We start from the raw sequence: 288358 nt of genomic DNA on the forward strand, positions 1-288358 counted from the left end.
TCTCCTTCCGTGGCCTCCAACTGCTCTTAAATACAAGTAAAACTAAATGCATGCTCTTCAACCGATCGCTGCCCACACCTGCCCGCCCGTCCAGTTCTTACTTAGAATATGTGGACAACTACAAATACCTAGGTGTCTGGTTAGACTGTAAGCTCTCCTTCCAGACTCACATCAAACATCTCCAATCCAAAGTTAAATCTAGAATTGGCTTCCTATTTCGCAACAAAGCATCCTTCACTCATGCTGCCAAACATACCCTCGTAAAACTGACCATCCTACTGATCCTTGACTTCGGCGATGTCATTTACAAAATAGCCTCCAATACCCTACTCAATAAACTGGATGCAGTCTATCACAGTGCCATCCGTTTTGTCACCAAAGCCCCATATACTACCCACCACTGCGACCTGTACGCTCTTGTTGGCTGGCCCTCGCTTCATACTCGTCGCCAAACCCACTGGCTCCACGTCATCTACAAGACCCTGCTAGGTAAAGTCCCCCCTTATCTCAGCTCACTGGTCACCATAGCAGCACCCACCAGTAGCACGCGCTTCAGCAGGTATATCTCTCTGGTCACCCCCAAAGCCAATTCCTCTTTGGCCGTCTCTCCTTCCAGTTCTCTGCTGCCAATGACTGGAACGAACTACAAAAATCTCTGAAACTGGAAACACTTATCTCCCTCACTAGCTTTAAGCACCAGCTGTCAGAACAGCTCACAGATCACTGCACCTGAACATAGCCCATCTATAATTTAGCCCAAACAACTACCACTTCCCCTACTGCATTTATTTATTTATTTATTTTGCTCCTTTGCACCCCATTATTTATATTTCTACTTTGCACTTTCTTCCACTACAAATCTACCATTCCAGTGTTTTACTTGCTTTATTGTATTTACTTTGCCACCATGGTTTTTTTTGCCTTTACCTCCCTTATCTCACCTAATTTGCTCACATTGTATATGGACTTATTTTTCTACTGTATTATTGACTATGTTTGTTTTACTCCATGTGTAACTCTGTTGTTGTATGTGTCGAACTGCTTTGCTTTATCTTGGCCAGGTCGCAATTGTAAATGAGAACTTGTTCTCAACTTGCCTACCTGGTTAAATAAAGGTGAAAAAAATTAAATAAAAAACCCAGACAACGCTGGGCCAATTGTGCACCGACTCACGGGTCTCCCGGTCGCGGATGGCTACGACAGTCTGGGATCGAACCCAGGTCTGTAGTGACGCCTCTAGCACTGTCATCAAAAGAGACAGCTGTGCCACTCGGGAGGCCCCTTTGATAAGTCAATTCTATGAGACATTTTGTTTCTCATTTTGTCTGCAAATGTCACATTTGTGACGACCCTCCTACCTGGGCCCGGGTGTGTCCCGGGAGAAAATACACCTTTTCCCCATTCATTGAGGAGACTCTCTCCATGCAGACACGCTGTTGGATTTTGGTTGTGGCATTTTTGTGGCTTTGGCACCCTTCAACACCCCTCATTATCACATATTTGCACACAACCACTCACTTACACTACTAACACCATTGTTTATTGTATATAGGTTACTTCAGTTACTAAATATATATTTATTATTCCTTATCTCCACGTTGTCTCCCATTTTTTTGTTAAGAGCTTCGAGCCGGTTCATGACATATCCATACCATTGGAATTGCCCACTACTGCCATATTTGCCAAATGTGGAAACTTGCTGGGTAGGCAAGGAATGGACAATGAAAGCTCCATCAGTGGTTTTGGCATCAAAAGAAGAGGGCACAGGTGGGTAGGAATCTACAGCGATCAAACCTAGCAGATCAAATTTTTGGGTTGGCAGGTTAAGCATTCTGTTATTTGAAAGGGCTGGAGGACATTGGTGTATTCTAATGAGAGACAAACTTGTCCAGGTTTCCATCTCGGAAGTTGCTCGCAGTGAAATATAGGCTGACAAGTCTACAATCACTTTTTAATGCTGATAGTTGCTTTATCTCTTTTGTGACTGGCTTTGCTTTAGCATTTTTAAGCAGTGGTAAATTAATGCTATGATGGATGGAAGTGTTCCTATCCACAACAACTTCCTTGGGCTATTTTTTTATATTGAGAAGTGCCTAGTTAATCAATGGTGCGGTCAGTGGTAATGACATCTTTGTTTGCACAATTGCATGTATCCAAAACCAGAAGCTCTGGACATTTATCTACAGTAGGAATGGGCTCCCCATGCTTGAGATTGTGTTGCACAAGCTGGCCACTTAATTTTTGAATGCTTGCTGGTGTGATGGACTCTACATTCAAAAGCTGGGATTCAAAATCAACCAGTAGTTTGGCCAGCTCAGGTCCCGCTACCATCCATCTCTGGAAGGCAGTGGGGTTCTCTGTTAAAAAAACTTTTTTTAATGGAAAAATACTTAGTGTTAACTTAAACGACTAAACCCTGATATAAAGTATGTCGAAAAGATAGGTACACTATCATTTTTTTCAAATAATCTTAGAGAACTAACAATCCCCAAAATAACACCTACACAGCAGGGATATTAAATTCTCAAAACAATGAATTTAACAGTAATGATTTTGTTATCAAGTTTGACCAAAAGAACAGCCTTAGCCATGGCAAAATGCATAGAATTGCAGGAATTTCTTTAAAACGGCAACATTTTCTCTCAGCTCCAAGGCAAAATGTGTAGACTTGCAGGAAATTAACTTTAAAACTGCAAAAGTGTATCTTGGCTCCATGGAGAATTGCATAAAAATTGGCTTAAAAATGATAAAATTGCTAGGCCTTTAAAATGTTCTAACATTATGCTGTGCTGACAGCGCCCATTGCAGCACCCTGTCACACCCACCACTTAAGCCCCTTTTTGATCCAGAAAAAAACATGAATTTTCAATTGAGACTTCACTAAGGTTATTGTTGTAACCTCGGACAATGTTTTGCTGGGAAGCCCAATTCCCCATTTAACCACTGGTGAAATCCCCTCGCAGTGATCTCAACCTGTTTCTAATACACAATGAAATGAATTAAACACAGACTACCCCTTGCTAATCAGGATTCTTTTGGGTAGGTTGTGGAGGACTGTAGGGTAGGGCGGTATCCAGATTTTCATATCGTCATACCGTCCTTCTCTCATCCCGGAATATACGGTATTATCGGCTAAGTACACAAAGGTGCACCAAAAACGCAATTCTAATCAAATCAAATTTTATTGGTCACATACACATGGTTAGTAGTTGTTAATGCGAGTGTAGCGAAATGCTTGTGCTTCTAGTTCCGACCATGCAGTAATATCTTACAAGTAATCTAACAATTTCACAACAACTACCTTATACACAAGTGTAAAGGAATGATTAAGAATATGTACATATAAATATATGGATGAGCGATGGCCGAACGGCATGGGCAAGATGCAGCAGATGGTAAAGAGTAGAGGTCGACCGAGTAATCGGAATGGCCGATTAATTAGGGCCGATTTCAAGTTTCCATAATCGGACATTTGTATTTTTGGACGCTGATTCGGCCATTTTTTTTTATTTAAAAAAAATATATATATATATTTTTTTTTACATTTTTTTTTTTTAGACCTTTATTTAACTAGGCAAGTCAGTTAATTAAGAACACATACTTATTTTCAATGACGGCCTAGGAACGGTGGGTTAACTGCCTTGTTCAGGGGCAGAACGACAGATTTTTACCTTGTCAGCTCGGGGATTCAATCTTGCAACCTTACGGTTAACTAGTCCAACGCTCTAACCACCTGCTTTACATTGCACTCCATGAGGAGCCTGCCTGTTAAGCGAATGCAGTAAGAAGCCAAGGTAAGTTGCTAGCTAGCATTAAACTTATCTTCTAAAAATCAATCATAATCACTAGTTAACTACACATGGTTGATGATATTACTAGTTTATCTAGCCTGTCCTGCGTTGCATTTAATCGCTTAGGTACACGTTGCTCCAACCATAAACATCAATGCCTTTCTTAAAATCAATACACAAGTATATATTTTTAAACCTGCATATTTAGTTAATATTGCCTGCTAACATGAATTTCTTTTAACTAGGGAAAATGTGTCACTTCTCTTGCAAACAGAGTCAGGGTATATGCAGCAGTTTGGGCCGCCTGACTCGTTGCGAACTGTGAAGACTATTTCTTTCTAACAAAGACAGCCGACTTCGCCAAACGGGGGTTGATTTAACAAAAGCGCATTTGCGAAAAAAGCACAATCGTTGCACGACTGTACCTAACCATAAACATCAATGCCTTTCTTAAAATCAATACACAGAAGTATATATTTTTAAACCTGCATATTTAGCTAAAAGAAATCCAGGTTAGCAGGCAATATTAACCAGGTGAAATTGTGTCAGTTCTCTTGCGTTCATTGCACGCAGAGTCAGGGTATATGCAACAGTTTGGGCCGCCTGGCTCGTTGCGAAGTAATTTGCCAGAATTTTAAGTAATTATGACATAACATTGAAGGCTGTGCAATGTAACAGGAATATTTAGACTTATGGATGCCACCCGTTAGATAAAATACGGAACGGTTCCGTATTTCACTGAAAGAATAAACATGATAGTTTCCGGATTCGACCATATTAATGACCTAAGTCTCGTATTTGTGTGTGTTATTATGTTATAATTAAGTCTATGATTTGATAGAGCAGTCTGACTGAGCGGTGGTAGGCAGCAGCAGGCTCGTAAGCGTTCATTCAAACAGCACTTTCGTGCGTTTGCCAGCAGCCCTTTGCAATGCATTGCGCTGTTTATGACTTCAAGCCTGTCAACTCCCAAGATTAGGCTGGTGTAACCGATGTGAAATGGCTAGCTAGTTAGTCGGGTGCACGCTAATAGCGTTTCAAACGTCACTCGCTCTGAGACTTGGAGAAGTTTTTCCCTTTGTTCTACATGGGTAACGCTGCTTCGAGGGTGGCTGTTGTCGATGTGTTCCTGGTTCCAGCCCAGGTAAGAGCGAGGAGAGGGACGGAAGCTATACTGTTACACTGGCAATACTAAAGTGCCTATAAGTACATCCAATAGTCAAAGGTATATGAAAAACAAATCGTATAGAGAGAAATAGTCCTATAATAACCAGCTTTCATATGTTCTGAGCAAGGAACTTAAACGTTAGCTTTTTTACATGGCACATATTGCACTTTTACTTCTCCAACACTTTGTTTTTGCATTATATAAACCAAATTGAACATGTTTCATTATTGATGTATTATATTAAAATAAGTTTTCATTCAGTATTGTTGTAATTGTCATTATTACAAATAAAGAAAGAAAAAAGAAGGGGAAAAAGACAAAAATAAGAAAAGGAGAAAAAAATTGAAATCGGCCGATTATTCGGCAGCGGCTTTTTTTGGTCCTCCAATAATCGGTATCGGTGTTAAAAAATCATAATCGGTCGACCTCTAGTACAGTATATACATATGAGATGAGTAATGTAGGGTATGTAAACATTATATGAAGTGGCATTGTTTAAGTGACTAGTGATACATTTATTATATCTAATTATTAAAGTGGCTAGAGATTGAGTCTGTATGTTGGCATAAGCCACTCAATGTTAGTGATGGCTGTTTAACAGTCTGATGGCCTTGAGATAGAAGCTGTTTTTCAGTCTCTCGGTCCCAGCTTTGATGCACCTGTACTGACCTCGCCTTATGGATGATAGCGGGGTGAACAGGCAGTGGCTCGGGTGGTTTTTGTCCTTGATCTTTTTGGCCTTCCTGTGACATTGGGTGGTGTAGGTGTCCTGGAGGACAGGTAGTTTGCCCCCGGTGATGCGTTGTGCAGACCTCACTACCCTCTGGAGAGCCTTACGGTTGTGGGTGGAGCAGGTGCCGTACCAGGCGGTTTTACAGCCCGACAGGATGCTCTTGATTGTGCATCTGTAAAAGTTTGTGTGTTTTGGTGACAAGCCAAATTCTTCAGCCTCCTGAGGTTGAAGAGGTGCTGTTGCGCTTTATTCACCACGCTGTCTGTGTGGGTGGATCAATTCAGTTTGTCCGCGATGTGTACGCTGAGGAACTTTCCACCTTCTCCAGTACTGTCCCGTCGATGTGGATGGGGGGTGCTCCCTCTGCTGTTTCCTGAATGTAAAGTCCACGATCATCTCCTTTGTTTTGCTGACGTTGAGTGTGAGGTTATTTTCCTGACACCACACTGAGGGCCCTCACCTCCTCCCTGTAGGCCGTCTCGTAGTTGTTGGTAATCAAGCCTACCACTGTTGTGTCGTCTGCAAACTTGATGATTGAGTTGGAGGCGTGCATGGCCACACAGTCATGGGTGAACAGGGAGCACAGGAGAGGGCTGAGAACACACCCTTGTAGGGCCCCAGTGTTGAGGATCAGCGGGGTGGAGATGTTATTTCCTATCCTCACCACCTGGGGGCGGCCCGTCAGAAAGTCCAGGACCCAGTTGCACAGGGCGGGGTCGAGACCCAGGGTCTCGAGCTTAATGACGAGTTTGGAGGGTACTGTGTGTTAAATGCTGAGCTGTAATCGATGAACAGCATTCTTACATAGGTATTCCTCTTGTCCAGATGGGTTAGGGCAGTGTGCAGTGTGGTTGTGGTTGCGTCGTCTGTGGACCTATTGGGGCGGTAAGCAAATTGGAGTGGGTCTAGTGTCAGGTAGGGTGGAGGTGATATGATCCTTGACTAGTCTCTCAAAGCACTTCATGATGACGGAAGTGAGTGCTACGGGGCGATAGTCATTTACATTTACATTTAAGTCATTTAGCAGACGCTCTTATCCAGAGCGACTTACAAATTGGTGCATTCACCTTATGATATCCAGTGGAACAACCACTTTACTTATTTAGCTCCGTTACCTTCGCTTTCTTAGGAACAGGCACAATGGTGGCCCTCTTGAAGCATGTGGGAACAGCAGACTGGGATAGGGATTGATTGAATATGTCCGTAAACACACCAGCCAGCTGGTCTGTGCATGCTCTGATGACGCGGCTAGGGATGCCACCTGGGCCGGCAGTCTTGCGAGGATTAACACGTTTAAATGTTTTACTCACATTGGCTGGGATGAAGGAGAGCCCACAGGTTTTGGTAGCGGGCCGTGTCAGTGGCACTGTATTGTCCTCAAAGTGAGCAAAGAAGTTGTTTAGTTTGTCTGGGAGCAAGACATCTGTGTAACATGACTGGTTTTCTTTTTGTAGTCCGTGATTAACTGTAGACCCTGCCACATACGTCTCGTGTCTGAGCCGTTGAGTTGCGACTCTTTGTCTCTATACTGACGCTTAGCTTGTTTGATTGCCTTGCGGAGGGAATAGCTACACTGTTGGTATCCGGTCATGTTTCCGGTCGCCTTGCCATGATTAAAAGCAGTGGTTCGCACTTTCAGTTTTGCCCGAATACTGCCATCAATCCACGGTTTCTGGTTGGGGGAGGATTTAATGGTCACCGTGGGTACCACATCACCGATGCACTTGCTAATAAACTCGCTCACCGAATCAGCGTATACATCAATGTTATTGTCCGATGCTATCCGGAACATATACCAGTCCACGTGATCGAAGCAATCTTGAAGCGTGGAATCAGATTGGTCAGACCAGCGTTGAACAGACCTGAGCACGGGCGTTTCCTGTTTTAGTTTCTGTCTATAGGGTGGGAGCAACAAAATGGAGTCATGGTCAGATTTGCCGAAAGGAGGGCTTTGTATGCGCCACGGAAATTGAAGTAGCAATGATCCAGGGTGTTGCCAGCCCGGGTCACGCATTCAATATGCTGACAAAATTTAGGGAGCCTTGTTTTCAGATTAGCCTTGTTAAAATCCCCAGCTACAATAAATTCAGCCTCAGGAAATGTGGTTTCCAGTTTACATAGAGTCCAATGAAGTTCTTTCAAGGCCGTCGAGGTGTCTGCTTGGGGGGGATATACACGACTGTGATTATAATCGAAGAGAATTCTCTTGGTAGATAATGCGGTTGGCATTTGATCGTAAGGAATTCTAGGTCAGGTGAACAAAAGGACTTGAGTTCCTGTATGTTGTTATGATCACACCACGACTCGTTAATCATAAGGCATACACCCCCGCCATTCTTCTTACCAGAGAGAAGTTTGTTTCTGTCGTCGCGATGCATGAAGAAACCGGGAGGCTGTACCGACTCTGATAACGTATACAGAGTGAGCCATGTTTCCGTGAAACCAAGAATGTTACCATCTCTGATGTCTCTATGGAAGGCAACCCTTTCTCGAATTTCGTCTACCTTGTTGTCAAGAGACTGGACATTGGCGAGTAGTATACTCGGGAGCGGTGTGCCAGTCTACGGAGCCTGACCAGAAGACCGCTCCGTCTGCCCCTTCTGCGGCGCCGTTGTTTTGGGTCGCCTACTGGGATCCGATCCATTGTCCTGGGTGGTGGTCCAAATAGAGGATCCGCTTCGGGAAAGTCGTATTCCTGGTCGTAATGTTGGTGAGTTGACGTTGCTCTTATATCCAATAGTTCCTCCCGGCTGTATGTAATAAGACTTAAGATTTCCTGGGGTAACAGTGTAAGAAATAATCCGTAAAAAAACTAAATACTGCATAGTGTCTTAAGAACGTGAAGCGAGGCGTCCATCTCTGTCAGCACCAAACACCTTCACCAGAATGCTAACAAAATTAGCTCAATTAATAGCAAATTTCCATTAAATCAGCAAGCTAAATATTTTAACAAGGGCAAACGAAAAAAATTACTAATTGCAAAGACAGGCAATCCAGCTCAAAGTTATTGGTAGGAGCTACCAAATGTCATTTTTGGTGAGTTTGGACATTTTACAAAATTAATGTGAATGAGACACATTATGTAAATGAGCCAAGTTTGGACGCATGCTTGTCTGAAATAAGAACAGTACTGGCTCTGGTGCAGCATGTGTAGGCCTACATGCTGTGTCTGTGTGGAGTCTGGAGTCGCTAGGGCAACGGGCCTGCCTGCTATGTTCAGGGAAGATGGGGGAGGAGCTGATGGGTCAAAAACGGAGAGGAGAAAAAAAACGTAAGAAAATCAAGATAGTGGCAGCTGTACAAATAACTCACCCAAAAGAGCTATGACTTCTCAAACACGGCTCAGACACAATATGATAACACAATATGATGCCCAGTCACCAGTCACCTTACTAATTAAGCCACTTACATAGATAACTAGCAAGTTAAACTTAGGGGTAACGTTAACATTTCTGCATTTTTCATGCAGGAAAATAGATAACTTAAAAATATCTTGATGCGTTTTGTAAATGTAGATCTAAAATGCTTCTTATTGTAATTTTTGCTCAGCATCAGACAGACAAATTCTGTGCTTCAATTGCACTTCTCCACTCGGATGAGAATTCACAAAAGGGCATTCTTTCAGCAGACAGTGCTCTGACTGATGTGTAGCTACTTTTCTCGGTGTAGCCAGCCTACTGTTCTCCTGTAAAATGTAAGATTAACTTTAAGCAAATCATTAGGAAATGTAGCTGGCATTCTTTCTATGATAAAGATTAGAAATATGATGGCCATGCATTTTTGCAAAAAATACCATGGTTTTTCATTGTAAGCTAATTTAATTGTGTGGCTGCCAACCAAATAGCGTTGCACTTCTGCTGTCATCTGATGAAAATGAAGCTATTTTCTGCTGAATTTCTTGCACTAATGTATTTTCTGTGAAGGAAAACTATAGTTGCACATCCCTGATCACTCTATTGAAGAAAAAAAAAACACGACTTTCAATATAAAACACAACCCCTGTTAATACACAGTTAGACTCACCTGCTACCGCTTTCTCCTGTTGTGCTATTTACAAACAAACACATGACTGGCTCAGTAACGTTCATAATGTAAAATAATGTGACAGTTGAAATGAAGAACGCATTCTGCATTATCTCCTAACGTATTGCACAGGTTGACTGCAGGTATTTACTTAAAGTATATACAAATATAAAAATGCATTGAAAAACTTAAAATAAATAGTTAACGGTATTGAAAAACCATCCCGTGGCTATTTCCAAATACCCAGTACACGGTATATATGGTATACCGCCCAAGCCTAGTGGACTGTCATTACAATTGCTTCACCGGAACCTGGTAAAATTGTTTGTAGTGTAGCTAGCCAATGAATGCTGCAGAATTCACTATCAACGTGCTGTCAAAGCTATAACCAACCACTTTTGGAGCTAACTGTCACGGAGGCTCTCCGCACTGCTAAAGCTAACTCTCTCTCCTCTGCTCTCATCCTTCTAGACCCATCTGCTGCCTTTGATACTGTGAACCATCTGATCCTCCTCTCCACCCTCTCTGTGTTGGGCATCTCCGGCGCGGCTCACTCTTGGATTGCGTCCTACCTGACAGGTCGCTCCTACCAGGTGGCATGGCGAGAATCCGTCTCCGCACCACGTGCTCTCACCACTGGTGTCCCCCAGGGCTCAGTTCTAGGCCCTCTCCTATTCTCGCTATACACCAAGTCACTTGGCTCTGTCATATCCTCACATGGTCTCTCCTATCATTGCTACGCAGACGACACACAATTAATCTTCTTCTTTCCCCCTTCTGATAACCAGGTGGCGAATCGCATGTCTGCATGTCTGGCAGACATATCAGTGTGGATGACGGATCACCACCTCAAGCTGAACCTCGGCAAGACGGAGGTGCTCTTCCTCCCGGGGAAGGACTGCCCGTTCCATGATCTCGCCATCACGGTTGACAACTCCATTGTGTCCTCCTCCGAGTGCTAAGAGCCTTGGCGTGACCCTGGACAACACCCTGTCGTTCTCCGCTAACATCAAGGCGGTGACCCAATCCTGTAGGTTCATGCTCTACAACATTCGCAGAGTACGACCCTGCCTCACACAGGAAGCGGCGCAGGTCCTAATCCAGGCACTTGTCATCTCCCGTCTGGATTACTGCAACTCGCTGTTGGCTGGGCTCCCTGCCTGTGCCATCAAACCCCTACAACTCATCCAGAACGCCGCAGCCCGTCTGGTGTTCAACCTTCCCAAGTTCTCTCACGTCACCCCGCTCCTCCGCACACTCCACTGGCTTCCAGTTGAAGCTCGCATCTGCTACAAGACCATGGTGCTTGCCTACGGATCTGTGAGGGGAACGGCACCTCCGTACCTTCAGGCTCTGATCAGTCCCTACACCCAAAGAAGGGCACTGCGTTCATCCACCTCTGGCCTGCTCGCCTCCCTACCTCTGCGGAAGCACAGTTCCCGCTCAGCCCAGTCAAAACTGTTCGCTGCTCTGGCACCCCAATGGTGGAACAAGCTCCCTCACGACGCCAGGACAGCGGAGTCAATCACCACCTTCCGGAGACACCTGAAACCCCACCTCTTTAAGGAATACCTGGGATAGGATTAAGTAATCCTTCTAACCCCCCCCCCCACAAATATATAGATGTACTATTGTAAAGTGGTTGTTCCACTGGATATCATAAGGTGAATGCACCAATTTGTAAGTCGCTCTGGATAAGAGCGTCTGTTAAATGACGTAAATGTAAAGTAAATGTAACTAGTGCTCTCAAATGATATACTGATGTCAACAGCAGATGGGAGTTATATTAGCTTTAGGAACGTTTGGTGGTCAATGATACAGAGCTAGCTAACCAGCTGAACTAGCAAACAATATAACAAAAATATAATTTCACATTTAAAAAAATACTCCAATAGGCTCTGCATTTCAAGAATCACAGTTGCAAGTATCCCTGGTGCACTTTAAAATGCCTTCTTGTATTTCAAACGTGTCTGAGGTAAATTCTCCCTGACTGTCTACCTTTTATTTTGGTGATTGTTAGTTCTCAAAGATTATATTACTTACAAATACATAGCTCTATCTTTCCTACATACATTATACTTGGTTTTAGTTTAAGTTTACACTGAAAGTGTTTTCCATCCTGATTTTTGTATTTATTTTTAACACTGTTTGAACTTCAATGGCAGAAAAACCCCGCAAACTTAATAAAGTGGTGTTTTTAACCTTTTAAAGACATTTGTTGAGGTGTTTCATGTAATAGTTCAACAAAATTCCAGTGGCATACAGGTTGATTTCTGATGTTTCCATGCCATTTCTGCCACTTTAGGCTAGTTGCTTATGAAATATAATGCCTGGCTGGCATATTGTTGAAGACTGGTCCACTACTCAAATAGAATTTTTATCATATATGGCAACAATAATTCAATATCACCTTGCCAAAATCCGTATTGGCAGCCAAATTGGATTATGTAAATACATACTAGGGGTGCCATGCCCCAATTTTTGGGCACCCCTTCTAATATCAATTAATACATTGCAAAGAGCATCTGTACTTCACTTTTTGAGCTGCCCCGGACTATCAGACCTGTTTAGTTATATGACAAAACATACAAATCAAAGGTCTCATGATTCAGTAGCTCTCTACATCTTGAGGGAATGATTCAGGTGGAGCAGTAAGAAAAGCAGTATCAGGCAGACAAGTATTTCATCCTGTACTAGATATAAGACAAATGGGGGGGGGGGGGAGGCTAATAAAATAGCATTTTTTAAATTAATTTCCAAGATAGTAGTTAGCTAAATAATGCCGGTCCTATTTTACACACTACAGGGCAGCAGCACTGGCATGCTTCTTCATCAAGCCTATGGATGCTTGCTTTCTCTAACCGTCCACGCTAACCACGACCTGGAGCCCCCCGGTTTGGCAGCAATACAAGCTGAGAAATGTCCAAGCTAAAACCATTTGAAAATTACTTATTTCCCCCCTGTATGTAGTTAAATGAACGTGCTATTTAGTGGGTTAGTTTGCTGCTAACTGTAATCTTAATGACAGCCGGCCTAATCTGATAGCTAGCTGAGTCAGTGTGGCTAACAGTTAGCTTCCGTTCCATGCATGGTTTATTGGCTAGCCATGTTACCTGGCTAAAAGTAGATGAACCACCGCCACGGCTGTAGCTGCATCAATATAGCTAATACAATGCCGGTTATAGATATAATCAATACAAATAAATAGTTACCCATGTCACTGTCCCTTCCGTAGCTAATTCCAATGACAGTGTCCGCATCCTCTGATGCTGTAGCCCCGGATAACGGTCTCGCTTCCCTGGCCTCTGACAGCCCAACTGCTCCCTCGGCTGCTGCTTCCATTCAGACTCCCGGAGAAAGGGCGAGCCCTCCAAATGAAAGACCAACAGCGATGGCGCAATTCGGAGAAACCAAACGGTTGATATTCGACGTCCTACAGCTAAACCATACGATGATATGAAAAAAGAAATGTCGGGTGATATCCGTTATGGCCCAGGGCCAGGCATCTGTGCGGTGGTTATCAGCGCGTTGGCGGCACAAATCCTCTCAGTTCGACTGCACTTGCTGCTGTAGACGCTGGCTTACCCTTTTCCGTCTGCCTCAGACTGATTTTTGAGGAACAACTGCTTTCCATTGGCTTGGGGTGTCACTAGTTACCACAGCCGCAAAGTCAAAATTAGCTATATAAAAACTGATGAAAACAAACATGGGTTTTTTGGTCTTAATTTAAGGTTACGGTTATAGACATAAGGTTAACAAGTGTGGTTAGGATTAAAGTCGGAAGTTTGCATGCACCTTAGCCAAATACATTTAAACTCAGTTTTTCACAATTTCTTACACTTAATCCTAGTAAAAATTACCTGTTTATTTTAAGAATGTGAAATGTCATAATAACAGTAGAGAGAATGATTTATTTCAGCTTTTATTTATTTCATCACATTCCCAGTGGGTCAGAAGTTTACATACACTCAATTAGTATTTGGTACCATTGCCTTTAAATTGTTTAACTTGGGTCAAACGGTTTGGATAGCTTTCCACAAGCTTCCCACAATAAATTGGGTGAATTTTGGCCCATTCCTCCTGACAGAGCTGGTGTAACTGAGTCAGGTTTGTAGACCTCCTTGCAGTTGTAGACCTCCTTCAGTTCTGCCCACACATTTTCTATAGGATTGAGGTGAGGGCTTTGTGATAGCCACTCCAATACCTTGACTTTGCCATTTAAGCCATTTTGCCACAACTTTGGAAGTATGCTTGGGGTCATTGTCCATTTGGAAGACCCATTTGCTACCAAGCTTTAACTTCCTGACTGATGTCTTGAGATGTTGCTTCAATATATCCACATAATTTTCCTTCCTCATAATGCCATGTATTTTGTGAAGTGCACCAGTCCCTCCTGCAGCAAAGCAACCCCACAACATGATGCTTCCACCCCCGTGCTTCACGGTTGGGATGGTGTTCTTCTGCTTGCAAGCTTCCCCCTTTTTCCTCCAAACATAACAATGGTCATTATGGCCAAACAGTTCTATTTTTGTTTCATCAGACCAGAGGACATTTCTCCAAAAAGTATGATCTTTGTCCCCATGTGCAGTTGCAAACCGTAGTCTGGCTTTTTTATGGCGGTTTTGGAGCAGTGGCTTCTTCCTTGCTAAGCGACCTTTCAGGTTATGCCGATATAGGACTCGTTTTACTGTGGATAAAGATACTTTTGGCCCTGTTTCCTCCAGCATCTTCACAAGGTCCTTTGCTGTTGTTCTGGGATTGATTTGCACTTTTCGCACCAAAGTACGTTCATCTCTAGGAGACACAACGTGTCTCCTTCCTGAGCGGTATGACGGCTGCATGGTCCCATGGTGTTTATACTTGCGTACTATTGTTTGTACAGATGAACATGGTACCTCAGGTGTTTGGAAATCGCTCCCAAGGATGAACCAGACTTGTGGAGGTCTACAATTGCTTTTCTGAGGTCTTGGCTGATTCCTTTTGATTTTCCCATGATGTCAAGCAAAGAGGCACTGAATTTGAAGGTAGGCCTTGAAATACATCCACAGGTACACCTCCAATTGGCTCAAATTATGTCAATTAGCCTATCAGAAGCTTATAAAGCCATGACATCATTTTCTGGAATTTTCAAAGCTGTTTAAAGGCACAGTCAACTTGGTGAATGTAAACTTCTGACCCGCTGGAATTGTGATACAGTGAATTATAAGTGAAATAATCTGTCTATAAACAATTGTTGGAAAAAGTACTTGTGTCATGCACAAAGTAGATGTCCTAACCGACTTGCCAAAACTATAGTTTGTTAACAAGAAATTTGTGGAGTGGTTGAAAAACGAATTTTAATGACTCCAACCTAAGTGTAAGTAAACTTCCGATTTCAACTGTAGGTTTAAAATGGCTTAGCTGTACACTAAATGAAAATGGCTACCAAACAAACTAATTTGATTGATTGATTCTTTTAAATGAAGAAAAAAAGGTCAACAAGTTTTATCCACAAAAAAGGTGGGTGCATTGAGGGTAGCTGACCCCTGTCCATGACCTTTCAAAATGAAGGATGACCGAACGTACATCTATCCTACACAAATATGGAATACTCTCAGACTAACATATTGATTTAACCCCATAAACAAAAGCCAGGGATTGCCTTGGATAGGTCAGATATCCTTGGCATTGTGACAAGGTGCTGCTCCTCTTTCATCATTGAACAAGTTCAGGTTGCAGACTGACTGACAAACACCTGCAGGTAAGACAGTAAAAAGGAAAATAGTATTTGGAATTTTGTAGACTGGCTGGGCATTAAAGGGATGAAGGGACCCTGACCTTTGTTATTTTGTCGTCTATCAGGTTGACCCTAGTACAACATTGACCCCTAGTGGTCTCAGTATTCACTTTGCTCTCAGGCCCTTCTTATGACCAATTATATTTTCTGTGAACAGGTCTTGTAAATTAATGTATTCTTTTTACAGGTTATCAGCGTACACCCAGTATTGTTCCCCCTGTTGATTATGCTTATTATGCATTATGGTTGAACCAAAGATTACATGTAACAAAAACATTTAATGAAAATGGAAATATCTAAATATGTAGGTGAAATTAAATGAAACAATGTATGTTGATGCTAATGCTAACAATGTCATAATATATTCAACTTGCTGTGGGCCAGTGGTTCCCAAACTATTTATAGTCCCGTACCCCTTCAAACATTCAACCTCCCGCTGTGTACCCTCTCTAGCACCAGGGTCAGTGCCCTCTCAAATATTGTTTTTTGCCATCATTGTAAGCCTGCCACACACACACACACTATATGATACATTTATTAAACATAAGAATGTGTGAGTTTTTGTCACAACCTGGCTTGTTGGAAGTGACAAAGAGCTCCTATAGGACCAGGGCACAAATATAATAATAATAATAATAATCAATAATTTTGCTCTTTAATTAGCCATCTTACATATTAAACGTTATTTGTTCATCGAAAATTGAGAATAACTCACCACAGGTTAATGAGAAGGGTGTGCTTGAAAGGATGCACATAACTCTGCAATGTTAGATTGTATTGGAGAGAGTTTCAGTCTTAAATCATTTTCCACACACAGTCTATGCCTATATTTAGTTTTAATGCTAGTGAGGGCCGAGAATCCACTCTCACATAGGTACAAGGTTGCAAAGGGCATCAGTGTCGTAACAGCGTGATTTGCCAAGGCAGGATACTCTCAGCGCAGCCCAATCCAGAAATCTGGCAGAGGCTTCTGATTAAATAAAATTTTCACAGAACCACTTGTTGCAATTTTGATGAGGCTCTCTTGTTTAGTTATCGGTAAGTGGACTGGAGGCAGGGCATGAAAGGGATAACTAATCCAGTTGTTTGTGTCATCCGTTTCTGGAAAGTACCTGCGTAATTGCACACCCAACTCACTCAGGTGCTTTGCTATATCACATTTGACATTGTCCATAAGCTTGAGTTCATTTGCACACACAAAATCATACAATGATGGAAAGACCTGTGTGTTGTCCTTGTTAATGCAGATAGAGAAGAGCTCCAACTTCTTAATCATAGACTCAATTTTGTCCTGAACAGTGAATATAGTTGTGGAGAGTACCTGTAATCCTAGATTCAGATCATTCAGGTGAGAAAAAACATCACCCAGATAGGCCAGTCATGTGAGAAACTCATCATAATGCAAGCGGTCAGACAAGTGAAAATTATGGTCAGTAAAGAAAACTTTAAGCTCGTCTCTCAATTACAAAAAAGTGTCAATACTTTGCCCCTTTATAACCAGCACACTTCTGTATGTTGTAAAAGCGTTACATGGTCGCTGCCCATATCATCGCATAATGCAGAAAATACACGAGAGTTCAGGGGCCTTGCTTTAACAAAGTTAACCATTTTCACTGTAGTGTCCAAAACGTCTTTCAAGCTGCCAGGCATTCCCTTGGCAGGAAGAGCCTCTCTGTGGATGTTGCAGTGTACCCAAATGGCCTCGAGAGAAACTGCTTGCACGTGTGTTACCACTCCACTATGTCTCCCTGTCATGGCTTTTGTGCCATCAGTACAGATACCAACCCATCTTGACCACCAAAGTCCATTTGATGTCACAAAGCTGTCCAGTACTTAAAAAATATCCTCTCCTGTTGTCCTGGTTTCCAGTGGTTTGCAGAAGAGGATGTCTTCCTTAATTGAACACCGGAAAAATGTAACGGACATATACCAGGAGCTGTGCCAGGCCCGCCACGTCTGTTGACTCATCCAGCTGTAACGCATATAATTCACTGGCTTGTACGGAAGCAGTAATTGTTTCAAAATATCTCCTGCCATGTCACTGATGCATCGTGAAACGGTGTTTGAATAAGTCATTATCTGTATAGTTTTTTTGGCCTTTCCCCCAGCATTGTCACAGCCATATCCGTGGCAGCAGGAAGAATTAAGTCCTCCACAATAGTATGGGGCTTGCCTATCCTAGCCACTCGGTAGCTCACCATATAAGACACTTCTAGACCAATCTTTTTAATGGTATCTGTTGCTTTTATACATGTCTTACTACTCGAAAGTCGTCTTAATTCTCGCTCAAAAAACTGGCTTATTTTTCGAATTGGCATGTTTTGTTTCTAAATGTCTGCGCAAAAGTGAAGGTTTCATCGAGTTGTGAAATAGTACTTTTGCACATATAACACAGGAGGAAAGGCACTACTCCCAACATAAGTGAATACCAAATCAATGTAGTTCTCATCATATTTGTGCCTCTTCGATGGTCCAACGTCCCTGTCTGTTGTTCGGTGCTTTGCAGGGTTAGGGGGCAGTAGCTCTTCGGCTGCATCAGATTCACAACTGTCAGTGTCCATGCTAGCTGGTCTAACAACAAATGTAGAATTACTGATGCTAGTATTGGATGTGCTCGTGGAAGCAGAACAACTTGTGTCGTCGACAGGTGCAAGTGTAGTACTGCTGGTATTAGCAGTACTACCAGTAGAGCTGGTATGTGTCTCTGTGTGCCTTACTTTTTTTAACCATTAATCAATTTTCGAGCAAACGGAATGAGCAGCAGCTAAGTTTGGCTACATACGGACCGTTTGTGGTATTCCCGCGAGAGAGTAACGGTTAATGTGATTGGATGTTAATTATTTAACTAGACTACCTGTATCTGACATTGTGTTGTTATTTTGCTGAACATTATTTTACTTTTGGTAGTGAAACGAGGCTACTCTTGCGACAGAAAAACCTCACCCAAATGTATCGCCCCGTTGGATAATCTAAATGGACTGTTTGAAAATGTGAATTACATTTTTATTTGGTGTACCCCCGATGGCATTGCGCGTACCCCAGTTTGGGTAAATCCTGCTGTGGGCTATTGTCTTTTAACAGTTTCGCTCAATTCATTCTGATCAAACTAGCAATTACGACACACCCCTAAGTATTGTCATTGGTTGCACTGTTTGTCTACTACATAACCTGGTTCAATCATTCATGACATTACCCTGAAGACGGCACAGTGATGCCGAAACGTTGGTGTTTTTTTACCCAATAAATGACTGAGGTTACACATACGGAGTGTGCGACTCTTTGTTTTTATAGTTTATCAAGTCTTCAAGTTTATTTTGATCCACAAAGGGCTCTTCTTAACATATTCCATTTTTTTTATTAACCTTTATTTAACTAAGCAAGTCAGTTAAGAATAAATTCTTATTTACAATGACGGCCTATCCCGGCCAAACCCTAAGAACACTGGGGCAATTGTGCACCGCCCTAATACAGCCTGGAATTGAACCAGGGTTTCTAGCACTGAGATGCAGTGCCTTAGACCGCTGCGCCACTTGGGAGCCCTACTGAAAGACTAGCTGTTGTGAATGACAATGTGAACTGCATTTCTAACAACTAACCTGACCCATCCATAGTCCATCTAATTTGTTTCAATCTGATTAGGGTTAGATGATGTATCAAATGCAGATTCGTCATGTGTGTTCATTTGAAAATATAAACTCCGTGGCCAACAGTCTCTCTCAACAGAGCAAAGGGACAACAGGCAAGTGACTATGGTTGTAACATAAAACATTTTGCTCTCAAATCCAGTAGAGGGCAGTGTAACATGTATTTCAGAAGAATATATTCACAAATTAAATTTCAGACACTACGATCAGATCCACTATCATATGAAGGAATGCTCTCAGGTGATGAATCAAAATACATGTATTGCTTTTTAGGTAATTAGTAACTTGAATTAGTTCTTGTTGCATCACATGGAACAACCTTGTCCACATCAACTCATGGCAAAACATCAGCATAGCAAAACACGTTACTAACAGTGACCATGGTTTTAGTACCGTTCTACTTGTGTAGTGGGAATTCAACACAAAAAAAAAAGACATTGAAATTCCTTACCCCAAGACACTTCAACTGATGACTACTCCGGAAAATAAATTAGCACTCTTATGCATAAATCTGAATGATTTATAGACGGGACATACAAACAGGCTTAGGTTTCGGCATTAACACCTTCATCAGAGCCTTGTGTAGGGAAAGGTAAGAGGCACCATAGCCTCTCAAGGGAGTGCCCCACGCACCATGTCAATCAATCATGTCAAAATGATAGCAACTAGACATGGGCTATTAAAAACAAGTGTATGAGTAAATTGAGTATAATGTTTTGGGGAATTTAAGTGCCTCAGTCAGTCAAGGACCTGATTCCTTTTTTGTTATAGCTGGGCTGAAGCACGTTTACACTTGTTTGTTACGTTGAAAGATAGTATTCCCCATAAACACACTGGACAACAGAATTAGCACAAAAGCGTTACGTTTATTATGGAATATGACACTAAGATCATATTTTCAGGGGGTCAGGATTCTTCTCCGGTGCTGGCTGGCTATGCCTAAAGCGGGTCCTCCCAGGGGATTGGTTGCACGCCATTTTCATCAGGTCTGTCCTACCAGTCAGGCTGGTTTGCGGACAGACTGTCACTGGTCTGGGGAATGGACCCACTTCCAGGCATTGGCTCACCGGAGAGGGAGGGATAGATGCAGTATCAGTGCATTAGACAGTCAGTGATGGAAGAATTACAGGTACGTGGGAAGATCCTTCTCCACCGCCTGAAATGGAGAATAAATAGTTGTGATGAATTGCATCCATGCCTTTTAGTTTCTCTCCTTATATGAATTTAATATAATTGCATTTCATTTGTTAGGTAAGAGCTGAACCAGTAGGCCTATCTGTGCATTAGACATCTCTAACACAAAAAAAGCTCAGATTCAAACTCCCATTCAAATCAAATTGTATTTGTCACATGTTCCGAATACAACAGTTGTAGTAGACCTTACCATGAAAAGCTTACTTACAAGCCCTTAACCAACAATACAGTTAAGAAAATAGAGTTAAGAAAATATTTACTAAATAAACAATGAAAAAAATTAAATAGTAAAAAAAAGAAACAAAATAAAATAACAATAATGAGGCTATATTCAAGTTGTACCGGTACCAAGTCAATGTGTGTAAGTACAGGTTAGTCGAGGTAATTTGTACATGTAGGTTGGCGTAAAGTGACTATGCATAGATAATAAACAACGAGTAGCAGCAGTGTAAAAACAAAGGGGTGTCAATGCAAATAGTCCAGGTGGCCATTTGATTAATTGTTCAGCAGTCTTATGTCTTGGGGATAGAAGCTGTTAAGGAGCCTTTTGGACCTAGACTTGGCGCTCCATTGCCGTGCGGTAGCAGAGAGAACAGTTTATGACTTGGGTGACTGGAGTCTGACAATTTTTTGGGCCTTCCTCTGACACCGCCTAGTATATAGGTCCTGGATGGCAAGAAGCTTGGCTCCAGTGATGTACTGGGCTGTACACACTACCCTCTGTAGCGCCTTACGGTCAGATGCCGAGCAGTTGCCATACCAGGTGGTGATGCAACCGGTCAGGATCCTCTCAATGGTGCAGCTGTAGACATTTTTGAGGATCTGGGGACCCATGCTGAGGGGGAAAAAGCGTTGTTGTGCCCTCTTCACGACTTTCTTGGTGTGTTTGGACCATGATAGTTTGTTGGTGATGTGGACACCAAGGACACCGCTCCACTACAGCCCTGTTGATGTGAATGGGGGCGTGTTCGGCCCTCCTTTTCCTGTAGTCCACGATCATCTACAGTGAGGGAAAAAAGTATTTGATCCCCTGCTGATTTTATACGTTTGCCCACTGACAAAGAAATTATCAGTCTATAATTTTAATGGTAGGTTTATTTGAACAGTGAGAGACAGAATAACAACAAAAAAATCCAGAAAAACGCATGTCAAAAATGTTATCAAATAATTTGCATTTTAATGAGGGAAATAAGTATTTGACCCCTCTGCAAAACATGACTTAGTACTTCACAGAGGTCAGACATTTCTTGTAGTTGGCCACCAGGTTTGCACACATCTCAGGAGGGATTTTGTCCCACTCCTCTTTGCAGATCTTCTCCAAGTCATTAAGGTTTCGAGGCTGACGTTTGGCAACTTGAACCTTCAGCTCCCTCCACATATTTTCTATGGGATTAAGGTCTGGAGACTGGCTAGGCCACTCCAGGACCTAATGTGCTTCTTCTTGAGCCACTCCTTTGTTGCCTTGGCCGTGTGTTTTGGGTCATTGTCATGCTGGCATACCCATCCACGACCCGTTTTCAATGCCCTGGCTGAGGGAAGGAGGTTCTCACCCAAGATTTGACGGTACATGGCCCCGTCCATTGTCCCTTTGATGCGGTGAAGTTGTCCTGTCCCCTTAGCAGAAAAACACCCCCAAAGCATAATGTTTCCACCTCCATGTTTGATGGTGGGGATGGTGTTCTTGGGGTCATAGGCAGCATTCCTCCTCCTCCAAACACGGCGAGTTGAGTTGATGCCAAAGAGCTCCATTTTGGTCTCATCTGACCATAACACTTTCACCCAGTTGTCCTCTGAATCATTCAGATGTTCATTGGCAAACTTCAGACGGGCATGTATATGTGCTTTCTTGAGCAGGGGGACCTTGCGGGCGCTGCAGGATTTCAGTCCTTCACGGCGTAGTGTGTTACCAATTGTTTTCTTGGTGACTATGGTCCCAGCTGCCTTGAGATCATTGACAAGATCCTCCCGTGTAGTTCTGGGCTGATTCCTCACCATTCTCCATGATCATTGCAACTCCACGAGGTGAGATCTTGCATGGAGCCCCAGGCCGAGGGAGATTGACAGTTCTTTTGTGTTTCTTCCATTTGCGAATAATCGCACCAACTGTTGTCACCTTCTCACCAAGCTGCTTGGCGATGGTCTTGTAGCCCATTCCAGCCTTTTGTAGGTCTACAATCTTGTCCCTGCCATCCTTGGAAAGCTCTTTGGTCTTGGCCATGGTGGAGAGTTTGGAATCTGATTGATTGATTGCTTCTGTGGACAGGTGTCTTTTATACAGGTAACGAACTGAGATTAGGAGGCACTCCCTTTAAGAGTGTGCTCCTAATCTCAGCTCGTTACCTGTATAAAAGACACCTGGGAGCCAGAAATCTTTCTGATTGAGAGGGGGTCAAATACTTATTTCCCTCATTAAAATGCAAATCAATGTATAACATTTTTGACATGCGTTTTTCTGGATTTTTTTGTTGTTATTCTGTCTCACTGTTCAGATAAACCTACCATTAAAATTATAGACTGATCATTTCTTTGTCAGTGGGCAAACGTACAAAATCAGCAGGGGATCAAATACTTTTTTCCCTCACTTTACTTTGTCTTTCTTACGTTTAGGGAGAGGTTGTTGTCCTGGCACCACACTGCCAGGTTTCTAACGACCTCCCTATCGGCTGTCTCGTTGTTGGTGATCAGACCTACCACCGTTGTGTTGTCAGCAAACTTATTGATGCTGTTGGAGTCGTGCTTGGCCATGCAGTTGTGTGTGATCAGGGAGTACAGTAGGGGACTAAGCACGCACCCCTGAGGGGCCCCCGTGTTGAGGATCAGCATGGCAGATGTGTTGTTGCCTACCCTTACCACCTGGGGATGGCCCGTCAGGAAGTCCAGGATCCAGTTGCAGAGGGAGGTGTTTAGTCCCAGGATCCTTAGCTTAGTGATGAGCTTTGAGGGTACAATGGTGTTGAACGCTGAGCTGTAGTCAATGAACAGTATTCTCACATAGGTGTTCCTTTTGTCCAGGTGGAAAAGGGCAGTGGGGAGTGCGATTGAGATTGCTTCATCTGTGGATCTGTTGAGATGGTATGTGATTTGGAGTAGGTCTAGGGTTTCAGGGATGATGGTGTTGATGTGAGCCATGACCAGCCTTTCAAAGCACGTCATGGCTACCGACGTGATTGCTACGGGGTGGTAGTCATTTAGGCAGGTTACCTTAGTGTTTTTGGGCACAGGGACTATGGTGGTCTGCTTTAAACATGTAGGTATTACAGACTCGGTCAGGGGGAGGTTGAAAATGTCAGTGAAGACACTTGCCAGTTGGTGCGCGCATGCTCTGAGTACATGTCCTGGTTATCCGTCTGGCCCCACGGCCTTGTGAATGTTAACTTGTTTTGAGGTCATACAGAGAGTGTGATCACAGTCGTCCGTAACAGCTGGTGCTCTCATGCATGCTTCAGTGTTGCTTGCCTCGAAGCGAGCATAAAAGGCATTTAGCCCATCTGGAAGGCTCGCCTCACTGGGCAGCTCGCGGCTGGGTTTAGCTTTGTAGCCCGTAATAGTTTTCGGTGTCTGCAAGTGTCATGTCAAAATAGTTTAGTTGATCACCAAATATGGCGTTTCGCTGAACAACGATTTTCGTTTACTCCCGTAACTGCTGGTATTTACTTCCAAAAAAGTTCTAAAATAGTTTTTACAAGCAACTTAAAAAATGCCCCTTCGACACCTCCAATGTATCGAGCTGTTGCAGGCTAGACTTCTGACCAGTGCGTGGAAGTAATGAGAGATTGGAGGTGCCGAATAGGCACTTTTTCAGTTGCTTGTACATTTTTATTTAGACCTTTTTTGGAAGTACATACTGGCTGTAACAGGGGGTAGATCAAGATTGTTGCTCAGCGAAACTCCATATTTGGTGATCAACAAACGTATTTTCACATTATAACTTGCTGACCACACCTCCTGCGTTGAAAAATACTTTTACACATACATCATTTAATAATTTCACTCAAACTGCTCGCGAGCTTCCGCGTAGCCCAGCGTTAAAATAGAACTTAGTTCTATTTTTGATGTGTGATGTGTTGCAAGTCCCGCCTCTCCCATCTCCTCATTGGTTTTTAGGAGCATATACCCACGTGGGTGATTGAATGCTCAACTGAGGTCCACACTCCAGTCCAGTTGTTGGTGGTAATGCACCTTAAAGTTGGTTGCCAACCGCCATATAAAGTCCACAGAAGAAGACTGAAGGAGGAGAGATTACAAGAAACTAACTAGGTTTCCCCTTTTATCTTTGGATGAATTGTCGTAGTAGAGAACACATGATTTTGTGTGACTCAAAATGGGTCAAAATTCTACAAAGATCCAGGAAAATAAGACCTTTCCTGTAAAATAACAACACAATGTTAATATCCCAGGACAAATTAGCTAGCAACAGCAAGCTAGCGAGCTAAATGTCCATGAATGTTTCTTGTGTTTCAACATGTCCCACAAATCAATATAGTTCAGAGTTCGTTTTGATATTTTAACATGCGTGTCCTGATCCCGTCTGATGTGGATGGACAAAATCAACATGCGGATGCACGTGCGTGCCCGGTGTAATCAGCATGTACTGTAACGCTTTCAGAGCTGGTGAATGGGAGTTTTAATCGCAGCTTCCTATGTGTTAGAGAGGTCCCTAACGCACATATACTGGTTCAGGTAAGAGCCATGACAGTAGCAGCTTGCTGTAGGGACATTATGAGATACGATGTCTGCCCTATATTCACATTGTCTGCGTGCTTGATAGAGGATCGCTGCCTGATCCCGATGCCAACACCCCGCTCATCATCACCCTCACATGACCTTAACCTCCGCCTCTTGTGTGTCCCTTCCAACCCCCCGCTACAGCAACACCCCACTCTGTTCAACTGAGCAATTTCATTACTACCAACAATTTTATGGTGTTGTGAGCACATGAAATGGTCAATAATGCATACTTTTCAGAGGCAAAGTAACAAGGTATAATGTTAGGGAGGGTGATTCCAGGCCGGGCCTGAGGTTATGGCTGAGTACTGCTGTCTCACATGGATGTGTCAGTTAGTCCATCATAGACCTGTGCTGTAATTAGAGTCAATGTGTGAGAGTAAAAGTCATTGACTTACGCTGGGATCACCCATCGGTCCATATCTCTTCATAACCTGGCCCTCTCTGTTGATAAGGAACTATAAAGCCAGAGAAAAGGAACTGAGGGATGGACATTTAAACTAATTATGCACTTAACATCCCATTTCTAGCTGCAAAATCTGGTAATAATCAAAAGGTCTTGTTTTCAATTTGTTAACCCAACAATTCATGAATCCTAAAATAGACATATAATTAAAGCTAGAATCCTTAATTTAAACAATGACAAAGTGGGCACCCTGCCACTGTTTTGGTTTAAAAGTAAGGGGATGGGCCTGGAAAAATGTAACCACTCAAATTCATAGACAGTGCTATGGATGCAACGATGGACCATCCATGATATCAACATGTATAGTTTTAATCATGTTTTGAGGCTATACAGTGTTTGTTTACATTTACATTGTTTACAAACAAAGGCGTACACAAGCTTCTATTTTGGGGTTTGAAAGTTGAACTATGCTAATGAGGCATTTATAAGTTATATTTTTCAAGAATCAATGGGTATATACAGTACCAGTCAAAAGTCTGGACTCACCTACTCATTCAAGGGTTTTTCGTTATTTTTACTATTTTCTACATTGTAGAATAGTAGTGAATACATCAAAACTATGAAATAACACACATGGAATCATGTAGTAACCAAGTGTTAAACAAATCAAAATATATTTTATATTTGAGATTCTTCAAAGTAGCCACGCTTTGCTTTGATGACAGCTTTGCACACTCTTGGCATTCTCTCAACCAGCTTCACCTGGAATGCTTTTCTAACAGTCATGAAGGAGTTCCCACATATGCTGAGCCCTTGTTGGCTGCTTTTCCGTCACTCTGCGGTCCAACTCATCCCACACCATCTCAATTGGGTTGAGGTCGGGTGATTGTAGTGGCCAGGTTATCTGATACAGTACCATCACCCTCCTTCTTGGTCAAATAGCCCTTACACAGCCTGGAGGTGTGTTTTGGGTCATTGTCCTGTTGAAAAACAAATGATAGTCCTACTAAGTGCAAACCAGATGGGATGGCGTATCGCTGCAGAATGCTGTGGTCGCCATGCTGGTTAAGTGTGCCTTGAATTCTAAATAAATCACTGACAGTGTCACCAGCAAAGCACCATCACACCTCCTCCATGTTTCATGGTGGGAACCACACATGCAGAGATCATCTGTTCACCTACTCTGTGTCTCACAGAGATACGGCGGTTAGAACCAAAAATCTCAAATTTGGACTCATCAGACCAATGGACAGATTTCCACCGGTCTAATGTTCATTGCTCGTGTTTCTTGACCCAAGCAAGTCTCTTCTTATTGGTGTCATTTAGTAGTGGTTTCTTTGCAGCAATTCAACCATGATGGCCTGATTCACACAGTCTCCTCTGAACAGCTGATGTTGAGATGTGTCTGTTACTTGAACTCTGTGAAGAATTTATTTGGGCTGTAATCTGAGGTGCAGTTAACTCTAATGAAGTTGTCCTCTGCAGCAGAGGTAACTCTGGGTCTTCCTTTCCTGTGACGGTCCTCATGAGAGCCAGTTTCATCATAGCGCTTGATGGTTTTTGCGACTGCACTTGAAGAAACTTGAAAAGTTCTTGACATTTTCCGGATTGACTGACCTTCAAATCTTAAAGTAATGATAGACTGTCGTTTCTCTTTGCTTATTTGAGCTGTTCTTGCCATAATATGGATTTGGTCTTTTACCAAATAGGGCTATCTTCTGTATACCACCCCTACAGTACCTTGTCACAACACAATGCGTTTGAGCCAATCAGTTAAGAACGAAATAAATTCCACAAATTAACTTTTAACAAGGCACACCTGTTAATTGAAATGCATTCCAGGTGACTACTTCATGAAGCTGGTTGAGAGAATTTGTATTTTTATGTATCCTTTATTTAACTAGGTAAGTAAGTTAAGAACATTCTTATTTGCAATGACGGCTTACCATAAGGCAAAAGGCCTCCTGGGGCTGGGATTAAAAATTCCAAAAGGGGCTGGGATTAAAAATCATTTAAAAAATATATAAATATATGACAAAACACGACGAGAGACAACACTACATAACATAGCAAGGCAGCAACACGTGACAACAAGGTGTGGTAGCAAAACAACATAACAACAACATGGTAGCAACACAACATAGTAGAAGCACAAAACATGGTACAAACATTATTGGACACAGACAACAGCACAAAGGGAAAGAAGGTAGAGACAACAATACATCACGCAAAGCAGCCACAACTGTCAGTAAGTGTCCATGACTGAGTCTTTGAATGAAGAGATTGAGATAAAACTGTCCAGTTTGAGTGTTTGTTGCAGCTCGTTCCAGTCCCTAGATGCAGCGAACTGAAAAGAGGAGCGACCCAGGGATGTGTGTGCTTTGGGGACCTTTAACATAATGTGACTGGCAGAACGGGTGCAGTATATGGAGAATGAGGGCTGCAGTAGATATCTCAGATGGGGGGAGTGAGGCCTAAGAGGGTTTTAAAAATAAGCATCAACCAGTGGGTATTGCGATGGGTATACAGAGATGACCAGTTTACAGAGGAGTATAGAGTGCAGTGATGTGTCCTATAAGGAGCATTGGTGGCAAATCTGATGGCCGAATGGTAAAGAACATCTAGCCGTTCGAGTGCACCCTTACCCACGATCTATAAATTACGTCTCCGTAATCTAGCATGGTTAGGATGGTCATCTGAATCAGGGTTAGTTTGGCAGCTGGGGTGAAATAGAAGCGATTACAATAGAGGAAACCAAGTCTAGATTTAACTTTAGCCTGCAGATTTGATATGTGCTGAGATGTGCTGACAGTGTACCGTCTAGCCATACTCTCAAGCACTTGTGCGAGGTGACTACCTCAAGCTCTAAACCCTCAGAGGTAGTAATCACACCTGTGGGGAGAGGGGCATTCTTCTTGCCAAACCACATGACCTTTGTTTTGGAGGTGTTTAGAACAAGGTTAAGGGCAGAGAAAGCTTGTTGGACACTAAACGTTTTTTTGTAGAGCATTTAACACAAAATCCGGGGAGGGGCCAGCTGAGTATAAGACTGTATCATCTGCATATAAATGGATGAGAGAGCTTCCTACTGCCTGAGCTATGTTGTTGATGTAAATAGAGAAGTGCTTGGGGCCTAGGATTGAGCCTTGGGGTACTCCCTTGGTGACAGGCAGTGGCTGAGACAGCAGATTTTCTGACTTTATACACTGCACTCTTTGAGAGAGGTAGTTAGCAAACCAGGCCAAAGACCTCTCAGAGACACCAATTCTCCTTAGCCGGCCCACAAGAATGGAATGGTCTACCGTATCAAAAGTTTTTTTTTTTTTAACTGTGCCTTCTTCAGGTGATGCCGAAACGTTGGTGATTTAACCAATAAATTACTGTGAGTTTATATATGGAGTGTGTGTGACGCTCTTTATTTTTATGGTACTGTACATATAGCGTTCATTTAAAGTAAAAAATTGATGTAGCAATTAAGGATTCTAGCTTTAAGTTTGTATTTGTATTACTCTAGGCCCAGAAAGACCACGATAATACGACTACCTAATTAATGTTTTTTTAAACAAAAATGGACATAGGCCAGGGGTATTCAAGCAGGGATCCGAGGAGGTACAGTAGGGGGTCCGAGAAATTTTCTTTTTTTAAATGTATTTTTTATGAATATCGCTATCAACAGAATAAACACATTTTTAATTACATACCTACAGTAGAGAATATTTTAATTTCTTTCTAATGATGTCAACTTTATTTCTTTACTCATAATATTGAGCAAATTACACTCATTGGAGCCGATTACTCTCACTGGAGTGAGTACCTGACATAGGCTTTGAAAAAGCCCCCGTGAATAGGCTACCAGTGTGGCAAGTGCTGCTGGTAAGCATTCTTGACTTGGACATTCATTTTTGCCAACACATGGCTAACCTTTTTTTCAACCAGTTAAACAGCTGCTCTTAGTGAAAATACAGCGCATTCAGAAAGTATTCAGAACCCTTCACTTTTTCCACATTTTGTTACATTACAGCCTTATTCTAAAATTGATTAAATTAATTTTTCCCCCTCAATCTACACATAATACCCCATAATGACAAAGCTAAAACTGGTTTTCTGAAATTTTTGCAATAAGGCTGTAAAGTACCAAAATGTGGAAAAAGTGAAGGGGTCTGAATATTTTCCGAATGCACTGTTTGTTTGGAGTTAGCCTATTAGCTAGAAAGGTATGTTAGAGTTTACACTTCCTCTTCCAATTATAATGTGGGGAGGTCAAAATAATGAAAAACTATCCATCAAATCTATTCATTTTAAAATATTGATTACTTTTCCTTGCCATTATCATTCACTTGATGATAAGACATGCGAAAAATAAATGTTTTGTCAACGTATGATTGGGGTCCCTGGGTTTTCCTGGGAGGGGGTCCCTGGGTTTTCCTGGGAGGGGGTCCCTGGGTTTTCCTGGGAGGGGGTCCCTGGGTTTTTCTGGGAGGGGGTCCCTGGGTTTTCCTGGGAGGGGGTCCCTGGGTTTTCCTGGGAGGGGGTCCCTGGGTTTTCCTTGGAGGGGGTCCCTGGGTTTTTCTGGGAGGGGGTCCCTGGGTTTTCCTGGGAGGGGGTCCCTGGGTTTTCCTGGGAGGGGGTCCCTGGGCAAGAAAAGGTTGAAGAACCCTGACATAGGCTATAACGTTGAACTCGATGGGCATGGCACTGATCAACCTTTTCTTTCACCAGGTATATATTCTTGGCACAAAACTCTGGGTTACTCCAACTCAGCTGTGTCAACTTGTTCTGATGGGAATATCCAATGACTAATAAGAAATAAATATATACCTTAGTGAAATTCCACTTGATGTCACTGATGAGAAAAAAAAACAAGATCATTAGATGAAGCAATCATTAACACAGTGACAATAACCAAACTCATACACGTTACATTTAGAACATCTACTTATATACTGCATATAAGCCATTATGCTTATCTGAGCATTAGTAAGCAGTTGTAAATAATTAGATATCATGTGTTTTAAGTCTTAACATATTTATATGTATGGTCAAAAAATAATCATATGTGATGAGTCTAACCACTCCATTAGTAACACGCCTCTCCAGAACGTCTCCACTTACTTTCCCAGGAAGCTTCTCCCCTTGGGCTGCTCCTTCAGCCACTTCCACATGGGGTGGGCGTTGGGCCCGTTCACATTGATCTTACTGAACATTGGGAAATCAGCATTGTAGGACTTGGCAAAATTCTTGATCTGAGATTCAGTGCCAGGTTCCTACAATTAACACAAAATATACCATTGTAATAACATAATAATAATAATGTTGTAAAAATGCATAAGGTGGAGACTTGAGACTTTAAATAAATAAAAATGAGATGTAGCTACCTGTCTCCCGAACTGGTTGGAGGGGAAGGCCAGGATGCGTAAACCTTTCTCAGCATACTTCGCGTGCATCTTCGCAAACTGAGAATAGTTTACTGGGGTTTTACCTCATTTAGAGGCAACGTTGACGATGATAACAACGTCGCCCCTACACACACACACATTAAAACACAGGAGATAACAGGTTGAAGACTTTTGGAAGGGGTATGGTGAATGATATATAACATGATTGTGGTTATTTAGTAGGGCCGGGAATTAACCAGTATCGCGATACTCGTTAGTATAGTGGCAAGGAAACACTTCTTTAGGAAAACAGTCCTAATGTTGGAAACAAACATCATTATGTTGTCATCCTGACTCACATTTATTTTCAAAGCTATAGCACACAATATTTAACATACATCAGGTTTTTAAAGGACCAAATAGTTGTTTTCATTTTTGCCATGAAAAATAATATCGCAATACTGGTACCGTCACAGCCCTATTATATAGTATTTGGGAATCCTGAGTAACTTCTTCCACCCTCTTACCTGTATTTCTCGAGGGATACCTCGTTGCCATCAATATCATTTGCAGAGAAGTCATAAATAGACGAGGCCGTCTGCCAGTCCTCTGTCGGAGCAGCCTGGGATGGAAGAGAATAAAAGAAGAGAGTGAGTCAATATGAATGTGTGTCCTGTTTGGTGCTAGCTCATGAATACCTGTCTGATGTGCGTGCAGGCACATACGTGCGCTCTCTCACGCTCACTGTAAAGAAAAACTAAGCCTGAGCCAGAATGTCAGCGAACCTCACTATCTCTCTCAAAGTGATAGTCAAAATTCAAATAAAATGCCTTTGCGCTGATCCATTCTACACCAAAATCTGTCACACCCTGATCTGTTTCACCTGTCCTTATTTTCCCCGGTGTATATATCCGTGTTTCATGTCTCTGTGCCAGTTCGTCTTGTTTGCCAAGTCAACCAGCGTTTTTCCTCGCTCCTATTTTTTCCCATTCTCTTTTGGTTCTAGTCCTCCTGGTTTCGACCCTTGCCGAACTCACCTGCCTGACCACTCTGCCTGTTCTGTCTTCAAGCCTGCCTATCCCCTTGTACTGTTTGGACTCGTATCTGGTTACTGAACCCCTGTCTGGCCTGACCTCGAGACTGCCCTTCGTCTGGTACTGTTTTGGACTCTGACCCGGTTTATGAACTCTCACCTGTCCCCGACCTACCTTTTGCCTACCCCTTGGATGAATAAATATCGGAGCTCAACTATCTGCTTCCTGTGTCTGCATTTGGGTCTCGCCTTGTGTCCTTATAGAAATCCATGTAATAACATATTTGGAAAAGGTGTTTGAATGACAGAAAAGCAGCAATTCATATGTGTCAACGTTACTGATTACAAGGGTGTATTTTCCCCTCCAGCAATAAACACTATGCACTTGGCATACGTCCAGAGACAGACAGATTCGACAGCAGAAAACCTTCCATAGTCAATATCGACAAAACATTTTAATCGAAGTGCTGTTTTGATCCACCATTCCTCAGTAATCTTACCAATGTCGAGAGCATGACAGAGAAAAGTACAGCGTACCCTAGTAGATGCATGACTGCCTTTCAGTAAGGTCCTCTGAAAAGGCAGAAAGCTTATGTCTCACACACCGTTGACAGTGAGCCTTTCGGTGCAGCATCCACTTTAATCCTCCAAGTTATGAAACACTGTAAATAATTAACTTGGAATATACAACATTCTTCTCTGATAGGATGCTTTTATGCTGACCACTGACAGGCAAAGGATGAGAACACCTACAGTCAGTGGTGCTCATTAAAAAAGTGTTCTCTTCCTAGAAGTGAGATATTAAAGCGTAACTTGCACAGAACAAAGGTAAACACATCTTACTCAATCTTTGGGAACTGACCTTGCTTAACACAGTAGTGCTCCTACTCCTCTCTGACTCAATGATCAGTAAGATTTCACATCAACATTAACATAAAAAAATGGATGGAGCAAAAGTCTAATGCTGAGTATTGTCACACCCTGATCTGTTTCACCTGTCTTGTGCTGGTCTCCACCACCCACCAGGTGTCTCCCATTTTCCCCATCATCCCCTGTGTATTTATACCTGCGTTTTCTGTTTGTCTGTTGCCAATTCGTCTTGTCCCGTCAAGTCTTGCCAGCGTTTTTCTCTGTGTTTTTTCCTCTGTCTGGTTTTTGTTCTCGTCTCCCCGGTTACAACCTTTTGCCTGTCCTGACCCTGCCCGCCGTCTACGTCTGCCAACTATTTACCAGGATTACGAACCCATCTCTGTCATCGACCTGCCTTTTGCCAGCCCCTGTGCACTCAATAAATCTCTGAGACTTGAACCACTTGTCTGCATCACCCTGAGTCATGATAAGTATAGTATTCCTATGCTACAAAACCCCACTATTTCACCAAACTACACTGAACAAAAATAAACGCAACATGTAAAGTGTTGGTTCCATGTTTCATGAGCTGAAATAAAAGATCCTCAATTTTCCATCTGCACAAAAATATTATTTCTCTCAGAATGTGCACAAATTTGTTTACTTCCATGTTAGTGAGCATTTCTCCTTTGCCAAGATAATCCATTCACCTGATAGGTGCAGCATAGCAAGAAACTGATTAAACAGCATGATCATTAAACAGGTGCACCTTGTGCTGGGGACAATAAAAGGCCACTAAAATGTACAATTGTCACACAACACAATGCCACAGTTAAGGGAGCGTGCAATTGGCATGCTGACTGCAGAAATGTCCACCAGAGCTGTTGACAGATAATTGAACGTTAATTTCTCTACTATAAGCTGCCTCCAACATCGTTTTAGAGAAATTGGCAGTACGTCCATCCGGCCTCACAACTGCAGACCACGTGTAACCACGTCAGCTCAGGACCTTCACATTCATCTTCTTCACCTGTGGAATTGTCTGGGGGGGTGGACTCATTCTGATTGGCTGGGCCTGGCTCACCAGTGGGTGGGCTGGCTGCTAAGTGGGTGGGCCAGTCATTGTCACGGCTGTCTGAAGAATGGGACCAAAGCGCAGCGTGTGTATCGTTCCACATTTTATTATAACTGTGAAACTATGCAAGACATACAAATAAACTAATGAACAAAACAACAAACCATGACGACGAGGTGCAACGAACACTTACTCAAAATAATCTCCCACAAAACCTAGTGGGAAAACCAACAACTTAAATATGATCCCCAATTAGAGACAACGATGACCAGCTGTCTCTAATTGGAGATCACCCCCCCCTCAAAAAACATAGAAATACAGAAACTAGAACCCCACATAGAAATACAGAAGCTAGACAAAAAAACAACATAGAAAAAAGAAACTAGAACCAACAAAGAAATAAATAAACTAGACAAAACCCCCTGCCACGCCCTGATCTACTCTACCATAGAAAATAAAAGCTTTCTATGGTCAGAACGTGACAGTCATGTGAAATCCATAGATTAGGACCTAATGAATTTATTTCAATTAACTGATTTCCTTATATTAATTGGAACTCAGTAAAATCTTTGAAATTGTTGCAATTATATTTTTGTTCAATATCATTTCATAACATCTTTAGAACAATATGGTATATGTCACGTCCTGACCAGTAATAGGGGTTATTTGTTATTGTAGTTTGGTCAGGACGTGGCAGAGGGTATTTGTTTTATGTGGTTCGGGGTGGTTGTGTGTTTAGTGGGGTGTTTGATTTATTATTCCGGGTTTTGGGCAATGTTCTATGTTTATGTATTTCTATGTTTAGTCTAGTCATTTGTATTTCTATGTTTAGGTAATTGGGGGTTGGACTCTCAATTGGAGGCAGGTGTTTTCTTGTTGCCTCTGATTGAGGGTCCTATAAATAGGTATGTCTTTTGGTGATGTTCACCATAAAATAAGCTTATATGCTGATGATGTCCTGATATTTATTTCTAATCCCGAGACTTCAATCACATCTCTGATTAACACTATTGAGTTATTCAGCGAATTCTCAGGCTACAAGATTAACCTAACTAAATCAGAGGCTATGCCACTTGGTAACCTTCACTCTGTACCTAACACTTCTCCCCCCTTCCCTTTTAAATGGTCTCCCTCAGGTTTTACGTATCTGGGTATATTTGTAACTCCTAAATTCCAACAAATGTACAAAGCCAATTTTGTTCCCTTGTTTGACACAATAAGACAGGATCTGGAGCGCTGGAACTCGCTTCCGATTTCATGGTTGGGTAGAATATCCCTCTTGAAAATGAACATTTTACCTAGGCTACTTTACCCAATCCAAATGATCCCAGTATTACTCTCCAATAAGGTAATAAAGGATGTAAATGGATGGCTAAGTTCCTTTATATGGAGTAAACGCAAGCCAAGACTTAAGATGGCAATATTACAGCTGCCAAATTCTATGGGTGTCTTGGATCTACCCAATATCAGGCTCTATCAGTGGTGTGCCCACCTATGTTATATCTCAGACTGGATCACAAACGATGACTCCTCTATTTGGTTAGACATTGAGACTTCTCTTTCAAAATACCCTTTACAGGACCTTTTGTTTTTCACAAGTTTCAAGTCGGTAAAAGATCGCTGTAACAACCCCATTACTCTTAACACACTCAAAGTATGGAGGTCAGTTCAACGTTTCCTGGGAAGGTCCAAACTAACCTCTGCTCTTACCCCAATTCTTAACAACCCAGATTTTGTCCCAGGATTGCTGGATGCTGGCTTTAACGTTTGGCTTAATAAGGGCATACGCAGACTAAATGACTTATTTGCGGATAAGATGTTATTGTCATTTGAGCAGATGGTCGAGAAATATCAACTCCCAAAGCAGGACTTTTTCCGTTTCCTACAAGTAAGACACTATATTCTGAAGAGCACCACCTTAATTGGTAACCCTGATATGTCCGTCATTGAAAGAATGCTTTTTTCCCCACAAAGGAAAATGTCTGTAAGTCTGTTTTATGATGCTTTTAAGGTCCTTTTCCACTGTCGACACACAGAGGGTGAAACAAGTGTGGGAGAAAGAACTGTCTGTTACCATTGACGAAGAGATGTGGGAGGACATTTGGAAATATGCAAAAACAATATCTATATGTAATCGTACTAGAGCAATTCAATTAAGAATAATACACAGATTGCATATATCCCCAAATCGCAGACATGCATTTAGCCCCGCTTCCTCCTCTCCTCAGTGTCTCAAATGTAAAACTGATACAGGCACCCTAACACATTGTTTATGGTCATGTCCCAAAATACAAAGATATTGGTCTGGTGTTCTGCAAGAGATTGAAAAGATCCTAGGGGTCGATCTAGAATTGGACCCAGTTTCTCTACTGTTAGGTCTCCCTAGTAGGCATGTAACTTCTGTGGTTAAGAGGAGGCTTTACAACATCCTCACCTTCGCAGCGAGGAAAAACATACTTTTACAGTGGATTAGTGATAAGGTTCCCTCTATTAAAGATTGGCATAAGATACTATTTGAATGGGTGCCGCTGGAATATCTGACATGTACATTGCACTCTAAGACAGATCGGTTCTACAAAGTATGGGAACCTTACCTAAATTACCTAGAACCTGAAGTATCAGCTATTATGCTGCAAGGATTCTCTTAGAATGGTGATCTATGTATTCCAGAATTACACTGTACGGTCCGTGTGAGGAACTCAACTTCTTGGTTTAAACTGAGCATTTTATTTATTTATTATGTCTTTATTGTTATTTTTTTTCTGTTTATGTTTGTTTAAAATGTATGTATTGAGGGATGCAATGAGGGGGATGGGGTGAGAGAAGCGGGGAGAGGGAAACGGTGGGTGTGTGTGTACGTGCGTGCATACATACGGATATGTGTAAGCGAGTGCTGTTTTTTTTTTGCCTTGTCTTTGTTGTTGTATCTCTTAATATGGGTGAAAATTGTGAAACTCCAATAAAAAATACTGTTACAAAAAAAAAAATAGGTATGTGTTTGTTTTGGTATTTTGTGGGAGATTATGTGCTTGGTATAGCTTTGTTGCCTTACCGGCCTGTTATCAGTCGTTGTGTTTTTTTTGTTGTGTTTGTTTTGGTTCACCTTCTTGTCCATTAAATAAAAAGAAGATGAGTGCACATTTCCCCGCTGCGTATTGGTCCGACAATGATTTCTCGTTATCAGACGAAGAAGAATGTGACAGTATAGAATAGAAACAACAGATGTGCTTATGTTTGCATTTTCTAAGCAAGAGAGGATCTGAGAATCAGTCTTTTCATATGAGGGTGGTGGTGCCAGGCAATGCCTTATATAACATGCCTGACAGTGGTAGGCAACAGAATTGATTCAGTAGAGGTAATTTCACCATTCTGATAAGGTGAAGCCAGAGGAAAATATGAACCTTTCACAATGTTTCAACTTTACCACTCATTGATGTCATCTAACAAACAAGGTAAATCATATAGCCTACTCACTGATAAGATGAATATAAAGGAAGGTCCTGACACCATTAAGCAGGGATTGTCAATTAGATTCGGCTGGAACATAACTACAAATAATTTGTAGACCGCAAATTGACAGCAAGAAGCCCAAACAGATACAATATTTGACTAAAACAATCATTTCAAAACTTGCTTACATTTGTATACGGTCATATACACTGACTGTACAAAACATTAGGAATGCATTTTTACATGACATAGACTGCAGGTCAAAGCTATGATCCCTTATTGATTTCACCTGTTAAATCCACTTCAAATCAGTGTAGATGAAGGGAAGGAGACAGGTTAAAGAAGGATTTTTAAGCCTTGAGACATGGATTGTGTATGTGCGCCATTCAGAGGGTGAATGGGCAAGACAAAATATTTAAGTGACATTGAACAGGGTATGGTAATAGGTGCCAGGCGCACCGGTTTGAGTGTGTCAAGAACTGCAACGCTGCTGGGTTTTTCCACACTCAACAGTTTCCCGTGTGCATCAAGAATGGTCCACCATCCAAAGGACATCCAGTCAACTTGACACAACTATGGGAAGCATTGGAGTCAATATGGGCCAGCATCCCTGTGGAACGCTTTCGACACCTTGTAGAGTCCATGCTCCGACGAATTGAGGCTGTTCTGAGGGCAAAAGGGGGTGCATTTCAATATTAGGAAAGTGTTACTAATGTTTTGTACACTCAGTGTATATATATATTTATATTTATATTATGCGTGGGAATACTTTGGAACACATTTCTAGAAAACTCGGGGGGCCAAATAAAAATCACCAACGGGCCGCCAGTTGGGGAACCCTGCCATATAGCCTACCCTGTGTATACCCCGATACCAAATAAACATCTAAACTGAAAACCAGCCAGATGATACTTGTCCATATTTTTTCCAATTTACAGACACAATATCCTTCGATACTGTCACGTCCTGACCAGTAGAGGGGGTAGTGGGGTCAGGACGTGACAGTTTTTGTGTATGTGAATGTTTGATTGTTGATTTGGGACTTCCAATTGAAGGCAGGTGTGTTGAGTTGCCTTTGATTGGAAGTCCTATATAGGTGTGTGTGTTTTTCTTTGGGGTTTTTGGGTGGTTGTTTTTTGCACTGCTTTTATAGCCTGCAGAACTGTCACTGGTGTCACCCTTTTGTGTTGTTCCTGTGGATGCTCTACTCCTTTTGTTTTGGTAATAAAAAATGAGTATTCACATACCTGCTGCACCTTGGTTCATTTCAGAAGACAGCCGTTACAGATACCCTATATTTCCATAGCTTTTTCACAGACATCAAAGTATGAGTGCATCATCCAGAGTATAATGACATACTAAAACACAAAGTGCTAAATTGTGCTAATATGCACTGTAGGTTAGGCCGCTTTGCTGATAGCAGGTTATCAGTACAAACCAGAAAGGCGGTGGAAGTAATGGTTTCATGACACATCCGGTGTCCCCAGTTAATCTAATGTAGCATGGCTGAAATAAAGTCCCCTGTAAACAAGAAAAGGCAACAACAATACAATAGCTACAATCAACAAAGTTAGACACACTTGGAATTCAGTAAACTAATAATCTACATGTGTTTTTTATTAGATAGCTAACGGTAAATGTTATAATATCAAATTCATTTTGAATATGACTAATTAGTCCTTTATACATCATTAATAAATACAATACCATCACAAGAAGGACTCCACAGCTTCCAATGTCCCAAATATCAAGGCACGATTAATTTGACACATTTTGTAACAACTAGATTGATGTAGCAATACATGGCTACATAAATAAGGGTTTGTTGGTTGTGAACATAGAGAATGATAGAGGCCTGTAGTGGGTATTACCATTGGCTGTGTCATTGAGGGCATCCACCATTTTTTATGTAGTCTAGGGATTCATATCACAGATAGTCATAAAAATCTTTGCTAATATTTTCCAGATAATCTACCAAGTTTCAATACCGGGAATAAATCATATTTATCCTGAGAAATAACTTAAAAATCGCACCCAGGGTTATTCCAAAAGAAAAACAAACATTCTCTGCACCACTATGTAAAGGTTTCACAGCAAGTGAAACTGATATTTAGTAATGATAGAGTAACTTTGATCACCAATGACATTGTGATTTGCGAAACAGGCCGTTCATAAATTCAGAGCGTTATCATGTTCCTCAATTGATTCAGCACATTTCAGCAGTAGACCTAGGCAATCTCGACACAGAGCGCACCCCGAGTAGGCTATAGCGTTGTCGAATCATACAAAACGTGTAACTGCAGTCAAATTACCAAAGTTGCTGAGGTTGCTAGTAGTGATGTTGCGTTTGATACCGGAGCGCTGAGGCATGCGTTGAAATCGCTAAGGAGCCAACCTCGAAGCAGTGTGCCGAAAATGGCGCCGACAGACAGGGCTGCCGTGCTTCTTGCTCTTAGGAAACTTTGCAGTATTCTGTTTTTTTATGTTATTTCTTACATTATTAGCCCATAATTTATTGGGTGTTATATCATACAGCCGGAAGAACTTTTGGATATCAGAGCAGCGGTAACTCACCAGCATTACAACCAGGAATACGACTTTCCCAAATCGGATCATTTGTTCGTACCCCCCAGGGCAATTGAACTGATTCCAGAGGCTGACCCAAAACGCCGCCGGCGGAGGAGAGGTACTCGGAGTGGTCTTCTAGTCTGACTCAGGAGGCGCGCACACCACCCACAGCAAAGGTAAGCAAAGGTAACTGAACTAAATGACTATCTCCCCGTAGCACTAGTCAAAGATCATATCCCCTCTACCTTACCTGTTACCCTAGACCCACTGAAATGTTCTTACCGCCCAAGTAGATCCACAGACGATGCAATCGCCATCGGACTGCACACTGCCCTATCCCATCAGGACAAGAGGAATACCAATGTAAGAATGCTGTTCATTGACTATAGCTCAGCATTCAACACCATAGTACCCTCCAAGCTCATCATTAAGCTCGAGGCCCTGGGTCTGAACCCTGCCTTGTGTAACTGGGTCCTGGACTTCCTGATGGGCCGCCCCCAGGTGGTGAAGGTAGGAAACAACACCTCCACTACGCTGATGCTCAATACTGGGGCCCCACAAGGATGCGTGCTCAGCCTCCTCCTGTACTCCCTGTTCACCTATGACTGCGTGGCCACACACGCCTCCAACTCAATCATCAATTTTGCAGACGACACAACAGTACAGTCGTGGTCAAAAGTTTTGGGAATGACACAAATATTAATTTCCACAAAGTTTGCTGCTTCAGTGTCTTCAGATATTTTTGTCAGATGTTACTATGGAATACTGAAGTATAGTTACAAGCATTTCATAAGTGTCAAAAGATTTTATTGACAATTACATGAAGTTGATGCAAAGAGTCAATATTTGCAGTGTTGACCCTTCTTTTTCAAGACCTCTGCAATCCGCCCTGGCATGCTGTCAATTAACTTCTGGGCCACATCCTGACTGATGGCAGCCCATTCTTACATAATCAATGCTTGGAGTTCATCAGAATTTGTGGGTTTTTGTTTTCCCACCTGCCTCTTGAGGATTGACCACAAGTTCTCAATGGGATAAAGGTCTGGGGAGTTTCCTGGCCATGGACCCAAAATATCAATGTTTTGTTCCCCGAGCCACTTAGTTATCACTTTTGCCTTATGGCAAGGTGCTCCATCATGCTGGAAAAGGCATTGTTTGTCACCAAACTGTTCGTGGATGGTTGGGAGAAGTTGCTCTCGGAGGATGTGTTGGTACCATTCTTTATTCATGGCTGTGTTCTTAGGCAAAATTGTGAGTGAGCCCACTCCCTTGGCTGAGAAGCAACCCCACACATGAATGGTCTCAGGATGCTTTACTGTTGGCATGACACAGGGCTGATGGTAGCGCTCACCTTGTCTTCTCTGGACAAGCTTTTTTACGGATGCCCCAAACAATCAGAAAGGGGATTCATCAGAGAAAATGACTTTACCCCAGTCCTCAGCAATCCATTCCCCGTACCCTTTGCAGAATATCAGTCTGTCCCTGATGTTTTTCCTGGAGAGAAGTGGCTTTTTTGCTGCCCTTCTTGACACCAGGCCATCCTCCAAAAGTCTTCACCTCACTGTGCGTGCAGATGCACTCACACCTGCCTGCTGCCATTCCTGAGCAAGCTCTGTACTGGTGGTTCCCCAATCCCGCAGCTGAATCAACTTTAGGAGACGGTCCTGGCGCTTGCTGGACTTTCTTGGGCATCCTGAAGACTTCTTCACAACAATTGAACCGCTTTCCTTGAAGTTCTTGATGATCCGATAAATGGTTGATTTAGATGCAATCTTACTGGCAGCAATATCCTTTCCTGTGAAGCCCTTTTTGTGCAAAGCAATGATGACGGCACATGCTTCCTTGCAAGTAACCATGATTGATAGAGGAAGAACAATGATCCCAAGCACCACCCTCCTTTTGAAGCTTCTAGTCTGTTATTCAAACTCAATCAGCATGACAGAGTGATCTCCAGCCTTGTCCTCATCAACACTCACACCTGTGTTAATGAGAGAATCACTGACATGATGTCAGCTGGTCCTTTTGTGGCAGGGCTGAAATGCAGTGGAAATGTTTTTTGGGGATTCAGTTCATTTGCATGGCAAAGAGGGACTTTTCAATTAATTGCAATTCATCTGATCACTCTTCATAACATTCTGGACTATATGCAAATTGCCATCATACAAACTGAGGCAGCAGACTTTGTGAAAATGTATATTTGTGTCATTCTCAAAACCTTTGGCCACGACTGTAGTAGGCCTGATTACCAATGACGAGACAGCCTACAGGGAGGAGGTGAGGCCCCTGGGAGTGTGGTATCAAGAAAATAACCTCTCACCCAACGTCAACAAAACAAAGGAGCTGATCGTGGACTTCAGGAAACAGCAGAGGGAGCACCCCCCTATCCACATCGACAGGACCACAGTGAAGAAGGTGGAAAGTTTCAAGTTCCTCGGCGTACACATCACTGACAAACTGAAATGGTCCACCCACACAGACAGTGTGGTGAATAAAGCGCAACAGCGCCTCTTCAACCTCAGGAGGCTGAAGAATTTTGGCTTGGCACCTAAAACCCTCACAAACCTTTACAGATGCACAATTGAGAACATCCTGTCGGGCTGTATCACCGCCTGGTACGGCAACTTCACCGCCCTCAACCGCAGGGCTCTCCAGAGGGTGGTGCGGTCTACCCAACGCATCACCGGGGGCAAACTACATGCCATCCAGGACACCTACAGCACCCGATGTCACAGGAAGGCCAAAAAGACCATCAAGGACAACAGCCACCCGAACCACTGCCTGTTCACCCTGCAATCATTTAGAAGACGAGGTCAGTACAGGTGCATCAAAGCTGGGACCGAGAGACTGAAAAACAGCTTCTATCTCAAGGCCATCAGACTGTTAAATAGCCATCACTAGCACATAGAGGCTGCTGCCCAATATACATAGACTTGAAATCATCACTGGCCACTAATAATGTTTACATATTTTGCATTACTCATCTCATATGTATACACTGTATTCTATTCTATTCTACCGTACCTTAGTCTATGCCGCTCTGACATCGCTCACCCAAATATTTATATAATCTTAATTCCATTCCTTTACTTTAGATTTGTGTGTATTGTGTGTATTGTTGTGAAATTGTTAGATATTACTAGCAAGAAACACAAATATTTCACAATAACATCTGCTAAACGTGTATGTGACAAAAAAAATATTTGATTTGATGCATGTATATTTCTTCTTCTTCCAAAAAGGTGTATTGCTGTTTTGCTGTGTATTGTTGTCACCTACTGGGTGGGGTAAAAACAGATACTGTACCAAGCTTCGTTTGAGTACATGCTTTTTCAAACTGGTGCTTTCTCCAATTACAGCTGCTTTCCAATATTTCAGTTGATTATAACTAAGGTGAGTTTCCCTCTCTAAGCTTTTTTCTAGGCCCAACGGCTGTTTCTTCGTCTACTCACTCCGTTGCTGCCTCCGCAGCTTTGTTCTCAATACCAGTTTAAATCAATATAGCCTACTGTTTCTCATTTCATTTCTGTGATGACCAGGCCTGGCCTCGGGCTTCAGCTCAACAGTTTTGGGTCGGACCGGGATCTACTTTTTCTCCCCCAATTTCGTGATATCCAATTGCAGTCAAATGACAATCTTGTCTCATCGCTGTAACTCCCCAAAGGGCTCGGGAGAGGCGAAGGTCGAGTCATGCGTCCTTCAAAACATCACCCACCAAACCGCTCTTCTTAACCCCTGGCCACTTAACCCGGAAGCCAGCCGCACCAATGTGTCGGAGGAAACACCATTAAACTGACGACCAGAGTCAGCCTGCAGGCGCCTGGCCCGCTACAAGGAGCCGCTAGAGCGCCAAGTAATGCCCCCTCCTCCAAACCCTCCCCTAACCCGGAGGATGCTGAGCCAATTGTGCGCTGCCCTACGGGACTCCCGGTTATGGTCGGGACTTCAGCCAACAAAGTCATCCGGCAAACGATACCAGAGCATCCATTGGCTGTCGGACCAACCATCTCTGAGACAGCTTTTACCTGCTAAATAGCCATAAGACTGCTAAATAGTTTGTCCGGGTAACCATTTAATTATCTGCTTTGACCCCATCTTGTACAGACTCTATGCACACTCACAAGACTATGCACTAAGTGTACAAAACATTAGGAACACTATACTAATATTGAGTTACACCCCCTTTTAAACTCAGAACTGCCTCAATTCTGGGCATGGACTCTACAAGGAGTCGAAATTGTTTCACATGGATGCTGGCCCATGTTGACACAAAGGTATATTTTCTGGGTGATTTCAATATTGACTGGCTTTCATCAAGCTGCCCACAGAAAAAGCTTTAAACTGTAACCAGTCAACCTACCAGGGTAGTTACAAACATCACAGGAATTATATAATCAACATGTATTGATCACATCTTTACATATGCTGCAGAAGTGTGCTTTAAAACAATATCCAAATCCATCAGATGTAGTGATCACAATATAGTAGCAATACTGTATCTAGGAAAACCAAAGTTCCAAAGGTTGGGCCTAATATAGTGTATAAGAGGTCATACAATACGTTTAGTAGTGATTCCTATGTTGATGATGTAAAGAATATTTGCTGGGCTATGGTGTGTAATGAGGAGCAACCAGACACTGCACTTGACACATTTATGAAATTGTTTATTACAGTTACTAATAAGCATGCACCCATTAAGAAAATTACTGCAAAAACTTAAATTCCCTTGGATTGATGAGCAATTGAAAAATTGTATGGTTGAGAGGGATGAGGCAAAACAAATGGCAAATAAGTTTGGCTGCACAACCAAAATAAGAATCTGTACTATGAAACAAAGATAAATGATATAAAGAATGATAGTAAAAAGCTTCAAAGCACCTTAAATGACATTTTGGGCAACAAACGCAAACTCAGCACCATCATTCGTTGAATCAGATTGCTCATTCATACCAAAACCCACTGATATTGCCAACTACTTTAAACAAAGGAGGTCGGTGGCACCTTAATTGGAGAGAACAGGCTCGTGGTAATGGCTTGAGCAGAATGAGTGGAATGGTATCAAATACATGAAACATATGGTTTTCATGTGTTTGATGCCATTCCATTGGCTATGTTCCACCCAATATTATGACTCGTCCTCCCCTCAGCGGCTTCCACGGACTTTAATATTTTTTTCATTGGCAAGATTAGCAAACTTAGGCATGACATGCTAGCAACAAACACAGACACTACACATCCAAGTATAACTGACCAAATTATGAAAGACAAGCATTGTCATTTTGAATTCCGTAAAGTGAGTGTCAAAGAGAAGAAAATTATTGCTGTCTTATCAACAATGACAAACCACCGGGGTGTGACAACTTGGATGGAAAATTACTAAGGATAATAGATGACGATATTGCCACTCCTATCAATCTCAAATCAAATTTTATTTGTCACATGCACCGAGTACAACAAGTGTAGACCTTAACGTGAAATGCTTACTTACAAGCCCTTAACCAACAGTGCAGTTCAAGAAGAGTTAAGAAAATATTTACCAAATAAACTAAAGTAAAAAATATTAAAAAGTAACACAATAAAATAACAATAACAAGGCTATATACAAAGGGTACCGGTACCGAGTCAGTGTGCGGCAGGGGTACAGGTTAGAGGTAATTTGTACATGTAGGTAGGGGAGAAGGGACTATGCATAGATAATAAACAGCGAATAGCAGCAGTGTACAAAACAAATGGGGGGGAAAGGGGGGTCAATGGAAATAGTCCGGTGGCCATTTGATTAATTGTTCAGCAGTCTTATGGCTTGGGGGTAGAAGCTGTTAAGGAGCCTTTTGGTCCTAGACTTGGCGCTCCGGTACCGCTTGTCGTGCGGTAGCAGAGAAAACAGTTTATAACTTGGGTGACTGGAGTCTTTGACAATTTTATGGGCTTTCCTCTGACACTGCCTATTATATAGGTCCTGGATGGCAGGAAGCTTGGCCCCAGTGATGTACTGGGCCATATGCACTACCCTCTGTAGCGCCTTACGGTCAGATGCCAAGCAGTTGCCATACCTGGTGGTGATGCAACCGGTCAGGATGCTCTAGATGGTGCAGCTGTAGAACTTTTTGAGGATCTGGGGACCCATGCCAAATCTTTTTAGTCTCCAGAGGGGGAATAGGTATTGTCGTGCCCTCTTCATGATTGTCTTGGTGTGTTTGAACCAAGGAACTTGAAACTCTCGACACGCTCCACTACAGCCCCGTCGATTTTAATGGGGGCCTGTTCGGCCCGCCTTTTGCTGTAGCCCACGATCAGCTCCTTTGTCTTGCTCATGTAGAGGGAGAGGTTGTTGTCCTGGCACCACACTGCCAGTTCTCTGACCTCCTCCCTATAGGCTGTCTCATTGTTGTCGGTGATCAGGCTTACCACAGTTGTGTCGTCAGCAAACTTAATGAGGGTGTTGGAGTCGTGTTTGGCCACGCAGTCATCGTGAACAGGGAGTACAGGAGGGGACCATGTACACACCCCTGAAGGGACCCAGTGTTGAGGATCAGCGGGCAGACGTGTTGTTGCCTACCCTTACCACCTGGGGGTGGCCCGTCAGGAAGTCCAGGATCCAATTGCAGAGGGAGGTGTTTAGTCCCAGGGTCCTTAGCTTAGTGATGAGCTCGTGGGCACAATGGTGTTGAACGCTGCACTGTAGTCAATGAACAGCATTCTCACATAGGTGTTCCTTTTGTCCAGGTGGAAAAGGGCAGTGTGGAGTGCGATTGAGATTGCGTCATCTGTGGATTTGTTAGGGCGGGATGCGAATTGGAGTGGGTCTAGGGTGTCCGGAAGGATGCTGTTGATGTGAGCCATGACCAGCCTTTCAAAGAACTTTATGGCTACCAACGTGAGTTCTACGGGCCGGTAATCATTTAGGCAGATTACCTTCGCTTCCTTGGGAACAGGGACTATGGTGGACTGTTTGAAACATGTAGGTATTACAGACTCGGTCAGGGAGAGGTTGAAAATGTCAGTGAAGACACTTGCCTGTTGGTCCACGCATGCTTTGAGTACACGTCCTGGTAATCCATCTGGCCCCACGGATTTGTGAATGTTGACCTGTTTAAAGGTCTCGCTCACATCGGCTACCGAGAGTGTTATCACACAGTCATCCAGAACAGCTGGTGCTCTCGTGCTGTAGCATCCGTAGCATCCTCGTCGTCTGACCACTTCCGTATTGAGTGAGTCACTGGCACTTCCTGCTTTAGTTTTTGCTTGTAAGCAGGAATCAGGAGGATAGAATTATGGTCAGATTTGCCAAATGGAAGGCGAGGGAGAGCTTTGTATGCATCTCTGTGTGTGAAGTAAAGGTGGTCTAGAATTTTTTTGGTCCTCTGGTTGCACATGTGACATGCTGGTAAAAATTTTGTAAAACTGATTTAAGTTTGCCTGCATTTAAGACCCCGGCCGCTAGAAGCGCCGCTTCTGGATGAGCATTTTCTTGTTTGCTTATGGCCTTAAAGAGTTGGTTGAGTGTGGTGTTAGTGCCCGCATCGGTCTGTAGTGGCAAATAGACGGCTACGAATAATATAGATGAGAACAATCTTGGTAGATAGTGTGGTCTACAGCTTATCATAAGGCACTCTACCTCAGGCCAGCAATACCTCAAGACTTCTTTAATTTTAGACATCGCTCACCAACTGTTATTGACAAATAGACGCACACCCCCAACCTTTGTCTTACCAGACATAGCTTCTCTGTTCTGCCGGTGCATGAAAAATCCCACCAGCTCTATATTATCTGTGTCGTCGTTCTGCCACGACTCGGTGAAAGATAAGATATTACAGTTTTTAATGTCCCGTTGGTCGGATAATCTTAATAGTAGGTCATCAATTTTATTTTCCAATGATTGCACGTTAGACAGTAGGACGGATGGCAGTGGGAGTTTACTCGCTCGCCTACGGATTCTCAGAAGGCAGCCCGATCTGCTCCCCCTTTTCCTCCGCCTTTTCTTCACGCAAATGACAGGGATTTGGGCCTGTTCCCGGGAAAGCAGTTTATCCTTCTCGTCGGACTCGTTAAAGGAAAAATCTTCTTCCAGTTCACAGTGAGTAGTCGCTGTTCTGATGTCTAGAAGTTATTTCGGTCATAAGAGATGGTAGCAGCAACATTATATACAAAATAAGTAAACAAATAAGTTACAAACAATGCAAAAAAACAAACAAAATAGCACAGTTGGTTAGGAGCAGGTAAAACGTCAGCCATCCTCTTCGGCGCAATCTTTATCAAGCCTACTAGAAAGTGCGTGCCCTCAGGCCTGGAGAGAAGCAAAAGTAATTCCGCTACCCAAGAATAGTAAAGCCCCCTTTACTGGCTCAAATAGCAGAACAATCAGCCTGTTACCAACCCTTACTAAAGTTTGGTGTTTGACCAGATAGAATGCTATTTTAGAGTAAAAAAATTAAAAGACTTACAGCAGCTACACAAATGACTAATGATTGGCTGAGAGCAATTGATGTTAAAAAGATAGTGGGAGCTGTCTTCAGTGCAGCTTTTGACATTATCGATCATAGTCTGCTGCTGGAAAAACTAGTGTGTGATGGCTTTACACCCCCTGCTATATTGTGGAAAAGGAGTTACCGGTCGAACAGAACAGAGGGTGTTCTTTATTTTAATTTGTTTATTTAACTAGGCAAGTCAGTTAAGAACAAATTCTTATTTACAATGATGGCCTACCCCAGCCAAACCCTCCCCTAACCTGAACGACGCTGTGTGCCGCCCTATGGGACTCCCGTTCACGGCCGGTTGTGATACAGCCCAGGATCGAACCCGGGTCAAATCATTCACTAAACCCTAAATCTTGTAATGAATAATGTGTCTGTCAGTCCGGAGCTCACTGGCAGGGGAAACTCTGAGGGCCCAGAATATTTCATACTATGTTGCAAGGTTTGCAAGCACGATTGGGCTGGACCACGTTAATAGTTGATACAATGTGACAGGCCATGTGTAGCCAATGTGATTAATAGGATATTTATTTTCATCAAGATATTTTCTACCTGCAGCCTGCAATGTTTTTATTTGTTGGCTTTATGTAGGCTATTCAGTATGCAGGTCATGGTTGAACTTGGACATTTTCAGCTTCCAGGAATTGTGTACAGTTCCTTGCGAAATGGGGCTGTGCATTATCATGCTGAAACATGAGGTGATGGCGGGTGGATGAATGACACAACAATGGGCCTCAGGATCTCGTCCCAGTATCTCTGTGCATTCAAATTGCCATCGATAAAATGCAATTGTGTTCGTTGTCCGTAGCATATGCTTGCCCATACCATTACCCCATTGCTGCCAATGGCCACTCTGTTCACAACGTTGACATCAGCAAACTGCTTGCCCACACATCGCCACACACGTGGTCTGTGGTGGTGAGGCTGGTTGGATGTACTGCCAAATTCTCAAAAATCTGGCAGTACGGTAGAGAAATGAACATGAAAATGTGGCTTATGGTAGAGAAATTAACATGAAATTCTCTGGCAACAGCTCTGGTGGACATTTCTGCAGTCAGCATGCCAATTGAACACTTGAGACATCTGTGGCATTGTGTTGTGTGACAAAACTGCACATTTTAGAGTTGCCTTTGCCCGTACTTTGGATTGAAAAGAGGCCAGGTACAAATCAATCTCATTGACCTATTGCCTAAAATGCGGTTAAAGAGATTCTCTGTTAGTTTTGTATACTTTTTAGCCAGTAGTTCTGAAAGTAACACTCACCAACCAAAAGTAGTCCCTGAAAATTGTATACTATGTCACGTACAGTACCTTCAGAAAGTATTTATATATTTATATGCCTTGACTTACTCCACATTTTGTTGTTACAGCATGAATTAAAAATGGATTAAATATATTTTTTTCTGAAAACGTGTTTTTAGAACTATCTCATATTCATGATGTCTTTGTGAGATGCAGAGTAGGTGAATGGATGATCTCCACATGTGTGGTTCCCACCATGAAGCATGGAGGAGGTGTGATGATACTTTGCTGGTGACACTGTCTGTGATTTATTTAGAATTCAAGGCACACTTAACCAGCATGATTACCACAGCATTCTGCAGCGATACGCCATCCCATCTGGTTTGCGCTTAGTGGGACTATCATTTGTTAATCAACAGGACAGTGACCCAAAGCACACCTCCAGGCTGTGTAAGGGCTATTTGGCCAAGAAGGAGAGCGATGAAGTGCTGCATCAGATGACCTGGCCTCCACAATCACCCGACCTCAACCCAACTGAGATGGTTTGGGATGAGTTAGACCGCAGAGTGAAGGAAAAGTAGCCAACAAGTGCTCAGCATATGTGGGAACTCTTTCACGACTGTTGGAAAAGCATTCCAAGTGAAGCTGGTTGAGAGGATGCCAAGAGTGTACAAAGCTGTCATCAAGGCAAAGGGTGGCTACTTTGAAGAATCTCAAATCTAAAATATATTTTGATTTGTTTAACACTTTTTTGGTTACTACATGATTCCATAAGTGTTATTTCATAGTGTTGATGTCTTCCCTATTATTCAACAATGTAGAAAATAGTAAAAAATAAAGTAAAACCCTTGAATAAATAGATGTGTCCAAACTTTTGCCTGGTACTGTAGGTATTCACACCTCGAGTCAATACATTGTAGAAGCATCTTTGGCCGCGATTACTGCTGTGAGTCTTCCTGGGTAAGTTTCTAAGAGCTTTCCACACCTGGATTGTGCAACATTTGTCCATTATTTTCAAAATTCTTCAAGCTCCGTCAAATTGGTTGTTGATCATTGCTACAACCGTTTTCAGGTTTTGCCAAGTAGATTTAACTCAAAAATGTAACTCGGCCACTCAGGAACATTCACTGTTTTCTTGGTGAGCAACTCCAGTGTAGATTTGTCCTTGTGTTTTAAGCTATTGTCCTGCTGGAAGGTGAATCTGTCTCCCAGTGTCTGGGGGAAAGCAGATTGAACCAGGTTTTCCTCTAGGATTTTGCCTGTACTTAGCTCCATTCCGTTTCTTTTTTATCCTGAAAACATCTCCAGTCCTTAACGATTACAAGCATACCCATCACATGATGCAGGCACCACTATGTTTGAATGGAGAGTGGTACTTAGTAATGTTTTGTATTTGCCCCAAACATAACACCTTGTATTCAGGACAAAAGGTTTATACCTTTGCCACCTTTTTTGCAGTATTACTTTAGTACCTTGTTGCAAACAGGATGCATGTTTTTGAATATTTTTATTTTGTGCAGGCTTCCTTTTCACTCTGTCAATTAGGTTAGTATTGTGGAGTATCTACAATGTTGTTTATCCATCCTCAGTATTCTCCTATCACAGCCATTAAACTCTGTAACTGTTTCAAAGTCACCATTGTGAAATCCCTGAGCGGTTTCCTTCCTCTCCAGCAACTGAGTTAGGCAGGATGCCTGAATCTTTGTAGTGACGACGAATTGATACACCATCCAAAGTTTAATTAATATCTTCACATGCTCAAAGGGATATTCAATGTCTTCTTTTTACATTTTTACCCATCTACCAATAGGTGCCCTTCTTTGCGAGGCAATGGATAACCTCCCTGGTCTTTGTGGTTGAATCTGTGTTTGAAATTCACTGGTCAACTGAGGGACCTTACAGATAATTGTATGTGTGGGGTTTGAATACTTAGAGTCAAAATTGGCCCAGCACAGCTTCCAGAAAGATGCTTTCAAACTAGGGATTTCGTGGCTAATTGGGGTTAGACAGTAATTCTGCTAATAGATTATGCATGTCTATAAACTACACATTGGTACATCCAGCCAAAAGCGGGAGGTTAAAAAAAGCCTTAGTCGTCGCCGGAGCATGTCTTTCCGGAGCATGTCTTTAACATTTTTACGGAATTACTCAACATCGGTGATGACGTTAAGTGTTTTAACTGGGCTCTTAACTCTTTGCTGTGACAGGTAGTAAAGATCATCAGACCCAGTGAGACTGCTGGGTGATATATCACCAACAGGTCCAGTGAGGATTTCAATGTGAGTGTGAATATCTTGATTGCACTGTTAGGGCTGTTTCCTAACCGGTTTCTCTGTATTGTTAATCATTTCTTATGACTACGATACATTGTTAATTCAGATGTATGGGGATTTTAGTACATTTGAGAAAGTTCCTTCTGATACTACTCTTGCTCCTTTAGCTACACTGCACTGTTTGTAAAGAGCAGTGGGTCAGCCACCACTGAGCCAATACGGCTGCTTACTCATGGATTATTCTACAGCTGGCCTCACATTTCTTTGGATGAAGCGAGGGCTTTTTTTGTTAGTACAGGTTTGTAATTTGTACAATTTATCTTTAAACAGACATCGTTGGAACAATACACAAATGGACGTTGTTCACATTGATTGTGTCAAATTTCACATCACAATTGTTGTTAGGCTAATATACAGGGGAACACAGTTAATAGATAACCTCTACTGGTGGAGTGCATAGCACGTTTTAAAACTAGCAAGTAGAAATATAAGCCATGGGTGCCATTAGGCTGAAGGTGTTCATCTAATGACCTTAGCAAAACTGCAATATACTGAATCATGATAGATTAACTGTAAAAAAATAAATGTCCACATACCTTTTTCCTGAAGTGAGCCATCTACTGTAGTGTGTACTGTAGTGTGTACTGTAGTGTGTATTTTAGTGTGTATTGTAGTGTGGGCAGCTCAGACTGAGATAGGCAAAGGGCTTGGACAAAATTCAAATGTTGTGGATAATGTTTACGTCAATGGCCTTACTATTATTAAAACATTTGCCTAACCAGTGACTGTTTCCTGATTACTAAACAAGCCTTCATTCTTTGTTTAGTGGGGGGAGGGAGGTCGGTATGAGATGGACAGTAGACAACTGGCTTGTTAAACTTTCTGGTTCCTTCTTCCCTTTTTAATGCCATTCTCTCATTGAACAGTGATACCGCAATCACACTTAATACTGTAGTTGGTTAGTGCCCATAAGCCTCATTTACACCTTATGCTAACATGTGAGTTTCATGATCTGAGCATTATGATCCAATAACTATCTGATCAAGGTTTGTCACATCTACACATTGTATTAGAATGTCTCTTATCTGTCCACTGTGTCTGCATTGTGATCAGATTAGCTTGTGCCTCGCTGTATACAAATTATTTGACAGATATTATTTAAAAATAATATGAATTTATTTTATGACAATTACTGCTTTAAGTTAATGCTGCTACCACTCAGTGGAGTTGAGGCCGGTATAATGATTTAAATAGTTTGACCATTCAGATCTGTTTACACTTGATTGATATCCAGACCAGTGGAGGCTGGTGGTAGGAATCAATGGAACGGTATCAAACGTATGGAAACGACATGTTTGACCTGGTTCCATTCATTTCAGTCCAGTCATTACAATGAGCCCGTCCTATAGCCCCTACCACCAGCCTTGACTGATCCAGACACAATACATGCCTGACTACCTCAGGTGGTGGTCAGGAAGATCTGATCACATTGTCTTAATCATCTACACCTGTCCTTAAAATGTGCCCAATCAGAATGTGGATAAGATCAGGACAAAGGGTTAGCGCCAGGTATTAACGGGGCTATAGTTTCAAGGAAAGAGATACAAGAACAAGGCATAACATTTATAATAGCATACTCTTTATTACAAAACATTGACCAATAATGACAAATCCATCCAACATAAGGCAAAATGATACAATTTATAAAAAAACACAAAATGTAAAAATGCATTTTTTTTTTCAATTTTAGTGCTGAAATAAAACCAGCAGCACTTTAAATACCTGGAATAATTATCTTAGAAATGCATCGCACACACAAATCACACATACAAGACAAAGATCCCTCACTACTGGGCATTATTCAAGCTTTAAAGAGCAACGTCCCTAAAGACATATTTGAAATACAAACTGGCACAGCAATAATCTAGAAGGTACTTACTTTCCAAATTATTAAGTCACAGCTGGTTATAACTAGAATGAATGATAGCAGAAAACAGCTATAACTAAGTGTCTATGAGGGATGTGTCATGTAGTATATTCAATGCTGACATTCTAATACCAAAGCTAAAACCAGGATCCATCCTCTTGAAGTACATATAAAACTTTAACTTCATACATCATGCAATTCCAGTAAAGACTTTCAGTGAGGTTGACACATTGCACAGGTGGTGTTTACACAAACTCTGGCTCCCTGTCCCTCAGCACCAAACTGAGATTCGCTCCACACATGGCCCAGAACATAATTGTTGGACTGATTCATGTTGAGTTCAGCCAGGGAGATGCTCAGCTCTTGCTCAGACACCTCCAGGTCCGGGGGCTCGCTGTCTGGGGGCTCAGGGGGGTCGTGGTCCGAGGCATCGGGACCAGGACTCTCCTGGTCTTGGTCTGGATCCGGGTCGGTCTGGGGTACAGACTGGCTGGAGAGTTCCAGACTATCCCGGCAGTTCAGTTGGTCATCCTCTGTGCTGACCTCGCTCTCCTGTTTGACCAGGCAGTGTGGGCGGTGTGTGGACCCCCTCCCAGTCTCATCCAGCTCTGAGTCAGAGTCCACAATCTGCTCACTGGAGCTCAGGGAACCTGGAAAACTGCCTGCATGGAGAAAAAGTGAAGGGCTGTAATGAAGTGGCACTGGTCACCTGGATAAATACAAGTTATAAAGACATAACTCAAATCAAAGGCAAAAGTGTAGTAATTCTTCTTCAAATCCATCTAAACACCTCTTACCACAGCCCTCCTCCATCTTGTCAGAGTCTGTTCTGCTCTGTTCCTCTTTGGCTTCCTGTTCCTCTCCTTCAGCTACCACGGCACTGCTGCCCTCATCAACATCCACACTGACACTCTGCACCAGCAGTGGGAGACAAACATCAGTTAAAACAGGGAACTTGAGTTCAAACCTTCCAACTCTGGCATTGGTTGAGCTATTGGGTGTGGTTGAAATGAAAGCATTCACATTCTTCCTGTATGTTCCAAATATTATTAACGTCACGCAGACACACAAAAACACACCTGTTGGATGGAGATGGAGGATGGGCGACTGCTGGTGCTGGAGGATTTGGACTGGAAGATGGCTGTGTAGAAGACGATGAGAGTCTCTATGATGCGGGCCTGGTGGGGGTAGTCCACTAGAGAGGACAGGGACACTGTGGCCCCTGTGGGCCGGGGCCTTATCAGAGAGGGGCCAAACACGATGCCCAGGTTACTGGGACTCATCTTATTGTCCTGCTCCAACTCCGCAATCCTGACGACAGAGATGGGGAAGAACGATGATATGACGGAGATTAAAACAAGTAATACATGATCACAGTTGTGAATCCTCGTTTGTAATGATCTGTGTCAGGAAAAAAAAAAAAGAACTGAGTAAGCAATGTAGTATGCTCTTCTGAGCTGCTCACCTGCGCAGGTGGCGTACGATGTAGCGCAGCGTGGCTACGTTAGCCTTGGGCAGCTCTTTCACCAGCTCCCTAAGTCTATCCACCACGGCCAGGACCGCTGGGTCCGTATCTGGTCCTAGGTCCACCAGCTCTGGCCCCTTCCCCGTCCCGGCCTCCCCTCCCTCAGTTTGCAGGCTCTCCTTGGCTAACCCCATGAGGCTGTTGTACAGGCGGAACGGCATGATGGGCTCTGGAAGCTGTAGAGGACAGAGCGGGAGATTTTTTTATCTTCGTTTGTAGCCATCTTATCCAAAGACAACCCATGATAAGCGCAATCAGATATGGAGGCTGAAACAGCTACAAGGTACCTGTCGGAGGTAGAGCTTGAGGACGTTGCTGATGTCGTGGGGGGAACACTGCGAGAGCTCCACTAGTTCCTTGCCGTTCTCAAAGGCCTGACACAGCTTCTCTACACGAGTCTTCACCCCATTTACTCTGTAGATACCCTGCAGAGAGAGATGGAGACCAATGGGGAAGAGAAGGAAAATGTTTTGAGAGAAGGATAGAGAAGGAGAAAGAAAATAATGCATTCATACAGCCAACCATTACACTCCTTTCAAGAAACAGACCCTTCATCCCCCGTTCCCTCACCTTCGTCTTCAGGGCTCGTCTCTCGATCTCGGAAATGCACTTAGTGATGATGAAGGGGATGCTGTCAGAGCTGCCGCTGGACACCTGGGAGAAGTCTCGGCCGAACAGCTGGAGTCTACCCTGCAACTTCTTATGGCCACACTGGATGGCTAACGTCTCCAGACACCGCTTATGACATGCCAGGAAACACTGGTATAGAGGACAGGGGGCATACAGTAGGTCAAGGGGTTAGAGGTCGGTATGATAACCAATGAAAGTCAGATGTCACTCACACAGCAAAACAGACGTAATCAGCTAATCGAGCAGCCAAAGACTATTGCTTTCAAAGGTGCTGAAGGAGATGGTTTTATCTCTCACCTCCTCACACTCTGCTCCCTGGAAGTACACGTAGCTGTCGCACTCCCGACACTTGGACGGGGTGCGGAGTTTACGCAGCCGGTGAGTCTGGGCGGCTTTGGAGAGCCCAATGTTCCGGAAAGGTCCGGTTGGAACCGCAATCTCAGGCTCCATGCCATTTATGTCTGCGGATGAAGATTGATTGATAAATTGATAACTGCATGAATTATGTAATAATTGGCAAACAGAGAGGAGGTAGACCTCAGGTCTTACTTGGTGCTTCGAAGGAGGCCACGTTCCCGTCCTTCTCATCTGGATCCTCGTTGGACGACATGGTCCCGGTGGAGGAGGTGCGTGCCATTTTACTGATGTCACCTAAAAACGTACAAAACAATAACACACACACACACAGCTACAGTACTGCAGGAGATGGAGGGAGACAGAGAGAGACAGAGACAGAGAATGCCTTACCTGAACTGGTGGTAGGAGATTCCAGGGCACCTTCCCCTTCTACACTGTCTGCATCACTCACTGTAGAACCCCACGATTTGTGGCCTTGTCCTGGGAAGGGGACACAAGATTATCATGGACAGCACAAATATCTCATGTAGGTCTACATTGTTTTGTCTTGACTTAACGTCTTGCATGGTGAGACGGCACAAGACAGTAAGAACCGCATCAATATCATACAAAATGACATACTCTTTCTGGCGTTTTCAGCGCTGAGGTCCTCCCCTGTCGTGGTCTCACCGGTGCTGGGTTGACCCTCAGAGCTGCTCTGCTGGTCTGTGTTGAAGCTGTCATTAAGGGGTCGAGCTGGATGTCTGAATTAACAGATATAAAACCAGTCAAAAAACATTATACTCATGTAAATCTATTACCTCTTATTTATTACTTGGTGTAAAGTGACCGAGTGCCCATAGACACCTAACAAACCAAAAGCTTTTAATTATGCTTTGAGGCTAGGAGTGACTCACTGTGTGGAGGCTGCAGTGGCAGTGTAGGGCTCAAATTGGTAGGTGACCTCAGGCTCCTCAGTGAGCTGCAGGTCTCTGACGTGGGCAGCGTACTGCTGTCCCGGGTCATACAGCTTACTGCTCTCACACAGAGTCTGGTAGTGTACCGGCAACACCACCGTCTGCATGTGCATTATCTGGTAGTACGAGATGGTGGCCTGGAGGGAAGGAGAGGAATGGTGGAGGAGAAGGTTTAGCTTACATTCCATCACAGGGAGTGCAAGGAGTGGAATGTAAGCTAACAGAGTAGCCACAAGGCGAAGGCGCGCTGAACAAATTGTCCGCGTGTCTGTGTGTGTGCGTACTGACCGAGCGCAGTGTCTGGTCACTCTGTTTGATGACCTCCTGCAGCAGTCGGAGCACATTGACCTTGACGTGTTCCAGCTCCTGCTGCTGGGTGGTGGCGTCTGCTATACATGTCCTGTAGGTGGCCTCTGCCTCTTCAGCCTGAACACACACGGCGGTCAATTCTCAGCTAGGCTAATGGCATACACACTCAATGAAATATGGCCATAGGCTTTGACAACGACTTGCAGTCATTCTGCTTTTTAGCAGATTTCCCTGGAGAGGCGAGGGAGAGAAGAGACTAGGCGAGACATGGAGAGGAGAGATGGGGGGAGGTGAGATGAGTAGAAGAGTGGAGAGGAGAGAGAATGGAGGAAAAAGAACATGTGATGGGGACCTTGTTGCGAGCGTCTTCCTCCACTCGTAACTTTTTGCCCAGAGACTTGGTGGTAGAGCCTCCTCCATCCTCCTCTGCTGCTCTGCTAGCAGCTGCTTTGGCCTTGTCGTGCTCCTCACAGCGAGCCATGTAGGCATGCTTGGCCTTTCGCAGGTTAGACTCACATTCCATCTGGATCCCAAACACATAGGTACACAGAATCAGTCTTTGGGCACAAATTGGGCAACATCTTGAGAGAGAAAACAAAGTTTTCTTTTTAAAGATACTTTTTGTTGATTTATGTTCAAATCATTCTCAAAACGGTAAAACATGTATACCTGTAAACATCATGGCAACGTGAGAGAGATAATATAAATAGAGAGATAACATACTGCATAAATAGCACTAGCAAGGAACTGACCAGTTTCCTCTTGGCGCGGTACCACTGTTCCTTGACCTCCTTGCGTTTCTTCTCATGCTCGTGTTTACGCTGCATCAGAGGCTGTAGGAAGGTCTGGTTGTGCAGTGTGGAGGTGGCCTGCTGCATCCCACTGCTCTGCTCCAAGTCCTGCTCCAGAGCCAGAGAGTAGATGGAGTAGAAGGGCATGTGGGGCTGAGAGATAGGGGGTGGTGAGAGGGGAAATAGCATTGTCATCACAGGAGCCTCTTGAATTGGATGTAATCACTTTGACGAGAGTGAATTTGGTATTCTTTTCCTTAATTCCTTCTACTATAGAATACAATATCACTAGGGCTTACATGTGTGATGCTGTGCTTGCTGGACTGGTACAGTCTTTGTAATCCCTTGGCAAACTCCACCTCTGGGTGGGGAAAGATACATGGGTGAATCAACAAATCAATAATACGTTACATTCAGGTTCGAAGAATCAACCTAAAATCTCCAGTATTATGTGTAGGGAACTGTCTGCGGTGTCTGTCTACCCACCCAGTGAGGTCCTCTTCTCCACGTAGCTCATCAGGTCCTTCATGTATTTAGAGATGGTCTTGGCGTAGGCCAGAGCAGAGTCCACTCCCCCTTCACTATGCTGCAACATGATGTCTACCTCTTCGGCCCGGCCAAAGTCCTGCAGGTCACCCCTCATCTGAGCGCCCTCTAGCCCCTGACCCGACACCCCGTACAGGTTCTCCATAGACTGGACACACAGAGAGAAAGAGTTTCAGACCACTCAAGAATACTGAGAACAGTACCTTATTCTGTACTATATAGCAGAAATTCCAATTCAATTATTGAATTCAATCATGAAGTGAAGAACTGACGTTGAATTCTAATTTCAACAATCTTCAAGTTATGAAATGGGAATAGAATTGGAATGAGACTGTTTATATTTTAATTGAAATTGTTAAAACATTTGATCTTTGGAATTGAATTTCAATATTTTTACATTTCCCAGTTATTGGAATGAATGCACTTAGTATAAAAACAATTAACGGCAGGATTTGTTTTAAATCATTTCAACATGTATTTCTAGATTTCCAATACAGCTAGGATGTCTGAACAGTTCCATGATCAGCCTGAAAGCCTTAATAAGGAATTGGAAATTGAATTTTTGGAAATGACCTAACATTGGAGTTGAGAGGAATTTCATTCTCTGAATTGAAAGACTGACCTTGAATTTTAATTAAATGGAATTTACAGGGAGAATTTGTGGAATTAACCCCAAACTTGCTATATTGTATATTATAAACTGGGTGCTTCGTGTCTTGAATGCTGATTGGCTGACAGCCGTGGTATATCAGACCGTATACCACGGGTATGACAAAACATGCATTTTTACTGCTCTAATTACGTTAGTAACCAGTTTATAATAGCAATAAGGCATGTCGGGGTTTGGGGTATATGGCCAATATACCACGGCTAAGGACTGTGTCCAGCCACTCCGCATTGCACATAAGAGCAGCCCTTAGCTGTGGTATATTGACCAAATACCACACCTCTTTGGACCTTATTGCTTAATTATTCGGTACACCATGTTTACCAGAGCCAATACAAATAATGACGGAACACAGCAATGCCAAGTGGCATCTCAGGGATGGACATGTACAATTGAATGATGGATATTAAATACTGCACAATTTTAAACACTTGCTGCCTAATCCCCCCCCTTCCCCAAAACACGTGTAAATATTGGACTATAAATCTTGCCTTCCTGTTTTATACTTCTGCTAAAATATTTATTCTATTGAGCCATTTACTTTATGTTCATATTCTTATCTTTCATTATTTGTTGTTGCATTGTCGAGAAGGAACCTGCAAGTAAGTATCCTGTACATATGACTAATACAAACTTGAAACTTCCAATGAAAATAGGATTTGGCACATAGACTGTGGGCAATAATAACCCCAGTGTGTGTGGACAGGCCTGTTGAATTCAGTGTGTCAGTATTGGAGCTGCATTGATGAATGAGATAGAAGGAACTGTGTTATGTGGAGTCTCAGAGGCGGCCTGTGTGTGTTGTTATAACAGGAGAGCGAGTGAGAGGAACAGGCAGAGATAAAGACACACTGTGTCACTGCCAGGAAGCTGGCCTTGCTGCCCACAAACATCCGCTCTGAGAGCCGACACCTCCTGCCACATGCACACCAAGAAAGCCAAATGAACCCCCACTCACTCTGCTCTTCTCCGTTGGCAGCAGGGACAGTAGGGTACTGCTGTCCACCTCCCCCATCAGCAGCTCTGACACACTGAGGAGGACAGAGACAGAGGCCATTACACAGACAGTACTTCCATCAGAGATGGAGAGAGAGGAAGGACTAAAATAAAAAGGGAAAATTTGTAGATCAAATAGGATTTGATAGGATTTGATAGGTTAAAGCAATGTGAAGGGTACATTTCGGGTTCGTTCCCCTACCGGTGGTCATGGAGAGAAAAGGAAACAAGGAACAGAGACAAGGAGAGAAAAAAAACATCAGGAAGTGGTTGATGCCAGGCTCTGTGCAATCGCACCGGCCATATAACTTCCTGTCTTCTTTGCCCTGTTGCGGTTGTATGTACTGCGCAGGGCCAGGAAGTGAACAAGCGTTCTTTTGAATTATGTATGCATATTCCTATTTAAAATTTTAAATAGACCTATGTACAATATATAGTGTACACATATCAGAGCATATGTTTTAGCTTGGCAATATGTGGCTGGGGTTTATAACATTTCTTTCACATGACCCATTAATTTTGACAAGTGTGTCTGGGTAAGCGTCATCTAATATTTACAAAATATTTTATCTGGACACTTCCTGTTTAACTGGAATTTTTCCTTCTTGTAGGCTACTACTTTTACCACTTCTAGTCTTAATCTTTACTTCACTACTCACTGTTTAGCACATGACCTCACATGTGAATCCTTAAAAGAGATAGATGGGGATGGCTTAAGAGGGTGTGAACAATGCTGAATGGTTGTAGACAGATGAGAGCTCTCCAGTAGGTACCAAAACATTCAAAGGCCATTTCCTCAAAAAGTGAGTTTACAAGTTCATCAACTTTCAAAGCAGAATTACTTTCCCATTGTTCCTCAAATGCAGTGTATGATATACCATTTTGTAGCACCGAGTCTCTGCTTTTATCCAATGTAAAAAAAAAAAAAAACACAATTTCAAATGTTGCAACATAAACCTATTTGAGCCAGTTGGTCGCAAATGTATTTTTATTTTTTTGAGAGTGATATGTTTGTATCTAAACGACCATTATCACACATACACATTGTATCCGAGGATAAAAGCACCTATTGTCTGTCTGTAATCTGTTGAGACAACAGACGCCAAATGGCTGCGTTTTGGTTTTGTGTCCTAGGTTACGGAAGAGAAGAAAACCACCACTACACTTCCTGTTTTCTACTGAGCCACATGCAAATGTCTCACTGTGTTTCGCTCTACACTCCACTTCTCTATCGCACATGTGCACACACACGTACATTGTACTTCTACAGTTGTACTGTCGTCATACACCACCACCCCGACCTGACCACTGAGGACACATGGTCATGTCCCATTACTCTGTACCAGAGAAGTGTACTTGCATCGCAAGAAAAAAAAAGTTAAAAGAAAAAGCATTGTGAGGTACAGTGTCACCTTTGGTTTATTTCAGGATCCATAAAATACTGTTACTAGCTCATGACAATACATACTGAGAAACGGATGTAACAAATACTTACCTGCTACTAAAAGCAACAGCAATGGTTTCAATGGCCTTCTCAAAGTCCTTCTTTTCTGCGTCATTACACGTCTCATAGTGAAATCCTGCAATCAAAATAATGAATGTGTTCATTCTAGGCCATCTCGGCCATTTTAACTCATTCACTGTGCTAAAAACATGGACTTTTTGACCCTAGGTAGTAGACCACTGATTGGTCCAGCCAGTAGTCTTACCTTTAACCTTAGATATGAGTTTGCCTGCAGCAGTAAGGGTCTCCACAGTGTTGAGGAGAGGGTAGGTGCTGATGACCTGTCGTAGGACCCTCAGGACCTCCCCCAGGCACTCATGGGCCAGAGGGCGACGGTTCTCCTGCTTGTCTACAGACAGAGAGAGCGAAAGAGACAGGGGACAGTCAGAGACACAGACAGGAGAGACATGGATCCTGTGCCATTCATAATACACAGCACTCCACTTGTCTACAGCCACACACAAAGAGGACTGAGCCTAACCTACCATTTTGTACATCTATCGAGTACTAGTTACAACCGGAAGTGATAGGGTTGGTGTTGGGGAGATAGAAGGCTGTGTTTGCGGTCTGACGGGGCTCACCATCACAACACGGAATCCATATAACATGGAGATCATCTTTATAGACAGACAATTAGGGTTGGTCACAGGATTAGAGGTCATTACAGGTTATTAGAGGTTGAGAGGGAGTGATTCATGACCAATGTCTGGACATCATGAATAGTAACACGGACGGCAGACAGACGGGTTGTAGGGACAGCTTTTATGTCAGCAGTGACGTCTGCAGGCCACTTCCTCTTGTCTCGCTCTCTCACAGAGAGAGCCATCCTTCCTCCTCTTTTCCCCTGTGGCCCTCCATCCCTCTGTCTCAATGTCCATGTCTGTCAAAGTGGCTGGCCCATGGAATGGGACCAGGAGGCCATAGCGGGTGGACTAGTTAGAGGGCGTGTCAGAAGGAGGATGGTAAAGGCTCCAAGACACTTACTATAGAAACTGAAACTAGCTAAATGAACATGTTGTGGCATTATGTGACTCTGTGCATAGACTTGTATGTCGATTTAGTTCCTGGATAATCTTGTATCAAATATATTTCAGTATTAGATGTTTGTGGTTTGTCAGAATTTAACTCAGAGTTAGGTTCATAACTTAAGGGAGCACATCCTTTCAGATATTGACCATGTGATAGGTTCAAACGGGGAGATGTTAATCTCAGACCATCACAAGGATGGACTGGAAGCAGTCTTGTGGTATTGACGGTGTCACAGGTCAGACTAACGCAGTGGACCATGTGAGGAGGAAGTCTGAACGAGGTCGCTCTGCCATGCATCATAGCTTCCTGTTTAGATTAATCTGACAGTCACAGGGTGGGGGGGGGGGGGGTTACAATAAGTTAAGGTATAGACACCCTAACCATTCCATCGCTTTTAGAGAAACAACCCATGTTCCAAAGTGAGACCATTTTTGTTGGCCTAACTCTCTCAAGTTGAAAATTGTTACATCACTTGTTACCACATCTTGTATTATATTGCATCAATACAGTAAATGACATTACCAGCCTGCCTCATGAAAATGGAAAAATCCTTTATCTGAGGTAACTATGACTGTTTTTGGGCCTAATTCCCTGAAGTCATATTTGCAGAAAAACCGTTGGACCGGCCATTTTGCTTGAGAAATTGCAGTAAACAGGAGACTGGTTTCCTGCTGGAGTGTGGTCGCTGTTACATCTCGAGCAAGAGAACTGGGTCGCTTGTGCAAAGCCAGCCAGCCCGCCCTTCCCCTCCCACACGCAACACGTGGTGTACAGGAGGGGAACCAAAACAGCATTGTTCTGCGCGCATGCTAACATGTGGCGCATCAGGTAGGAGTAGTGGAGAATTTAGACATCCACACAGAGAACAATAAGACTGGGAAACAATAGCAGATGGTCACGATGCAGCCAAAAGCACTCCCAATAACAAAGGCATATCAAAATAGTAATACATCTAGCATACTCTTTTATCCAAAGCGACTTACAGTCATGCATGCATACATACATTTTATATACGGTGGTCCCGGAAATCAAACCCACTATCCTGGCACTGCAAGCTCCACATTCTACCAATGGACCTTCAGAGGACCACTCAATCATGTGCACAATGAAATATCTGACTCCAGTTCTGAAGATAAGTTGTCCCATCGATAAGCTCTTATGCCTCTCTAACAGTCTTAGAGGAGCCAAATGAATACCAAGACTCCAGAGACTGAGCATAGTTGGTTAACTGTATTTTGAAAAGGCACCCCCCCTGTCCCCTTTTACAATCTAAAGTGCTCTGAGCATTGGAGAAGCACCATGTTCAAACATGGCCTTTGTGTCCTCTACCTCTCTGAGAGCTAAACCTTAACCAGACAAAGGAGAAGTGCACAAACCTATGTGAACCTATATCCACTCACCTTCCCCCAATACAACGTCCTTCAACTTCTCTACAGCCTCAGCAAAGCGGGCCACATTACTTAACAGAGAGGGGATGTCCTCCACCTCGATGGCCATGCTCTCTGAGCTGTCTTGGGGGGTGTTGGGGGTGATAGCCCCCTTCCCCTGGCCCTTGGTGAACACCCATGAGTGGATAGGGAACCCCGCGGCACTGGCATGACGGCTGAGGCCGGTGGGCCTCTTCATGGTGGCCCCTGGGGACGGGCAACCCACCCCCAGCTTGCTGTGCTGGGCACTTGGGGTGCCAGGGCAGGAAACGGAGGAGTCCGATGGGGCACCGGGAATGGGGAAGAGGGTGGAGGAGGATGAGGTTGAGGAAGGGGTGGTGTCGATAGCATCACGACGAGGCTGCTCCTGGAGAATAGACAGCTGGGTAAGAGAGAGGAGGGGGGGGGGGGGAGAGGGAGAAGGACTTGTGACATCTGTGGGAACGCAAAAACATCAGGACAATAATGTGATTGATATTTTTGGCCAGTGGTTGGCAGGCTGTTGTTGGTAAACAGGCGAACAGAGACTTCAACAAGAGCCTGTGTTGTGTAACACTTCCTGACTCCGCTACTTGCCACACCCTGAAACAGCTCTCCGAAAACAGAAACTAGGGCCACTTTAAGCAACATCAATTTGTACGGTTTGATGACACATGACGGAAAAGTTATGAAATCAACCCGTCAAGTGTCCCAACTTGTCCATGGACTACAACACACCTAACATAAATGCCAGAGTTGATTAAATAATAGCTAAATCAGAGTCTAGCTGTTACAAGTCGTGGACGCGGTGATGTAGTGTAGAGGCCTGAAACGTACACATCTTAAAGTCTAAACAGTATCAACGGCAGGTGCATGGTGTGGTTATGAAACAGAACATGGCAGCAGCTTCACACCCTGCCAGTAGGAGGCGCAACTAAGACAACTAGAGCAGACCTTGCATCATGTTATTCCAGGAACACATTTTATGGTACTGCATTTTAAACTTGAAAGTGTAGCATACTCTATGAAGCAGATACATGTTTTATAAACGGTAAATAAGTATTTGAAGGACAGATGGTCTCAAAGCAATGAGAATAATAACTCATTCCTTCTCATGAGGAACATGTATAAAAGCTAGGTGGCTACCTGATTCGGTTGGTAGTGTTTGACATACCTGTTTGAGCCAGACGGTGGGTCTATTGGGATGTTTGTCCAACTTGTTCTTGGCTTTAGCCTCCTCTCTCTTAACTCTCTGGCCCGTAGAGTATGGGTTGTAACTATTCTTGCTACCACGTTTCAGCATGGTCTCTGTCCCTATTGTTTTAACATCACCTTTAGCAGAAGTCACTTTTTAAAAAACTTGACTCATCTTGCAAGTGGCGAACCAATACTGGCTTACTAACCCACAAAAACATTTTCCAATGAATAAGAAAAAAAAAATGAGTCATTCTTCAGACAACGTTTATCAGTGACTAACAGGTTTATTTTGAATTGACTAATCCAATTGTAAGTATTCATCAACAATGTCCTCAAATATTCAACCAAATATCCCAATAGTATAACGTCTCTCTCCCACTAGCCTACTTTAAATAAATTAAATGATAGGCTACTGCCCATATAAACCACCTAAAATGCTCACCTTTAGCCTTCAAAACACCCCACTAAACATGTCATTGCTGGTCCATAACCTATGATAAGTGAAGTCCATTTAATTTAGGTCAGGTCTAAACAATCTACTGAGGTTTGACATCTGTCATGCTGTCCCCCCACTCCCCAAGCCTCTCAGCAGCAGACAGACAGGATAGGAAATCTGTCTTGAGTGACAGGAGGAAATCAGAGATGATGTGCTACTTACTGATGATGAGCTCTGTGGCCCGGGGCTTCCTGCTCGAGTCTTCTTCGAGATGGAAGGGGTTTTTATCAATTCCCTTTTCTTTCGGGAGAACATCTTCAATGTACCCTTGCCGTCCATCCCGACTTCTTTGAAATTCACATACAACCCCCCCACCCACCCCCCGATTCTCCACTTCTTTGGTGCTCTGCCAGTTTACTGGCGCTGCTGTTCCATCGGTCCCAAGCTCCAGCCAAGCTTTCTGCTGCCTCGCTACCACACATTGAGCGTTCGAGCTCACTGACAGCTCACCACAAACAGTCAGTGCGCCGCGACATCCGCTCCAGTGTTTTTTTTTTCTCAAGGGAAGAAAAGCGCATGTGATGTAACGCTCTCCATTTGATTGGGGCGCTAGAGGTTTGTAATACAATGTCTATAAAACATTTTTACAGGACATTTCTATAGTAAACCAGTAGAGTGCAACGTATTCGATGCCTCCAAGAAGAGTTAAATAGCTCTAACACCGATTGAGAATGCCTCACTATCCCCTACTGTCAGAAGGGTCTTGCAGCAGTCCTGGGCTGCGTACAGTACGAGTTATGTTCTGTACGTTCAATTGAACGGAAAGGGTACTGTACTGAACGACCAATGGAAAATCGGGGAGGTTGTGGGTTGGAAAAACGCTGTCAGCATGGCCACTGCCCTTTAAATACGCCACTCATTGCTTCAAGCCACACCTTGCAGCACCCATCAAACGGGAGCAAACGTACCTCAAAGTCCGTTCAAGAAGGTTGGGTGGAAACGTGTCATTCAGTACAAATCAAGCGAACTGAATTGACCTCTAGTCGGTCTGGAACTCACTCTATATCGCCGTGTTCCAGAGAATCAAAACCGTAATGTATCATAAGTAAATTGTGACTGGCTGAATGATTTACAAATAACAATGAATAGTTATTTATGACGCAAGGTTATTTGTTGATCAGTCATTCGGCAGTCGCCTTCAATGTTCAACAAGCCCAATGTAGTCATAAAAAACGGAAATGAGTTGGCATTTTCTACTCTGGTCATAGCCGCGGGAAGTAGGGGTGCTGATGGGGCTGCAGCACCCCTTGAAAAATCGGAATAAAATAAAACATATATACTGAACAAAAATATAAATGCAACATATAAAGTGTTTATTGAGCTGAAATAAAATATCCCAGAAATGTTCCATAAGCACAAAAAGCGTATTTCTCTCAAATGTTGTGCACAAATTTGTTTATGTTCCTGTTAGTGAGCATTTCTCCTTGCCAAAATAATCCATCCACCTGACAGGTGTGGCATATCAAGAAGCTGAAAAAACAGCATGATCATTACACAGGTGCACCTTGTGCTGGGAACAATAAAAGCCACTCTAAAATGTGCAGCTTTGTCACACAACACAATGCCACAGATGTCTCAAGTTTTGAGAGTGTGCAATTGGCATGGTGACTGCAGGAATGTCCACCAGAGCTGTTGCCAGAGAATTAAATGTTCATTTCTCTACCATAAACCGCCTCCACTGTTGTTTTAGAGTCCAACCGGCCTCAAAACCTCAGACCACGTGTAACCACGCCAGCCCAGGACATCCACATCTGGCTTCTTCACCTGTGGGATCGTCTGAGACCAGCCACCCAGACAGCTGATGAATCTGTGGTTTGTACAACCCAAGAATTTCTACACAAACTGTCAGAAACCATCTCAGGAAAGCTCATATGTGTTCTCGTCATCCTCACAAGGGTCTTGACCTGACAACAGTTCGACTTCAGTGGGCAAATGCTCACCTTCGGTGGCCACTGTCATGCTGTAGAAGTGTGCTCTTCATGGATGAATCCCAGTTTCAACTGTACTGGGCAGATGGTATGACGTCGTGTGGGCGAGCGGTTTGCTGATGTCAACGTTGTGAACAGAGTGTCCCATGGTGTAGGTGGGGTTATGGTATGGGCAGGCATAAACTAAGGACAATGAACACAATCGCATATTATCGCTGGCAATTTGAATGCACAGAGATATCGTGAGGAGATCCTGAGGCCCATTGTTGTGCCATTCATCCACCGCCATCACCTCATGTTTCAGCATGATACTGCACAGTCCCATGTTGCAGGATCTGTATACAATTCCTGGAAGTTGAAAATGTCCCAGCTATTACATGGTCTGCATACCCACCAGACATATCAACCATTGAGGATGTGTGAGATGCTCTGATCGACATGTATGACAGCATGTTCCAGTTTCCACCAATATCCAGCAACATCGCACAGCCATTGAAGAGGAGTGGGACAACATTCCACAGGTCACAATCAAGAGCCTGGTCAACTGTATGCGAAGGAGACGTGTCGCAGCATGAGGCAAATGGTGGTCACACCAGATACGGACTGGTTTTCTGATCTACGCCTCTACCTTTTTTTTAAGGTATCTGTGACCAACAGATGCATATCTGTATTCCCAGTCAGAGGGAAGTCCATATATTAGCGCCTAATGCATTTATTTCAATTGATTGATTTCCTTATGAACTGTAACTCAGTAAAATCTTTGAAATTGTTGCATTTATATTTTTGTTTAGTGTATATATTTTTTAATTCTCACAAAAGCAGTGCACTGGGCCTTAACTACTACTGTATTAGTGGATCTATGTGTGCAGTGCAGGAAACATTTATCTTTCTCACAAAAGTAGTGCACTGGGCCTTTACTTTGCCTGTATTCAGGGCTGGTCCTGGCCATTCAGGGCTGGTCCACCACAAGGAGTTGCTAGAGCACAATGAGCCAAGGAAATCACCCCCGGCCAAACCCTCCCCTAATGCGGATGATGCTGGGCGAATTGTATGCCACGCCATGGAGCTCCTGGTCACTGTCGGCTGGGACACAGCCTGGGATCGAACCCAAGGCTGAAGCGGCGCCTCAGCACTGCGATGTAGTGCCTTAGACCGCTGCACCCCTCAGGAAATGTTGCCCTCTTTAATCTGCCGCCATAGACCGCAGCCTTTAATCCTGCCTAATAAGTGAGCCGGCCTTGCCTGTATTAGCGGACCAATATAGCCCTCTGCAGCACTGGAAAAAATGTTTCTCTCACAAAAGTAGTGCACCGTCTGCAACGAGGGGGACCTCGGACTTTCTCATCCAATAGGTTTTGGGAAGGAGGCAAGGACAGAAAGAAGGCCGTGAGGAGTATACATTTGAGATTCTTCCTTTGTCGCAAAGGCGGAAAGGCAGGCGGGAGGAGGCGAGATCAGGTGGGAACATTCTAGCAAATGACATGTCACGTGCGTCCACTTACACTACATGACCAAAAGTATGTGGACATCTGCTTGTCATCTCATTCCAAAATCATGGGCATTAATATGGAGTTGGTCCACCCTTTGCTGCTATAACAGCATCCACTCTTCTAGGAGGCTTTCCACTAGTTGTTGGAACATTGCTGCGGGAACTGGCTTCCATTCAGCCACAAGAGCATTAGTGAGGTCGGGCACTGATGTTGGGCGATTAGGCCTGGCTCGCAGTCGGTGTTCCAATTCATCCCAAAAGTGTTCGATGGGGTTGAGGTCAGGGCTCTGTGTAGGCCAGTCAAGTTCTTCCACACAGATCTCAAACTATTTCTGTATGATCCTCACTTTGTGCACGGGGCATTGTCATTCTGAAATAGGAAAGGGCCTTCCCCAAACTGTTGCAACAAAGTTGGAAGCATAGAATTGTCTGTTGTAGTGTTAAGATTTCCCTTCACTGGAACTAAGGGGGCTAGTCTGAACCATGAAAAACAGCCCCAGACCATTATTCGTCCTCCACCAAACTTTACAGTTGGCACGATGGAGTTGGGCAGGTTGCGTTCTCCTGGTATCCACCAAACCCAGATTCCTCCTGGCAGATGGTGAAGCATGCTTTACACCACTCCAGCGGATTCTTGGTGATTTCATGGCGATTTTAGGCTTGTGAGCAGCTGCTCAGCCATGGAAACCCATTTCATGAAACTCTCGACAAATAGTTATTGTGCTGATGTTGCTTCCAGAGGCAGTTTGGAACTTGGTGTTGAATGTTGCAACCGAGGGTAGACAATTTTTTACGCCTTACACAGCCCTGTTCTGTTTTTTTATTTATTTAACTAGGCAAGTCAGTTAAGAACAAATTCTTATTTACAATGACGGCATACCGGGGAACAGTGGGTTAACTGCCTTGTTCAGGGGCAGAACGACAGATTTTTACCTCGTCAGCTCGGGGATTCGATCTAGCAGCCTTTCGGTTACTGGCCCAATGCTCTAACCACTACCTGCCGCCCCTCTGTGAGCTTGTGGACTACCACTTCGCGGCTGAGCCGTTGTGTGTCCTAGACATTTCCACTTTACAATAACAGTACTTACAGATGCCCGTGGCAGCTCTGGCAGGGCAGAAATTTGACAAACTGACTTGTTGGAAAGGTGGCATCCGATGACCGTGCCACGTTAAAAGTCACTGAGCTCTTCAGTAAAGCCATTCTAATGCCAACGTTTGTCTATGGAGATTGCGTGACTGTGTGCTCGATTTAATACCCGTTAGCAACGGGTGTGGCTGAAATAGCCAAATCAATTCATTTGAAGGGGTGTCGACATACTTTTGTATATGCTGTGTATATCAAATCAAACTTTATTTGTCACATGTGCCGAATACAACAAGTGTAGACCTTACCGTGAAATGCTTACTTACAAGCCCTTAACAGTGCAGTTCAAGAAGAGTTAAGAAAATATTTACCAAATAAACTAAAGTAAAAAATAATAAATAGTAACACAATAACGAGGCTATATACAGGGGGTACCGGTACTGAGTCAGTGTGCGGTGGTACAGGTTAGAGGTAATTGGTACATATCACTAAATTCATAACAACCTAAACATTAAACATATATTTGATAAAAAAAATAAATGTAATTCAATGTCTCCCAGTTTATCGTCGCAATCCATGCGGCGCATCACAACTAAAATGATCACAATACACATTAGCACTTTGAGTGGTTTATCTACTTCCGTTTCTGATACCACACAGCATAGCAACCCACAAGTTGGAAAAATCCAACGAATGTGACACACTGCATGCACCGCAACCTAGTCCGGCAGATGAGTTGCGGCGGCGTACATTGCCTCCCATTGAAATGAATGGACTTCTGCCGTAACGCATATGGTTTACCGCAGTTGGTGTGCATGAGGCTTTAAGGCAACTTGGTTGCGTTCGCCTGCTTAGACGTTGCATTCATCAGCCAATGGTTGCGTGCCACGTCATCGACTGTGCCGTTGCGTACCAGATTGCTATAACATGATGTGGTAAGCAGATAAATAAAATACCTATCCAGGCACTGTAAGATCTGGTAGGCATCAGTAAAGTCTGAGGAGAGGGACGCACCCAAGGACCCTCAGTGCCTCGTACTTAAAATTATAGATGGTTCCCCCTCGTTATAATTGGTTTGCGTTAATAAAAAATTAAACAAGAGGACTTCATTTTTTAGGGTTTAAGAATTTAATGAGCTCGGACTGCCATTATATAATCGCAGCTAAGCTGCGTTTCATTATTCCACTATCCAGAAACATGTTGGATCATTCAACCAAGATGTTTGGTAACACAGGGGTGTTAAAATTACAAAAGAGTGATGGGTGGTGGACGAGGTGAGGATTTTCTACTATGTTCTAGACATGATGAAAAACAATGACAAGAGCAGATATTTTTTCGCCAGATCTGTAACATTTAATGAACAAAATGTGTCATCTTTACAAATGAATCATAATTTAGAAAATGGAGCTTTGATATAGTGTTCTGTGAATGTCCATAATTGTTTTTGAAGCAGTTCTCATGAAAGCTAGAATCCTTAGTTGCTACATAAATGGACTTATAAATGAATGATATAACTATATGCATTGATTCTTGAAGAATAACTTATAAATGCCTAATGAGCTTTAGTTGAACTGTCGTACCCCATCAGAACCCAAAATATAAGCTTGTAATAATCACATTTTTGTAAACAAACACTGTGTAGCCTCAAAACAGGGTTAAAACTATAATTCTGATATCATGGAGGGTCAGTCCAATGCGCTCGCTTTGAATTTGAGAGTGGTTACATTTCTCCATGCCCATCCCTCAGCTTTTTACCAAAACATAGGCGGTGTGACTGCTTTGTTTTTGTTTCAATTAAGGATTCCAGCTTTTAGTTCAATTGACATCAAAGTTGCCAGTGTTGGTAAAATCTCCATAGTTTTGATCAAAAATAGCATTCATTAAAAAGGTACATGCAATACAAATAAAATGTTTGCTTTACTGCAAGTACCAAACCATGATGTTTTTATTAGAATTTCCAGCAAAATGAACTTCCTCTCTTGGAATTAGGCATTTAGAAAGGTGTGAGCCCTGGTTTGCAGAAGCCATTGCCTGAATTTCCATGTCTGAAGGCAGGTCTGACAGTGGCCCTTCAACCTACCTCTCCAAAGAAAATGTTATTCCAACAGAAAAAAAAGTTATCCTCGAAGGCTAAAGTTAATAGCATTTCACATCTCCCATTTAAGAGGCAAAGTCTGTGCTCTGGAACTGTATTGTAGTTCTGTAGAACTGTAATTGTAGTTCTGCAGTTCTGGAACTTTGGGCCTTAGAGTTGTAGTTCTGGAATGGTGTGCTCCAGCATTCTGGTTTTGTAGTCCTGAAACTGTGTTTTCTAATCTAAAGTTCTGTAGCTGGACCCCACTCGAAGTCCTCAGTCTCGTTATTGTCATCGGAGCTGTCACTGCCTCGGATCTGAGTGCGTCTCGTCTGGACAGCCTGGTGGTGAGCCAACCTATGAGGAGATAGAAGTGAAAAACATAATTTACTCTCACTTCAGTCTTACTCAACTTGGATCGAACAATTTGGACTAGAAGTAGTTTTTCACTTTCCAGTTGCTAAGGTTGGTTTATAGACATGGATTTTGATGATTATCCAATTCAACAAATAGCGTCACACATATTAATATTATCAGATATAGGCCTACTTCACTTACACGATGAATGATGGGGAAGCTTTCCTCTCCTGAGGTTCTGCCATATGGGCCTGAAAGAGGGAACGTAGTCATGGGTCAAAATCACTGGAGACATAAGTTAACAGAGTATTTGAGCCTTTGGAAGTAAACTAAGAGCTTATGGAAGATCTGTAAGAGTTTAGTGATATGATGGACTGAGACAGTCCCATCAATACCTGTTGGAGTTTCTTCTCTATGACTGACATTGTGATGGATGGGGGGCTCTCTGGCAGCAGCTCGGCTGACGGGGGCTCAGGGACAAAGATTCTGGGGTCAGGGGCTATGAAGTCAGGGTGTTCGTCCGACTGGGTGGTGGGAACAGCCGGGTCAATGGCGCTGAAGTCCGAATCTGAAAAGCTATGATAGGACGGGGTGTCATCAGTGACGACATCGTGAGGAGAGCTGTCAGATGGACGACGGGTTGACCTGGGCTCAGGCACATGCATCAGGGGTGGGACCTCTCCCAGAGGCTCGGGGGATGGGTCGGGGCTGTGGTACTCGGCGGCAGGCTCTGAGGAGCGGGCCAGAGCGGTGGGCCTGGACATCCGGGGCTGGTTGCTGGAGTCAAATGGTTCCTCCAGGTCCTCATTGTCAGTGTAGACCTCTCCGTCTGTAAACGCCTCTCCATCCGTGTCCTCTAGGTCGCTGGCAGCACTCAGGTAGTCAGAGTGAGTCCGGTCCAACGCATCCAGCTCCTCCTCGCCGCCTCCCTCCAACTAAACACACAGACATGCATTTACTTTAGTCTTTATTCTGCCAGGTAATTCATTGAGAGCAAATTCCCAGTTTGACTGTGAGCTGGGTTCTGTCTGTCTTACCGTGACTTCTGAGACCCAGACAGGTTTGGCCTGCTGGTGTCTGATCTTGTCTTTCAGAGTCTCATACCACACATTAGAGCTGGGCTGGAGGGCAATACGAGCTGGGAAGTATGGGAACGATGGGACATAGTTATGAATAAAACTATAAAACCACTTGACCTTTTTTAACAGATAAACTACTTAAGAGCAAAAACAACACATACAGTTGAAGTCAGAAGTTCACATAAACAAGTTTTAATGACGCCAACCTAAGTGTTTCAACCACTCCACAAATGTATTGTTAACAAACTAAAGTTTTGGCAAGTCGGTTAGGACATCTACTTTGTGCACGACAAGTAATGCAACAATTGTTTACAGACAGATTATTTCACTGTATCACAATTCCAGTGGGTCAGAAGTTTACATACACTAAGTTGACTGTGCCTTTAAACAGCTTGGAAAATTACAGAAAATTATGTCATGGCTTTAGAAGCTTCTGATTGGCTAATTGACATAATTTGAGTCAATTGGAGGTGTACCTGTGGATGTATTTCAAGGTCTACCTTCAAACTCAGTGCCTCTTTGCTTGACATCATGGGAAAAATCAAAATAAATCAGCCAAGACCTCAGAACAAAATTGTAGACCTCCACAAGTCTGGTTCATCCTTGGGAGAAATGTCCAAATGCCTAAACTACCACGTTCATCTCTACAAACAATAGTACACAAGTATAAACACCATGGGACCACGCAGCCGTCATACCGCTCAGGAAGGAGACGCGTTCTGTTTCCTAGAGATGAACGTACTTTGGTGCGGAAAGTGCAAATCAATCCCAGAACAACAGCAAAGGACCTTGTGAAGATGCTGGAGGAAACAGGTACAAAATTATCTATATCCACAGTAAAACGAGTCCTATATCGACATAACCTGAAAGGCCGCTCAGCAAGGAAGAAGCCACTGCTCCGTCATAAAAAAGCCAGACTACGGTTTGCAACTGCACATGGAGAAATGTCCTCTGGTCTGATGAAACAAAAATAGAACTGTTTGGCCATAATGACCATCGTTATGTTTGGAGGATAAAGGGGGAGGCTTGCAAGCCAAAGAACACCATCTCAAAATTCACCCAACTTATTGTGGGAAGCTTGTGGAAGGCTACCTGAAACGTTTGACCCAAGTTAAACAATTTAAAGGCAATGCTACCAAATACTAATTGAGTGTATGTAAACTTCTGACCCACTGGGAATGTGATGAAATAAATAAAAGCTGAAATAAATAATTCTCTCTACTATTATACTGACATTTCACATTCTTAAAATAAAGTGGTGATCCTAACTGACCTAAGACAGGAATTGTGAAAAACTGAGTTTAAATGTATTTGGCTAAGGTGTATGTAAACTTTCGACTTAAACTGTATGTGATTTGATAACAGAGGTGTGTGTGTGTTTACCTGCGAACAGATGGCCGCAGTGCTTCCTCATCTTGAGGGCCTGTGCGTAGAGGCGTCTGGAGCTCTTGTTGGAGTTGGGGCACATCCTCTGCCTCATGGCCTTGACGTCCTTCCTGCTTTGTGGGTCCAGGAACAGCACCATGGGGTGGTACTGGATGTAGTTCAGACGCTCCACTGCAGTAGGAGTAATGTCCAGCAGAGGGTGCTTGTTCTGGACACAGAGGCGTGACGAAACATACAATCAGGCATTGTTCTTTAATTGCGAGGTGCATAAATGGAGGAATTCAGATTTTACGTTATTGTTTTAGCAATACCCACAGAGTTTTTAATCTACGGTGTGCGACATGGTTCAATGTGCCAATAAACCAGCACAATCTACTTGTTTTTTTTCTCTCGATTTGTCGCCGTCTTGGAGCTAGAGTTAACTTCTAACGCGGATACAAAAAAAGAGTACCGGTAATGGAGAGCACAGTATAATACGGTGAACTTAGAAAATGAAGCATTTGTGGTAAGTACATGGGAGCTGTCATCTTTATGCATGTCCGCCATTCTGGTCCTGGATTCAAACAAGCACATGTCTATGTATGTCTATGTCTCACACCACAAAAGGTCACATCATCCCAGTTTGTTTCATCACCTTCTCTGCAATCCTTCGGACTGTGTCCAGCTTGATGACCGTGGAAGCGGTGTCTGCTCCGCTACTACGAGGAACCATCTCTGCCACCTCATATTCATCAGGCATCTCTCTGGCCAGCTTCTCCATGGCCACATCATTCAGAGGACCCAAGATGACGATTGGCCGTTTGAAATTAGCTGGAGATAAACATGGGTCCACGTACATGCGTTGATTCACAATACAAAATGTTTAGTACACAAACTTGTTTAAAAGTGTTTTACTATTATGTGAACTATTATGTAATATAACCTTCTCTGAGCAGAACTCTCTCGTACGCTGGGAATTTGCCCTGGATAGTGAGTTGGAGCAGGTCGTCACGGGTCCGGCGTACGTTCTTCTTGGCCCCTCTGAGCCCCCGTAGTTTCCAGAACTCTGCCCTGGGCCCTGAGACCTGGCGATCCCCTCCTCCTCCACTGGCCCTCTGAGCCTGCTCTATACTGGCCAGTGTCTCAGCCCTGGGTGAGAGAGAACAATTGTAGAATTACTGCTACACTAATGACAGTATGAGGCTGCGTTTACATAGGCAGCTCAATTCTGATCTTTTTTCCTTTGACCAATCAGATCAGCCGTTTACCAATAATTGGGTAAAATATCAGAATTGGGCTGACTGTGTAAATGCAGCATAAGTATACAAATTGGAAATATGTTGCCATCAGATGTCATCCTTTTTAACCTAATGTATCTTTTTACGTTTGTCCTTTTACATCCAAATTCAAGCAATCATATAATCAATAACTCACTCATTCTAGTCTCAACTCACCCGGCCTGGTTGGGGATGGTGCCCTTGTCCAGCTCGTGCAGGTCGTTGCCCATGCGTATAGCCAGCCACTTCCCCAGCTTGCCCCTGTGCATGGTGTCCACCACCCTGAACACCTCTCCCCTGGTGAAGGCTAGGCTGTTGTGGCCCTCTGCCTCGTTGTCAAAGTGGGTCCGGATGTAGAACGAGTCCCCCAAGTTGGACTTCAGTATCTTCTTGTATACTGACAAGAGAGGAAGAATAATTTAGGAATAATTTTATCATTTGTATGTACCTTATTTGTTACTGGGTAGAGTTATTACAGAGTAATTGTCATACGGGCAAGTCCTCTGAAATCAACCACAATTCTTCCCCCCTGCACCTGCTTCAGCCTCTAAGGACGTTATACTCACTGTCCATCTTGTTCTGAGTACGGATGTCCACCGGCTCCCCTCTCTTTATGTTGATCAGGAACATAGCAGCTTCCTCACGGTTGAAATGACCAAAGTCCACCCCATTTACCTACAACAAGACCATAGCCCATAAGTGGGTGGGAGATGTGTTGCATATACTTGTACTGTAGATAGTGACCACTAAAGTGCTGATTTACACTAACACTTGTCCCAGAGAGCTAGTGCACAGGCTTTTGCTTCAGCACGGCATAGAAAAAAACTGAATTAACTAATAAAGATCTTAATTGAATCAGATGTGTTAGTGCTGGGCAGGAACAAAAGCCTGCACACCATGTACCGCTGGTGATCGCTACAGTGAGTCTCACCTGCATGATCTGGTCCCCCTCCTTCATGCCTTGCTCATGGGCAGGACTGTTGGGCTGAACCCCCCCAATGAAGATGCCCACGTCATTACCCCCCACCAGCCTCAGGCCTACGCTGCCCTCCTTCACAAACGACACTGTGTTCAGATCGGAGCTGTATCTGAGAGAAGGTAGTACAGATCAAAAGGAGTATTTATGAAAAGGAGCATTGTCCAGTCATATTCAATAGACTATAGGATACCGAACAAATAAATCACTTATGGTGGTCTGCATTGCGAATGGGTTGTACATTTTTTATAAGGCTATACTGTATGGGTATAAATAAATTAACTTACCCAAAGTTAGGTGTGGGGATAGAGTCTGGGGGTAAGGAGTAGATGGGTTCCTCTGTCTTGGCTGAAATGGAAATAACAATTTAGACATTCCTTCCATCCACAGAGTTACTAATACGTTATAAAGAGAACATTGGAGAGCTGATACAAGAGAGTTGGTACTTACAGTAGGCTGGAGGGTTGCTCTTCACTGATATCCTATTGCGGACAGTTCCATTGGCTTTGCGTGGAATACTACAAGAGAAGAGATACCCTTCACTAACATATCCACAATAAGTGAGTTAGAGGTCAGAGAAGGTGGAAGTGTACACACACACTTGTGATCAGATTGACTTGAATAGTGACATGACTTGTCACAGAGGACGTGTCTTGGAGGTGTGCATTCCTTTTGTTTATGGTGGTTTATTAAACTGTCCGTTCTTTACCTGCTTGTCTATAGTGGTTTCTAGAAGATACTGTAAACTGGTGTTTTACCTGTGGTTGCTCTCCACATCAGTACTCCCAGACCTCCGAGGGGGTGAAGGTGCACGGTCTGACTCAGAGGAATCTGAAGAGAGCAAAAACAGAGGATGAGGATACAGACTTCCAACCCCAAGTTCCATCTTACTAGACAGTGCCCATCTTTCATAGGAGGGACACTGACCTGAGACTGGTCTGGAGGGGGTCATGCCTCGTTGAGGGGGGTCCTGTCTCACTACTGGAGCTGGAGAAGACTGTATCTCAGGCAGAGCTCTGGGAGAGAGAGGAGAGCGAGAGAGAGCAATCATACTCAATACAATGCCCTTATCGTGTCAACTACCATAGAAATCCTATAGTTAAATACTAGCTAATTGGACTGAAAGGGGTTATCAAGAGTGTGACGTTGACCAACTTCAAACAGTGTGTGATCTTAGCATGCAGAACTATGTATGTTAAATGTGTCAATGTTGATTCAGTTCCTTGTCCAAATAGACCAACCAGTCTAGCATCCTGGATTTATCCTCCGAACATATTATGTTCTGAAGCACTCAGCTATTGAAACAGTTTTTAAATCAACATGTATGTGTACCAACGTCTTTAACTTGCCATTTTGCACTCAACTAGGTTTACGAATCGCAGAATTATCTTGGCCAGTTTCATCTCCTGTTAACGGGGTGGTGTGTTCGTCTGTCAGCATTACCTGTAACTGTTCTTGGATCCCCGGGAACTGGAGCCTCCACTGTCTGCAAATTCTCGTCGCGGTACGGATGCATAACTTGCCTCCGACTCTGATCCTGAACGCTCTGGGGACATGGCCAGACACACATACAGTACCAGTCAAAGGTTTGGACACACCTACTCATTCAAGGGTTTTTCTTTATTTTTACTACATTGTAGAATAATAGTGAAGACATCAAAACTATGAAATAACACATATAGAACCATTCAAAGTAGCCACCCTTTGCCTTGATGACAGCTTTGCACACTCTTGGCATTCTCTCAACCAGCTTCATGAGGTAGTCACCTGGAATGCATTTCAATTAAGAGGTGTGCCATGTTAAAAGTTAATTTGTGGAATTTCTTTCATTCTTAATGCGTTTGAGCCAATCAGTTGTGTTGTGACAAGACAGTGGTGGTATACAGAAGATAGCCCTATATGGTAAAATATCAAGTCCATATTATGACAAGAACAGCTCAAATAAGCAAAGAGAAACAGTCCATCATTACTTTAAGACATGAAGGTCAGTCAATACGGAAAATTGAGAACTTTTCAAGTTTCTTCAAGTGCAGTCGCAAAAACCATCAAGCGCTATGAGGACCACCACAGGAAAGGAAGACCTAGAGTTACCTCTGCTGCAGAGGATAAGTTCATTAGAGTCAACTGCACCTCAGATTGCAGCCCAAATAAATGCTTCACAGAGTTTAAGTAACAAACATCTCAACATCAACTGTTCAGAGAACACTGCATGAAATCAGGCCTTTGTGGTCGAATTGCTGCAGAGAAACCACTATTAAAAGGACACCAATAATAAGAAGAGACTTGCTTGGACCAAGAAACACAAGACATGGACATCAGACCGGTGGTAATCTGTCCTTTGGTCTGATGAGTCCAAATTTGAGATTTATGGTTGCAACCGCCGTCTTTGTGAGACGCAGAGTAGGTGAACGGATGATCTCTGCATGTATGGTTCCCACCGTGAAGCATGGAGGAGGAGGTGTGATGGTGTGGGGGCACTTTGCTGGTGACACTGTGTGATTTATTTAGAATTCAAGGCACACTTAACCAGCATGGTTACCACAGCATTCTGCAGCGATATGCCATCCCATCTGGTTTGCGCTTAGTGGAACTATCATTTGTTTTTCAACAAGACAATGACCCAAAACACACCTCCAGGCTGTGTAAGGACTATTTGACTAAGGAGGAGAGTGATGGAGTGCTGCATCAGATGACCTGGCCTCTACAATCACCCAACCTTTTATTTAACTAGGCAAGTCAGTTAAGAACAAATTCTTATTTACAACGACGGCCTACCCCGGCTAAACCCTAACCCGACGCTGGGCCAATTGTGCGCCACCCTATGGGACTCCCAATCATGGCCGGTTGTGATAAAGCCTGGAATCGAACCAGGGTCTGTAGTGACACCTCTAGCACTAAAATGCAGTGCCATAGACTGCTGCGCCACTTGAGATGGTTTGGGATGAGTTGGACTGCAGAGTGAAGGAAAAGCAGCCAACAAGGGCTCAGCATATGTGGGAACTCCTTCAAGACTGTTGGAAAAGCATTCCTCATGAAGCTGGTTGCGAGTATGCCAAGAGTGGGCAAAGCTGTCATCAAGGCAAAGGGTGGCTACTTTGAAGAACCTTAAATATAAAATATATTTAGATCTGTTTAACACTTTTTTGGTTACTACATGATTCCATATGCGTTATTTCATAGTTTTGATGTCTTCACTATTATTCTACAATGTAGAAAATAGTACAAATAAAGTAAAACCCTTGAACAAATAGATGTCCAAACTTTTGACTTGTACTGTAGGTAAACAAAAACAAATCATAAACATACCAAATATGAGCAATAATATATGCATAAGTTACACGTAAGTAATTGTCAATATGCACACAGCGCACCTTTAGCATGGTTGCTCATTGTGACACTGGGGGCCTTCCACTTGGGGGGCTCCACTTGGGGCTCCACAGCTACTAAAGGAGTGGCTCTGGAATAGAAGAGGGAGTTGGGAGTGAGGGAGGAGGAAGACAATATATTCACCTCAGGACATCTGGGGGAGCTGTCTCACATAGCAAGACCCTACTGGCTGATCACAGTTGGTAATTAAGAATTACAAGGATCATTGTTGCTTTAAATTGGACAATTGCATTTTACTTGTTATCCATGCCGTGGATGCTAACCCTAACTCATCCATGTATAGTTCCAAATGCATTTGAGATCCTTTTCGAATTAGACCAATATAATGCTCATTCATTATCAGGCATTCTATGTTTTCTTTATCATGCTGCTGATTACTTTGTAAGGGCCAGATTCAGCCACATATACAGTAGAGGGATGTGCTTAGTGAAAGACGCTTTTATTTTATTGGCAAACAAAACCTCACAGTCTTGAAAGTTCTGATTAAAAACAGACAACCTCTCTTTCAAAACTCTGTTTGGTAAAAGACCAAGTCCCTATTATGGCAAGAACAGCTCAAATAAGCAAAGAGAAATGACAGTCGACAATGAATAATGAATGAGTAGTTGTGTCCAAACTTTTGACTGGTACTTTACGTTCTACGTGAAGGCCTGGTATGGCAACTGCTCGGCCTCCGACCGCAAGGCACTACAGAGGGTAGTGCGTACGGCCCAGTACATCAGTGAGGCCAAGCTTCCTGCCATCAATGACCTCTATACCAGGCGGTGTCAGAGGAAGGCCCTAAAAATTGTCAGACTCCTGCCACCCTAGTCATATACTGTTTTCTCTGCTACCGCACGGCAAGCGGTACCGGACCACTAAGTCTAGGTCATAAAGGCTTCTAAACAGCTTCTACCCCCAAACCATAAGACTCCTTCATGAAATAGTACCTGTAAAACACCAGTCTCAACATCAACAGTGAAGAGGCGACTCCGGGATGCTGGCCTTCTAGGCAGAGTTGCAAAGAAAAAGCCATATCTCAGACTGGCCAATAAAAATAAAAGATTAAGATGGGCAAAAGAACAGACACTGGACAGAGGAACTCTGCCTAGAAGGCCAGCATCCCGGAGTCACCTCTTCACTGTTGACGTTGAGACTGGTGTTTTGAAGGTATATTTAATGAAGCTGCCAGTTGAGGACTTGTGAGGCGTCTGTTTCTCAAACTTGACACTAATGTACTTGTCCTCTTGCTCAGTTGCACACCGGGGCCTCCCACTCCTCTTTCTATTCTGGTTAGAGCCAGTTTGCGCTGTTCTGTCAAGGGAGTAGTACACAGCGTTGTACGAGATCTTCAGTTTCTTTGCAATTTATCGCATGGAATAGCCTTCATTTCTCAGAACAAGAACAGACTGACGAGTTCCAGAAGAAAGTTATTTGTTTCTGGCCATTTTGAGCCTGTAATCGAACCCACAAATGCTGACGCTCCAGATACTAAACTAGTCTAAAGAAGGCCAGTTTTATTGCTTCTTTAAATCAGCACAACAGTTTTCAGCTGTGCTAACATAATTGCAAAAGGGTTTCCTAATGATCAATTAGCCTTAAATTGGATTACACAAGCTAACAACACAACGTGCCAATGGAACACAGGAGTGATAGTTGCTGATAATGGGCCTCTGTACGCCTATGTAGATATTCCATTTAAACAAATTATCTGCCGTTTCCAGCTACAATAGTCATTTACAAGATTAACAATGTCTACACTGTTTTTCTGATCAATTTGATGTTATTTTAATGGACCAAAAATGAGCTTTTCTTTCAAAAACAAGGACATTTCTAAGTGACCCCAAATTTTTTTACGGTAGTGTACACATTACCTCGACTAACCGGTGCCCCCGCACATTGACTCTGTACCGGTACCCCCTGTATATAGCCTCGCTACTGTTATTTTACTGCTGCTCTTTAACTATGTTATTTTTATATTTTTTACTTAACAGTTATTTTTCTTAAAACTGCATTGTTGGTTAAGGGCTTGTAAGTCAGCATTTCACGGTATTGTATTCAGTGCATTACAAATACAATTTGATTTGAGTTAGCACAAGTTCGGGGTTAGGCCTCATCTGTACCTGTATCTGCTCCGGGAGTCCTGCCTGTGGGTGGTGCCCTGTCTCTGGGGGGGCCCGGAGCTGCTGTCCGACTCAGTCTCAGAGTCTGGGGAGAGAGCAGGGGTAATGCTCCAATTATGTGGCCCTTTCTACCTCCTTTGAATGTACTTATAATGTTATGTCAAGGTGTTCCTGTTGTGGAAGTTGAGGCAAGGGGTGTAGCGTTACTGACCTGGAGGTGGGGCTTTGACAGGAGAGGAGACACGTCGGGGGGGATCCTGACGAATGGAGATGGGGGAGGCGCTCAGTGTTCCAGGGTGGGACAGGTCCGGGAGCACTCTGTATCTGGAGTGGTCCTCTGTGACTCGGGAACTCTCTCCTCTTCTGGGGGGTGGCGAGGCACTGCGGTCCGAGTCCGACTCTGACACCACTGCACAGAGAGAGAAACAGGGAAGGAGAGAGAGAGAACATGTTATTATCATCATTATCAACTCATCGAGAATGTGTCATTTGATAAGATTTCCCTATAGTCTGTTGTGCGTTTACCTTTACGAGTTCGCAAGGCGGAGGAGGGACGGGAAGGTCGTGGGGCGGCCCAGTCGAGGACGGCAGGTGAGGCTTTGGGGTTGGGGAGCATGGACAGCCCTGAAAGAGTTCTACAGCAAGAAAGAAACACACCTCAATGAAACACACAAACACAGATCTCAAAATATCGAAACAACAGTGTCTGGTTTGAGGTTGAACCCACCTGTATTTGTCAGCTATGTCTGGGCTTTCCTTCCTGACAAGAGGGGGTGAGGCACTGCGGTCAGACTCGGACTCTGAGGGGGCTGGAGAAAAACAACACACAGTTCAGGTCAAGCGCGACAGGGTACAGATTACACACGAGTGGGATGGGCCAATGTTCATGAAGGAGTTGAGACCCTCGTCTCTGGACTGACCTCGGCGAGAGGGATAGGCTTTAGCAGCAGGCCGGGACAGTGTTGAATGCACTGGGGACTGGTCACGAGACTTAGCTACTAGAGGTTGCTCAGCTCTTCTGCAACAGATCAGAGAGAAAGCCTCATCATACACACAGTTGAAGTCAGAAGTCTAGGACAAAAAGGCTTCTCAACAGTTTTTACCCCCAAGCCATAAGACTCCTGAACAGGTAATCAAATGGTTACCCGGACTATTTGCATTTTGTCCCACACACCACCCGCCAACCCTTCTTTTATGCTACTGCTACTCTGTTCATCATATATGCATAGTCACTTTAACCATATCTACATGTACATACTACCTCAATCAGCCCGACTAACCGGTGTCTGTATGTAGCGTCGCTACTATATATAGCCTGTCTTTTTACTGTTGTGTTATTTATTTACCTACCCATTGTTCACCTAATACCTTTTTTTTGCACTATTGGTTAGATCCTGTAAGTAAGCATTTCACTGTAAGGTCTACACCTGTTGTATTCAGCGCACGTGACAAATAAACTTTGATTTGAGAAGTTTACATACACCTTAGCCAAATACATTTAAAAACTCAGTTTTTCACAATTCCTGACATTTAATCCTAGTAAAAATTCCCTGTACTAGGTCAGTTAGGATCACCACTTTATTTTAAGAATGTGAAATGTCAGAATAATAGTAGAGAGAATGATTTATTTCAGCTTTTATTTCTTTCATCACATTCCCAGTGTGTCAGAAGTTTACATACACTCAATTAGTATTTGGTAGCATTGCCTTTAAATTGTTTAACTTGGGTCAAACGTTTCAGGTAGCCTTCCACAAGCTTCCCACAATAAGTTGGGTGAATTTTGGCCCATTACTCCTGACAGAGCTGGTCTAACTAAGTCAGGTTTGTAGGCCTCCTTGCTCGCACACACTTTTTCAGTTCTGCCCACAGATGTTATAGGATTGAGGTCAGGGCATTGGGATGGCCACTCCAATACCTTGACTTTGTTGTCCTTAAGCCATTTTGCCACATCTTTGGAAGTATGCTTGGGGTCATTGTCCATTTGGAAGACCCATTTGCGACCAAGCTTTAACTTCCTGACTGATGACTTGATGTTGCTTCAATATATCCACATAGTTTTCCTTCCTCATGATGCCATCTATTTTGTGAAGTGCACCAGTCCCTCCTGCAGCAAAGCACCCCCACAACATGATGCTGCCACCCCCATGCTTCACGGTTGGTATGGTGTTCTTCGGCTTGCAAGCATTGCCCTTTTTCCTCCAAACATAACAATGGTCATTATGGCCAAACAAGTTCTATTTTTGTTTCATCAGACTAGAGAACATTTCTCCAAAAAGTACAATCTTTGTCCACATAACATTGGCCCATCCCACTCGTGTGTAATCTGTACCCTGCAGTTGTAAACCGTAGTCTGGCTTTATGGCGGTTTTGGAGCAATGGCTTCTTCCTTGCTGAGCGACCTTTCAGGTTATGTCGATATAGGACTCATTTTACTGTGGATATAGATACTTTTGTACCCGTTTCCTCCTGCATCTTCACAAGGTCCTTTGTTGTTGTTCTGGGATTGATTTGCACTTTTCGCACTAAAGTACGTTAATCTCTAGGAGACAGAACACGTCTCCTTCCTGAGCGGTATGACGGCTGCATGGTCCCATGGTGTTTATACTTGCGTACTATTGTTTGTACAGATGAACGTGGTACCTCCAGGCGTTTGGAAATTGCTCCCAAGGATGAACCAGACTTGGAGGTCTTCAATTTTTTTTCTGAGGTCTAGGCTGATTTATTTTGATTTTCCCATGATGTCAAGCAAAGAGGCACTGAGTTTGAAGGTAGGCCTTGAAATACATCCACAGATACACCTCCAATTGACTCAAATGATGTCAATTAGCCTATCAGAAGCTTCTAAAGCCATGACATCATTTTATGGAATTTTCCAAGCTGTTTAAAAGCACAGTCAACTTAGTGTATGTAAACTTCTGACCCACCGGAATTGTGATACAGTGAATTCTAAGTGAAATAATCTGTCTGTAAACAATTGTTGGAAAAAGAACTTGTGTCATGCACAAAGTAGATGTCCTAACCGACTTGCCAAAACTATAGTTTGTTAACAAGAAATTTGTGGAGTGGTTAAAAAACTAGTTTTAATGACTCCAACTTCAGTGTATGTAAACTTCCGACTTCAACTGTAGGTAAAAAGGAGACTTGTCACTTAAGGAAATGTTGGATCAAGTGCTGCAAACATCTCAATAAGATGACACTAGAAGTAGATCAGAATAGGTGAAATAAACATGTTTCAGGTGAGGTTACCTGCGTGTGCGTCGTTCTCTAGTGGCGGTGCGTGACACTCTGTTTCTAGGAGTGGGGATGTCTGTATCCAGGTCTGAAATGTCTGAGGAGAGCAGAGGAAAGCCATTAAAACACTGAGGAATCACATACTGGAGCAGCTGAAACAACTTTTACTTTGCTTTTCTGGAGCTGCTTCTGACACTACATTCATATCTCTCATCTACTAATTACCTCCTTTTCGCCTTCCCCCTCTTGCCTTCCCTTCTTTGCACCCTCCTCCTTCCAATCCTGAGGTGCTGATGCTACATTCTCTCACTCATACACTACTGTCACTATTGTCTTTCCCCTTGCTCCCTCACCCTCCAGTTCAGAGCTGCTGTTGCCACGGCGGTCCTCCTCGCTGTTGGGGTCGCTGTCATCCACCTCGGGGATGCTGACCAGGAACTTGCGGTCGTCTCTCAGGACCATCATGGTCAGCTTCCCCCGGGACTTCTCCACCAGGTGCTTGGTCTCAAGCAGGGAGAGGTTCTCTGTTGTCATCCCATTGATCTGGACAGGAAGTAGAAAAACTTCAAAGTTCACAGAATGCGGAAATCGTCCTTTGGCTTCATACAATGACATTGACGAAAACAGACATAATTAAAACACCAGGAACATCTGTCATCAAAAGCATTCTGGTTTATGGTCCCAGTATAGAATCATATCTATGTACAAAGCAAAGATGGAATGTTTTGTGATGAAATATCATATAGACCTTGAGAATGAGGTCTCCCTCCTGCAGAGTGCCCTCCTTGGCAGCCAGACCCGTCTCAGTCATGTGTTTGATGAAGATTTGGCTTCCCAACTTCAGTCCATACTCTGGAACAGGAAGAGAAAGGCAACATGAAATCGTTGTACCGGAGGCCTTGAATTCACTTGTCTATACAAGCACGTCCGATCTGTGATTACGATTTGAAACCTTTTGCTACGGCGTGGCCTAATGAACACAACCCAGATGTTATTCATCTTTACCATCTGTGAGTTTCTTCTTCAGCAGGGTGGTTTTGATTGGCTTGTCTAGGAAGTCCTGGTGTGGCAGCCGTTTGTACCCTGACATAAGTGGCAGGGCGTGAGCGGTCCCGTTGCGATCGGAGGTAGTGCTACGGGCGCTGTAGTGGTCAGGGTTGCGGGCCTGGTCGGAGCCATCAGAGTAGCGTCGGATCCTCTGTGGGGGGTCCTGATCCAGCAGGTTGGAGTGGGAGGCGGCACGCGATGGTCTGGTGCTGGCTGGGAGCTGGACCTTACGAGGACGCTTCACTGTCTGAGAGAGAGACCTGTATTACCTTTATTTTGTCTGGTAAGTGTACTGAAATGATGTTCTCACAGCAATAAGCTGGGGTTGGAGTTGCTCACAAATCACACGAAGATGGAAGAACCAACCATGTACAGTACATAAGGCTACTCACTATGTTGGCTGTTTTGCCACATGACTTAAGGTTATGGATGGTGAAGGTAGAGTAGACATTCTCCATGGACACGCCATTGACCATGACGATCTGATCTCTGACGCTGTTGGAGAGGAACGAGAGGTAAAACAAGGTAATCGAGCCCTCCTATGGATCAAAGACATGCAATTTTAAGTTTGGTTGCGTGTGGGAGTTTTCTGTATATACCCTGAAATAAAACCCTTAGAGGCATGTGCCTGTATGCCTGAAGGGTATAGCTGTAGGGTGTTGGCGACTTACAACAGCCGTCCCATAGCGGGTCCATTCCGCACCACATCTGAAACCATCACAGCTGTGCCCCCCGAGTCTGGGTTCGGCTTGTCTCTGCCCCCTGATATCGCAAAGCCAAACCCCATCTTGGAATCCTGCCATAGCAAGAGGAGGAGGGTGATAAGTGAGAAAGAGGGAGAGAGAGAAAAAAATGAAAGAGAAAGAGCAGGTGAGAGAGAGAGATGGAGAAAGCAGGGAGAGCGAGTGATGGAAAAAGCAAGAGAAAAAAGAGAGGGTGATAAAGAACAAGGGACGTAGGAAAGAGGTAGAGAGAGAGCACATTCCATCAGCACTGAAGTGTGTCACCTGACCTGCACCAAGAGTTACAGGGAGCAGTAGGGCGTGCCTTTGTTACTCAAACTTTCTGCAGTTAGCCACTGAAATTGATAGTTTTGAAGTCCATTCCAATTAAAGTGGTTAAGTATTTCTATCAGTACACCTTGAGTATGTCAAAGTACTGTCTGTAACTACATGCTGTTGCATTTTAGGTTCACATCAAAGTATATCATCAAATGCGGACTGACAAAAGAACAAAAGAGACACTTACTTTGCTTAGTGTTATAGTATGCTGCTCCCATATCATTAATTCTTCCATCTCTGGTTTCTGAAAAACAACATCCAACCTATTACAACATGTAAAACCAATCGCAAAGCACAGACATTCTTCATTTACCATCAACAAACCATAACATGAATAAACCCCAGCAACTTAATCACAACAGAAGCAGCAGTTGTTTCATGTCCTTACATTGACAGTTACCAAGCCACATTGTGTTGTTTGTGAGACTGAGGAGAGGAGTCAAAATGAGCCAACTGCAGCGTGCTCTCACCTGTCTCATTCCATTCCTCTGACAGGTATGGGGGAGGGGCCACAAAAGGAGAGACCCAGCTGCCCGCCCTTGCTGTGACAAACGACACCAGGGCATTGTTCAATGGGGTGCAACGTTATAGAACACTGCAGGTAGAAACTCAATGTATAGAGCTGACTAGACTTGTTCTCCATGGCTCTCTAGTTATATGGAATAGAGAATTATGTCTGTGCTACACAATGAATTTCTATCTGCAATGTTTTTCGTGCCTCATCCAATTGAACACGCCGCCGGATACAAACAGAGGACATTCACGAACCGACGACAGTGCCACACTAACATACTGAACACATTCCACATCTAATTTCAAAACTAAACAACATTGCAGGTCTTATCTCCGATATTATAAACTGGGTGGTTCGAGCCCTGAATGCTGATTGGCTGACAGCCGTGGTATATCAGACCGTATACCATGGGTATGACAAAACATGTATTTTTACTGCTCTAATTATGTTGGTAACCAGTTTATAATAGCAATAAGACACATCGGGGGGGTTTGTGGTATTTGGCCAATATACCACAGCTGAGGGCTGTATCCAGGCACTCTGCGTTGTGCATAAGAACAACACTTAGCCGTGGTATGTTGGGCATATGCCACAACCCCTCGGGCCTTATTGCTTAAGTATCCTACTCCTACTACAGTACTAATTGCCTAAACTGGTCCAGCAAGACGGACTACCCTGAAGGACAAGAGAAGTATTGCGGAGATGTGTGAAACCTTGCCCCCCACACACACACCACACACACTTCAAATGAACGTATTGGGACAAAGAAAGTTGTAATGTACACTACAGCAGAATACACATTTACAGCATCGTAAATTACATGTAACCAGAAGACGACTTTTACAATCACAAATTCTGTGTATGCTTGACCATCTGTCTGACTCAATAATATACATGCTAGAAATATATTGTGCATGTTCCTACTACTCAACATAGGTTTAATTACACGAACAGGCATTGTTGCATTGAGATGAGTGTTAGTTGTCTGTGGGCAATTCCACGGTAACGGAATTATGCTGAGACTTATTTTTCACTTTAAAATGTATGCCAAACAAAAATCCTTGATTTCAAAAGTCTAACAAACCATACAATTCTATGCACAATGATTACTTTATAACAATCTACACAGTAAATTCATTACAAAAACATTTACTGGAAATATTGTGCAGATGCAAAGTCTGGTAAAATAACTATGTTAAAATCTCGCTCAGTTTTATTCTGTTACCAAACTTTGTATCTGCATAGTTCTATTTGTAAATGGGCTTTTGTAAAATTGTCTGTGGAAATTGTTAAAAGTACTCCTTGTGCATAGAGTTGTACAGTGCATAGAGTTTTACAGTTCGTTAAACTTTTAAAATCAATAGTTTTTGTTAGGTATACATTTGAAAATGAAAGATCTGAGTCTCAGCATAATTCTGTTACCATGGAATTGCCCTTTTGTTAACTGTCCTACAGGGTCAGGACAAACATACAGGTCAGAGAGGGGTCAACAAGGTGAGACAGACATGGTCAGGTAGCCACTGAGGAGGACAAGCATCCTCAATAAATCACTAGTATTTTACCAATGGTGGAGTAGCAGGTGGAATACCTGCTATAGATGGAATGTTTATGATCAAAAAGACTTGGGCTAAGGGTTAACCTTTAACCTAGTATCATTTCTTACAACAGTCTAATTAACGTTAGACAGAAGGACTAGATGTCAGCAGTCTCACAGCTCTTCAGCTGTTTGATCATCCCATGATAAGCAAGGACTCCATCTTAGAAGCTCCTGGTCAAGAGACAACGTCAATGAAATTACGGTGGTTTCTCTCTAAAAATGACACTAGAGCAACATAGATTTAATCATGGGTCAAGTCTATTATTGTAATAGAATTAAATGAATAAAGAGGATATAGTTGACATGCATCCTCCGGTGGACACCCTTCATCTGCTTTGAGAGGTCGAGGGGCCGACTACAAGTATGCAAATATCCTTGACGCTATCATTCTACAGTCTAATCAGGATGACTATTCCTGAAAACATGTCTGTCTCCGTGACTACAACATTAACAAAGAAGGGTAGTGAACAAGCATTCATGAGTGTATTTTGCTTGGGATTCTGACAAATCGACAATCTTGGCTTTGGTTGCTGAAACTCACTTCGTGCCCAAAATAATACAACTAGGTTACATGACGCAGCCATTATCAAGAAATCTACACAGAATTGCCCAACATTCTGCATCATCCCACTTGACAATTACTACAGTATATGTATACTTTAACAGCCATAAAGGTCACCAGCACAGGAAAACACTAACAGAATTGGCATGGGCAGGCCCAGTTAATGCCACCCTATAGCCAGTGTGCTGGCCTTGGCCCCAACATGAGGAATAAACCAAGCCTTTCCCTGACCACCAAGTATATTCATCCCTCACCTGGCTATTCCAGGGGAGATGCTCTATGTTACAAATAACCTTTACCTACTGACCCTCAGAGGGGCCGCTAAGAACCGGATGCCTCCGGTTCTCAGGGGAAAAGGAAAGAGAGCCTGTGATGTCACTTCTGCTTTTGGATGTCACAAGGCGACACTCCATCTGAACTCCTCCTTCACATTTACTTAAATCGGTTGAGCAGTGCAGAAGAGAACCCCCCCAACTGTTTTTTTTCTCGTCAGGACAGGAAGAGGCGTTTAATTTACACCTGCTGCGTTAGGTTCTTACCTACTAGGCTGCATGATATTAAGGGAGGCTAGCCAGCCATAACAAGGCTAACTCTTTCAGACATAGGAAGTAGATAAGCTTGTAGAGTGAAAGTAAAAAGATAACACAGTAAAGCCTACATGACAAGATCAAAGAGGCCACTCTTTCTTAAAAAGGAAGCAACAAAATCCTCGGGTACTTTCCTGCCTTTCATAAAAGACCATAAAAGCTGTTTGTCCTTTTAACTCACCACTTCTTCTCTGAACCTCACTTCCATTCCCCACTGGGAGTTGAGCCTAGCAACACACACCTGTGGCTTCCTCACATTACCTCTACTCAAAAACACCCTGCTTTTTATTCCATGTCATAATCCATGTTGGGGGCCAAGAAATAAAAGACCCTGTGCTTCAAATCAAATAAATGTGGATTAGCAATAGCTAAGGGTCCTGAGCACTATAGCTTTGTGGGTAAAAAAACACCTAGCAGAAACAAATGCCACCTGGATCAATGAGAGGCTCCTCCCCTTCCAGCACTTTCTATTGCCCCTTTGTTGCCAGGGATTTAAGGCGGAACCAATTTTGCCAGTGTGATAACCTATATAGTGCCACGTGGAAAAGATGAAACACCTTAATTAAAAAGTTTTAGATGGAAAATATTACAGTATGTGAGTCACTGTAGTCCAGTCAACAGATAAACAGTTGTATGTGAAACTTAAACAAGACTAGAGAAATAACATACTCATTTAGACACATTATCATATTACTAAGGGGGCGTTACAGCCAGGAAACTCACATTGTTTGATCATAACAGTACATAAGCCTTTAAGCACTTCCCTAACCTAATGGTTAGCTTAAATGGTGGTGACACGGATAGTAGACAAGACTGGTAAAACCAACTCAAAATGGAAAAAACTGATTACATTTTTACACCACACTATAAAATTAGATTTAGCAATTTCACAGAGGACTTGATTTTCCAGATACACGATAACCCCCGGCGAGAGAGAGACAACTTACCGGCGTTGTCACTGAATAACTGACCCGTTTCAGCGCCTGTTTCAGATTCATGACAAATCAGTAACGTCCTGTTTGGTTTCAACAACAACCGGCTGACAGAATATGACCGAATCACCTCTGCTCCGTCCAGCTGACACACTGAAGCTGTACTAAGCACATGGTCGTCTGTCCCTGTGAGCTTTACACCTTATCTAAGCAAGCCACCGTCGCTGATACCCCCCCAGTCCCCATACTGTTCAGGTGACACAGAAGAGACAGGTACTCTCCAAATGACACCTAGCCTCCACAGTTTGCAAAAGCTATTTCATAATCATATAGCCGTTGGTGCTGGTATAGGCCTATGCACTGAGAGGAAGGATATTCCCATTCTGGCGTGAGCTCAGTCAGGTACTACTTTCCCATGGAAGCCCAGGTTATGGGACTGGATTAGCCATGCCTGGCACTATGGTTACCAGAGGGTATGAGTACACATCGCTGTTAATAATTGAAAGAGTATTTACTTCACCAAAGTCCCAAGCAAAGGTCTCTTTATGTAGACCACTGTCACTGTGCTTTGTGATGGGGAAGTACAAGAGTTTAGGTTGTATCTCTACATAATACATATTTATGCATGTTATTTATTTCTACCCATCTGCCCTATTTGGTTGGGGAGGAGGAGGGAGGGGTTAAATAGAGATTTGTAATTTGAAGGCCTTCAGAGGTAAATTGCAGGACCAAGGGGGCATTCTCTATTGTAAGACTTTGGTAGTAATAAGGAAGTAGGATCAGAACAGCTGCATAGCCTCACTGTTTTTACTCTGCTTACTTTAACTACTGGCCTTTGGACAGTCACAACACAGACCCTTACTGAATCATGAATTATTAATAGACCTGAGGAAAATAGAGGTAGAGTTTAAAAAAACACGAGTAGTATTCCTAGAAGCCTGCAAAAAAAGCAAACACCTCTTAAGAATAGGCGCTCCTACAGCAGGTAAACAATCACTCATACTTCAGTCAGTAGGCCCCAGCTGCACTAGGTTAGCACGCAGGGGCAAATACGTGTCATGTTCCTAGCAGAGCAAATATTGCACTGCTCAAGTTTATATCAACCTAGCAAACTACTGTTGCTCTACTACTGGGAAGCTTGCTTTCAGTGCAAGTGAGGGTTGCTGAGCTATGGCTAATGTTTTACTAGATTAGGCCTAGTTCTACCACAATGTATAGTTGGAAATCTTCACACTGCCCAAGCATGCCAAGAATCTTCAGATATTTTGGAATGTAAAAGAAAACACTGATTGAGACCCATTTATGAAGACTCATTGTCATTTCTGTTTACATTGCTCCTAAAACCACCTCGGATGAGTCAAGAGTTCAACACAACAGAAAGTTAGCATAAGTGAAAAACAGAAGTAAAAAGAGGATGCTATGTAGTCAGTGGCGATTTTAGCATGTAAATCTTGGTGGGGAAAACAAAAAAATGTGGGATGCATGCCAGCAAAGCCCCTACACAACACTAAACAATACATGAATTGCACTATAACGGTGACAAACGGTGCCCACAAACTGTTAGGGCCTACATAAAGCTAACCCAACATCTTACCACTGCTACACCTGGCTATCAGCAGAGCTTTGTCTGGCAGCAAAACAGCTCATTCCGCCTTATTTACTGCCTTTAAAAAAAACATAGCTGATATGGCTGACTTGCTTAAACAAATGTGGTTTCTAATGACAACTGAGATGTACGAAATATGGCATAAGTTGAAGACAAGCGGATAAGAGGCAATCCGTAATTTCGATAATGAGCGAGCTAGGACAGACGTAGTCAATATAACTATTTGTTTAGCACTTTTGAAATGTACAGTGACAAAATTCAAAACATGGGCCGTTCTTACAGCATTGTCCCTGTACACCAAGTCAGAACCGTAGGATAAATAAAGGGGGCATATAAGCAGACAATGACAGCTCTTACAAAATTCAATTATTACGTTTCTCTAAAACAGGTTATAGGCTACATGTGCACCACCAAGTCAGAACAGTCAGAGGGGTGAATAGACCAAATTATTAGGGTGAGGCACATGGGCTACTAACAGCTTATCACACAATATACACTTAGTATTACTTTCTTAGCTACAGTATACATATCTCCCTGGCATATTATATTATTTATACATTTGTGGACTCACTTTGTTGTGCTGTGCTCACTTGAACAGGAAGGTGGCACGGCGGTCCTTTGTGGGCAAATTTTGTCATCAAAGACTGGCATTCTCTGGATTTATGGTGCTTTCAAGACAACTGGGAACTCTGAATATTTATTTATTTTTTAATCAAGATGACGTCATTGATCTTCAGGTCGTAGCTCTAGAAAGAGGCCGGATTTACAATTCTGAATTGGCTGACCATTCAAAATGTATTTCCCAGTCGCGGCTTGTTTTTACCGGAATCCCCACTTGTCTTGAACTCACTGAAATCAAGTTTTCGCAGTTCCGAATGAAGTTATTTTGAACACGGCACAAATCATGCTTCATAAACTTGGAAAATAGTTCCTTAATCCTAGATTTGGGACCACACAGCCACTGTCACTGATTCATTGTTGAATTTGCGATTTCCAACTTGTGGTGTAATGTTTATGTCCAATGAGCACCGATGTTATCTATAATTTCTCTTCAATATTTATATTCATATGACAAGGATTAAAAAGTATTTACCAGTAGATTGTCGACTTGATTCACAACGATGACTGCTAGCGAAGATTTTGAAAGTATGATGTTGACATGATCAGTCCAATAAAAAAAGTTACTGTATGTGATTTATTGTCATTTTATTTGTGGCCAATGACAATGAGCCTTCTTGGATGGGCACTGCTAATGTAACTCTATGGCAGCACCCAAGGGGCTAGAATTTATGTATTATCTGCTGGCTTGCCCCATCACCACAGAAAGCACTGAGCTAGGCTAAAACACCTGCATTTTGGAGCTGCCTTACTCAAGAAAACAAAAAAAAGAGACCATGTTTGTATGTGGCTTTATTAACTTACACACACACACACACACACACACACACACACACACACACACACACACACACACAAACACAGTTGAAGTCAGAAGTTTACCTTAGCCAAATACATTAAAATTCAGTTTTCACAATTCCTGACATTTAATCCTAGTAAAAATGCCCTGTCTTAGGTCAGTTAGGATCACCACTTTATTTTAAGAATATGAAATGTCAGAATAATAGTAGAGAGAATGATATTTCAGATTTATTTATTTCATCACATTCCCAGTGGGTCAGAAGTTTACATACACTCAATTAGTATTTGGTAGCATTGCCTTTAAATTATTTAACTCAGGTCAAATGTTTTGGGTAGCCTTCCACAAGCTTCCCACAATAAGTTGGGTGAATTTTGGCCCATTCCTCCTGACAGAGCTGGTGTAACTGAGTCAGGTTTGTAGCCCTCCTTGCTCACACGCCTTTTCAGTTCTACCCACACATTTTCTATACGATTGAGGTCAGGGCTTTGTGATGGCTACTCCAACACCTTGACTTTGTTGTCCTTAAGCCATTTTGACACAACTTTGGAAGTATGCTTGGGGTCATTATCCATTTGGAAGACCCATTTGCAACCAAGCTTTAACTTCCTGACTGATGTCTTGGGATGTTGCTTCAATATATCCACATAATTTTCCGTCCTTATGATGCCATCTATTTTGTGAAGTGCACCAGTCCCTTCTGCAGCAAAGCACCCCCACAACATGATGCTGCCACCCTGTGCCTCACCGTTGGGATGGTGTTCTTCGGCTTGCAATCTTCCCCCTTTTTCCTCCAAACATAACGATGGTCATTATGGCCAAACAGTTCTATTTTTGTTTCATCAGCCTAGAGGACATTTCTACAAAAAGTGCGATCTTTGTCCCCATATGCAGTTGCAAACCGTAGTCTGGCTTTTTTATGGCGGTTTTGGAGCAGTGGCTTCTTCCTTGCTGAGCGGCCTTTCAGGTTATGTCGATATCGGACTCATTTTACTATGGATATAGATACTTTTGTACCGGTTTCCACCAGCATCTTCACAAGGTCCTTTGTTGTTGTTCTGGGATTGATTTGCACTTTTCGCACCGAAGTACATCCACAGATACACCTCCAATTGACTCAAATGATGTCAATTAGCCTATCAGACGCTTCTAAAGCCATGACATCAGTGTATGTAAACTTCTGACCCACTGGAATTGTGATACAGTGAATTATAAGTGACATAATCTGTCTGTAAACAATTGTTGGAAAAATGACTTGTGTCATGCACAAAGTAGATGTCTTAACCGACTTGCCAAAACTATAGTTTGTCAACAAGACATTTTGAGTGGTTGAAAAACAAGTTGTAATGACTCTAATCTAAGTGCATGTAAACTTCCAACTTCAACTGTATGTATGTATGTATGTATGTATGTATGTATGTATGTATGTATGTATGTATGTATGTATATATATATATAACATTGTTTGCAAACTGATATTAATGCCAAAATAACATGCAAAACAGACAAGCCCAAAAATGTAAAAAGGTGGTTTGCAGAGCCAGAAGCCACATTGTGATTACAGAGGGCCGACAGTCTCAGTTGAACTACTCAGAACAGCGATTACGTAGGCTACCACTGACAATTACATTGTTTGCAGAATATATACACTACATAACCAAAAGTATGTTGACACCTGCTCGTCAAACATCTCATTCCAAAATCATGGGCATTAATATGGAGTTGGTCCCCTCATTGCTGCTATAACAGCCTCCACACTTCTGGGAATGCTTTCCACTAGATGTTTGAACATTGCTGCGGGAACTTGCTTCCATTCAGCCCCAAGAGCATTAGTGAGGTTGGGCACGGGTGTTGGGCGATTAAGCCTGGCTCGCAGTCGGCGTTCCAATTCATCCCAAAGGTGTTCGATGGGGTTGAGGTCAGGGCTCTGCGCAGACCAGTCAAGTTCTTCCACACAGAGCTCGACAAACCATTTCTGTATGGACCTTGCTCCGTGCACAGGTACATTGTTATGCTGAAATAGGAAAGGGCCTTCCCCAAACTGCTGCCCCAAAGTTGGAAGCACCCGTGCATTGTCAATAATGTCATTGTATGCTGTAGCCTTAAGATTTCCCTTCACTGGAACTAAGTGGCCTGTGTGAGGCTGCTCGGCCCTGGAAACCCATTTCATAAAACTCCCGACGAACAGTTAATGTGCCGACATTGCTTCCAGAGGCAGTTTGGAACTTGGTAGTGAGTGTTGCAACCGAGGACAGACGATTTTTTACACGCTACACGTTTCAGCGGTCCCGTTCTGTGAGTTTGTGTGGCCTACCACTTCGCGGCTAAGCCGTTGTTTACACTAGACGTTTCCACTTCACAATAACAACACTTACAGCTGACCGGGGCAGCTCCAGCATGGTAGAAATTTGACGAACTGACTTGTTGGAAAGGTGGCATCCTATGATGGTACTATGTTGAAAGTCACAGAGCTCTTTCTATAAGGCTATTCTATTGCCAATGTTTCTCTATGGAGATTGCATGGCTTTGTGCTCAATTTTATACACCGGTCAGCCACAGGTGTGGCTGAAATAGCCGAATCCACTAATTCAAAGGGGTGTCCACATACGTTTGGATATATAGTGTACATTGTACAACCATTCACAACAAGCTTTACAACTACAATAGGCCTATAATCTTAGGGAATGTGATTAATTACCATGGGCTTTCAATCTTAGATGAACTGCTTTAAAGAGCTGAGGATTACTGACCACTTACATAGATTAAATTACCAGCGTATGTAAACAAACATTTATTGTTAACTCAATAATATGCTCATTGCTGTTAATGTGTGTGCATCCTGTGACATTAGCTTCAGTTACACCATGACTGGATAGTTTGAATGAGACAATTCCCGAGAAAGTCAATTGGCCAAAAAGCAACCTTGGATTTAGGTGAAACTAGAAGATTAGAGAATAGATTTATGAAGCCAGCTCTGAACGAATCAACAGATAAGAGAAGACACAGCCATTTGGGAATGCAGTGTCGAAACTGTTGTGAAAGTCCTCGGCAGGCAGAAACCTGCATGTGTGGCAGAACCAGTAGGGTAGGGTGAGGAGGCGGGCGAGGGGAGTGGGACATTCAGCTGACAGCCTGGCCTCCCTCTCTCAAACACACACCAGCTACCTCTCAACCCGGTCACCCCAAAGTAAAGACAGGACCCCCTATACCGTTATCATTAGAGAGGCTGACTCACTAGAGTTATCAACTGAACAGATTTACACCCCTTTAGACTGTACAGCAGTGTACACAATTCACTAGTGGAATGAGGCCTTCTAGCAAGCTATTTTCTTAAACAAGCGTTATGAGAGTTATTGTATTGATTACTTTGACAGCCAGAGTCAGCAAATAATCAATGAATTGTAGAGCAGTTAGATACAATGTCATTGTCATCTCTAATTGCCCTACATCTGTTTATACAACTTACTCAGTGGGACCTTCTAATAATCGCTTAACGAAACATAGAATACTATTGTCCTGACATTTCCCTAGCAAAAACTCCCAACAGTACAATGTTCAGGATACAGTTCAGTAATGGTTTGTGGACTAAAATGTTATCATGCTGCTATGAGTGTCATATGTAGAGGTGGAAAAAGTATCCAATTGTCATATTTGAGTAAAAGTAAAGATACTTTAAAATGACTCAAAATATACTTAAGAATAAAAAGCAAAAGTATAAATCATTTCACATTCCAAACGCACAATTTTCTTATTTTAATTTATGGATAGCCAGGGGCATACTCCAAGACTCAGACATAATTTACTAAGTATTTGTGTTTAGTGAGTCCGTCAGATCAGAGGCTTTAGGCATGACCAGGGATATTCTCTTGATAAGTGCGTGAATTTGACTATGTTCCTGTCCTGCAAAGCATTCGAAATGTAACGAGTACTTTTGGGTGTCAGGGGAAATTAACATTGTTTTCTTTAGGAATGTAGCGGAGTAAAAGTTGTAAAAAATATAAATAGTAAAGTACAGATACCACAAAAAACGAATTAAGTATGTAGTACTTTAAGTATTTTTACACCACTGGTCATATGACATGTTGACAGAACTCAAACGAAAATGTTAATGGCTGTTGAGATAGAAAGAGTGTTCGAAATGTGTTTTCGTTGTCTACCTGTAAAACGTCACAGCAACTCCAGTAAAGTCGTCCAACTCAAAATAATAGTTCGTGGTTTATACACTTGCCGCTGTCAACAGATTTAGCATAAAATAAATGAAATCGTTGAAAAAGCTACCTGAAGAGCATAAAGGGGTTTATCCATTTGGCGGTACAGCGTGCAGGTGAGTTTCTAGACGTCATCACACACGTTGTGTGACTTTCAGGAAGTAGGGCACTGCCCGTGTTTTTCTTCGGTAAACACTTTTCACGAAAAATCAAGTTTTGAATGTTGTATGTACAACAGTACAGTGAAATGCCTATCTTGCAAGCTCTAACCTCAACAATGCAGTGATTAACAACAATGTAATACTAAAAATAACAAGGTAGAACAAAAACACACGAGATATAAAAATAAGAACAACATGATAAAGTAAGTATAGTAAGCATACTAAATACAGGGTCAGTTCCAGAACTGTATTTACAATGGGCAGGGATACTGGATCGAGGGGTAGATATTTATAGGGTAAGGTGACTAGGCATCAGGATATATGGTAAACAGAGTAGCAGCAGTTTATATGATGATTGTATGTGAGTGGGTTTGAGTGGAGTCAGTATACATGTAAGTGTGTATTATGTGTGTGTGAGCAAATTATGGATTAGTGTTTATATGTATGTTGGAGTATCAGTGTGAGTACTTTGTAGGTCCCTGTGAGTGTTCATAGAGAGTGCAAAAAGAATAATAAAATATAAAGGTCAATTCAGTCAGTGTAACCATTTTGTTAGCTATTTAGCAGTCTTCTGGTATGGGATAGAAGCTGTTCATGATCCTGCTGGTGTCAGACTTGATGCACCGGTACCGCTTGCTGTGCGGAAGCAGTGCAAACAGTCTATGGCTTGGGTGGTTGGAGTCTTTAACGATTTTCCAGGCCTTGCTTTCACACAGCCTGATATAGAGGTCCTGGATGGCAGGGAGCACGGGCCCAGTGGTGTACTGGGCTGTCCAGACAACCCTCTGTAGCGCCATGCGATCGAGGGCGGTGCTATTGTCATAAGCAGTGATACAGCCAGTCAATATGCTCTCAATGGTACAGCTGTAGAACTTGTTGAGGATTTGAGGGCCCAGGCCAAACCTTTTCAACCTCCTGAGGGGGAAGAGGCGCTGTCGTGACTTCTTCACGACTGTGTGAGTGGGTGTGGACCATTTTAAATCCTTAGTAATTCGGACACCATTTTAAGTCCTTAGGGATTCGGACACAACTTGAAGCACTCGACCCGTTCCACTGCAGCCCTGTCGATGTGAATGGGGGCGTGCTTTCAGCATAACTACCATTTTTTGCCTTCTCAAATGTCAACCAAAACTTAACATACTTTGTCTATTGGGCTTCACCAAAGTGTAAGGCGTCAGTGCTTGACCGTCCAACTGCTCCAACTAGAGAAGATTGTTGGCTTCCACCGAGGTAACCCTAGGAAGACAAAGAGACAAATATCAGTGTTAGGGAAACTAAAACTAGCTTCAAGTTATTTTGTGTGCAAATGCATATAGTTATTATCTGAGATTTATTTATATTCATTTTAACAGATGGTGACCCCAGCTAGGAGCGAAAGAGCAGCGAGGTTTTCCAGGTCTCATCTTCCTTTCGCACTTCTTCTAAACCAAGTCATTTCCCCGGATGTTGTAGCACTTGGTCCCCTTCTTTATTCTGCTCTGGTAGTTCTCCTTCTGTTTCTCCTGCGCCTTGTCCATGTTCAGTCTCACCTTGATTGATAACAGGAATAAATGCAATTATATTTCATATTACAAATACATTTCTTACATATGCCTTGGAGGGCCAGAAAATAAAATAACAGCGGACAATAATATTTACAAGGTCAAAAACCTCCACATCCTTCTCAGCCCGTGCATGAAGGTGGTCCTCGAAGGCGTTCTGATCTGGTTCGACAACTTCCACCACATCAGGTGGAGTTTCAGTGATCTGAAAGCACATTATACAAAAATAGCAATAGACAAACAACAACACTAAGTCAATCACATTTGAAAGACTACAGTATATGCAATAATTGTATATATAATTGCACTGTTTACCTCAGTCAACAGCTGCAGCCCCCAGTCCGTAGTCAGTGGAGGCCTGGATGCTGCTGTTGTGTGCAAAGATAATTACCTTCAGGTTGTTCTCCCACCATTCCTGGTTACCATCAAGGGACTTGCCCATAGCAGTCTTGAGGGTCTGGTTGGTCCATTCACCAAACCTGGAGGGGGTAGGAAAGCGATATCTATTGACAATGTAAGATAGTGAAATATGCCTGATTATGTACCATAGAAAAACAAAAACAAATTGTAAAAAATAAATAAAACAAACCATTGGTGACAGAATATAACCTACTGTATAACATCTGTACCTTGTTCCAGCGTTCCTAACCTTGGTCACTCAAGATGACCTCAGAAGAACCGTGGGTGTTGAAGATGTCCATCATTGCCTTGGAAGGGGCCTTGCCAGTCTCGTCCTTGATGGGTATCATACAAAACAAAAATCAATTTTTGGTTCCATGCACCCTTTTTAATGGGTTACAGAAGGGAATTTAGATTTAAGCACGTACTCTTCCTTTACTGACCTTAATGGATATTGCCTCCAACCACTTGGTAAAGTGATCGGTCGCCGTCAGACACTAGCTGTTGCCATTCCTGGATTCAGTGAAGGGTCCTATAAGGTCCACCCCTAACATTTAAAGTGTTAGAGAGAAGATTACGTTATTCTTACCCATATCTGTGTCATACAGTATGCAGATTTTCATATTTGTAAGCATGCTGACATACATATACATTCTATAATATTTAACTCTGCTGTGGTCAAATAAAGCAACCATTAAAAAACAACTTATCAGGGCAAAATTTGAATTGGGACACTTACCGACCATGTGCCATGGTGAAACAACTTTGATGGGCTTCAACTCCGGCGCGACAGTCTTAGCCCTCTCAAACTTCTGGCAAGTAGACAGGGTACTGACCTTTAAGCAAAAAGTCACAAATTGAAACATTATGTGCTCTCTGAAATGACATTCATTGAAATCATAATAATTTCAGATATAATAGAATGTGATTGATAAACAAAAGGTTATTTCCCTTGCCCAGCTGTCCACCTCCTTGACAATTCCACATCAGAAAAGCGTAGGTTGATTTTGGCAATCATGCGCTTCACTCTGAAATTGCCAGCATGCATCGGTCAGCACTGCCTCCTTCTCCTTAGTAAAAATCACCCTCCTTCCTTTGTAGGTACAAAGTTGGAAGAGAAGAGTTGTTGAAATACTCAAATCAAAGTACATTTGCACTGATGTCTTTCTCTGTTTCTCTGTCTGTCTTCCACTCTCTTCCCCCATCCGTTCTTTCTCACTTTCTTCCTCCCCCTCTCTCTCTGTGTCGGTCTAGCGAAGACACCTAGTTAAGTGCATTTGGAATTACCATATTTGCTTACACCTATCCATTTGATTGATCAGGTTTAACTTATAGATAGATACCTCAATATGACAGACTTCTAACTATATCAGTGGAGGCTGCTGAGGGGAGGACAGCTCATAAAATCTGGAATGGAGTCAATGGACCACATGTGTTTGATACCTTTCCATTTACTCCATTCCAGACATTATTATGAGCCATCCTCCCCTCAGCAGCCTCCACTGAACTATATGTATAACTAGCAACATGTAGATGACCAACTAGCTAGATGGAAAATGGTTGTTGAAAAATGGTTGTACAAAGCTAAATCTGTCCAGGTAGGTAATAGAAGTTAACTGCTTAACACATTTCTCTGACTGTTGCGTCTCTTGAAGTGGTGCCTTCATAGTACTTCGCCTAGTTGGAAAGATAAAATAAAATCTCCTCAAGGAATGCCATTGAAGTGCAATCTACATACAGTTACAGTACCTAGCTAGCTAACATTAGTTTTATTTAGCTGTCTGGCTAGCTAGCTGGTGAGGTAAATAAGTACAGTAGCTAGCAATGTCAATCTAAAAACAGCTTAAATTGTTTTTGGCATGGGGACATGATTTGGCCTTTTCAACCTCCTGAGGGGGAAGAGGCGCTGTTGCGACTTCTTTACGACTGTGCGTGTGTGTGTGGACCATTTTAAATTCTTAGTGGACATGGAGGAACTTGAAGCTCTTAACCCACTCCACTGCAGCCCGTCCATGGGACGTGCTCGCCCCCCGTTTCCTAATGTTGAGTGAGAGATTGTGGTTCCGGTCTCATCGTCGCCAGTGATCAGGCCTACCACCATTGTGTTGTCAGCAAATTTGATGTTGCAGTCGTGGGTGAACAGGGAGTACAGAAGGGGACTAAGCACACACCCCTGTGGTGCCCCCGTGTTGAGGGTTAGCAGGGCGCAGGTGATGTTTATACCGAAGTTACTTTTTCGTAGCAGGTTAGGATAATTAACATAGCAGATTAGGAGACTGAGGTTAAGGTTAGGGAAAATACATTTGTATCGAAGTGCTGTGAAAAGAGTGTGTCCCCCTTTTTTCATCCTGTCCTGCCCTTTCATCCTGTCCTGCCTACTATCTACCAACCAAAAAGTCATAATCCTGCCGTTTTCTACAATTTATCTTCTTAAAATCTGATTTTAAACCTATCCCTAACCACACTGCTGACCTTATGCCTAACCCTAACCTTAAATTAAGACCTAAAAGCATTATTTTTTACAAAAAGACAATTTTTACTTTGTGGCTGTTCTATCTAGTTGAAACCCTGCCCTGTACCTACATATTTGGAAACCCTTTAGCCTGGTTCACATTGGCAATTTGAAGTGACTCAATCCAATTTTTTATATACAGTTGATGTCAGAAGTTTACATACACTTAGGTTGGAGTCATTAAAACTAGTTTTACAACCACTCCACAAATTTCTTGTTAACAAACTATAGTTTTGGCAAGTCGGTTAGGACATCTACTTTGTGCATGGCACAAGTCATTTTTCCAACAATTGTTTACAGACAGATTATTTCACTTATAATTCACTGTATCACAATTCCAGTGGGTCAGAAGTTTTCATACACTATGTTGGTTGTGCATTTAAATAGCTTGGAAAATACCCCAAAATTATGTCATGGCTTTAGATGTTTCTGATAGGCTAATTGACATAATTTGAGTCAATTGGAGGTGTACCTGTGGATGTATTTCAAGGCCTACCTTCAAACTTAGTGCCTCTTTGCTTGACATCATGGAAAAATCAAACTAAATCAGCCAAGACCTCAGAAAAAAAATTGTAGACCTCCACAAGTCTGGTTCATCCTCGGTAGCAATTTCCAAACACCTGAAGGTACCACGTTAATCTGTACAAACAATAGTACGCAAGTATAAACACCATGGGACCACGCAGCCGTCATACCGCTCAGGAAGGAGACGCGTTCTGTCTCCTAGAGATGAACGTACTTTGGTGCGAAAAGTGAAAATCAATCCCAGAAAACAGCAGCAAAGAACCTTGTGAAGATGCTGGAGAAAACAGGTACAAAAGTATCTATATCCACAGTAAAACGAGTCCTATATCCACATAACCTGAAAGGCCGCTCAGCAAGGAGGAAGCCACTGCTCCAAAACCGCCATAAAAAAAACAGACTACGGTTTGCAACTGCATATGGGGACAAAGATCATACTATTTTGTAGAAATGTCCTCTGGTCTGATGAAACAAAAATAGAACTGTTTGGCCATAATGACCATCGTTATGTTTGGAGGAAAAAGGGGGAAGCTTGCAAGCCGAAGAACACCATCCCAACCGTGAAGCACGGGGGTGGCAGAATCATGTTGGGGGAGTGCTTTGCTGCAGAAGGGTCTGGTGCACTTCACAAAATAGATGGCATCACGAGGAAGGAAAATTATGTGGATATATTGAAGCAACATCTCAAGACATCAGTCAGGAAGTTAAAGCTTGGTCGCAAATGGGTCTTCTAAATGGACAATGAGCCCAAGCATACTTCCAAAGTTGTGGTGGCAAAATGGCTTAAGGACAACAAAGTCAAGGTATTGGAGTGGCCATCACAAAGCCCTGACCTCAATCCTATAGAAAATGTGTGGGCATAACTGAAAAAGCGTGTGCGAGCAAGGAGGCCTACAAACCTGACTCAGTTACACCAACTCTGTCAGGAGGAATGGGCCAAAATTCACCCAAGTTATTGTGGGAAGCTTGTGGAAGGCTACCTGAAACGTTTGACCCAAGTTAAACATTTTAAAGGCAATTCTACCAAATACTAATTGAGTGTATGTAAACTTCTGACCCACTGGGAATGTGATGAAAGAAATAAAGCTGAAATAAATAATTCTCTCTACTATTATTCGGAAATTTCACATTCTTAAAATAAAGTGGTGATCCTAACTAACCTAACACAAGGAATTTTTACTAGGATTAAATGTCAGAAATTGTGAAAAACTGAGTTTAAATGTATTTGGCTAAGGTGTATGCAAACTTCCGACTTCAACTGTATATCCGTTTATTATCTGTTCTTTTTCCTGCAGTTTGAACAGCCAAAAAGCACATGGAATCTTTCAAGATATTTCAAGCAACATTTCAAACTACCTGTGTAGGAGGTTTGAAGTTAGATACAAATCTGATTTATTTGCCCTCAAGTAGTTATTAGACTGTTATATGGCATATCTTGTTGCTTGCTAGCTACTCTGTTGACAGTTTGACAAGAACATGGGGTAGCTAACTAGCTAGCTTTTTAATTGTTAATATATTGAATGTGCTAGAAAGCTAAATAGCAAAGTTACCAACAGTAGCTATTTGACTGCTGTGGCTAGTCAAAAATGAATAGTTTTGAAGGTTGGATTATGATCTTATCGTTTGAGGCTTCTAAAGTGTTCGTACACTATGATTTTGAACATTCAAAGCAATTGGGAAACGCCCATGGCATGCATTGTTGTCACCTTTGATTGCTACATAACTTTGAAACACGAGCACCACCACCAGGGTAGACCTTGAAACTAGCCCAAACATTTTTTTTTTCGCAGCAAGAGAGGAGTTGCCACATCTAGCCTATAAACCCTTTCCCCATAACGTTATCGAGTGGATTAAGAAGAAATCTCGATTTAACTCCTAATGACCTAAGAAGCGAAATTGGGGTTTCAATCAAAATAATAATTATTGTGAGCTAATGTGACTAATAAAGGAATTTGGATATGTCGCAAGACAAAATATAATTCGCCCTTATTAAACGGAAACAAATCGAATGTTAGGCTATTTTCTGTCAATTGTGTCGTTATTACACAAACCGTTATAAATGGCCTATTTACGAGATTGACTTCTCATTTCAATAGACAGTGTCTAGGTCTACTGACTAAAATACAGGTAACATATAGCACTTGATAGGCCTACATCTAATTTCAGATAACCTACAGTAGCCTGGGCAAAATGAACGATTTAGCGGCTTGCTTCGTTCAAAATGATAGACTAGTTTGTTTAACATGAAGTGAGGCAATTTCTAGGTATAGGCTACTGAGGATGTGGTCGTAATTTAAGTAACAGAATGAAATATTAAAATATGGATATGAACTGAATAGGCCTATGCTTGTCAACAACAGTGTTTTTAAAAAAAACCTGTAGCCAAATCTAACTGTTATATTCAATCTAATGCATTCTAACAGCTGATCGGGAATTGCGATAGAATTGTGACCATGATCATAAATGACTTCCAATTTCATTAACTAAACATGGCCATTAATAATTGCATATTAGCACAAGGCTACAACAACAATAAACTGAAGTTATAGGCTATTACATCCATTTGCCAGCTCCAGGTAGGCTACACAAGTGCCACAAATTGATTTGGAATGACTCCATTGATATAGTCATTCAACATATGTATTGAATACAATGGTAGGCTACAGTAGCCTACATAAGCATAGTAATGAATAGGCTAATTGATGGACAACATATGCAAATGTATCATTCTCTACATTTAATGTCAGCTTCATTGTGGACTTTTAACCATAACAGAAGCACGCAAGACAGTTCCATAACTTCCAATTCGCTCAGTGCTCGATACCAAAGAACTGAGCATGCGTAAAAACCTTCGCTTGGTATGGTTTCCCATAAGAAAAGTCGACATTATAATTCAGTTTAAAGCACCTCAGAGCGAATGTATATAATCCTCTAAGGTCGTTTTCTGTGCTTTGTCACCGTTATTTATTGATGCGCATCAGTTCTAGAGCGTCAATCTGTTTTATAGAAAAAGGGTTGGAAATAGGTGTCTCCATAATGACAATGTAAATAGACTACCTAAAACTGGTAACAAGTTTTCACGAGTTGGGCGTGCTGCTCTGTCTCCCCTCACTCACGAGACACATGCCAGCTGCAGCGCTCAGTCTCAACACACACACCCCTCCCCACCGGTTAATTCAGTTCAATTCAAAGGGCTTTATTGGCATGGGAAATATATGTTCACATTTCCAAAGCAAGTGAACTACATAAACAAAAGTGAAATAAGCAATACAAAATGTACAGTAAACATTACACTCACAAGTTCCAAAGGAATAGAGACATTTCAAATGTTATATTATGGCTATATACAGTGTTGTAACGATGTGCAAAAAAGTTAGAAAAAAAGTACAAAAGGGAAAATAAATGAACAAATATGGGTTGTATTTCTCACTGAGTCTGAACATGGTCAAAGCTTTCCTTCATTTTGGGTCAGTCCCAGTGGTCAGGTATTCTACCATTATGTACTCTCTGTTTAGGGCCAAATAGCATTGTAGTTTGCACTGTTTTTTGTTGTTAATTCTTTCCAATGTGTCAAGTAATTATATTTTGGTTTTCTCATGATTTGGTTGGGTCTAATTGTGTTATTTAATTTTTTTTTATTTCACCTGTATTTAACCAGGTAGGCCAGTTGAGAACAAGTTCTCAATTACAACTGCGACCTAGCCAAGATAAAGCAAAGCAGTGCGACAAAAACAAGAGTTACACATGGGATAAACAAACGTACAGTCAATAACACAGTATAAAAATCTATATACAGTGTGTGCAAATGTAAGATTAGGGAGGTAAGGCAATAAATAGGCCATAGGGCAAAATAATTACAATTTAGCATTAACACTGGAGTGATAGTTGTGCAGATGATGATGTGCACGTAGAGATACTAGGGTGCAAAAGAGCAAAAATAAATAACAATATGGGGTTGAGGTAGTTGGGTGGGCTATTTACAGATGGGCTATGTACAGGTGCAGTGACCGGTAAACTAGTCTGACAGCTGATGCTTAAAGTTAGTGAGGGAGATATGAGTCTCCAGCTTCAGAGATTTTTGCAATTCGTTCCAGTCATTGGCAGCAGAGAACTGGAAGGAAAGGCAGCCAAAGGGGGTGTTGGCTGTGGGGATGACCAGTGAAGTATACCTGCTGGAGCGCGTGCTACGGGTGGGTGTTCCTATGGTGACGAGTGAGCTGAGATAAGGCGGGGCTTTACCTAGCAAATACTTATAGATGACCTGGAGCCAGTGGGTTTGGTGACGAATATGAAGCGGAGGGCCAGCCAACGAGAGCATACAGGTCACAGTGGTGGGTAGTATATGGGGCTTTGGTGACAAAATGGATGGCACTGTGATAGACTGCATCCAATTTGCTGAGTAGAGTGCTGGAGGCTATTTTATAGATGACATCGCCGAAGTCAAGGATCGGTAGGCTAGTCAGTTTTACAAGGGTATGTTTGGCAGCATGAGTGAAGGATGCTTTGTTACAAAATAGGAATCCGATTCTAGATTTAATTTTGGATTGGAGATGCTTAACGTGAGTCTGGAAGGAGAGTTTACAATCTAACCAGACACCTAGGTATTTGTAGTTGTCCACATATTCTAAGTCAGAACCGTCCAGAGTAGTGATGCTGGACGGCCCGGCAGGTGCGGGCAGCGATCGGTTGAAGAGCATGCATTTAGTTTTACTTACATTTAAGAGTAGTTATGCAAACTCTGTGCACGTTTTTCTTTTTGCACTAACACTACACATTTGATTCAAATTGTCAAAGCGTGATGATTATTTGAATCAGCTGTGTAGTGCTAGGGAAAAAAACAAAACCCTGCCTGAACCATTTTAAATGTCAACCTCAAATGGTGTAGGGATGTCCCAAGGATCCCTGACAGCAACGACCCTTTCTCTGAACACACAAATCCGATTTGATCACTTCTAACTTGCTGTTTGGACAGTCAGTATTCCAAAACGGATTTGAAAAACAACATTGATTTGAGCATTGAAGCCTGCAGTGTGAACAATGCTTTTGAAGCCTCAAATTTGTTAGATTTAAGTGGGACCATAAAGAACTAGCTTAATTTGGGGTCAGTTATAGTGGCTATTGTTGAGTTTACACAGGCAGCCTAATTCAGATTTTTATCTACTAATTGTTATTTTTACCAATCAGATCAGCTGCAGAATTGGGCTGTTTGTATAAACGCTGCCTGTGTGTGTTGATGTAGACCTACAAACTTGGTCATGTTTGTCACATTTGGAACATAAGACTATGGATTATCAAGGCATGACACCCAACTGTTTATATGCCCAGTAAATAGGGGGGATCATTTTACTCTACAAAAGGTAAAATGTATTTGTAAAAACAATAAAACAGTTTACATACAGACAGACTACAAGAAAAGGTACAACTGTACTGCCCAATGTGTATAAATCCTGGATGACTGACAGGGGGCGCTGTGTTAACCACCACGCAGCCATTTAGGAATCTATATAAATGGATTTATTAATACCTACATTCGTTTTTGACAAGTACGTTCGATTACAGACACCTTAATGCATACTTTTAAATTATATTATGTGAACAGATGTAATTTTGTGCTTGAAACATTGAAATACCTGAGAAATCCAATCTGGGGCGGCAGGTTGCCTAGTGGTTAGAGCGTTGGACTAGTAACCGAAAGGTTGCAAGATTGAATCCCCGAGCTGACAAGGTAAAAATCTGTCGTTCTGCCCCTGAACAAGGCAGTTAACCCACTGTTCCTAGGCCGTCATTGAAAATAAGATTTTGTTCTTAACTGACTTGCCTAGTTAAATAAAGGTAAAATAAAAATGCATTCCTATGGAGGACTGCACCTTCTGAGGAGTACCAAATTGGTACATCTCAGGAGTAGTCATTCACAGCTAATGTTAATAATTGGCCAAGTAGAGGCTTTGAAACCACCGGCTGCCATGTGGAAGTGTCATAATACCCAGAAAACCTAGCGGTTAAACAGGGAAATGGTTCCAATCATTTTTCCCATAGGGGATTTTAGAAACACTAGGGGGCTGTGTTTCGTGTAGGCTTACCCTGGCTTGACGGTTTGGAAGCATTTAAATCTCAGATTCAAAAATGCAAATTAGCATAATGTAAAACTACAAATCCCTGCACGTCATCTCTAGCAGATACCTTTGCTAACAGGTTGTGTGAATCTAACCTATTTATTCATTAGTACATTTAACTAACAGTTAATCCAGAGATTCTTTCCTTTGCCTCGATTCAGCAGTCTCGTTCCGACCATCATGGCATTTGTAGTTCTTTACGATAATCAGCTGCTAATGTGGCTACGGTTTTATTTTGGAGGATAAATCCAGGTGAATATATTGATCACCTTTCCTAGAGATATTTACACGGTTATCAAAACCTCACGCCAGGGTAAGCCTACACGAATCACAGCCCTTATTTGAAGTGTTTCTAAAATCCCCTATGGGAAAAATGAACGGTGGAAAAATGATTGGAACCATTTCCCTGTTTGACCTCTAGGATTTATGGGTATTATGAGTCATACTGTGGTATTCTATAGCAGGGTTTCCCAAAGTCATCCTGGGGCCCTCCCTGGGTGCACATTTAGTTTTTAGCTTGAGCACTACACAGCTGATTTAGATACCCAAAGCTTGATGATGAGTTGGTTATCTAAATCAGCTGTGTAGTGCTAGGGCAAAATCCAAAACGGGGGGACAGGACTGACTTTGGGAAACCCAGCTCTATAGAATAAGTGGCTTCAAAGCCTCTAATTGGCCAATACACAGCATCAACAATCCAGGGTTTATATACACATAATTGGTACTGCCTCTATTTGGGGAAGCATTGGGAGTTAACCCAAGTAGTTCTAAAATCAGTCACATCACTCCTTTGATGTGAGGACTTGCAAGGACTCTGCATAGTAAAGTCAGTCTGTCGCATGAAATAAAGGCCTTAGGCTGCGTTTACACAGGCAGCGGATTCAGAACCTTTACCACAATAATTGGACAAAAGATCAGAATTGGGCTGTGTAAATGGAAAATATCAGAATTGTGTAAACGGAGCCGTAGCCACAGAAGTATTAATCACCATCTGTCTAAGAATGTGTTCGATTATGCACGTATAGGCTCCAGAAGGTCTTTATTCACAATAAAAAAAAGGTAAACACCATTTTCGCAATCTTCATTTTTATTTGTTGTTGGTTTACAAAATTAAGATTGCACTATGATATATTCCTTCCTTTTGTTATGAGTAGAAAACCTTTAAATTAGTTGAAAGGCAATTTTTTTTTATACAATATATACATTTCGATCTAAATTATAAATATATAGAAAAACAAAAGCACAACCCAGATTAAGTGCTGAACACAGTTTATACAGAAAAAATAGCCTTTGTTTAAAAATACATACAATCAGTAGCATGTTTTTTGTTTCGTTTTTGTTAGCAATAAATTATTTTAATGTGATACTTCAAAAAAACGTTTACTTTTTTTTAAGCTGAAGAAACAAGGATGGTTACAGTATACAAAAATGCAATCCATCAAAAGGTCAGGAATACAACAAGCTTGCAACTCTCAATGTTAACAGACAACAGTAACTTGATTATGCCATTCTTAGTGCAAATTTAGGAAAATGAAAAAGACCTAGTTAACAGAAATTGCAGTTCATTTTTTCAAACCGTGTTTGTCCGTTTCCCCAGGTTTATAATGCATATTACTTCATGTGAGCGTTATACCACAGTCCATTGGCCATAGGTGAAGCATGGGACACAAACTGTTAGATTGAGACATTTTTTGGATTTATTGGAATGTGCCTGATGAGGAAATATATTTAGAACAATCTGAAGCACAAAAGAGAGAGAGGGCTATGAGATGGGTAACTACGAGAACACGGGCCTGAGCTATTGGATGTCTGGGGTATGTTTGAATCTGTCAGAAAGTGGGTAAAGAATCTGCACATACAAGTATATCCAAGTGCAAATCTGCTCAAAATCTTTGTCAGCATTAAAATGTATTAAACAACAGCAACAAAAAAGGACAAAAGATAATGTTCCATAAAAGAAACAGAGTTTGATCTTTGCCCTAAGATAGCATAAACACTTAAAATCACCAACAATTCACAACACTTACCAACAAACAAACCCATCACAAGTCTCAAACATAAAAAAACATTAAAAAAATAATAATAAATACAGCAAGAGTCGCAGCACAGAATGAAGAAATAAAACAGCACTAAAATGTGTATTGGTTAGTTTCACCACTGTTGTTAGGGAAAACAATAACATTTATCTTAACTCCCCACCAATCAATACATGTCTAAGATTTCTTCCTGAGATTGCTATAATAGGTCAGATCTAGCCAGTAACTACAGGGGGGTGGAATACTTTGGTATCTCTTTGCATTCTAAAGTTCTGGCAGAAGCTGTAAAAGTTGGAACAATTCTACTTAAGTCACAAGCAGAATCAGATAAAAGAACTGGAAAGAAACAAACCAACAACCCTGTACAGCAGTACAGCACAGTGCAATATTATTTGGTGGCAGGTTATAAACTTATTTTTTTGTTTTTATAATCTTGAAAACTAGAAACGTCCCTGACCTAAAGTATCAGGATAACAATCTAAAAACAAAATGTCCCTTAAATATAAATAACAATTATAATGATCATAATAACAAGGATGACAAAAACATCAAGAGCACATTGCTTTTATCCCCATCACAATGTTTATACAAAGTTCCTAAGTATTTCAGATGTCTTTAACTACAGACTACGAGTAGAACAGAAAGAAAGAGGAATACAATTCTTACCATGCACAGGTGAATCTATAACCTTCGGCTGTGGAGCATAAACAGTACTTAGACTTCTAAAACATCTGCTATTTAAAATGTCTTGTTTATTGCTTTTGATTGGTTGAACTTACCCAGGCTTTTCATGAACAAATTACAGTGCATCCATTTCACAAAGACAGACAGATCTCACAGATTCTGAAATGTAATATACGATATACATATAATATGGACTAAAACAAATATTCATATTAATATTGGTCAGAAAGTTGAACAAAACAAAATAACAAATGCACTCGACACTTTCCTGAGAGCTTCAAATGAAAAGCAAACCATGGGTCACATCGTTGGATGAATGTTGTGTAGACTTAAAGTAGGATATTTGACACCATTTTAAAACCATCCACCCAATTGCATTAAACCAGCAGTGTCTATCCCATCTAACCCCTGTTCTCGGTTTATCACAAGGCCTGGGAAAGCAGGATTCCAACACAGAACAGTCTGCCGATGGGCTGAAGAGACCAATATAGTGTAGGGTCCACAGACAGACATACACATACTGAGTTGTGGTGTGGGGGCTATCCCTGGCCCACCACCATCATAGATCCAACAGTGGGGTAAGTTAAATACAAATATAATAAATTAAAATGCCAATGCTTCGAGTATAAATCTATACATTAGGCCTATATGGGTTTCAAAGACTACATTTAAGTAGGTTTCCAAAGGCACTGTTACAATGGCAGACTGTTTTCTATACCCCTCCCGTCTTTGTTTTTAAGCGAGACACAGGAGTGAGTGATGATAGAAACCGCAGGGAGAGGGGGACACAAGGGAGAGGAAGGGGCTAAAACTAAAACATTTCACCCCTATGAACCAATCTGCCCTGTATTGATTTTTCCAGTTTGAAGTTTTTGAGTGGAGCCCTTGGTTTAAACAAACCAAGCGTTGCAAGATAGCCCAATTCAAGTCGATGCAATGACGATGAGGCAACACAGAAAAGCAAACACACAACAGATGTGCATGAAAGGCAGTTGGAAGCCAGCAACGTTACCAATGATACCCAACATAACCAGTAGGGGAAGCTGTGGTTCTAGAAAAATATGTTTATACACTGATTTCCTCAACAAAGCAACACAATTCCAACTGTGATGGATCATTTAAAAAGCACATGCGCTTTTGATAGTCTTAAAAACAAAATCAAACCCAGGTGGAATTGTGTTTCTTCATTGAGTCAAGTTTCGGTGTAGAAACTGTGGTTTTGAGCCCCCCTGCTCTCTCAATGAAGGGACCCGGCCAATTCCACCCGGGTCATTCGTTCACCATCTCCGAATGAGACCAAACCATTTGGTCTAGTGAACGTGCCCCTGGCCTGTGGATCCAGAGCCTGGAGAGGGATGGGGAGGAGAAGAGCACAGGACAGGCAGTGGTGTGACTAGGCCCTGAGGGGAGCGTTCCCGCTCAGCAGCTAGAGGACAGACAGACACATTGAAGAGGTTGTTACGCAGAGTCCCATTCGTTCGGCTGGTACTGGATAACCGACTGGCGGTCCGCACTGGTCCGCATCATGTTGTCAAGGACCTCGCGCGCGTTGATGAGTGTGTCCGTGCTGCAGTGGCTGTTGGCTAGAGGGAGGGGCTGCTGTTCTGAGGGGGCCAGGGCCGAGGAGGAAAAGTGAGAGGAGGGGGTGGAGGGGGACGAGAGGTGGCCGGATGAGACGTGAGCCACTGTGTTGGAGGAAGAGGAGGAGGTAGAAGAGGTGGAGGGGTTAGTAGCTGTCTGGCTGGACAGAGAGTAAGGCAGAGAGTCTGGATGGTCAAGGATATAGTAGTCCTGGTGGGCGCTGTTGATTAAAGGCTGATCTGACCACTGCTGTAGCTGTGGTTGTATCTGCTGTGGCGACTGTAGCTGCCGCTGTTTGATCAGCGGTGGCTGTAGAGGTTGCTGCAGAATATGTGCAGTGTTCTGGGCGGCGAGTGCGTGCCGTGATATCAGTCTCTCCAGGTCAAAGTCGGAGCCCCCTGTCAGGCTGACCAGGCCCAGGCCTCCCTCCGTGCTATCTGGGGAGGGAGAGGAGCTCATCGTCAGGTCCAGGACCTCCTCCCCAACCCGAAAGGGCTTGGTGGTGGAGGTTGGAGCGGGCTGCATTGGGGGCAGGGAGGGGAAGTAGTGGGGGAAGTGGGAGAAGATGCTGGCCATGCTGGGGAGCTGGTTGATCGGGCTGGGCTGGGGTTTGACCTGTGGAGGTTTGGGCTGTAGTAGAGGCTTGACCTGTAAAGGCTTGGCCTGGGTCAGGCTCAGGCTCTGGTAGAAGTTCTGAGTCCTGTGGCTCTGAGACAGGCTCTGGGGCTGGCTGTAGGGCTTGGCCAGCAGGTGTATGTCCTGAAGCTGCCGCTGCTCGGCTAGCCTCTGCTCCTGGGCATGCTGCTCCCTCTCCTTGCGCCTCCTCTTTACCTCCTCATCCATTTTGAGAAGCTCCACTCGCACGCGGGCCACGCAGTTCTCTGGTATCTTGATACCTAGGAGAGAAAGAGAGGGTATTAGGTTTACATTTGTTTATACAAGTCGATCATTTGGCTCAGTCGATAGCAGCATAGCCTGTTGTGCCGTTTGATTTTTGGCCACTGAAAAAACGCATTTGCCAAGACATTCAGTGATGGGGTGTGTGTGTGTGAATTGCATGAAGTTGTTGTGTACTCACCGACTTGCTTGTTACTATTTTTGGTTTTGAGGCGTACGATCTGCAGGATGCTGGAGCTGGTGATGTCAGAGACCACGTCAGCCACACGCTTCCAGACGCGCAGCAGCGCCCCGCACAGCATGTGGTACTGGCGCAGACGCATACCCTGCAGACACTCCTGTCCCTCCTCGATCTTCTTACACTTTCCGTTCCAGTTAGCATGGCTACATTTCCCAAAGGAGAAGTTGAACTGGCTCTCCCAGCTGTCCTTGGCTTGGTCTGGGGCCACCTAGGAGGGGAACCCCATATAAAACATTCTTATGTTAAACACCTGTTTGTATGTACACTGCTCAAAAAAATAAAGGGAACACTTAAACAACACAATGTAACTCCAAGTCAATCACACTTCTGTGAAATCAAACTGTCCACTTAGGAAGCAACACTGATTGACAATACATTTCACATGCTGTTGTGCAAATGGAATAGACAACAGGTGGAAATTATAGGAAATTAGCAAGACACCCCTAATAAAGGAGTGGTTCTGCAGGTGGTGACCACAGACCACTTCTCAGTTCCTATGCTTCCTGGCTGATGTTTTGGTCACTTTTGAATGCTGGCGGTGCTTTCACTCTAGTGGTGGCATGAGACGGAGTCTACAACCCACACAAGTGGCTCAGGTAGTGCAGCTCATCCAGGATGGCATATCAATGCGAGCTGTGGCAAGAAGGTTTGCTGTGTCTGTCAGCGTAGTGTCCAGAGCATGGAGGCGCTACCAGGAGACAGGCCAGTACATCAGGAGATGTGGAGGAGGCCGTAGGAGGGCAACAACCCAGCAGCAGGACCGCTACCTCCGCCTTTGTGCAAGGAGGAGCAGGAGGAGCACTGCCAGAACCCTGCAAAATGACCTCCAGCAGGCCACAAATGTGCATGTGTCTGCTCAAACGGTCAGAAACAGACTCCATGAGGGTGGTATGAGGGCCCGACGTCCACAGGTGGGGGTAGTGCTTACAGCCCAACACAGTGCAGAACGTTTGGCATTTGCCAGAGAACACCAAGATTGGCAAATTCGCCACTGGCACCCTGTGCTCTTCACAGATGAAAGCAGGTTCACACTGAGCACATGTGACAGAGCCTGGAGACGCCGTGGAGAACGTTCTGCTGCCCGCGACATCCTCCAGCATGACCGGTTTGGCGGTGGGTAAGTCATGGTGTGGGGTGGCATTTCTTTGGGGGGCCGCACAGCCCTCCATGTGCACGCCAGAGGTAGCCTGACTGCCATTAGGTACCGAGATGAGATCCTCAGACCCCTTGTGAGACCATATGCTGGTGCGGTTGGCCCTGGGTTCCTCCTAATGCAAGACAATGCTAGACCTCATGTGGCTGGAGTGTGTCAGCAGTTCCTGCAAGAGGAAGGCATTGATGCTATGGACTGGCCCGCCCGTTCCCCAGACCTAAATCCAATTGAGCACATCTGGGACATCATGTCTCGCTCCATCCACCAACGCCACGTAGCACCGCAGACTGTCCAGGAGTTGACGGATGCTTTTGTCCAGGTCTGGGAGGAGATCCCTCAGGAGACCATCCGCCACCTCATCAGGAGCATGCCCAGGCGTTGTAGGGAGGTCATACAGGCACGTGGAGGCCACACACACTACTGAGCCTCATTTTGACTTGTTTTAAGGACATTACATCAAAGTTGGATCAGCCTGTAGTGTGGTTTTCCACTTTAATTTTGAGTGTGACTCCAAATCCAGACCTCCATTGGTTGATAAATTGGATTGCCATTGATTATTTTTGTGTGATTTTGTTGTCAGCACATTCAACTATGTAAAGAAAAAAGTATTTAATAAGATTATTTCATTCATTCAGATCTAAGATGTGTTATTTTAGTGTTCCCTATTTTAGTGTTATTTTTTTGAGCAGTGTATATTGGACCTTACATTCCAGGATAGAAACAGGGCTGTATTTCCTGTTTCACTACTTTGTTTATTCCCCTAGAGGGAAGCATACACTACAGAAAACCACAACAGAGAAATTTCCCGCAAAACAACAAAGACAAATCTCTTTGCCATGTTCTGAGTGGAAACCTGTGTGCATGTCAGTAAACCCGATAGCTGTTCCTTCAGCCGACCAACAGACTGCTATCCGTGTGGGTGTGTCCCTGTGTGTGCACGGTGTGTGTGTGAGACAGACCTACCTTGCGGTAGCGTTGCTGCAGGTTGTCCAGGCTCTCGGGGTGGGCCTGCTTGCCGATGTTGGGCTTGTAGACGATGAAGTTCCTCCCTCGGCCCTGCTCCGCCAACAGCACACAAGGGTGGTTCCCCCGCAACTGAGGAACACATAGGAGACGGAAATTATTTTAAAGTTCTGTAAAATACTTTCATGTGTTTTCCTCTGGGCACATTGAACTCCATCTGTACAATTGTTTTAAACCACCAATAAATCAAATCAAGAAAGAAGCGGAAGATTTATACTGCATTTAACTGGGACACAGGCAGTGTTGAAGTGTTTGCCTGGAGGGTAATTGAAGACTGAATAGTAATTTCATTGTTGAATTGTAGTATGAACCAAGTGAATGTAACTACAGTATAATTAAGAAAATCCAACATCAGAAAGGACGAGACAGTGTATATTGTTCACTCTTGCCACTACAATTAATACTGAATAAATGATCCTTCTTTAGGTTCACAATTCCATTCTACTCCCTTGATGTGGGATGAAAGAGCCCCAAATCCAGAGAACAGAGAATTGAACAGAGGAAACTGGACCCATCTGAACTGTCATTCACCTCTGGGAAACAGCCAGTCTGGAAGCTGTTCCAGCGCTGATTGAGCCCTGAGGAGGTACAGGGACTCACAGTATCACAGGCTTCCTGGTACTGCGTCAGTGTGCGTGCTGGGACATGCAGAGTATCGCTCTCTGCTCTATGGTAGCCAGCTAGACTCACCTTGTAGGAGAGATAGAAGCCTTCGTCAGGACTGTTGAGGTTCTGGGCCTTCTCGTAGGCCTCCTCCCAGGGCATCCCTCTATCCACGCTGATCTATAAGGGTGACAGGCAGAGGGAAAAGGTTAGAGTAGCTGCCTTATGGGAAAGCAATATGCAGAGTACCCACTATGGGCATGAGTCAATATTCTAACACACAAAACTCTGTGCCCAACCCCCCCCCCCGCACGCACAGATCTCGGTCCTGGTTGTGTTGGTTTGAAATGTCAACTCTAGGTTAGCCTGCAGCGAAGGCAAGGCAGGAAGCCGGAGACACTAGTAATTATCTCTTTGCCTCTTTGGTTGTGTATGTGGGAAGCACTGCTCTCTTGTTGTGTCGTGTCAATGATAGGAAGTGTTTTGTTTTTATTTCTAGTTTTAGTCTCTGAGATGTAATGTCTACTTTTCAGGCCAGAGAAGAGGCTCAAACAGCAGCACTGATTTAGTTGCAAATCTATGTACATTTGGTATGAGGCGCCACTGCAAAAATATAGATCGATAATCCTATTGTACATGAATAATGTACCAGTGTACCATAGGAGTGATGCCTACCTTGTAGAGCACGACCTGTCCGTCCTGGGGGTTACCCACTGTCATGAAGGTCTCCTGTTTCTCCTCATAAATTTCATCGTTACCTGGGGCCAGATCTGAAAGACAGGACACAGTGTTCCAGTCAGGAGACATATTTATCACCTCTATACAGAGCCTCAGTACCATCACAAGCTATCAGCCTCATGCTTCTGTTCATGGAAAAATATTCTAGGAAAGCCAAATGCAGCACGGCGGATTTGTTTGAATGGCATGTGGAATGCTATTCATATGCAATACTGTGCAGCATATGGCGCTAAATGTATATAGTTGGCCTTTACTATACAACCTAAGGGGCTCCAAAGTTGCACAGGGGTTTAAGGCACTGCGTGCTAGAGGCGTCACTACAGATCTTGGTTCGATTCCAGGCTGTATCACAACCGGCTGTGATTGAGAGTCCCATAGGGCGGCACACAATTGGCCCAGCGTCGCCCGGGTTAGGGTTTGGCAAGGGGGAGGCCGTTATTGTAAATAAGAATTTGTTCCTAACCGATTTGCCTAGTAAAATAAATAAAAATTAAATAAATATGGGAAAGTGCACCCTTTTATTGACTCAGGTTTTATGTGTAGACATAAAATATCCAAGCGCCACTACCACCTCATGTTAAGAGTCTCCATACTGTAATGTAGAAATGCTGCCTAGTGTGAGTGTTGGAAGTCTATACCTAAGATGCCCATGTCATATTTGCCCTCCTTCTTGTCCTTTTCGATCAGGTAGTCAAAGTTGTCAGTGAAGTACTGGAACAGAGAGTTCTGCTTGTGGACCTCCAGGCCTAGGATCCGGTTGAGGAACTTGGTGATGCTGCAGTCTTTCTCAGTACTGAGACCAAAGCGAGGCTCCTTGCAGAAGATGCCCACGTCCATCATGCCATGCTTCATGTCTGAAACAGGGAATAAAGTCAGCTTTGGACAGGACTTGCATAATGTTTGGGTCACATTCCGACACACACTCAACATACCTCTGAAGAACAGGGCATCGCCCCCGGGGTAGCCTTTGGGAGGGGACACCTTGCTCTCAATGTGACCCAGGATGGCTTTGGTGATCTTATCTAGAGCCTTGGTACCATACTACAGAGAATACAAATAGGGATACAGGTCATTTAAGATGTCAGGTTAGTGTCCATCCCCCCCAGAATCTCCAACACAACGAATCACAGGTAATGCCAATTTGGCTTCTATACAAGCCGAAGAATGATCTCTGTTGGAGTAATTCAAGCCAGTGCATACCTTGTTTTCAAAGTTGTATTTGCTCAGGTCTCTGGACTCTGTGGCTCTCCTGTCACCGTGGGTCAATGCACCCTGGACATAGGAACACACTGTTAGCACTAAAGCCTTATATATCACATACTGAATCACCAGCTACAAACACACAATTTTATCAACTGCAGCAGACACCTAAAGCATAGAGGCACTGAATTGACACCACTGCCAAAACATGTGAAATGTTGTGCACAGATTGTGACTTAAGGTCCACTTGAAGCCAGCTGCTGCTGCATTAGCTGGTGCCCACAAAGGAATGTTCTGGGATGAAAACAAAGGGGTGTTTCTGCCAGATATGAGGTCACTGCTCATCTGGAGGCAGCCAAACATGTATTCAGTGGCTAGGAGGGAGGCGAAGAAGAGAGGCTAGGTCCTGGCATGACATAACCCATTCTGAGGCTGGCAGAGACACCTCCCTCCCCCCTCCCTTCAGAGAGAAAAGGCAAATAAATGACTGGAGTAAAGACATTACAATATGGAAAACTGTCTCATAGGAATCTCATATAATTACCCAGACCTGGGTGTGTTCCAAAGTCTGAAAATAACCTTATTATTCAGACCAAAGGAGGACCGGAGGCATTTCCTGGGTTTGAAATGTTGCGTGAAAGGTGTTTATGTGACCTCAGGTGACTCAGAGCAGCTGGTCAATAGGACAGAGCAGTGCCAATACAGGGAGAGGGCTGGGATAGTGGGGGGGGGGGATGGGAAGAGTCCTAGCACTCTGACTAGGGGAGATACACTAGTAAATGGGTGGCCCCTGCTCCTAAGTTATTAGCTCAGCATACCAATCTTAACTCCAGTAAAACACAGACTTATGGGATGTGGAGTAGATGAGGCTAGAGCCGCACGTACCAGGCTCTCCAGTCTCTTGGCCACGATGGAGGCAAAGCGTCTCTCCCCGGCCAGCTCAGAGATGAGGAAGATGTACTCTGGAGCCGTCACCTGGTTGGAGCGATGGGTACGACCTGGTGAATCACACACAGAGGAGGAAGACCAGTCAGAACAGACTGACTCAGATGGAACTAGTTGGTTAGGTTGATTTCAATGATGTATGAACAGAGGATGATTTCATGGTAAATCTGTCTCTGAATAGAGAAGTGTCTTACTAAGAGCCACCCACCACATCTTTTCTATGGAACATATTTTTCCTGGAACACCTAGGCCTCCTGACTGTTTGTGTGTGTGTTTATTGTTGTTAGTGTAAATAGTGTCTGTCAATCAGGCCCCACACATGCCAACCCACGCAGTAAGTTGCTCCCCAAGGGAGCACGGCTGACGGGAAGTCAGTTAATTACTTGCAAACAATTCATTCACAGGCCGCAATGTGTGTGTGTGCACAGGCCTTCTTTCCCACTGTTGTTGGGTGCAAAATTGCTGTATATCTAGCAGACAGCACCGGATATTAAGGCTAATTATATTATTCTGATAGACGAACACCTCTCTCCCTGCAGCCAGACAAAACTGCACCACCTCCAAATTAAGTTTCGCAGCATTAATAAAAGTGACTCATTCTAATCATTAGAATGTCTCGCCTCCTTAGGTCCAAAAATACAAAACATATTTTAATTTGATATACATCAAATTATGAAATCTGTCTTTAGGGAAGGCCATTTGAAGAGGCAGCAGATACTAATGAAATTACATTTCATCAGGCTAGGGTAAAACCAGCTAGCAGTGGATTGTGTGAAGAGAGATTACAGGTTACACACACTGAGTGACAGTGTGTGTGTGTGTGTGTGTGTAACCTGCATTAGGAGAGTCTAACCCTGACCCTAACCATGAATACGACCTCTAAACTTAACCTAACTGACTCCTGACCTTTAACCCCTGGACCTCTCCAGACTCACCAAACTGCTGAATGGCTCTGTCTGCACTCCAGGGCAGCTCCAGCGTCATGTGGACCCTCCGACACTGGTTCTTCACCCGCTTGTCTGCCTGCAGGGAGATGCCTGAGCTGGCCGCCTCTGAGATGATGGCCACCAGCTGGGGAGTGGAGGAGGGACGGAGGTTAGCGGATAGAAAAAACACCAACACTGCAAGACAGACCACAGAATAATGCCTTTGTATGCTGTCATAACATATCACAGGATCGTGATTTTCTAAGCAAGAACAAACACATTTTGTGAGCGAGGCCCTTCGACACTCAGCCACTTGTGATACATGTTGAATGGTTCTAGAGAGGTTGCCTGGTGCTCAAATAGCAGTCCAGTCCAGTGTCTCACCTTCTCTCCGCACATGAAGCGGTCCTTCTCCTTAAGGTTGATGTGGTCGATGGTATGGCTCTGCTCCGCACGCGACTCGTAGCGCACGCTCCCGTCAGGCCGTCGCACCACACGCCCCTTACGACCAGTCATCTACAAGAGAGGTTAGAAGGCGTCAACGAAGAACTACAGCCCAGTTTGTATCCAGTATTCATCTCACCCTTCTTCTGATGGAGCCCTTACATTACACGTACTTCATTCAAATGTCACTCTTTTTCTATCAGGTTGAATGGACACTTCTCTGCAACATAGGGGTACGTACCTCCGAGACTTTCTCTGGACCTCCCAACTTGTCGATGAGTTCATCCAGAGTGTTCAGAGGTAGCTCCTTCCCCAGGTCAGCGATCTTGTTCAGGAGGTCCTGCTTCATCTCCTCTATCCTGGCTGTAGAGAACCCAACCAACCCCAGACAGAGAGGCATGTTAACGACTGTAACCAGAGTCACACACAGTCATAAAACCACCAAGGAGAGACCACAGGAAGATGCCCCCCAAATGTCTGCCAAGTGTTTTTACTGTCGACAAAGATGACGTCGTCGTCGTTGTTGTTGTCCAGCAGGGAGTCGGGTGAAGAGTTGGAGTCGGTGTCCATGCCGTCTGTGTCCGTGCTGCTGTCGTCACTGATGTTGATTACACCCCCCGGATCCACCATGGTGTGCTTTGGGAACTTGGGCTGCCGGCCCCTGGGCTTACCTAGTGGACAGAACGCACATGAGTGAATTCAGACTGTGGCTCAGTGGCTTCACCTGAATAGTCCATGATGAGATTTTGACCGGACATGATGAGGCAACACTTTGCAACATATAAAAATAAAATTGCTATTATCATTATAAAATATGAGTGTAACGGTTCACCACGTATTGTGGTTTTGGGGTCACACGGTTTGGTTTTGGTACAACAGGAAAATTAAATGCCACCCATAATGTTCAGCATCCGCAAGGTTCCTGGCATTGTCTGTTGTGACCGGATTGTTATGTTGGGCCTTTCAAGTTTCCACTCGGATGCTGTGAGGTGGGACCATGTAGGAGGTGGGAATTTAACCGTTATGACGTTGTAAAATACCCACATAGGTGATTGAATGATGAACGAGGTCCATACTCTAGTCCAGTTGGTGGCGGTAATGCACCTTAAAGTTGCCAACCGCCATATAAAATCCACAGAAGAAGAATGAATGAGACAAGATTAATCAAAGAAAAACTAACTAGGTTTCCCCTTTTATCTATGGATAAATTGTCGGTGTAGAGAACACATGATGTTGTGACTCAAGGACCATACTGTGCGCATTTCAGGTAAAACAACAACCCAATGTTAATCTTGCAGGACAAATCAGCTAGCAACAGTAAGCTAGCTATGTTTTCTATGTGTTTCGACCTTAATATAGTTTGGTTTTGGTATTTTAACCTGTGTGTCATGAACACGTCCAATAGGGATAGCTGGTTTGGTCATCATGTTAAGAGTTTCCGTCTTGCTCCGGTATACTGGGATGATGTCGATGTAAATGTGTCAACATATTTGAGGTGTTGGCAGCTGCATAGGCTATTGTCATTGAGCATGGCATCATACTGTTAATGTGTTATCCACAACTCTGTCCATTGTCGTAATCTACTGGGAAGCCAAAATGTTCCCAAACCACTCACCATCGTACAGAACTAGTTCCCGTCTGCTACTCACAAAAGGACAGTTTGAAATGTGCCAATTAAGATTTGAACTTTGATTACAACGTGGGCATAGACTCTAGTTGTTTTAACAGAATCATCTTAGATTTACTCATGAGGTAGAGACCTACAACGCAGCATATGCACGTCACATAGGCCTTGTTTTTTTATGTATTAGTTTGAGTTCACATTGTGGACAGAAGCGAGGTCCCGTACCATACGGGACCTCGCTTCTGTCGGTACGAATACTGTTACACCACTGTTATATATGCAAACTCTTGACCTGACAACACAAATGCTAATTTAGACAAAGCACCACACAAGGGGAGCGCAGAGCTTTTAGTATTTTAGCTGACGTACGTTTTCTCTTGTTTCCAGGCGCTTTCTCTCTCCTCGGCTTCTCAGAGGGAAAGTGTTTCTGTACCAGAGCTTTGAACACCCCCCTGAGGAGAAAAGACCAGACAGACAGACGGTTATCATCTGAATCTACCACTGTGGAAGGCTGACAGGATGTCAGGACAGTTCTGACAGGTTATAGAGATGTGAGTGACAAGCTCTGATTGACCTTATCATATACATTTCATGTCTCCCAGAGTCAGACGGTCCAGACAGACAGACAGACTGTCCAGACAGACAGAGAGGGTAATTTCCACCCTGACACCCAGGTATGCTCCCGGGTAGAACATGACTGCAGGTACAGATCTAGGATCAGCTTAACCTCCCCAAATCCTAGCCCTTAACCATTAGCTGGGAAAACAGATGCATTTAATTTGGATCAGTGTCTAGGGGAAGATTCATCCTACACCCTCAGGTAGTGGTGTTTAAGAGAGAAAAGTGAAGGGTTCTGACTAAACCTTTGACTGAAGCTGGAGAGTGACAAATGGAATGTCTTTTAACTAGGAACCGGTAATGTACCCGGCAACAGACAAATGATTAATGTGAAAACCACAGGTGCGTCAGACAGAAAAGTCCCGGTTACACTAGATGAAAGCTGTGGTGTTGTATGTGAGGTTTGAGTCAGGGCTGAACCAAAGATCAATTTGCTCCAATACTCTACCTTAACCAAGGCTTCAGAGAGCCAAGGACACAAGACTTACTCTGCTGCGGATACGAATCTGTCCAGGTGTCCATCGTTCTCATCCAGGACCTCTCTGGTTCGGGCCTCTCCTGTAGACTGCAGACCAATCACAATGCACTGGGGAGGGGAGAAACAAGACACATGAGAAGAGCGTCACACTTAAACATAGCAACAAGGAAAAACATGGCTCTATTTTATTTTCCCATTCAAATGCATGGATAATTGTGATAACGCCTCTTGGCCAGAGATTCCCATCTAAATGACAATCATGGTTAAATAAAGGCTGAATTCATTAATACAAGTGCTGGTCAGTCTCACCTTGCCAGCCTCCAGCTCCTTATTGGCCAGCTCCACCAGGCAGCGGACCTTGGCGGCGATGCAGAGGTATTTGAAGAAGCGCTGGTGAGACGACCAGAACTGACCCCACAGGGACTTCCTGCTGACCAGACACAGCTCATCCGCAGCACGCATGAACACAGCCAGAGTCTCCGCCCACTGAGGAGGACACACACAGTCACTTCACGAGCACTCACATCTTTAGACATACTGTAACAGGGCAGTTACACACACTTCACACATCACTAGACACACACACACACAGGTAAATTTACTAGCAGTCACACAGACTACACACAAACAAATGCAGTCACCGCTCACATTTCTCCACATAAAAACAAATCACACTACCTGCACGCAACCTAGTGAATAGGAACCAATTTGTTTTCAGCACTTTTATTTCCATGAGTGATCAGAATTCATTTTCACATGCTATCGCTCTCTCTCTCATATACACACACACACACACACACACATACACACATACATACATACATACATACATAATATAGACATATACAGTACCAGTCAAAAGTTTGGACACACCTACTCATTCAAGGGTTTTTATTTTTACTATTTTCTACATTGTAGAATAATAGTGAAGACATCAACACTATGAAATAACAGAGTCATGTAGTAACCAAAAAATGCCTTTATGACAGCTTTGCATACTCTTGGCATTCTCTTAACCAGTTTCACAAGGTAGTCACCTGGAAGGCATTTCAATTAACAGGTGTGCCTTGTTAAAAGTTAATTTGTGGAATTTCTTTCCATCTCAATGCGTTTGAGCCAATCAGTTGTGTTGTGACAAGGTAGGGGTGGTATACAGAAGATAACCCTATTTGGTAAAAGACCAAGTCCATATTATGGTAAGAACAGCTCAAATACGCAAAGAGAAACGACAGTCGATCATTACTTTAAGACATGAAGGTCAGTCAATCCGGAAAGTGTCAAGAACTTTGAAAGTTTCTCCAAGTGCAGTCGCAAAAACCATCAAGTGCTGTAATGAAACTGGCTCTAGTGAGGACCACCACAGGAAAGGAAGACCCAGAGTTACCTCCGCTGCAGAGGATACATTCATGACCGCACCTCAGATTGCAACCCCAAAAAATGCTTCACAGAGTTCAAGCAACAGGCCTTCATGGTCAAATTGCTGCAAAGAAACCATGATTAAAAGGACACCAATGAGAAGAAGAGACTTGCTTGGGCCAAGAAACACAAGCAATGGACATTAGATCGGTGGAAATCTGTCCTTTGGTCTGATGAGTCCAAATGTAAGATTTTTGGTTCCAACCGCCGTGTCTTTGTGAGACGCAGAGATGGTTTGGGATGAGTTGGACCGCAGAGTGAAGGAAAAGCATAAGTGGGAACTCCTTCAAGACTGTTGGAAAAGCATTCCTCATGAAGCTGGTTGAGAGAATGCCAAGAGTGTGCAAAGCTGTCATCAAGGCAAAGCGTGGCTACTTTGAAGGATCTAAAATAAACTCAGCAAAAAAAGAAACTTTCAAAGATAATTCGTAAAATCCAAATAACTTCATTGTAAAGCGTTTAAACACTGTTTCCCATCCTTGTTCAATGAACAATAAACAATTAATGAACATGCACCTGTGGAACGGTCGTTAACTTCACTAGGGTAGGAGGCAGCATTCGGAATTTTGGATGAAAAGCGTGCCCAAATTAAACTGCCTGCTACTCAGGCCCAGAAGCTAGGATATGCATATAAGTGATATATTTGGATAGGAAACACTCTAAAGTTTCCAAAACTATTAAAATAATGTCTGTGAGTATAACAGAACTGATATGGCAGGCGAAAACCTGAGGAAAATCCATCCAGGAAGTACTATTATTTTGAAATACTTTTTCCATTGAAAGCCTATCCACCATACAAAGACCTAGGACATAGTTAACGATCTCTATGGCTTCTTCTACATGTGGCCAGTCTTTAGGCATTGTTTCAGGCTTTTACTCAGAAAAATTAGGGAGATACAGCACTTTCAATGAGTGGACAGTGGAAATCTCCAGACATGAGTCCAGCGTGTGATCGGGAGCGCGCCTTTCTTGTTTCTCCTTTTCTATTGACGAAGCTTTTGTCCGGTTGAAATATTATTGATTATTTATGACAAAAACAACCCGAGGATTGATTTTAAACATCGTTTGACATGTTTCTACAAACTTTTATTGTACTTTTTTTACTTTTCGTCTGGATGTTGAGAGCGCGCTTTGTGCCTTTGGATTACTGAACAGAACGCGCCAATTTCAACTGAGGTTTTTGGGCATAAAGAGGGACATTATCAAACAAAACAAACATTTATTGTGTAACATGAAGTCCTGTGAGTGCCATCTGATGAAGATCGAAGGTTAGTGATTAATTTAATCGCTATTTCTGACTTTTGTGAGCCCTCTCCTTGGCTGGAAAATGGCTGTATGGTTTTCTGTGACTAGGCGCTGACCTAACATAATCGCATGGTGTGCTTTCGCCGTAAATCCTTTTTGTGGTTGGATTAACAAGAAGTTTATCTTTAAAATGGTGTATAATACTTGTATGTTTGATGAATTTTAATTATAGGATTTCTGTTTTGAATTTGGCGCCCTGCAATTTCACTGGCTGTTGTCGAGGTGGGACGCTACCGTCCCACTGATACCAGAGAGGTTAAGACACTAACAGCTTACAAACAGTAGGCAATTAAGGTAACAGTTATGAAAACTTTGGACAGGAAAGAGACCATTCTACTGACTCTGAAAAACACCAAAAGAAAGATGCCCAGGGTCCCTGCTCATCTGCGTGAACGTGCCTTAGGCATGCTGCAAGGAGGCATGAGGACTGCAGATGTGGCCAGGGCAATAAATTGCAATGTCTGTACTGTGAGACATCTAAGACAGCGCTACAGGGAGACAGGAAGGACAGCTGATCGTCCTCGCAGTGGCAGACCACGTGTAACAACACCTGCACAGGATCGGTACATCCAAACATCACACCTGCGGGACAGGTACAGGATGGCAACAACTGCCCAAATAACACCAGGAACGAACAATCCCTCCATCAGTGCACAGACTGTCCACAATAGGCCGAGAGAGGCTGGACTGAGGGCTTGTAGGCCTGTTGTAAGGCAGGTCCAACACCAGTCATCACCGGCAACAACGTCGCCTATGGGCACAAAAACCCACCGTCGCTGGACCAGACAGGACTGGCAAAAAGTGCTCTTCACTGACGAGTCGCATTGTCGTCTCACCAGGGGTGATGGTCGGATTTGCGTTTATCGTCGAAGGAATGAGCGATACACCGAGGCCTGTACTCTGGAGCGGGATCGATTTAGAGGTGGAGGGTCCATCATGGTCTGGGGCAGTGTGTCACAGCATCATTGGCCTGAGCTCGTTGTCATTGCAGGCAATTTCAACGCTGTGCATTACAGGGAAGACATCCTCCTCCCTCATGTGGTACCCTTCCTGCAGGCTCATCCTGACATGACCCTCCAGCATGACAATGCCACCAGCCATACTGCTCGTTCTGTGCGTGATTTCCTGCAAGACAGGAATGTCAGTGTTCTGCCATGGCCAGTGAAGAGCCCGGAATTCAATCCCATTGACATTCCCCCCAGAAATGTCCGGGAACTTGCAGGTGCCTTGGTGGAAGAGTGGGGTAACATCTCACAGCAAGAACGGGCAAATCTGGTGCAGTCCATGAGGAGGAGATACACTGCAGTACTTAATGCAGCTGGTGGCCACACCAGATACTGACGGTTAATTTTGATTTTGACCCCCCCTTTGTTCAGGGACACATTATTCCATTGCTGTTAGTCACATGTCTGCGGAACTTGTTCAGTGTGTCTCAAGTTGTTGAATCTTATGTTCTTACAAATATTTACACATGTTAAGTTTGCCTTAAATAAATGCAGTTGACAGTGAGATGACTTTTTGTTGCTGAGTTTACATACATACATATATATAGTGATCAATATGTTTGGAACATAAAATCACAGTATTGAATCTCAATACCTATAGAATCGTAAGAATCTTATTACATATTGTATCGGCACCTAAGTATCATGATATCATTGTACCGTGAGGTCCATGGCAATTCCCGGACCTAACGCATGCATGCACACGTCTTCTCAGTCGCTCACCAGTTTGGCAGATTTGTTGTAGACCAGTTTGAAGTCGTCGTCCAGGCTAATCTCCTCAATGCGGAAGGACACCCCTGAGAAGCTCAGCTGCCGGGCGATGTACATCCCGCTCACCTTCATGTCCATGGCAACAATCTCCATGGCGCCCACACCCCTGTCAACCAAAAATCCAAACCACACAGCCTGTCAGCTATGCTGTATTCTAAAAACCAGGACTGGTCTGGTAGCCAAACCATTACGAGATGTTATTCTCACAACATAGATAATCATATACATTTTAATAATAAGATAGTGATATAAATCAAGAAAAGGGCGTGTGGAATGAGGCCAGACCTCTTCTCGATGGCGTGCAGGAAATCATCAAAGGTATTGAAAGGCGTGCCGTCGCCCCAGATCCCCAGGCGGCTCATATAAATCATGTTCTTTGGCTCAGAGGCACCTGAAGGGCGACAGAGAAGCAGGGTGAGATAATGATACAGAGAGAGCGCGAGAAAGAGAACGAGTATAACTAAGAGACCCAGAGAAATTGAAAGAAAAACCGGGACAGAGAGTGAGTGAATGAATGAGATAAAGCGGGAAAACTGAGACAGGAACAGGTAGACAAACAGTCCTAAAGTACAGGGATTGTGAGAAAGAGCGATAGTGAAAGAGAAGACAGAGGTACAGGTACAGTGTGAAAAAGGCCCACCTGTGGCACTGGCATAAACCACCCTGGCCAGGGGCAGCTTGTGCTGCAGGTCCAGCACGGCCTTGCCCATCTTGGTGGACGTGGCATTCTTGGCCTTGTGGCATTCATCAAACACAATCTAGGAACATGGTCAAGGAGAAAACGCTGCTACAGTGTGAACATGCCCAATGTAAACATGCTGATTGAGCTAAACTTATGTTCAAGGATAATTGGTAGTCACTGGACTAGATGGCCAAGCTAGATGGAAAATTTCATCAGGACGTATTTGTTCTTATTTTAGGGCTCGCTTCAGTAATAGCGGTTAGAACATGCAGTAGTTCTAGGATGGCCAGTGCATTGACTGGTATCCACACAAAGCTCAATGTACAACAATCCTACACGTAGACAGAAATCATGATAGAGCCACGGACCCGGATCATCTACAATTAGATATTATCAGGTTAATAGTGGCCATGGTGGTAATGTAGTGTATAAGGATACGACGCCGTCAAAGCCTGGCTTGCACCAGTCCAGGATCTGCTTGAGTCTGGTGCGGCGCTGCCCTCCTGCTTGACTCTCCCCAATCAGAGCAGAGTATGTCGCAAACAGGACTCCTTCTGAGGTAGCTGTGTCGCCGTACTTTATCTACAAAAAGCGACACAAGCAGAGGTTAAACAAGACAGCATGTGTGCTTACTGAACCTCAGAAAACAACATACAGTAATTGTAATGGTTGTTTGACATATTCCTTTCTCATTGTCTCACCTTGTTTAAGGCATGCACAGGAATAGTGGGAGCATTTATGTCTTTGAGATCTCTCTCTGCGTCGTATTTCAGGTCATTGGACACACTGAACCTGAGGGGTGGAAGAGGAGAATGAGTGCACCTTTACAAAACAAGCATGACGCACAAGTGAAACAGGTTTATTTCAGAGTTGGTAGTAATCAATGGCACTGACTTTCATTGATGGTTTCTAATGCAGGTCACAAAGGCCCCAGTCTGACGCAATATCCATTACAACTTACATTTTACAATCGAAACCACTCGAACTTAAATCTATTAGGCAGGGAGACGCCCACCTACGTAATGGTAGGATATAACTATAAGGTAGGGAGAAACAAAGCTAGGCTGGGTAATGTATTGAGTGGAGTAATAGTAGGAGGAATATAGTGTCTTACCATAGTGCTTTCTTCCTTCCTTTTAGGTAATTCTCCAGGATGATGCCGGCCACCGTACGGCCCTTCCCCACTCCGGCCCCGTCTCCTATCAGGAAGCCTGCTCTCTGGTTGTTCTGCAGGATCACCTCATGTTGCTGGGAACACACATGGAGCACGGTGTTCACGTGTATACAGACATACACTATGACTAACATATACATGTCATATTGAAGTCATTTAGTAGACAGAGTGAATTACAATACGTGCATTCAATTAAACAGCAGCATAATATATTGAACAAATACTGAACATAGAGATAAACTCCACAGCTAAAGTAGGAAATACAGTAGAAAGAGTTTAAAGACATTGTATAATATACCCTTTATTTATGAACCACACACTGTATTTTCCAAGCACAAACTTGAACTTGTTCCTGTACACACATTATCGGTAACTAACACTTCACATTGTAGTCATTTAGTCGACACTCTTATAAAAGACAGGCATGTAATAAAACCACCGCATAATATTGAACAACTTACACAGAGAGATCTCAAAAGCACAGCTGAAGATAACACTGTAAATCCAGTTTCTAAAACATACTTGAACTTGTTCCTGCCAGACCGGATGGGTGAGGTCAGAGGTGATAAAGGTGAGTGTTACCTGGCAGGCGTAGATGATGGCCTCGAGTTGCAGGGCAGAGAGCAGGCCACAGTTGATGGTGAGGTTAGGAATGGATAGAGTGTAGGTGATGTCAGGAGGAGGGACGCTGGACAGCGTGTTGGTCTCCACCACTATGTCTGGGTGGGAGATCCCTATGGTGGCTGAGGAAGGACAAAAGAGGGAGATAATTTAAAGATTGAACAGACAGGCAACATTTTACTAAATCCCTCACAGACTGACTAACTATCAGTATCATATTATACTATTATTCCCTGTATGCGTAGTTGTGCACTAATGTCACTGAAAAATATTACTAATTGCAAATTTCAAATTCCTTCCACATAAATAAAAACACAAAAACAGCAACCAGATAAATAGGTCAACCAGGACAACATATTGTGTCTTGAGAGTAGTGTCGGGAAGCATACATTTGGATGGTTTGTAGTCGGCGTAGGTGTCTACATGTCCCAGCTCCTCTGTCTCCTCCTCCTCCTCCTCCTCTTCTGCCGGAGTCTGGGTTCTCTGAACCTGCATAAGCAAAGGGATATGGGTAACGTAGTTCATATCATGTCTATTATTTGCCTCCTGTCCATCTACACTGATATAAAACTGGACAAGTGAAAGCAAAAGGCCCCTCTTTTCTTTTCAGATCAGTGCAGATGAGGAAGAAGATAAGTAAAATAACCTCAACCAACTAGACAAGACAGAAACAAGAGATATGAGATGAAATTTAAAAAAGGTCTAAATCATAGTAGATGGTTACAGGTCAAAGGGTTGACAGAGCTAATTAACTGATAATTAGCTGACCTGCAATTACTTGTCCTGATGCTCATTAATAAGGTCATTAAGAGCCTGAGTGGATAGATTAGAGAAATAGACTTCATTGTTTCGAGGAGGGGCTCACTAAGAGTGACAGAGAAGTTAGCAAAACCGACTGTTTACTCAATACATTTACACAATATTTCAAAACCTGTTTTTGTAACGTCCGCAAAAAAGGCAGCAATAATTCATGTGGGTTCAAAGTTTTATGCCAAAATTATTTTGAAGTTAGTGTCACATATTTAAAATGATGCAGTCAGTTTTGACTCCATCTCCACATTCTTGTGCTTTTCAAAATGGGCCTCAGTCAGTCACTTGACTAATTTAGGTCGGATTAAATTTGGAGGGTTGAGGCTACCTGGTATCCTCCCAAAGGTGGGGTGCTGATAATGGCAGAGATATCCTCCAAACTGCTCAAACCCTGAAACCTGTTGGCATTTAGCTGCAGGGAGAACAAACAAAAAACAAAACATTCAAACCAATTGAAAAGATGCAAGTCACAGCAGAGTCGTGTGAGTCATGAATGTCAGAACTTCTGGAACAACAACATAAGTGACATATGTCAGCTTGTCAGTGAAAGCCAGCGGCAACAAAGGGCACAGAAAGTGTGTAGAATACACAATGATACATAATGGAGAAAATAACAAAAGAATCAATAGGAAAAACAAAGACTCAAACAAATAACCTTTTTCCAATTCTGAGTCATATTCCCTAACATTCTCTCTTTCCGGAGATGGGTTGTAAACATATCTGACCCCGGATCAGTGGTTAGAGGCAAAATGTACCTACTGTACATGACGTGTATTTGAGAATTGCTGTCGAGTGTTAAGCACACAGACACTTGGTCTTGTTTTTAGAGTGAGCATGTATGTGTGGGTATGAACATAGTGGTGTTAGTTGGCAGAGCTATTTTCATCTAGGTAGTAGTGTGTGATGACGCATGTATGTGCTGATGAATGTCTCATTGTTTTGTGTGAGAAAAAGAAAACAGCTTATGTGAGAGAGTGGGTGTGTGCTACATGACTATTTATTTTTTTAAAGTCAACAAAAAGTAAGAGGAAGTATGTGTGTAGTCGGGTCCCCTCACCTCCAGCTGGCTCTGTGCTGGTGTGTTTATGTCCCATAGCGTGGGCACGTGGGCCAGGTTGTCTGCGTGGATGAAGTCCTGGGCATCGGCGTACTCTGACAGAGAGTCGGCCGGAGAGGAGAACAGAGAGTTGTTGGAGAGGTCATCGATGCAGGACAGGTCCTGGAGACAGAGAGAGCGACAGACAAAACATGTTAGTAAGAGCTCTCCTTTCTGGATCAACTTAGTGATGGACCCTTCTCATGTTGCAGCACATTCAGTGGGGTATAATAAAGGACACTTTTTTATCTTTGTACTGTGAAATTATTACTTGGTTTATAAAGTAGTAACCTTTAAAGCAATTTTATGATTAGAAAAAGAGATACAATGTCGAAAGAAAACAGTGTACAAAAACTGCTTTGTGTATGTTTTGAAAATTCTTTATGCAATATATGCATGATGATTTCACGAGAACAAATTTGACCTAAATCAGAGTGAGACCAGCACCATGGACGAGATACTGTCTGGGACCCGACACTGTGTGTGTGGGTGCGTGCACATATTACTATCTTTGTGGCTACCCGAAATCCCCAAAAGGATAGTAAAATAAGGAAAATTCTCCCTTGTGGTGGCATTTCCCAGGTCCCCACGAGGACAAAAGCTATTTTAGGTTAGAATTAGGGTTAGGAGTAAGTGATAGGTTTAGGTTTCAGGGTTAGGGAAAATAGGCTTTTGAATGGAAATACATTTAGGTCCCCACAAGGATAGTAAAACATATGCAGTGTTTGTGCGTGTGTGTGCCTGATAGGTGATGTAAGACGTGCGCTCGTAAATGTATTTGTTTATGCATGTGTAAGTTCATATACTGTACGTGTGAGTGAGTACATAAATACAATACGTGTAGGTAAGTATGTGTAAAGTTTTCCCACAGTATGATTGGACGGTCGGTCGGTCAGTCATTGGTAGAGGCTCCCACACCCCCACACTTCTTTTTAGTGGAACCACCCAGAGGCCCAAGAATCAACTAGGCCCAGTTGTGCATAACAAGAGCAGCAGCTCCAACCAAAGATGACCCAGCAGCCCAAGACTGATACAAACCATGGAATTTAAAAAAAGACTGACCAGGGACAGCATGTAGGATACACTGTCCAGCACAGTAGAAGGGTCGTTCCACCAAGTCGGTGATATTTTTTATTTTAACATTCTGCCATAAAGAGCACATGTTCAACTTCATAAAAAAAAAAGAAAGGTTTTCCCATCCCAAGAGGTTAAATAAAATGATGACTATAGTAAGTGTCTAAGTACCAAATAAAGTAACAGCGTTGACCGTAACAGGGTAAAGATTTTCATGTCAAATAAGAAATAAATCTTTGTGTTAGGGAGAATGTACGCTTGTTGTGTGCAACGGGGAGGGGCAAATGAATGAAAGCTTCGCATTTTTTCAAATGTATTTATTGTTTAAGCATTTCTACCATGTCTATCTATGGGTAACAGAATTGACGTATTATGCTTGGCTGGCTCAGTTCTTCACCAGGAAAACGGCAAAAAGAGTAGAACCAGATCACCTGCATTTACACTAGGATTTGACTATTAGATGTTCAATGTTTCTTTCTAAAAATATATTAGAAAAGGAATAGTTTCACCATATTAAAATGAGAGTTCACATAACAGGGATGATCTTAAAATGAGGAACAGACGTAAATTAGTAACTAATGACATGAAATCAATAATAATAATCTTCAGAAACTAACTAGGGCTTTACATTGGTGAAACTTGGGAGACATTTTTGGATTAAGTGGGAAATCTTCCTAGAAGTGACAGTTGACATGTCAAAATGGACATGTCAAAATGCTGAATTTTTCCACTTTAGCAAGCCTTTATTCATATTGAAAATCTGTTTAATTAAATTCTCCATGTGGTCTATATTAAAAGGGCACTTCATTTAATGTAACAGGCTTAAAATTCAATATTGGGACAAGATTTCTATTTAAAATATCAAAGGGACGCAAAAGGCACCCATTTCGTGGCGCGACCCAAAAACATCCAGAACACATTCAAGAAAGTACAGTATTATATAGAGCCATTATTGCATGGAACTCCCATCTCATATTGCTCAAATGAACAGAAAAACAGCAAAAGCAACACCTCTCCCCTATTTGACCTAGATAATGTGTGTATGTACTGACATGTAGACGGAGTGCCTTTTTCCACATTGTTACATTAGCCTTATTCTAAAATGTATTTTCCTCTTCAATCTACACACAATACCCCATACTGACAAAGCAAGAAAAGGTTTACACAATTATGCAAATGTATTAAAAATAAAAATAAAACTTAAATATCACATTTATTTAAGCATTCAGACCCTTTACTAAGTACTTTCTTGAAGCACCTTTGACAGCGATAACAGCATTGAGTCTTCTTGGGTATGATGCTACAAGCATGGCATATGTCAGGTTGGATGGGGAGCGTCACTGCACAGCTATTTTCAGGTCTCTCCAGAGATGTTCGATCAGGTTCAAGTCCGGGCTCTGGCTAGGTCACTCAAGGACATCGAGACTCATCCCGAAGCCACTCCTGCGTTGTCTTGGCTGTGTGCTTAGGGTCGTTGTCCTGTTGAAAGGTGAACCTTCACCCCAGTCTGAGGTCATGAATGCTCTGGAGCAGGTTTTCATCAAGGATCTCTGTACATTGCTCGGTTAATCTTTCCCTCGATCCTGACTAGTCTCCCAGTCCCTGCCGCTGAAAAACATGCCCACAGCATGATGCTGCCACCACCAAGCTTCACCGTAGAGATGGTGCCAGGTTTCTTCCAGACGTGACACTTGGCATTCAGGCCAAAGAGTTCAATCTCGGTTTCATTAGACCAGAGAATCTTGTTTCTCATGGTCAGAGTCCTTTTGGTGCATTTTGACAAACTCCACGCGGGCTGTTACAGTTGAAGTCGGACGTTTACATACACTTAAGTTGGAGTCATTAAAACACGTTTTTCAACCACTCCACAAATGTCTTGTTAACAAACTACAGTTTTGGCATGTCGGTTAGGACATCTTTGTGCATGACACAAGTAATTTTTCCAACAATTGTTTACAGACAGATTATTTCACTTATAATTCACTGTATCACAATTCCAGTGGGTCAGATGTTTACATACACTAAGTTGACTGTGCCTTTAAACAGCTTGGAAAATTCCAGAAAATGATGTCGTGGCTTTAGAAGCTTCTGACATCATTTGAGTCAATTGGAGGTGTACCTGTGGATGTATTTCAAGGCCTACCTTCAAACTCAGTGCCTCTTTGCTTGACATCATGGGAAAATCAAAAGAAATCAGCCAAGACCTCAGAAAAAAATTGTAGACCTCCACAAGTCTGGTTCATCCTTGGGAGCAATTTCCAAACGCCTGAAGGTACCATCTTCCTCTGTATAAACAATAGTACGCAAGTATAAACACTATGGTACCCCACAGCCGTCAAACCACTCAGGAAGGAGACGCGTTCTGTCTCCTAGCGATGTACATGGTTGCGAAAAGTGCAAATCAATCCCAGAACAACAGCAAAGGACCTTGTGAAGATGGAGGAAACAGATACAAATGTATCTATATCCACAGTAAAACGAGTCCTATATCGACATAACCTGAAAGGCCGCTCAGCAAGGAAGAAGCCACTGCTCCAAAACCGCCATAAAAAAGCCAGACTACTGTTTGCAACTGCACATTGGGACATAGATCGTACTTTCTGGAGAAATGTCCTCTGGTCTGACGAAACAAAAATTGAACTGTTTGGCCATAATGACCATCGTTGTGTTTGGAGGAAAAAGGGGGATGCTTGCAAGCTGAAGAACACCATCCCAACAGTGAAGCACGGGGGTGGAAGCATCATGTTGTGGGGGTGCTTTGCTGCAGGAGGGACTGGTGCACTTCACAAAATTGATGGCAACGTGAGAAAGGAAAACTGTGGATATATTGAAGCAACATCTCAAGACATCAGTCGAGAAGTTAAAGCTTGGTCGCAAATGGGTCTTCCAAAAACGGACAATGACCCCATGCATACTTCCAAAGTTGTGGCAAAATGGCTTAAGGACAACAATTGGAGTGGCCATCACAAAGCCCTGACCTCAATCCTACAGAGAATTTGTGGGCAGAACTGAAAAAGCGTGTGCGAGCAAGGAGGCCTACTAACCTGACTCAGTTACACCAACTCTGTCAGGAGGAATGGGCCAAAATTCACCCAACTTATTGTGGGAAGCTTGTGGAAGGCTACCCGAAACGTTTGACCCAAGTTCAACAATTTAAAGGCAATGCTACCAAATACTAATTGAGTGTATGTAAACTTCTGACCCACTGGGAATGTGATGAAAGAAACAAGCTGAAATAAATCAATCATTCTTTCTACTATTATTCTGACATTTCACATTCTTAAAATAAAGTAGTGATCCTAACTCGAGGTCGAGCGATTAATCGGAATGGCCCATTAATTAGGGCCGATTTCAAGTTCTCATAACAATCGGTAATCGGTATTTTTGGCCACCGATTTGCCAATTTTTTTATATTTATTGATTTTTTTGAACACCCTTTATTTAACTAGGCAAGTCAGATCAAGAACACATTCTTATTTTCAATGACGGCCTAGGAACGGGGGTTAACTACCTTGTTCAGGGGGAATTCGGTGATTTGTTTTTGCAACCTTGCGGTTTCTAGTCCAACACTCTAACCACCTGACTTACATTGCACTCCACGAGGAGCCTGCATGGCAGGCTGACTATCTGTTACACGAGGGCAGCAAGAAGCCAAGGTAAGTTGCCAGCTAGCATTAAACTTATCTTATAAAAAACTATCAATCTTAACATAATCACTAGTTAACTACACATAGTTGATGATATTACTAGTTTATCTAACGTGTCCTGCATTGCATATAATCGATGCGGTGCCTGTTAATTTCTCATCGAATCACAGCCTACTTCGACAAACGGGTGATTTAACAAGCGCATTTGCGAAAAAAGCACTGTCGTTGTACCAATGTCCCTAACCATAAACATCAATGCCTTTCTTTAAAATCAATACACAAGTATATGTTTTTAAACCTGCATATTTAGTTAGTATTGCCTGCTAACATGAAATTGTGTCATTGCTCTTGTGTTTATTGCACGCGGAGTCAGGGTATATGCAACAGTTTGGGTCGCCTGGCTCGTTGCGAACTAATTTGCCAGAATTTTACATAATTATGACATAACATTGAAGGTTGTGTAATGTAACAGGAATATTTAGACTTAGGAATGCCACCCGTTAGATAAAATACAGACCGGTTCCGTATATCACTGAAAGAAAAAACGTCTTGTTTTCGAGATGATAGTTTACGGATTCGACCATATTAATGACTTAAGGCTCGTATCGTATTTCTGTGTGTTTATTATATTATAATTAAGTCTATGATTTGATAGAGCAGCCTGACTGAGCGGTGGTAGGCACCAGCAGGCTCGTAAGCATTCATTCAAACAGCACTTTCGTGCGTTTTGCCAGCAGCTCTTCGCAATGCATTGCGCTGTTTATGACTTCAAGCATATCAACTCCCAAGATTAGGCTGGTGTAACCGATGTGAAATGGCTAGCTAGTTAGCGGGTGCGCGGTAATAGCATTTCAAACGTCACTCGCTCTGAGACTTGGAGTAGTTGTTCCCCTTGCTCTACATGGGTAATGCTGCTTCGAGGGTGGCTGTTGTCGATGTGTTCCTGGTTCGAGTCCAAGTAGGAGCGAGGAGAGGGACGGAAGCTATACTGTTACACTGGCAATACTGAAGTGCCTATAAGAACATCCAATAGTCAAAGGTATATGAAATACAAATCGTATAGAGAGAAATAGTCCTATAATTCCTATAATAACTACAACCTAAAACTTCTTACCTGGGAATATTGAAGACTCATGTTAAAAGGAACCACCAGCTTTCATTTGTTCTGAGCAAGGCACTTAAACGTTAGCTTTCTTACATGGCACATATTGCACTTTTACTTTCTTCTCCAACACTTTGTTTTTGCATTATTTAAACCAAATTGAACATGTTTCATTATTTATTTGAGGCTAAATAGATTTTGATGTATTATATTAAGTTAATATAATACATCAAAATCTAAGTGTTCATTCAGTAATGTTGTAATTGTCATTATTACAAAAAATAATAAAAAATAATAATAATAAAAAAACTAATAATAATAAAAAAAAAAAATATATATATATATATATATATTTTTTTTTTACCAGCAGTTTTTTTTAAATAAATCGGCCGATTAATCGGTATCGGATTTTTCGGGTCCTCCAATAAATCGGCATCGGCGTTGAAAAATCGGTCGACCTCTAATCCTAACTGACCTGAAACAGGGAATTTTGACGAGGATTAAATGTCAGAAATTGTGAAAAAGTGAGCTGAAATATATGTCGCTAAGGTGCATGTAAACTTCCGACTTGAACTGTATGTGCTTTTTACTGAGGAGAGGCTTCCGTAAGACCTGATTGGTGGAGTGCTGCACAGATGGTTGTCCTTCTGTAAGGTTCTCCCCTCTCCACAGAGGAACTCTGGAGCTCTGTCAGTGACCATCGGGTTCTGGGTCACCTCCCTGAACAAGGCCCTTCTCCACCGTTTACTCAGTTTGGCCGGGCAGCCAGCTCTAGGAAGTGTCTTGGTGGTTACAAACTTCTTCCATTTAAGAATGATGAGGCTGCTGTGTTCTTGGGGACCTTCAATACTGCAGAATTGTTTTGGTACTCTTCCCCAGATCTGTGCCTCGACACAATCCTGTCTCTTGGTTTTTCTGACATGCACTGTCATCTGTGGGACCTTATATAGACAGGTGTGTGCTTTTCCAAATGATGTCCAATCAATTGAATTTACCCCAAGTGGACTCCAATCAAGTTGTAAAAACATCTCAAGGATGATCAATGGAAACAGGATGCACCAGAGCTCAATTTTTGAGTCGCATAGCAAAGGTTCTGAATACTTTTGTAAATAAGGTCTGTTTATCTATTTGCAATACATTTTTTTTTTTTTTAAATGTCTAAAAACCTGTTGTTTTCACGTTGTCATTATTGGGTATATTGTGTAGATTAATGAGGGAACATTTTTATTCAATCCATTTTAGAATAAGGCTGTAATGTGGGAAAAGGGAAGGGTTCTGAATACTTTCTGAATGCACTGTATTTAGTTCTGTCCTTGAGCTGTTCTTGTCTATTAATTAAATTAATATTAATGGTCTGTATTATGCAATGTTTCATGTTTTTTGTGAACCCCAGGAAGAGTAGCTGCTGCTTTCGTAACAGAAAATGGGGATCCTAATAAAACACAAAAACACACAGCAGAGCATAACATACACTCAAAACTAATGGAAAACATTAATGGAAAACAACTGCCCCTCGCGTCTGCCAGTGGGTCTGTGTGTGTTTACACAAACGGGGTCAGAGGAGCAGGATGTGGTGATGTGCTTGTGTGTGTGTGGGGCTCGGGGGTGGTAAAGAGTTCCTATAGAGAGCTTTTTCAAGGGCACAGCACTCAGCTAATCAGTGTCTACTGGTAGCTCTGTGATTACTCTCCTGGTTGTATCATCGAGTGTGTGTGTGTGCGCGTGTGTGTGTGAGCTCGCGGGTGTGTGTGAGCTCGCGGGTGTGTGTGAGCTCTGCTAGGACAAGATCAGACTTAAGCTCTGAAATTAGCCTCTTGAAGTTGTGCCCTGTGGACAGCTAAGTGGAACGGCTGCAGTTTGGTGTGTATAAAAGAGAACGGGGGAGAGAAGCAGAGACGATCCCTGGAAACTCTCCACCCTCCATTCCTCCACCAATCACGCTCTTCCCACTATCATTCCAAGAAATGTGGCTGTTCCGGCAGATGAGTGATTAGTAAACAAGGAGGAACAAAACGTAACCAGAGGCCGCTCCGAAGAGAGACACATACTACACCCACCTTCCGCAACTGCTCAGCAGTTCCTACAGTGGGAACAAACTTAGTGATAAAATCCTTCTTCACACAAGGAACTCCCACATAGGAGGGCCTCATACTCTCTTACAATAAAAACTAGGCAACAAGACACTATGTAACATAAATAACACAACCCATCCTACATTCTTCTCCTAGATTTAGAGAGATTAGTCACATGCACAGGGTTGCAGGGGTGGGAAGTGCAGGAAAGGGATAGGGTTAGAATGTAGCTGACTAGTGATGGCTATTCAGCAGTCTGATGGTAGAAGCTATTGGTCAGTCTTTCAGTATTTGCTATGATGCTCCTATATTGCCCGCGTCCGAGTCATAGAAGTGGGGAGAACAGTCCATGGCTCGTGTGGCTGGGGTCCCTGATGACCTTCTGGGTCTTCCTGCAACACCTGGTGTTGTAGGTGTCCTGGAGGGCAGGCAGTGTGCACCCAATGGTGTGTTGGGCTGAGCGTACCACCCTCTGTAGCACCATGCGGTCAGCGATGGTGGAGTTGTCGTACCAGACTGATGCAGCCCGACAGCATGTTCTTGATGGTGCTCCTGTATAACACTGAGGGCACTCGGGGACAGGACACATTTCTTCAGCCTCCTGAGATTGAAAAGTTGTTGTCATCCCTTCTTCACCAATGTGTCCGTGTGGTTTGACCATTTCAGCTCGTCAGATGTGTATGCCGAGAAACTTGAAGTTTTACTGTCTCACATTTGTTGGGCTTCATATGATAATTGTATCATAGGGATAGCCCTCAGAGCTGCCTCTTGTTGGACCATTCAAGGAGAGTTGGCTAAATGGATAAAAGGGCAGTAGCAGCAACAGTGGCATCTAGTGGGCAAAACCTTACTTGCACTTCATTTATGGGGAAAATGCAAGTGGCTTCAATGGCTAATTTCTCTGACCAAGGGGGAGAGAAACATCACCAAATTCACTGAGAATACATTACATAGTATGAATAAACAATACTCCACGTTGCAGCTTCATACAGTTTGTCAAACACTGAGAACTGATAGTATATACTGGCCATTGGGGAGGGCTGTGTTTGACCATCTATTTAGATTCTTCACATCTTAGTTTTCTTTGTAAATCGGAAGTTACTATATGTAATGAATATTATATTGCATTACATTTGGGTGCAATCAATTAGCTTTCAAGATCAAAATCACATATTTCAACAAAATTATTTTGTAGAAATGCTTATCTTATTGGTTTCTAACTACAGAAAAATGTCAGTCTGACATGGCGGGTGTCAAATTCCTCGTGCTTTTTGAGGTGGAACGACTGACATTTTGTTTATTGATTGACCAATTCATACTATAATGTTTTCATAAACGGTCGGAGAGCAGAACTAATCATCTCATTCTCCCAACAGCTCCAGTGCTCATTCCGACAGGATGAACCATTTCATTTCATCCCAGGGAAGATGATACCAATCTTTCCCTGTCAAGCCATGAGAAAAACTTTGATTAACCTGTTGGGGGATAGGGGGCAGTATTTGCACGGCCGGATAAAAAAACGTACCCGATTTAATCTGGTTACTACTCCTCCTAGAATATGCATATAATTGTTTGATTTGGATAGAAAACACCCTAAAGTTTCTAAAACTGTTTGAATGGTGTCTGTGAGTATAACAGAACTCATTTGGCAGGCCAAAACCTGAGAAGATTCCAAACAGGAAGCGCCCTCTCTGACCATATCTTGGCCTTCTTGATCATCTCTATCAGAAACAGGGGATCTCTGGCATAACGTGACATTTTCTAACGCTCCCATAGGCTCTCAGAAGGCGCCAGAACGTTGAATGATGACTTTGCAGGCCATGGCTGAAAAACAGTAGCGCATTTGGATAGTGGTCGATCTGAGAACAATGAGACTGGGGCGCGCGTGCACGAGTCGACTCCATGTTTTCATTTTCAGTCTTTGAACGAAAACTGGGTTTCCCGGTCGGAATATCAACGCTTTTTTACGAGAAAAATCGCATAAAAATTGATTTTAAACAGCGTTTGACATGCTTCGAAGTACGGTAATGGAATATTTTGAATTTTTTTGTAACGAAACGCGCCGGGCGCGTCACCCTTCGGATAGTGTCTTGAACGCACGAACAAAACGCCGCTATTTGGATATAACTATGGATTATTTGGAACCAAACCAATATTTGTTATTGAAGTAGAAGTCCTGGGAGTGCATTCTGACGAAGAACAGCAAAGGTAATCCAATTTTTCTTATAGTAAATCTGAGTTTGGTGAGTACCAAACTTGGTGGGTGTCAAATTAGCTAGCCTGTGATGGCCGGGCTATCTACTCAGAATATTGCAAAATGTGCTTTCACCGAAAAGCTATTTTAAAATCGGACATAGCGATTGCATAAAGGAGTTCTGTATCTATAATTCTTAAAATAATTGTTATGTTTTTTGTGAACGTTTATCGTGAGTAATTTAGTAAATTCACCGGAAGTGTTCGGTGGGAATGCTAGTCACATGCTAATGTAAAAAGCTGGTTTTTTATATAAATATGAACTTGATTGAACAAAACATGCATGTATTGTATAACATAATGTCCTAGGAGTGTCATCTGATGAAGATCATCAAAAGGTTAGTGCTGCATTTAGCTGTGGTTTTGGTTTTTGTGACATTATATGCTAGCTTGGAAAATGGGTGTCTGATTATTTCTGGCTGGGTACTCTGCTGACATAATCTAATGTTTTGCTTTCGTTGTAAAGCCTTTTTGAAATCGGACAGTGTGGTTAGATTAACGAGAGTCTTGTCTTTAAAATGGTGTAAAATAGTCATATGTTTGAGAAATTGAAGTAATAGCATTTCTAAGGTATTTGAATATTGCGCCACGGGATTCCACTGGCTGTTGAGTAGGCGGGACGCAAGCGTCCCACCTAGCCCACAGAGGTTAAGAAGAACAAACTGGGGAGTCACTTGAGACCGCCGGAAAAAAATGGCAGAGAAAAACTTTAGAAAGTTCTTAATACCCACATGTAAATATTGAAATTCAACGGCATACAATTTCATTTGTCTTAATATATTGACTTGTAGTACTGTTTAATATAAAGATAATTTACATTATTGGTATGTCGACACACGCTAAAAATGTATTCAAGCTTAACGCAGTATTCACAGGCCACAGACTAGCAAACAAGTCATCGCGAATAATCACGTAAACCCAGATAAAAATCAGTAAATCTGAAGAATCTAATTGAGCAAATGGGAAAGATGAATACGACTTTGTTGGGTGTTGCATCCAATGTCTCCATGATAAAAACAACAACTACCGAGCTAAAGGAAAAACTTGATGCGATACAAGTGAGGATGGATAAGGCAGTACTTCAGAACAGAAGTAGGATAAATACAGTAAAGATTGGTTAATCTGAAAGAGGGGAGTGAGGCTGGTTGTGGACTAATCTCGTTTGTGCACAATCATCGCCGAATGATTTGGATTTGACAACGGGCACGAATTTGAAATTGAACGAACCCAGCGCAGCTTAAACATGCCTGAAGAGAATGGGCGCCGAGAACGGTTCTCATCCACTTCCTACAATCTACAGCCCAGGTTAGGATACTTAAAGCCGCAAAAGAAAAGGCGTTCAGTGAGAAGGCCGTCGACTGTCTTTTTCCCTGTACCTGTCCAAGGAAATGGCAATGAATAGGAAGAAGTTTTCAACAGCGAAAAAACAACTACACGAGAAGAACGTCAGGTACACACACCGGTCATAAGGACTTTTGAGTTGAGACTGCAGGTTATCCTCTGCAGCATCCAAGACAGTTCGATGATGATTGCCTCATTGAAAAGCAACGTTACATTCCTAGTTGCTTTGTTTTATTTTGGGATTGGTTTTCTGTGTTTAACTGTACACACGGAGCATACAGTACCAGCCAAAAGTTTGGACACCTACTCATTCAAGGGTTTTTCTTTATTTTACTATCTTCTACATTGTAGAACAATAGTGAAGACATCAAAACTATGAAATGACACATATGGAATCACGTAGTAACCAAAAAAAGTGTTAAATCAAAATATATTTTATATTTGAGATTCTTCAAAGTAGCCACCCTTTGCCTTGATGACAGCTTTGCACACTCTTGGCATTCTCTCAACCAGCTTCATGAGGTAGTCACCTGGTATGCATTTCAATTAAAAGGTGTGCCTTGTTAAAAGTTAATTTGTGGAATTTCCTTCATTTTTAATGCGTTTGAGCCAATCGGTTTTGTTGTGACAAGGTAGGGGTGGTATACAGAAGATAGCCCTATTTGGTAAAAGACCAAGTCCATATTATGGCAAGAACAGCTCAAACACGCAAAGCGAAACGACAGTCCATCATTACTTTAAGACATGAAAGTCAGTCAATGCGGAAAATTTCAAGAACTTGAAAGTTTCGAGTGCAGTCGCAAACAACATCAAGCGCTATGATGAAACTGGCTCTCATGAGGACCGTCACAGGAAAGGAAGACCCAGAGTTAGCTCTGCTGCAGAGGATAAGTTAGAGTTAACTGCACCTCAGATTGCAGCCCAAATAAAAGTAAGAGATACACCTCAACATCAACTAATCAGAGGAGACTGCGTGAATCAGGCCTTCATGGTCAAATTGCTGCAAAGAAACCACGACTAAAGGATATAATATCCCATGGGTCCAAAAAGATGAGAGATGGGGCTGAAACAGTTAAAAGATTAGAAAACAACAATTTTTTTATTTGATTTTCTGTCAGAGTCTTGCAAGGGGAGAGGTTTGTTAACTTCCAACCCAATCTTGTTACACTCAAAAGATGTGTGGAGAACAGTACACAAGATATGTGGAATTTCACATCTAAAAACAAGGATACTCATCATTGTGTCACAATCCCATGGCTACGGATAGGAAATAAGTGTACTGGAAACAATGGTAATGGAAGGAATTCATTCTACAGGTGATCTGTACAATCATTGGTCTTCCCTGTGGCTCAGTTGGTAGAGCATGGTGTTTGCCATGCCAGCATGGTGTGTGCAACGCCAGGGTTGTGGGTTCGATTCCCACGGGGGGGCCAGTACAAAAAAAATGCATGAAATGAAATGTATGAATTCACTACTGTAAGTCGCTCTGGATAAGAGCGTCTGCTAAATGACTAAAATGTAACATGTAAATGTACAATGAAGATGTTTTAAAGTCATTCTCAGATTTGGTACAAAAATATGATGTAGGAGACAAAGGGACATTTCTGTAAATATTTACAATTGAGGGAATGTTTGTTAACCGGCTATCAACAAAATCCAGGAAAGAACCCAATAGCGGAGTATTTGGAATTACCCAAACTTAAGGCAGACCTTTTTTACTCAATATTTAGTCATCTGTAGAGTAGACTGTAAAAACGGGAGAACAATATGGCAAGCTGACCTTAAGTGTGAAATTGAGGATGACACCTGGTTGAAAATCTTGTCCAAACATAAGGGAAGCCAGGGGGAAACCTACTCAATATAAGATACTACATAGGTTTTATTGGACCACAACAAAGCATCATAAGATGGGGCTGAACAACAATTCTCTGTGTTTGAAATGCCAGAAAGACACAGACATTTTTACACGCAATATGGGAATGTACATTAGAGCTACCTTTTTGGAAGGATGTTTTAAAATATCTGGAGAAATGATTGGGGTTAACAATTCCAGTTTCACCGAGAATGTGTCTCCTGGGCGATAGAACCGAGTTAACTAATACAATCAATGTTGGAGGTAGCATCTTATGAACAAATGCTTGCTAGGATCACTGGCAGAAACAACAATTCTAGAATCTGGACATATTTTATTTGTCATGTTTCTAGGACTTGCAGGTGATGACTTATGCTAGCAAACCCATTTTAGTTCTGTACTGTAGCTTGTGAGATACTATTTGACTGTGTATATGTGCTATTTGGAGGATATGTCTGGATGTCATGCTCAATGTTTTTATGCTGTACAATCAACTTTTTATTTTTTGTTTATTTGTTCGTTTGGTTGGGTTTGTTGAAAAAAGGAAAAAATAAATAACTTTAATAAACAAAAAAAGAACAAACGGTCTCTCGAAAATATCATGGCCGAGGTGGTTCTTCTCTAAATCACCAACCAATTGTACCCCCCAGCTCCACTAATCTCCACTCACAGAGGGAGAGAGGAGAACCAGAGCAGACTGGAATGTATTTTTCTTAATAAATGTGAGGCATGCGTGACTGGTAAAGCACTATTTGTTCCTACGGCGGTGCGGCCGGTGCTGCAGCTAAGATTATGTTCTGTTAGGCAGAGATAAAGCCTGAATACCAACTGCACTGATGGTAATCTGGCCTTCAACAGGCACAGCCTGCCTGGCTGGCTCCTAATCCTGCTTCCCTCTCTACCTCACAGGACAAAACATGGAAATGGCAGAGTGGGAGAGAGAAAGAGAAAGAGAAAGAAGAGGGAGACAGAGAGAGAATGTTTTCAGAGGGAAAACATGGAGAAATCTGTGATTGGGCAAGAAGTTTATCGTGTGCGTGTGTGAGAGAGAGAGAGAACAGTAGCAGAGAGTGTATGGCCTTTGTGAGATAAAAAGGTTTTCAGAGAGATAACCAAGGACAAGTTACGCAAGTGTTCATTTACGAAACTGCAGAGCTGCGCGCGTTGGTCAGAATTTTCCCAGTTTGTCAATCCTCATGTCCTCACACAAAGCCAGTCCTTCACATGTTCCTCTTCCACTTCTCCCGTTTAAGTGCTGAACCCAGCGTTTTCTCCTTCCCATCATCCAAACCCACACGCAGAGGAAAACCACATTCATGCCCATATATAGGCCTCCTTTTCACAATCCTTCAGTGATATGATCTGAAACCTCAGACTACTTTCACACAAACACATTAAATACACACACCAGGGTTTCCGTTAGCCAGTAACGGAGGAGTTTTGGCAGAAAAAATAATAATATGAAAAGCCCATAAATAAAACAGCAGCCGGCTATTGCCCACCCCCCCAAAAAGATTAAGCCCATTGCAAAGGTATGCTTTTTAGCCTATTCAATTGATGGTATTACATTTGACCGGCCATGCCGGTCTATAGGTTTATCTGGATTATTTAGTGAAATTAAATTTGTCGCGTGGTGCATTTTTGTTAGCCGTTATGTTTATCACATGCTCAGAGCATACAGAGAGCAGAAAATATATATGTCATACAGCGCGAGAGCTGCTGCTACAGCTTCTCTCAAAACATCTAATTCATTGCTGTTGAGTTTAATGTGATTTAATTCTAAACGCAACCGGGTGTTAAAAACAGTTTATGTCCAGAGCTATGCAGTGGCGGTTCTAGACCATTTCAACTGGGGGGGGGGGGGGGGGGGGGCAAGTTGGGGCCAGTTGTACTGTTAGAGGGGCCAGTTACATTAGACGTTATTGTTGTCATATCATTTTCTTCACTGCATTGCAGGCATTAGTAGGCAAAAGACCATGTTCATAATCATCATCGTTGCCACTGTCTAATAATGGATGTAAAAAAAGAACGATAGCAAAAATGAGTTATGTAAAAATGATTTCATACTCCACATTTAGGGGGGCCACAAGGGGGTCCAAAATTGTTGTCACAGGGGCACTGGCCCCCCCCAGAACCGCTAGTGGAGCTATGCCTACTATTTCTCAACTGGTAATTGAAGCGCGCTTCCCATTCAAGTGCTTATAGGCAATGGTAGGCAGGCTTCAGCGCATCACACACACCACTTTGCTGTAGGCAGTATGCATTTTGAAAACATACATAATTATCTGAAACCTGGTCGTTTCACTTCATATTATGAGGCATGTCTTACACCTAGCTTCAAAGTCAAATCCGACCATAGAAACATGAAGGCAATTTCTCATGTTCTATTGGTTTTCAAATAAACGTTCTTTCACTGTCCAGTAGCCAAAGGCACAAGCTGACCAATAGAATAGGTAAACTTCTCTACTATGGGAGATAGTAGATTGACAGGCTAGGGATTTTGCTGTTAATTACTCATCTTGTTGCCTGAGGAAAGGTAAATGCGGTAGTTATTCTAAGATCTTCAAAGTGCGCACTGGAATTCAGTAAGAAGGACGCACGCCGTTGCATGTTCTGTTAAGATGAATAACCATAATCTAAATTTGATTTCTGTCATTCTGAGCACCGTGGGTGGACTCCATAATCAGGTTACCCGATGCATATGGGCCCGGTAAATCTCTCAAATGTCTATTAAACTCAAATGCTGCCGGTCAAATGTCCGGTGCCACATTTTCCTAATGGAAACCCTGACGCGCGCGCGCACACACACACACACACACACACACACACACACACACACACACACACACACACACACACACACACACACACACACACACACACACACACACACACACACACACACACACACACACACACACACACCAGTATATCCACAGTAGTGGCATTAAAGTGTGTTTGAGAGCCTGTGATAAATGGCAGCTGTCTGGCTGCATTGAGTAATGAAAACATTGAGGATGAGAAGAAAAAAAAGAAAATCGCTGCAATGAGCACCCCTGTCAGAGAGCAACACAAGGGGCTCACTCTTAGGGCTGTTACGTTGACCTTATTACAGCCCCCCCCCCCCCCACACACACACACACACACACACACACACACACACGGCAGTCAAATTCCACAACACCGTTTAGTCACAGTAATTAGGCTTCTGCCAGCTCTGATGCTGCTGATGGTCATTAGTAGCCTACCAAACTGGTACTCGGCCCTATTGTCCCTCTAATCACTCTGACATCCATGCAAATGTCATCGACAATCTAATCAAACACTTCATGACAGCCCATGAGCTCATGTTGCGCAACAGTTCTGTAAGCTATGCAATTGTGTGAGAAAACAGAGTGATGGCAGCTTTCTATAGGCTAGACCTACTATATTTATTTCTCAACTTCCCTAATATTAAGCACATTGCTTCTCTTTACAACATGAGTATTGCCTACCTGGCTGGCATGAAAATTAATCACGGGGGGGGGGGGGGAAGTGTCCTCCTTCCGCTATTTAAGTGCATAGATGACAAGTACATTTTCCCGGGGCTCCTGTTTCGAGACAGGTGCATGATAATGGTCCATTCTAAATCAAATACAAACAAATTTCACATTTATTATTTAGTATATGTAAAAACAATATTAAATCAAGATTAGTGTGATGGTGACAATATTAGCCCATCACTTGTGAATGATGCCCAGCTTAAGGCAAGAAACAGCGCATGCTTTTTTCTCTTGACTTTTTCAAATCATAGTCACACACATGTAGCCTAGCCCATAGAAAAATATATGTTTTGATAAGGTCCGTATCACAACAAAACTGGCCAAATAACTTCTTAAAAAGAAGCACATTAATTTGCTTTACAATGGGTGTAGAGCCTAACTGGCATACATACGCAGTGCGTGAGTTTCAAGTTTGGGGAAGAACATTTTCACCATAAAATGCACCTTTAATATAAAAGCATTACATGCAAATTCACATTTGTGGTCACTTTTGAGAATGGTGCTAACGGAACATTCACGCTTATAGCCTACTGCCGTGTGCACATTGCTGCACTTATAACTATAAGAAATAGCCTAACCGTTTATCAACATTTTAAGCTCAACGTTCTTATCCGTTGTGTCAGGCTCATTACTTAAAACAGGTTTTGTGATGCTATCCCATCTCACAACTGTCCCACATTATGTTTGGAATATTACTTTCTTACACAGAATAGAAAGTCAACTTTTGTACTATGGGAGGGGATAGTAGAGTGACATAGGCTAGTGCTTTTGCTGTTCGTTAGGCCTACTCATCTTGTTGGCTGACTAAAAGTAAAATGTGGACAGTTCTTCCTATATCATCAATATGCGCCTCGGAATTAGATAAGGACACGTGCAGATCCGTCCCCAATGTGTCGGTCTTCACTTGTAGCCTGTGAGAAAGAACAGATGACGTGACGGAGAGTCATGCGAGTGAGAGGTGCTTCGGCATGCAGCTGGGAGAGAAGGGAAATTCGAGGCATTTTCAAGTGCTTGTCAAATTGTGAATGACAGATTGAAGTGCAAAAAAACAAAGCAGAGCTTATGCCTTTCATGCAACTTTTTTTTTAAATCATTAGGCGCATCATGCAGCCTTAGAATGTTTTAAAAACCAAAAACATATAGCCCAACATGTATCACAACTAAAGTTACATAAATAACTCAAAATTAAGCATATAGGAGGACCTGTGTCTTTGTTAACCGCTCAACACAGAATAGCCGCATGTGCACACTCACTCAAATTATTTGGAGAAAATATTCTTTATACACTGCTCAAAAAAATAAAGGGAACACTTAAACAACACAATGTAACTAAGTCAATCACACTTCTGTGAAATCAAACTGTCCACTTAGGAAGCAACACTGATTGACAATAAATGTCACATGCTGTTGTGCAAATGGAATAGACAACAGGTGGAAATTATAGGCAATTAGCAAGACACCCCCAATAAAGGAGTGGTTCTGCAGGTGGGGACCACAGACCACTTCTCAGTTCCTATGCTTCCTGGCTGATGTTTTGGTCACTTTTGAATGCTGGCGGTGCTTTTACTCTAGTGGTAGCATGAGACGGAGTCTACAACCCACACAAGTGGCTCAGGTAGTGCAGCTCATCCAGGATGGCACATCAATGCGAGCTGTGGCATGAAGGTTTGCTGTGTCTGTCAGCGTAGTGTCCAGAGCATGGAGGTGCTACCAGGAGACAGGCCAGTACATCAGGAGACGTGGAGGAGGCCGTAGGAGGGCAATAACCCAGCAGCAGGACCGCTACCTCCGCCTTTGTGCAAGGAGGAGCACTGCCAGAGCCCTGCAAAATGACCTCCAGCAGGCCACAAATGTGCATGTGTCTGCTCAAATGGTCAGAAACAGACTCTATGAGGGTGGTATGAGGGCCCGACGTCCACAGGTGGGGGTTGTGCTTACAGCTCAACACCGTGCAGGACGTTTGGCATTTGCCAGAGAACACCAAGATTGGCAAATTCGCCACTGGCACCCTGTGCTCTTCACAGATGAAAGCAGGTTCACACTGATCACGTGACAGAGTCTGGAGACGCCGTGGAGAACGTTCTGCTGCCTGCAACATCCTCCAGCATGACCAGTTTGACGGTGGGTCAGTCATGGTGTGGGGTGGCATTTCTTTGGGGGGCCGCACAGCCCTCCATGTGCTCGCCAGAGGTAGCCTGACTGCCATTAGGTACCGAGATGAGATCCTCAGACCCCTTGTGAGACCATATGCTGGTGCGGTTGGCCCTGGGTTCCTCCTAATGCAAGACAATGCTAGACCTCGTGTGGCTGGAGTGTGTCAGCAGTTCCTGCAAGAGGAAGGCATTGATGCTATGGACTGGCCCGCCCGTTCCCCAGACCTGAATCCAATTGAGCACATCTGGGACATCATGTCTCGCTCCATCCACCAACGCCACGTTGCACCACAGACTGTCCAGGAGTTGGCGGATGCTTTAGTCCAGGTCTGGGAGGAGATCCCTCAGGAGACCATCCGCCACCTCATCAGGAGCATGCCCAGGCGTTGTAGGGAGATCATACAGGCATGTGGAGGCCACACACACACTACTGAGCCTCATTTTGACTTGTTTTAAAGGACATTACATCAAAGTTGGATCAGCCTGTAGTGTGGTTTTCCACTTTAATTTTGAGTGCGACTCCAAATCCAGACCTCCATGGGTTGATAAATTGGATTTCCATTGATTATTTTTGTGTGATTTTGTTGTCAGCACATTCAACTATGTAAAGAAAAAAGTATTTAATAAGATTATTTCTTTCATTCAGATCTAGGATGTGTTGTTTAAGTGTTCCCTTTATTTTTTTGAGCAGTATATTTTAATTCAGCTATGTTCAATTGTATTCTTCATACTATAAAATAATGCCATGGAATTCTAAACAAACCTTGTCTGCTAAATTAACTAGTGTAGCCCACAGCCATTTGGCATAGCCAGATCAGGGCCTAACATAAGGACACCTCAGAGTATGCTATTCTATTCTTCTGAAAGACGATATTTTCTTCATATCATGTTTCTTTAGAACAGTCTAAAATAAATGGATTTATTGTGATGGTGTAGACTATATTACATGGATTTATTACACTTTTTAAAATGTAGATGTTCCAAAGGTCTGCATCAGTGGCTTGTAGGCTATGTGTGGAAGCCAGGAGATGCTAAATATGTTTATGTTATTTAGTTGGTCTGTGTGACTGTGTGTAATGTCACTAAAACACCAACTGGGGCATCCAGGGAGAAGAGAAACAGCCTGTCCAAACTGAATTGAAATGACTATTATAGTAGCTTTACACAGCAGGCCTGTGACAAGACATGGAGTCTAGCCATTGTTCAACAACCGTATGGCTAGCCTCTGTTCAGCAAGTTTATTTTTTCAGGAAGTCTAACGCTAAGTACAGGTGTTTCTCTCTGGCTCTAAAATCACATTGCCCATATTAGTGCTGAGCGATTAACCAACATTTGTATATATTTTTCGGGGTTATTAAACAACTAATTGGCCGACGTCATTTCAATTACTTGAACTCCATTTATTTTTATTTTTTTTGTGAGTCCAACGCGCTGTGTCTGTAGAGCGAAATCAAATCATTCATGACAGAAATCAAGTCAAGAACTATGTGGGACACCAGGCTGAAGGGAGTTATAGTTTTCATTAAGCAAATATTCAACCTTGTTAAGCACAGAAACTACAATGACCGTAATCCATTGCACCGTTTTTTTAAGGCTCAGATACAGATCAGAGAGGACGAGGCAAATCTGTCCAAAATAACACAATGCGTTTCTATAGTCTTATTTTGAACCGACACATCATGCCTGCCTTCCAACCTTTGGGACAATGACTCCCATTGTTAGGGCATAGACATGAGCATCGCGTCATTAAATACAGATCTCTGTAGAGATCCACTTTTATGCCTGCTATTTTAGGTTAGGTTACACACAGACCACATGAGAGGAATGTACCGAACTACGAGAGAGAGACCGTTGGTTAAAGTATACCTTATCTACTTTGAAGAACTAGTAAAATGATTGTCAAACAGCTCTGCAGCATAAATAGCTAAATAGGATGACTAAAAAGACAGTACAGTATGGCGTGGCTGGCTGACTGCTACTGCCTGAGCAGAAATACGATGATTACTTTAAGGATTTTAAAATAATAAAAACAAAGTGATATACACAACTGAAATATTTGATTATTTCATAGTAATTTCTTATTTTTATATTGGTGTCTACTCAATGTTGAACTGACAGAGACAATGGAACATTTTCAATGTTTTGGCAATTGAATGTTCACTATTTTTAATTGGAAATCACATTAAAAAGCTATACAATTATGAAATGCATTATGAAATAACGACGTTACCATGTTAAAAATATATAGAATCGAAACGACCTCAAAAAGCACTAATCGCTCAGCACTAGCTGAGGTCAGTTTGACATTTTATCCACTAACAGTAAAGGTAAGGATTTTATTTGGTGGCGGTGGTAAGCTGATCGTAGGTCTCGATATCAGGATAACTTCTCCCGCCTCCTCCTATCATTCAGCCAGAGGGAATAAGCAGAGACTTCCTGAAACCCTCACCACCACTCTTCCTCCTCCTCCAGAAAATCTGATGAGGCAGCCAGGGAATCCCACTCTACTCTGCCAGGCCAGCCTAGGTAGTGGAGAGTAAGTCATTCAGTCCATCTCAAGACGATAACCTTAACCCAACTCTTATTGTGGTGTTATGTTTGGATGTTTTTCTACCCAAAATGTGCCGTGGTTAGCATTTTTAGCAGAATCAGACCAAAAATGAGTATTTCTTTCCTTCGTTTATTTTTCTATACTGCTGTGTGGTTTATTAAAAAGAATCAATTGTACGGCCTTATTGTTTCATGGCCCTTTAAATCCCTTGGAGTTAGGAGCCAAGTGGTTCTGTAATGTTCCAATACGCCACCCTGCTGACTCAAAGATAACATCACAGCACCTGATGCCAACACAGCTGGGTGAAACGCTCCCAATAGCAGTTGCTTGTGAAAACAACTTACCCTCCTCCAATCCTAACCTAGATATTTTGTGTGTATTGATGTGTGCCATTTTAAAATGTATGTAAATTTGTCCTTGAGCTTTTCTTGTCTATTAATGTTCTGTATCATGTCATTTTCATGTTGTGTGTGGACCCCAGGAAGAGTAGATGGTGCTTTCGCAACTGCTAATAGGGATCCTAATAAAATAACAAAACATCTAACCTTATTATTCAAGGAAGGGGACGCAAAACTGACCTTCGATCAGTGCCTGGGACAGGGCCAGAAGGGACGGTGGGAGGAGGAAGCCCCACCGGTCTCCAGTGTGGGTCATGTTTGTGGACCCTGTATGGAACCCTGTCCCTGCTGCTGTCACCAGAGCCTGACTGATAGCCTGGGAGGCACGGAGCTGTCTGGATTATGTTATCCCAGGCAGTCTACGTTACCCACATCCTTTACATACAGTACAGTGTACTGCTCTGCCCTATAAACACACAGCCCATCCCAGCACAAGGACACCCACAGAGGCCTTCACGTCCTGCCCAGCCACAGGAAAGAAGGGAAGCTGGCCTCTGGAACGTTTCAATATTTCCTAACTCTTCAATAATAAAAGGATGCCATGTCAGGCTTATAGGTTAATGATAAAGAAGAATACAGCTGGCTCGGAGGCCTGCTGAGATGTCTGTTTTGGGTCGGCAGAGAGAGACGGGGAGAATCTTTCAGGCTGTGTTTTCCATTGAAAGTGGAGAGCAGTAGGACACACTCATAACAATCCCCTTAAGTCAACACCACCACCATCAAATGCATTCAGTGGGGTACAACGTTAAGATAACAGAAATGTAATGTATAGAACTAAATCTGTTCTACACACCAGAGAATCATGTCTGGTTTACACAACACATTTCTATCCGAATGTTCTGTAACGCTCAGTTCCCTTACGTGAAACCCCTCTCTTCTTCTCTGCAACAAGTATAAGCTCTAAAGTCAACAGTCAGATATAATAAGAAATCGGAAAAAACACCATAGTTCGGGAAATGATAACAGAGCCAGTCATGCAAAAGGGAAGAGGGTTAGCCCAATAGGAGGGCAGCAGTCAGCGGCCCTGGTGATCTCCATGTCAGCAGCTGTGGGGATCTGCCAAGAGGAAGTAGAAAAGGGCTTGGTGGAGAGGAGATGGCACACACGGAGGGTATCTCTTGTTTAATGTAGATTCCTTTCCTTGTCTCGTTCAGTTCATCTGATTCTGCACTGATGAGAAAAAACTGGACTGGTGAAAGCAGATACCTGGCCTAGGCTAACAATCTTTCCTTCTTGTGCATTCAGAGGTGTGGCAGTGTGTGTGTGTGTTTTGGGGTGCGGGGCAGGTGTGAGCCGGCATCCACAAGAAAAGTGGATTTGGTGGGGATCTGACGTCAGATAAGTAACTCAGTTCCCATCAGATAACTCAATTCCAAAGAATTGCCTGGTAATTATTGCGCAGGCTAAGATTGTCCTTATTTGCAAACTAAATAGGCCAAAAGATATGAAATACAAACATATTTCAGTACAACAAAAAAATTACAGTGACATGAAACATTCTTAATACCAGTTATCCTTTCTTTTTTGATTTGGAATAGAATTGGCTTTAGAAAAAAAAGACTCCTCTGAAATCCCAACCCACACAATCCAAAACCAAAAGCCCATGAACTCAGCTAACCTTCCAGTCTTTGTCAGTAAGTTCCACCTGTGGTCAGTCAGTGGGCTGGGGTTGTCAAGTTCTAACTCAGTGACTCACCCAGGACAGGAGGACACCACTCATAGTGATCCCAGTGCCAATGAGTCTCCCTCCTCCATTCTCTCACTCCCTCTGCCACTTCCAGTAAGACACATGCCTTGCCGTCACTCTGGGCTTAAAATAGTGCTGACTCCCTGGCATCTGCCATGGAACTGGCAATCCACACACACACACACACACACACACACACACACACACACACACACACAGCCCCTCTGGACCGGAGAGGTCCGGGGAATTATTACTGAGGACAAAGTTTACTCTACACACTCACTGGGCGGACGTCAATGGAAGAATAGAGCATGACGCTGACCACTGCATGACGCTCGTATTCAGATAAATATGACCGTAAAAATGGCCATTATGGTCAAAACACGGAAATTGTTGATAATATCAACTTGGCACACCCTTGGAGCCATATCATGTGATCAGATGAATGACCATGAATCATATAAACTACAGATGAATTCTGACCAAAAACCTTTTAGATAATGTATAGCTGTTTCCTGTCCTCCATACTTGGAATAGAGAGAGGAGGAGCGCGCAGATACATGACGTGTGCTGTATGGTGGTCGTGCACAACTACCAGGTTCTAGGACTTACTGGAAGGCTGCTGTATGGACAGCCGTTTGTCACATTAATTGTGACTGGCAGACACCAACAGGGACGAGCAGCCCATGAAGCTCAACGTGAAACAACAGCATTTCCAGCTCCCACTCTAGAAAACCACCAATATGCTTCATAATAACCATACAATAATCATATTTCACATATATTTATTTATTTTATAATAGCCTATAGGTAGTTTTCAATAAAACATCACAATACGGCGTAGCATGTTCGATTTGCCAGCTGGGGGTCAATGAGTCAGTTTCGCTAAAACAACTGACAACCGCTTGCTGTTTTCAAGGGATTGTTAAATAAAATGTTAACTATTTGGATGTAAAACTCAGCAAAAAAAGAAACGTCCCTTTTTCAGGACCCTGTATTTCAAAGATAACTCGTAAAAATCCAAATTACTTCACAGATCTTCATTGTAAAGGGTTTAAACACTGTTTCCCATGCTTGTTCAATGAACCATAAACAATTAATGAATATGCACCTGTGGAACGGTCGTTAAGACACTAACAGCTTACAGACGGTAGGCAATTAAGGTCACAGTTATGAAAACTTAGGACACTAAAGAGGCCTTTCTACTGACTAAAAAAAAAACACCAAAAGAAAGATGCCTAGGATCCCTGTTAATCTGTGTGAATGTGCCTTAGGCATGCTGCAAGGAGGCATGAGGACTGCAGATGTGGCCAGGGCAATAAATTGCAATGTCCGTACTGTGAGATGCCTAAGACAGCGCTACAGGGAGACAGGACGGACAGCTGATCGTCCTCGCAGTGGCAGACCACGTGTAACAACACCTGCACAGGATCGGTACATCTAAACATCACACCTGTGGGACAGGTAGAGGATGGCAACAACAACTGTGAGGATGGAACGCACAATCCCTCCATCAGGCCTACAAGTCCTTACTGTTGTAAGGCAGGTCCTCACCAGACATCACCGGCAACAACGTCGCCTATGGACACAAACCCACCGTCGCTGGACCAGACAGGATTGGCAAAAAGTGCTCTTCACTGACGAGTCGCGGTTTTGTCTCACCAGGGGTGATGGTCGGATTCATGTTTATCGTCGAAGGAATGAGCGTTACACCGAGGCCTGCACTCTGGAGCAGGATCGATTTGGAGGTGGAGGGTCCGTCATGGTCTGGGGCGTGTGTCACAGCATCATCGGACTGAGCTTGTTGTAATTACAGGCAATCTCAACGCTGTGCGTTACAGGGAAGACATCCTCCTCCCTCATGTGGTAGCCTTCCTGCAGGCTCATCCTGACATGACCCTCCAGCATGACAATGCCACCAGCCATACTGCTTGTTCTGTGCGTGATTTCCTGCAAGACAGGAATGTCAGTGTTCTGTCATGACCAGCGATGAGCCCGGATCTCAATCCCATTGAGCACGTCTGGGACCTGTTGGATCGGAGGCTGAGGGCTAGGGCCATTCCCCCCAGAAATGTCCGGGAAATTGCAGGTGCCTTGGTGAAAGAGTGGGGTAACATCTCACGGCAAGAACTAGCAAATCTGGTGCAGTCCATGAGGAGGAGATGCACTGCAGTACTTAATGCAGCTGGTGGACACACCAAATACTGACTGTTACTTTTGATTTTGACCCCCCCCCTTTGTTCAGGGACACATTTTCCCATTTCTGTTAGTCACGTCTGTGGAATTTGTTCAGTTTATGTATCAGTTGTTGAATCTTATGTTCATAGAAATATTTACACATGTTAAGTTTGCTGAAAATAAACGCAGCTGACAGCGAGAGGACGTTTCTTCTTTTGCTGAGTTTACTATTAGGGCTGAACCCATTTAGTCGACCAAGATTTTTTAGTCGAGCAGTGGCAAATATTTAAGTGTTAACTGCACACGAGACACTCGTCTGATTCACGCCTGTCTGAGGGGACTAATCCATTGTGGAGGCCGCAGGGATGGCACACCAGGATCATTTACCATAACCTCTAATCGACAATGTTTGTTTTGTTACAGTAATTTCTGTTAATGCATTCAATATATTATTATTACAGTCTTGCTGTTGTCATTGTCGGAGTGCACACATTTTTTGCAGAGCACACAACCTAGGCTACACTGTGCGGAAAAAGTTCTGGTTCATTTCATGCCATTTACGAATTGTCAATTTAAGCTCTGTCAATCTTGATTAAGGACACACATTTTTAAATGATTACGCATATTACTAGGCCTAGGCTACCTGGCCTGGGCGCAAATGTAGGCTTATAAATGTGCCCGTTTGGGGATGTGATACTATTTCTGATTGTCTTAACTCACCATCACTGTGGAGCTTCTCAAAGCAATATTTTCTTTGCCTCAAAAAGCAAGTAAGCGGTCTGTTTTTACATCCATTGAAAATGACAATAGATCCTCAATGTAGCCTTTCGATAACTACTCAGCATGAAAGGGGACAAAATGTCAAGCTCTGATCTGGTGGAAATGTCATTAAAAAGGCCTACCTGATTACTTCGTATCCCTTGCGCAAATAGCCTACAGCTGTATGTGTCTGTACAGAGCTCTCTGGCGTGGGAAACTGAGTGCCCATCATTTTTATACAATATTGAAAGTTTGCTAGCACCAGCTTCAGACCGGATCCAAGATAATAGTTGATACGTTTCAAGTTCCTTGCAGACAGGGCATGCAGAGCCAATGTGATTTATAGAAAATATCCTGACAAAAATAAATATTCTATCTGCGGACTGCAATCTTTTTATTTGTTGGCTTTATGTAGGTTATTTTGACATATTGGCAATGGCAATAGAAGTTACTTTTAGATGTGTATCATTTTCATTTAGCTAGTTTTGATTATTTCCCTCATTAAAATGCAAATCAATTTATAACATTTTTGACATGCGGTTTTCTGGATTTTTGTGTTGTTATTCTGTCTCTCACTGTTCAAATAAACCTACCATTAAAATTATAGACTGGTAATTTCTTTGTCAGTGGGCAAACGTACAAAATCAGCAGGGGATCAAATTCTTTTTTTCCCTCACTGTAGGCTACACTGATTGATGGACCATGTCAAATTGCCTAACAAGCTAATAACAGATCATATCAATATGGCTAGTTAACAAGCAAACTTTCAGGGGATAAACTAGGTCTCTATCCAAATAGTTTGATTTACATTTATTATGGATCCCAATTAGCTGGGGATTGGGGCGGCAGGTAGCCTAGTGGTTAGTGTTGGGCCAGTAACCGAAAGGCTGCTAGATCAAATCCCCGAGCTGACAAAGTAAAAATCTGTCGTTCTGCCCCTGAACAAGGCAGTTAACCCACTGTTCCTAGGCCGTCATTGTAAATAAGAATTTGTTCTTAACGGACTTGCCTAGTTAAGTAAAGGTTAAATAATGTTTTTTAAAAGCTGCTGCCAAAGGGTCTAGACACATTAATGCACATCACAAAATAAACAAAAACGAATAAAACAGTACATCATGATTTGCTTGCCATTTACACTGAGGACTGAAGTCTAACTGTCAACTTCACCAGGACGAGGTCTTGCTGATGTCAAGCTCTTTCCAAAAGCCTAATCTCTGATGAAGTAAGCAAAATTATGTTTGTTTAGCTAGCTACATGCCAAACGGATAGGTACCTTCACATATCTCAAATGACATGATCATTGGTGTTTACAGATCAAGAAAAGCATGCAGTCACTAGTTGTATAACTCTGATGATAGGGCCAAATGTGCGCAATTGTTTTGCATGGACTAAACAGAAATGTGTAGTTCTGACTATGCTCAATAGGTGATGATATTAAAACCAAATAGTTATAACATTTATTTAACAATTCCTTGAAAACAGCACGTAGATGTCAATGGTTTTAGCGGAGCTAGGGGCCTCCTTGCCCCCCAGCAGCCAAATCGAACGTATGACGTTTTATTGAAAATGACATATTGAATATAAAACCGTCCAATGTCTAAGAATAACGTGTGAAAAAGCGAATGAGCACCAGAACATATTTCAGCAATTGCTTATTGATAAGAGCAGTGGCTATACATTTCTGAAATGGCAACACCTGGGCCCTACGCTGCATTTTATATTTAACAACATGCACGTGTGCGCCTAAGTTGAAAAATGTTGGCGCACAAAGAAATTTAGGAGCACAATTAAATATACTTGAGATATTAAAGATAGAAAAAGTTATTATTCTAGGCACAGTGATGCTCCTATTTAGGCGCATGTCCGAGTTAAATGTGTGCACTGTTGAGCCCTGAACACCTTCAGCAAATCGTCACCGTCTGATGAAAACCATTTATCTCTAAAACAGAAAAGTTTTAGGAAATAAAAAAAACTGCCACATTTTCACATGAACAAATACACAATTATTTTGAATATCTCTTCTTGGTCCTAGAGTCATGAAATGTTCAGAGTACATTGAAGGGAGTTACTGTTTTCAATACAGGTTAAAAAGAAATATATATATATATTTAAATGGCAAAAATGGAGATGAGGTTTTTAGACAAAATTAGACATAAGTCTGATGAGGCCATGATGCAAGCTTGACAGAAAATAGTTGAGTCATAGGTGTACAGAAGATTTCTATTTTATCAAGGAGGTGTAAGGAGCAGGAAGCATCCTTTTTAATAACCCGTTCAAACAAAGAAATTACAACCACACTAAAAACAGCATTGGGAAATGCACTAGATAACACCTAACCTAGATATTCCCCATTACCTATACACGACAATGTGTCTCAAACAAACATTTGATTAAAAAAAAGAAACCATCAAATTAAAAAACAGTCAGCTAACATATATACACATTTGTGTTAACCCCAGACACCAAGCTCCCTGCTTTACACACTTAAACATAAAGAACAGCAGTACCTTGGGAAGTGGTCGTCCCAACTGTGAATAGAGTTTAGTCCAAAACTGCAGGATAGAAGACATGAGTCCAAAAGCTCTGGGGTGAAATACCACACTCTCCTAATTCACCTTTCCCTTAGAACAGATCCTTCCATGTGCTGGAGCAGTGGAAACACCTCACATCTGGAATGTTTCCCAATAGCAGACGGCCCTACCAGTTCCTTTCAGAACACACCAACACACACAAATGGACAACACATACTACAGGTAGGCTCTGGGAAGAAAACACTGCCCTAAAAACATACACTTCCTACTATGACTGGATTGACAGGTATTTACATAGAGGTTTAGACATATTGATTGTGGTCTAGTTCCTCAATGCTCTAAGGTGCTGGGGAGAGAGCAGAGGAGGGGGAGGGGAGCAGAGGGAGGCGGGGAGGAGCTTTCAGGAAATGATGCTTCTGTTGGTAAGTGACTAGAGTTACTGGCAGTCAAGCCCATTTTACTGTACATGGTGTAACTCAACCGCATTTGTAGTTTAAACAGTCCTGCGCAAATGGGTCCTTGCTAGCGGCTCTCACGCCGTTGCATACGGCCGTGTTCAATGTCTCGGATCAGTATTTAATGATTATTATATTTAGAGGTTGGCTGGCTAGCAGGTTTATTTTCAGACACTGACTTTTGTCTGCCTGACAGAATAGGTTCTGTTTCAAGGCTGTGCTGCTTCTAGAAGTGAAAATTATCTGGACTTTTAATGATCGAGTTTTGCTCAGATGTCAAACTAATTAAAGAGCTAATGGAACGGGTAGTCACTTATCAGTATTGAGCTACAGTATATGGACTTGTCATTTCAAGCTGTCAAAGCACCGGACACACACATCTAGCTACATGATTCATAAATACTGGTTTTGATGTCTCAATCTTTAACTGTTCTGTCCACAGAGACAATCCAAAGACACTGACAATGAGTGAGAGTGTATCTGATAGATTTTTGAAGTCATCATTTATAGCATAGGCATATATGTAATACAGACAAACAGATAAAAGCTAGGTCTACCTAAAATGTTTTTAAAAAAAATACATAGAGATTACAATGATTTAGACTGATATGACGGAAGGCCCTTCAACAGCTGATGTCTTCTCTATCTGCCCATCCAGAGTCCTGCACAGACACACTCCATCTCCACTTACGGGAAACAAGGCTGATTGTCAAAACATCTGGGGAAAATGCTACTGATAAATTCAAATAAATAAATATTATAAATAAATATTATAAATATATATATATATATATATATAACATTTTTTTAAAGGCTAGTACTAAAAAGATAGCTATGGATTTCCTTCTTTTATATAAAATAAAAAATAAAATCATGATTCATGAGAAACAAATCACATCTTTTCACAAATCACATCCTCCATCCTGGTAGAGGGACGGTACATGGCCACCGCCCCCTGCTAACAGGAACAGATGGGGCATCAGGTCTACTGTGGCACCTTGTTGCCCACCTCCACTGGGCTGGTCTACGGGGGGAGACCAACTGAGTGGACCGTCTGGGTGGTGTCATGAGTGAGATTGTGGGAATCCTCTGGCCTGTTAAGGTCACTCTGAGTCTATTGGGACATTGGCAAGGATGTGTCACTGATGAGCTGCATCTTTCAAGCATTCAGTATCATCTCTCCCTTCTGTGTCACAGCCCAGACAATACAAACACTGTGGCAGGGTGGGCTGCTGTTGTTGAAAACTACATTTTCAATCTCTGTAAATCCATAAGAGTGTGAAACATTAAAAGCAACATTTCCCACAAATTGCAAGGTTAGTTGTTTGCCTCAACTGGGAGGACTGCCTGTAGCAACCCTTTGTTACAATCCCCTTTGTTTACTTCCTGGTATAAAAGTAGGCCATCCAACAGGCAATTTGTGACACGTGTTAGAAGAGAAATGAAACTGACTTTGCAAAACAAGCCTGGAATAAGACCTGCATCTCATAATTTAACTATTAAATGAACAGTACCACCTCCAAGGCTTTCTACTGCAACAAAAACAAGCAGGGACAATAAAACAAGTAATTGAGGTTGATTCAGTTACAATGAAACAGAACACATGGCACTATTCTCTTGGTACAGAACCTGACAGTGTTAAGTCAACGGACCTTATCCAAAATCTCTTATTGAGCCATTCCTTTGCAGTACAGGGCTTAAGAGGGATTTACTACAGAGTTGAACATGCCTTTATTAAAGCCTCTCATATTGTCTCTCCTTGGAGGATATGAGCAGGTGGGGAGGCAGAACGGGCCGGTTCAAACCCACCAATGTGACATAACAGAAGATAACCTGACATATGCACCTATACAGAGGTGTGGGACACGCAGGAAGTAGCAAAGAGTATGTGCGGTGTGTGTGGGTGTGTGTGTGTGTTTTAAAGCGTTCACAGTGCCGAATGTGTATGCGCCGTGGATGTAGAGCTCTGTTCACTCGTCACTCTAGACCTTGGCTTAGAGGAGAGAACTATGGTTCGTAAAAGTGCTTTCCTACTATTCTTCTTCCAGTAAGCACTAAGCAGGGCAGTATTTTTCTTATTTTCCCTGAATCATGTCACACAGCAAATCAGTCTGTGCGGAGAGTTCAGACCACAGAGCTCGTGACCCAGGCCACGAGGTGGTCATCAGTGTGTGTGTGTGTGTGTGTGTGTGTGTGTGTGTGTGTGTGTGTGTGTGTGTGTGTGTGGCCCTGCAAGCAGTCTGACTCGTTCTCTAAACTCGGTGACAACATGCTAGCATCATGCCACAGAAAGTACTCTCTCTAGCAAGAATGCTAGCCATGTGTTTACATGCATTCTGATTTCAGGTAAACACGCATGTAGGTGAGCATGAACACACAGAGCGCCACAAACTCTCCACCGCTCCTTACACATCCTCACCTACTAAGTGCAGCACCGTTTGACCGGTCAGAAATGTGAAAAAGTTCAATTGACTGCCTACATATCTCCCCACAACAAGATCCTTCTACCAAGCCTGACTGCAACGCTCATCCTGAGTACTACAGAGGCCCAAGGCACTTCCTACATACACACACACCGCAAGCATACACACTCCTATTACTTCTCCCCTCACAGAGCCAATCAGTTTCTGCCGAGTACCAGAAGGGGCCTCCTTACCAGCCATTTTAATCAGAAAGCACTCAGGGCAGTTGATGTTAGGAGACCAACAATAATTACATTCAAGAGCACAATGGAAATGTCTCCATTCTCCATGGTAACCAGGGTCAGATTATTGAGTCCAGAGTATACAGTATAGCCTTCATATGGATAGATAGGCCTAATGAATAAATCAGTGATGCACTCAATGATCATTCATAGATTACGTTGTAGAGTAATATTTCTCAGACTCAAAATATGGTTAATCTCTATTCCCTAGATGAACATTTAGTGCACAGCACTGCAGTGCATTTCTAAACAATAAGGATATCCTGATCAAGCTCTACACTAGAGAAACAACAAACTAGCCCTATCGGATGCCGTGGTTATCAAAGGCCGCACCTCTGATTGGATTTCACTCTGAGGGGACATTCATAAAATATCATTTATTGAGTAACAGTTGGACCTGCGTAACTTCAGCGCTAGCATACAGTACTCTACCAGCCGGTTGAAGCATAACATAATTGTGCCACTCAGGCAGTTTATCAGGAGCACAATTACGACATACATCCTCCACACACTATACATAGGCCTAGTGTAACCGTGCTGTAATATTGAAAGGAGTGAGTGGCATGGAGGGAGAGTGGGGGAAGGGGCAGAGAGAGATGGTGCTCATGGTTGAGTGGTTCAGGATTACTCATGACCCCGTGACTTACATTTTCTCTGCCTGCCTTGTGCTTCAGCCCCTTTTCACACGCACACATGGATGCAGTGTGGTCAGACTGAACAACCAGCACTCAGATAGCTCCACTGCTTTACAAGCCAGGAAGCTACTGGATCTGTTCGGTGGTGAAGAATTATTATTTTTAAACCGTTAAACACTGAGCTCAAACGTAACAACGTAGTCTAGAAGGGCCAGTCTAAATGTCAAGGATGACAGTCATCTACTGGCCCGGACATGGTGTATTTTTTTAATTCATTGGGGTGATGCAGGGCCTATAGGTTGGTATGCTTTCTCTATATTCAACTATTAATGTGATACATTTGATTATTATGTATTAAAAAGCTTTGTAATATAATTTAGCAATATAAGTCATTACGCTATTATTTAGAATAGCATTGTACTAATTGCATTCATTTTTGTTTCTAAAGTATGTCATTTTAAGAACATTTTTGACATCCCAAAATAGAACACTGGCTCTTTAAAACAACTGCATTCCAAATAAGATAGACCTGGCTATATTAGGCTAGCCAGGATGACTGATACGAGCCATTTAAACTTTTTGGGGGCAGAAATGTCTACTGGAACACATGAACTTTCATCTGCCTTAATAACAAACTTGTATGCCATCTGTAAATATGAATAAAATTGTTCAATTACGAGTCTGGAGGGTTAAGCCACTGAAACGGCAACCTTCCCACTAGCCATGATTGGCTGAGAATGAGTGGGCTGGACATGTCGAGAAGGGAGCTCGGATTGGTCTGCCATATAGACGTCTATTTGAGCTGGTCAGTCTGTTGGTAATCCTGTCGAACGCATCTCTTTTTTATGTATTGTGTAGTGGAGCTGCATAAGTGTTGCTCTCCACTTTCTGGAGGATCAAGTTTTGAAAATCAGTGGAATTAGAGTATGATAGCTAAAGAGATGGCGAAAACACCTGTCTCCGGATTACATCTTCAAACTAAGGGCAACCGTGGCATGGTATCCGTGCATGACGATGTGTGTACAGTGATGTGTACGGGTAAGAGTCTAGCTAGCTACATTCAGATATGACATGTTTCTAATTTTGACAGAAAGTGGTTCCATTTCAAGCTAAAGTGTACTGTTAGCTAGCTAGCTAATGTCAAGCTAAAGTGTACTGTTAGCTAGCTAGCTAATGTCATGTGTATGAAGTTATTATTCGTATCCCAGAACTGTTTGCTTTGCTAGTTCGAACCTAATGTTAGCTAGCTAACATTGAACCTGGTTGGTTAGCTACCAGCATATTCATGCAGGGTAGTAACATGATTTGGCACTATGATAGCTAACATTAGGTGTGTGATCTTAGGCGTTGTTTACCATGCCAGGTTCATTGTTTACCTACCTAGCTAGCTACATGTATTAAGCTCAAGTGTACAACACCTGTTGAATATGGCTAGTGACAGTAAACGTCGGCAAAAAGCGGGGTGAAATTGTTGCTTGCAGAGCTGGTTAGGCTGTTTTTATGTTAAATCATCAGCCAGAGCGTCAAGTGTGCGCTCTGAACGCTCCGACAGTGAAACGAGATGGGTGGGGCTAAAGCTTAAGAGGGTGTGAACGATGCTGAATGGGTGTAGACAAAGAGCTCTTCACTAGAAACCAAAACATTACAAGGCCATTTTATCAAAAGTGAATTTACAAGTTTAATAACTTTCAAAGCAGAATTACATTCCCATTGTTCCTCAAAAATGCAGTGTATGATATACCACTTTGTAGCTGAGGCTCTACTTTTATCCAATGTAAAAAACACAATTTCAAATTTTGCTTCATAAGACCAAATCCAGATGGTGAGTCACATCTGGTGTAAATGGGAAGGTGCACAGCACAGAAGGAGTTAACGAGAAGAGACCAAAAAGACATGAGAACAAGCGGAAATAAAACGCAAAAAAAAAATTAACAAAATTATTTTAAAAAAAAAACAAAAAAATGTATTCTGCTATACAGGCATTTGGAATATAGCGTAAAAACATACATTTAAATGAATTTGATTTAGCCCAGGCTTAATTCAGCGAAACAATAGCATTAGTGAGGTTAGCACTGTAACGTTAAGATTTCCCTTCACTGGAACTAAGGGGCCTAGCCCGAACCATGAAAAAACAGCCCCAGACCATTATTCCTCTTCCACCAAATGTTACAGTTGGCACTATGCATACAGCATTCTACTGGCATCTGCCAAACCCAGATTTGTTTGTCAGACTGCCAGAAAGTGAAGAGTGATTCATCATTCATCACTCCAAAGAACGCATTTCCACTGCTCCAAAGTCCAGTGGCGGAGAGCTTTACACCGATCCAGTCGACTTTTGGCATTGCGCTCTTAGGCTTGTGAGGCTGCTTGGCCCTGGAAACCCATTTCATAAAGCTCCCAACGAACAGTTATTGTGCCGACGTTGCTTCTAGAGGCAGTTTGGAAGTTGGTAAAGAGCGTTGCAACCGAGGACAGACAATTTTTGTGCTACACGCTTCAGCACTCGGCAGTCCCATTCTGTGAGCTTGTGTGGCCTACCACTTCGCGGCTGAGCCGTTGCTGATCTTAGACGTGTCCACTTCACAATAATAGCACTTACAGCTGCCCGGGGCAGTTCTAGCAGGGACAAAATTTGACAAACTGACATGTTGGAATGTTGGCATCCTATGAAGGTGCACGTTGAAATTCACTGAACTCTTCAGTAAGGACATTCTACTGACAAAGTTTGACTATGGAGATTGCATAGCTGTGAACTCGAATTTATACACCTGTCAGCAACAGGTGTGGCTGAAATAGCTGAAACTACTAATTTGAAGGGGTATCCACATATGTTTTTGTTTATGCATGTACAGTTGAAGTCGGAAGTTTACATGCACTTAGGTTGGAGTCATTAAACTAGTTTTTCAACCACTCCACAAATTTCTTGTTAACAAACTATAGTTTTGGCAAGTCGGTTAGGACATCTACTTTGTGCATGACAAGTTATTTTTCCAACAATTGTTTGTTTACAGGCAGATTATTTCACTTATAATTCACTGTATCACAATTCCAGTGGGTCAGAAGTTTACATACACCGAGTTGACTGTGCCTTTTAACAGCTTGGGAAAATCCAGAAAATTATGTCATGGCTTTAGAAGCTTTTGATAGCCTAATTGACATCATTTGAGCCAATTGGAGGTGTACCTGTGGATGTATTTCAAGGCCTACCTTCAAACTCAGTGCCTCCTTGCTTGACATCATGGGAAAATCAAAACAAATCAGCCAAGACCTCAGAAAAAAAAATTGTAGACCTCTACAAGTCTGGTTCATCCTTGGGAGAAATTTCCAAACGCCTGAAGGTACCACGTTCATCTGTACAAACAATAGTACGCAAGTATAAACACCATGGGACCACGCAGCTGTCATACCGCTCAGGAAGGAGACGCGTTCTGTCTCCTAGAGATGAACGTACGTAGGTGTGAAAGTGCAAATCAAAACAACAAAGGATCTTGTGAAGATGCTGGAGGAAACGGGTACGAAAGTATCTATATCCACAATAAAATGAGTCCTATAATCAACATAACCTGAAAGGCCGCTCATCAAGGAAGAAACCACTGCTCCAAAACCGCCATTAAAAAAAAAAAGACTACGGTTTGCAACTGCACATTGGGACAAAGATCATACTTTTTGGAGAAATGTCCTCTGGTCTGATGAAACAAAAATAGAACTGTTTGGCCATAATGACCATCGTTATGTTTGGAGGAAAAAGGGGGAAGCTTGCAAGCCGAAGAACACCATCCAACCGTGAAGCATGGGGGTGGCAGCATCAAGCTGGGGGGGGGGGGTGCTTTGCTGCAGGAGGGGCTGGTGCACTTCACAGAGAATGTAAAATTATGTGGATATATTGAAGCAACATCTCAAGACATCAGTCAGGAAGTTAAAGCTTGGTCGCAAATGGGTCTTCCAAATGGACAATGACCCCAAGCATACTCCCAAAGTTCTGGCAAAAGGTCAACAAAGTCAAGGTATTGGAGTGGCCATCACAAAGCCCTGACCTCAATTCCATAGAAAATGTGTGTGCAGAAGTGAAAAGGCTTGTGCGAGCAAGGAGGCCTACAAACCTGACTCAGTTACACCAGCTCCGTCAGGGGGAATGGGCCAAAATTCCCCCCAATTGTTGTGGGAAGCTTGTGGAAGGCTACCCGAAACATTTGACCCAAGTTAAACAATTTAAAGGCAATGCTACCAAAACTTCTGACCCACTGGGAATGTGATGAAAGAAATAAAAGCTGAAATAAATCACTCTACAATTATTCTGATATTTCACATTCTTAAAATAAAGTGGTGATCCTAACTGACCTAAAACAGGGAATATTTACTAGGATTAAATGTCAGGAATTGTGAAAAACTGAGTTTAAATGTATTTGGATAAGATGTATGTAAACTTCCGACTTTACTGTATGCATGTATGCATCTACGTACACTACCGTTCAAAATGTTGGGTTCACTTAGAAATGTCCTTGTTTTTGAAAGTAAAGCACATTTTTTTGTCCATTAAAGTAACATCAAATTGATCAGAAATACAGTGTAGACATTGTTAATGTTGTAAATTACTATTGTAGCTGGAAACGGTTGATTTTTAATGAATATCTACATAGGCGTACAGAGGACCATTATCAGCAACCATCACCCGTGTTCCAATGGCACGTTGTGTTAGCTAATCCAACTTTATTTTAAAAGGCTAATTGATCATTAGAAAACCCTTTTGCAATTATGTTAGCAGAGTTGAAAACTGTTGTACTGATTAAAGAAGCAATAAAACTGGCCTTAGACTAGTTGAGTATCTGGAGCATCAGCATGTGTGGGTTCGATTACAGCCTCAAAATGGCAAGAAACAAAGCAATTTCTTCTGGAACTCGTTAGCCTTTTTTTTGGTTCTCAGAAATGAAGGCTATTCCATGTGAGATATTGCCAAGAACCTGAAGATCTCGTACAATGCTGTGTACTACTCCCTTCACAGAACAGCGCAAACTGGCTCTAACCAGAATAGAAAGTAAAGTGGGAAGGCCTGGTGCACAACTGAGCAAGAAGACAAGTACATTAGAGTGTCTAGTTTGAGAAACAGACGCCCCACAAGTCCTCAACTGGCAGCTTCATTAAATAGTACCCACATTAAATAGTACCCTTTTCTAATGCATTACAAAGAAGGGTGCCTATTGCTAGATGGGTAAAAAAAAGCAGACATTGAATATCCCTTTGAGCATGGTGAAGTTATCAATTACACTTTGGATGCTATATCAATACACCCAGTTACTACAACAATACAGGCGTCCTTCCTAACTCAATTGCCAGAAAGGAAGTAAACTGCTCAGGGATTTCACCATGAGGTCAATGGAGACTTTTAAAACAGTTTAATGGCTGTGATAGGATAAAACTGAGGAAGGGTCAACACTGTAGTTACTCAACGATACTAACCTAATTGAGAGTGAAAAGGAAGCCTGTACAGAATAAAAATATTCCAAAACATGCATCCTGTTCGCATCAAGGCACTAAAGTAACAGTCCTAAAAAAAATTGGCAAAGCAATTAACTTTTTCCCCTGAATACAAAGCATTACGTTTGGGGCAAATCCAATACATCACGAGTATCACTCTCCATATTTTCAAGCATAGTGTTATGCTTGTAATCGTTATGCTTGTAATCGGACTGGGGAGTTGGTCAAGATAAAAAAAGAAACGGCATGGAGGTAAGCACCGGCAAAATACTAGAGGAAAAGCTGGTTCAGTCTGCTTTCCACCAGACACTGGGAGATTAATTCGTTTTATAGCAGGACAATAATCTAAAACACAAGGCCAAATCTACACTGGAGTTGCTTACCAAGACAGTGAAGGTTCCGGTTTTGACTTAAATCTATGGCAAGACCTGAAAATGGTTGTATAGCAATGATCAACAACCAATTTGACAGAGCTTGAAGAATTTTGAAAAGAATAATAGGCAAATTTTGCACAATCCAAGGTGTGGAAAGCTTTGAGCATACCCAGAAAGGCATCTACAAAGTATAGACACAGGAGTGTGAATACTTATGTATATTAGATATTTCTGTACTTCATTTTCAATAAATTTGCAAACATTTTTTAAAACATATTTTCACTTTGTCATTATGGGGTTTTGTGCATATATGGGAGAGAAAAAAAATCTTGACAAAAAATGTGGAATTCAGGCTGTAACCAAATGTGTAATAAGTGAAAGGATATGAATACTTTCTGAAGGGTATATGAGTAAGGTGTTTGGTACAGCGTGTCTACGCCACACAGCTGGGCAGTACCAGGGCGTTCAGTCCCAGGCCTTTGTGTACACTTGGCAGGTGGCACACTGGGATCAGAGGCTCTTCATTAAGTACATAGGCATGCCCCCAGCCCAGCCGCTGTTAAACCGTCATTACTCTGATACAGGACGGACGTGAGAGGCATAGTGACTGGCTCTTTAGTAACACATCACTGCTCTCCTATACACAACACACACAGCAACTGGAGCCCTACGAGGAGATGCCCCAACATTCAACCCCATACAAATAAGCCAAGATAAGAAGTGAAGTCATTCGCCTGTGTTGTTAGGGCTTCTCAGTCAGCGGAGGGGAGAGATTACTTTTCCATATGGGAATTAAGAACTGCCTGGCTTGACAGTGTGTATAATTGGAAAATGCAAATGAAGAGGTTAAATATAGCACAGTAAGGATGCTAAATATAAACGGAGGGGGGGAAATGTCTCTTACTTTGTCATTTACACATTTCCAAGTTAGAATAAGCCTGTCCTGAATGTCTCCAGGGTGATTGATGGTGCATAACCTCCGCAAGAAAATATGAGGAAAGCAAGAGATAAAATTCCTCCATGCAAAAACTCCACTGAAAAACACCACGCTTTTAAGTGTTCCTCAAAAGTGCAATGAGAACAGCCATATTTCTCAGTGACAGAATAGAACCTGATGGCCAACAACCAAAGCCCTGCTAAATTACAGCGGTTTATTAATAACAAGCCTTCACAGGAAAAGGAGCAGGTAGCTTCTTAACTCTGTCTAGACAGTGTCAGACGCAACGTTTAATCACAGTTTCTGCAGGCAGGAATAACCGACCGTGCAACATTTAAGGTAGGATGAAAGGAGTAAGGGGGAGCCGCAGCTCCTCCCTTTCAGAGAGTGACAGCGAGGCAGCAAGAGAGAGAGACAGGTGAAAGATAAGACTGCTCAAACAAGATGGAGAGAAGGATAGACACAGAGAGTGTGATATAGAGAGGTCTTACCTGAGGGAAGCCTCCGTTTCTGGGGAGGTTGAGGCAGGGGAAATCGTCATGGAACCCAGAATGGCTGAACATGTCGATGTGCATATCCGGCATGGTGTCATTCAAGTGGTATTGCCTGAAAAAGGTCAGAGGTAAGGCAGCTTAATGAGATGTACTGGGAAGGGGAGCAGAGGGAACTAGCTAGTCATTAAATGGGTGGGAACGTGTGCTTTTCACTGTATGGCCAAAGGGGTTTGGTTTTTATTTATACAAAGGAAACAAGGACACCGGGTGGTTGGAAAACAACAGTCTCAAACTAGCCCAGAGACATAACTAAAAGCAATGATGGTTGGAGGATAAAGAAATAAAGTCAACAAAGAACACAAAGTGTGGAGTCATAACACAAGCGATAATTATCTTATCTTAATACGCATTAATAACTGATCTTGTGATCTTCTATCAGCAGTTTACAGACACACCATAACACCTAAATTGTATTACTTCAAGTGAACACTAAAGCCTTTGGCCTGCCTCACAGCTGAACCACTAGAACGGAGAGTGAGTCACGCCTGACACTGCCACAGAGCACAACAAGGACTGTGAAAATACCAGTAGCGCAATATCTTTTCCATGGCAAAAATGAAAACAAAAAGCAGGCTAAACTCTTTAGTCCTTTAAAAACCTGCAGTATGTTAGATATTTTGCGATATAGCTTGGAAAATAAATAAATGCAACTCTGGATGACAATGTGTTTGCTTCAACATTAGGGCTGTTTTCCTAAAGAAGTTAAATCCGTTAGTTTCCTTGCCACAATACTAACGAGTATCACAATAGTGGTATCATCACGACCCTAATAACAACCAACTATGAAGGTAAAAAGTCAGAGAGGAAAAGAGAGAAAGAACCTACCCGTCATCGGGTTCCATGATCCACGGAGGCCACGCTGACTGTACACTGACCATACTGCCTTCTTCCAGAGTCAGACTCGCACAGAAACCCACAGGCATCAACACAAACACACTGGAGCTGTACCGCGTCAACTTGCAACACACACACCAACACAAAGACACTGGAGTGGCACACAGCTGTGTCGAGTCACGGCTCTCTGAGCTCAGGGCTTCATGTGACTCCCCTCTGCGCTTCAGAGAACGGAGACGCACTCCGCTCTTTCACTAGCTCTTCCGGGAATCACAACCTAGTTCAGTGGAAAAATACCCACTGATGGCTTTCTCAGGAACCTCTGCTGCCTGTGATATTTTCACTTTCTCACTGAGTCATAGCAGGCAGGGCAAGACGGTGCCCAAATGAGCGTAGCATAGAAAGAAAGTAAAAGTAACGACCGCACAGCTCCCAGGCTCAAATCCTGTGAGAGCTGATCTCTACATGGGGGATTGAGGGATGAAACTGTCCTCCAACACAGAACACAGATCAGCTGGAGGATAATTGAGGTTGTTATTTAAAGAACAGGCTCACATAGGAACGGAGAGATAAGCCACGGGGAGAGCTGCTGGTGGTCTAAAGCCAGGCGGTTTTGTATAGCTAGAGCAAAGCTTGGTGTGAGGGTGTTTTAACAAGGAGATTCAGGGATTTGATCTGCACACAATAGTCAGTGTGGTAAATCCCTAAAAAGTATTGCAGATTTCCTAGGATCAGAATTAAGGGTTTCCTGATCAGTGTGGGGGGAAAAAACACCTGTACAGGTGTTTATTAACGTGTTTATCTATTTTGAAGGGTCACCGTCAGCCACCTAGCAAGGGTAACAGTGCAGCATCCTAAAGCTTCAAATAAAAAGTGGAAATCCTGAGCCTAACCCTGTAGCCTCTCCTGATATGACAGTGATATTGCTGCCTTGGCAGAATGTGTCAGTACTAGCAGCATTCCAATAAGACAAAGCCAGTCGGCCCCGTGCCACAGCACCTCACTGACTGCAAGCCTTTCCCGGAATATTTGCAACCCAGTTATGCAGCATCAAAAATCCATTTCTAATCTCTTATATTTCTGTAACTAAAAGGCTATTTTATTACATCTATTGGGCTGGTTCAAGCTGCTGTTACACAATCTAGTGTATGTAGGACAAGCAGGCCAAACAGAAAGTAACCTGTCACTAATCACCTCTCACCTGATGCATAACTGTTATTGCAGTCTGGGGAGATAAAGCCAGTTAAGGTGACCACTGAGATTATAACTTTGGTCAGGACAGTAGGACATGATAAACTAAAGTGTAATGCAATAACATTCAGAGAGAGATCAAACCTGTATTGCTCGTCTAGAATAACAGGCTAGTTCGGACAACTACTGAATAAAAAGAACCGGATGGAGCGTGTGTTTGATCATCAAACAGCAGGGAAATCAGCTCCATGCAAATTCGCATTCCCAAGAACATATAAAGAATACAAGCACAAAGGAAGGGCACTATTAGGGTTGCACATTTGGGGGCATATTCAGAGGTGGTAATTCCATGGGAATTAATGGCAAAATATGCAAATTAATATTAATACAATTTAAATGTAGATTTTTTTTGCATTGATATATTTACCATATATGGAGACAAACATAAACCTTATCATAAGTAGACAATTGCAAATGATTAAATCCTTCCAATAAAAATAAAAACAATTTAGTTACGAATTGAACTTTAAATTAGTTGACTTCACATGGGATGATTTCACTGAACAACAAAAGGGAAAATTGAATGATCCCAATGATCTATCGCATCTCCCAAAAAAAGTTTTCAATATACATCTGTAAAATGATAGTCTAGAAACTAAAGCTTTGGTTGTCTTCCTCTCAGGCTTCCATGTCTTCTCCCTGGACCTCAATGTCGACCAATCAGACCAATCGACCATCAGACTGAGGCCTCATCTTCGCTGTCACTTTCCAACCTTGAGGATGGCTCGTTGTCAGGCTCAAAAAGCCTAAAATTTGCCTGGGTGGCAACCAATTTTTCAACCCTTGTATTGGTCAGCCTGTTGCATGCTTTGGTGTGTATTCCCAAACAAGAACCAGTTGCGCTCTGAGGCGGCTGATGTTGGTGGGAGTTGGAGGATGACGAGGCAACAGGGAAAAAAGCCAAGGATCCACAAAGTCCCTTCCACCAGGTGGCTGATGAGATATGTTTGGAACGAATGCCATATTGTATGTCCATCCCAAAGCCCTTGCTTGGAAGTGTACTTCGCCAGACTGCCAAGAACCTTGCCGTCATTCAGGCCAAGGTGGAACTGCAGTTTCCTCTGCTTGGAACAACAGTGACATGGGCAGGGCAGTATGGATTTCTTCTCTTACATCTACAAGCAGCCTGAACATCAGACAGGATGGCATTGTCTCCCTCAAACCGTGCAATGACTACTGCTATAGGTTTCAGGAGTTTCAGGCTGCTTACCACTCTCTCCCAAAATACATCATCCAGGAGGATCCTATTGAAGGGGATTTCCATATCGGCAGACTGTGATATGCCATTTCATGGAGAGACTCGATCTCCTCCAGGAGACTGTCAAACATGACAACACCACCCCAACGGGTGTTGCTGGGCAGCTTCAATGTGGTGCTCTTATGCTTCTCTCTTTGTTTGGTGAGGTAGATTGCGGCTATAACTTGATGACCCTTCACATACCTAACAATTTCCTTGGCTCTCTTGTAGAGTGTATCCATTGTTTTCAGTGCCATGATGTCCTTGAGGAGCAGATTCAATGCATGAGCAGCACAGCCAATGGGTGTGCTGTGAGGGTAGGACTCCTCCACTTTAGACCACGCAGCCTTCATATTCACAGCATTGTCTGTCACCAGTGCAAATACCTTCTGTGGTCCAAGGTCATTGATGACTGCCTTCAGCTCATCTGCAATGTAGAGACCGGTGTGTCTGTTGTCCCCGGTGTCTGTGCTCTTGTAGAATACTGGTTGAGGGGTGGAGATGTAGTTAATTATTCCTTGCCCACGAACATTCGAACACCCATCAGAGATGATTGCAATACAGCCTGCTTTCTCTATGATTTGCTTGACCTTCACTTGAACTCTGTTGAACTCTGCATCCAGCAAATTAGAAGATAAAGCATGTCTGGTTGGAGGGGTGTATGCTGGGCAAAGAACATTCAGAAATCTCTTCCAATACACATTGCCTGTGAGCATCAGAGGTGAACCAGTTGCATCCACAGCTCGAGCAAGACATTCATCAACATGTCTCTGACTACGTTCCTTCATTGAATTGAACAAAAATATGATTCCAGGAAGACCATGAGCTGTTGATATCGATAAGGTGTCCAATTCATCATTTTCACCTCGAATAGAAGTAGCTGGACTTTTGTCAGAGGTTGCTTGGTGTGGGCGCTGAGGGAAGTTTATGCACTTGGCCAGATGACTCTGCATCTTTATTGCAATCTTCACATATGATTTGGCACAGTATTTGCAAAGGTACACAGCTTTTCCTTCTACATTAGCTGCATTGAAATGTCTCCACACATCAGATAGTGCCCGTGGCATTTTCCTGTAAAGATTTGAATTAAAATGAGTAAAAAAACTAAAACAATTCCATGTACAGATAAATAGTTAAGCAGTTAGATTAAACAACAACCTTGGAAGACACATGTTTTAAAATGAAACCGGTCTGGAAACAGGTGAATTAACACTCAGCAGGCTCAAGCAAGCTAAAACCCACATGGTAGCAAAAACTAACTAGGAGAAATTGTTAACAAGTTAGAAATAATTTAAACACACTTTGCTGTAGGCTACTATTTACTAGTTAACAAAAATGTATGTATGTCATATAAAATATATTCACCCCACCCATTCACCCCAATATATTTTTTTCCTAGCCACCGTGCTTCTTTCACATGCATTGCTTGCTGTTTGGGGTTTTGGGCTGGGTTTCTGTACAGCACTTTGAGATATCAGCTGATGTACGAAGGGCTGTATAAATAAATTTGATTTGATTTATTGTAATCAAAACTTACCAGAAAGCATGTAGTCCTTGGCTCAGACAGTGTAGTAGTGTGGGCTCAATAGCATCTCATTAGTGTGCAAGATCTTGAGAATCAGCTGTACATGTGATGGAAGAATGCACTGTGCATGCAGAGGGTTGCAATTCCAATGAATTGGGGATAGTTTAACCAAAATACCTAGAATTGCCTTGTGTATCCCACAAAAAAAGGTTCACTGTTATAAGCTAACTTTTGTGATTAATTTAAGCAAAATTCACCGGAAAGTTTCCGACCCTTTGCAACACTAGTCACTATAAAACAGGTGTGTGTGTGTTGCCACATCAGGACATTTCATTTAGGCTTCCAGACAAACCTGCCCTTCATTTACCACCAAACTACCAGATAGGATCAGGACACTGTGTGGCTATGTCAGATTATCAGGCCGTGACAATCTCCCACTGTGTCGCAACAACCAGTAAGTGTGTCGGCTGGGGTTTGGTTCAATTCCATTTAAATTCAGAATACATTTTTAAATAGGTCGCCCGTACGGTATATTATGTACAGCTGTTTGTTGGATAGCGACCCTTGAACACATTCACGCAACCCTGGCTGGATCACGCTCATGTTCAGTGAGATCTGCATTGCTAAATCTATCCATTCAGCATCTGAATAACGTCCATAAATATTCACAAAGAATTTCCTCCATCCAAGACTACTGAGTCAGTGTGTTTTTTTGGTTCTACAACCCTTGTGGGGACCAATAGTCCTCACAAGGATAGTAAAACAATGAAAATTAGGACAAGTGGGGACATTTCGCTGGTCACCACAAGGAAATACAATTTTAGGCTTAGGGGTTAGGTTTAGGGGTCAAATTTAGGATTATGTTAAAGGGTAGGGATAGGCGTCCCGTCTACGGGACAGTTGCAAATCATGCAGTGCCTTGTGTAACGATTGCAGATTTTAGAGAAACAACAAATGTCGGTACATAAGTGTCTTATATCGGCTGAAAGCTTATTCTTGTTAATATAACTGCACTGTCCAATTTACAGTAGCTATTACTGTGAAAAAATGCCATGCTATTATTTGAGGAGAGCTAACAACAAAACACTTTCACCGCGATAGGTTTGATAAATTCACCTCTGAAGGTGAAATGTGTACTTAAAATCAGAGCAAGATTTCAGAATGTATAATCCAAAGGGTCCCAGAGACAACATGAAATGTCTTTTTGTTAGATAAAATCCTTTTTCATATCCTAAAAAAGGTCCATAAAGCATGCTCGACCAATTTTGTATTTCCACTCGTTAAATTTGCAAAGAAAGGAATCTGTGAAAATCTAACCCTAAACATTGTTTCAACCGTATTTATTCCTCAGAGATCCTAGAACGTGACCAACCTTCACTATATCATTAGGGGTGTAGAATATCCTATAGTACACCAAATTTGGTCAGAGCGACGCCTTCATGGCATGCCGATGACGCGGGCGGTCTTCACTTCGACTGTAACTGTCTAATAAGCACCAATCGGGGTCAAACAAAGCTAGCTAGATAGTCAATGAGCAAGGCTTTACAGGAAACCCTGTATCTGTCGCAAAATGTACCTGCTAACCCTGTGCAACAGCAAGCCTTTTTCTTTTGGACAAAAATTATAAGAATATGGAGAGTTATGAAGTTATGAAAACTGGTTGTTTTGCAAATGTTGAACTTACAATATTGCTACTAATACTGGAAAAGCTAAATCAAAGTCCAAGTATACAGATTTGACGATATTCTTGCAGAAAAATGTAATGTGAATGTAAATGTCTCCTTCACGATTTGCCCAAATGTACCTGGGTGACTTCACACAATGTCATGTAGTTTGCTGAAACTTTGCACATACACTGCTGCCATCTTGTGGACTAGAGGTCGACCGATCAATTAGGGCCGATTTCAAGTTTTCATAACAATCGGAAATCTGTATTTTTGGACGCCGAATTAGCCGATTATTTTTTTTCTTTCTTTTTTTAGACCTTTATTTAACTAGGCAAGTCAGTTAAAACTTGTTGGGGATAGGGGGCAGTATTGAGAATTTTGAAAAAAATATGTGCCCATTTTTAACTGCCTCCTACACCAACTCAGAAGCTAGAATATGCATATTATTGTTCAGGTTTGGATAAAAAAAAAACTCTGAATTTTCTAAAACTGTTTGAATGGTGTCTGTAAGTATAACAGAACTCATATGGCAGTCAAAACCCTGAGACAAATTCTGACAGGAAGTGGATACCTGATGTGTTGAAGTACCTTTAAGCCCATGCCATTGAAACACACAGGGGCTTATTAATCGTTGAGCACTTCCTATGGCTTCCACTAGATGTCACCAGTCTTTACAAAGTTGTTTGAGTCTTCCACTGTGAGATCTAAACGAACAAGAGCCTTGGAACGGTGGTGGCCGACAAGACTCTGGCGCGCGAGTTCATGTTGGGTACTCTCGTTCCAATACGTTTTAAAAGAGAATGCAATCGTCCGCCTTGAATATTATTCATGTTCTGGTTGAAAAAGGCCCTAATGATTTATGCTATACAACGTTTGACATGTTTGAACGAACGTAAATATTTTTTCTCCCCTCTTTCATGAAGAGAAGTCCGGCGGGCATAGATCATGTGCTAACAACACAGAGCTTTTTGGACATAAATTATGAGCTTTTTCGAACAAAACGACATTTGTTATGGACCTGGGATTCCTGGAAGTGACATCTGATGAAGAGAATCAAAGGTAATGGATTATTTACATAGTATTTTCGATTTTAGATCTCTCCAACATGGCGGTTAGTCTGTATCGCAAAGCGTATTTTTCTGGGCGCAGTGCTCAGATTATTGCAAAGTGTGATTTCCCAGTAAGGTTATTTTTAAATCTGGCAATCCGGTTGCGTTCAAGAGATGTAAATCTATAATTCTTTGAATGACAATATAATATTTTACCAATGTTTTCGAATAGTAATTATTTAATTTGTTGTGCTGATTTGACTGGCGGTATTGGAGGGAAAAGATTTCCTCAACATCAACGCCATAGTAAAACGCTGTTTTTGGATATAAATATGAACTTGATAGAACTAAAAATGCATGTATTGTCTAACATAATGTCCTAGGAGTGTCATCTGATGGAGATTGTCAAAGGTTAGTGCATAATTTTAGCTGGTTTTCTGCTTTTGGTGACGCGTGTCTTTGCATTGACAAAACATTACACAGCTATTTTCAATGTACTGTCCTAACATAATCTAACTTTATGCTTTCGCCATAAAGCCTTTTTGAAATCGGACAACGTGGTTAGATTAAGGAGATGTTTATCTTTCAAAGGGTGTAAGATAGTTGTATGTTTGAGAAATTTGAATTATGACATTTAATTGTTTTCAAATTTGGCGCTCTTGATATTTCACCTGTCGTTGATAGGGTGTACCAGGGGTGGGACGCTTGCGTCCCACATAGCCCATAGAGGTTAAGAACACATTCTTATTTTCAATGACGGCCTAGGAACGGTGGGTTAACTGCCTTGTTCAGAGGCAGAACGACAGATTTTTACCTTGTCAGCTCTGGGATTCAATCTTGCAACCTTACGGTTAACTAGTCCAACGCTCTAACCACCTGCTTTACATTGCACTCCACGAGGTTAAGCGAATGCAGTAAGAAGCTAAGGTAAGTTGCTAGCTAGCATTAAACTTATCTTATAAAAAACAATCAATCACAATCACTAGTTAACTACACATGGTTGACGATATTACTCGTTTATCTAGCCTGTCCTGCGTTGCATATAATCGCTTAGGCACACGTTGCTCCAACCATAAACATCAATGCCTTTCTTAAAATCAATACACAAGTATATGTTTTTAAACCTGCATATTTAGTTAATATTGCCTGCTAACGTGAATTTCTTTTAACTAGCGAAAATGTGTCACTTCTCTTGCAAACAGAGTCAGGGTATAAGCAGCAGTTTTGGCCGCCTGGCTCTTTGCGAACTGTGAAGACTATTTCTTCCTAACAAAGACAGCCGACTTCGCCAAACGGGGGCTGATTTAACAAAAGCGCATTTTGCGAAAAAAGCACAATCGTTGCACGACTGTACCTAACCATAAACATCAATGCATTTCTTAAAATCAATACACAGAAGTATATCTTTTTAAACCTGCATATTTAGCTAAAAGAAATCCAGGTTAGCAGGCAATATTTACCAGGTGAAATTGTGTCATTTTGCGTTCATTGCACGCAGTCAGGGTATATGCAACAGTTTGGGCCGCCTGGCTCGTTGCGAACAATTATTTATTTAAATTTTTTTTGCCCGAATTTTACGTAATTATGACATAACACTGAAGGTTGTGCAATGTAACAGGAATAACGTTTTGTTTTCGAGATGATAGTTTCCGGACTCGACCATATTAATGACCTAAGGCTCGTGTTTCTGTGTGTTATTATAATTAAGTCTATGATTTGATTGAGCAGTCTGACTGAGCGGTGGTAGGCAGCAGCAGGCTCGTAAGCATTCATTCAAAATAGCACTTTCGTGCGTTTTGCCAGCAGCCCTTCGCAATGCATTGCGCTGTTTATGACTTCAAGCCTATCAACTCCCAAGATGAGGCTGGTGTAACCGATGTGAAATGGCTAGCTTGTTAGCTGGGTGCACACTAATAGCGTTTCAAACGTCACTCGCTCTGAGACTTGGAGTAGTTGTTTCCCCTTGGTCTGCATGGGTAACGCTGCTTCGAGGGTGGCTGTTGTCGATGTGTTCCTGGTTCATGTCCAAGTAGGAGCGAGGAGAGGGACGGAAGCTATACTGTTACACTGGCAATACTAAAGTGCCTATAAGAACATCCAATAGTCAAAGGTATAGGAAATACAAATCGTATAGAGAGAAATAGTCCTATAATAACTACAACCTAAAACATCTTACCTGGGAATATTGAAGACTCATGTTAAAAGGAACCACCAGCTTTTATATGTTCTCATGTTCTGAGCAAGGAACTTAAACGTTAGCTTTCTTACATGGCACATATTGCACTTTTACTTTCTTCACCAACACTTTGTTTTTGCATTATTTAAACCAAATTGAACATGTTTCATTATTTATTTGAGGCTAAATTGATTTTATTGATGTATTATATTAAGTTAAAATAAGTGTTCATTCAGTATTGTTGTAATTGTCTTTATTACAAATAAAGATTTTTTTATTAATTTTTTTACGGCCGATTAAATCGCTATGGGCTTTTTTTGGCCCTCCAATAATCTGTATCGGCGTTGAAAAATCATAATCGGCCGACCTCTATTGTGGACACAATCGGAATTACAACCAGAGTGATGGTTAGATGTAGGACCTTTCTGTTGCATTTCAAAGACGGTGGTAGAAAAAAAAAAAAAAAAATTTTCTTTGCATTTTCTTATACCAGATCTATTGTGTTATATTCTCCTACATTCAATTCACATTTCCACAAACTTCAAAGTGTTGCCTTTCAAGTGGTACCAAGAATATGCATATCCTTGCTTCAGGGCTTGAGCTACAGGCAGTTAGATTTGGGTATGTCATTTTAGGCTAAAATTTAAAGAAGGGGGGCTATCCCTAAGAAGTTTTAAAGGGAAAATATATATTTTTTTATAGGAATCAATTGTTTGGTCACCACAGGGATAGAAATACAAAGGTGTACATGTGGCGAGTAAACAGAGTGCTGGAGACCGACTCATTCACATTCGTGAATTGCTCTGAACAGAAAGGTGAGGGGGAAGCTGAGGCTAATTCAACCAAGACTATCCCGCTGTCCCACAGGACTCAAATCAACTGTGTGGAAGCAACTCCATTTTAGTTAAAAAATAATTAAACAAATTTTAAAAAAAGGGGGGAGGCAGGGTAGCCTAGTGGTTAGAGCGTTGGACTAGCAATCGAAAGGTTGCAAGTTCAAATCCCCGAGCTGACAAGGTACAAATCTTTCGTTCTGCCCCTGAACAAGCTTAACCTCTCTAGGGTCGGCAGGGACGAAATCCGTCCCACCTACGTATCAGCCAGTGGAATCCTGTGGCGCGTTATTCAAATAGCTTAGAAATGCTATTAAATCAATTTCTCAAACATATGACTATTTTACACCATTTTAAAGACAAGACTCTCGTTAATCTAACCACACTGTCCGATTTCAAAAAGGCGTCACTGCTATTAGCTTCACGATTGACATTTGGACCAGCGATGTCAGCCCCATGAGCATTATGAGTCTGACAACACAGTGGGTCGACGAGGATTTCGTACTGAGGAAAGCCATATTGCATGCTCAAGAATGTGCTGGTTCTCATACCGCTGCTGCCATTTCAATGGCATTTGAGAACATGTTTGAAAGAAACATGAACACACCCCTAGCTCCATTCGAATAACTGACTCGAGAAATAAGCACATCAACTGTGTCTGCAGCAGACGTGATACCCTCTGTCATGGCATTGAAACGCCTGCTCAACAAAAATGCAAACACAGACCGTCGGGTTAACTTGGAAAAGTACTCTACTATAGTCTGTGAACAAGCGATGCGGTGGCATTCTCTGCGCCTATACTGTGTCACCACCATGCTCGATGCTAGGTACAAGGACCGCTACTTCGATGCAGACAGGAACCAGGGATTACGTGAAATGTTAGACACAGCTGGACAAGAAGGAAACGAACACAGTGACAGTGCACACCGAGGAAGAGAGGCCACAGACAGAGCTGAAACTTCACTGCGTGACATGCATGATGAATTCCTGGTTGAGACTGAACAAATGAACAACAAAACAGCACAGCAAGTAAGTGAAAGAAATATGTTTTGATTATGTTTTACTGGCAATGGGGACAAATGTAAATGCCAACAAAATAACTTTTTGGTCAGTGTGTGTGTGCGCGTTTCAACTATGTAACTGCACTAGAATGCTTAAAAAAAACTGCTAAAATGTTAAATATCGGTAACTATTTTTGGCAAGGAAAATATTGGATATCGGTCAAAAATGTCATATCAGTACATCCCTAATAATTAGATCACCTGGCGCCACGCGTCACAATAGTGAGTGACTCACAAGGCTCCGGTCTCTCCTCATTGTGTGGTTGTAAACATACACCACGTAACTGGGGACTGCCGTAAGCTTCATAATAACGTGACAGGTGAAATGAAGAATGCCATGTTCAATTTCCTAACATATTGACTACAGGTATTTAAAAAAGTAGCTACAGTAGTTTTTTTCCCCCAAAAACCCCGGGATACGGTATACCGCCCAAGCGTAGTCAAAATCAAATCTTATTGGAAGCGTACACGTATTTTTCAGATGCGATTGCAGGTGCAAGCGAAATAGTTATGTTTCTAGCAACAGCACAGTACCAATACAAAATAGGGTTGAGCGGCATCCAAATTTTCATATCGTCATACCGTCCTCCGCTCATCCTGAGATTTAAGGTATTACTGGCTTAGTACACAAGTGGGTGCCAAAAAACAGAAAAAAGCCCATTGGGTGTCTATTACCAGAGTGCTAACGAAATTAGCACAAGTAATAGCGAATTTCCATGGAGGTTGCTAGCTAAATATGCTAACTAGAGCAACGGGCCTGCCTGCTCTAATCGGAGAAGACGGGGGCAGGCGTAGACGGGCCAAGAACAGAGAGGAGAAAAAAAGGAAATCAATAGATAGCAGTGGCAGCAGTGGCAGCTGTACAGATAACTCATCCAAAGGGCTGACTTCTCAAACACGTCATAAAGCCAACAATATGATGCCCCGTCACCTTATTAATTCAACCAGTTACCTAGATAAGCGACCCCTAAGTTTAACTTGCTAGTTAACGCATAATTCTTCATTTTTCACAGGAAAAACGCATTAGAAATATCTTGATGCTTTTCATAAACGTAGATCTAAAATGCTTCTTACAGTATTTTCTTCTCGGCATCAGACTCATTTTGTGCTTCAGTTGCACTTCACTTGGATGAGAATTCACAGGTGGGCATTCTATCAGCAGAAAGCGTTCGGACGACTGATGTGTAGCTACATTTCTTCTGTACTTTTCTTGGTGTAGCCAGCCTACTTTTCTCCGATAAAATGCAAGATTAACTTTAAAGAAAAACATTAGGAAATGTAGCTGGCTACATTCTATATTAAACATAAATAGGATGGCCATGCATAGTTTTTGCAAAAAAGACCTTGGTTTTTCATGTATGGCTGCCAGTCAAATAGCGTTGCACTTCTGTTATCATCTGATGAAAATGAAGCCATTTTCTGCCGAACGTGTTGCACTAATGTGTTTTCTGTTTAGGAAAATTATAGTTGCATGTCCCTGATCATTCTAAAACTTTACTGACATTTTCAACCTCTCCCTGACACAGTCTGTAAAGCCTACATGTTTCAAGCAGACCACCATAATACCTGTGCACAAGAACGCCAAGGTAACCTGTCTAAATGACTATCGCCCCATAGCAAAAGGCTGGTCATGGCTCACATAGCCAGAAGAGAACTGTCAACCCATCAGAGCCGGGTTTCTTTCTAGGTTCCTTCCTAGGTTCCTGCCTTTCTAGGGAGTTTTTCCTAGCCACCGTGCTTCTACATCTGCATTGCTCGCTGTTTGAGGTTTTAGGCAGTTTTTTCTGTATAACCACTTTGTGACATCTGCTGATGTAAAAAAGGCTTCATAAATACATTTGATTTCATAGATGACGCAATCTCTATTGCACTCCACGCTGTACTCTCCCACCTGGACAACAGGAACACCTATGTGAGAATGCTATTCATCGACTACAGCTCAGCGTTCAACACCATAGTGATGAGCTTGGATGGTACTAAGTTCAGAACCCTGGCACTGAACGATCCTGGACTTGCTTAGTCCCCTCCTGCACTTCCGGTTCATCCACGACTGTGACGGTGGTGGTCCTGATAACTGACGACGATGAGACAGCCTATAGGGAGAAGGTCAGTGACCTGGCAGTGAGGTGCCCGGACAACCACCTCTCCCTCAACGTCAGCAAGACAAAGGATCTGATCGTGGACTACAGGATACGGTGGGCTGAGCACGCCCCCATCCACATCGTTGGCCGCAGAGCAATCTGGGACAATGTGTAGCAAGTTGTGTTTGGAGTGAATAGTGGAGCGAGTAGTTAAACTCATGTGAGCTATTCTATCCTCCTTTATAGGCTATTATAGATTTTATTTGAGTGTATTGACCGACGGCCTGTACAGGTCTGGACTGATGCACTCGTCTTTTTGTATGCTTTTTTACCCCTTTTTTTTAAGCTCTTCACGGAACACAGCGCCTTACTGGAGTTTTTAAACGTTAAGCTAGTGCTGCTAGCTGTGGCTAGCCCGCTTTGTTTTTAGCATTATGCCAACCGATGGCTATCCAATGGATATAAAATGGCAACCATTGACTGTCCAATGCTACCACTGAAATGTTTACTAACCAGAGGGACAGAGAAGAAATCGGAACAGTGTTATGCCTGTAAAAAGTGCCATTGGTCTGACTGGCTGATTTAAGATATCGGTCAGCTGCAGAAGGACGTTCGTCGGTGAGATGAAGCAGAGCCTCGATGAGTTCACCAATGTAGCTAAAGCCCAGGCTAAAGATATTTAGGAGCTGAGGGTGGTGGAGAGTTGTGCGAAGTCGCTCTCTCTCACTTCTTGAAGCAGGTTGCTTGTTCAACTCGAGACTGGGCAGAGGCGGTTAGGTGAAAGGGCCCAAAGGAGCTACAACCGGGCGGTCCTTTCCTGCCTTGGAGGATCCACTCTGCCTGGCAAACAACTTTGCACCGCTAGAAGTTGACTGTCCGCCCCCAGGAGTCCCCTCTGGTCCTGGAGACCCCGACGCCAGGCAAGTGATACCCAGCATTAAACAACGGGGTGACAACAGTCCCTTTACTCATGTCCACTCATCTAGCCCACCTTCAGCTGGCAGCTAAAACTGAGTGCTAACATTGAAAAGGTAGTTAAAAAAGTGATGGGATATCAGTCCTTGCCCCGAAACAGGTAACCCTCATTGAGTCTTGTACTAATGAACACCCTCATTCGAGGCATAGACCAAATGGCACAGTTCTTAACAATTTTGTATGTATACCATTTCAAGCCAACCACGCGGCTTTTTCATATAGAGGGTTACCTACTGATCATAGCACGTTTGTGTTAGAGACTCCCTCTGACCTGAAATCCCACAGCTGTGACCTTGGACTTATTCATGTAAATGTCAGAAGTTAGATTTTTTTTAAATTGATCTTACTGTAATTCTGGCTTTTCAAACTAACAAGGACATTTAGATAATTACTGAGACTTGGTTAAGAAAGTGTGCTCGACTGATGTGTCTCTGAATGGATATAATGTTTATAGGTCTGACAGAGGTGGGCGTGTCGCCATATTCATAAAGAACAACTTGAATGTTGCTGTGTGTATTACCACCTCTGTCCCCAATGCACAATTAACGTTAGTGGGAGTTTATCACCGTCCCTCAGCCCTCCCAATTGCTCTTAACAAATTGTCTGACTTGCTGTCTAAATATGCAAAATCTGAATTATTAATATTGGGTGATCTTAAGTTGTATTGGTTGATGCCAGTATCAGATAGTACAAATATCTTTGATCCAAATATCTTTGATCCAAATTTAACTCAACCAACCCACCCCAAGTTAAAACACCTTTAAAACCCTACTCTTTTGGATATCCTGACAAACGCCCCTCATAAGTATAAAGCATATGGAATCTTTGCTAACGAGCTCAGTGACCATTATCTCATTGCCTATATTAGAGATCCTAAGCTACCTAAATTGTGTTCACGCATTATTACTATGATACATTTTAGAACTTTCCTTTGAGCAACCTTTCCTATATGACTGGGAGGGTGTGTCCTCAAGCGATGATTCAGATCAGGCCTTTAAAACGTTTAACCTCTCTGTTTAACACTGCAGCTTTCTGCCCCCATCATTGTAGAACCTTTGATCCACATGTTTTATTAAACAATTACTTCTGGTGCTAACCCTAAGATCTGGAAGGTGGCGCATGTCCTCACCTGTCACAAATGTGGAAATCCTTCTGGCTTAGTTAACTAGCACCCAATTTCTGAACTATCTTGCCTGGCAAAAATGTTCGAATCACTTTCCACTAATAATTATTTTTTTTTACTTCGAATGATATTCTTAATTTGTACCAGTCTGATTTTAGACCTGGACATAGCACCGTTTCAGCAGCTACGCATGTCTTAAACTACATTCAATTGCTTAAAACATAGGTCTATAAATATGGCAGCACAGTGATTCCTATCTGAGAAATAATGTCTCAATGTGTTTGTGTCCATATGACCGATTCTGTTGGACCAAACCTCAAATGCAAATAACGAGTTGAAACTGCTTGTTGTCAGAGGAAGAAGTGATCTTTCATCTTTGTTGTGAGTGGCAGGGGCTTAATATGATTGGGAAGGTGAAAACAGCACAGAAGCAGCGAAGGCGACGAGACCAAAAATAAAACATGAGAACAAGCAGACAAACGCTAATAAAAATAAAAACATGATTCTTGCGATAGAGGCATGTGGAATTTTGCACTAAAACATGCATTCTAATTAATCCAATTATTTCAATATATCACCCAGCCCTATACTAGCTTACTTCAATAAAGCACCTGTGGGGGAAAAAAATGGGACAAAGATCAGATTGGAAGAAGCTTGAGACCACTACCAGTGAACTGAATGTTGACTAAACTGCTATTGTCATTTGTGGAATGCTTTCAAGGAAAAATCACCCAAAGAGCAAGGAGGAGGGAGAGCAAACTACATCATTGGTTAAATCAACACCGGGTAGGGATTAGAGGTTTTGATTAAGTACTGAGTCTCTTCGCCCTGTGCTATGGGGGCAAATTGAATGGAGAAAATGCTGTAGAAGCACTGAACTCATTAACCTTACCCTGTTTAACCAGGGGAATCATATCTGTGTACAGAACTGGTCAGGCCAAGGTCTTTTAGGGGACACAATTGCCAGTGTGCGCACAATGGAGTTTTGTGGTTAGGAGCTCTTGTGTGTGTGTGTTTGTCTGAGAGGTGGGGGTTAGGTAGCAGTGTGAGGCCAGGGAAGGACCCGCTGCCAGATGTAGAGATAACCTCCATCCTCCGCAGCGAGGGCGACGCCAGCCAGCCAGTCAGGCAGCCCTCCACAGGAAATTAAGGAGATTTAATAAAAGGAACTGAAGGCCACCCCCAGATTGTAAGACAGGCAAATGCAAAACAGGACAAGCTGCTAAATATTACACTCAATACGCATTGGTACTTTGACTGGGACTTTATTGTTAAGGGCACTTTTGAATAAATGTATTTGATGGCTGCCTTGTTAATTAGGGTTTAATAAGCCCTGTGTAACAGGGTAAATGATATCCCTTACTACTACAAAAACAAAGTGCACATATGGAGGACTACGTCACTGTCACAGTGATGGCCAAGTAGAGGTATTATTAACCTTTGCTAAGAGATTACATGCATTGAGACACTCATGTGATCTCACATGTGTCAGTGTGTGAAAGAAAGGGTTACATACATCACATGTAAAACAGCAGAGGGGAGGGTAAGGTACAAGAGGTGATTGGTTACTTACTGGTTTCCAGATTGCATAGGGCAGTGTGCGCTGTAGCCTCCAGACTGCTGTGAGAATGATCCCCAGGAAGCAGAGGGATACATAGAACTCTGAAACAGAGAAGATAAAAGGTTCATTGGTTAACTATGCCTAAGAAGACAAACACAACCCTATATGCGACAAGATATCATAGGGTCATAAACGCTTTGCATTTATATGTTGCTTACTGCACTTGGTCAGGAATCATAAAAGTTCTCTGCATTCATTAAGTTTAAACCTCTGTGACAAGGTGTACCATTTTCCCTCAAATTACATTGGTGAATGTAGTGCTTTTATTTTCCCCAATGCATTTCACAGAGTGCCATCGAGAAAACAACCAGAGTGCTATTGGGCAAACCATTTACCATGTCTTTGTTCTTCTGGGTCTGAGAAACTAGATCGTGCCAGCGTCTCCTGAAGAGAGACAGATGATGCCTTGCACTAGTTAATACCTGAACCTGTATCAGGCCCTGCAACAATCGAGATAACTGTCACCACAAAGACGTCACTGTACCAATCAAAATGGCAAACGGTCTAACACATGACAGCCATTTGTGTTCCAGGTTGTGGTTATATTAACGTGTCCTAAACCACCATGACAATATTTTGTATTTTATTAGTATCCCCATTAGCTGCTGTGAAAGCAGCAGCTACTCGTCCTGGGGTCCCCACAAAACATGAAACATTACATTAATTGACAAGAAAAGCACAAGGACAGAACATAATTGTAAAAACGGCACAAATAGCCTACATATCAATATCTAGGCCAAATAGGGGAGAGGCGTTGTGCCGTGAGGTGCTGCTTTATCCGTTTCTTGAAACCAGGTTTGTTGTTAATTTGAGCAATATCAGATGGAAGTTCCATGTAATAATGTCTCTATATAATGCTGTACCCTTTCTGGAATTTGTTCTGGATTTGGGGACTGTGAAAAGTCCCCTGGTGGCATATCTGGTGTGTGTCAGAGCTGTGTGTAAGTTGACTATGCAAACAATTTGGAATTCAACACATTGTTACTTATAAAAATAAGTGATGCAGTCAAGTCTCTCCAACTCTTAGCCAAGAGTATTTACAGTGCATTTTGAAAGTATTCAGACCGCTACACTATTTCCACATTTTGTTACATTTCAGCCTTATTCTAAAATAGATTAAATCTACACACAACACCCTATAATGACCAAGCAAAAACAGGTTTTTAGAAAGTCCGGGCTCTGGCTGGGCCACTCAAGGACATTGAGACTTGTCCCGAAGCCACTCCTGCATTTATTGGCTATGTGCTTAGGGTCATTGTCCTGTTGGAAGGTGAACCTTTGCCCCAGTCTGAGGTCCTGAGCAGGTTTTCACCAAGGATCTCTGTACGTTAGTCAGGATTGAGGGAAAGATGAACGGAGTAGTCTCCCAGTCCCTGCCACTGAAAAACATCTCCACAGCATGATGCTGCCACCACGCTTCACTGTAGGGATGGTAACAGGTTTCCTCCAGACGTGAAGCTCGGCATTCAGGCCAAATAGTTCAATCTTGGTTTCATCAGACCAGAGAATCTTGTTTAGGTGCCTTTTGGCAAACTCCAAGCAGGCTGTCATGTGCCTTTTACTGAGGAGTGGCTACCCTCTGGCCACTCTACCATAAAAGGCCTGATTGGTGGAGTTCTGCACAGATGGTTGTCCTTCTGGAAGGTTGTCCCATTTCCACAGAGGAACTCTGGAGCTCTGTCAGAGTGACCATCGGGTTCTTGGTCACCTCACTGACCAAAGCCCTTCTTACCCGATTGCTCAGTTTGGCCTGGTGGTCAGCTCTAGGAAGAGTCTTGGTGGTTCCAAACTTCTTCAATTTAAGAATGATGGAGGCAACTGGTCTTGGGGACCTTCAATGCTGCAGATTTTGTTTTGTTGTACCATTCCCCAAATCGGTGACTCGACACAGCCCTGTCTCGGAGCTCTACAGACAATTCCACGGCTTGGTTTTTGCTCTGACAACTGTGGAACCTTATATAGACAGATGTGTGCCTTTCCAAATCATATCCTATAGATGTACTATTGTAAAGTGGTTGTTCCACTGGATATCATAAGGTAAATGCACCAATTTGTAAGTCGCTCTGGATAAGAGCGTCTGCTAAATGATGTAAATGTAATGTAAATTATATCCAATCAATTGAATTTACCACAGGTGGACTCCAACCAAGTTGTAGAAACATCAAGGATGATCAATGGAAACAGGATGCACTTGAGCTCAATTCCGAGTCTAATAGAATACTTATATAAATGTGTTTCAGTTTCTTTAATATAAATTGGCAAAAATTTCAGAAAATCTGTTTTCACTTTGTCATTATGGGGTATTGTGTGTAGATATGGATTTTTAATATAAAAAAAAAACAATTTTAGAATAAAGCTGTAAAGTAACAAAATGTGGAAAAAGGGATGAGGTCTGAATACTTTCCGAAATGCACTATGTATTTAGGGCCCTCTGATTACAATAACATTCTTATTTGCATACTATAATATAGCCTATATTATGGAGCCACATTTGTTGTAATAATATCGGCACATTGTGCAGCCATTTATTATTAGCATATTATGTTGCCACATTTTCCTGGAACTTTTGAGTTTACCAAATAGCTGGATGTGTAAACGTGTAGTGTGTGGGTCCGTGCATACGACGTACCTCCATATTGGAAGAGGCCACTTCGAACATGCTGCTGTCCAGCTGCGGGCCCTCTGGGTGCATGTAGTTCTCCCCGTCCATGGCCAGTGAGGGTGACGGGAGTGTGGGCATCAGGCTGCAGGCTGACACATGACCTCTGACCTTCACGTATGTATGCTGGCTGTGTCCTACAGCGCCCCTACTAATGCCCAGCACACTCCATCACCTGGAGAGAGCGAGACATGGGGTTCAAGTCAAATTATTCATATTCTAATGACAGTTTTTACACAGGAGCATGTCAATGTGTTTTTCTCACAGTAGTGTGGTCAAATACTGTATAATTGCCTAAAACCTCTATCGCAGTTTTGAATCAACAGCATAAACCAGGTTTTTGCAACTTTGAAAGGGTGGAGGCCACAAAAGATCTGAACTCATCACCGGGGCCACAGTGGCTCGAGGGTCTGCGTACCCACATCCATACATGCAGTAAGCAACTGGCTCTAGCCTTTAAGCGAAATTGCAAGTTTTAGTTTTTATTTTCCTGCAATTCTACACATTTTGCAATGGGGCGGAGAGAAATTTTAGTAGATTTTAATACGATATCTGACAGACTACCAAAATCCATGGGGACCCACCGGTCAGTAATTCGACCATGATTACTGCAAGTTTAGATAGTAGTATTTAATTGGGATTCTAGAATTAGCTGCTGCCAAGGCAGTGACTACTCTTCCTGGGGTCCAAACTGGTAACAAAACAAATAACACTACATAATATCCTGCCTCAGAAAACAGGTGATGGCTCCTGCAATATGAGCCGTTCCAAGGCTCGTGAATGGCCACCCACTTACATGGCACAATACAGTGCAAATTACAAAAAAAAATATATAAAATGGCTGTCTCTTCACAGTCCCAGTTGTGCCATACTGTTATTATCTGTTTTTTTAAAATATTGTTAGTTTGAGTTACCTGTGGTGGCAGAGTATTCTATGTAGTCATGGCTCTATTTAATACTGTGCGTTTCCCAGCCTCTGTTCTGGACCTGGGGACTGTGAAGAGACCTCCGATTGCACGTTTTATGTTGTACCGATGAGTGTCCGAACTGTGTGCCAACTGCTTGAACAGACAGTTCAGCACCAACACCTCACAAAGACCAATAGTGATGCAGTCAATCTCTCCTCAACTTCGAGCCAGGAGAGATTAACATGCATGTTACTGACATCTGGGCTCCGTGGACCAACTGCAATATACCCATGTCCCTCTTCCGCATCTGCGGTGACAGAGCTAGAGCGGTGTTTGTCAGATCATGAGACATCCCGAAAAATCGGTCTTCTCACAATCTGTAGCGCACCTCTATGGAAAAATGACTAACGCGAAACGCAATGTGTCCTCCGTTTTGATCTACAACCTCCACAAGTGTCAGGAGACTCGTCTAAAGTCGGTGCAGCCGATCTGCCAACTTCTGTCTGTAGCGTCGGAACCAAATTGGGCTACACACTAATATGACTCCTCTGTGCAAAGGTCAGACTCTCACGAACATGTTTTGCTCTAGGACACCCATAGGCTTCAACAGCATGATCAAAACACAAGTACACGTTGTTCTGGGGACAATAAAAGGCCACTAAAATGTGCAGTTGTGTCACACAATACAATGTCACAGATGTCTCCAGTTGAGGGTGCGTGCAATTGGCATGCTGACTGAATGTCCACCAGAGCTGTTGCCAGATAATTGAATCTTCATTTCTTTGCCATAAGCCGCCTCCAGTCGTTTTTAGAGAATTTGGCAGTATATCCAACCTCACAACCACGCCAGCCCAGGACCTCCACAGCCGGCTTCTTCACTTGCGCAATCGTCTGAGATCAGCCACCCCAGACAGCTGATGAACCTGAGTATTTTTGTAATAAAATCCTTTTTGTGGGGAAAAACAAATTCTGATTGGCCGTTTGAAAACACCGCCTGAAATTTCAGCCTGTTTTGGTGAAAGGAAGTTTAGGCCTTCCATAGTGACACCACCATGCAGTGAATTAGTTAAATAGGCCAATAAGAAAGTTCCAAACCACTGCCAATAACAGCAAAATGTAAGTTCTCCCCTCCCCACTCAAACCCCTCGCAGACAGTCCTTGAGAAAATTCTTGCTTGTAAAATGTATTTTTGGCCATTTTATTTGAAAACAAATCACAGTAAGGTACTTAATGTTACCCAGAATTGCTTTGAAATAGAGATAAAACTGGGTGAATTGGACCTTTAAAATAAATGCTGGACCAGGAAATCGTGTGGAGACAACAAACCTTGATCAGATAGTGATAGGATCATATTGATTAGATCAAGCCCACATTTAAGCACAAGGTGCAAACAAGGTTTATGTTACAGCAGAATCGGACTCAACCACACGAATGACCGGCTGTCCAATCTTCAGTTTCTTCCACACAAAAAAATGACGGTCTTCATCCATAACTGTTGGTTATACGGTAATTGTGCCAGCCCTATTAACAGTTACACAGTAATGCTAAAATCCTGACCTTTGCATTAAGTAGTTTAAAGCCTAGTGTCGAGTTGGTTTTTGGTAGAGAAAGGGGGGGTATATTTCAAAACAGAGTCACAGGAGTGAGTAATCTCTTAATTGCTTCAGAGGCTGGTGACTGGTTGGGCCAGCGCCCCCCTCTCTCAGCCTCCCTCTTGGGTGGCCTGACATGTTATAAACCGAGGGGGTGAGGTGCGGATTATTTAATGTCCCATCATCTTAAAAATCAAGCCTCGATGAAAGACCTCACAAGACCTTTAAGAGGGCCGAAGCTATCAAAAGGAATCACAAGTTAGCCCTACATTACATCATATTTCAAATAGTGAATATGAACAACCTGTTAACATCCCAGTTTCCCCATGTTGCTGTGAGCGCCAGCCAGCCAGGCAGGCAGGGGTTAAGGCCAGGCTGCCTCTCATTCTGACAAGTCACTCAGAGCCTGCCTGCTGCAGGACATGGAAGTCACCCAGGGTAGTGCAACTCCCTTAAATTTTTGGGATCTGGGGGCAGTATTGAGTAGCTTGGATGAATAAGGTGCCCAGAGTAAACTGCCTGCTACTCAGGCCCAGAAGCTAGGATATGCATATTATTAGTAGAGTTGGATAGAAAACACTCTGAAGTTTCTAAAACTGTTTGAATGATGTCTATGAGTATAACAGAACTCATATGGCAGGCAAAAACCTGCAAAAAAGTCAACCAGGAAGTGTAGGATCTGAGAAATGTAGTTCTTTCTAGTCCCTTTCGAAACTACAGTATCTGTGCTGTTACGTTGCACTTTCTAAGGCTCCCATTGGCTGTCTAAAGCCTTCAGAAAGTGGATTGAGCCTTCTCCTGTCTCTGGGCAGAGTATAGGAGCTCAGTTACTGAGGGGTCTGCCTGAGGACAAAGAGATTGTATATGCGCATTCCCGCGAGCACGATGTTTTTTCTTTTCTTCCTTGAATGAATACACTATTGCCCGGTTGGAATATTATCGCAATTTCACGTTAAAAATACCATAAAAATTTATTTTAAACAGCGTTTGACATGCTTCTAAGTACGGTAATGGAACATTTTGACTTTGTGTGTCTCGAATTGCGCTCGCGCGTTACCCTTTGGATAGTGACCTGAACGCACGAACAAAACGGAGGTATTTGGCCATAACTATGGATTATTTCGAACAAAAACCACATTTCTTGTGGAAGTAGCAGTCCTGGGAGTGCATTCTGACAAAGATCAGCAAAGGTAATACAATATTTCTAATACTAATTCTGAGTTTAGGTTGCCCCGAACTTGGCGGGTGTCTGAATAGCTCGCCGTAATGGCGAACTATGTACTCTGAATATTGAAAAATGTGCTTTCACCGAAAAGCTATTTTAAAATCTGACACAGCGATTGCATAAAGGAGTTCTGTATCTATAATTCTTAAAATAATGATGTATTTTGTCAACATTTATGATGAGTATTTTTGTAAATTCACAGGAAGTTTTTGGTGGGAATACATTTTCTGAACATAACACGCCAATGTAAAAAGCTGTTTTGGGATATAAATATGAACTTGATTGAACAAAACATACATGCATTGTATAACAATGTCCTAGGAGTGTCATCTGATGAAGATCATCAAAAGGTTAGTGCTTCATTTAGCTGTGCTTCATTTAGCTGTGTTATGGGTTTTATTGACATATATGCTTGCTTATATTGACATATATGCTTGCTTGGTTATTTTGGTCTATGTACTCTCCTAACATAATCTAATGTTTTGCTTTCGGTGTAAAGCCTTTTTGAAATCGGACAACGTGGTTGGATTCAGGAGAGGTTTATCTTTCAGATGGTGTAAAATAGTCGTATGTTTGAGAAAATTGAATTGTGGTATTTTAGTTGTTTTTGTATTTCGCGCCATGCGATCCCATTGGCTGTTGGCTAGGGGTTCCGCTGGCAGAACGCCTAAATGTATGAGGTTTTAAAGATACACGTCTCCTTAATGTAACCACATTGTCCGATTTCAAAAAGGCTTTACGGCAAAAGCATAAAGTTAGATTATGTTAGGACAGGTACAACACAAGAAAAACCACACAGCCATTTTCCTAGCAAGGACAGGTGTCACAAAAAACAGAAAACCAGCTAAAATTAAGCACTAACCTTTGACGATCTTCATCAGATGACACTCCTAGGACATCATGTTACACAATACATGCATTTTTTGTTCGATCAAGTTGATATTTATATCCAAAAACAGCCTTTTACATTGGCTCGTGATGTTTAGAAAATATTTTGCCTCCAATACTGCCGGTGAATCAGCACTACAATTTACAAAAATACTCATCATAAATGTTGATAAAATATTAAACTGTTATTCAAAGCATTATAGATGAACATCTCCTTTATGCAACCGCTGTGACAGATTTCAAAAAAGCTTCACTGGGAAAGAACACTTTTCAATAATCTGAGTAATGCGCTCAGAAAAAGACATCAAGCAATACAGATACCCGCCATTTTGGAGTCATCTAAAATCATAAATAGCATTTGAACTATTCACTTACCTTTGATGATCTTCATCAGAAGGCACTTCAAGGAATCCCAGGTCCACAATAAATGTTGTTTTGCTCAATAAAGTCCATAATTTATGTCCAAATAGCTCCTTGTTGTTTGCGCGTTCAGTAAGCTACTCCAAGTGTAGGAAGCACAGCCAAAATGTCACAACGAAAAGTCAAAAAAAGTTATATTTACGTTCGTTCAAACATGTCAAACGTTGTATAGCATCAATTTTTAGGGCCTTTTTAACTTAGAACTTCAATAATATTCCAACCGGACGATTCCAATGTCTTGAAAAACTTTTTGGAACACAGCTACCCCTCACGTGAATGCGCGCCAATGAACTCATGTGCTTTCCTGAGTCAACAACTTCCAACTTCCTTTGTTGGTTCTCTGATTACCATAGATGCCTCAAACAACTTTCTAAAGACTGTTGACATCTAGTGGAAGCCTTAGGAAGTGCAAAATGAACCCTAAGTCACTGTGTGTTAGATAGGCAATCACTTGAAAAAACTACAGCCTCAGATCCTCCCCCATCCTGGTTGGATTTTTTTCCTCAGGTTTTTGCTTGCCATATGAGTTCTGTTACACTCACAGACATCATTCAAACAGTTTTAGAAACTTCAGAGTGTTTTCTACCCAAATCTACTAATATGCATGTTCTAGTTCCTGGGCCCGAGTAGTAGGCCGTTTAATTTGGGTACGTTTTTCGTCCGGCCGTGAAAATACTGCCCCCTACCCAAGAGAGGTTAACAAAAGCGCATTTGCGAAAAAAGCACAATCGTTGCACGACTGTACCTAACCATAAACATCAATGCCTTTCTTAAAGTCAAAACACAGAAGTATATATTTTTAAACCTGCATATTTAGCTAAAAGAAATCCAGGTTAGCAGGCAATATTAACCAGGTAAAATTATGTCACTTCTCTTCCATTCATTGCACGCAGAGTCAGGGTATATGCAGCAGTTTGGGCTGCCTGGCTCGTTGCAAACTAATTTGCCAGAATTTTACGTAATTATGACATAACGTTGAAGGTTGTGCAATGTAAGAGGAATATTTAGACTTATGGATGCCACCCGTTAGATAAAATACGGAACGGTTCCGTATTTCACTGAAAGAATAAATGTGATCGTTTCCGGATTCGACCATATTAATGACCTAAGGCTCGTATTTCTGTGTGTTATTATGTTATAATTAAGTCTATGATTTGATAGAGCAGTCTGACTGAGCGATGGTAGGCACCAGCAGGCTCGTAAGCATTCATTCAAAACAGCACTTCCGTGCGTTTTGCCAGCAGCTCTTCGCTGTGCTTCAAGCTTTGCGCTGTTTATGACTTCAAGCCTATCAACTCCCAAGATTAGGCTGGTGTAACCGATGTGAAATGGCTAGCTAGTTAGCCGGGTGCGCGCTAATAGCGTTTCAAATGTCACTAGCTCTGAGACTTTGAGTAGTTTTTCCCCTTGCTCTGCATGGGTAACGTTGCTTTGAGGGTGGCTGTTGTTGATGTGTTCCTGGTTCAAGCCCAGGTAGGAGCGAGGAGAGGGACGGAAGCTATACTGTTACACTGGCAATACTAAAGTGCCTATAAGAACATCCAATAGTCAAAGGTATATGAAATACAAATCGTATAGAGAGAAATAGTCCTATAATTAATTCCTATAATAACTAACTACAACCTAAAACTTCTTATTTGGGAATATTTAAGACTCATGTTAAAAGGAACCACCAGCTTTCATATGTTCTCATGTTCTGAGCAAGGAACTTAAACGTTAGCTTTCTTACATGGCACATAATGCACTTTTACTTTTCTCTCCAACACTTTGTTTTTGTATTATTTAAACCAAATTGAACATGTTTCATTATTTATTTGAGGCTAAATTGATTTTATTGATGTATCATTTTATATTATAAGTTAAAATAAGTGTTCATTCAGTATTGTTGTAATTGTCATTATTACAAAAACAAAAAAAAGTATAATAAAAAAATAAAAAAATAAAAAAAATGTTAAAAATAAATAAATACATTTAAAAATTAAAAAAAAAAAAAAAAAATTAAAAAAAAAAAAAATCGGCTGATTAATCGGAATCTGCTTTTTTTGGTCCTCCAATAAATCGGTATCGGCGTAGAAAAAAAGCATAATCTGCATAGGCGTACAGAGGCCCATTATCAGTAACCATCACTCCTGTGCTCCAATGGCACGCTGTGTTAGCTAATTCAAATGTATCATTTTAAAAAGGCTAGTTGATCATTAGAGAACCCTTTTGCAATTATGTTATCACAGCTGAAAACTGTTGTACTAATTAAAGAAGCAATAAAACTGGCTTTCTTTACACTAGTTGAGTATCTGGAGCATCAGCATTTGTGGGTTCGATTACAGGCTCAAAATGGCCAAAAACTCGTCAGTCTTTCTTGTTCTGAGAAATTAAGGCTATTCCATGTGAGAAATTGCCAAGAAACTGAAGATCTCGTACAACGCTGTGTACTACTCCCGTCACAGAACAGCGCAAACTGTCTCTAACCAGAATAGAAAGAGTGGTGTTCCTTTTGTCCAGGTGGGAAAGGGCTGTGTGGAGTGCAATAGAGATTGCATTATCTGTGGATCTGTTAGGGCGGTATGCAAATTGGAGTGGGTCTAGGGTTTCTAGGACAATTGTGTTGTTGTGAGCCATGACCAACCTTTCAAAGCACTTCATGGCTACGGACGTGAGTACTACGGGTCTGTAGTCATTTAGGCACGTTGCCTTAGTGTTCTTGGGTACAGGGACTATGGTGATCTGTAATACCAACATGTTTCAAGCAGACTCAGTAAGGGACATGTTGAAAATGTCAGAGAAGACACTTACCAGTTGGCCAGCACATGCCCGGAGCATACATCCTGGTAATCCGTCTGGCCCCGAGGCCTTATGAACATTGACTTGTTTAAAAAGGTCTTCCTCACGTCGGCTACAAAGAGCGTGATCACACAGACATCCGGAACAGCTTTCATGCATGCCTCAGTGTTCCTTGCCTCGAAGCGAGCACAGAAGTGATTTAGCTCATCTGGTAGGCTAGTGTCACTGGGCAGCTCGTGGCTGTGCTTCCCTTTGTTGTCTGTAATAGTTTGCAAGCCCTGCCACATAAGACGAGCGTCGGAGCCGGTGTAGTATGATTCAATCTTAGCCCTGTATTGACGCTTTGCCTTTGATTTTTTACAAGGAGTACCGCTCCTTGAAAGCAGCAGCTCTATCCTTTAGCTCAGTGCGAATGTTGCCTGTAATCCATGGCTTCTGGTTGGGTTATGTACGTACAGTCACTGTGGGGAAGACGTCCTCAATGCACTTATTGATAAAGCCAGTGACTGATGTGGCGTACTCCTCAATGCAATCGGAAGAATCCCGGAACATGTTCCAGTCAGTGATAGCAAAACAGTCCTGTAGTTTAGCATCTGCTTCATCTGACCACGTTTTTATTGACCGAGTCACTGGTGCTTCCTGCTTTAATTTTTGCTTGTAAGCAGGAATCAGGAGAATAGAATTGTGGTCAGATTTACCAAATGGAGGCTGAGGGAGAGCTTTGTATGCGTCTCTGTGTGTGGAGTACAGGTGATCAAGATGTTTTTTTCCCCCTCTGGCTGCGCATTTAACATGTTGATAGAAATTAGGTAAAACTGATTTAAGTTGCCCTGCATTAAAGTCTCCGGCCACTAGGAGCACCACCTCTGGGTGAGCAGTTTCCTGTTTGCTTATTTCCTTATACAACTGACTGAGCGCAGTCTTAGTGCCAGCGTCCGTCTGTGGTGGTAAATAAACAGCCACAAAAAGTATAGATAAACTCTTGGCAAATAGTGTGGTCTGCAATTTATCATAAGATACTCTACTTCAGGAGAGCAAAAGCTAAATCTAGAGACTTCTTTAGATTTCGTGCACCAGCTGTTGTTTACAAACATGCACAGACCCCCCCCCGCCCAATCTTAGCGGAGTGTGTTCTATCTAGCCGGTGCAGCGTATATCCTGTTAACTGAATATCCATGTCATCATTCAGCCACGATTCCGTGAAACATAAGATGTTACGGTTTTTGGTCCCGTTGGTAGGATATTCTTGGTCGTACCTCATCGAATTTATTGTCCAATGATTGTACGTTGGCGAGTAATATTGACGTAACGGCAGCTTTCCCACTCGCCTTCTCCGGATTCTTACGAGGCACCCCGCTCCGTGTCCTCTTTACCTGAGTCTCTTTCTCTTGCTAATAAACGGGGATGTCGGCCTCATCGGGTGTTCGCACTATGTCCTGTGCTTCCTGCTTGTTGAAGAAAAAAATCTTTGTCAAATCTGAGGTGAGTGATCGCTGTCCTGATATCCAGAAGCAATTTTTTTGCCTTAAGATAATGTTTTTACCACTATGTACAATAGAAGTTACAAATAACGTGAAAAACCTCACCTAATAGCACAATTGGTTAGGCGTCTGTAAAACTGCTGCCATTTCTTCCGGCGCCATTTTAGCGCTTGGCTCCCTGTTCCATCTGTGGTATGGGTAAGGGGAAAATGGAAAAAGCGGGATCCTTGGGATGTCCCAACTCTGACATCACCCTATTAACATTTAAATTTAAAACGGTTAGATAATGGTTAAGGATTAAGGTTAGGGTTTAGGGGAGGGACATCCCAAGGATCCCAGATAGAAGCTAAACATGTGAACATGCCTCAATATAGGCCTGTCATCTCTACCAGCCTGTTGACAGGCCTCCACCCCTCACATGTGATCCCTCAATCTTTAAAAACACTTGTTTCTTCTTCCCTCGTTCCACAGGCCTGGCATTAATCCTGCTTAAGGCACACCGAGTAAATCCTTTAATGAACGGCCCGCTTCATCTTCATTAACAACGCTCTCAAGATCAGGGCATCATGACAGACAGGGTGACACACACACACACGCAAGACTGAACAGACCAAACCTTTTACATCAGTTCCTGTTGCGCCGAGTTACCATCTCAGACCTCACCATTGATGAAACTTCTTCCAACCTACAACAAAGTCACTCACTGCAAATTTCTGGCCATTAAATGTCCTCCGATTTTAATCTAATTACAAAGCAATGCTACATTATATTAAACCAGTATGTTGGTGGTTATGATGGCTTGGCTTGCTATGCTGGATTAATTATCCAAGTGATGAAAAATTCATAAAAGGAACAAGTTACTTCCCTGGGAAACTCAGCAGTCATTCAAAACAGTGTGAATTATTTATCAGGCCCTTTTCAACTCACGCCATTTCCATGGAGCGGCACAGACGCACAGAGAGGATCTGTGGGTGGCTCGGTACGGAGAGAACGACAAAGAAAAATTAATCAACTGACTGAGTAACCAAATCTGCAGTGCTATCAAAGCGGAGGGATATAGAAACAAATGGTGTTTTATGAGCCTGTATTGTTAGAGTTTCTGCAGCCATTCAAATATTAATCATGCTACACAGTCAGATGTTCCATCATTCCTGCTGAATTTAACATTATTAGAAACACCATTAGAATTAGCCTGACTCAAGATAGGATGTGTACATAATTTTTTAACCATCTAGAGTCTAAGCCTTGGGGGTGGAAATTGACTCGAGGTTAACTAATTTACATTCAAGTGACATCAGTGCCAGAGAATTTGAGCTCTTCAGTGGCCAACAGCTAGACTTTGAGCCTATCAGAGCCACATTTTTATAAAAGATTTTAAGCAGGGAACCAGTCACACTTTATATGCAATGTAGGCTTTGGGATGGTAGCTAGCTAAGTCCACAGACAATGCGCACAGAACACTAAATACTTCCTCCAAGCTAGCTAACCACTGTAGCTACTCTTGACATTAACCATGTATTAGCTAGTTTCCATGAAACAGCTGCCTGTGTTAGCTAGCTAAGGACACGGCACTATGTGCTAACGTTAGCTAGCTAAATATTGGGCAATGGGATGGCAATACAGAACTATGGAGAGTGAATTAAATTGTTTTTCGTCATCTTGCTAGGTAGTCATCTAGCTGTGGCCATCTTGCTACTATCAACAAGGGCTTTCTAGAAAAAAAGCAATATTAGCGCAGATATAAATCCAGATCATAAGCAACACTCACAGCTATGCATTGCCAAACACTACTGCCACCTTCTGGTTTGGAGTATTGGGTGGCTGACGACTTCCAAGCTTCTTGCGTTTTGAAAACAAACGAGATAGCACCTCTGAACAGAGTGTCAGCATTCAAAGTACTGTCGGCAGGCAAACTTTGAAAATCCTACCGGTGTGTCTGAGCTTTAAGAACTGTAAGCTATGGGCTCTCCAACCCTGTTCCAGGGGTCCTGGGCTATGCTTAGTTTTTTTTAAAGTTGCATTTGCATTGATGTCAGAGTGATTAGAGCAGGGCTCTCCAACCCTGTTCCTGGAGAGCTACCCTCTTGTAGGTTTTCGCTCCAACCCCAGTTGTAACTAACCTGATTCAACTTATCAACCAACTAATTATTAGAGTCAGGTGCACTGGATTATGGTTGGAGTGAAAACCTGAAGGACGGTAGCTCTTCAGGAACAGGGTTGGACAGCCTTGGATTAGAGGGACAATCGAGTGCTGAGTACCAGGCCATTAGCGTCTAGCCGTTAAAACGTTTGGTAGGCTACTTATGATCACCAGCGGCATCAGAGCACAGTTTAGGAGAAGTCTAGTTTCCGTGACTCAGCACGCACACGGAATTTGACTGTGGTCATGACTCTTGACTGCCCATGTGGTGGTAATACAGTCCCCTTAACAGCCCTCGTTAAGACTGGAGAGGGAGTGTGTGTAATGTCTGGGTAACCAGGGAACAGGCTTGTGGACTCCTACAGAGCCTATCTCCCAGGGCTGGAACACCACCTCATTAGGAAAGGAAAGCATTATGTTTCTCAGCTAACCCAGAGAACACAGCCTCCTTCCAGGCTACAACTCCTCCCTCCACACCCCCACCACCTACCTCGGATTATAACTGGTGTTTTTCTTTAATGATCATCATATAACAGTTCTCTCACAATCACTTTAGGAGACCGTGTGCTCTGAATAGGGTGGTGTTAAAACATAGCTACTCATTGTTACTCTCCCTTCCGGGAAGGCAATAAGGCCCACCCCCGACCTCCCTTCTGCAAAATCAGATTACACCTCCATTCTGCTCCTTCCCACCTATAGGCAGAAACTTAAACAGGAAGCGCCATTGGTAAGGACTGTTCGACATTAGTCGCCTCTGAGAATAGTATTGGCGTATACACAGATTCAGTGACTGGGTTCATCAGACATGGCTTGGGATGCTGTCTGGGCCGGCAGTTTTGCGATGGTTAATAACACGCTTAAATGACTTACTCACGTCGCCCACGCAGAACAAGAGCACACAGTCCTCGTGAGCGTCCAGGACATTTACAGCACCCAGTGTCACAGGAAGGCCAAGAAGATCATCAAGGACCTCAGCCAACCGAGCCACAACCAGTACAGGTGCATCAAAGCTTGGACGGAGAGACTGAGAAACATCTCCAGGCCATCAGACTGTGAAAGTCATCAATAACCGGCCTCCGCCCAGTACCCTGCCCTGAACCTTACTGTTCTAGTTGGCTGCCACCCGGTACTCTACCTTGCACCTTTGAGACTGCTGCCTTATGTACAGAGTCATTGAACACTAGTCGCTTTAATGTTTAAATACTGTTTCACCCACTATGTGTGTATATACTGTATTTTAGTCATGGCTCATCCCATATAAAAAGTTTATTTTAATTTTATTGCTACACTGTTGAAGCTAGAAACAGAAGCCTTTTGCTGTACCTGCAATAACTTCTGCAAATCTGTATGCGCGACCAATAAACTTAGATTTTAACAGGGAGAGGGTGATTCTGAACTAGGCCATAGGGCACTGGAATATTGGTCAGGGCAGAATAGTGTAGCCTACTGTTTGGTCACACTAGCAGGATGGCAGAATAGCATTCACTGTCAAACCAACAGCAAGGGGAAAGGAGAGATTAGATTAGCCTATATTAGAACAGCTGTTGCAAGCTTTTAAAACAGTGTGTGCATTAGGTATCCTTTCCCTTCAACAAGCTCAGCTTCAAGTGAAACAGGCCTCAATGACAAGAAAGCAATACTAGTTTTATTTGACTTGAAAATTACTCCAAATCAATTGAACCTGAACTTAATAAAACATTCAACAAAGAAATTAGCAGCAATAAAGTCGAGCCCGACCAATATGGGATTTAAAAAAATGTCGAGGTGGAATTAATTTTTTTTTTTTTTACATAATCCTTTGGAGCACAATTTAACAAATACACTAATTGATGATTTAAGTAAATATTAAAATTAACATTATTTAAGAACATTTGTGGTTCACATGATAACCACCAAAAAGCAACTAAATCCTCTATAACTTTGAAAGTACATCAAAACACTTGTTCCGTTTACCTTAGACAAATCTTTAAGTTGTACCTATCTATGGCAGTGGATATAAATGCTGAAGTGTTTGTGCTGAAGCACCACAAGCACACTAATAAACAAGGGCTGAATGAATAAATCTGAAACGGCACTGTTCACAACAGCAGTGAAATGCAGTAACATGCTGTTCGTAATGTCACCACTAGGTGTCAATGTCAGCAATTGTATTGAGAAGATTCACTACAGTGCATTACAACTAGAGGTCGGCCGATTAATCGGCATGGCCGATTAATTAGGGCCGATTTTTCAAGTTCTCATAACAATCGTGAATCTGCATTTTTGGATGCCGATTGTGGCCGATTACATTGCACTCCACGAGGAGACTGCGTGGCAGGCTGACCACCTGTTACGCGAGTGAAGCAAGGAGCCAAGGTAAGTTGCTAGCTAGCATTAAACTTCTTATAAAAATCAATCTTAACATAATCACAGTTAACTACACATGGTTGATGATATAACTAGTTTATATGCAATGCAAGACAAGCTAGATAATCAATGCGGTGCCTGTTAATTTATAATTTATCAATCACACCCTACTTCGCCAAACAGGTGATTGACAAGCGCATTCGCAAAAAAAGCACTGTCCTTGCAACAATGTGTACTTAACCATAAACATCAATGCCTTTCTTAAAATCAATACACAAGTATATTTTTTCAAACCTGCATATTTAGTTAATATTGCCTGCTAACATGAATTTCTTTTAACTATAGAAATTGTGTCACGTCTCTTCTCGTTCTGTGCAAGCAGAGTCAGGGTATATGCAGCAGTTTGGGCCGCCTGGCTCGTTGCGAACTGTGTGAAGACTTTTTTCCTAACAAAGACAGTAATTAATTTGCAAGAATTGTACATATTTCTGACATTACATTGAAGGTTGTGTAATGTAACAGCAAAACTTAGAAACTTAGAGATGCCACCCGGAACAGTTCCGTATTTTACTGAAAGAATAAACGTTTTGTTTTCTAAATGATAGGTCATTAATATGGTCAAATCCGGAAACAAAGGCTCGTATTTCTGTGTGTTCATTATATTATTAAGTCTATGATTTGATAGAGCAGGCTGAACGGTGGAAGGCAGCAGCAGGCTCATAAGCATTAATTCAAACAGCACTTTCCTGCGTTTGCCAGCAGCTCTTCGTTGTGCTTCAAGCATTGTGCCGTTTATGACTTCAAGCCTATCAACTCCCGAGATGAGGCTGGAAACACTATAGTGCCTATAAGAACAACCAATAGTCAAAAGGTATATGAAATACAAATGGTATAGAGAGAAATAGTCATATAATTCCTATAATAACTACAACCTAAAACTTCTTAACCTCTCTTGGGTAGGGGGCAGTATTTCACATCCGGATGAAAAATGTACCCAAATTAAAATGGCCTACTACTCGGGCCCAGGAACTAGAACATGCATATTATTAGTAGATTTGGATAGAAAACACTGAAGTTTCTAAAACTGTTTGAATGATTCCTGTAAGTATAACATAACTCATATGGCAGGCAAAAATCTGCGAAAAATCCAACAAGGAAGTGGGAAATCTGATCTTTTCAAGTCATTGCCTATCTAACACAGTGTCTTAGGGTTCATTTTGCACTTCCTAAGGCTTCCACTAGATGTCAACAGTCTTTAGAACCTTGTTTCCGGCTTTTGCAGTGAACAGAGAGCAAACAAGAAGGCCGGGAAGTTGGTGACTCAGAAAATTACGTGAGTTGTGGCGCACGTTCACATGATGAGGTAGCTGTGTTCCAAAACATTTTTCAAGACATTGGAATCGTCCTGTTGGAATATTATTTAAGTTTTATGTTAAAAAGGCCCTAAAGATTGATGCTATACAACGGTTGACATGTTTCAACGAACGTCGTGAAATTTTGGGCGCGCTTTCTACACTTGGAGTAGCTTACTGAACGCGCAAACAACAAGGAAGTATTTGGACATAAATTATGGACTTTATCGAACAAAACAACATTTGTGGACCTGGGATTCCTGGAAGTGCCTTCTGATGAAGATCAAAGGTAAGTGAACATTTCTAATGCTATTTATGATTTTAGATGACTCCAAAATGGCGGGTATCTGTATTGCCTGGTGTATTATTCTGAGCGCGTACTCAGATTACTGCAAAGTGTGCTTTCCCCGTGGAGCTTTTTTGAAATCTATCACAGCGTTTGCATAAAGGAGATGTTCATCTATAATTCTTTGAATAACAGTTTAATATTTTATCAACGTTTATGATGAGTATTTTTGTAAATTGTAGTGCTGATTCACCGGCAGTATTAGAGGCAAAATATTTTCGGAACATCACGTGCCAATGTAAAATGCTGTTTTTGGATATAAATATGAACTTTATCGAACAAAACATACATGCATTGTCTAACATTGAGTCCTAGGAGTGTCATCCGATGAAGATCGTCAAAGGTTAGTGCTTAATTTTAGCTGAATTTCTGGTATTTGTGACCCCTCTCCTGCTTGGAAAATGGCTGTGTGGTTTTTCTTGTGTTGTACCTGTCCTAACATAATCTAACTTTATGCTTTCGCCGTAAAGCCTTTTTGAAATCGGACAATGTGGTTACATTAAGAAGTGTACCTTTAAAATGGTGTAAAATAGTCGTATGTTTGAATTATGACATTTTGTTGTTTTGAATTTGGCGCTCTGATTTTTCACCGGCTGTTGAATAGTGTGAACCGTGGGTAGGACGGTAGCGTCCCACCTGGCCAAGAGAGGTTAACTGGGAATATTGAAGACTCGTTAAAAGGAACCACCAGCTTTCATATGTTCTCAGCAAGGAACTTAAACGTTAGCTTTTTTCATGGCACATATTTCACTTTCTTCTCCAACAGTGTTTTTATTCATTATTTAAATCAAATTGAACATGTTTCATTATTTATTTGAGACTAAATTGATGTATTATATTAACTTAAAATAAGTGTTCATTCAGAATTGTTGTAATTGTCATTATTACCAAAAAATATATATCCACTGACCCTCCTTAAAACCTCTTACATCTAGACCTTCCGCTAGCGGAACACCTGCTCCAATATCCAATGATGGGCGTGGCGCGAAATTCAAACTCCTCGAAAATCCGAAAACTTCAATTTTTCAAATATATGACTATTTTACACCATTTTAAAGACAAGACTCTCCTTTATCTAACCACACTGTCCGATTTCAAAAAGGCTTTAGAGCGAAAGCAAAACATTAGATTATGTCAGCAGAGTACCCAGCCAGAAATAATCAGACACCCATTTTTCAAGCTAGCATATAATGTCACAAAAAAACACAACCACAGCTAATTGCAGCACTAACCTTTGATGATCTTCATCAGATGACACTCCTAGGACATTATGTTATACAATACATGCATGTTTTGTTCAATCAAGTTCATATTTATATCAAAAACCAGCTTTTTTACATTAGCATGTGACGTTCAGAACTAGCATTCCCACCGAACACTTCCGGTGAATTTACTAAATTACTCACGATAAACGTTCACAAAAAACAAATTATTTTCAGAATTATAGATACAGAACTCCTTTATGCAATCGCGGTGTCCGATTTTAAAATAGCTTTTCGGTGAAAGCACATTTTGCAATATTCTGAGTAGATAGCTCGCCATCACGGCTAGCTATTTTGACACCCGCCAAGTTTGGTACTCACCAAACTCAGATTTACTATAAGAAAAATTGGATTACCTTTGCTGTTCTTCGTCAGAATGCACTCCCAGGACTTCTACTTCAATAACAAATGTTGGTTTGGTTCCAAATAATCCATAGTTATATCCAAATAGCGGCGTTTTGTTGTGCGTTCAAGACACTATCCGAAGGGTAAAGAAGGGTGATGCGCCCGACGTGTTTCGTGACAAATAATTTCAAAATATTCCATTACCGTACTTCGAAGCATGTCAAACGCTGTTTGAAATCAATTTTTATGCTATTTTTCTCGTAAAAAAAGCGATAATATTCCCACCGGGAGTCGTTGTTTTCGTTTACTGTTTTTCAGCCATGGCCTGCAAAGTCATCATTCAACGTTCTGGCGCCTTCGGAGAGCCTATGGGAGCGTTAGAAAATGTGACGTTACAGCAGAGATCCCCTGTTTTGGATAGAGATGATCAAGAAGGCCAAGATATGGTCAGAGAGGGCGCTTCCTGTTTGGAATCTTCTCAGGTTTTGGCCTGCCAAATGAGTTCTGTTATACTCACAGACACAATTCAAACAGTTTTAGAAACTTTAGGGTGTTTTCTATCCAAAGCTAATAATTATATGCATATTCTAGTTTCTGGGCAGGAGTAATAATCAGATTAAATCGGGTACGTTTTTTATCCAGCCGTGAAAATACTGCCCCCTATCCATAACAAGTTAATATGTTTCTACAACTTGGAGTCCACCTGTGGTAAATTCAATTGATTGGACATGATTTGAAAAGGCACACCTTTCTACAGTTGAAGTCAGAAGTTTACATACACTAAGGTTGGAGTCATAACTCGTTTTTCAACAACTCCACAAAATTCTTGTTAACAAACTATAGTTTTGTGAAGTCAGTTAGGACATCTACTTTGTGCATGACACAAGTCATTTTTCCAACAATTCTTAACAAACGGATTATTTCACTTATAATTCACTGTATCATAATTCCAGTGGGTCAGAAGTTCACATACACTAAGTTGACTGTGCCTTTAAACAGATTGGAAAATGCCAGAAAATGTCATGGCTTTTCAAGCTTCTGATAGGCTAATTGACATCATTTGAGTCAATTGGAGGTGTACCTGTGGATGTATTTCAAGGCCTATCTTCAAACTCAGTGCCTCTTTGCTTAACATCATGGGAAAATCAAAATAAATCAGCCAAGACCTCAGAAAAAAAATTGTAGACCTCCACAAGTATGGTTCATCCTTGGGAGCAATTTCCAAATGTCTGAAGATACCACGTTCATCTGTACAAACAATAGTACGCAAGTATGAACACCATTCGACCACACAGCCGTCATACCGCTCAGGAAGGAGACGCATTCTGTCTCCTAGAGATGAACGTACTTTGGTGCGAAAAGTGCAAATAAATCCCAGAACAACAGCAAAGGACCTTGTGAAGATGCTGGAGGAAACAGGTACAAAATTATCTATATTCACAGTAAAACGAGTCCTATATCGACATAACCTGGAAAGGCCGCTTGGCAAGGAAGAAGCCACTGCTCCAAAATCGGCATAAAAAACTAGACTACGGTTTGCAACTGCACATGGGGACATAGATCGTACTTTTTGAAGAAATGTCCTCTGGTCTGATGAAACAAAAATAGAATTGTTAGGCCATAACGACCATCGTTATGTTTGGAAGAAAAGCCGAAGAACACCATCCCAACCGTGAAGCACGGGGGTGGCAGCATCATGTTGTGGGGGTGCTTTGCTGCAGGAGGGACTGGTGCACTTCAGCAAAATAGATGGCATCATGAGGAAGAACAATTATGTGGATATATTGAAGCAACATCTCAAGTTAAAGCTTGGTAGGAAATGGGTCTTCCAAATTGACATTGACCCCAAGCATACTTCCAAAGTTGTGGCAAAATGGCTTAAGGACAACAAAGTCAAGGTATTGGCGTGGCCATCCCAAAGCCCTTACCTCAATCCTATAGAAAATGTGTGAGCAGATCTGAGAAAGTGTGTGTGAGCAAGGAGGCCTTCAAACCTGACTCAATTACACCAGCTCTGTCAGGAGGAATGGGCCAAAATTCACCCAACTTATTGTGGAAAGCCTGTGAAAGGCTACACGAAATGTTTTACCCAAGTTAAACAATTTAAAGGCAATGCTACCAAATACTAATTGAGTATGTAAACTTCTGACCCACTGGGAATGTGATGAAAGAAATAAATGCTGAAATAAATCACTTCACTATTATTCTGACATTTCACATTCTTAAAATAAAGTAGTGATCCTAACTGACCTAAGACAGGGAATTTTTACTAGGATTAAATGTCAGGAATTGTGAAAAACTGAGTTTAAATGTATATGGCTAAGGTGTATGTAAACTTCCGACTTCAACTGTATATAACGTCCCACAGTTGACAGTGCATGTCAGAGCAAAAACCAAGCCATGAGGTTGAAGGAATTGTCCGTGGAGCTCTGAGACAGGATTGTGTCAAGGTACAGATCTGGGGAAGGGTACCAAAACATTTCTGCAGCATTGAAGGTTCCCAAGAACACAGTAGCATCCATCTTTCTTAAAAGGAAGAAGTTTAGAACCACCAAGACTCTTCCTAGAGCTGGCCGCTTTGTCATTATGGGCTATTGTGTGTAGATTGCAGATGATTTTTTGGGGTTACTTAATCCATTTTAGGATAAGGCCGCATTTGGCGGGTGTTAATTTTAGGCCATGATGCCTACTCTCTCTCAAGTCTTAAGACAATGATGAGCAGCTCGTAGACCGCCCTCTTCAGGCAACCATTGAAAAATATAAATAAAATGGACTGCAAATGACGCATCTGTTCATTCTAATATTGGCGCCTTATCTGTGGAATAAAGGCCGATACAAATATTTCTGTTCAAGGCTAATATCTAATAAAGCTACTGCTTTGTATTGAAGCTTGACAGGGCAAGGCAAGAGTTTAGAGGAATTGGTCACCACCTATGACATTTGGAGTGCTCTGGGGACATGGCTTGGCTGTAGACAGAGGCTGAGGAAGAGTGGCTGGAACGACAAACTACTGAAAGAGATGGGAAAGCTGGGGGTGGACTAAAAGCTACACAATATGTTATTCATCTTGGCTGCAAGGCCAATCTTCAAGCCCCCAGACCACTCCCTGTATCTGTACTCCATTGTAAATTATTTTGTTTGGTTTAGACTAGCTAGCATGTGTGGATTTTGCAAGCAGCAACACCTACAAGTCTCTCTCTCTCTCACATCCTCCACCCAATTCCAAACACACAACTATCACAATGTTAAGCTCAGCACGTCCGGTGCCAGTCTGACTGGGTATTTTTGCTTTCAAGATAGCTGCTTCCTACAGTGGACAGGTGTTAAGGGGACTCATCTGGTTTCTGTTCCGCTCCCTTTGGAGCCTCAGCCAGATCTGTGACAACATTGCACAGAGTGATCCCTTCCCTTCTCAGAACACACACAGAAAATAATCTACAGACATGACAGCATTTCAAGATTTCTTGGTGTATTATCTTCTAAGACTTCCACTCTAAAATGTTGTCCTCTGCGAATGTAATTCTTCCTCTTAAAAGGGATTGTTGAAGCTGTCACCACAAGACTAAATACACTACACAAAAGAATGTGGACACCCCTTCAAATTAGTGGATTTGGCTATTTCAGCCACACACGTTGCTGACAGGTGTATAAAATCGAACAAACAGCCATGCAATCTCCATTGACAAACTTTGGCAGTAGAATACCACCTTTCCAACAAGTTAGTTACTCAAATTTCTGCCCTGTTAGAGCTGCCCCAGCCCACTGTAAGTGCTGTTATTGTTTAGTGGAGACACCGAAGAGCAACAACGGCTCAGCAGCTAAGTGGTAGGCCACATAAGCTCACAGAACGGGACCGCCGAGTGCTGAAGCACGTAAAAATGGTCTGTCCTCGGTTGCAACACTCACCGAGATCCAAACTGCCTCTGGAAGCAATGTCAGCACAAATACTGTTCGCCGGGAGCGTCATGAAATGGGTTTCCATGGCTGAGCAGCCACACACAAGATCACAATGCCAAGCATCGGGTGAAGTGGTGTAAAGCTCGACGCCATAGGATTCTGAAAACACACCATCTGGCAGTCCGACAGACGGTGGGTTTGGCGGTAAACGCTACCTGCCCAAATGCATAGTGCAACAGTAAAGTTTGGTGGAGGAATAACAGCTGTTAGGGGCTGTATTTCATGGTTCGGGCTCAGCCCCTTAGTTCTAGTGAAGGGAAAAATTAACTCTACAGCATACAATGATATTCTAGACGATTCTGTGCTTCCAACTTTGTGCAACAGTTTGGGGAAGGCCCTTTCCTATTTCAGCATGACAATGCCCCCGAGCACAAAGTAAGGTCCATACAGAAATGGTTTGTCGAGATCTGTGAGGAAAAACTTGACTGGCCTGCACAAATCCCTGACCTTAACCCCATCGAACAACTTTGGGATTAATTGGAACGCCGACTGCGAGCCAGGCCTAACCCGCCAACATCAGGGCCTGACCTCACTAATGTTGTTGTGACTGAATGGAAGAAAGTCCCTGCAGCAATGTTCAAACAACTAATGGAAAGCCTCCCAGAAGAGTGGATGCTGTTATAGCAGCAAAGGGGGACCAACTCCACATTAATGCCCATGATTTCGGAATGAGATGTCCGACGAGCAGGTGTCCACATACGTTTGGTCATGTAGTGTATTACATTTTCTCCTCCATAGGTAAGCTCAACCCAAGGTGGGGTTAAAAGTGAGTTGGAGATAATCTTCCCAAGTCAAACAAGATAATCTCCTGAGAATGTTCATTCCAAATGGCCCCAAGGCAGTGGTGTAAAGTACTTAAGTAGTACTTTAACCTCCCTGGGCTAGGTGGGACGTTTGCGTCCCACCCTAGTGAACAGCCAGTGTAATCCCGTGGCGCGATATTCAAATACCTTAGAAATGCTATTACTTCAATTTCTCAAACATATGACTATTTTACACCATTTTAAAAGACAAGAATCTCGTTAATCTAACCACATTGTCCGATTTCAAAAAGGCTTTACAGCGAAAGCAAAACATTAGATTATGTCAGGAAAGTACCCTGACAAAAATAATCACACAGCCATTTTCAAATCAAGCATATATGTCACAAAAACCACAACCACAGCTAAATGCAGCACTAACCTTTGATGATCTTCATCAGATGACACTCCTAGGACATTATGTTACACAATACATGCATGTTTTGTTCAATCAAGTTCATATTTCTATCAAAAAACAGCTTTTTACATTAGCATGTGATGTTCACAACTAGCCTACCCACCGAACACTTCCGGTGAATTTACTAAATTACTCATGATAAACGTTCACAAAATACATAATTATTTTAAGAATAATAGATACATAACTCCTTTATGCAATCGCGGTGTCAGATTTTAAAATAGCTTTTCGGCGAAAGCACATTTTGCAATATTCTGAGTACATAGCTCGACCATCGCGGCTAGCTATTTTGACACCCACCAAGTTTGGGACAACCTAAACTCAGAATTACTATTAGAAAAATTTGATTACCTTTGCTGTTCTTCGTCAGAATGCACTCCCAGGACTTCTACTTCAACAACAAATGTTGTTTTGGTTCCAAATAATCCATAGTTATATTCAAATAGCTCCGTTTTGTTCGTGCATTCAGGTCACTATCCGAAGGGTGACGTGCGAGCGCATTTCGTGACAAAAGATTTCAAAATATTCCATTACCGTACTTAGAAGCATGTCAAACGCTGTTTAAAATCAATTTATATGCGATTTTTCTTGTAAAATAGCGATAATATTCCAACCGGGCAACGTTGTATTCATTCAAAAGCTGAAAGAAAAAAATGGAGTAGTCTCGTGAACGCACATCTCAGTCTCACTGTCCCCAGGCTGACCACTCACAAACAGAGCTGCTGTTATTTGCCCAGAGACAGCAGACACCCAATCCCACTTTCTGGCGGCTTTAGAGAGCCAATGGAAGCCTTAGAACATGTCACGTTACAGCACAAATGCTGTATTTTCGATAGAGATGCAACAGAAGGACAACAAATTGTCAGACAGGGCACTTCCTGTATGGAATCTTCTCAGGTTTTGGCCTGCCATATGAGTTCTGTTATACTCACAGACACCATTCAAACAGTTTTAGAAACTTTAGAGTGTTTTCTATCCAAATCTACTAATGCATATTCTCGTTTCTGGGCAAGAGTAGTAACCAGTTTAAATCGGGTACATTTTTTATCCGGCCGTGCAAATACTGCCCCCTAGCCCAGACAGGTTAAAGTATTTTTACTTATGTAGTTTTGGTATCGGTACTTTAATATTTATATTTGACAAAATACTAAAGAAATGCTTTGTTTGTAAATTATGTCTGAGTGTTGGAGTGTGCCGTCTGATTTGCTTAATATAAGGAAGTTGAAATTATTTATACTTTTACTTTTGATACTTAAGTACATTTTAGCAATTCCATTTACTTTTGATACTTAAGTATATTTAAACCAAATACTTTTACTGAAGTATTATTTTACTGGGTGACTTTTACTTAAGTCATTTTCTATTAAGGCATCTTTACTTTTACTCAAGTATGACAATTTAGTACTTTTTCCATCACTGCCACAAGGGATCCATCACCAGGGAGAGGAGTAAGAGAGTTATGCTCCTTTTTCACCGGGTCAGAAAAGAGAGCGCTTATGTCACATACAGTAGCATTACATTAGCCTGGTCCCAGATCTGAATGTGATTAAGACAATTCCCCCAGTGTCTGTCGTCACGCAGACAAGTATGCTAAAGTACATATACAGATCTGAGCGAGTTGACATAAACCATCCACACAATAATTACAATCCTCTGCACCAGCAGTACTACACTAATCTTTCTCCATAAATTAACTACTAATGAAAACAGCCCATTCGCTCTGCAGTTTTTACACACACATCATTGATGAGAGAGAATGAGAAATGGCAGCTAATTTGCAATCATCTATTTCTGTAGGCACTCATGGGAATGCTCTGAGTAAATGCAAAACTACAAGGCATGTTTTGTTATTTATGAATGCAAATACTCCTCATGCTATGGATACATTTCCAGGTACTTTATAAATACCTTATTTGTTGTTGGGTATGTGTTAAATTAGACATCTTAAAATGTCACTGCCCACAATCTAGGCTAGCTTGGACAATGACACATATGTTATTCATCTTCATCCATCAATGTGGTTGTTAATACTTCCCTCATATTTCCTTCCTGGATCAGTCCCATGATGAAATGACAATGTTTGATTTTCAGAGAATGTTGCCATACTCTTCAGCTGTCCACAACCTACTGCAAGGCACAGCATTGAGCTCTCCACCATTTCAATCATCTTCAGAATGGCTCATGTGGCCGAGACACACATAGGACATAGCCAACCAGAAAATGCTCGGTGTTTTGACTCTGTAGTAGGAACAGTATACCCCTTTTACCTCCAAAAGCCATGGCTTTGCCGGATCAAGTTCATGTTTAATACATGGACCATTACCTAATGAAGGCCAGATTCCAGGAACGGCTGGAACAGTCAAACCCATTACACAACCCTGACTCCTCAACTCTACATTTTTCACTCTTGCTCGAATCAGTCCAGAGGTCATAAATGAAATTGATCACTAGCTCCGGCCGGAGCGGAGAAGGGGGGGTGGTAGCACAAAAAGTCCACATCGGGCTGTTTGGGTGCATTAAAATCACAGCAGTGCTCACCCTGCTCTCCGTCCCTTCTGCTACTCCTGCCTGCGCTCGACAACAACAGAGCCTTGTGCCCTTCGGAGCCCACTCTGAGGCAGTGACCGGGAGCAAGACTGTGGCTCAACTCACTCAGCCTAGCAGCAAGACATCAACAACCATTAAGATTTTGGTTATAGCACATTTATAAAACAAGGTTATCTAGGACTACATCCTCCGGAAGACTTAGCTTAAATGTTTGTTTGTTTTCATCTTCAATACAAAAAAGTCAACATTTTGCATTTATTCTTCATGTAAGATCCATTTTATCAACACCGCTGTTTCACAGGACATGCCAAAAGAGGAACAATGGAGTAGAATTTTTTTACAATGACATGATGTCAACACGTCATCATGAAGAGAACCGGTGTCTATTGATCGAGCTCTGGGGTACACTGCCGCCCGAGAGAAGAGAGTGCGGAAACTTGTGGTTTTCACTCAGTAGGCCTATTCCTGCATTATACTCCAATAGTTAAACAGCTTGTCTGCTGCCATTAAGATCCAGTGGCCGTGGGGAATGAGAGCGAGGTGGTTAGACATTCACAACACCAAGGCCGGTGACCATGTCACTGGATAGTCAGGAAGCTCAGCAACACAGCATATCATTCACTTCACAATCAGTAAATAGCATCCCTCACAAGGGGAAACGAATTAATTGGAAAAGTAGCCATGGCAACCTGTGTCAAGGTTAGCATTTTCCCTGACTATTCTGCAGGCAGCAAAGTGACTGTGGCAATTGTACTCTGCTGGGGGGAAAAAATGTGTTAAGTGCCTACAGATTTGTGAGAGAATGGTCATTTGAGTTCTTCATGGGCAATTACCCTTACTTGTACCTCCAAGGAATCCAGAGACCGGGTAAGAGGGTCTATCTCAACTGCCAGCCAGAACTACCAAACGAGCTAAAAGCCTTTTATGCTTGTGTCGAGGAATATAACACTGTGGCATGCGTGAAAGACCCTGTTTTTGACTGGATGACTGTGTGATCTCACTCTCCATGGCCAATGTAAGCAAAACATTTAAACAGGTTAACAATCACAAGGCCTCCGTGCCAGCGGGAATACCAGGGTGCGTTCTCAAAGCATGAACAGACCAGCTGGTAAGTGACTACACGGATATTATCAATCTCTCCTTGTCCCAGTCTGTAATCCCAACATGTTTCAAACTGGCCACCATTATCACTGTTCCCAAGATCTCCAAGATACCCTGCCAAAATGACTATCACCCTGTAGTCCTCACATTTGTAATTATGAAGTGCTTTGAAACGCTGGTCATGACACACATCAACACCATCATCCCTGACCCACTCCAATTCACATACCGCAATTTCAATTGCACTCCACACTGCCCTCTACCACCTGGACAAGAGCAGAAATAACTAACTACGTGAGAATGCTGTTCATAGACTACAGCTCAGCATTCAAAACCATAGTCCCCTCCAAGCTCATCACCAAGCTAGGGACCCTGGGACTGAACCACTCCCTCTGGAACACGATCCTGGACTTCCTGACGGGCTGGCCCCAGGTGGTGAGGGTAGGTAACAACACCACCACGATGACCTTCAACACCCCTGAGGGGCCCCTGTGTTGAAGGTCAGGGTGGCGGAGGTGTTGCTTAGTGCAACATCTGAAAAATAGCGCACTTGGTAGTGTACCAGTGCTCGACCAGTCAGCAAAAGCCAACATCACCCACTACAGAGAACGGTTGATTGTCAAGAGCAATGAACTCCAATATCTTGGCGTTAATGGATTTCGTCTTTGAGTTCTCGCTGAACTATTCTTACTCTTTCAAATGACTGCTCGATCCACACAGCAGACATTGTGTGAGCTAGGTTAGGAATGCTGTGTTGCACGTGTAGCGCAATATTTTACATGGCGTCATTACGTCATGTACCTACATTATATAGATATGCACAGTAGCTTTGACATCGGTTTTTATCATCGGCCGATACCGATGTTGGCATTTTTAGCTAAGATATATCGGAATCGGCAGATAATGCATCCCTAGTTAAATAAACTAAATATTTTTTTGTATTTTCTGGAATTCTGTTCTGTTTTAGTTGTTTTTTTTACTCAATTAGTGTTGCACGGTATACCGTAGGATTCATATAGGCCTAATGTAAGCCAATTTTTTTTTTAAAAAGCACTATTTCTGGTGCTCCTTAAATTATGTTTGGTGACTAACGTTTTAAAAGTTGGGAGCAGTGTGTGTTTGTGGGAGAGAGAGAGAGAGGTGTGTGCACGTGTTGATGAGAGTGAGGGAGACGGAGTGTGTGTGAAGGGAGGGAGAGAATATGTGTTAACTGAAGAGTAATTAAGGTTTCATGCAGTGTTTTCCCTTTGACACGACATGCAGATCCTTATGCATGTACAGTACCAGTCAAAAGTCTGGACACATAGGGCCTCCCGAGTGGCACAGTGGTCTAAGGCACTGCATCACAGTGCCACTAGAGATCCTGGTTCGACCGGGAGACCCATGAGGCTGCGCACAATTGGCCCAGCATCGTCATGGTTAGGGGAGGGTTTGGCCGGCAGGGATGTTCTTGCCCCATCGGGCACTAGCGACTCCTATGGTGGGCTGGGCGCAATGCACGCTGACAGTCGCCAAATGTACAGTGTTTCCACCGACACATTGGTGTGGCTGGCTTCCGGGTTAAGCAGGCTGTGTGTCAAGAAGCAGTGCGGCTTGGCTGGGTTTCAGAGGACGCACGGCTCTCGACCTTCGCCCCTCGAGTCCATAGGAGAGTTCCAGCGTGGGACAAGACTACCAATTGGATACCACAAAATTGGGGAGAAAAGAAGGTAAAATAATACATTAAAAATACAAAAAAAGTTCCGACACCTACTCATTGAGTGAAAAACTCAAGGAAAAGGGTGGTTACATTGAAGAATCTCATATATAAAATAAATCGATTTGTTTAATCTTTTTTTGGTTACTACATGATTCCATGTGTCATTTCATAGTTTTAATGTCTTCAATATTATTTTACAATGTAGAAAATAGTCAAAATAAAGAAAAACCCTTGAATGAGTAGGTGTGTCCAAACTTTTGACTGGTACTGTATATCACATGAGGTTGGTGGCACCTTAACTGGGGAGGACGGGCTCGTGGTAATTAGATGACGACCGATTATGATTTTTCAGTGCCGATACCGATTATTGGAGGACCAAAACCGCCGATGCCGATTAATCGGCCAATTATTTTATATATTTTTGTATTTATTTATTTATAATAATGATAATTACAACAATACTGAATGAACACGTATTTTAACTTAATATAATACATCAATAAAATCAATTTAGCCTCATAAATAATGAAGCATGTTCAATTTTGTTTAACCTGTTTGGTATAGGGGGCAGTATTGAGAATTTTGGAAAAAATATGTTCCCATTTTTAACTGCCTCCTACACCAACTCAGAAGCTAGAATATGCATATTATTGTTCAGGTTTGGATAGAAAACACTCTGAATTTTCTAAAACTGTTTGAATGGTGTCTGTGAGTATAACAGAACTCCTATGGCAGGCAAAAACCTGACAAGGTTTCAAGCAGGAAGTACCCTGTCTGACAAGGAGTCGTGCGTCTTACCTCTTTTTATTGAAAAGTAAGGATCTTAGCTGTAACGTGACAATTCCCAGGGCTCCGATAGGCTCTCAGAGCCCGGGAAATACCTGAAGGTTTACGAGGGAGCCTCAGGCTGAAACATATTATCGCCTTTTGTAAGTGGATGCTGAGAGGACCTTTGAATGATGCGCGTGCATGAGTCGCTTCTGAGGAGAAATTTTATTCGGCTGTTTAGGCTCAATGCATACTCCCGGTCGGAATATTATCACTTCTCTACGACATAAATGGCATAAAAATTGGTTTTAAACAGCGGTTGACATGCTTCGAAGTACGGTAATGGAATATTTAGACATTTTTGACAAGCCAACGCGCCATGCGCAGGACCGTGAAAAAGCATTCTAGAACTCACGAACAAAACGTCGCTGTTTGGATATAACGATGGATTATTTGGGACCAAACCAACATTTGTTATTGAAGTAGAAGTCCTGGCAGTGTATTCTGATGAAGAACAAGCAAGGTAAGAACATTTTTCTTATAGGAAATTTGATTTTGGTGGAGGCTGACCTGGGTGGGTATCTAAATAGCTAGCCCTGTAATGCCGGGCTATGTACTTAGATTATTGCAAAATGTGCTTCATCCGAAAAGCTATTTTAAAATCGGACATATCGAGTGCATAGAGGGGTAATGTATCTATAATTCTTAAAAAAATTGTTATGCTTTTTGTGAACGTTTATCGTGAGTAATTTAGCAAACTGTTAGTAAATTCCCCGGAAGTTTGCGGTGGTTATGCTTTTTCTGAACGTCACATGCTAATGTAAAAAGCTGGTTTTTGATATAAATATGAACTTGATTGAACAGACATGCATGTATTGTATAACACAATGTCCTAGGTGTGTCATCTGATGAAGATCATCAAAGGTTAGTGCTGCATTTAGCTGTGGTTTGGGTTTATGTGACATGATATGCTAGCTTGAAAAATGGGTGTCAGATTTTTTCTGGCTGGGCACTCTGCTGACATAATCTAATGTTTTGCTTTCGTTGTAAAGCCTTTTTGAAATCGGACAGTGGGGTTAGATTAACGAGATTCTTGTCTTTAAATAGCTGTGAAATAGTCATATGTTTGAGAAATTGAAGTTATAGTATTTCTAACGATTCAAAAATCGCGCCACTGGAATTCCAGTAGCTGTTACGTAGGTGGGACGAAATCGTCCCACATACCCCAGAGAGGTTAAATAATGCAAAAACAAAGTGTTGGAGAGGAAAGTAAAAGTGCAATATGTGCCATGTAAAAAAGCTAACGTTTAAGTTCCTTGTTCAGAACATGGGAACATATGAAAGCTGGTGGTTCCTTTTAACATTAATATTCCCAGGTAAGAAGTTTTAGGTTGTAGTTATTATAGGACTATTTCTCTCTATACAATTTGTATTTCATATACCTTTGACTATTGGATGTTCTTATAGGCACATTAGTATTGCCAGTGTAACAGTATAGCATCCGTCCCTCTCCTCGCTCCTACCTGGGCTTGAACCAGGAACACATCGACAACAGCCACCCTCGAAGCAGCGTTACCCATGCAGAGGAGGGGAAACAACTACTCCAAGTCTCAGAGCGAGTGACGTTTGAAACGCTATTCACGCGCACCCGGCTAACTAGCTAGCCATTTCACATCGGTTACACCAGCCTAATCTTGGGAGTTGACAGGCTTGAAGGGGTGGGTATAATTTGTGGAACGTTCCAACAGGAATCTGTTCCAAAAAACGTAAAGTAAAAGGTTGCCAACCAACAACGCATACAAAGTAGCAACGCATACAAACCTAGCTAACTAGCTGCCAGATAGGCATCAACTCACCACGTAGCTTATTCTTAATGTTTGTCTATAGGCAACCAGAGTGAGGACAGACATTTTTCGGAATAAACGTGATGAGTGAAAAACGCAATGAAATAGACCACTCACTACCCGGTATCTTATTCTGCCTCTATGCAACTTTGTATGCGTTGTTTTTTGGCAACCTTGTTATTTACGAAGTTTTTGGAATAGATTCCTGCTGGAACGTTCCACAAATCATACCCACCCGGTTTGAAACAGCTTTTAACACAGCGAAGAGCTGCTGGCAAAATGCACGAAAGTGCTGTCTGAATGAATGCTTACGAGTTATGTCAATGTTATGTCATAATTACGTAAAATTCTGGCAAATTAGTTCGCAACGAGCCAGGCGGCCCAAACTGTTGCATATACCCTGACTCTGCATGCAATGGACGCTAGAGATGTGACAATTTCATGTTAGCAGGCAATATTAACTAAATATGCAGGTTTAAAAACCTATACTTGTTTATTGATTTTAAAGAAAGGCATTGATGTTTATGGTTAGGTACATTGGTGCAACGACAGTGCTTTATTCGCAAATGCGCTTGTTAAATCAACACCCGTTTGGCGAAATAGGCTATGATTCAATGATAAATTAACAGGCACTGCATCGATTATATGCAACGCTGGACACGTTAGATAAACTAGTAATATCATCAACCATGTGTAGTTAACTAGTGATTATGTTAACCTGTTTGGGCTAGGGGGCAGTATTGAGAATTTTGGAAAAAATATGTGCCCATTTTTAACTGCCTCCTACACCAACTCAGAAGCTAGAATATGCATATTATTGTTCAGGTTTGGATAGAAAACACCCTAAAGTTTCTAAAACTGTTTGAATGGTGTCTGTGAGTATAACAGAACTCCTATGGCAGGCAAAAATCTGAGAAGGTTTCATGCAGGAAGTGGCCTGTCTGACAAGGAGTCGTTCTTCTTGCCTCTGTTTATTGAAGAGTAAGGATCTTAGCTGTAACGTGACAATTCCTAGGGCTCCAATAGGCTCTCAGAGCCCGGGAAAAACAGGAACGATGACGAGGCGGCCTCAGGCTGAAACAGATTATCGCCTTTTCCAAGTGTCCCATTAGGTGACAATGCAATGAGGCGCGTGCGCGATTCGCCCCCGTGGAGAAATTTCATTCGGCTGTTTAGCTTATTGCAGATTCCCGGTCGGAATATTATCGCTTTTCTACGAGATAAATGGCATAAAAATTGATTTTAAACAGCGGTTGACATGCTTCGAAGTACGGTAATGGAGTATTTAGACATTTTTTGTCACGCCATGCGCCATGCTCGTGACCGTGATTTAGTATTCTGATAGTGTCTAGAACGCATGAACAAAACGCCGCTGATGGAACATAACGATGGATTATTTGGGACCAAACCTACATTTGTTATTGAAGTAGAAGACCTGGGAGTGCATTCTGACAAAGAACAGGAAAGGTAATAACATTTTTCTTATAGGAAATGTGATTTTGGTGAAGGCTAATCTTGCCGGGTGTCTAAATAGCTAGCCCGTGATGGCTGGGCTATGTACTTAGAATATTGCAAAATGTGCTTCATCCGAAAAGCCATTTTAAAATCGGACATATCGAGTGCATGGAGGAGTAATGTATCTATAATTCTTAAAATAATTGTTATGCTTTTTGTGAACGTTTATCGTGAGTAATTTAGCAAACTGTTAGTAAATTCCCCGGAAGTTTGCGGGGGGTATACTTTTTCTGAACGTCACATGCTAATGTAAAAAGCTGGTTTTTGATATAAATATGAACTTGATTGAACAGACATGCATGTATTGTATAACATAATGTCCTAGGTGTGTCATCTGATGAAGATCATAAAAGGTTAGTGCTGCATTTAGCTGTGATTTGGGTTTTTGTGACATCATATGCTAGCTTGAAAAATGGGTGTCTGATTATTTCTGGCTGGGCACTCTCCTGACATAATCTAATGTTTTGCTTTCGTTGTAAAGCCTTTTTGAAATCGGACAGTGTGGTTAGATTAACGAGAGTCTTGTCTTTTTTGAGAAATTGAAGTAATAGTATTTAAAACGTTTCAAAAATCGCGCCACTGGATTTAAGTGGCTGTTACGCAGAGAGGTTAAGATTGATAGTTTTTTTAATAAGATAAGTTTAATGCTTGCTAGCAACTTACCTTGGCTTCTTGCTGCCCTCGCGTAACAGGTAGTCAGCCTGCCATGCAGGCTCCTCGTGCGTTGGATTGGATTAGTAACCGAAAGGTTGCAAAAACGAATCACCCCAGAACAAGGCAGTTAACCTCCGTTCCTAGGCCGTCATTGAAAATAAGAATGTGTTCTTAATCTGACTTGCCTAGTTAAATAAAGGTGTAAAAAAAAAAAAAAAAAAAATGTCCCTAAAAAAAGGGGGAAAAATTTGGAAAATAATTTTAAAAAGTAAAATAAACAAAATTGTTAAAAAATATTTTTAAAATAATACAAAAAAACATTTTCGGCAAATCGGTGGCCAAAAATACCGATTACCGATTGTTATGAAAACTTGAAATCGGCCCTAGTTAATCGGCCATTCCGATTAATCGGTCGACCTCTAGTGGTAATGGCTGGAGCGCATTAGGTGGAGTGGAATGTATCAAACATGGTTTCTATGCGTTTGATGCCAATCCATTTGCACGGCTCTAGCCATTATTATGAGCTGTCCTCCCTTCAGCAGCCTCCGCTGGTGTATGTATATTCCTTCCTCCCATTTCTCCAGCCAAATCACAGGTAGGACTTAGCAAATATTAGCAAATCAGCCATTCTACGCAGTATTCTATTATACACTGAAAAGTGTGAAGTTTAATTCAATGTGTTGTATTGAGTAGAAGGGTGAATTTCAGTGACAGGTTTTTGTAGAACATTTAAAAAATGTGAACAAGCATCTGGGGGACGGGGCGAACAGGATGCTAGGCCACATTTTCCCCCCCCACTGTGGTATCGCGATGGTACGTGGTATCTTATTTGTAAAATGTTGGTATCTTGACAAGCCTACTCAATAGAGAAACAATGAAAATGGACCTTCTTGGCACATGTCAATGCATAACCTGTCTGGGCTAGGGGGCAGTATTTTCACAGCCGGATAAAAAACGTACCCGATTTAACCTGTTATGGATAGGGGGCAGTATTTTCACGGCTGGATAAAAAACGTACCCGATTTAATCTGATTATTACTCCTGCCCAGAAACTAGAATATGCATATAATTATTAGCTTTGGATAGAAAACACTCCAAAGTTTCTAAAACTGTTTGAATGGTGTCTGTGAGTATAACAGAACTCATTTGGCAGGCCAAAACATGAGAAGATTCTGTTCAGGAAGTACCCTGTCTGACCATTTCGTCCCCTTGTTGATTCTCTCTATCCATTACAAAGGATCTCTGCTGTTACGTGACACTTCCTACGGCTTCCATGGGCCCTCAGAGCCCGGGAAAAAGCTGAATGACGTAATTCAAAGCCCTGGCTGAAACACACGAGCGCTTTTGCTAAGTGGTCTATCAGCAGACAAAAGGCTTAGGCGCGTGCCCGAGTCGACCCCGTGATGTAATTTCTTTCGGCTGTTTACCTAATTGCAGATTCCCGGTCGGAATATTATCGCTTTTTTACGAGAAAAATTGCATGAAAATTGATTTTAAACAGCGGTTGACATGCTTCGAAGTGCGCCATGCGCACGACCCTTATTTACCATTGGCATAGTGTCTAGAACACACGAACAAAACGTCGCTGATGGAACATAACTATGGATTATTTTGGACCAAACCTACATTTGTTATTGAAGTAGAAGTCTTGGGAGTGCATTCTGACGAAGAACATCAAAGGTAATCAAACTTTTCTAATAGTAAATCTGATTTTGGTGAGTGCTAAACTTGGTGGGTGTCTAAATAGCTAGCCCTGTGATGCCGGGCTATCTACTGAGAATATTGTAAAATGTGCTTTCACCGAAAAGCTATTTTAAAATCGGACATATCGAGTGCATAGAGGAGTTCTGTATCTATAATTCTTAAAATAATTATGTTTTTTGTGAACGTTTATCGTGAGTAATTTAGTAAATTCACCGGAGGTTTGCGGGGGGTATGCTAGTTCTGAACGTCACATGCTAATGTAAAAAAGCTGGTTTTTGATATAAATATGAACTTGATTGAACAAAACATGCATGTATTGTATAACATAATGTCCTAGGTGTGTCATCTGATGAAGATCATCAAAGGTTAGTGCTGCATTTAGCTGTCTTCTGGGTTTTTGTGACATTATATGCTAGCTTGAAAAATGGGTGTCTGATTATTTCTGGCTGGGTACTCTGCTGACATAATCTAATGTTTTGCTTTCGCTGTAAAGCCTTTTTGAAATCAGACAGTGTGGTTAGATTAATGAGAGTCTTGTCTTTAAAATGCTGTAAAATAGTCATATGTTTGAAAAATGGACGTTTTCGGATTTTAGAGGAATTTGTATTTCGCGCCACGCCCATCATTGGATATTGGAGCAGGTGTTCCGCTAGCGGAACATCTAGATGTAAGAGGTTTTAAACTGGTTACTACTCTTGCCCAGAAACGAGAATATGCATATTATTAATAGATTTGGATAGAAAACACTAAAGTTTCTAAAACTGTTTGAATGGTGTCTGTGAATATAACAGAACTCATATGAAAGGCAAAAACCTGCGAAGATTCCAAGTAGGAAGTGGCCTGTCTGCAATTTTGTAGTTCTCCTTTTGCTTGTCTATCGAAAGTACAGTATCCGTGGGGTTATGTTGCACTTTCTAAGGCTTCCATTGGCTCTCTAAAGCCGCCAGAAAGCGGATTGAGGCATCTCCTGTCTCTGGGAAAAGTATAGTAACTCAGTTTGTCAGTGGTCTGCCTGAGGACAAAGGGAATGGAAATGCGCGGTCACGAGACCTCGCCATTTTTATTTTCCTCTTTGAATGAATACAGTATTGTCCGGTTGGAAAATGATCGCTATTTTACGAGAAAAATACCATAAAAATAGATTTTAAATAGCGTTTGACATGCTTCTAAGTACGGTAATGGAACATTTTGAAATGTTTTGTCTCGAAATGCGCTCGCGCGTTACCCTTTGGATAGTGACCTGAACGCACGAACAAAACGGGGGTATTTGCACATAACTATGGATTATTTGGAACAAAAACAACATTTGTTGTTGAAGTAGCAGTCCTGGGAGTGCATTCTGACAAAGAACAGCAAAGGTAATCCAATTTTTCTAATAGTAATTCTGAGTTTAGGTTGCCTCGAACTTGGCAGGTGTCAAATTAGCTAGCCGTGATGGCCGAGCTATGTACTCAGAATATTGCAAAATGTGCTTTTGCCGAAAAGCTATTTTAAAATCTGACATAGCGATTGCATAAAGGAGTTCTGTATCTATTATTCTTAAAATAATTGTTATGTATTTTGTGAACGTTTATCATGAGTAATTTAGTAAATTCACCGGAAGTTTTGGGTGGGAATGCTAGTTGTGAACATCACATGCTAATGTAAAAAGCTGTTTTTTGATATAAATATGAACTTGGTTGAACAAAACATGCATGTATTGTATAACATAATGTCCTAGGAGTGTCATCTGATGAAGATCATCAAAGGTTAGTGCTGCATTTAGCTGTGGTTTTAGTTTTTGTGACATATTCGTGCTTTGAAAATGGCTGTGTGATTATTTTTGGCAGGGTACTCTCCTGACATAATCCTTTTTGAAATCAGACATTGTGGCCTGATTAACTTGTCTTTAAAATGGTGTAAAATAGTCATATGTTTGAGAAATTGAAGTTATGAGGTATTTGTATTTCGCGCCACACGATTCCACTGGCTGATTGCCCAGGGAGGTTAACTAGGCAAGTCAGTTAAGAACAAATTCTTATTTTCAATGACGGCCTAGTGGGTTAACTGCCTGTTCAGGGGCAGAAGGACAGACTTGAACCTTGTCAGCTCGGGGATTCGAACTTGCAACCTTTCGGTTACTAGTCCAACGCTCTAACCACTAGGCTACGCTGCCGCCCCGCATTAAGCAAGAGATGAATGTCTCAGTCTAGCAATGTTTCTGCTATTGGGCCTACTGCTGCAGCACAAGTCATGGCAGAATATGGAAAACAATGGTCACCCAATTGATACAAATAATTATGATCTCTTTGTCATTTAAGCCTACTTTGCACTTAACATTTAATTAAGAAGGTTTTGGGGTAAAGTCTTTCTGTCTAACCACAAGACTTATCATTAGCATCGGTAACTGGCTACACTCGGGAGTGAAACAAATGTGCGCACCAAACAGACATAAGCAATATTGCTGGAAATTAACTGGCAGATTGTGTTACGTTTGGCTTTTTAAGCCAATAGTGGCTAACCAGGAGTGGGATAATTTCAATGTAGCTTTGATTGGATAGTAGCTGGGAACTTTATGTTTATGACAGTATGCGATGGAACACATGATAAAATGTACTTTCAGAATTGATTGGCAATCTACCTGTTGGAGACCCCTGCACTAGACCATTTTTTTTGGGGGGGGGGGGGGGGGGGGGGGGACTCCCAAGTGGCGCAGCATCTCAGTGCTAGAGGCTTCACTACAGACCCTGGTTCACTTCCAGGCTGTATCACAACCGGCCGAGATTGGGAGTACCATAGGGCGGCGCACAATTGGCCCAGCGTTGTCCGGGATGGGGTTTGGCCAAAATGTGTTCTTAACTGACTTGCCTAGTTAAATAAAGGTTAAATAAAATGAACACACACACACTTGACACTTCCACACACATACCGACAACAAACACATCACACACAATTTGCTGCTGATACACTGTTCTTTATTTTACTCTAATTACTATTTATCCTGATGCCTAGTCACTTTACCCTTCCTACAGGAAGATACAATATCTACCTCAAATACCTCGTACCTCTGCACACTGATCTGGTACTGGCACTCCCTGTATATTTTATTTGATCTTTATTTAACTAGGCAAGTCAGTTAAGAACAAATTATTATTTTCAATGACGGCCTAGGAACAGTGGGTTAACTGCCTTGTTCAGGGGCAGAACGACAGATTTGTACCTTGTCAGCTCGGGGATTCAAACTTGCAACCTTTCGGTTACTAGTCCAACGCTCTAACCACTAGCTCCATTCTTATGCATTTTATTCCTCGTGTTGCTATTTTGAAACTCTGCATTGTTGCGAAGGTCTCATAAGCAAGCGAGCATTTCACGCTAAAATCGACAAGCTGACAAATACAATTTGATACATAAAAAAAGCAGTATCAACGGCAGGCAACGGCAGGCAGACTCAATAGCTAACATTTCTACGGCTAGGGCTATAAAGTTCCACTAGTTTTACACATACTCAGATAAGCATGACTAACGCTTAGGGGGTCAAAGCCTCCTCACAGCTGTCCGTGATCTACAATCCAGGCAAGCTAGTGACACATATCGCCTCCAGCTATTCCCCCTACTCCACTCTCTAGGTTAGCTAACTTAGCAGTGCAAATACAGAGATAGCTTGTTAGCTACCACTAGTCAGGCCAAGGTGTTAGCTGAGCTAGTTAGTACCACAAAGCGTTAGCAATACTAGCTGGGTAAGAGATAACGACAGCAAAACGAAAATGTACAACTTTGCGAACCTCAACCTGGACAAACAAAAATATGGACATTCCACAACATTTCAGCAGCATTAACTATGAAAAAAATGAACTTATACATTCACCAATGTTACTTAGCTAAACAAATTGGTGCTATCAAAGTGCGACGACTTAACCAAGCTAACTAAAATCAAGCTGCTTGACAAGGCTCGAGCCGCTGGAGTTTGGAATTGATAGCTAACAGTAGCTAGTTAGCAAGCTAACATTCGCTGCCGATGTGTCGCTCGCACCGTGTTTTATCTTTCTGAAACGCTTAAATTAGACTTACCACGAATGTGTTACTTATTCTAAATCCCAGCTCAGATCACACGTCTGTTTTCAATCGAATTCCTGAGTTAAATGAACCGAAACAAGGAATTCGATCCAACTTATTATTTTCAGTTGTTTCTTCACTTCCTGATAGACGCTGCCATTTTGAATTGAAAGCAGATAGTTCCGCTGCTGTCGTCACACTGTAGGCTACTCTGTGATTGTGGCTTGAGGTTCGTGGATAACAAACAGCATACTTTATCTGCCGAAGTAACTTTGACAATTAAAAACGAAAAGAAAAATAAATAAGTACAGAAAACACTACAAGAAATATTGTTAACACAATTTAGCCAATTCAAACGCTACAGTCTATTGCCTACATTGCCTATTCTCCGCTGTTTTGAATAGGCCCTAAAATCAAAGATCAACAACAGTGCTTACAACGCCTCCTGCTGGTTAAATTGAGCAATTCGAAAATCCTCTTCATGAGATTCACGGTGATGTGGGGAGTAAGTAAATACCCTCGCTCTGGCTAGAAACTCGTTGCAGGTTTTGAAAATAACAGTTTCTTACTTTTAATTAAATAAAATTGTATAAGGCACATGCGCTGAATTCAACAGGTGTAGACCTTACAGTGAAATGCTTACTTACGAGCCCCTAACCAACAATGCAGTTAAAAAAAGTATACATATATACAAAAAAAAATACAAATAAAATACAAGTAACAAGTAATTAAAGAGCAGCAGTAAAATAACAATAGCGAGACTATATCTGGATAGTTGAGGTAATATGTATGTACATGTGGGTAGAGTTATTAAAGTGACTGTGCATTGACGACAACAAGAGAGTAGCAGCTGTGTAAAAGAAAGGAAGGGGGCAATGCAAATAGTCTGGGTAGCCATTTCAGTTCAGTGGTCTTATGGCTTGGGGGTGGAAGCTGTTTAGAAGCCTCTTGGACCTAGACTTGGCACTCCGGTACCGCTTGCCTTGCGGTAGCAGAGAGAACAGTATATGACTAGGGTGGCTGCAGTCTTTGACAATTTTTAGGGCCTTCCTCTGACACCGCCTGGTATAGAGGTCCTGGATGGCAGGGAGCTTGGCCCCAGTGATGTACTGGGCCATTCGCACTACGCTCTGTAGTGCCTTGCGGTCGGAGGCCGAGCAGTCGATATACCAGGCAGTGATACAACCCGTCAGTATGCTCTCGATGGTGCAGCTGTAGAACCTTTTGAGGATCTGAGGACCCATGCCAAATCTTTTCAGTCTCCTGAAGGGGAATAGGTTTTGTTGTGCCCTCTTCACGACTGTCTTGGTGTGCTTGGACCATGTTCGTTTGTTGGTGATGTGGACACCGAGGAACTTGAAGCTCTCAACCTGCTCCACTGCAGCCCCGTCAATGAGAATGGGGACGTGCTCGGTCCTCCTTTTCCTGTAGTCCACAATCATCTCCATTGTCTTGATCACGTTGAGAGAGAGGTTGTTGTCCTGGCACCACACGTCCAGGTCTCTGACCTCCTCCCTATAGGCTGTCTCGTCGTTGTCGGTGATCAGGCCTAAAACTGTTGTGTCATCGGCAAACTTAATGATGGTGTTGGAGTTGTGCCTGGCCGTGCAGTCATGAGTGAACAGGGAGTACAGGAGGGGACTGAGCATGCACCCCTGAGGGTTCCCTGTGTTGAGGATCAGTGTGGTGGATGTGTTGTTACCTACCCTTACCACCAGGGGGCAGCCCGTCAGGAAGTTCAGGATCCAGTTGTAAAGGGAGGTGTTTAGTCCCAGGTTACTTAGCTTATTGATGAGCTTTGAGGGCACTATGGTGTTGAACGCTGAGCTGTAGTCAATGAATAGCATTCTCACATAGGTGTCCCTTTAGTCCAGGTGAGAAAGGGCAGTGTGGAGTGCAATAGAGATTGCATCATCTGTGGATATGTTGGGGCGGTATGCAAATTGGAATGGGTCTAGGGTTTCTGGGATAATGATGTTGATGTGAGCCATGACCAGCCTTTCAAAGCATTTCATGCTACAGATGTGAGTGGTAGTCATTTAGGCAGGTTACCTTAGTGTTCTTGGGCACAGGCACTATGGTGGTCTGCTTAAAACATGTTGGTATTACAGACTCAGACAGGGAGAGGTTGAAAATGTCAGAGAAGACACTTGTCCGTTGGTCAGTGCACTCTCGCAGTACACATCCTGGTAATCCATCTGGCCCTGCGGCCTTGTGAATGTTGACCTGTTTAAAGGTCTTACTCACATCAGCTGCGGATAGCGTGATCACACAGTCATCTGGAACAGCTGGTGCTCTCATGCATGTTTCAGTGCCATTTGCCTCGAAGCGAGCATAGAAGTTATTTAGCTCGTCTGGTAGGCTCGTGTCACTGGGCAGCTCTCGGCTGTGCTTCCCTTTGTAGTCTGTAATGGTTTGCAAGCCATGCCACATCCGGCAAGCGTCAGAGCCGGTGTAGTACGATTCGATCTTAGTCCTGTGTTGATGATTTGCCTGTTTGATGGTTCGTCGGAGAGCATAGCGGGAGTTCTTATAAGCTTCCGGGTTAGAGTCCCGCTCCTTGAAAGCGGCAGCTCTAGCCTTTAGCTCAGTGGGGATGTTGCCTGTAATCCATGGCTTCTGGTTGTGGTATGTACGTACGTTCATTGTGGGGACGACGTCATCGATGCACTTATTGATGAAGCCAATGACTTAAAAAAAATATGTATATATTTTTTTTCACCTTTATTTAACCAGGTAGGCCAGTTGAGAACAAGTTCTCATTTACAACTGCGACCTGGCCAAGATAAAGCAAAGCAGTGCGACAAAAACAACAACACAGAGTTACACATGGGATAAACAAACGTTCAATCAATAACAAAATAGAAAAATCTATATACAATGTGTGCAAATGTAGTAAGATAGGCCATAGTGGTGAAATAATTACAATGTAGCAATTAAACACTGGAGTGATAGATGTGCAGAAGATGAATGTGCAAGTAGAGATACTGGGGTATAAAGGAGAGAAAAAAAGAAAATATGGGGACGAGGTAGTTGGGTGGGCTATTTACAGATGGGCTGTGTACAGGTGGAATGATCGGTAAGCTGCCCTGACAGCTGATGCTTAAAGTTAGTGAGGGAGATATAAGACTCCAGCTTCAGTGATTTTTGCAATTCATTCCAGTCATTGGCAGCAGAGAACTGGAAAGAAAGGCGGCCAAAAGAGGAGTTGGCTTTGGGGATGACCAGTGAAATATACCTGCTGGAGCGCGTGCTATGGGTGGGTGCTGCTATGGTGACCAGTGAGCTGAGATAAGGCGGGGCTTTACCTAGCAAAGACTTATAGATGACCTGGAGGCAGTGGATTTGGCGACGAATATGAAGCGAGGGCCAGCCAATGAAAGCGTACAGGTCGCAGTGATGGGTAGTATATGGGGCTTTGGTGACAAAACGGATGGCAGTGTGGTAGACTGCATCCAATTTGCTGTGTAGAGTGTTGGAGGCTATTTTGTAAATGATATCGCCGAAGTCAAGGATCGGTAGGATAGTCAGTTTTACGAGAGTATGTTTGTCAGCGTGAGTGAAGGAGGCTTTGTTGATGCTTAATGTGAGTCTGGAAGGAGAGTTTACAGTCTAACCAGACACCTAGGTATTTGTAGTTGTCCACATATTCTAAGTCAGAACCGTCCAGAGTAGTGATGCTAGACGGGCGGGCGGGTGCGGGCAGCGATCGGTTGAAGCGCATGCATTTAGTTTTACTTGCATTTAAGAGCAGTTGGTGGCCACGGAAGGAGTGTTGTATGGCATTGAAGCTCGTTTGGAGGTTTGTTAACACAGTGTCCAAAGAAGGGCCAGAAGTGTACAGAATGGTGTCGTCTGCGTAGAGGTGGATCAGAGAATCACCAGCAGCAAGAGCGACATCATTGATGTATACAGAGAAAAGAGTCGGCCCAAGAATTGAACCCTGTGGCACCCCCATAGAGACTGCCAGAGGTCTGGACAACAGGCCCTCCAATTTGACACACTGAACTCTGTCTGAGAAGTAGTTGGTGAACCAGGCGAGGTAGTCATTTGAGAAACCAAGGCTGTTGAGTCTGCCGATAAGAATGCGGTGATTGACAGAGTCGAAAGCCTTAGCCAGGTTGATGAAGACGGCTGCACGGTACTGTCTTTTAACGATGGCGGTTATGATATCGTTTAGGACCTTGAGCGTCGCTGAGGTGCACCCATGACCAGCTCGGAAACCCGATTGCATAGCGGAGAAGGTACGGTGGGATTCGAAATGGTCGGTGACCTGTTTATTAACTTGACTTTCGAAGACTTTAGAAAGGTAGGGTAGGATGGATATACGTCTATAACAGTTTGGGTCTAGAGTGTCTCCCCCTTTGAAGATGCGGATGACCGCGGCAGCTTTCCAATCTTTAGGGATCTCAGACGATACGAAAGAGAGGTTGAACAGGCTAGTAATAGGGGTTGCAAAATTGCGGCGGATAATTTAAGAAAGAGAGGGTCCAGATTGTCTAGCCCAGCTGATTTGTAGGGGTCCAGATTTTGCAGCTCTTTCAGAACATCAGCTATCTGTATTTGGGAAAAGGAGAAATGGGGAGGCTTGGGCAAGTTCCTGTGGGGGATGCAGAATTGTTGATCGGGGTAGGGGTAGCCAGGTGGAAAGCATGGCCAGGAGTAGAAAAATGCTTATTGAAATTCTCGATTATCGTAGATTTATCTGTGGTGACAGTGTTTCCTAGCCTCAGTGCAGTGAGCAGCTGGGAGGAGGTGCTCTTATTCTCCATGGACTTTACAGTGTCCCAGAACTTTTTGGAGTTTGTGCTACAGGATGCAAATTTCTGTTTGAAAAAGCTAGCCTTTGCTTTCCTAACTGCCTGTGTATATTGGTTCCTAACTTCCCTGAAAAGTTGCATATTGCGGGGTCTATTCGATGCTAATGCAATACACCACAGTAAGTTTTTGTGCTGGTCAAGGGCAGTCAAGTCTGGAGTGACCCAGGGGCTATATCTGTTCTTAGTTCTACATTTTTTTAATTGGGCATGCTTATTTAAGATGGTGAGGAAAGCACTTTTAAAGAATAACCAGGCATCCTCTACTGATGGAATGAGGTCAATATCCTTCCAGGATACCTGGGCCAGGTCGATTTGAAAGTCCTGCTCGCTGAAGTGTTTTAGGGAGCGTTTGACAGTGATGATGGGTGGTCGTTTGACCGTGGACCCATTATGGATGCAGGGAATGAGGCAGTGATCACTGAGATCCTGGTTGAAGACAGCAGAGGTGTGTTTAGAGTGATGCGGTGTACTCCTCAATGCCATCGGAGGAATCCTGGAACATATTCTAGTCTGTGCTAGCAAAACAATCCTGTAGCTTAGCCTCTGCTTCATCTGACCACTTTTTTATTGATCTAGTCACTGGTGCTTCCTGCTTTAATTTTTGCTTGTAAGCAGGAATCAGGAAGATAGAATTATGGTCAGAATTTCCAAATGGAGGGTGAGGGAGAGCTTTGTGTTATATACAAAAATACATAGCCCGCCATCCCTTGTCTTACCAGACGCCACTGTTCTATCCTACCTGTACAGCGTATAACCAGCCAGCTGTATGTTGATAGTGTCGTCGTTCAGCCACCACTCCGTGAAGCATAAGATATTACAGTTTTGAATGTTATGTTGGTAGTTTAATCTTGTGCGTAGGTCATCTATTTTATTCTCCAAAGATTGCACATTTGCTAGCAGAATGGAAGGAAGTGGAGGTTTATTCGATCGCCTATGAATTCTCAGAAGGCAGCCCGCCCTTTGGCCCCTTTTCTCTGCCTCCTCATCTGGGACTGTTCCCGAGAAAGCAGTATATCGTTCTCGTTGGGCTCGTCAGACTCGTTAAAGGAAAAAAAAGATTCTGCCAGTCCGTGGTGAGTAATCACAGTCCTGATGTCTAGAAGTTATTTTCGGTCAATAAGTTACAAAAAGCGCAAACAAACGAACAAAAAAACACAGTCGGTTTTGGGGACACGTAAAACGTCTGCCTTCTTCTCCGGCGCCATTATAACATTTGTGAGAACAATACTGTTGGAAAAGCATTCCAGGTGAAGCTGGTTGAGAGAATGCCAATAGTGTGCAAAGCTGTCATCAAGGCAAAGGCTGGCTACTCAAATATAATGTTTAAATATTTGTTTAACACTTTTTTGGTTACTATGTGATTCCATATGTGTTATTTCATAGTTTGGATGTCTTCACTATTTTTCTACAATGTAGAAAATAGTAAAAATAAAGAAAAACCCTTGAATGAGTAGGTGTGTCCAATCTTTTGTCGGGTACTGTATAAAACTACATCCATACATTTTTTTAACTGGTACCAGTTTACCTTCAGAGACTCCAGTTAGCAGCTCAAACACTACGTACATTTTTGTAGATAGCTCTATTTTCACATATGTAGACACTGGTATTTTTTATTACCAGGCAAATCAGTTAAGAACAAATTCTTATTTTCAATGACAGCCTAGGAACAGTAGGTTAACTGCCTGTTCAGGGGCAGAACAGCAGATTTGTACCTTGTCAGCTCTGGGATTTGAACTTGCAAACTTTTAGTTACTAGTCCAATGCTCTAACCACTAGGCTACCCTGCTGACCCATAGCTCTGGAGAAAATGAATATGAGGTTGGAAAGTGTTGGACTTGACGACTAAGAAAAATAGTTCCAAACCTCCCTGCCAATAACAGATAGTTTTCAGTTTTCCCCTCCCCACTCCCAGAGAGTCATAGCAAAATTCTTGCTTGTGAAATTGCTATTTTTGTTTATTTTTGACAATTTTCATTGAAAATGATCAAAGTAAGGTACTTAATTGCTACCCAGAAACGATTTGTTATTGAGGTAAAAACGGCTGCATGAATACAGAATTGGCAACCATAATTATCCCACAGTAATAATAACCATTGAGGTCATCTAATAAGCGTATTTCAATGTGTACAGTTTCTTGATTGCTGTCATTTTGGCATCCATCCTTCCCTGCTGAGTTATTAAATGATGCAACTGGAAGAGGTTAAATTGTTTCCAGTAAACACAGCCACTGACTTCCTGGAACAACAGTCCCCTTTTCCAACAAAGGGGGCGTTATGAAGCACAGGGTGAGGTTCATTCTGACAAAAAGGGACAGACAAGGTGGTGCATTGCTTTGTCTGCACAGAAGTGTATCACCTCTTAGGTTTGCATTTGCCTCAGCAATTCAAATAGTGTGGCCCTGGAGTGGGACATAAAGGAGGTGCCAGTAAGTATTTTACAAACAAAACAAATGATCATCCCAAACTGATAACAACAGGATGGAACAGGGGCATTTTGTGAATCAAATTTGATCTGGCTCACTTCTGGGAATAGTGTTTTTAGAGATTAGCAATGCATGTCTCCATCTCAAGAGTGAATAGTTATTGAGTAGTTATAGAGACCTTTTTCCATGTTCAATGACATTTCCTGAAGATCACAATCCAAATTTCATTGTTATGCTTTTGACAGCTCTACCATAGAGAATGATAGAGGCCTCTACTGGTCAAAAGGCCTTATTAGCATGGGCAGCGCCATTGAGGGCTTCCACCATTTTAATGTAGTCAACTGGTTGGGACTTCCAATTTTATTGGCTGATCCCTCCTGGTGACCCTGTTGGAGTCATGTCCAACCGGGTCATCACGAGGGATCACACAATTGTGAAGAAGAAAATGAAATACTTCAAAATGGAGATTGCCTCAATGGCACTGCCTATGTTGTCACAGATGCTATGATGGCACAGATACAAAGATGAGTCCTCTATCTATCTCTATGAGCTCTCCTCATTTCCGTGTAGATTTATTATATTATTGTATGTGTTTATGTGTTTATTTGCCTCTTTTGTTCACAGCTGCCAAAGTTCCCTTGCTGCTGTGATTTCCTTATTACCATATTGGATTAGTTTGTTATTAGTCGTGCCCACACATTACCTGCCTTGCGTTATTTTAGCATTGCCCATAAACTACTCTGAAAATTCCAGCTTGGTGTATATATACTATAATTTTGAATTTGGCGCACTCTGATGGAAGAAAAGCAAAAGGACATACAATGCCCAATTAGGTATGTTAGGCAAGCAACTGATAATTGGCAGCGGCACATTTAATCATTTATTTAACATATGCAAATTCTTGTTACAAAAAACACACAATTTGGATGTGGTTTAATTAATTACTGCAGTGGGCTAAATCAGGGTCATACACAGTGTTTCTCGGTAGTCTTAAACAAATCTACTTGGAAACTAAAGTATACACCTCACACACATGGTTATGGGCTTAAGAAAAGAAGACACCTGTACCATGTCAGATATAGAGTTGAAATGTATTACATTTGAGTTCGCATCCCAATATTAGACTTCATATAAATCACAGAAGACTGAAATATAACAAAACCGTTTGACATAGAAACCTGCTTTTCTGAGTAATTTTTTGGGGGGGGATTAATTATGAAAAATAGATGGCGATTTGGTCATTTGACTGCAGGAAAGGATTTTAATGTGTTCATCTCAAATGAGGTCAAAGTAAATAGAGAGTAGGCCTAATGTAGTAGACCTAGTACAATGCATAAACCATAAACCCACACATTTGCTTAACACACACGAATGTGACTTCACCACACATTGCTTAACACACATGAATGTGAGTTAAGAGGCACGTGAATAACCCCATCTAATGCGATTTATATAAATCTCTGACGAACCCGAATTGCATAACTTGCCCCAAAAGCTCCTAGATCATTATTTCCCTGTAAATATGCTGTGTCTGCCCGAGGCCAACCATAATTTCAACAATCCACAGGCCAAAACAGTGGCCAGACGGTAAGAATTGATTGATAACATTTGTATTGAGATTGTCTATTTTGTGAAAACTTTTAAAAGTATTGCGTGGATATGTTTTTGGCAAATGGTTCAATTATTCATGTGATTTTTCTCAAGACACGTGTAGTTATTAGATCATAGCAGATAATTGGTTCAAATGGCAGTTGTATTCCACTTTTGTTTTTCTTTACAGTGGTTGGTGCTAGTGATTCTCCAGGGACCCTTCGGCTGTTTCATCTGCAGTTGACGAGATGGAGAGATTAGTTTTCTTGTTTTCTCTGATGGCCCTTGCAGTCCTTCACTGCATGAACACCACTCCAGAGTTCCAAGAGTAAGTCAATTTTGTCATGTCCTATTGTCTACCTATAGAATTGGGTCATTTAAATGTGTTCATACAGTTATACCATTTTTTTTTTTAGGCTAGTAGACTTCAATTAATCAATAGCTTTAAACATTGTCAAAATTATAATAGCTCATGAGATTTGAATCAAAGGTCAGTCTTGCCAAATGTGTTTTGGAACCTAAATAAAAATGTTATATTAAGTAAAATCATATTTCGCAAGTTGTAGTGTATGTGGAACTATGACAGAATATTTTGCCATCTAGGCCAGTAGAATCTTTAGATGATTGAGAAGTAATGCATTCGAATTTAGGCTACATATTCAAAGATCCAGTTGAATGGTGCAAGTATGTTCAATACTCTTTGCTACCGCTTGAGGGCACTAACAGCTCATATGAATAGGACCCACTGACATTGTGGCGTTTTACGCATAGATTTCTGACCCATAAATCCTTGACAAATCTTTAGTCATGTGGAAACAAGTAATACACTGGCATGTGTAAAACCCATGTAATGATTACATTCAGATTATATGGTGATGGGTGAAAAATAATTAGTTAAAGGGGAAGTCAAAAAAGGCTTGTGAAACCAGATAGAACATATAAGGACATGTCTTTGACATCTGAAACAATGACATTCTCTAACCTCTGGATGATTAAAACATATATTTTTCCTATTTTATACATTGTGTCAATCCCCAGTCTACCTGTGTTGTCAGACAATTGGGTTAAGATATGCTCTCTCCAGTGTTTAGTTAAGCAGGCTGCCACAGCAGGCCTAATTACATTAAAGTTCCAGAAGAATAGTGGTGACTGTCTGCACCACTCCTCCTGAGCAATTCTTCCATTCCTCAGTGGACATTTCTAATTTCAAGCAGACTGCCATACTCCTCCGTAGCGGATATCTCTAGAACTCGTTCAATGTGGACTTTGGCAATCAATAGGCCTACATGCCGCGAGAGGAGTTTGATAAATTGCTGCTGACATGTGTTCTTCCACTTTGCAAACAAACAGTATTGTGTGCATAAATCTTCCAGTGCTGGTGCATTGAGATGCAGCCAGGAAGCTTCCCTTTGGCTTCACAGCATTTGTTTGGCTTCTGTGTACACATTGTACATTTGAGATGGAAGTCATTTTGTTTACATGGAGATGCCCCATAGCACATTAATCTTTTCTGAACACAGTACCTGTTAACTCTGACTGCCAATCATGGTGATGAGTGGTGATCTTACATGCCCCATCCTTTTGCCTCCTACAGCTAAGACCATGATTGATTGAGTCATTGTGGTGATGACCTCTGTTGTTGCTGGGAAACCATTGGAGATCTACATGAAACATGCTTCTTGTACTAGTGATCTGCCATCCCCATAGTGTTAGGGATCAGTAAGTCAAAGTAGCTCTGTTGAAACAGGACCAGAGGCTGAAGCATCAAAGCAGGATTAAGCAGTTGACCTCACAGCTTGGGTCAACACAACAGTTGAAATAGACCTGGTCATGTGGGCTACTAATGGCTGTAGATCAAACCAGCAAGCCAGCCGTTTGTCCTCACTGAATGCTGCAAACTTTTACACTATCAGTCCAATGCGGCCCCATGTAGCCGTTGACATTAGCAGCTATTCTCTAATTCTCATAGGCAGCTAGCATCCTGCTGTTCTCCTATCTCCAAGGCTTTAGCGTGATTAGAACCCAAACAGAGCGTGCAGCAATTCCCCCAGTCTCCAGGCCCTCGCTACAGCAGCAGCAGTCCCGTTTGCCTAGCCCACCTTCCCTCCGTGAGCCCCATATGTCTGTCTGTCTGTGTGTACCCTCTATCTATCATGTGGTCTCCCATCTCTGCATCATTTCTCCTGGTGCTCTGGGTGTTGGCATAATTATCGTTCCCTCTGTCTGCCCATTCATCACTGCTCACTAATTTAGCACTGCAGAGCAGACTCACCAACTTAGATGGAAACTAATTAGAAAAGAGAATGAGGCATTACAGCAGAGGGAGATTGCTCTTTAAAAAGTATAGTGCTGGTAAGTTAAGACTTTGCACTATGAATTTGTCTGCTAGCTAACAGTGTGTTGTCATTTCTTACCTGCAGGCCTGTTGTGATACTGCAGATTGGTATTGCAGTGTTGGTGGTGGTGTGGTTCTTCTACTTCCTTATCACCCGACGCAACCCGCCCAAAGACACCCTTTTCTATGGTATGGTATTAATCATTCTTTCAAGATGATGATGATGGCAGATCAAAGGGAAATTAGCTGTTTTATTTGGATGAAAACTAGTTTTAACATTGATGATTTTATTTCCTTAACAAAGCACCAATACCTTTAAACAGATCCCCTCTGTGTTACATAGTTAAGAAGGAGCATGAATGACCACTACATACATAAGGCCAACCCCAGGGAGCATATTTCCAGAATGTTCTTATCTGTCTTGTGAATTGTTTTCATTGTTTCATTCATTTATACACAAAGCTGCTTATACTGATGAGGATCAGCATAAAGCTGAAACCCAGACTGACAGACGGCATGTTAGGCTTGTTCTTACAACACCACAGTTGTAGGAGAGCTGGAAAGTCCTGGAACATGAGCCTAAGGGCATGTGAACTCACATGATGTGCATACACACAGTAGATACCTTACTACTTACTGAACTTACTGCTCGTGGATGACTGTCCCATATGGGATGCAGGGCAGTAATGTTGACGCATCATTACCAAATATATATATATATATATAGATATATATAGATATATATAGCAGAAAGCACCAGTGACTCGGTCTCTATTAAAAAGTGGTCAGATGAAGCAGATGCTAAACTACAGGACTGTTTCGCTATCACAGACTGGAATATGTTCCGGGATTCTTCCGATGGCATTGAGGAGTACATCACATCAGTCACTGGCTTTATCAATAAGTGCATCGAGGACGTCGTCCCCATAGTGACTGTACGTACATACCCCAACCAGAAGCCATGGATTACAGGCAACATTCGCACTGAGCTAAAGAATAGAGCTGCCGTTTTCAAGGAGCGGTACTCTAACCTGGAGGCTTATAAGAAATCCCGCTATGCCCTCCGACGAACCATCAAACAGGCAAATCGTCAATACAGGACTAAGATCCAATCGTACTACACCTGCTCCGACGCTCGTCGGATGTGGCAGGGCTTGCAAGCTACTACAGACTACAAAGGGAAGCACAGCCGAGAGCTCCCCAGTGACACAAGCCTACCAGGCGAGCTAAATAACTTCTATGCTCACTTCGAGGCAAGTAACACTGAAACATGCATGAGAGCACCAACTGTTCCGGATGACTGTGTGATCACGCTATCCGCAGCCGATGTGAGTAAGACCTTTAAACAGGTCAACTTTCACAAGGCCGCAGGGCCAGACGGATTACCAGGACATGTACTCCGAGCATGCTCTGACCAACTGGCAAGTGTCTTCACTGACATTTTCAACCTCTCCCTGTCGGAGTCTGTAATACCAACATGTTTCAAGCAGACCACCATAGTCTCTGTACCCAAGAACACTAAGGTAACCTGCCTAAATGACTACCGACCTGTAGCACTCACGTCTGTAGCCATGAAGTGCTTTGAAAGGCTGGTCATGGCTCACATCAACACCATTATCCCAGAAACCCTAGACCAGTGGTCACCAAACTTTTCTGAGTCAAGATCACTTTCTAAGTCAAAATGCATGCCACTCTGATTTTTTATTAACATGACTTAAAAAATATAATCTTTGCAACATTAACCAATTAAAAACAGTACTGTAGCAATGAGGTTTGTGTAGTAAGCTAGAGGCCCAATACATTATCACCGCATACTGGCTTTGTGTGAATTTACCTGCCAATGCATTGTTGTTTGGAAAAAAAATTTCATTATATTTCAAAATTTGAGTTAGGTTATATTTGTATTTATTATGGTTCCCCATTAACTGCTGCCAAAGCAGCAACTACACTTTCTGGGGTCAGGCAAAATTAAGGCAGTTTATACAATTTTAAAACATTACAATACATTCACAGATTTCACAACACACTGTATGATCACACTAGAAATCGATCCATTGTGAGGCGCAGCTGAGTGAGCATACATTTAAATAATTTTCTATTTATTTTACTTGGCTGATGGTGCCTGCATCTGATGGTCAGTCTCAGCGGAGGGAGAGAGAAGCAGACTGAGGGTCCATCTCTCAACATCCCCTCCGTTCTCCCTTTCCTCCACTGACACTGATCAAAAAGGGACACCATCTTCCAGCTGATGGCGAAACTCGAGTCGCACCGCATTATTTCTGCCTCATGCACAAATTCATGTTACTCCTATGAACAGAGAAAGTGAAATATTCCTTGATATTAAAAATGACCCAAGCCGCTAATAATAACAACAACGCAAGCCTATAGACCCACTTTCCTACTCATTCATTACCGTCTCTCTCTAGTCATGGTTTTAGACGTTTTGAAATCTCAATATCAATTTTGCCGCAGCTTTCTTTTATTACTGCAGACTCGGTCATCTGAGCAATCTGATTGGCCAGTGGTAGCATAGTGCACTTGATTTCCTCTCCAGCCCCACTGGGAAGGCAGAGTTTGTACCTTCAGACACATGAAATGGCAACAGTTTGCCTGGGCAGCTGAATTGGCTGCACCTACCACCAACAGCCCGAGACTAATTAAAAAAAATAGAAACACAAGGCGTTATCGTTGTGTTTTTTACAGAAATTTTTGGTGATCGACTAGAAATGCCTTGGAGATCGACAAGTCGATCGCGATCGACCGGTTGGTGACCACTGCCCTAGACCCACTCCAATTTGCATACTGCACCAACAGATCCACAGATGACGCAATCTCTATTGCACTCCACACTGCCCTTTCCCACCTGGACAAAAAGAAAACCTATGTGAGAATGCTATTCATTGACTACAGCTCAGCGTTCAACACCATAGTTCCCTCAAAACTCATCACTTAGCTAAGGACCCTGGGACTAAACAGTTCCCTCTGCAACTGGATCCTAGACTTCCTGCCGGGCTGCCCACAGGTGGAAAGGGTAGATAACACATCCGCCACGCTGATCCTCAACACGGGGGCCCCTCAGGGGTGCATGCTCAGTCCCCTCCTGTACTCCTTGTTCACTCATGACTGCACGGCCAGGCACAACTCCAACACCATCATTAAGTTTGCTGATGACACAACAGTGGTAGGCCTGATCACGACAATGATGAGACAGCCTATAGGGAGGAGGTCAGAGACCTGACCATGTGGTGCAAGGACAACAACCTTTCCCTCAACGTGATCAAGACAATGGAGATGATTGTGGACTACAGGAAAAGAAGACCGAGCACGCCCCCATTCTCATTCACGGGGCTGTAGTGGAGCATGTTGAGAGCTTCAAGTTCCTTGGCGTCCACATCAACAACAACCTAACATGGTCCAAGCACACAAAGAGGGTCGTGAAGAGGGCACGACAAAACCTATTCCCCCTCAGGAGACTGAAAAGATTTGGCATGTGTCCTCAGATCCTCAAAAGATTTTACAGCTGCACCATTGAGAGCATCCTGATGGGTTGCATCACTGCCTGGTATGGCAACTGCTCGGCCTCCGACTGCAAGACACTACAGAGCGTAGTGCATACGGCCCACTACATTACCGGGGACAAGCTTCCTGCCATCCAGGACCTCTATACCAGGAGGTGTCAGAGGAAGGCCCTAAAAATCGTCAAAGACTCCAGCCACCCTAGTCATAGATTGTTCTCTCTGCTACCACACGGCAAGCGATACCAGAGCGCCAAGTCTAGGTCCAAGAGGCTTCTAAACAGCTTCTACCCCCAAGCCATAAGACTCCTGAACAGCTAATCAAATGGCTACCCAGACTATTTGCACTGCTGCAACTCTCTGTTATTATCTATGCATAGCCACTTTGACAACCCTACCTGCATGTACACAATTATCTCAATTACCTCGACACCAGTGTCCCCCGCACATTGACACATTGACTCTGTACCGGTTCCCCCTGTAAATAGCCCCGCTATTGTTATTTACTGCTGCTCTTTAATTATTTGTTTTTCTTATCTCTTACTTTTTTTACTTTTTAATTTTTGGGGTATTTTCTTAAAACTGCATCATTGGTTAAGGGCTTGTAAGTATTCACTGTTGTATTCGGCGCATGTGACAAATAAAATTTGATTTGACTTGAGATTGATACATTGGCTTCCAGGCTGGCATTATAAGGGATGTCATGTCAGTCACCTATTAACCTGCAATAGATTCATTCCTAACCACCTGTTACCAGAGGGCACCCTGTTGGCCACGTTTGATGTGGAGAGCTTGTACACTAACATCCCACACACTGGAGGCTTGTACGCGTTGCAACACTTCCTTCAGCGGAGAGACTCTACCCTTGCTCCATCAAATGATTGCATCTTACAACTTACTGAACTTGTATTATCCAATAACTACTTCGTCTTCGAGTCAGACTTTTTCCTTCAAATTCGGGGGGTGTAGCCACGGACTCCCCCTTAACACCCAACTATGCAAACCTGTATGTGGGACAATTTGAGGAAGCACTCCTTTACAAAACAGAGACACAACCCCTACTTTCTAAAATCCTCCTATGGAAGAGATACATAGATGAGGTATTTGTGCTCTGGGAAGGAAGTCAGTAGGAACTAAATTAATTCCAAACTCTACTAAACGAGAGCTCTGAAGACCTTAAATTCACCATGCAGACTGATGAGAGACAAATAAACTACCTGAACTTATGGATCATCAAAGAGAATGATGCACTACACACAGACTTATACAGAAAGCCGCCCACAGATCGCAATACCTTGCTATGTGCGGATAGTATGCATCCCCTTCCCCACAAGAATGGTCTACATATAGCCAGTTATGCAGGGTTCAACGAATCTGTGGCCACCAGACAGATTTTGATAGCAATGCTAAAAGAATGACACATAGATTCAAAATGACAGGCTACAAGGACAAATCTCTTGATCCTGCAATGATGAAAATATCTCAAAAACCAAGAAAGGAATTACTAAAAACTCAACTAAAGAAGAAAAACAACGCAACCATCTTTTACACTAAGTACACCAAGGGTTCGAAGAGAAAATGAAAGCAATCCTGAAAAAGCACTAGCATATTATGCAGTCAGACAAAAGAATTGCACACCTCTTTAAGGAACCCCCAATGGTGGTCTATAAGCGTGGTCGCAATATTGGAGATAGTTTGGTTAGATCTGACCTGCCCCCTGAGCCCACTCAGACACTCTAGACACCCATTCCAAATGGGAACTACAAATGTGGTTCATGTGCACAGTGCAACAGCACTATAAAAACATCCTTCTTCAGACACCCACATACAGATCGAAAAATCCCTGTTAGGGGCATCATCTCATGCAAGACCAAGGGAGTAATCTATCTCATCACCTGTTCATGTGGAAAAGCCTACGTAGGACAAACGAAAAGACAATTAAAACAACGCATAGCTGAACACCGCAGCTCAATCAGGTGTAAGAACATTGACTATCCAGTAGCAGCCCACTTTGTTGAAGCTAACCATTCAATCTCCTCCCTCAAATACACAGTCATTGAGCATGTTGCTCCACCAAGGAGAGGAGATAACATTGAGATCCTACTACTACAAAGGGAGGCTTACTGGATATCCTATCTAAGAACATTGACCCCTAGTGGTCTGAATATTGACTTTGATCTCAGACCCTTATGAACAATTCTTTGTTTTATGAACAAGTCTTATAAATTGATATATTCTTTCTACAGGTTATTAGCGTAAACCTAATATGTTCCCCCTGCTGATGATGCTTATTATGCATTAAGATTGAACCAAAGGATTACATGTAACAAATATGAAATGAAATACGAAACAATTAAAGATGTGAAATTGAATGAAACGATAATGTATGTTGATGCTAATATTATGCACAATATTCAATTATGTTTCTATATGATAACAATATCCTAATATATTTAATATGTCATACACTATTGTTTTAGAAAAATATATATATTTTTTTAATTTTCCCAAATTCATTGTAATTAACTTAATCATTATGACACACCTCTCTATTGTCATTGGCTGCACTAATTGCACTGTTTGTCTACGTAACCTGGTTCAAGTATTCATGACATTACCCTGAAGAAGGCACAGTGATACCGAAACGTTGGTAAATACCCAATAAATTACTGGGAGTTAATATACACTGCTCAAAAAAATAAAGGGAACACTTAAACAACACATCCTAGATCTGAATGAAAGAAATAATCTTATTAAATACTTTTTTCTATACATAGTTGAATGTGCTGACAACAAAATCACACAAAAAGAATCAATGGAAATCCAATTTATCAACCCATGGAGGTCTGGATTTGAAAAATTAAAGAGGAAAACCACACTACAGGCTGATCCAACTTTGATGTAATGTCCTTAAAACAAGTCAAAATGAGGCTCAGTAGTGTGTGTGGCCTCCACGTGCCTGTATGACCTCCCTACAATGCCTGGGCATGCTCCTGATGAGGTGGCGGATGGTCTCCTGAGGGATCTCCTCCCAGACCTGGACTAAAGCATCCGCCAACTCCTGGACAGTCTGTGGTGCAACGTGGTGTTGGTGGATGGAGCGAGACATGATGTCCCAGATGTGCTCAATTGGATTCCGGTCTGGGGAACGGGCGGGCCAGTCCATAGCATCAATGCCTTCCTCTTGCAGGAACTGCTGACACACTCCAGCCACATGAAGTCTAGCATTGTCTTGCATTAGGAGGAATCCAGGGCCAACCGCACCAGCATATGGTCTCACAAGGGGTCTGAGGATCTCATCTCGGTACCTAATGGCAGTCAGGCTACCTCTGGCGAGCACATGGAGGGCTGTGCGGCCCCCCAAAGAAATGCCACCCCACACCATGACTGACCCACCGCCAAACCGGTCATGCTGGAGGATGTTGCAGGCAGCAGAACGTTCTCCACGGCGTCTCCAGACTCTGTCACGTCTGTCACGTGCTCAGTGTGAACCTGCTTTCATCTGTGAAGAGCACAGGGCGCCAGTGGTGAATTTGCCAATCTTGGTGTTCTCTGGCAAATGCCAAACGTCCTGCACGGGGTTGGGCTGTAAGCACAACCCCCACCTGTGGACGTCAGGCCCTCATACCACCCTCATGGAGTCTGTTTCTGACCGTTTGAGCAGACACATGCACATTTGTGGCCTGCTGGAGGTCATTTTGCAGGGCTCTGGCAGTGCTCCTCCTGCTCCTCCTTGCACAAAGGCGGAGGTAGCGGTCCTGCTGCTGGGTTGTTGCCCTCCTACGGCCTCCTCCACGTCTCTTGATGTACTGGCCTGTCTCCTGGTAGCGCCTCCATGCTCTGGACACTACGCTGACAGACACAGCAAACCTTCTTGCCACAGCTCGCATTGATGTGCCATCCTGGATGAGCTGCACTACCTGAGCCACTTGTGTGGGTTGTAGACTCCGTCTCATGCTACCACTAGAGTGAAAGCACCGCCAGCATTCAAAAGTGACCAAAACATCAGCCAGGAAGCATAGGAACTGAGAAGTGGTCTGTGGTCTCCATCTGCAGAACCACTCCTTTATTGGGGGTGTCTTGCTTATTGCCTATAAATTCCACCTGTTGTCTATTCCATTTGCACAACAGCATGTGAAATTTATTGTCAATCAGTGTTGCTTCCTAAGTGGACAGTTTGATTTCACAGAAGTGTGATTGACTTGGAGTTACATTGTGTTGTTTAAGTGATCCCTTTATTTTTTTGAGCAGTATATATGGAGTGTGCGACTCTCTTTATTTTTGATAGTTAATCGTCACCTATATCCTGCCATATAGGCTTACACACAGGTGGTTAGGAATGAGCCTATCTCCCAGATGCCCTGTGGCTATGCCATGACTTTGCGCCTCATCAGGTGATTCTGAGGAAGGAGAAACAGCCCAGAGCTGAGAATGGCTTCCTGCTGTGATAGAGAAGGATAATCCTCCTATCTTACCTGTTAGACGGCTCAGATAAACCAGACCCTCCAGAGGATTAGAAGGCCACAGGTACCTGGAGAGAGACAGAGTGTGTGTGTCTCTATCGGCGTGTTTATCAGGAGACAGCAGCAGCAACGTCAGGGAGATAGTGAGGGATGCAGGATGGCTGTCTGAGCCGTTACACACAGGTGCCGTTACAAGGACATTTGATGATGTACGGGACAGCCAAGCCTTGTATTAAAGCTAATACATGGATTGGGCACCCTATTCCATTTCAAGGAAACATGAGTTCACAGAACTCTATACACAGTGGATATCAAATATTCGCCACCTTGGATTTCTTCTAATTTTATTGTGTTACAAAGTGGGATTAGAATTGATTTAATTGTCATTTTTTTGTCCACGTGGAAGAAACAAATCAATTTTTTAATGTCAAAATTAATGAAAAATAAAACCCTAATATACCTTGATTAGATAAGTATTAATCTCCCTGAGTCAATACATGTTAGAATCACCTTTGGCAGCGATTACAGCTGTGAGTCTTTCTGGGTAAGTCTCTAAGTGCAGTATTCGTCCATTATTCTTTTCAAAATCGTTCGAGCTCTGTTGAGGTGTTGTTAACCGTAGCTAAACAGCAATTATCAAGTCTTGCCATAGATTTTCAATCATATTTAAGTCAAAACTGTAACTTGGCCACTCAGGAACACTCACTGTCTTCTTGGTAAGCAACTTTAGTGTAGATTTGGCCTTATGTTGAAGGTTATTGTCCTGCTGAAAGGTGAATTCCTCTCCCAGTGTCTGGTGTAAAGCAGAATGAATGTAACGATCGTCTGGAAGAGGGGACCAAGGTGCAGCAGAGGATGTGTTCATCATTAGAATTTTAATTCAAAAAAGAGATCACTTTACAAAAACGAAACAAAAACGACCAGAAACAGTCCTGTCAGGAAACACACTGAACAGAAACAGAACAGATAGAAAACCCATAGAAACACAAACATAGAAAAGAAACCCAAAACCCCGGAATACATAAACTAACTACCCTCTGCCACGTCCTGACCAAACTACAATAACAAATATACTGGTCAGGACGTGACACTGAAGCAGGTTTTCCTTTAGGATTTTGCCTGTGCTTAGGTCTATCCGGTTTCTTTTTATTCTGGAAAAGCACCCCAGTATTTCCCGATGTCAAGCATACCTTGAGGACATTATTACTGATGAATGTGTTTGTTTTTTATGACCGTGTTTTTCTTATTTTTATTTTGATGTGTGTATTTTCTGTCATTTCTGTAAATCAGGGCTTATTTGGAAAAGATGAAATAAAGGTGAAATAAAATACTAATATCATGATGCAGCTACCACCACCATACTCATACCATGATGCAGCTGCCACCACCACCATACTCATACCATGATGCAGCCACCACCACCATACTCATACCATGATGCAGCCACCACCACCATACTCATACCATGATGCAGCTGCCACCACCACCATACTCATACCATGATGCAGCCACCACCACCATACTCATACCATGATGCAGCTGCCACCACCACCATACTCATACCATGATGCAGCCACCACCACCATACTCATACCATGATGCAGCTGCCACCACCACCATACTCATACCATGATGCAGCCACCACCATGCTTCGTCATTTCAACGTCTAATTTTGGTTTACGTTTGGTTGTCATATAACGTGAATTCAATGTGAAATCAACAAAAAAATGGTAGTAATGGCTACTGGCTGACTGTGGGCAGTTCCTAAAGAGTGTGGATATTGAGGTGGAGAACCAATATGTCTATTGGCTTCACATTACCAGCCACTTGAACTGGGCTTCTGTCCTTGCCTATCTCCAGTCCTCTTGATCCCCTGCCACTCATTATGTGTTTCCCAGACCCATATGGGGTTCCAGCCAGGCTCTGACTTGGAGAGATGAGAAGTGCCCTCTCAGCGCCGCTCTGCTCTTAACCTGAGGAAAACTCAACCCACAGCTCCCAATATAAATCTCCCTTCACCCAGCCTACAGCTATAGCAGTATCACCCTCCATAGCCCAGGAAATCAATAACTGGTTGGTTGGAGATAAATATTTTAAACACAGAGAAAAATCAAGTCTTGTTCAATGCATCTTTATAGGCAGGAATAGGGTTCTGACAGTTTTGTTAAGAGTTTCAAAGAGGCAGACAAAGCAGATTGGGTAATAAAGATTGGAGGAAAGAGATTTCTCTTTATCATAATGAGAATAATGATAATTGTTCCTACACCAGAGCTGCTTAAAATCTAGCTGCTACAGATTTCTACTGAGCTGAATTCTGCAACAAATTGAATGAGGGCCTTTCTTACAGAGCTGAAATGTGCTCAAAAATACAATCGGTGTATGCTAATCGCACCAAAGGAAGTTGAACAGAACAACAGCCACACATTAATCCAAGTCATTTTGTGTTGTGTAATTGAGGCACTTACGTGAAATAACCCCTGTGACGTGTATTCTATAGTACTGTACTGCCTCCTGCTTATTATTGTCCACTTTCACAATATCAGTCTGCCACAGTACTGAATGTTTGCATTGTCTTTACAGTGTTTGCTGAGTTTTCCTTCACTTGTGTCATTGACCTTGTGAGTGCTATGGAACATGATGGTTTTATTTCCGGGTTTATGGAATTCTACCAGAAAACGGTTAGTCTCTAGATTCTCCATCTCATGACTTAACATCATGCTCGGTCAAATGGAACACTAGTCACTTTAATAATGCCACTATAAGAATGTTTACATATCTCACATTACTTATCTCCTATGTATGTACTGTATACTGTATACTACACTATCTATTCTATACTATTTATTGCATCTTAGCCGCTCTGTCACTGCTCATCCATATATTTGATATTTATATATTCTTATCCCATTCCTTTACTAGATTGTGTGTATTAGTTTTTGTGGAATTGTTAGATATTACCTGTTAGATACTGCTGCACTGTCGGATCTAGAAGCATAAGCATTTCGCTACACTCACAATAGCATCTGCTAACCATGTGTATGTGACAAATAACATTTGATTTGCTAATAATATATATTTTTTTACTTTAGAATCGGTCTGTTGTTTCAACCGTTTTAGGTTAAAGGTTGTATTTGTGTGTTGCAGGGAGAGCCCTATCTGGGTACAGCCTATGCCATCATGATGTGCTACTGGGATGGAATAGTGCATTTCATCATGTACCTCATGATGATACAGCGCTTATGGAACAGGTGTGTGCTGTTCGCTGTGTCACCTTGGTCTTGTAATGATGATCTACACACCACACATATACTAGGATTCTGAAACACTCCATTCCTACCTGGACCAATAACTGGACCAATGAATCAAGAATTGTATTGTATTGTACCTTCACCAGGAGATCCGAGACTTCGTACCTCAGAATCGGCCCCAAGCAAGGTCCTAGTGTGACCACATTTACGTCCACACGTCATCTCATCGTCTCACCGCTGGGTCATTGATTTGAAGCTTTGTAAGACATGGTGTCACTCGTTTTCAGTAATGGGAGCAACATCTTTTGACCATTTTCTTTCCGTCTCTCAGCAAGTCTTACCGCACCCTGGGTCTCTTCTGGGCTGGATCGTTGTTTGCCAACATGAGTGTCTTTGTGACAGGAATTGTTGTAGGTGAGTCTCTCCTTCCCCCCTCCTGTAACCCACAATGGCAGAGTTAATCAACGGTACATCTGTACAGCCTTGTAGAATCAGTGTCATAGTGTAGGCTGCCAACGTAACACATGTGCTTGCCTTTAGAATTTACAGAACAAAGCTAAACTAGGCTCAAAGCATCTGTTCTCTGAGTTTCAAACAGCATAGGGAAGTCTTAGAGGATCAAACTAAACTGTGGCTGTGTTAACATCATTTTGTATTTTAGTTGTCTATTTGTTCAATGATGCCCTAATGAGGATGTATTTAGAATATCATTGGCGTTAATTACAAGGTGTGTATAATAAGAAAATCGGCTCAAAGTTATGGTAATGTGGTCTCACCTATTTATCATGTAAACCTCATGGAAATGTGTAAACTTTAACACGTTTAAAATTAGACTGTTCTACTCTACTTCAGATGTACCCAGTTCCTCCTCATAGTTCTAGGGGATGAAATGCTCTCTATGTTTCCCTCTCTGGCAGGTAAATTTGGATCAGATATCCGTCCCGCCTTCTGGCTCAACATGCCCTTCCTAATGCTTCCAATATGGGGTGCGATCAAGCTGTTCAACCAGCCCAAGAATGGGCCAACCCTCGGTGGATACAGGGTATGATGGAGCAGGGCACAGCTGCTTGGCCTGGTGGAATGCGTAGGGCCAGGAGTTTTCCCTGACCGTGTGACCTGACCAGACAAACTAGGACTCAAAAATAGGGCCTTAGTTATGATATTTTACTACAATATCCTTGCTGAAGTGTGTATTTATTACTATGTTATAGTGCATCTGAACTGTCTAAAGAAGCTTCTCCTCCCCTGGTGTTGGTGTCTCCTAGGCCCACTATGATCAGAGTTTTAGTCTCATCTGGCGCCCAACAGACCTTCTCCTGGTGCTGCTGCTACTGGGGGCCATGACCTTCACTCTCTTCAGGGGCTTGGTGAGCCAGCAGGGCCTGAATACACACTTAGAAATGAACACTCAAAAATATTGGAAATAAAATCAAACATAAAGTCTTATTATATTAGGATTGGTCCAGCCCACCAATTTTAGCACGGCCAAAAGAGTCAATGCATATAGAGTTGATTCCCTCGTGCTAGCTGTCTTTGTACAGCAGTCAAGGATTTGTTTATGATGCATAGATTATGTGCAACACCTGCTGCGCTGATTCAATCATGTGGTATGGGTGGTCTCATCTGACACTTCCCTGGCAAATAGAACATTCAAGATGGTCTGATTTGTGGAAATATGCACATACTTATTTAACTTGCATAGTTCTTTACTGTGATTTTCATCCAGTAACTCCGCGATGCGTCATGCCTAAGAACTGCCCTTAGCCGTGGTATATTGGCCATATACCACACCTCCTTGTGCCTTATTGCTTAAATATAGCATGTCTGGTCCATGGGGAACGTGAAAGTGAAGAAGTAGGTACTGGATGAAAATCATAGTAAAAATACATGTTTTGTATTACCCGGGGTATACGGTCTGATATACCTCGGCTGTCAGCCAATCAGTATTCAGGGCTCGAACCATCCAGTTTATAAATTACAATAACTGATCCTACAGATAAGTAGTTTATACAGTGCTCTTGTCAAGAAGATGATCATGTTGTAACCTTCCTCCTATGTGTGCATTCAGGTAGCTCTTGACTCCCCTCTAGAGGCCTGTACCATCTACCTCCGCCAGTACGAGCCCTATCTGAAGGACCCAGTGGGCTACCCCAAGGTTATGGTGGGTACTTTAAGAGACAGAGCATGCCTCTCTGCAGTGCCAGTGGCATTCCTTAATAGTCTCTAATCCACTTTGTTTTAAATAACAACTCCATTCAGAAATAACAACTCCATTCAGAAATCACTTGGAGCTGCCTTGAAGCCTGCCCTATCTCTCTCCTCTCTAGCTGTGTATCTTACAGAAGAGATCACAGAGCCATTTTTCATCATTATGCCACAATGAGAGGGGTGAGAGGCCAGGCTGGTTCATTCTCTCATTTGTTAGACAAGAGAATGTGGTTGTGTCTGGTCCGGTCTCAATGCCTGGGCTTTCTCCGTCTGCTGGGGGATGTTTATTTGGTTTTGTTAGGGTTCTTAGCCGAGTCAATAGGTTATCCAAAGACCTTGTTGTGGCTCCAGTCCAGGCACAATGGCGAAGCATCGATCAGGCAGGGAACTGCATGCTGAGAACTTGATAAGGTAATCCTCCTTCCCCTGAGCCCCCCCATCAGCAACACACCGGGTGGGAGGGGTGTGTGTGTGTGTGTGTGTGTGTGTGTGTGTGTGTGTGTGTGTGTGTGTGTGTGTGTGTGTGTGTGTGTGGGTGGGTGTGTGCGTGTGCTTGCATGTTGGCGTGCTCAAGCTAGCATGTGTGTGTAAATTCCTGTGTGTGTCAAAGCATGTGTGTGTCAATACGGGTGTGTGTGTTGAGCGTGCGTGTGTGTGGAGTTGGGGTGTGTGTGTGTGTGTGTGTGTGTGTGTGTGTGTGTGTGTGTGTGTGTGTGTGTGTGTGGGTGTGTGGGTGTGTGTGTGCGTGTGCTTGCATGTTGGCGTGCTCAAGCTAGCATGTGTGTGTAAATCCCTGTGTGTGTCAAAGCATGTGTGTGTGTCAATACGGGTGTGTGTGTTGAGCGTGAGTGTGTGTGGAGTTGGGGTGTTGCGCTGATCTTACACTGACCGACCTTTTTAATCATTGATGGTGATAAACCACGGCATACAGATGACCGGGGCGCGGAAAACAAAGACACTTCTCCAAGGACTGAAGGACAACGTGTGATTGGTTCTCAGCCTCTGGGCTCAGTTCATTAGGATTCATCAGGACCACAGCTCTAGAACAAAAGCCACTGTTCAAAGGCATAATTTGATGCCTTTACTTTAACAGCTACCTGACTTTCATGCTCCAAATATTCTGCAAGTGCTTCTGAGTGTCGATGTAATGACCTCTGTATCTGGATAATACAATTTGGACCTGAGTGTGCGGTGTGAAAGCACTTCAAATGTGTGTGTTTGTGTACGTGCATGCGTGAGAGTGTGTTGTCTATGCAGCCAGCACGCAGCAGCGTTCTCTGTATTCTGTGTGAGTACTTGGACTGCTGTAATGTGTTAGCGCCCTAGAGAGGATGAAGATGTACTGTATTAATTGACCATTGGAGTGTCAGAGTTGTGTGTTAGGGCAGGTCGGCTGAAGTCACCACTGTGATGTAATCCTTTGATGTTATACCTGTTGTACATTTACATTTTTTAGATGTTGCACTTCCTGTTCTACATGCTGCCTATGCTGGGTGCCTTCATCTATGGACTCGTAGTGCCTGGCTGCACCTGGATGCCTGACTGGACTGTATTTGTTGCTGGAGGCGTCGCCCAGGTAAGATATGGGGGGACATATTTCTGTTATTATTTGTTAATAACATAGACTACAGCTCCCAGAATGTAATGTGCTCTACGTACAGAGCTTCTACATACTGCTATTACTAGTCATACTAGTGATGACTTGAACAGATGAAGAGGTTGAATCACTTTGCAGTGACTGGGGCCCTGAAAGTTCAAACTGTAAACATGAGTGACAGTATAGCTCCCAGTGCTACTTCTCAATGAAATATTTGATTATAGCCAACCTTAATAAGACCTCTTCATAGAGTCCATGTTCGCAATAATAACCAATCAGCCCCATCCTGCAGAGGCCTGCTTCCTGTATTCAAGTTCCTTTCCATACTGGACTAATGGAGGCAAACATCAAACAAGAGACAGTGATCAAAGGCCAGTCCTGTATAGACTTGTCTGCAGACCCTAATATCCCTCCCAACACAGGGGAAAGCCTGCCTCAGAGATTCAGCTATTCTAATAAAAAATAATCATGTGAAACAGAGCTGGGCTAGCTGCATCTTCTGCTCAGAGCAGTGCACCAGAGTCTCCTCTCTGAGGTCAGCTGTTATACTGCACATCGCTGATACTAATGACTGTTGCAGAGGCTCAAAGTGAAGCAACATATTAGGTTTAAAACTATTTAGTCAAGGCCTTTGTGGGGGAAAAACAACTACCGGTAACCCTAAAAACGTGAAAATCAAATTACCGGTCAGCTGTGAATATACTGTACAAGTTCCTGTTTGGAATAACCCTAAACTTGACCTACTCCTTCCTCTCTCCTCCACAGTGTCAGTGGGCCCACATTGGGGCATCCCTCCACCCACGTACAGTGACCCCATTCCGGATCCCAGACGAGGCTTTCCTGGCTGTCCTGGCAGCCAACCTGCTGTACGCTGTGATCCCCTCACTCATCGCCATGCGCTGCACCAGTAACACCAACTTCTTCTTGACCGTCACTAAACTTCCTGGGATGGAGGGGATGCCCTGGGTTCCTGATGCTGACACCCTAGTCGAGAAGAAACACAATTAAAGTTTACATGCCAATAAAGTTACCAATAAAGATATGCAAGTAAGTTTACAGAATTGACTTCTAATCTATTAGTTTGTTTGTATATTAGTTTATGTAACAAGTCCCATAGGGGATGCAGAGGAGCAAGGAAGTAGATAAGTGTATCATACAAGACATCATGTTCTCTTAGACCGGGACCCTCCATTGAACTATACTGAAGAGTCAGAGTGAGACACAGACTCCACTTTCCCCACAGCCTTTAGTTCAGGGCTCTCCAACACTGTTCCTGAAGAGCTTCAACCCTAATCAAATGCATCAATTCGCTGGTTGATAAGCTGAATCAGGTTAGTTACAACTGGGGTTGGAGCAAAAACCTACAGGAGGGTAATTGTCTATGAACAGGGTTGGTGAGCACTGCTTTAGTTTATACAAACACGGAGGGGTTGACAACCAAATCATTTTTTTGCCTTTTCATTAGAAACGAATGCGGCAGCCAGGTACCGGTACTGAGAAATCCCTCCAAAATAACTCACTCCAGTCAAGACATCCTTAGATGCATTTAATTTCAGTCGGACAAGATCAAATTCAAGCACCAGGGAGAGAGAAAGAAGGGGAGGGCTTTCATTCCCCCCCCCCCCCCCCCCAGTGAGGACAAGCGTCGGAGTGGTGTTCATTCATCTGCTGCTACTTTTCATCAGCAGGGGCTGATTGGCATACCAGTCAGGGTGTGTTTTTGTGGACGTACATCTCATTCAACATGAGTCACTCAACCCTAGTGGAACACAGATCATTGTCGTGTCTGCCTGCCCTTTGGAAAGAAAGTCACTCTCTCAGGCTAGGTAGACCAGACGGCTGTTTGTTTGTTATTTTATTTCTCCTCTGTGGCAGTGCCTTCATGACGCTAGCTCTCCTCGCTAGCCTGATCCCAGATCTGTATGTGTATGTACTTTATCTTTATCATGACTATCTGACTATCCAGTTACTTGTCATCATGGTTAATGCTATAAACCTATGGAACTAGGTTTGCCCTTTCCTCTCTTCTCTCCCTAAGTGATGTCATTCTGTTCTAGCTATTCTCTGTGCAGGTGGCCCATTGCTCTTCTGATATAAAAAGATCTCGAATGAAGCCCAGGTGGATTGCCTATTTGTATTTTGACACACAAACACTCAACACAACAGAGAAGGAATTACAGTTGATATCACATTCAACTTGAAACCAAAGGCGAAAAGTTTGACAGTTACTTCATATTGTCTCTATTAATGTATAACCTATTTTGATATTTGGCTGTAGATTCAAAGAACATCTATCACTGTCAACATTCCCAAACATTCATGTAATTATATTTACATACTGTATACATTCACAGTGTATGATAACATGAAACCATATCGAAAAAGCCATGTTCTCTCAAAACACAAACTCCTTTTTTGGGAGCATAATAAAAAAAGAATGGATACCCTCTCTGTTACATTAGATGGATGTTCCCTTGCTACAGAGAGGTTGTGCAGCATTAATATTCAACACAGTGATAATGATTTGAATAACACACTCTTCACCTCCTTCTCTTCAGTAACTAAGTGGCCTCTTATCTGAGTGACACGCACACACACACACAGGATAATCTAATTAATTCTCTCTCAGCAGCTTTTACATGCTGATGTATGGCAATGAAAAACAAACGGCCTGCTTGCACTCTGTGTGACAGACCTAAATCAAATCCGGCCAGCTCCATCTATTCAGAGGAGCCACTGGGAATATGTGCAGATGTCTGCTCAGCTGTACAGCCTGAGACCCCAGGAGACTTGCGGTCTGCCCTTACCTTGATGGTAGAGAGAGAGAAGCTGAACACTACAACATAGCAATTCACACTTTGCTGGGTCTGTATCAATATTATTAGGTGTGAAGTGGACAGACGCCATGCTGGTCAGATTGTTTAAACTGGACTCTATATCGTCTCCTACAGAAACCTGGCAGAAATAAAATGTTACATGACAATCAAAGCAATTCCTATAATGTAATTTGGCATGATCCTGACTCGAGAAATATCGTTGTCATTCTCAAAAATGCTTTTATAGTTAAAAGGAGCACGATCGTTACAGTATCATTTATGTCCTCCTTTCTAAAATGCTCTCTTGAAACATATGGGCCAAGAAAAATGTATTGGAGAATGCGGGCATCGATCCCGCTACCTCTCGCATGCTAAGCGAGCGCTCTACCATTTGAGCTAATTCCCCACTGCGCTTAGGTAACTCCAGTTATATATATATATAGTATATTACTCCCTACCAGCGCTGTGTTTGGTAGCCTAGTAGTACTGCTGTAAATTATAGGCTATAATAACTACATGCACACAATGCACACGCACACAAATCCACACTCTGAAATAAAAAATGAGTGTGTCTTGTGTTTAGTGTACGGTTGAATTTGCTATTAAGATTAGACTACATTTAGCCTAGCTACTACGACCTGCACAATGTTTTCTTTCGTGGATAGCAAGCATTGATACTAACGTTATTAGTTTAATGAGGTTTAACGTTACTGCTTCTACTGAAACATTGTAGCCTTCCTACTGGCACAACTTATCGTCATGCACTAACAGCAAATGCAACAATATAGCAGTTCAGTTGTTCCCTGTTACTTTCGCTGATTTACACATTCTGGTGCGCTCTTATAGTGATTAACTTTGTGCTGAAAATGTGTGAAATGCGGAACAGCCCAACGAGCCCAGTCCTGCAAAGAGTCAGCAGTTCCCATGCACTGCCAAAATCAAACAGCAATACGACAGGACACGGCAGGCTAACTGCAGGATAGAGAGCTATGAGTCAAGTACTGCACCATATCAATAACAGCCCAGCTGGAACAAACAACATACGGTCTATCTAACTTCAGACAGACAGTATTCTTGAAGAGATAATGGTAAGTCCTCTAATGTATGGGTTGGCTCTGTGTCTGGGCATCATGCAGTCTTTTTTCTTACTGTATGGGAGATTTCTGTACAGTAACCTTAAAGATGTGCTACAGTAGCCTAGTGCCGTACAGTGCAGATGATGAGAGGATCAAGGAGTGTGGTCAGGTTATTTGTTTACAATGTGGTCAGCAGCATATTTCAATGTTCCTGTTATAGGCAATTAAAATGTATAATATTGCAGAGGTGTCTGTAAAGGAACTTGCTGGAATAACAACCATTTATTACATGAATGCTATTAGTGTTAATATATATATATATATATATATATATATATATAAACATATGGGGGCGGGGCTCTGACATTCCCACTGGGCAAAACCGTATTTTTATTTTCCACGTCATTTCAACCCCACAAAAATATATGTTGAATCAACATGGAAAACGGATTGGATTTCAAAAAAGTCATATAAGAGAATTTCGTATTTTTTTCAATCAACTTTTAACCTAAATCCAATTACAGGGTGACATCTGGGTTGAATTCACTCACTTTAGTTAAGAACGCAACCAAACGTAAATCAAAACTAAATGTTGAAGTGACATCTGTGCCTAGTGGGTTGTCTCCATACAGGTGTAGACTAAAGTTGCACTTTAATCCAAAATACACCCCCCCTGTGTGATACAATTTCTGAAGAACTTTATTGAGCAGCTACAGCTCCTCACCCTTTCTCATGGAATTCTAGCATAGGCTGGTGCCAAGGGCGCAAACATTACAGGCTCCTTTCCCTTGTTGCTATCACATGGCAAACTGCACTCACCTACCACTGCATGAATGTAGCAGCTGATGTCATAGTAATACCAATTTACAATACACTCTTATCCAAAGTGACCTACAGTAGTGAGTGCATACATTTTTGTACTGGTCCCCCATGGGAATCAAACCCACAATCCTGGTGTTACAAGCACAATGCCCTACCAACTGACCCACACCTACCCTAAACAACATGCAATGGATGGCAGAGTGGTGTAAGGAAAATAACTTCACCCTCAACGTCAACAAAACAAAGAAGCTGATGGTGGACTACAGGAGACCAGATAGCGCACGCCACCATCCACATCAACGGGCCGCAGTGGAGAGGGTCAAAAGCTTAAAGTTCCTCGGCGTGCACATTACTTAGGACCTGAAATGGTCCCTTGACTCCCTTAACACCGACAGCGTGATGAAGAAGGCGCAACAGCGCCTCTTCAACCTCAGGAGGCTGAAGAAATTAATCTTCAACCCTAAGACCCTCACAAACTTTTACAGATGTACTGTTGATATCATTCTGTCGGGCTGTATGACTGCCTGGTATGGAAACTTCACAGCCCGCAACTGCAGGGCTCTCCAGAGGGTGGTGCGATCAGCCCAACTCATCATTGGGGGCACACTGCCTGCCCTTCAGGACACCTAGAGCACCCAGTGACACAGAAAGGCCAAGAAGATCATCAGCGACAGCCACGGCCTGTTCACACCGCTACCATCTAGAAGGCGGAGACAGTACAGGTGCATCAAAGCTGGGGTCGAGAGACTGATAATCAGCTTCTATATCCAGGTCATCAGACTGTTAAACAGTCATCACTAGCCGGCCTCCGCCCAGTACCCTGCCCTGAACCTTAGACACTGTCACTAGCCGGCTACCACCCGGTACTCTACCCTGCACCTTCTTCAGGCTAGGGTCCTTTTTTCTCAATTTCCGCCTGACTGACGTGCCCAAAGTCAACTGCCTGTAACTCAGGCCTAGAAGCAAGGATATTCATTCAATTGGTACCATTGGATAGAAAGCACTTTGAAGTTTGTAGAAATTTTAAAATATTGTATGAGACTATAACACAATTGAAATGTTAGGAGAAAATCCAAATAAACCATATTTTCTTTTTTTTGAGAGCCCATGCTCTTACAATGGAATGCATAGGGGCATATGCAATTCCAACTCCCAGATTGCAATTCCTATGGCTTCCACTAGATGTCACAGTCTTTGTTCAAGGTTTCAAGCTTGTAACTTGAATAATGAAGAAGAAATATGAGTTTTAGTATGACGACACCAGTTTGGAAATCTGTGTTTGAGCGCACGACTCTGCTAAATTTGCTTTCCTTTTCAACATACTTCTTTCCTTATGAAATATTATAGTTTAATTACATTTTAGGGTACCTGAGGAATAAATAGAAATGTATTTTGACTTGTTGAACCAAAGTTTAGGTGTAGTTTTTAGGATTACTCAAATTGACGGCGCCAACTAAATGTACTTTTTGGGATATAAAGAAGGATTTGATCTAACAAAATGACACTACATGTTGTAGCTGGGACCCTTTGGATTGCAAATCAGAGGAAGATTTTCAAAAAGTAAGTGAATATTTAATCGCTATATGTGAATTTATGAAACCTGTGCTGGTTGAAAAATATTTTGATTTGGGGCGTCGTCCTCAAACAATCGCATGGCATGCTTTCGCTGTAAAGCCTACTGTAAATCGGACAATGCAGTTAGATTACAATTTAAGCTTTTAACCGATATAAGACACTTGTATGTACCTAAATGTTTAATATCCATAATGTTTATTTATTTGAATCGCGGCCCTCCAATTTTACCGGAAGCTGTCGACAGGGATCCCGCTGGTGGGACGCCCAGTCCTAAGACTAGAGACTGCCTCTCTATGTACATAGCATCATTGAACACTAATCACTTTAATAATGTTTAAATACTGTTTTACCCACTTTATAGATACAGTTGAAGTCGGAAGTGGTTTTTCAACCACTCCACAAATTTCTTGTTAACAAACTATAGTTTTGGCAAGTCGGTTAGGACATCTACTTTGTGCACGACACAAGATATTTTTCAAAAAATTGTTTACAGACAGATTATTTCACTTATAACTCACTGTATCACAATTCCAGTAGGTCAGAAGTTGACATACACTAAGTTGACTGTGCCTTTAAACAGATTACCTGTAGTTCTATATCAAGGCCTGCCTTCAAACTCAGTGTCTCTTTGCTTGACATCATGGGCAAATCTAAAGAAATCAGCCAAGACCTCAGAAAAAAATTGTAGACCTCCACAAGTCTGGTTCATCCTTGGGAGTAATTTCCAAATACCTGAAGGTACCACGTTCATCTGTACAAACAATAGTACGCAAGTATAAACACCATGGCCGTCATACCACTCAGGAAGGAGACGCGTTCTGTCTCTTAAAGATTAACGTACTTTGTTTGCGAAAAGTGCAACTCAATCCCAGAACAACAGCTAAGGACCTTGTGAAGATGCTGGAGGAAACAGGTACAAAAGTAACTATATCCACAGTAAAACGAGTCGTATATCGACATAACTTGAAATGCCGCTCAGCAAGGAAGAAGCCACTGCTCCAAAACAGCCATAAAAAAGCCAGACTACGGTTTGCAACTGCACATGGGGTCAAAGATTGTACTTTTTGGAGAAATGTCCTCTGGTCTGATGAAACAAAAATAGAACTGTTTGGCCATAATGACCATTATGTTTGGAGGGAAAAGGGGGAGGAATGCAAGCCGAAGAACACCATCCCAACCGTGAAGCACAGGGGTGGCAGCATCATGTTGTGGAGGTGCTTTGCTGCAGGAGGGACTGGTGCACTTCACAAAATAAATGGCTTCATGAGGTAGCAAAATTATGTGGATATATTGAAGCAACATCTCAAGACATCAGTCAGGAAGTTAAAACTTGGTCGCAAATGGGTCTTCCAAATGGACAATGACCCCAAGCATACTTCCAAAGTTGTGGCAAAATGGCTTAAGGACAACAAAGTCAAGGTATTGGCGTGGCCATCACAAAGCCCTGACCTCAATCCCATAGGAAATTTGTGGGCAGAACTGAAAAAGTGTGTGTGAGGAAGGAAGCATACAAACCTGACTCAGTTACACCAGCTCTGACAGGAGGAATGGGCCAACATTCACCCAACTTATTGTGGGAATCAAATCAAATCAAATGTATTTATATAGCCCTTCTTACATCAGCTGATATCTCAAAGTGCTGTACAGAAACCCAGCCTAAAACCCCAAACAGCAAGCAATGAAGGTGTAGAAGCACGGTGGCTAGGAAAAACTCCCTAGAAAGGCCAAAACCTAGGAAGAAACCTAGAGAGGAACCAGGCTATGAGGGGTGGCCAGTCCTCTTCTGGCTGTGCCGGGTGGAGATTATAACAGCACATGGCCTAGATGTTCAAATGTTCATAAATGACCAGCATTGTCAAATAATAATAATCATAGTAGTTGTCGAGGGTGCAACAAGTCAGTAACACAAGAGTAAGTGTCAGTTGGCTTTTTCATAGCCGATCTTTGAGAGTATCTCTACCACTCCTGCTGTCTCTAGAGAGTTGAAAACAGCAGGTCTGGGACAGGTAGCACGTCCTATGAATAGGTCAGGGTTCCAGCAGGTCTGGGACAACAGGTCTGGGACAGGTAGCACGTCCCAACTTGTGGAAAGCTACCTGAAATGTTTGACCCAAGTTAAACAATTTAAAGGCAATGCTACCAAATACTAATTGAGTGTATGTAAACTTCTGACCCACTGGGAATGTGATGAAAGAAATCATTCTCTCTACTGTTATTCTGACATTTCACATTCTTAAAATAAAGTGGTGATTCTAACTGGAATTTTTACTAGGATTAAATGTCAGGAATTGTGAAAAACTGAGTTTAAATGTATTTGGCTAAGGTTTACGTAAACTTCCGACTTCAACTGTATTCTAGTCATGGCTCATCCTATATAACTACTAGAGGTCGACCGATTATGATTTTTCAATGCCGATACCGATTATTGGAGGGCCCAAAACGCCAATACCGATTAATCTGCCGATTTTTTAAATGTATTTATTTGTAATAATGACAATTACAACAATACTGAATGAACACTTATTTTAACTTAATATAATACATCAATAAAATCAATTTAGCCTCAAATAAATAATGAAACATGTTCAATTTGATTTAAATAATGCAAAAATAAAGTGTTGGAGAAGAAAGTAAAAGTGCAATATGTGCCAGGTAAGAAAGCTAACGTTTAAGTTCCTTGCTCAGAACATGAGAACATATGAAAGCTGGTGGTTCCTTTTAACATGAGTCTTCAATATTCCCAGGTAAGAAGTTTTAAGTTGTAGTTATTATAGGAATTATAGGGCTATTTCTCTCTATACGATTTGTATTTCATATACCTTTGACTATTGGATGTTCTTATAGGCACTTTAGTATTGCCAGTGTAACAGTATATCTTCCGTCCCTCTCCTCGCTCCTACCTGGGCTCAAACCAGGAACACATCGACAACAGCCACCGTCGAAGTAGCATTACCCATGCAGAGCAAGGGGAACAACTACTCCAAGTCTCAGAGCGAGTGACGTTTGAAACGCTATTAGCGCGCACCCGCTAACTAGCTAGCCATTTCACATCGGTTTCACCAGCCTAATCTTGGGAGTTGATATGCTTGAAGTCATAAACAGCGCAATGCATTGCGAAGAGCTGCTGGCAAAACGCACGAAAGTGCTGTTTGAATGAATGCTTACGAGCCTGCTGGTGCCTACCACCGCTCGGCCCGCAGCCCCGAGTCTACAGCGGCGGCCCGCAGCCCCGAGTCTACAGCGGCGGCCCGCAGCCCCGAGTCTACAGCGGCGGCCCGCAGCCCAGAGTCTACAGCGGCGGCCCGCAGCCCAGAGACTACAGCGGCGGCCCGCAGCCCAGAGTCTACAGCGGCGGCCCGCAGCCCAGAGTCTACAGCGGCGGCCCGCAGCCCAGAGTCTTCAGCGGCGGCCTGCAGCCCAGAGTCTTCAGCGGCGGTCGGCAGTTCAGAGCCTCCGGCGTTGATCCTCCTGTGACACAAATGCGGGGAGATCAGCGGGCGGAGTGGGGGCCACGCCCCGAACCGGAGCAGCAACCATGAGTAGATGCCCACCCGGACCCTCCGCTATAGGTTCAGGTTTGCGGCCATGAGTCCTCACCTTTGGGGGGGGGGGGGGGGTACTGTCACGCCCTAACCTGAGAGTCGTTTTTCTCTGTTTGGTTAGGTCAGGGTGTGACATGGGGTGGGCATTCTATGTGTTGTATGTCTATGTTGTTTTTTCTTGATTGGCCCTGTATGGTTTCCAATCAGAGGCAGCTGTCATTCGTTGTCTCTGATTGGGAATCATACTTAGGCAGCCCTTTTTCCCACAGTCAGTTGTGGAATCTTGTCTTTGTGTTGCATGTGTTTGCACGCATAGCTTTTCGTTCATTGTATTGTTTTTGCTGTTTCACATTTAAAATAAAGTATGATGAACCCAACTCACGCTGCGCCTTGGTCTACCTTTTACGATGGACGTTACATATACAGTGCCTTTGGAATGTATTCAGACAGCTTGACTTTTCCCACATTTTGTTACGTTACAGCCTTATTCTAAAATGTATTAAATAGTTTTCCCCTTCATCAATCTACACACAATAACCCATAATGATTTTTAGGAATTGTTGCTAATTTATTAAAAACTAAAAAATATGACATTTACATAAGTATTCAGACCTTTTACTCAGTACTTTGTTGAAGTACCTTTGGCAGCAATTACAACCTCGAGTCTTCTTGGGTATGACGCTACAAGCTTGGCACACCTGTATTTGGGGAGTTTCTCCCATTCTTCTCTGCAGATCCTCTCAAGCTCTGTCAGGTTGGATGGCGAGTGTCGCTGCACAGCTATTTTCAGGTCTGTCCAGAGATGTTTGATTAGGTTAAAGTTTGGGCTCTGGCTAGGCCACACAAGGACATTCAGAGACTTGTCCTGAAGCCACTCCTGTGTTGTCTTGGCTGTGTGCTTAGGGCCATTGTCCTATTTGAAGGTGAACCTTCGCCCCAGTCTGAGGTCCTGAGCGCTCTGGAGCAGGTTTTCATCAAGGATCTCTCTATACTTTGCTCCCTTCATCTTTGCCTCGATCCTGACTAGTCTCCCAGTCCCTGCCACTGAAAAACATCCCCACAGCATGCTGCCACCACCATGCTTCACCGTAGGGATGGTGCCAGGTTTTCTCCAGACATGAAACTTGGCATTCAGGCCAAAGAGTTCAATCTTGGTTTCATCAGACCAGAGAATCTTGTTTCTCATGGTCTGAGAGTCTTTAGGTGCCTTTTGGCAAACTCCAAGCGGGCTGTCATGTTTGGCTGGGCGGCCAGCTCTAGGAAGAGTCTTGGTGGTTCCGAACTTCTTCTATTTAAGATTCAAATCAAAGTTTATTTGCCACGTGCGCCGAATATAACAGGTGTAGCTTACTTACAGGCTCTAACCAATAGTGCAAAAAAGGTATTGGGTGAACAATAGGTAAGTAAAGAAATAAAACAACAGTAAAAAGACAGGCTATATACAGTAGTGAGGCTATAAAAGTAGCGAGGCTACATACAGACACCGGTTAGTCAGGCTGATTGAGGTAGTATGTACATGTAGATATGGTTAAAGTGACTATGCATATATGATGAACAGAGAGTAGCAGTAGCGTAAAAGAGGGGTTGGCGGGTGGGTGGCGGGACACAATGCAGATAGCCTGGTTAGCCACTGTGCGGGAGCACTGGTTGGTCTGGCCAATTGAGGTAGTATGTACATGAATGTATAGTTAAAGTGACTATGCATAAATGATAGTGTAGCATCAGCGTAAAAGAGGGGTTGGGGGTGGGGCGCACACAATGCAAATAGTCCGGGTAGCCATTTGATTACTTGTTCAGGAGTCTTATGGCTTGGGGGTAAAACCTGTTGAGAAGCCTTTTTGTCCTAGACTTGGCACTCCGGTACCGCTTGCCATGCGGTAGTAGAGAGAACAGTCTATGACTGGGGTGGCTGGGATCTTTGACAATTTTTAGGGCCTTCCTCTGACACCGCCTGGAGGCCATTGTGTTCTTGGGGATCTTCAATGCTGCAGCACATGTTTTAGTACCCTTCTCCAGATCTCAACCTCGACACAATCCTGTCTCGGAGCTCTACGGACAATTCCTTCGACCTCATGGCTTGGTTTTTGCTCTGACGTGCACTGTCAACTGTGGGACCTTATATAGACAGGTGTGTGCCTTTCCAAATCATGTCCAATCAATTGAATTTACCACAGTTGGTGAAACATCTCAAGGATAATCTATGGAAACAGGATGCACCTGAGATCAATTTTGAGTCTCACAGCAAAGGGTCTGAATACCTATGTAAATAAGGTATTTCTAAAAACCTGTTTACACTTTGTCATTCTGGGGTATTGTGTGTAGATTGCTCAGGAATTTGTTTAATTTAATCAATTTTAGAATAAGGCTGTAACGTAACAAAATGTGTAAAAAGTCAAGGGGTCTGAATAGTTTCCGAAGGCACCGTATCTTGTGTAAATTCATCCGATGTATGTATAGATTTCATTTGGATTACTGTTACATTGCTATTTGGGTTGTTAATTAGTTTCCTTCCGACATTTCTTGATTGACATTATACTCCATTGTTAGGCGCTAGTAACGTAAGCATTTCACTGCACCTGCCCTAACATTGGTAAACTGTGTACGTGACCAAAAAACTTTAATTTGATTTGTTTATAGGCTAGCCATATTAGAGCTTAGGAATGGCTAGCAGCACCATTGGATACTCCATAACTGGAACTTCACTGATTGGTCCTTCTCTGCCTCCCTTGCAGCTCTCCTCACAGCCCCTGTCCTTGGGGACAGTGACCTGCTTGGTCCTAATCTTTGGCCTCTATGCGACCTCCCTCCCTACCGATGCCGAGAAGGGAAGGAGGAAAGTTGTTCATGTACTCGGTAAGATCTCTCCTTCTCTCTATCCCCATCCCACACATGTTGCATCATTGTAATGAGAATGTTTTTTTTACGTTCCATGGGAGAATAAAAGAGCAGCTGTCTGGGTTTCAAAATAAGTGAGTTGCCAAACTTTATCTCTCCTCCAGGATTATTGGCAGTCAACTGTAGAAAATTGAATTTCTGTTTCATGTAGAATGAGGTAGGAGTCATGTTATCAGTAAAATGTGGCTAAATTCCATCCGCTTCCTATTCAAGCAGATGTTGATTTGGACTCTTAGAACAGTCTCTATCAACGCTGTGAAGAAGCTGTGTTCAGCCCGATTGGGAACTTGCTGATGCTGTACTGGCAACCAGCTACAGTATCACCTTGTTATCCTTCTTAATTATAATGTTATTATGATGTTACAAACCGTATGCCTCCACCTGGATACATCTCTATTCACGCCTGAAATCCCAACCTAGATTTATGTTTCAATGTATTCTGTAAACAGGTCTCAAAGCTCAGCGGTCGGTTACAAACATTTCAGAGTGCAGAGTTCCCAGCTCACAGTCATTATAAGCAGCTGTCATGGCTAATTGTAGGCTTTGTGATCTGTTCACAATAAGCAGACTCTTAGAATGAGAATCAGTCAGCTGTGTTGCTCAGTAACCCTCAGAGAAGAGCACTGTCACAAAGCCTAAGAGACGGCCTGGCTGCCAATGACGCAAACCAGAGCTGCTTGTACATTCCATTTCAAATAAAGTTGTCTCCTACCCACTGCTCTCATTCACTACCCCTCACAAATCTAAGACAACTGGGTAGGTGTAAGTTATAGCTCCCCCTACGCGTCATATTGATTTCCAATCCTGTTAGATTTGCGAAGTGGAGTGAACACGGGTGTAGATGTGGGTAGTCAAACACTTTCTGGAATGAAACACAGCTAAGGCCTTGGGGATTCAGCTTGCCTCAAAAGAACTGTGATGTAATAGGCAGTGCCAGTGACACAGAACAAGGCATGCTGGGACCTGGTGCTGATGATGAAACACACGTCTCTCAGGTGACATGTCTCCTCAGCCCATTGGCCCCCATAGGGGAAACAACAAGCTATCTAATTATATACACTTTCACCATCATAACCTTCTAACTAAAGTTTGGGTGGTTCCCATAACTTTAACAGTAATAATGTCCCTATATACTGTAGATCATCACACTATGAGAAAATCCTCCTTTTAAAAGTAAAGTACTGGTGCATCAGATCATTGATAAACAAACTGTAAGTCCTCCACAACCTTGCCTCACCTGACCATTCCTGTTCCTCTACTCCCCCTCTCTGCGTCCAGAGGATGACACTGGGGCAGTGATCGTTCAGACCGCCCCTGGTAAAGTGATCACCCACCGGGGAGGCTCCATCACCCTGCCCTGCCGCTACCACCATGAACCCGAGAGCTCTGACCCCAACCGCATCCGCATCAAGTGGACCAAGGTGACGGACGCGCTGGTGTTTGAGGATGTGTTCGTGGCATTGGGCCTCCAGCAGAGGTTGTTCGGGTCGTACCGGGGTCGTGTGTCCCTGGAGCAAAATGGACCGGGGGATGCCTCGGTCATCATCCACAACGTCACCTTGGAGGACTACGGACGATACGAGTGTGAGGTTACCAACGACATGGAGGACGATACGGGATTCGTCAACCTCGATCTTGAAGGTCAGAGGTTAAGGTTGAAGCGTTAAGGGTTAGATGGGTTCAGAGCCATGTATTTAGAGAGTTGAGCCACCTTTTAGAATGTTAAATATTGTTCTAATTCTAGACATACAGTTACATAGCATTATTTACCAGGTTTCTGAACACCCCAGCCATGAGCTGTTCACTTCCTTACCAACAGGCTCAGAGACAGTTTCTATTGTCAAGCCATCAGACTGCTGAACACTGGACTGACCACCTGCTCTGATTCTCCACACCTTAGCACACACACACACACATACTCATTCTAAACATTATACTTCCCATGTAATGTTAATCCTTAAGTCTATTGATGCACCCGTGCGTCAATCTAAGTAATATCATTTAAAAAAACAATCAAAATCCATCAGTTTAAGCTAGAGACATGCGTCTCAATCCACCGCATCCACCTACACTACCGTTCAAAAGTTTGGGGTCACTTAGAAATGTCCTTGTTTTTCATGAAAACATACATGAAATGAGTTGCAAAATGAATAGGAAATATAGTCAAGACATTGACAAGGTTCTAAATAATGATTTCTAATTGAAATAATAATTGTGTCCTTCAAACTTTGCTTTCGTCAAAGTATCCTCCATTTACAGAAATTACAGCCTTGCGGACCTTTGGCATTCTAGTTGTTCATTTGTTGAGGTAATCTGAATAGATTTCACCCCATGCAAGTTGGATTGGCTTGATGGGTATTTCTTACGTACCTTACAGTCAAGCTGCTCCCACAACAGCTCAATAGGGTTGAGATCCGGTGACTGTGCTGGCCACTCCATTATAAACAGATTACCAGCTGACTGCTTCTTCCCTAAATAGTTATTGCATAGTTTGGAGCTGTGCTTTGCATGGCGTTGCAAAATGGAGTGATAGCCTTCCTTCTTCATCATCCCTTTTACCGTGTACAAATCTCCCACTTTACCACCACCAAAGCACCCCCAGACCATCACATTGCCTCCACCATGCTTGACAGATGGCATCAAGCACTCCTCCAGCATCTTTTCATTTTTTCAGAGTCTCATAAATGTTCTTCTTTGTGATCCGAACACCTCAAACTTAGATTTCTGTCCATAACTTTTTTCCAATCTTCCTCTGTCCAGTGTCTGTGTTCTTTTGCCCATCTTAATCTTTTATTTTTATTGGCCAGTCTGAGATATGGCTTTTTCTTTGCAACTCTGCCTAGAAGGCCAGCATCCCGGAGTCGCCTCTTCACTGTTGACGTTGAGACTGGTGTTTTGCGGGTACTATTTAATGAAGCTGCAAGTTGAGGACTTGTGAGTCGTCTGTTTCCCAAACTAGACACTCTAATGTACTTGTCCTCTTGCTCAGTTGTGCACCAGGGCCTCCCAATCTTCTATTCTGGTTAGAGCCAGTTTGCACAGTTCTGTGAAGGAAGTAGTACACAGCGTTGTACGAGATCTTCAGTTTGTTAGCAATTTCTCGCATGGAATAGCCTTAATTTCTCAGAACAAGAATAGACTGACGAGTTTCAGAAGAAAGTTCTTTGTTTCTGGCCATTTTGAGGCTGTAATCGAACCCACAAATGCTGATGCTCCAGATAGTCAACTAGTCTAAAGAAGGCCAGATTTATTGTTTCTTTAATCAACACAAAACAGTTTTCAGCTGTGCTAACATAATTGCAAAAGGGTTTTCTAATGATCAATTGGCCTTTGAAAATGATACATTTGGATTAGCTAACACAACGTGCCATTGGAACACAGGAGTGATGGTTGCTGATAATGGGCCTCTGCACGCCTATGTAGATATTCCATAAAAAATCTGCCGTTTCCAGCTACAATAGTAATTTACAACATTAACAATGTCTACACTGTATTTGATGTCATGTTAATGGACAAAAAATTGCTTTTCTTTCAAAAACAAGGACATTTCTAAGTGACCCTAAACTTTTGAACAGTAGTGTATGTCGGCTTTCCGCATCTGCGGTGGAAGGTGGCCGAGCTACAGCAGTGTTTTTCAGACCATGAGAAACCCGAAATTGGGTCTTCTTACAAAAAGTCTGTAGCTTCCAAACGGTTTGGCCTAAAAACGAATATGACCACTCTGTGGCGGTCATACTCTCATTTGAAGGTCACGGGACTCGTGTGAAGGTAAGCCAAACAAATTAATGAAAGTATGTAGGTAGTTTTGTGCCGACAAAAATAAGGGGTTAAATATGTGTCCAAAAAAAATAAAATATATCCTGAGTTTTCTTATCTCCTAGATATAGAACAGACACTTCAAAACCAAATTCCCTATGATTTTTTTGGGACTGTCTTTTTTGCATTTATGAATGTGTTATTCAGTGCGTTTCTATGGGCTATAGTAGTAAAGGGCAAATTCAATATTCTATCAAATAATATATATTTTTATACCTAAAGGGGTCCAGAAATTCAAAATAAAATAGATAAATAATCCATGTTATGACCATCTTAAAAAAAATCCATATGTTATCTTAGTAGAACTTGTCCTCATAGCTCAGTATCTCTCTCTCTCTTTCCCCCAGGTGTGGTGTTCCCCTACTATCCCCGGGTGGGGCGCTACAAGCTCAACTACCACCAGGCTGAGGACGTGTGTAAGGAGCAGGATGCCATCCTGGCCTCCCATGCCCAGCTCCACAAGGCCTGGCTGGATGGACTGGACTGGTGCAACGCTGGCTGGCTGGAGGACGGCTCCGTCCAGTACCCCATCTCCCACCCCCGGGACCAGTGTGGCCGCAAGGACACCCCTGCAGGGGTACGCAACTACGGCTACAGACACAAAGAGGATGAGCGATATGATGCCTTCTGTTTCACCTCCAACCTCAATGGTGAGTGTGGGGATGTGTGGGCTTTCTTTCCTTGAACAGATGAGATATGTGAACATTGATAGGTGAGGTGTAGATTCCCCAGATATCTTTCCACCATATTGCCTCTGCTCTGACTATACAGTGTTTTCAGGTCTGTGTGGATGACGAATGTAAATCTTGATGGGGCAATAAAACAGAAAACAAACAGCAGTCCCAACATCTTACCACTGCTACACCTGGCAATCAGCGGAGCCTTGTCTGGCAGTGAAACAGTTCTTTCAGCCTCATTTACTGCCTTTAAAAAAAAACATAGCTGGCTGACTTGCTTAAACAAATGTGGTTTCTAATGACAATTGAGATTAACAAATTATGGCATAAGGGGACGACAAGCAGATAAGAGGCAATTCTTAATTTTGATTAAGACATTAATGAGCGAGCCCTGTACACCAAGTCAGAACCTTAGGAATAATTTACATTTTACATTTTAGTCATTTAGCAGACTGTCACGGGCTGGCTCAAGAAAGCAGGTAGAGTCAGGCGCAGGAGACAGAGAATTCTTGACCACACTTCTTTATTCCAGAAAATAGATATGGTCGCCAAAAAATAGGGACGCAGCCCTTAAATACTTCTGCGGTGGTGAACCCAAAGAAACCAACCACAGGCAGAGGAAAACCAGCACACGTTCCTCAAGCACACAAAACGGACAAGAAACATAATCACGCACAAACACAGACATCCTACGCTAAACTAAATAACCCCCCCTACTAATAACTAACCCAAAACAGGTGCGTGCCTACCTAGACCTAACCAACAGAAAGTGAAACAAAAAAGGATCGATGGCAGCTAGTAGGCCGGCGACGACAACCGCCGAGCTCCGCCCGGCCGAGGAGGGGCGCCACCATCCGTCGGTGTCGTGACACAGACGCTCTTTTCCAGAGCGACTTACAGTAGTGAATGCATACATTTCATACATGTTCTTCTCTGTACTGGTCCCCCGTGGGAATAATAATAAAGGGGGCATATAAGCAGACAATGAAAGCTCTTACAACATTCGATTACATTTCTCTAAAACAGGTTATAGGCTACATGTGCACCACGAAGTCAGAACAGTAGGCGAAATTAAGAGGGGTAAATAGACCAAATTATTAGGGTGAGGCACATGTGCTACTAACAGCTTACTACACAACATACACTTAGTATTACTTTCTTAGCTACAGTATACATATCTCAGCGGCATATTACATCATTTATGCAGCAGCATTCAATACATTCTTGGACACCTTGTTGTGCTGTGCTCACTTGAACAGGAAGGTGACACGGTGGTCCTTCGTGGGCAAAATTTGTCATCAAACTCTGGCATTCTCTGGATTTATGGTGCTTTCAAGACAACTGGGAACTCGGAAAAAAACAAGGTCGAATCATGATGACATCATTGATCTTCAGGTCGTAGCTCTAGAAAGAGACCTGAGTTCCTGATTTACAATTCCGAGTTGGATGACCGTTCAAAACTTATTTCCCAGTCGGAGCTCGTTTTTTTTCTGGAATTCCCAGTTGTCTTGAACTCACTGAAGTTAACAGTTGTTTTGGGCGATGCAAAAAATCATGGTTCATTGACAGCATGGCCAATGTTGAATGTTTATCATTTTAAACAGATTTAGGACCACACAGCCACTCCACTGAATAGCAGGCTAGTGATTGCTTTCTAATGCTTGCAGTTAGCCACTGTCACTGATTACTTCCAAATCACTCATTGTTTAATTTGTGATTTCCAACTTGTTGTGTAATGTTTATGTCCAATGGCCGATGAGCACCGATACGTTTTATCTATAATTTCTCTTCATTATTTCTCTTCATATCACAAGGATTTAAAAGGATTTACCAGTAGATTGTTGACTTGATTCATGATGATGACTGCAAGCTAAGATTTTGAAAGTATGATGTTGACATGATCAGTCCAATCAAAGCTACTGTAGACATAATGTGAATTGACGTCATTTTATCTGTGGCCAATGACCTTGAGCCTTCTTGGATGGGCACTTCTAATGTAACTCTATGGCAGCACCCAAGGGCCTTGAATTTTTTTAGGTCTACCTTTAGACTTGGCAGTGATGTACTGTCCCCACGAGTGACAGAACACTGAGCTAATCATGGCGTAACTACACTGCGTGCACAATTATTTGGCAAGTGAATATTCTGATCTTATCATTATTTCTATTCACATTTTCGAACTCCAAACCATATAAACTTGAATGCTTATTGGATTTAATCATTTTCAGGTGATATGTATTTGTATAATGAGGGAGGGTGTGGTGAAAGTGAATAACACCTTATATCAAGGTGTACATAATTATTAGGCAGCCTCATTACCTCAGGTAAAATGGGCCAAAAAAGAGATTTAACTGATACTGAAAAGCCAAAAATGTAAAATGCCTTTCAGACGGATGCGACACTCTTTAAATAGCTAAACTATTGAGGCGTGACCACCGGACAATCAAACGTTTTGTTGTGAATAGTCAACTGGGGCGCAAAAAACGCATGGGGAAGGAAAGGCGCAAATTAACTGCAAAAGACTTGAGAAGAATTAAACGTCAAACTACCAGGAACCCATTATCCTCCAGTGCCACCGTATTCCAGAACTGTAACCTACCTGGAGTGTTCAAAAGTACAAGGTGTCAAGTGCTCAGAGACATGGCCAAGGTCAAGAAGACTGAAACAAGACCACCACTGAATAAGATTCACAAGTTGAAGCGTCAAGATTGGGCAAAGAAATACCTGAAGACAGATTTTTCAAAGGTTTTATGGACAGATGAAATGAAAGTGACTCTTGATGGACCAAATGGATGGGCCCGTGGCTGGATCAGTAATGGACACAGGGCACCACTTTGAGTCAGGTGCCAGGAAGGTGAAGGAGGGGTACTGGTATGGGCTGCTATCATTGAGGATGAGGTAGTTGGACCTTTTCGGGTTGAAGATGGACTGAAACTCAACTCCCAAACCTACTGCCAGTTTCTGGAAGATTCTTTCATCAAACAGTGGTACAGGAAGAAGTCCTCAGCATTCTAGAAGGCCATGATCTTTATGCAGGACAATGCTCCATCACATGCATCCAAGTACTCCACTGCTTGGCTAGCCAGCAAGGGCCTCAAAGATGCCTGAATAACGACCTGGCCCCCTTCCTCACCTGACTTAAATCCTATTGAGAACTTGTGGGCCCTTCTCAAACGTGAGATTTACATTGAGGGAAGTTGTTGCTACTTCAGCGAAAATTGATCGTGAACAGATCAAGAAACTGACAGACTCCATGGATGGAAGGCTCATGGCAGTTCTTGAAAATAAGGGTGGCTATATTGGTCACAGAATATTTTTGAAAGGCCAAAAATGTTATGTAATTGTCATTTTGTGTTACTTATCTGTTACACTTACTCTAAAAATTGAGAATCAACAAGTGAGTTGAGAGAAATGATTTTTGTAATTTAGTTGCCTAATAATTGTGCACACTTATATATTTCCCTGAGAAAGACAAAACTCACTTCTCCTTTGTTAAACATTCAGGTTTGAGGTTCAATAACATTTTGGATTGACTGAGAGCATTGTGTTTGTTCAACAGTAAAATTAATCCAGAGGAATACAATTTGCCTAACAATTGTGCACGCAGTGTAGAGAACATTTCCAATACCTACGCTCCGTTTTTTCCGCTGGCTGCACCACCACCACAGAAGCACTGAGCTAGGCTGAAACACCTGTATTTTGGAGCTGCCTTACTCAAGAAAGCAAAAAAGAGACCATGTTTGTATGTGGCTTTATTAACAATACTTTTTTTATCGTTGTTTGCAAACTGATATGTGACACGTGTTATTTCCCCACAATTTTTGGGAGTTATTTGTATTTTTTTTTTTTGATTTTGCTAAAAATGTGGGGCTCAAAAACAAAAAATGTGGGGCTCCCACCTCCCCTGAATGATGGGTCGTCACTGGTAAGGAGACTACGCGAGGTGTATTGCGATGCAGCCATAGAGTCCACAGTGGGAAGTGGGGCATGTCTCTGATCTCTGCACCGTGATCCCCTAAGCCCGAGGCCATCGGATTTGAGTCAGTCCCTGTTTTGATTCTGCCCTCTTAAAAGGGCCACAGCGTCTAATGATATTCTTTCTTGAACATTAAAGCAAAATAGTCCTTTTTGCCAAGAGCTGAACTATCTGAGCTAGAGAAGAGAACAACACACTAGCCGTAGTCGAACTTTAACCTGGTACTTCATAGTGGAGACCTAACAGTCTCTTCATTGCCTCCCCAGTGAGTTAATTACAGTCAACAGACAACAGACATTCTGGCCTGAAATGTGGGCTATCTTCAGGAGCGATGGTGGGTGATACTGTTGCACTGACCAGCTGGAAGATATTTACCCAGTAGCCCTTGGGGAATTATAAGACAATATTACTCCCTAACAGGCAGCAGCCACATAAATAAACGGAAACAAGACTGCTGTCAGCCATTCTGTGGTAGAAAATGACCCTATGTTTTCTAGGTTAGCTTGTTTATTCCTCTCTGTAAAAACGTAACTCGGCTTCATTTCAGAGCTAACACTTTCTACAATCATGATCCCATAACTGTAAATGCTTCTGGCGAGAAGTCTTCCTAGAGCAAGATGAAATTAGAACTGTAAGTATTTTACAGTAATTTTGAGCGAGAGCACTGTCCACCGCCGCTGCATGCTGTTCGATTTTGAGTGGCTGCCCAGACGGATGTTTGGTTTTTGAGATTCGGAACACATTCTGCAGGCAAGGGATCAAACTTTTCTGGTCTATGAGAACTCATAATCTCTCCCCTAAGGGTGTCTGCTGCTGTTATTTCATGTGGTTCTCTCTCTATCTCCTTCTCTCTTTCTTTCCCTCACACCCCTGACAATTTATCTTTCTCACCCTCTGTCTCACTCCTTTCACTTCCCCTCCCCTCCCCTCCCCTCCCCTCCTCACTCACTCACTCACTCACTCACTCACTCACTCACTCACTCACTCACTCACTCACTCACTCACTCACTCACTCACAAACTTCTCTCCCCCCTCTCCCCTCCTCTCTCCTCCAGGTAAGGTGTATTTCCTGAAGCGCTTTAAGAAGGTGAATTATTCTGAAGCAGTGAAGGCGTGCCTTCGTGATGGCTCCGTGGTGGCCAAGACGGGCCAGCTCTATGCTGCCTGGAAGATCCAGCTGCTGGACCGCTGTGAAGCTGGCTGGCTGGAGGATGCAAGCATCCGCTACCCCATCGTCAACCCACGTACCCGCTGCGGAGGGCCCCAACCGGGGGTCCGCCACCTGGGCTTCCCTGACTTGAAGTTCCGCCTCTACGGGGTCTACTGCTTTCGCAAGAATGAAGAGAGTGTTAATGGTGATGTGGTGAAGTCGACCCAGGGCCCAAGGAAGAGCAGCAAGGACATCCCCATGAACACCACCTCCACCAGAACCATCTAGAGAGAGAGAGAGAGACAGAGGAGGGTTAAGATCCCTGCCTGTACAACATAGCTCCATCCATTGCTTTAACTAAACAACATGGATAAACATCACTGACAACACATGCTAATTAGCAGGATTCACCAGAAAGGGAAAGTAACTGCTTTGTTCAAAAAGGGGCGGAATATTTATCTCTGGGATTTCTCCTGTCTGGTGTTAAATGAGGTGCCAGTTTGTTGAGAGCTTTCTGTGCGCCTTTCACTGTCTCAGAGAGGCTTAGCTGGTAACTGCAGCTGATCATCATTTCTCAGGCACATCAAGATTGGAAAGCCTTTCATTAAATAACTCCATAGTTGACTATGTGTCTGTTGGAGGCATGGAGAGAGGCCACATGCATGATGGGGTCTCAGACTCCACAGTGTGTTCTGGTCTCAATGTGGCTTCATTTCCAGAGAAAAAGGCCCTTTGCGAGAGGCACTCGACTTCGAGCAGTGCCAGCCAGAGAGAGTCATATTAATTAGTGTGCAGTACAGACAGAGACAGAAAGACAGAGATAATTTACTATGTCTGTCTGAGTGTAATGAATGTAGCACATTAAGAGATCCTCTCCCTCAGAGGCCTGATTAGCAGAGACTGATGATGAGCTTTAAAGCAGACTACTAATGCCTGATCAATCTGTGAATGTTGCCAGTTGCCAGCATGATGCCCAAGCTTTGCCTGGCATGGCGGGGCACTGCTCAGAGGTGCCCTTTGAGTTTACTGCGCCCCCAGTCGCCTGCCTCTGGGCACAAACTGGTTGAATCAATGATGTTTCCACATCATTTCAACAAAAATATGTAATGTGATGATGTTGAATCAACGTGAAAACTGGTTAGATTTGCAAAAAGTAATCAACATAAGGGAATTCCGTCTTTTTTTCACCCAATTCTGAACTTAAATCCAATGACGTGACATTTTGTGTTTATTTCACGTTGAATTCACGTTAGTTGACAACTCAACCAAATGTAAATCAAAACTAGACATTGAAATGGTGTCTGTGCCGAGTGAGCAGTTGCCATGTTTGGGTAGAGCCAATTATTAAACGTTATTCACCTCAGTAACTAAGTAAGTACTGGCATGCCATACCAGAGCTCAATAAACATAGTAGTGAATATTGCACTTGGATATACTTTATGACGAAATGGTTAGTCTATAGCAAGCATGTTATACCCTGATGCGATTTTAGTATCTGGGGCTGAAGCTGAACTAACTGAACTATGTTATAGCTGCTTTAATAGCTGCTTAATTACCTCATATTTCTATGCAGCCATGGCTATCGATTGCACTCTTTGTTCAATTGTGAAATAGCGCAAGATTTTAACTGTATTGGTCATTATCTCGATGCATGAATGTATCTATAGTTAGGGCTATATGCTGATGCTGTGCTACAAAAGTAACAAATGAGATCTTGACAATGTTGTTAAAAAATTCTGATTCTGTGATATTCTGTCTTTGCATTTTCATCATCTCTACTGTGATATCATAATAAACATAACTAAATGAGACTGTATCAGTCGTCTTGAAGTGTTTGTTTCTGAGCAGCACTAGAGTGCAGGCTTTAGTGGAACAACACTTTGTGCACTGCCAACACAACAAAAGTGACAATGTCATTTCCATAGCAACAGTCTTAACGAACCCAAATCAAGTTCAAGGCAAACTGATAACATGAAATAATCATTCTGCTAAGTGATACACTTGAGTAAAGCAAATTGGAATGATTGAGTGAGCTGTAGCTACATCCTCGACAGCATAACCACGTTTGTTGAAACATTTGTTAAAGACACATTCAAATGCCATGAAGACATATTGTGAGTATTTAAAAAAACAATCATTAGAACAGTGTTCATCAGCCAAATCAATCTCTGCTATGAATTATAAGTCTACCGGCATAGAAACTAAAGGAATTAACAGAGGCGAAGCCCTGAGTCATATTGACATTTATATTTCAGGGGTATTCATTATCTAGTCCACATTTCAATATTGAAGTATGCTTGGCTGATCTGGTGTTGGTTCTTGAAATGCTTAAACTCAGAGGTGATTAAGTTATTCATATTTAACTACACAATGTTACAACTTATTTTATGGAAGGCAAATGAGTGTAGTAATGATCAGACCAAAACGCAGCGGGAACGTGTATACTCATCTTCTTTTTAATGTTGAAGAAGGAAAACAAACAAATCACGTATACAAAAACAATAAACAACACTAAACAGTCCTGTCAGGTGTACAGACACTAAACAGGAGACAACTACCCACAAACCCCCATAGCAAAACATCCCTATACATAGGACCTTCAATCAGAGGCAATGAGGAACAGCTGCCTCCAATTGAAGGTCAATCAAAAACCCTAAACATAGAAATAGAAAGACTAGACTAGAACATAGAAATATACTAACATAGAACATAACCAAAAACCCCGAAACACTCTAAACAAACACCCCTCTTACATAATAACATAACCCAACAAACCCCAAACCACATAAAACAAACACCCCCTGCCACGTCCTGACCAAACTACAATAACAAATAACCCCTTTACTGGTCAGAACGTGACAATGAGACCGTCTGATTTATTTTACTCCTAAATTATTATGATATTTTAAAAGTGCTATGCAAACTTGAAGTTTCATATCAAATCAAATCAAATTGTATTTGTCACATGCGCCGAATACAACAGCTGTAGAACTTACAGTGAAATGTTTTAACCAACAATGCAGTTAAAAAAAAGTAAGAAATAAAAGAGAGTGTTAAATGAATTAAAGAGCAGAAATAAAATAACAATAGCGAGGCTATATACTGGGGGTACCGGTACAGAGTCAATGTGCGGGGGCACTGGTTAGTTGAGGTAATTGAGGTACTATGTATATGTAGGTAGAGTTATTAAAGTGACTATGCATAGATAATAACAGAGAGTAGCAGCAGCGTAAAAGAGGGGGTGCAATGCAAATCGTCTTGGGTAGCCATTTGATTAGATGTTCAGGAGTCTTATGGCTTGGGGGTAGAAGCTGTTTAGAAGCCTCTTGGACCTAGAATTGGCGCTTCTTGTCCTGTGGCAGCAGAGAGAACAGTCTATGACTAGGGTGGCTGGAGTCTTTGACAATTTTTAGGGCCTTCCTCTGAGACCGCCTGGTATAGAGGTCCTGGATGGCAGGAAGCTTGGCCCCGGTGATGTACTGGGCCGTACGCACTACCCCTGTAGTGCCTTGCGGTCGGAGGCCGAACAGTTGCCATACCAGGCAGTGATGCAACCCGTCAGGATGCTCTTGATGGTGCAGCTGTAGAACCTTTTGAGGATCTGAGGACCCATGTCAAATCTTTTCAATCTCCTGAGGGGGAATAGGTTTTGTCGTGCCCTCTTCACGACTGTCTCGGTGTGCTTGGACCATGTTTGTTTGTTGTTGATGTGGAGGGACTTGGTGATGCCAAGGAACTTGAAGCTCTCAACCTGCTCCACTACAGCCCCGTCGATGAGAATGGCAGCATGCTCGGTCCTCCTTTTCCTGTAGTCCAATCATCTCCTTTGTCTTGATCACACTGAGGGAGAGGTTGTTGTCCTTGCACCACACGGTCAGGTCTCTGACGTCCTATAGGCTGTCTCGTCATTGTTGGTGATCAGGCCGACCACTGTTGTGTCATCGGTTAACTTAATGATGGTGTTGGAGTCGGGCCTGGCCATGCAGTCATGAGTGAACACGGAGTACAGGAGGGAACTGAGCATGCACCCCTGAGGGGCCCCCGTGTTGAGGATCAGCATGGCGGATGTGTTACCTCCCCTTACCACCTGGGGGCGGCCTGTCAGGAAGTCTTGGATCCAGTTGCAGAGGGAGGTGTTTAGTCCCAGGGTCCTTAGCTTAGTGATGAGCTTTGAGGGCACTATGGTGTTGAACGCTGAGCTGTAGTCAATGAATAGCATTCTTACATAGGTGTTCCTTTTGTCCAGGTGGGAAAGGGCAGTGTGGAGTGCAATAGAGATTGCATCATCTGTGGATCTGTTGGGGCGGTATGCAAATTGGAATGGGTCCAGGGTTTCTGGGATAATGGTGTTGATGTGACCAATGACCAGCCTTTCAAAGCACTTCATGGCTACAGACGTGAGTACTACGGGTCAGTAGTCATTTAGGCAGGTTACCTTAGTGTTCTTTGCACAGGGACTATGGTGCTCTGTTTGAAACATGATGGTATTACAGACTCACACGGAGCGGTTGAAAATGTCAGTGAAGACACTTGCCAGTTGGTCAGCGCATACTCGAAGTACACGTCCTGGAAATCCGTCTGGCCCTTGTGAATGTTGACCTGTTTAAAGGTCTTACTCACATCGGCTGCAGAGAGCGTGATCACACATTCGTCCAGAACAGCTGATGCTTTTGTGCATGTTTCAGTGTTACTTGCCTCGAAGCGAGTATAGAAGTTATTTAGCTCATCTGGTAGGCTTCTGTCACTTGAGTGATCAATATGTCAAGGTTACCCGGAAAGATTCCAGCCTCGACCTACTGTAAGTTAAGTGGGAACACTAGCGTGGGGAATCAGGATGCTAGGTTTGGAGTGAGAGCTCAATAATAACACTAGTTTGAAGATTCTATCTAAACCAGGGAGATTCCAGCCTCTGCCAAATATCAATAAAACCATTGTTGGGGGGGGTGGACCAGGTTCTCATTTACTCTCAGAGTGGGAACTGTGGAGAGAGCACAGGGATGGAGGAGCACGAGAGAGCAAACCATGACCCTTTTGCTCTCGAATGAATGAAAAGTGCTATTTTCATTTCATCAACCTCCTTTTTTTCCTGGTTTAAAATGAAATGAGGTGACCCCCCAGAGTAAATACAGCAGAATCAGACAGTGCAGGCTTCCATTTGTGTCTCATTTATCAACGTGTGACAGGGGTCAGGCATTCATAACGCTAGACTGAGATGAGAGAGGAGCCGTGGTGAAGGAGAGAGGGAGACCTGGGTCCCCCCACTCAGTTATGGTATGAGCCTGGGGGAGATACCAGCACATCGCCTCTCCTAGGGTTAGGGTAAGTAGACTGGAGGGCATCACCTACAGTACTGCTGTCACGACTTCTGCCGAAGTCGATGCCTCTCCTTGTTCGGGCGGTGTTCGGCGGTCGACGACGCCGGTCTTCTAGCCATCGCTGATCCATTTTTCATTTTCCATTTGTTTTGTCTTGTTTTCCCACACAGCTGGTTCTAATTTCCCTCATTATGTGTTGTGTATTTAACCCTCTGTTCCACCCATGTCTTTGTGTGGTATTGTTATTTGTAAGTGCATGTGCACATATGTTTGACTGGTGTGTGCCGGGTTATTGTACCCATATTTCGTATTTCTTATGCCGTTGGTTTTACTATTAAACTGCTCCGGCTATTTACCAAGTTCTGCTCTCCTGCGTCTGACTTCCCTTTGTGGCATGAAACATACTTTTCACTGTTTGCAATGTACAAATTTGAATAAAAGCAATTAGAGTTAACTCGAGTTGTCTCCTCTGTAATTCTCCTGTCCCCTACAAAAACAAATCCTAGTGTGAAAACGTAGATTTTCTGATAATTGATTTGGGTTGGTCTAGCCCGGGTTTATGATTTGCGCAACATCAACTCGTGGCAGCTGCTGTGGTGCAAGAGAGAAGCGTGCCTGTATCCTTTCTCTCACAGAACTAGAATGAGATTCACTTTCTATGATCTCTTCCCCTCTCTCTGTTCTGATA

General features: G+C 42.6%; 7 protein-coding genes, 1 long non-coding RNA gene and 1 other non-coding gene across 24 annotated transcripts in view; 2 read left to right on the plus strand and 7 right to left on the minus strand.

The window, feature by feature from the left end:
* The window catches only part of pip5k1ca (phosphatidylinositol-4-phosphate 5-kinase, type I, gamma a), an 85592-nt gene extending 72268 nt beyond the window's left edge, over nt 1-13324 (minus strand). For 3 of the 4 annotated variants that reach the window (XM_029706830.1, XM_029706831.1, XM_029706829.1), the window contains exon 1: nt 12928-13324. In XM_029706830.1, the coding sequence (XP_029562690.1) occupies nt 12928-13057 (130 nt within the window). In that variant the 5' untranslated portion in view covers nt 13058-13324. The remainder of the gene's footprint in view (nt 1-12927) is intronic. The other variant, XM_029706833.1, reaches the window with a different exon arrangement.
* A 6657-nt stretch (nt 13325-19981) lies between these two features.
* Nucleotides 19982-52513, minus strand: LOC115158193 (phospholipid hydroperoxide glutathione peroxidase-like). Of its 3 annotated transcripts, none has more exons than XM_029706835.1 (7): nt 52390-52513; nt 31363-31457; nt 30836-30980; nt 30573-30724; nt 30279-30303; nt 25453-25512; nt 19982-20291 (listed from the first exon to the last, which is right to left on the minus strand). In XM_029706835.1, exons 1-7 carry the CDS (start codon nt 52408-52410, stop codon nt 20259-20261), a joined length of 531 nt encoding a protein of 176 aa, XP_029562695.1. In that variant the 5' UTR covers nt 52411-52513; the 3' UTR covers nt 19982-20258. The 3 variants fall into 3 exon arrangements, with proteins under 3 accessions (XP_029562695.1, XP_029562696.1, XP_029562694.1); XM_029706836.1 differs by lacking the exon at nt 52390-52513 and adding an exon at nt 38950-39019; XM_029706834.1 differs by lacking the exon at nt 52390-52513 and adding an exon at nt 32369-32419.
* Nucleotides 52514-53410: 897 nt separating this feature from the next.
* On the minus strand, nt 53411-66856 carry LOC115158194 (rho GTPase-activating protein 45). 4 transcript variants are annotated; one of them, XM_029706840.1, is made up of 22 exons: nt 66076-66248; nt 65611-65750; nt 64431-64839; nt 62207-62350; nt 61993-62077; nt 60460-60532; nt 58775-58982; nt 58588-58649; nt 58250-58441; nt 57850-58020; nt 57477-57614; nt 57129-57325; nt 56854-56975; nt 56623-56712; nt 56425-56526; nt 56173-56336; nt 55816-56004; nt 55533-55670; nt 55186-55421; nt 54800-55031; nt 54518-54632; nt 53411-54382 (listed from the first exon to the last, which is right to left on the minus strand). In XM_029706840.1, exons 2-22 carry the CDS (start codon nt 65737-65739, stop codon nt 53934-53936), a joined length of 3645 nt encoding a protein of 1214 aa, XP_029562700.1. In that variant the 5' UTR covers nt 65740-65750; nt 66076-66248; the 3' UTR covers nt 53411-53933. The 4 variants fall into 4 exon arrangements, with proteins under 4 accessions (XP_029562700.1, XP_029562699.1, XP_029562701.1 ...); XM_029706839.1 differs by having other exon boundaries at nt 65611-65768; XM_029706841.1 differs by lacking the exons at nt 65611-65750; nt 66076-66248 and adding an exon at nt 66292-66856.
* Nucleotides 66857-71746: 4890 nt separating this feature from the next.
* On the minus strand, nt 71747-100149 carry LOC115158196 (tight junction protein ZO-3). Of its 6 annotated transcripts, none has more exons than XM_029706846.1 (30): nt 99959-100149; nt 89057-89128; nt 88774-88830; nt 88197-88321; nt 87918-88020; nt 87484-87772; nt 87227-87330; nt 86832-87021; nt 86494-86575; nt 84168-84265; nt 83975-84056; nt 83773-83882; nt 83459-83656; nt 83248-83332; nt 81130-81215; nt 79202-79304; nt 78686-78774; nt 78517-78589; nt 78209-78276; nt 78046-78106; nt 77714-77870; nt 77349-77457; nt 76960-77179; nt 76449-76654; nt 76161-76336; nt 75524-75734; nt 74099-74199; nt 73457-73996; nt 73263-73312; nt 71747-73061 (listed from the first exon to the last, which is right to left on the minus strand). In XM_029706846.1, exons 2-30 carry the CDS (start codon nt 89063-89065, stop codon nt 72947-72949), a joined length of 3897 nt encoding a protein of 1298 aa, XP_029562706.1. In that variant the 5' UTR covers nt 89066-89128; nt 99959-100149; the 3' UTR covers nt 71747-72946. The 6 variants fall into 6 exon arrangements, with proteins under 6 accessions (XP_029562706.1, XP_029562702.1, XP_029562707.1 ...); XM_029706842.1 differs by lacking the exon at nt 99959-100149 and adding an exon at nt 92794-93220; XM_029706847.1 differs by lacking the exon at nt 89057-89128.
* A 1162-nt stretch (nt 100150-101311) lies between these two features.
* Nucleotides 101312-102631, minus strand: LOC115158995 (uncharacterized). Its single transcript, XR_003868804.1, has 3 exons — nt 101809-102631; nt 101531-101699; nt 101312-101406 (listed from the first exon to the last, which is right to left on the minus strand). It is a non-coding gene; the product is annotated as an uncharacterized LOC115158995 (long non-coding RNA).
* A 9695-nt stretch (nt 102632-112326) lies between these two features.
* Nucleotides 112327-234047, minus strand: LOC115158197 (protein strawberry notch homolog 2). 3 transcript variants are annotated; one of them, XM_029706849.1, is made up of 30 exons: nt 233828-234047; nt 195661-195865; nt 192984-193072; nt 175536-175650; nt 135289-135450; nt 134560-134643; nt 133811-133910; nt 133383-133543; nt 132741-132874; nt 132328-132418; nt 132065-132208; nt 131585-131702; nt 131230-131335; nt 130897-131050; nt 126758-126934; nt 126459-126556; nt 125722-125804; nt 124223-124399; nt 123970-124091; nt 123669-123800; nt 123294-123429; nt 122299-122411; nt 121414-121485; nt 121146-121254; nt 120852-121067; nt 120151-120245; nt 119563-119655; nt 118813-118944; nt 116637-116904; nt 112327-116454 (listed from the first exon to the last, which is right to left on the minus strand). In XM_029706849.1, exons 2-30 carry the CDS (start codon nt 195769-195771, stop codon nt 115436-115438), a joined length of 4611 nt encoding a protein of 1536 aa, XP_029562709.1. In that variant the 5' UTR covers nt 195772-195865; nt 233828-234047; the 3' UTR covers nt 112327-115435. The 3 variants fall into 3 exon arrangements, with proteins under 3 accessions (XP_029562709.1, XP_029562710.1, XP_029562711.1); XM_029706850.1 differs by lacking the exons at nt 192984-193072; nt 195661-195865; nt 233828-234047 and adding an exon at nt 176424-176802; XM_029706851.1 differs by lacking the exons at nt 175536-175650; nt 192984-193072; nt 195661-195865; nt 233828-234047 and adding an exon at nt 164444-165605.
* Nucleotides 234048-242249: 8202 nt separating this feature from the next.
* LOC115158198 (transmembrane 6 superfamily member 1) lies at nt 242250-261066 on the plus strand. Its single transcript, XM_029706852.1, has 11 exons — nt 242250-242641; nt 242835-242972; nt 245065-245168; nt 255538-255635; nt 256102-256205; nt 256537-256619; nt 257123-257247; nt 257471-257572; nt 258274-258366; nt 259870-259989; nt 260776-261066. Exons 2-11 carry the CDS (start codon nt 242893-242895, stop codon nt 261016-261018), a joined length of 1152 nt encoding a protein of 383 aa, XP_029562712.1. The 5' UTR covers nt 242250-242641; nt 242835-242892; the 3' UTR covers nt 261019-261066.
* A 2093-nt stretch (nt 261067-263159) lies between these two features.
* trnaa-agc (transfer RNA alanine (anticodon AGC)) lies at nt 263160-263232 on the minus strand. The gene has a single exon. It is a non-coding gene; the product is annotated as a tRNA-Ala (tRNA).
* A 407-nt stretch (nt 263233-263639) lies between these two features.
* Nucleotides 263640-284171, plus strand: LOC115158199 (hyaluronan and proteoglycan link protein 4-like). Its single transcript, XM_029706854.1, has 5 exons — nt 263640-263914; nt 272574-272694; nt 274015-274377; nt 276900-277202; nt 282261-284171. The coding sequence occupies exons 1-5, from the start codon at nt 263912-263914 to the stop codon at nt 282641-282643; spliced, it is 1173 nt and encodes a 390-aa protein (XP_029562714.1). The 5' UTR covers nt 263640-263911; the 3' UTR covers nt 282644-284171.
* Nucleotides 284172-288358: the final 4187 nt, after the last annotated feature.

The sequence above is a fragment of the Salmo trutta genome, chromosome 22, assembly GCF_901001165.1.
Source record: "Salmo trutta chromosome 22, fSalTru1.1, whole genome shotgun sequence".
Classification (NCBI taxonomy): Eukaryota; Metazoa; Chordata; class Actinopteri; order Salmoniformes; family Salmonidae; genus Salmo; species Salmo trutta.

Bases quoted from the DNA above. Each gene is read 5' to 3' on its own strand.
- LOC115158198 (XM_029706852.1), top strand. From the start codon at position 242,893: ATGGAGAGATTAGTTTTCTTGTTTTCTCTGATGGCCCTTGCAGTCCTT. The intron at 242,973-245,064 runs GTAAGTCAATTT...TCTTACCTGCAG, and splicing joins ACCACTCCAGAGTTCCAAGA to GCCTGTTGTGATACTGCAGA. The intron at 257,248-257,470 runs GTATGATGGAGC...GGTGTCTCCTAG, and splicing joins CAACCCTCGGTGGATACAGG to GCCCACTATGATCAGAGTTT.
- LOC115158194 (XM_029706840.1), bottom strand. From the start codon at position 65,739: ATGCTGAAACGTGGTAGCAAGAATAGTTACAACCCATACTCTACGGGC. The intron at 58,983-60,459 runs GTGAGTGGGGGT...CTGTGTGTCCAG, and splicing joins TGCCAACGGAGAAGAGCAGA to TCTATGGAGAACCTGTACGG. The intron at 56,527-56,622 runs GTAAGGCATTCT...GTACGTTTTTAG, and splicing joins ATCTCCTACCACCAGTTCAG to GTGACATCAGTAAAATGGCA.
- LOC115158196 (XM_029706842.1), bottom strand. From the start codon at position 92,844: ATGAATCTGAAACAGGCGCTGAAACGGGTCAGTTATTCAGTGACAACG. The intron at 88,021-88,196 runs GTAAGTCGCCAA...CCTCTCCAACAG, and splicing joins CCCGCTATGGGACGGCTGTT to CGTCAGAGATCAGATCGTCA. The intron at 73,997-74,098 runs GTAAGACAGACA...CTGTGTGTTTAG, and splicing joins TCTGGGTCTCAGAAGTCACG to TTGGAGGGAGGCGGCGAGGA.
- LOC115158197 (XM_029706849.1), bottom strand. From the start codon at position 195,771: ATGCCCACACTCCCGTCACCCTCACTGGCCATGGACGGGGAGAACTAC. The intron at 124,092-124,222 runs GTAAAAACACTT...GGTTCTCTACAG, and splicing joins CGACGTCATCTTTGTCGACA to CCAGGATAGAGGAGATGAAG. The intron at 123,430-123,668 runs GTGAGACACTGG...TCCACTCCCCAG, and splicing joins GCTTCATGTGCGGAGAGAAG to CTGGTGGCCATCATCTCAGA.
- LOC115158199 (XM_029706854.1), top strand. The intron at 272,695-274,014 runs GTAAGATCTCTC...CTCTGCGTCCAG, and splicing joins GAAAGTTGTTCATGTACTCG to AGGATGACACTGGGGCAGTG. The intron at 274,378-276,899 runs GTCAGAGGTTAA...TCTTTCCCCCAG, and splicing joins CGTCAACCTCGATCTTGAAG to GTGTGGTGTTCCCCTACTAT.